Source organism: Colias eurytheme, chromosome 15, assembly GCF_061535395.1.
Source record: "Colias eurytheme isolate Ceu_HAF_F1 chromosome 15, ilColEury1 Martin Lab GWU primary, whole genome shotgun sequence".
NCBI lineage: Eukaryota > Metazoa > Arthropoda > Insecta > Lepidoptera > Pieridae > Colias > Colias eurytheme.
The window spans coordinates 10,400,925-10,654,359 of NC_142994.1; the positions used below are offsets into that span (position 1 = coordinate 10,400,925).

Below are 253,435 nucleotides of genomic sequence, written 5' to 3' on the forward strand. Positions count from 1 at the left end.
GTAAATAAATAAAAAAAATTATAAAGTAATAAGGATTGAAAACTGGACTTTATAAATATTATTTAGGATTGATATAAATATTACTTACCTACATTTTACTACATACGTTACGCAATTTACTATAATAATAAAGGCAGTATCACATTAATCTGTTTAGGTAAATAGCATTAATTAAGTTTACAAGCAAGTGTTCAAAGCTTAAAACAGAAGTTAGTTGTATTTTCCATAAAGTAATTACGTTTAAATTGAAATATTAACTGGTGTCTAGATTGAAATAATTTATAAGGTAGGAATATTAATAACAAAATAATTATTAATATTATTAAAAAATATATAATACGTATATTGGAAATTCGCTTGCAAATTAGGACTCGCTTAAATAATTTGGTAATTTTATATAAGGCAAGTATTTTTACTAATAATATAATATTCTTATAGTCGAGCCAATTTAATAGGCAACATTTGACGTCTATCAATTTTATCTTCGAAGAGAGGTAACCTGCTTAAAAACATCGATTAAAGTGAATTAATCGATACGGATTTGAAACATTTGTAAATCGAATTTATTAATTTATGATGATTTTTGTTCACAAATAATCAATGCATTCGATTCTAGATGTCAGATCTCGATTTTTAGAGTAACATCTCTGGTATTTAAAAAGAAAAAAGGTTTATTGACACAAAATTGTAGCGACGTCAGTTCTTCAATTCAGAAATTGTTTATTATGTTTAGAATGGTTCATCAGTAAAATGAAATCTTAAAATTACTTGTATCGGTCATTATTATTATAAATATGTAATCGTTATTGAAAAAAGTTAAGCAAATGTGCAGATCTAACAGAAAGAAATATCATGTTATTCTATGTTGTCGTTACTAGGTTACGTTGTTGAATTTTGTTGAACTGTCAAATGTTGCCTATTAAAATGGCTCTACTATAGTTAAAAATTAGTCATAGTATAAAATTTTAATTTTTACACCTCATGTTGCAACATATAACTAATAACAGTATTTCATTTTTCTGGTAAAATGTGTTTTAAAGCCATCATGTAAATTATAGCGGTAAAATACTTTAACATTATTGGTTAAAAATTCAATAAGAGCGTTTTGATTGGCTACTAATTCAAACTTATCATAATTATTTAGCATACAAGCTTTTAGCGCAATAAAAATTACTTTAACATCATTGGTTGAAAATTAACAGCATTTTAATTGGTTACGTATTTAAATCTTTTTCTCTATAAATTCTTATTAACCTTTTTTTATCTAGTCTACGTCCACAAAGAAGTAGGCATCATCCCTTCCATAGACGTATTTCTTGGCGTCAAGGTCTCATTGCAAAGGAAATTCAACGGTAAATCTACCACTAGGCCCTGTATAAGGTCTATTTTCCGATTAGCAAGCACCGGGTCCTTACGGCATAACGTTTCTGAGTTCTCCTCTTGGTACTTCTTTAGTTCTGCGAATGTGTGCACTGAGTCCGTTGGTATTGTGTGGAATACCTGAAAAAAAGTTAACAATATTAAATAAATTAATAAAGGAATTACTTTTTTCTTACATAGTGTTTAATAAATGAATAAGGAGTGTTTTTTTCCTACATATTCTATTAAAAAAACACTATATTTTGGTTACTCTAACGCCAATAAAATTCGAGATTTTTTTTCGAAGACCTCTTCGAGAAGTCTAAAATCGTGGGAGTAAACAATTAAGTTATATACTTTAGTTTCAGAAAGCATTTTCTACAGATAATATCTAGCAAGGCATTATCTAAGCATGTATTCTTAGACAATTAAGAATATTAATACAAAACAATTTTGCTAAGCCCATCCTTAACTTCGCCCACTAATACACTAACTATTAACAATCCTATAAAAAAAAATTGGTTGTCTGTAAAGTCGGTTTACTGACGATAGCAGAACGTGACAACGCCCGATTGTGCTTCTTTGTCGCTCGTTCCAAGTCTTACATGGAACGCCTCAGAGCGAGGTAACACCGCATGAGTCATGTTTTTTTGTGCGTGCAGCCGGCTTTATCGAATTATAAGACGTTGTCACGTCAAAATTATCTTTGAAAACTGACCTCTTCATAAACATCAGTGTTCCGCTTCGAAGTACCCTTCCATACATTAATATAGAACTGTTCCGCACACGGGTCATCCAAATTGACCCCCATTCTACTGGGGTCTTCATCCATGAGGCCCAAATGTTCTCTAAATAACCTCTTTCTGAGCCCTCCAGCTACTTTGCCCACGGGGAACGGTTTACCATTCATGATACCGTCTTCGAAGGTTTCGTCCTGGAAATTTGAATTTGAATTTGATTTTTCAGAAGTTTTGTATTGTTTTATGCGTAAGATATAGTATTAGTGGTGACGGAATGGTGATTCAATATCGTTCATTACAAGTTTTTAATCTCAAATTTTATGTTGTTAGTCACCTTAAATGTCATATTTTAGACACGTAATGAAACAGCATCATTATAAATCCATTTTAAATGTCAAAATATATAAGAATCCAGATAAAATAAAACGCAAAATTATGTTCTGAAGTTATAATGTTGTAAATTATGAAGCACTTACACATGTAGGGTAATGACAACATAATATACACTACTAGCTTTCCGCGGCTTCGCCCGCGCAGAAGAAAGAAAAACCCCTCATAGTTCCCGTTCGCGTGGGATTTCCGGGATAAAACCCATCCTATGTCCTTTCTCGGCTATCAAAATATCTCTATACCTAATTTCATGCAAATTGGTTCAGTAGTTAAGGCGTGATTGAGTAACAGACAGACAGACAGAGTTACTTTCGCATTTATAATATTAGTATGGATTTTGGTCTTTTACATTTTGAATTTGTCCATGACAGGGTCTGTGAGTTATCTTATTATTGGATATCAGAAAAAACACATTCTGCTACACACAAAATCACACTTCTTAATTCAAGACAAAAACAGAATAAAACCTTATAAAACCACCATCAATTCACCCAACTTTTCCTTACCTGCAGTATAACAGCAATCTCCGAATCCCGTTTCCCGATCATAGACCGATCGTTGATATTAGCGCTGCCACAGATAATATATCGATCATCAGCGATCAATAATTTAGAGTGCACATACACTAATTCTGTTAATGGCTCTCCATCTAATATAGTGTGTGTGCGCAAACCGTGGAATGTTATGTACTCGCTCGGGTCTGGGAGACCCGCTTCGTACAACCGGGTGAGAATAGCCTCGCGACTTCTGGAATGTTCGAGAAATATTTATATTTATATTAATAAATAATCTTAAAGAATATGTAAATTTATTGTTTATCGTGTATGTACGTGCCATAGATGTGTTATAAATATTGCTGTAATTGAGTTAACAGTAACTATATAGTATTCAATGAAAGCTTTTGATGATCGTTTATTCAATCACTATCTTAAATATACTAAGAGTTTCAAGTTTGTAATTGGCTCTAATATAATGTGGTTTTCACTTGTTTCATTTATACCACCGAAACTATACAAGGTCACTACAATGAGGATGGAATATGGCTGGACTTTTATTATTGTCCAGCCATTGTACCCATGGAATAAAAGATTTTATAACATTATTGTACTCATATTCATGGAATAAAAAATTGAATTTGAGTAAACTCAAATATTTATTTATTCAACTAGACTTCTTTTAGAAGCACTTTCGAATCGTCATTACATATTTTTAACAGTTACCACCGATTCGGAAATCAGTTTCTATGGAGAAGAACCGGTGAGAAACTTCATAGTTGCTCTTTTAAAATCATATCAATATTACAATTCAATTTTACATAATTTATACTAATATTATAAAGCTGAAGAGTTTGTTTGTTTGAACGCGCTAATCTCAGAAACTACTGGTCGGATTTGAAAAATTATTTCGGTTTGAGATGGCCCATTTATCGAAGAAGGCTATATATCATCACGCTAAAACCAACAGGAGCGGAGCAATGCGGATGAAAACGCGGGGCACAGCTAGTTTAAAAAAAAAGACGGGTTGCACTCCGGGAGTGGCAGCAGAAGTGAAAACTTGATTATTAACGTTGAGCATGTTTGATATCCATCCGTCTTATGCTTTTTCAATCAGGTCACGTGTCCTGACGCGAGTTTAAGATTTTATACGTTGGTTGGTTTGGTTTTGACGACGCGGTTGGCGCAGTGGTAAAGTAACTGCCTACTGAGCCGACGGTCCCGGGTTCGATCCCCGGTCAGGGCAAATATTTGTGTGATGAACTCAATTATTTGTTCTTGGGTCTGGGTGTTATTATCTATATATGTATTTATTAAATATTATATTTATCGTCGCCTAGTACCCACAACACAAGCCATAATTGAGCTTACTGTGGGACTAGGTCGATTTTGTGTAATTTGTCCTATCATATACCCAACGCCGCTAAAGAAGTTTCACTTCAATAAAATTCACCTGCATATACTCTGATAGTTCCAATGTGTGACTGCGTGCAGCGAAGTGCCGGTAGCTGCACCCACTTCACCCTCGAAGCCTGGTAGTAATGGCATTACCACGTATACGCGGAATATTTCCTTGGCTCGAAACGCACGCATTATACGGTTGAAGAGCGCTTCGCCTATCTGGAAAAGAAATGAAAAATGCCTTAAAATAAAACAGAACTCAATGAAAATTTGTAGTTTTTGCAAGCACTTAAAAGAATGATTCACGCTACACCGGGGACAGACCGTGCCACAGTCGAGAAACAAATGAAACATTATCCATAGATATTTTAACGCCAACGGCCGAGCCACGGTCAGGAATGAATTATTTCATACAAAAAGTATACAAAATTGTTAATACCGGTCGCGATACGCTTTAGTGTAAATCAACCTTAGAAGATTGTTTGATTTGATTGTCCGTGAAAATTTCTAGGATTTTTTATTAATTTATTTATTTTAATAGTGTTATTAAGTTTGGTACCAAATTCATATAAAGTCATGATTCACTCATTATTATTAAATTCTTGCTTAGACTGTCACTCAATGTTCTTCCTCGCACTAAGTACATACGGTACCGGCGGCCCGTCCCGTAGTTACTTGCCTACTATCTCCCGCGTATAAATGTTTATCATTTTCGTCATCATTAAAATAACAGTCGAGTCCAAACTCTTAAGGTTCATTTTCACACACAGCTTTTATAAACTGTACTGATTTAAAATAGTGGGTAGCTATATTATTTTATTCATATAGAAAAAAAATTAGCTAGCATTACATCACTGTATTTTATCTGTTACGTAGTATTTAGTAATCTATATTCAAAAATAAATAAAAAAAACACGTGTGGCACTCGGGGACTGCCGCGGTAAAGCTATTGCATGCTATGCCTTCAAGCCACACCTCCGCGCCCGTCGGAGTGGGGAGCGTGAGGTTTTTTCATTCGGTCCCCGCGCTCAAGGCCCGCGATAGAAGCTATGCAATAGCTTAAAATTAAATGACACTACACATACCTGATTCCTAACAATAGGATTGGTCCTTGACAGTGTTATGAAGAACTGATTCTCAATGTATATGTAATGCTGGGCCCTTGTTATTGTGTCCACATATGCTTCGTGTATACTTTGTTCCACTGTATCCGGGTCTAGGAAGCCGCAGGACCAACTTGAAACACTGCGAAGTACCTAGGTAAAAGACCATAGACTATATCATTTTTGGTATTAGTGTAAAGATGTTTTGGTACTTTATCATTTGAGTTACTGGAAACATAAGGAAAAGTGCTTCAATGAATTCGTGACTACAAAGTTGCAGGTCCAAAATTAAGCATTAAGTTTCATGTATCAATATGTGATCTATATACAATAAACTGTGTGACAATAGGCTATTATTTTCTTTAGTTCCAATGGAAACTGTAGAGAATAATTTTTACTTTAAGACTCAGATCATCGAAATTAGTATAAACTAGTGTCTAGTGGCGATGTTTGTAAAATAGAAAATTGACACATTAAAAAAATATATTTCTCTTAATTTTATTATACTTTATGTAATTTATTAATACATTACACAAAAAACTTACTTGACAAGAGACATTGGTGATATCGATGCTGAGAAGTTCATACAGGTCAGGAAGGGGTTTTATATCCGTGTAGGTTTTCGGCAGGAGATACGGGTAGTTGCTGTTTTGCCTGTATACAATAATTTATATTATACAACAGGATAAGATTAATAAAGTATTACAAATAATAACTATTAACCTATTTATAGATTTAAGGATAATTGCATTAAGATGTGATACGCCATCAGAAGAACATTTTAGAAATCTAACATATGAAAATAATGAAGCACAATTATAATTGAAAGAAAGAAAGAAAGAAAGAAAAAATATTTATTGCCACATGTTACACACACTTAATAACTACTTATATTACTAAAAAAAAATACACAATAGTTTACATGGCAATCGGGTCAGACTCAGCCATGCTGTCGGGCTTTAACACCTGAACAGCGCTGATTTTCAGTCTGCCCGTAAGTTTTTTTTTTTCCGAGGCTCACTAAGTCTACATGCAAATACAAATACCAACCAAAAACATTATTTACAGTTCTAAAAATCTTTTGCCTTGTTATTATTGATAATTAATTACAAATAATATATATTATAATATATAGATATAACAGATTTATACATAATTAGGCACATATTATGATTATATTAAATAAAATAAACAGATATTGCTATGTAAATACTCTGTTACTTAAATACTAAAAACATATAAATCTATACATATAATAAAATCGTAGGAAAGTCAAAACTGTACATTGAATATTTTTTTAAAAGAATACATAATCCATGATCTATAATCGATATAGAAGCCAAAAACATAGTTTTTAGAATTTTTGTCTGTTTGTCTGTTTGTCTGTTTGTCTGTTTGTCTGTATGTTTGTCCAGGCTAATCTCGAAAAGTACTGCATAGATTGACTTCAAATTTTGCATGAATATTACTAACAGGTCGAGTGACGCTTTTTTAAACATATTATCATGCTATCACCTCCGGGGGAGGAGCTGTGAACCTTTTTTTTTTCTTACGTATTCCGTGTATTACGACAGCGTACAATCTAAAGACTCATGTTTAAATGTTGGTTTCGGGTAAGCCATGCTATTATCTAGCTTTACACAATAAAAACTATGTCATTTACGTAATTTGGGCAGAGAATCAGTTTAATGAATTTATTAGTATACAAATTTGAAACAGCGCCATCTATGAGATTTCGTAAAAATCAAATCAATTTACATGTTTACACTACTGGACACAATGTTAAAAATTAATAATTTAAATATAATTATGTTATTTATTTATTTAACTCTTTAACCCATATCTTCCCTTCCCTATAAGGTGCGCTTATAATTCGTGTGAACTGTGAATATACTACATTTTTAAAAGTGAGGGTAGATGTTTATTATTTTAAGTCAAACTAGACACCATTACAGTGAATCTAATATTGATTGTGTTCATTGGTTACATTTTTAAAAATCTTCGTGTTTTAAAAATTCGATAACGAGGCGGGACTCGAACCAGCATTCTTTAGTGGTCGAATTTTTTCTATTCTTTATAAATTTATTGTTTATGAATTTATATTTATAAACAATAATACAAAAAGGTTAGTTCGTTGATAATTATTATTCCTTCATCATTTACATGTTGTAAGTAAAAATATACTTTGACTGTTAATACTTTTGTTCAGTATTTACCTGTATGATTATTGCTTGGTAATTAATATATTTTCATGTCGTATACCTAATTAAAAACATAAGTTTGATGTGAAACTAGCTGGATTTATTTTTACACACTCACAGTCTTATATTTTGTGTTAATGTTAAAATAGTATTAATAGTGTACAAATCATAATATTTTTTCACAATGGCATCGAATTAAACCGCGCTGTCGTTTCGTTCACAAAAAGTGAAGTTATGAGGACCGAATATGTAGCCGCCTCAACTTACGGAAACGAGAGTAACCTGCGTTGTCTGTTAGTTATTGTATAGTCGAATTTAACGTTACATGGAAATTGGAATCTAATTATATGTATACTTATATACTTATATTAAATCTGTAGAGGTCAATTCTGTACATGAAATATATTTCCTAAATAACTATCACGAGGTGATTAGGGATCGACACTGACGCCAAAAATTTTTCCGTCTGTCTGTCTGTATAACCGTTATAGAAACAAAAACTACTCGACGGATTTAAACGAAACTTGGTACAATTATTTTTCATATTCGTGAGCAGAGCAGTAACTCCATTTTTAAGCTTTCGTCGCGTGTGCAACCTAGGGGTAAAACTACACAGAAATCAAGTATGAAAGAAATGTTCTCCATATTATATAAAAAATATCTCCCGACATCATAAATGTCTATCTTTTATGGTTGAGCTTAGGAGTTCAAAGCTTTCTGATTATATTTATCTACTAGCTGTGCCCGCGACTTCGTCCGCGTGGAATAGTGACTATGGGACCTATGACCATGGGCTCAGGGTGGGGCAAGAATAATTGTTTTTATTTTCATGCTTCCACTCCCACGCCCACTCCCAGGCCCACGCCCACGCCCACGCCCACTCTTCCAACACTTCACAATTGGTACCTACCAGATCAAAGCCAGGGTAAGCGCCCCACCCAGCCCCACCGTGGCTACGCCCATGCTGAATTACTACTTAACATACAATTATTGAGTAAATTATACGTACTACCATAGATAATTAAAAGAATTGTTATTAAAGTTTCTTACTAAACTGAGCTAAAAAACTTACGTACCAACTTATTAAAGAAAATCAAGAAATGAAATGCCTAACCTATACCAAATAGTTACTACATAATATTGTAATTAAAAATTATGATTAGTATATAATATCGAAAATCAAAAAAGAAATGCCTAACTAATTCTACGTAAAATTTATTTTAAATTATGTCATATTATTTTTTAGGAACCAGGGGGGGAGAGGAGCAAATTCTATTTCCTTCCTTTCTTAAATGGATGTTTTTAATAATGTATGGTGTAGCCACTGATCAGCTTAATCGATACTCAATTTTTATCAAATCCAGCAACAAATCCAAATTAGATGTTTCCTGTCTCACGCACGTAACTAAAGGCTGAAGAGAGAGAGAGGGAGCACGTAACTAAACCGTTTAATCGAAGAAAAGTGTATAGAAAAAGGAATAAATAATTTCATAAACTTCCCGACAATCTTTAAAAATAAATTATTAAATTTCATTTTTTTCATTGCCACTTTTACCCCTATGTAGGTAGAATAAGTGGATGAACCGATTTTGATACAATTTATCTAAGAACCAGCGTCGGAAAATATGCTGCCTAACAAAAAAAAGCCGCATCTAATTCGGTTTACCTGTTAGCCAGCTACGGTGCCATAGACAGACACACACACACACACACAGAGAGATACATAGCAGTCAAACACATAACACCCGTCTTTTTGCGTCGGGGGTTAAAAATATAATACGACATAATTTAAAGGACATTTTATGTGGAAAATTTACCTATTAGAAGTAACCATAATGTTAATTTGACCCCGCCCCCCCCCCCCTACTACCTCAGCTTACCCCCAAACCCTTGGGGAATTTTGATATGATCATCTGGACATGTAAAGGAATAACTGTAGCGTATAACAGATAAATTACGTTTTATTGTACACTGTACAGTGTACAATAGAATGCCTTAGCAAATGTTCGCCGTGATTACTTATAAATTGTCATAACTTTTTTATTTATGAACCGATTGACATGAATTAAACACTAAATGTTAAATGAAGATTACCACAATACATTAGTGAAAACCGCATCTAAATCGGATAAGCCGTTTCTGAGATTAGCGTGCACAAACATACATACAAACAGACAAAAAAATTTTTAACTACAGTTTTGGGTTCAAGATCGATTTAATAATAACACCTGCTAATTTTTTTCTACATATTTTCATTGTACAGACATCGCTTTTCCACAATTTTATTATATGTATTGATGATGATGATGATTGATGATTATAACACTCTCAGTCCGTTTCAACTTAATCTAAAAAATCTTTATATCGAAATTCGAGCAAAGCTAAGAAAATGAGAAATAAGAGTTCTCAAGGATCGTTAGAGGTAAGAGGCTTACTATTGACCGAAAACAACATGTGTTATGCCGAGAACCTGAAACCGCTTCACAACGAGAATTGCGGCTCACAGCTGACCGAGAACGGCATGTACTATCCTGTGAGACCGAAACCTTCACTGAGAGGGTATAACGTCTCACAGCTGACCGCAAATGGCATATTTTATCTCGATAATCTGAAACTTTTACTCAATACACCGTTTGACAAATGATAGGGTGCACCATAATATTATTCGATCTCTTGAAGATGAACATGAGCATAAGCAATGACTAGAGTAGGGACGCGAATATTACCATTATTTGAGACAAGATTATTTGAGACAAGTACGATTAATAAGTTTGTTTAATGAAAGATAAAGAATTGAAACTATTTGGTCTCTTGAAACGGACGAATAGCGAGAGGCCCGTCTTACTGTAGACAGATTTCGAGTCTTAATGACTTAGAGGTAAACATAGAAGATCAATCTACGAATTCGGTGGTGTGGTCCGACAAATATAAAAGTGGGTTTGCTTATAACCTCACAATTGATTACAGATCATCTTCTGTATAGGCGATATTAACGTAGTATGTTATTTTTGTAATGCTTTAAAGAGGAGTAAGGAGTCGGCTTTCGTTTGAAGATACACCAGAACCTTTGAAATCACTACTTTTAGAGGAACATGTGCAATCTAAACAGTTCTTAGACAATATTCGCTATAGTAGTGCGTTTTAAATGATCCTTTGGTGCTCAACAATTATCAGAGGATCCTTTCATGCTTACTTTTAAGATACAAGGTCAAGTTTATCATTTGATAGGATCCCTTTTGCCTGAAGGCCAACCTAAGTTTCTTCAAATATATTTTTTATTCGACTACAACGAATAGTCGAATACAAGAAATCAATATTTCTCGAATATAAATTATTACAATTTTTCCTACGGTAGGGCGACGAATGTATTTTCGCATAGTAACGGAGGGGAACTCACGGGGGGTCGAGTTACTATGTAAACTAACGTAATTTAATACTTAGGTACATATTATATAATGATGCGCTCAAACTGTTAATCTACATTTAATTTAGATTATTATTTGAATTACTAAGTAATGTAGAATTTAAATCAAATTCACTCATGTTTTCCTCGGATTTTCGATGTCCTCCGATTTTAAGATTTTCTTATCAGAGTATTCAATTTTAATGTAGTTAATTTTTATAAGAGACAATTAAGAACATTCAAAAATAAAGTGTCACGTATTTTTTTTAAACGACGAATGACGAAAAACGACGTAATCGCGGACGAAGTCGCGGGCAACAGCTAGTAATATATAGAAGGATATATTATATCATACATTCGCAATCAACAATTTGCTTTATTGGGGTGTCCAGTTTGATATTTGTCCGTTCAAAAGTATCACTCTGTATTTATGCTTGAACGATATATATGACATATTAAGTTTCAAGGGTGGAGGAAGGTCATTCCAAATCTTCGAGGCAGAATACTTGAAACCACCCTTAAAACCCGACGTGTGGTGCTTCGGTATTACCAATGCATTGCTACTTCTACCTCGTGTATTCTTACCATGGTACTCCTGGGTCCATTTCAATTTTTCATAGAGGTAGACAGGAACTCCAGTGTGTACCAATCTATGTATCAGGCCTGCTAGATGCAACTGTCTACGACCAGCCATCTTTAGGATCCTTCGGTTATTTAGGTAAGGTGTGATATGTGCACGCTTTGGTATACCGAAGCAAAAACGGGCGCACGCATTCTGTACACGCTGAATTGCTCGTTCAGTTTTAGCGTACAAGCGGGGACCATATACCGTATCACAGTAGTTAAAGTGGGACAGAACCAATGACTCTGTAAGCATTATTCTGGACCGCTCTGATAGATCTTGCCTGAGACCATACAAGACTTTCAATCTGTAAAAGGCATTTCTGATAGTGAGATTTATATGATCGTCATATTTAAGCTGTCCATCCAAAACTATGCCGAGATTTTTAGCCTTATCCACTTCAACTAACTGTTTATTATCGATCTTTATTTCCAAATTAAGATTTTTTATTTTTTTTATTTGATTTTTTGTACCTAATACAATGTATTTGGATTTGGATCCATTAAGTACCAAAGCATTCTGTTTAGCCCACATTGACACCCGTTCTAAATCTTCATTAATTTGACGTGATTTAATTGTGAAGTCTTAACACTCACATATTCATATTTATTGTAATTTATTCATAGTGACGCGAAGAATTTGTGTAGTGTTGGTGTAGTGTAATTTAACTTATTTCCATTTAAATATTTGCACACCCAGAAAGTGGGTAGAATGTATTAGCGCCTTAACATTGTAATAACACCTTTTTTGTAACTATACATTCTTGTAAATAAATGAAATTTGAATTTGAATTTGAAAGAAATTATTATCAAATCACTTTGTTTCATTTGACACTATACTGGTGTCTACATCATATATAAATAAATAAAGTATGATTCATGGTACACCGTGCCGGGAACGGGCCGTACCCGAGTCGGGAAACAAATGAAACAACATCCATACACATTTCAACGCCGTGCCCCGTCCGTGCACGGCCGAGCCACGGCCAGTCATGAATCACTTCCTACAAAAAGTATACAATAATGTCTCAAAATCTGTTTACATATATATTGTATTTATTAGTATATATAAATGTTTATTAATATATGTATAAGCCACGAGGAATGTTTATATTTGTAGTACATATTATTATAATAAAATCTTTAATTTTTAATTTATTATGCACCACTGTCCACCATACTCAGCATTTGTCCTAGTCGATTGGGTTGCCTGGCAGAGATCGCTGTCAGCGATAAGGCCGCCCTCTGTACATTGATATTAGTTATTATGTGTTTTAAATTGTCCTATATGGTGTACAATAAAGTATTTTTCATTCATTCATTCATTCAATAATGCTTGATCGGGTCCCGGACGGGACACGGTCCGGTCGGTCGGTGTAGCATAAATGAGCCTTAAATATGTGTTTAAAATCCCCTTACCTAGCCTTCTCCAATTTAATAGCGTTCCACCGTTGCACAAAATGCCTGGCCACATCCCTCGCGGCGGCGCCACCGAGCATCACCCCCACGTCGTGCCACGGCATGCGGGGGGTGGTACTACGGTCTACTAGATCTAAGGGAAATTAGTAATATTTTCAATTATTGTTATATGTTGACAAGTTTTCATAAAGTATAAGTTTAGTTTATCGATTTTTTGTTTTTTGAAGTGAAACTTCTTTATGGGGGTTGGAAAAAAATTTAGTGTAAGTAACATTTTTTCGTTACGCGTGACATTTTTCCGTTACGCGCCATCTTTTTCTTATCCACGCGTGATTCGACGTATTTCTGTAAAGTTGCATACACTTCGTAAATTATTTTTTGAAAAATAAGGTCATAAAAAAGTTTCACTTCTTGCGTGTGTACACTAGTACACGCACACATTTTTTTTAATAATCGATAGGCAGACGTTCGACCACAATTCCACCTGATGGAAAGCAGCAATGTGGTCTTCTTGGGTGCACGTCTGCCTAGGAGGACCTAGGCAGACGGCTCCTGCCTATTCAACCTAGCTTTGAAGAGGTCCAGGTTGTATTGCTCAGGAAAAATAATGGTAGGGAGTGAATTCCATTGTTTGGCTGTTTTAATTATGAAAGAAGACTCGAAGCGACGAGTTCGGCGAGAACATTTATGTTCATTTATAGCAAATTCAACTAAACAAAATTCACTTTCCTTTATAGGTGGTGTAACTAATACGATTTTTTTACGTATAATATAGATTTCAATTGTTTGACAATATATTACATCAGCCCTTACATTTACAATGAAAAATAAATTTGATAAATAAATGATGTTTCTTAAAATTGTAAGAATGCGTAACATTTTTTTAAGTACTATATCATTACTATATGTACTTTAATTTAAAAGAAATATCACCATCCACATCTGGATGTAACATTTCAAACAATATTTTCTTCACATATTTTAATCTTTATATTGAAACTTGGACGTAACACAAAACCTGTAACTACGAATTATTTTACAATACTATTTCAAATATTAAATAGCAATATAATATTTTAATGTCGTATAATAAAAAAAATGTTGTGTGGTTTTATGAAACCACGGTAAAAGTGAAACTTAGGCACAAAATTATCGTATTTATACGATAATTATCGTATGGTTCGACCGTCACGCGACATGCGCTACACAGACCAAAAAGTTTGAGACGATTTAATAAAAGTTTCACTTTAATATTTTAACGTCGCCTATTTGATGACATAAATCTATAACTTACCCACAAACGGTGAGTCTAAATTGTTGAAATCCTTAACAATAAAATTAACATAGTCCTTCCCGATCCACAGTTTTGAGTTCCCCTCCACTCCTTCTAGAACTTTCTTTGTACTTTCTGTTATTACACGACCTTCAACCACCTGAAATAATAGTAAAATGAATTAAATGTTTTGTATAAACAAATGAACGATTGTAATTTTGACTTTTAAATGTTGATTTCAATTATTTTATTTGAATTTATATTTCATATGCATACACGCACGCACTCACTCACACACACACAACTCATTCCTCTTTAATTAATGTTTGTTAGCTTCCCTCTCTCTCTCTCTCTCTCTTCAGCCTTTTTCCGTCCACTGTTGGACATAGGCCTCTCCTAAGGCGCGCCATAGAGCTCGGTCTTCAGCTTTTCGCAGCCATTGAGAACCAGCAACACTGCGTATATCGTCGCTCCACCTCGCTACAGGGCGCCCTGCACTACGTTTGCCGAGTCGCGGTCTCCACTCTACAACGCGTTTGCCCCAACGATTATCCGTTCGGCGACAAGTGTGGCCAGCCCACTGCCACTTCAGCGTATTAATTCTCTGAGCTATGTCGGTCACCTTCGTTGTCTGGCGAATGACTTCATTTCGGATTTGATCCCGCAGAGAAATACCGAGCTATCTCTCTCTCTCTCTCTTCTTTCTTTCTTTCTGTCTCCATAGCACGCTGAGCGACTTCAAGCTTCCCTAGCGTCTTTATAATCCGATTAAATAAATAAACGAATAAATATATTATAGTTTTACACTTACCTCAGCCAAAGGCGCGGGCTCATCACACCTCTTAATATTAATACCCAACGCGTCCGTCAAGAGCACTTCATCATTCGACCTTGCATACTTTTCCGCCTTTTTCCGTTCCGAATCATCGAATTTCTGTTCATTTCTTTCCTCTTCATATGGCGGGTAAATAATTCCGATAATTTCCTTCCCCCTATCGGTTAGTTTATCTAGAACATTCCTTTTATCGTCTTTATCGAGGGTAGTTATTAGTAAATGGTCTCCCGGTTCTAGGACAGGTAAATCCGGATTTGTTACGTTTGCCGTTTCTGTCTGTTGTGTTTGTGGGTCTGGTTCTTCTTGAATTACACTAGAATCAGTTTTGTCTTATTTATGACACATCTTTGAAAAAAAACTCGTAACGAATCGCTAATTTGTTCGCACAATATTATGCATTAGTGAACAACTACATTCACAATGACGCTCTAAAATTGTCCACAGCTAAACTCTGCTATAAGTATATTGGGCAGAGTTTTCTTATGAGCGATTTTGAACTTTATTGCCACAAAATAAGATGTTAATTTGAGTTAATGTTAATGTACACTTATTTACAAAGCCACACGATTAAAATTCTAACTTTTATTGTAGTTTTATGCACTTCTAATTTAGAAAGCTTGATTAAAAATGCAAATACAATATAGTAAATAAACACAAAACTCACTCAGTATACCCAATAACCAACTCTTTAGTGGATCTAGCCAACTCAATCGCAGGTCCATCGTACAAATGCACTTGACCAGCGCCCGGCGAACTTGAGGTTTTTTTCTTTGACCTTATAGACGTTTTTGGGTGCGATATATTGCCGAGGTCTGTTAATCTGAAATGTAAAATCGACTTTATTGCTTTGGACATATGGTTGTAATCAATACAGCAATAAAATCATATGTTATAGATTGATATTTTTGTGTCAAGATGTGCTAGTCAGTATAAGAAAAGTATAATTTTGTGAAGATAACTAGATAGTTTTTACAAAAATGTTCACAGGTGTTTTTTAAGTATGATTTTAATAGTACTACTATACTAGTCTTTCAGTCAGTATGATGTCACAATATAGCGCTGAATCGATCTTATTCTTAGTTTAATCGCATAGTATAGACATCACTACATAGTATAAAACAAAGTCGCTTTATCTGTCGCTATAAAAAAAAAATTCTTTAATGACAAAAGATTTTACATTTTGAGATATTGAATTCTCTGACTCCCAAACTAGGCAAAAACCAGGTGATGCAGGGTATATCCCTATGTATGCTTAAATATTTAAAACTAGATTTCCGCCCGCGGCTTCACCCGCGTTTTCAAAGGAAAACCCGCTAGTTCCCGTTCCCGTGGGATTTCCGGGATAAAACCTATCCTATGTGTTAATCCAAGTTACCCTCTATATGTGTGCTAAATTTCATTGTAATCGGTTCAGTAGTTTTTACGTGAAAGAGTAACAAACATCCATACATCCATACATCCTTACAAACTTTCGCCTTTATTATATACTAGATTTCCGCCCGCGGCTTCGCCCGCGTTTTCAAAGGAAAACCCGCATAGTTCCCGTTCCCGTGGGGTTTCCGGGATAAAACCTGGCCTATGTGTTAATCCAAGTTACCCTCTATATGTGTGCTAAATTTCATTGTAATCGGTTCAGTAGTTTTTACGTGAAAGAGTAACAAACATCCATACATCCATACATCCTTACAAACTTTCGCCTTTATAATAGTATTAAGATTAAGATAAGATATTAAGATAAGATATATTAGAATAAGATATTAGACTAAGCAACGGAATTTGATGCGGTTTTTTCAATAGATAGAGTGATTCTCGAGGAAGATTTTAGTATATATGTTATTAGGTTTTAGACAAAGCGGGCGAAGCCGCGGAAGGAAAGCTAGTTTAGAATAAAACAATAAATACCTATGCTTATGATCGTCCCAGCGTCCATAGCACAGATCGATGCCTCCTAAAAACGCGACACTTTGGTCCACACATACAATTTTTTCATGATGTGCCCAAAAGAATACACCCACTTTAGCGTGATCTGGGTGACGGAATACCTATAAGATTTATTCATTAATGTTAAATTTAATGTGGCCTGTTGAGAGATAAATAACTTTAGTTATGTTTAAAAATTCCCCAATACATACTTTTCACGTAGTATGTAAAACCATGTCACGCGACAAATGGAATATTTTAGGATCACTTTAGTAAATACCCCATGTATTGTCAAAAACCCAATTATTATTAATTGTTTTTTTTAATAAAAATATTTATTTATTTGTCTATACTTTTAGCAGTCTCAAAATAGAATTGAATTCACCTTACCTTAATATTCTCGCTGGCCAGTCGACTTTTACTGTAGAAACTGTTTATACCGAGCGCCATTTCTACTTCTTTGTACAGCATTATAAATATTTTCACACCTTGCGCCTGTAAAACAAATATTCAATTGTAATTATATTATAACTTACATATTATAACCATGGCTGGTTATTGCATTCATAATATGAATTTGCCAGTCTGTTTAATTCAAGGTGTAAACTGTCTGGAAATAAGAGGTAATACGGCCACTGATGTAGGTTTAGCACTTGCTGAAAATATTTCTGATAGCTTAATTTAAAACTTTTTGACGTAAATTTCATACTCGTGAATTTACTGATAGGCTCAACAGAATATTTTTATAATTCATTCCTTACCGCTTTCCGCTTCAACAAAGTATCCAGCCTCCAATAATCCCCATTTAGAGCTGGTCTCTTCATATATATCTCTGGGCTCAGCCACCAATCGGCTATGAAGATCTCCTCTCTGGCTAGCTCCATAGCATCAGCTACAGCAGAGAGATAAGGCGAGCCATCCACGAACATAGCCACCGGGGTAGACGGTCGGGGGGGAGCGAATGAATGGTGGACGTTTGGGTAGGTGAAGTCACGGGCTGGAAAAAATAGAAATCTTTAATTTATGAATGTATAATACTCGCGTAAAATCAAACACTAAAAAATAGAAATAATTTTAATATTACAACTTAAATAATTAACTTATTTATTTAAAAAGTTGCGGCTTTGTACAGAAAATTAAAATAGGTATCTAAAAAAATTAACAAAAATCTTGTGACGTGAGCCATATCAGGTAAATATTGAAACATTCTTATTGACAATCAATTCTGTACTTATTCGGTAAACATGTAATTCCCAACTCACCACGCCACTTGGCACAGACCTGCACCATTCAAATTTGAACCTTATTCCCTACACATTAACATCGAAATCTGGACTGGTTAGACAATTACATCTTAATAATGAATTAACCTCATAAATTTTGAACCTTATTCCTCTTTAACTAAGAATAAAAATCCCAACTCACCAGACTGATTGGCAACAGTTTTCAAGTAATGCATCCACTCCTTGCTTTTCCGTTTCGTCCAACACTTGATAACGAGCTGTCTGTGTTGATTGAGTATTTGTAATCCATTGCTAAGTCCCGTGGAGTACATACCGCTTGATACTTCGAAACTGTGGAAAAAAAAAATATTATATAACGATAATTATAGAAAAATTAAATTATTAATATTAAATATGACTTTATAATTTATATGTAACAATACTCACTTTTCCAGGAAAACTGTAAAACATTAATTAATCATAAATATTTGTCACAGACCACAGAATTTACGAATTAAAAATTATGCTATATATCCATTTTTGGTAATACCCACCAAATTAAAAAAAAAATAAGACCTATTAAAAATGCTCACCCTTGATCAAACAGCATGACGCCTTTAACAACACCATCGCTGGGTCTGATATACCCGAAGAAGGTGTCTTTCACAAATAACCATCTCTCTTGCCATTTTGCGCATACAAGGCCAGTACAGAAATAATTGCATCTGAAGAATTGAAAAGAGATTTAAGGTACTAAATATAAATCTTTCATAACTATCACAGCATTAATAACGACCATAAGTTAGTGTATGGTACACTAGAATCTAGTTTAGTGACTAAATAGTGTATAGTCTCATCTCAGAGTACACTAAAACAATTCCCCCTCTTTAGGCGCGTTGAGAGTAAAATTTCAAGGTCGCGTCATGGCAATACCGTCACGTGATGGAGTACGGCGTCGATTTTGGTATCTTTGAAGCTGGTTTTCTGACAAGTGTGTGGGCACACACACTTTTTTTAATGTTCATTTTTATAGCAATAGATAGAGAACTTACAAATGTTTTTTTTATTATTTTGGTTTAAATATGAATCACACAGTCTCACCGCACACACACCATGTTGCCGAGCAGCCCGCAGCAGTTGCAGCCCGCTTGCCCGGGCCGAGTGGATCCTGTCCTTTTTTCTATCATACCCTCCTTGCCTTTTGACCCTAGTTCCGTTATGAACGACATTTGTGATACCTCTAGAAATTCCACCTGCAATTAGAGGTTATTTTTTGATCTGGTGCAGAAAAGAAAATATGTTTTAATTCTGTTACGGTAATTTAAATGCTAGTAAACGGTCTCCGTCTAGTCCATACCATTTGGAAATTCATCTCAAGTGTATTGTGATAGGAAGAAAGAGAAATTTCCAGTCTCCTTGTGATTAAGAAACGATTGATTTCATATCTGTGATATAGATTTTGTTTTTAAGTAAACCTTTTAGATGAAATTGCTATATTCTGTAGATGCCTATACTTTTGTATGGGTATGTATCGGAAGTCTAGACATTTAAATTGATTAGACGATACGTGTACAGATCAGTTATTAGTGTAAGAATTTGTTAGTGAATTTCATAAAAAAATATTGGAACAATAATATTGCGTAATTTTATTGACCTACATCGAATACAAAACAGTTTATCCTACCACAAATAAATACCAATAACAGTACATAATCAAATGACTCACAGTCTCATGGTGGTTCCTATAAATAGATATATTGAGCAAGTTGTATAAGTACTCCTCCAGTTGTTTCATACGCAGTTGAATGCCTTCGTATGTGATCATCACTTCGGGCTTACGGGGAAATCTGTTATCGGTAATTATCATGTTCAGTAATTATCAATAGCTTATATATGGATTATAATGTATAAGGCATGCTTATTATATGGTAGGAACTTTCCTATTGATTTTATTATAGTTTTGATTCAAGTGTGTAATTTCTTTTAAATGTAATAAAGGGCCAGTTAAATTATATACATATACTATAGTTGCAGTGTTTGGCTGCATTTATTAAATGTTTTAATAGTTCATATGAAAGTCAGCCTAAATGTAGGAAAATAAGAAAAGGATAAATACAACATTAAAATTAAATCATTACCTACATGAAAAATTGTCTAGTCCAGTTGAAACTGGACAAATTCTAGAGATGTTCTTTTTGGCTTATCCATCATTTAAATCGACAAATGAAATTAAAAAAAAATTATATATCACAATTTATGGGGAAACTAGTTCTTCACAATTAAAACAAAAATCATTTACCTACATGAAAAATATATCAGGAAATAATTAAAATTTAAAACCTACCTAGGCAAAGCGCCTTTCCGTTTTCTAGGCCTAGGTTCCCGCCGCTTCAGGTTGCTCCCCGGCAGCGCTTCAAGCGCCATCCTTTCAGCCTTCTCCTCAGTATCGACCGTGTTCTTGAAACTCGCCCGTCTAGTTTTATGCGCTTTAGTGGGAAACGGGATTTTCAGAGATGTCCTATAAAGCGCTAATTGTTGGTGTAGGTATAATATGTGTTTGTATCGCTTTTTGATTGTCCATTTGAAATCCCCGTGCTGTAGATTTATTGTATACCTAGATTGAGACATATGGTTATTAATGGATACGTTAAATGTATTGCGTTATTAATAATAATTCGACTAAATGGGTATAATGAGAGCCGAAGCCGTTTTGGGAATGTTGGTTCATTAAGCTGCTATTACAACAATTGTATTTGTGCACACGTATGTTCAGAACTTTGACGTCATAGTGACGTCTATTTGCTGGTATGTCGTAATCATGTGTGAATTGAGATGGGATAAATTAGGGTTCCATAGACCCATGTTAACGTTTTTGGTAAAAATATTAAGCTAAACGAGAAATTTTCTATATACCGTTTTGTTATGTAGGTAATCATTATCTAATAGGTTAATGTCTAATTCGACTATTTTATCTATACTATCTTCTAGTATCTAACTTATCTTCTTATTGAACTTCGCAAATCTAAATATTATCAATAATTTACATACAAATCTACGTCAACCTTAGCAAAAAAAACTATAAATCACTACTGCAGTATATGACACATCGAAATGTATGAGGTGCTATTGTTTTGCTTACGATATTATCAGTTTTTACAAATTATGTGCGTCATGTGTTAAACGTAATTACATATTCTGTTTGACATAATGCGTACATTTACGTAAATCACATGTTTAAAAATAAAAACTTATAACCGAGCTCTTATACTAAAAAAATAATTGAACTAGGTATTAATTACACTACATATTATTAAATTAACAACATACTTTTAGAAAATTTGTAAATTGTTCATTTCTGTGTACATCCCTTTCATATTATTTAATCAATCTATTTTAGAACCTATGAGAGAAAAATATTCGTTAATAAAGAATTCTTAGAACATTTTACAATATTATAAAATTAGTTTTGTTTATAAAACTCACAAGTTAGGATTCAATAGGTGTGTCGTAACGCTCCTTTCGTTCTCCACGAATCTGACCTTTATTTCAACAGCCGGAATGAACACTTTTCTATGCACCGATTTAAACTTTATTGGCGGCGCGTGGATACTTCTGTATGGTACGGATTTCACGAGCGGCGCTGAAACAAAATAAATAATCTATTTGAGTGTGCGTATTATAAATAAAAACATCCCGAATTCTTTCATATTTCTTTACGTAAACTATTTATAATAAACCTAGAATAGAAATAAGAATGCAAATATTAATGTTTGATGAAGGAAAGATATTACAATCTATAATAAAAACATTTTTTTGTTGCAGATTTCATTCCAGAGGCATGTCAAGAAGTGCCACTTATAGAAGTACTTATTAAAAACTATTAGAAATATTTGAACTTGTTTCACTTAATTAATTATTATTGTTAAAAAAATTTCACTTCATATCTTATCTTTTAATCAACTCGACAATAAAAGTTTTTAGAATGAATCATTAGAATAGATATTAATTAAAAATACACGACAGACATATAACTTATCTTAAGGTCTTTACTCCCTGATATAGATAAAAAGAACTGATGTACTTATTTAACCCATTGAGCCCCGAACGGCCCAATCGGTCCACGACACAATAGATTTTCTATTGTGTCTGTGATTCCGGGGCCTGAGTTATTAATAATATTATTTCATGGTTAGTAATATTATTTATTATTATTTATTACTAACCATAAATTTATTAATAATTAGTAATATTATTTGTCGGCGTCTTTGCTTTTTATCTACTAGATATATCAATAGCTGAATGGTGAGTTAAAATATCTAATCTTGAGTCAGTAATGTAAACACTCAAATAATAATTTTGGTAGATGATGAATCATTAAATTGAATTGAATTCAAGAAAATTTTAAATGAAGATGTCCTTAATTGGTTTATACTATGCACTATATAAAAACAAGTTCAAATCTATAATTTGTTGCAGATAATAAGTTTTACTAAATATATAAGTATGTACTAGAATATCTACGAAAAAAAATTAGCACTCTTCCTCATTGAGATGAAATGGTGTTGTCGCAGGCTACACATCCAAGCAGTATATACCTACAGCAACCTTAAAATTTGGCGGCGTTGCCAAACCGACGCCAAGTTGGGTAAATACCAATCATTTCAATAGTACGTACGCTGGCGACGTTGCCATGGCGACTTAGTGAGGCAGAGCCCTTATTTTATGATAATAAATACAGTTAAATTAAATTCTGTAAATTATTAACAAACTACACATACACACATACATTTACTTCATCAATGATTTAAATAAATTTTAAACTTTAAACTTTGTTTGTAATAAAAATAATGATTGTAGCATAAAAAAATCTTACCTGAAGCATCTGTTTCCTCTTTACACTTGTCTATTTCAATTACTGACAGAGATTCTGGCACAGCGAGACATTCATCGAAGTCTGAATCCAAGCCTGGCGTCAATGAGTCCAATGTTTGAAATACTCCTTGAAGACAATCACCGGGGGTGGAAGGGGTCGGTGGTTCCATAGCTTGGTTTGTGTAACCGTATAGTTCTTCATCTGGAAATAAAATTTATGTTTATTACTGATTTATTATGGATGGTGAACTTGTTGCATGAATGTTACCAGGACTGGCAAATAACTCAGCTAATTGGTGGTAAAAAGTAAAACTTTGTCATGATGATTCAAAAGCGCTTCTAGTAGAAGTTTTATTGAATAAATAAATATTTGAGTTTGAGTGATTACTCTCATTGAATTCTTGATTTTATTGGTATTAAAATCGTTATATGTACCCAAAAAACAGGAGTTTTAATGCAATTAAATTGAAGTTTTCAAAATAAATTATGATTTAGTATGAGCATATACCAATATTAATCAGAGACAGAGAAATCCATGGGTATAAATACTACAATATTCCTACATATACAGTACTAGCATTCCGCCTGCGGCTTCGCCCGCGTTTTCAAAAAAAAACCCGCATAGTTCCCGTTCCCGTGGGATTTCCGGGATAAAACCTAGCCTATGTCACTCAGAAATGATGTAGCTTTCCAACAGTGAAAGAATTTTTCAAATCTGCCAAGTAGTTTCGGAGCCTATTCAATTCATACAAACAAACAAACAAAAAATCAAACCTTTCCTCTTTATAATATTTGTATAGATACACTATAAGAAATCAACTGTATTTATGAGGTACAAGCATATTATTTTAGGTATTCAGATATTATAATTTTGCATCTGCCAATGAAGTAAATTTTTTTGTATAAGAAAAAGTTTGCAAGGTCCAATCAGTCATGACATTTTTTGCCCTTGTAAGTATGAGCTTTTTGTTAAATAAAATTCATTGTAAAAAAATATTAACAAAACTAAACAACATAAGTAACAGAAATGGAAAATAAATTATATATAATGCTGAATGTTGAATTTTTTGTTAGTGAATTTAGTCTCAATCTTATCTTGCAATATGTAAATAAAATTCAAACAGAGATTGAAAAAAGTAGGACAGGAATTCGCCAATCATCACTATTTGTATATAGCATATCAGTTTTTATCACATCGAAAACTTATTGTTTTTATTAGTTAATGATAATGAAATTTTTTGGCAAATGTTTAAAATATCATTATTTAAATACTAGCTTTCCGCCTGCGGCCTCGCCTGCATTTTCAAAGAAAAACCCGCATAGTTCCCGTTCCCGTGGGATTTCCGGAATAAAACCTAGCCTATATTGCTCAGTGAAGATGCAGCTTTCTAATGGTGAAAGAATTTTTGAAATCGGTCGTGAAAAACATACATACATACATACATAATTACAAACCTTTCCTCTTTATAATATTAGTATAGAAGTATAGATCACAAAGTTTTTTATAAGACAGGTGAACCAGAATAAAATAACTAAGAAACTGTATATGAAGTTAATCAGAAATGATGATGATATTTATTCTATTTATGCAGCTTAACTTGATTTTAATTCCAGCTATCTATACAGGTAACTTGGTGTCTTATTCTTATTACTTAGAATTACATTATTTAAGGATTTTTTACACTTTGCAATGAAAATAAAATATTTGTTGAGACAGCAGTACTGTTACAAATACACATTAACCTGTAAAGCATAAACAGTATAAATGAAAATCTCAGTAAAGTTATGATGATTTGGCATAATGGTTAGCGAGGCATAATTATTTTTAGTTACAACACTAATACATAACATACTATAAAGAAAATTATTGACTAACAAGTACAAAAAACCTGTTTGTTATAAATTTACAAACGCAAAGACTATTAGTAACAACAACATCCTCCACACCAGCCTAGCTAAAGCCTCACTTCCTGAAAAAAATCCATTCTGCCAGATGTTTCACACAAACACATAACTGATAACACTAAACCACTTCACACACTACCTCGCTTGATAAGATTATGGAAACTAAGAGTTAAATCTTTCCGTTCCATAGGCCTGTTGTCACTGACACCAGAACAACCACTTGTTCTTCTGTATGGGTACTGATTCGCGACGTTCTGGTCATTACACAGCACGTATCTAATACTGGAGTACATAATCTATAGTAGATAAGATAACAAGCATCGATTTCAGTCGTTGAACGACCTCCTATACGGTAGTGTCGTTAAATAACGCAGAAATAACGATTAATTGAAAAAATAATTCAACGTTGGAGACGAGAAGCTATGGTTCATTGAACAAGACTATTTCAAGGCTTCATTTAAGTCATGCGATTAGAAATTGATACTTACAAAACAATTCTGGAATTATTTTAGTCCAGTGCGCTCATCTATTTAGTTTAATACATTACATACATACTGTGAGAAACTTAGTTTAATATGAACTATAAACTTTATTAGATCCCGTGTGAATCACTCAGTTAATTACAATTGCTGCAAGGTCTTTTACAGTATAAAAAAACATGAACTATGTAGCCTTATAAAAGTTTATCTCATTGCCAAGTTTCTACTTCAGAAACAGTCAATGATCAATCAGTCATTAACTTTTAATTTGACAGATGGATACAAATGACGTAATCAAGCAAGTGTTGCAATAAATGGCTATATAATATTAAAACCTCCCTTTTTTGAAAGACACAAAAAAATAAAATATAATGTCCATGAAACACCACTCTTCCTATTTTCATTTTTTTCATAATAATAATTTAATAAAAAAAAAATTTCACCATCAAAGATAATCAGTAAAGCGTTATTAAAATGGCATGGTATCTGTAGGGGAAGAGAGCACAAGAAGTATAGTTTAGTGTACCTACTATAACGATTTTGATTCTGAAGCATCAAAATGTAGAGATGCTTTATATTATCATTTGGAACTGTTATGATTTTTAAGCCATTGCATAGCTTCTATTGCGGGCCTTGAGCGCGGGGACCGAATCGAGAAATTCCGTAACGAAAAAAACCTCACGCTCCCCACTCCGACGGGCATGGAGGTGTGGCTTGAAGGCATGCTATGCAATAGCTTTACCGCGGCCGGCGGCAGTCCCCGAGTGCCACACGTCTTTTTTTTAATATAAGTCATTAAAACGAAAACTATCAAGAGCATTCAGAAAATTATCCAGAGCATTCATTGTGATCCTACATTGTGAAATGGTAGAAAATTCATAAGTCTTGAAATATATGAGAAACGTCTGATATTAATAGTTATGAATATAAATAAAGTGGTGTTATTTACAAAATTGGATAAGAATAATCCTTAATTGCTAAAAACGTTAAAATTTACCTGAGTGCAGCAACAATACTAAAATACTTAAGAAATTACAAAGACAATTGCTTCACAATTGTAAATTTTTCAACGCCTGTGGATATTTATTGCAAAATTGTTTGTATGCGATTGTGATACGAGTTTTGTAAACGATTTGGGAGATATCATCTTATTTTTGTCACAATAGATGTACATATATAGGGTATGAATGTATGAATGTTTAACAAGATAGACAATAGACAATAGACAATAGACAAACATTTATTCACAAAAATAACACATTATTACAACTGACAATCACAATACTTAACATAGAAAAAATACAAATACAAATAAAAAACACCAACACATGACAATTTAATACATAATAAATAAATAAGTAAATAGGTTGCTAATAAGTGTTATGGCTGTGAAAGGGTCCTGGCTCAGCATATGTCATGAGTCGGCTGACTCATGACGCTGTTAATTCTGCCAGAACCCAGAAGGCAGATGGAACCAAAAAAAAATGGAAAAAAAGAAAAAACTTAAACCAGAAATAAAATAAAAAATAATATAATAGGCAGTATAAATAGATATAATAATATTATATTATAATATTATAATATTTATTAATATGGTATTATTTACAAAGATTTAAATGCAAGGATGAAAGAAAGTTGGTATATACATACACACACATACATTTCAAAAGTCACAAGAAGATCAGGACAGAAGAGTAATTAAAAAATAATGTTTATACAAGTGTAATATGGAATGAATAATAAGAGGGATACAAAGATGCGTGCAGTGCGGCTTACGGGGAAAGAAGCTGAAGCGACATGAGATACTTTTTGTATGCACGTCGGAAGCGAAATTTAGTCTGCAGACATTTAATAGGAGGTGGTATATTGTTCCAGCATTTGGTAGCAGCGTATCTGAAACTCCCACGAAATGCTGCAGTTTTGTGTGACGGCACTGACAACTCCTTGGTTACACCCCTGACCTCATTTCTGCTTGTTTGACTTCGCCACAACAATTTAGCATAAAGGTATTCGGGCGTTTTAGTTTTTACAATGTCGAACATCATACAAGCCAAGAAAAGATTTTGACGGTTCTTAATTCTCAGGTGGTTAAGAGAATTGATGAAAGGAGTTACGTGGCTACGATGAGGTATATTTAAGCAGAAACGAGTGCAGGCATTCTGCAACCTTTGAATGAGTCGCTGAGATCGTTCCAAAAGGCAAGGACCATATACGGCGACACAATAATTCAGCTTCGATAAAATGACAGCCTCACAGAGTCGAACACGCAGATCGACACTGAGGAACTCGCGAATTTTGTAAATCGTCTTAAGCCGGAAAAAACAATTACTCACTATTTCTGTGACATGTCTCTCAAAGTTAAGGCCTCCGTCGAAAACGACTCCCAAATTACGTGCAACAGCGACCTGCTCAAGTGGACACGAATCGATTGAGAGGGAAGGACTGTGCATAGATACGTAAGAGATCTGTTTTTTGGTACCAGTTATTAGAAATTTTGATTTGCATGGATTAAGGCACAGAGAATTCCGCATAGACCATTCCGAGATTCGTTGAAGGTCATCATTAATGTTCTGTAGGCAGTTATGAACACAAGAACGGTCTATAGGGAGATATAATTGCAAGTCATCGGCATATAGGTGGTAATTACACTTCTTTAAACAGTTTGCTATGTCCGCTGAGTACAAGATGAATAGCAAAGGCCCTAAAATGGATCCCTGCGGAACTCCTCTTGTGACAGGATACAACGCTGATGAAACATGAGATCCATCGGACTTAGTGATAACTACTTGTTGGTAGCGGTTATAAATATAAGAATTGAACCAGGATACACAGTTCTCATCAAATCCATAGAAAACAAGTTTAGATAGAAGAAGAGAAAAGTTGATGGAGTCGAATGCTCTGGAAAAATCGAGCAGGGCAATAATTGAGGCATGGCCAGAATCACGAGCATTTAAAAGATTGTCCACGACATCCAGAAGAGCGGTGCTGGTACTACGGCGCTTTCGAAAGCCAGATTGATAGGCAGGAAAGATGTTATAAGATTCACAGTACTTACTCACTTGAGCATGGACAACCTTTTCAAGGATTTTGGACATAAATGGGAGGATGCTGATTGGACGAAGATCTTTTACCGCCGATGGATTATTCGATAGATATTGTGTTCCCCATGTTTTTCCCATGTGTCAGTAGAGTGGATGTTGTTCCAAATTATTTAAACTTTAACGGCAAATAATGTATCATAGTTTTGAATTCGTTGTTTATTTGTATTTATTTGGTAAAGCCAATTTTGCCCAAATCAATAATTATTTTCTGTATTTTGATACTTCAACTTATGCAGTAATCTATATTTTTGGCTCTACATTATTTAACAAAGGGGATTAAAATTTTTAAAGTTTGTATTCATATGCAACAAAAAATCCTTCTACCTTTGTATTGCTCTCTGGTATATATTATGAGCTTATGCCGACACCTATTTGATGTAAATTTAACATTTCTATTATCCTCAATTTATACTAAACCTTCCAAGTATTGTTATCTATTTTCAGGTAAAAACTTCTGCATCTGAGTGTGATAAGATGTTGACTGACATTTACTGATTTATCAAAAGTAGAGTCAATGTAGACTTTATAATTATTAGTGTTTATAAATAACTCCAGATGGCGTAAAAACTATTTTAGTAGAACTCTACTAATGCCAGTCAGTCTCATTTGCGAGAATACGCCAACCCGCAAATGTAGGACGACGTTTGAATATGCTTTTTTCAAACTTCTGCACAAACATTAGTATAACGTGCGAATGCTTGTACACAAATTAGTGAACCAGGTAACGTAGAGTCAATTTCAACATAAACCTCAGAGATGGCGCCATTTTAAGTTAAATATCATGATTGTTATAGCAATAAAATGTAAAAAAGTATCAAAATACTTCAAGAAATGGTCAAGGTCGAATGTCTCTACAATTTTATTTGTTGGAGTGAGAAAAATATAATAACTAAGGCGCTCTACTTATATAGTACGTTGCAATGCATGGTAGAGACGACATGAAAATGTCATAGATGGCACCAGCTGCTTTTCGTTAGTTTTACATCGCGCTATTGAATTGACGCAGACACACTATAAGTATTTTGGTAAACCTAGCAAAATCATACTTACCTGGCGTAGGGGACACCGTGATCAGGAAGGCGGTTCCCCCAGAGCGAGGCCCCGCTATTGCACTGCGGCGGGGTTGACCTCTGCGATTATCCCTAATGTGGATAACTCGGACGCGTAATTTTTGGTAGTGGGGACTGCGTACGCGCCGTCCCCCCATATAAAAATACATTTAACTTTGATATTTTAGTAGTAGTAGACCGGGAGATACTGACACAAAATTTCGAGTCATTTGTAACAGGATGGCGGTTCTACAGGGGTCTTAGTACGCAATGACAAAAAGAAAAACGATGGCGTGAACGCTGGTACCGGCGGCTTAGTCGCGTGGGCGTGTCGAACTCGTCGGAAAATAGCGAAAGTCAAACGATTTGTAACAGTATGGCACTTATTTTTTCTGTAAGTTTGAGGATCAACAAATATAAATACAAAATTTCAAAGATCTATGTGTTGGAAATCTTCACTTATATAAATTAATAATAAATTAAGTTTTCAAGTATGACAGCACTTTTTCCCCCTACTAGAAGTATGGCAAATATAATAATCGTCACATTTTATCAAATACTCACCAAAAATCCAAATGCAATACTGGTACAAAAGGTTTGGCGAAATAAAAATTTTTTGCAGATTTTCGGCGGTATGGCGACCATTTGGAATCGTCCGAAAAGTATGGCATGGTGATTTTCGTAAATGGCTGCACGACGATAGTTACCTGTGCAAAAGTTAGCCTGGTACAAATGGTTGAATGATTGTTTTATTTAAATCAACACATTCGCTTCGGTATGGCGGGCTGTAAGTCACACCGGAAAAGTATGGCATGACACTACCGCCTACTATTTTTTTATGGGCTATCGGTAAATTCTAAAATTTTTGTGTTACAAATCGTTTGACTTTCGCTATTTTTCCGACGAGTTCGACAAACGCCCACGCGACTAAGCCACCGGTACCAGCGTTCACACCATCATTTTTCTTTTTGTCATCGCGTACTAAGACCCCTGTAGAACCGCCATCCTTGTTACAAATGACTCGAAATTTTGTGTCAGTATCTCCCGGTCTATAGTACTCTGATATTTTAGTTGAAATTAACTCTACACTACCCGGATCACTAATTTGTGTAGAAACAGTCTTACAATTATTATGTACTTAATAGTTATATTTTGCACTTAAAAGAAAATTTATTTGCAAAGATCGTCCCACACTTATAAATTAACATATTTGCGAGAATGGCTTTAGTAGAGCTCTATTAAACCTTTGAAACGCCACCTTTCGTTAGCTACATACACGTGATGGCTCTACATTTGACGTTTCTAAAGAAAATGTAGAGACAACACCTTACTATATTTGAGGTAAATTATAATACCAATAATAGCAATTTGTTTCAATGCAACCAACCCATGAAATACTTCCAGAATCCAAATGCAAATTCATACCAATATTTTTTTAACTATTTTATATAAAAAATAAAATAAACATTTCAGGACAATTTTCACACACGGCACGATCTAATCCCATAATAAGCTTTCGCTTGCGTTATGGAAACCAGATGGCTGATAAACATACATACATAATTTTAAATAAATACTTATATAGATAATTAACACCCAGTCACAGAGCAAACATCTATGTACATCACACAAATATTTGCCCCGGGTGGGAATCGAACCCAAGACAACGATATAAAATATTATCTTTTCTACTCATAATTACTTCGTACAAATAAACTAAAGAGCATATTCTAACAAATTAGCTATTCATGCAGTTTATGATTGTGCCAAACGTAACTTTTACCTTGATTTTTATTATTTGTTTGTATAGTGACAACTAAGAGTGACAAAAATACATCTTATTTGAAAATTTCAACCGTCTATCATGGTTCTTGAAATATGGCTTGGTTATGATAGGTAGAAATAATTACAGATCTTACATCTAAGGTAGAGTCCATTGCTGTGCAATCTAGAATCTAGATTGTAAATTTATATTAAAATCATAAATTGCTTAACATTCAGGTTCAAAAGGCGTTCACTTAACGTAAGATATACATAATTACAAAATATGAAAGGAAAGTACCGAAAAGAACTTATGAAAACTTTGAAGCAACGTAATTATGCAGTTCAATTTCATAATTCTCGAAAACGGCTCTTGCAATTTTGAAAACAAAATCTATGCGTTGTAAGAAATTATGTAATTAAAAGTTTGAAACAGTTTAGCGAATCGCATTGTGTTTATAAACAAAGAACTAGAACTTAAAATGGTACGGCTGAAACTGAAAGCTTCTGAGCGTGTGTGCGTGCGACCGGTTCCGCGATGTATGTAAATGGAGCCGACCGGTATAAGTTGATCTGTTTCACGTCGGCTGCACTAGGGCGGTGTTCGCGCGGAGCAGGTCGCGGTATTGTGGTGCAACGGTTATCACGAACATACGGCCAGGTGGGCAGAGAATGTCGCGAGAGCAAAAGTGACCACAGTCGCAAGCCGCGCACCGTTCCTCGCGTACACAGCCGCAACGCACGCTCAACGTACGCAATACGCACGGTTCCCGCCAACATTCGAATTTGCGTCCGAAAACCGAATCAGATTTGCAATATAAATGCACTCGCGCGTAAAGCATTGAAAATCTGTAACACTTGCGCTGCCAGTGTCCGGATTGCGTCGCGGACGTTGACATCTATAGATTAATATTGATCGGTTTTCGAACGTAATTTCGAGAATGAAAGCTTTTGGCGGGCGTGTGTGACGTGGTTTTTTTTTTTAATTTCACAAGTGGCACAGGTGTTCCCTTCTCAGTGACAGGAATGATGGTGGATTCCACTTAAAATTATCAGTGATTATTTTTTGTATGCTGTAATTGAAAAATTGTAAATAAGGTAAGATAATTTAAGGCGAAGTAAGATTAGAATAAGGAGTTTTTATAAGCCTTTATTTGTTTGCTTATAGAAGTTAAATTTGTATCTTTCGCTTTCTAAATAGTCGGCCATGAGTGTGGCCGCAGTCACGACTGCAATGATTTAATTTTATATCAAGATAACAAAGTATTGAAACGAAATAACTTCGCTCTTTTTTCACGACTTCATGGTGGAACAATTTTCAAATTAAGAATACATTTGGGCAAATTTCTTAATAAAAATGGCATTTGAATCGAAAATACAAAGAAACCACAAAGCTGAGTACCGATGTGGTCATTTTTAAAGAGATTTGTAAATAATTTCAATACCATCGCCATTCTTAGACGTAAACGTTGCAGCGTATTTTTTGCTTTCTTAACATCAGTTTTCCTATTAACCGTATCAAAGCTTTACAAACCAATTTAAAAGTAAAAGGTAAATAAATAAAAAAAGAAAATATGCCTTTCAAGATTTGTATTGCATATTTTAAATATGCACCAATATGGTAATGGATAGCAAATCCAGTATTCAAATGTAAATTGTAATTACTGGATAAATTAGTCATTCGTAATATTGTACACTTTTCATCACGCTTACATAGCTGACTCCATAAATATTTAAAACTTGTATTGTGAGCACATCATACAAAATAAATGTACAGTTGCAGTTTAAATCAAAATAACAATAAAAATAATTAATATTTATCGAGCCCAAAACTAAGTCACAATTGAAAAACAGCCAATCTTTCTAACCAAGAAAACTCTCATGTAATAAATTCATACAATATACAGGAATATTTAAAGGTTTAGGGTTTTTGCATTTTGCTTTTACTACAACGTACAAAACAATCGCTGTAAGCATACAAATATGTAAAAAAATAACTGTATCGATGTAGTGCAATGGAAAGTCTTAATGTGCTCAACTATTATTGCAAAATAATATCTAATTACATTGAAATAAAAGACGAAAAAGTTACTATAAATTGTTTATTAGTATTAGTATTTCATTCTTTATATATTACTAGTGGTCCGCCCCGGCTTCGCCCGTGGTACCTACATGTTTAAACTATCGATATCTCTCAAGTTGGATCGAACTGCATATGGTGTGTGAATTTTATTGCAATCGGTTAAGTGGTTTAGAAGTCCATTGAGGACAAACATTGTGACACGAGATTTATATTTATTAAGATTTTATACCTGTCTTGTTTGTCCCATACATACCTACAAAAACTCTCAAATACTTTTTACATCTAAACTGTAAATGAAATAATTAGAGTATATTTTTTTTTAATCTTTCAATACTTTTAACATTGAGAAGTTGATTGGATTATTTCATAGATAATATTAATTACATGCATTAATAAATATATTATGCAATACACTTGGTCAAACTGGTTAGTAATAAATATTACTGAAATTCATAGTCAGTTTGAAAGTAGAGTTTTGGCAATATGCAATAAATATATTAATATTTATTAGTTTAATAAAGATCTATGCTAAAAACATAATGCTTACTAACAAACTAAAAAAATAACAGTATGATATACATTTTTCTAAAGTAATAAAGTTATATAACTACTTAATTACATAATAAAGTTTGTTTGTTTAATTAACTAATAATTATATAAAAATAAAAACTGATAATTAATACTATCGCCGGTCATTGTGAAGAATTACACTATTAGTTGGTAAATAGTAGATAATTCTTAACAATGACCGGCGTTTAAAAATGTAGTTTGATTTAAAAATTTACGAAAAACCATCACGTATTTGAACTTCAACCTCACAATAATTAGCAGTACTAATAAGGCACTATTTCTTAGACATTAATTAAGATAAATAAATATTTAATTATTAACTTTTTCGTGAGTAAGCTTTCTAAAAAAAATTAACAAAAAATGGTTAAAGTATCAAAGTTATAAAATTTATATTTAACTGATGTTTATCTTTAGAAAAGGTTTTCACTTTCTTTTGAAACACATTTTATGTATTATGTAACACAAAGTTTTGTTTTTCGAAATAAAATACAACCGGTCGTAATTTAATCATTTTATATGAAGTTAGTGGAATAGTTTGATTTAGTATTCCATAGCGTAGTTTCATCATAGAGACTGTATTTTAATTATGAATGATATAAGTAAATTTTATTCGCATAGAACATTTGAAATGTTAAAATGTCGTAAACACAAACAAAACGCAATATGAATAAACATGTAAATAAATTGAGATAGTACTATATTAATTAACGTAGTTATCTTTATCATTTAGAAATGAATGCCTTCTAATTAATGCAATAAAGGACATGCATGTTCAGAAGACGTACCATGAACAAGTAGATGTAAAAAGTCAATCAAGCTGTGTATCGTGATCGTATAGTGTGAATACAATAATTTTCTTAGTATTTTTCATTTTTGTTAATATTTATTCAGACTTAATCTGAAATCGAATGTAATAAAAAAACATGCAAACATTGCATGCTGACCAAATACTGCTTAAAAATAATATTAAAGAGAAAATATTCTCCATTTTCTGTACTCGGTTCAAACGAAAAAGCGCGTAGACATTATGACTGTTACGTGTCTCGTAATTCACAAAGACAAATTGCTGGCAAGTGGAACCAAACATGTCACTGTTTTTACTCACTGAACCGAACGAAACGACAACTTTTCGACAATTTTGTGGCAAGATGTGACTGTTGATAGCACAGAGTGGCTCTATTATATGCAAACTATTTATTTTTGAGTGTTTTTAAGCACTTGTTGTACGTATTAAGTATTTAGTAATCTGGGCTTTTACTTCAAAGTTTACGGAATGTTATAGTTTAAGTGATTCCGTATGTAAGGTACATCTTTTATGTTTGGTTATCTACATTATTCTGTTTATGTATGTCTGCAGAATCATATGTCATGAATCGTTTTATGTGCGATTTTTAAACTCTAGCTAGTCAAGATGGTTAATATAACAAACATGATAATGTACGATAATTATGATGTACGATATTAAAACATAATTATGTACGATGTTAGAGAAAATGACATCAGCATTTACCTTATATTGGCGAAGTGAAACTGATACAAATAATTTTAACCAAACCGACATCCGATAATTTACTCAGACCAAAATAAATCGTCCACACGTTAAAATAAGGCGACGAAAAGAGAGTGAAAGTGGCGTCCTTTTAGACTTTCTGTTGCACAATAATAGTCATTATATTCTTTGTGATAGAATTCAACTTTGCATAATTATGGATAAATTACGTTGTATATAAAGTTTATCGACCTTGCAGAAAAGGATATGGCTCTATAACCTTATATTAATTAAGAAGCATAACGTTCTTTAATTAATGTAAAACCTTAAACGTCACACACTTTACTTTAAGTTAAAACTTGAGTAAAAACACGTGTGTAAAATGGAAATATGCGGATAATTTTTGGAGCGTAGAAATAGCGCGCGTTGATGTCTTTTGTACGCAACACTCTGAATTGAATATTCTTAGCGCACCATTTAAATGGCCTGTGATAATATCTTAAGTGATTTGTATAAACAATGTTACACAGAAAATTGCATTAAATTTAAACTATATTACCAAAATAATCTTATATACTAAAATTTCTTTATTCAGAAAAATAATAATAAATGGTAATTTTTCTTAGCTTTATGATTGAGCTGCTGAATTAAAGTATTAATTTTCTGGGCATCTTAAATTCACGTGAAAATTACTCATCATATTTATTATGAATATAAACTCTACTAAAATACTTTGTAGTGCATCAAAACATGCAAAGCATTTCCTTACAAACATGTCAATAAATAAATAATTCAAAATTTACCCAAAACCGTATTTGACAAGTTTTTTGTAAGTTTAACGTATTATCATTGTTAAATGTTCGCTGATTTTAATTTAGATGTAAATGTAGGTCAAGTTGACTGCATTTGCAATGTTTAGAAAGTTCGATACCTGCTTTATGTGAAGTTGGTACTTGGTACCAAATGACTCACTCTGGGACTTATGTCCTATTCTCAAGGTAATTGATTATAGATTAAAAATCAATTCTAGTCTATTTTTTTAATATTCAGTGGTGTGACGAGGTAAAGTTTGAATTTGTTCAATTGCCTTCAATACTAGAACAATGTGCAAAATATGGTGGGGATTGTAATCATCTCTCTCGTTTCATTTCATAAATATCTATATTCTATACTATATGTTAATATCGTAAAGCTGAAGAATTTGTTTGTTTGTTTGAACGCGCTAATCTCATGAACTACTAGTCCGATTTGAAAAATTCTTTCGGTGTTAGATAGCCCATTTATCGAGGACGGCTATAGGCTATATAATTATCATCACGCTAAGACGAACAGGGGCGGATCAGGTGATATGTATTAATTACATGAGAACCTTAATAAATATATTTAATAGTACGGCTTTCAAATGTAATTAATCCACTATCAACCCGGATATTATAATTTAACTTCTTAATGCGTAAATAAGTGCGTAAAATTCAATACAAGAAGAAGTTTTAAAATTAAGGTTTGCCAATTATATGCTAATATTGATGTATTTACAATTCAAATAATAATTATAAAAAATAAATAAAATTCATAACATTCTTGAAAACTTTGTAATTATTTAACGAGCGTTGAAAGTATTTTTAAGGGGATTATGACGAATAAATTCTTAATTACTACTGAAAATTATGTAAATTGAAAATGTATTTTCCATAATATAATGTACTTTTATTGGTTTGAACGCCCCCTTGGTTTAGTGGTTGACGCGTGAGCGCAGATTCAAGGGGTCCTGGGCTCGATTGGAGACGAAGAAATAAAAATGTCTAATCTAAACACCTAATTGTCTCTAAAAGAAAATCGATTAGTGAAACAGATGTATGCATAATGCATCTGCCCCTTGCCCCACTAGGGGACACGGGACTTCACTTTATTATTGGTTTGAGAATAAATCACATGCTAATATATGATTTAAAATCACCGCATATTACGTGGTATTACAGGCGAAAGTGTCATTGATAAGCGCTACTTTAGAAAGTCCGCTCTTGAGCGAATTCCTTCGTGCACGAAATGTGAACGAGTTTTATAAATTACGTATTAATTTGTATATTTTGAAGCATTTTTAATGTGGAATGAGATTTATTCTGTTCATAATTAATGTAAAAGCGGCCTATGGGCGTTTGTTATTCGATTAGCGAAATAAAATTATATTAGGAGTACTTCCGAAACTTATATTTTTTTCCTACATTCTATTCTAACCGTAACAAACTACATATCTTCTTTCAAAAGGGTATCTTGATTGGTAATTAAAAATTAATAACCATGATACTAAGATTCCTAGACGTTGATATTATTACATCAAAGGTTTATTACGTGAGCGTGTAAAAGTTAATTTTAATAATTGTACCGTAACAGGTATTTCCTACAATCGAAGGTAATGTACCTTCTGTTGAAAGTACCGGTCGGGTTCTTTAATTTGTACAAAATCCTGTTTTGTAACATTTGGTACAGTTGTCTTTACAACCATAAAGTAAGAATAGTTATAAATCTATCAAAATATTTCATATAACTTCAAACTCAAACTGAAACTCTAACACTTATTTATTCAATTAGACTTCTTCTAGAAGCACTTTTGAAACGTCATTACATATTTTTAACATTTACCACCGATTCGGAATGCAGTATCTACGGAGAAGAACCGGCAAGAAACTCAGTCAGTTTTACAATTTTACAAAGTACATATGTAACATCATAATATATTATCGTAATATGCCAAAGACTTGATTCTAATAACTAATGAAGACCATTTATTGCAGCAATTAATAATAAAAAATGGCAATGCAAAAATATTTCTCACTCAGAAAGAGATCAAGTGACTCAAGGAAACGTTCAAACATTACAAAAAAACGATAGCATTACCTTATTGTTTACAATAAATTACACTTTTTCGAAACCCTACATAAAAGTGTATTGATATTTTTATATATTTAAAGCTTTGACAAAGATATTGCTCTCGATAAGATAACCGATAGTAGACTATTTCTGCTTGTAGTTTTATGTGAATTACGCAAGAGACAGTAGCGTAACGGATTAAATGAATAGAATAGTGGTCTTATTGAAACAATGTACATTGTAAAATATATAACAACTTTAAAAAACAAAAAAGTATATTTAACAAAGGGCTTAAATTTCCTGTCTTGGGACAATATAAATATATTTAGGTAAAAACGGAATCAGTGATTTTTTGTAAGCAAATTTCGGATCATTATGTCCGTATGGTAATCGGTCAGTATGTCCATTCAACTTTCAAACACTATCAAACAGAATGCATGAAATTAGCTACGTATTATACTAATATATCACAAGTACTTGTAAAAACTTTAACAGACCCTTAAGAACAAATATAATAACCAAAGATTGTTTGTCTGTTAGCCATTGTGATTACACGTCATAGAATTGCCTCTAGGGAATTAAGGATATTATAAAACGCTCTAATGAACATTTTAAAAATATTTTATAAACTATCGCCGTGATCTAGTAAACGTATTGAGTCCATGCTCACACGCAACCATCGAAAGTGGAGTAGCATGTTCGCGAGCTATAAGATAAACTGATGTACAAACATCCATAACTCTTATTCATATGATGTAAGTTATTTTTAACACGAAAGATGCGCTTTGAAATTGTGTCAATAAGTTATTTGTGTTTGATTTGCTGTTTTGGATTTGAAATGCTTGTAAGTAACTTCTCACTAAATAAATCTTGAATTACGTATTGCGAGTCACGTTATTTAACTTTTTCTTGTCTTATTACTGTTTACAAATCGAGAGGAAAGTAACAATTTAACAGTTTTAATATAAGGCCTGATAATGCAAAATATTTAATTACATATGTGTATTTTATTCATAAATATGAGGAATATTTAAAAAAATTCCATTACAGAAATAAGAATATTTAAGAAGGAAGTTGACAGAATCAAACAAAATGTGGAAATTATACATCGCCATTAGAATTATGCGTCAATTTGCACTGAATTTGAAATACCTAATCACTTTAATTTGAATCTCTTTGAATATTATATGTATCAAACACAGAAGTTATTACCATTCATGATTTAAATAACAATTATCTACTTATATAAAAAAAGACGTGTGGCACTCGGGGACTGCCGCGGTAAAGCTATTGCATAGCATGCCTTCAAGCCACACCTCCGAGCCCGTCGGAGTGGGGAGCGTGAGGTTTTTTCGTTACGGAATTTCTCAATTCGGTCCCCGCGCTCAAGGCCCGCGATAGAAGCTATGCAATAGCTTAAAAATTGCAGAAAACCTGTATTTGTATAAAACAAAATCGTAATAACACTTAGCAGGATGTTTTTACATATCTAAATTATTAATACCAAGAATACAACTAGAATAAAATGAAGCTTTTATTATTTAAGTACCAACTTATATCTCTTATGTTCATAAGACTATATCGCCAGAAAAACCTATTTGATAACATCTAGTACGAACTCTATCAGCTCAAATTAAATCAGCTTCAATTGTTATTATTATCGTATTTATATAATAGCTGCTATATTTGCCATCAATTGACACATCTCCTAATTTCTCCACTAATTTCATAATGACAGTCTAATCACGTCTAACTACAAACTAATTCACATCTTCAGAGCCGAGAGCTTTCACACACACATAGAGAGCCCACGCACACATGTAAACAGTGTTCCAGTTACGATTTGTCGATTACTAGTGAATGGCAGGAGGAAGTACTACTCGACCAAGCCAACTAGACGCTCGGGTGGAATGCGGCCTCCCCGCCCGCTTACCGCCTCAGGTACCGCGTTCGCCTTAGTACGGTTCGCAGCATCGACGCATTCGTACGTTTCGCATCGCTAGTTATTTCTGTACTTTTTATTATTAATCGTTAAAGCTTGTTGTTGACTGTTAAGTTTTTCGTTGTTATTTGTTTAAGTTTTTACTGTGTTGTTATTCATAGACAGCCCTCGAAATGGGGAAAAATAAGACTATTCATAGCGGAGAGCGAACAGTGATATTATTAATATTTTTTTTTTGCTATCTGTACCCGAGACATGGGCGGGTGACGTCACAGTTGAAAAGGGTCTAGTTGGCTTGGTCGAGTAGTATGTCTTATAAGTGGTTTTTCTTATTATTGCAAAATAATTAATGACAGTTTTACTTCGTGTTTTATATCTCAATCGATTTTTGTTGGTTTATTTGTTAAAATTGTAGGAATTATTTTTTATGGAACTTTATTGGAAAAAAATAAAAATAACTGTTCGTTATTGCGCGATATTAAATTCAATACTTCCTGTGATTAAGATTTAAGGTCTATAAATAATATAAGGTTGAAGAAAAAGGCCCCATTTTTTTATAAATAAATAAATTGAGCTACAAGGAAACACATCACAAATGAAAATACACAGACGTTTTGTACATTAACTGCATATTAAAACGCGATACACATTAAATAAAAAATAAACGTTCTTAAAAATCTAAGAACTAAAAGAATAACTAATTCAACCTCACACAAAGACGATATCAACACAGGACTTAATGTAACAATCAAACAGACAATACTATCTAAAGTGCTATAATTCTTTGTATGTAAATGCAATATATTCTAATACAATGCAGGTGGAAGATAGATCATTGTCAGACAATAAACAACTTTATCGACCTTGGAACTGATTGCTCTTAATGGCTTTAAAAGGATATCAGATTTAGGTTTTAGATTTGATATCAGTGTTTTAAGCTGTTAGAGCAATAGAGGGTTGCTGGATAAATATTTCGCAATTTTTCATTTGTATGATATTTATCAGAGCTTTTAGTCTCTCTTAATTATGAACATATTTGATTTTTTCATCAACACAAATGCAATTTGCCTAATAATATGGATAGCAACGATGAAGCAAAAATATGTAAGGAATGTTAAACATTGATGTTAGACGTAATACATCAGTAAATAAATGATATATGTATATTTAATTCATTGTAAATATAGGAAAATATGGCTCTAAATGTATGTAATATACTTAGATAATATCTGTTTCATATATTTTTGTTGTGCTTAGTGCATACGAGTTACGACCTTAATAAACAATTTAGCTGCTAAATCTAGACATAAGATCTAATGACCTAAATTTCTATATGACGTCGACCGTACATTATGTAATTGTTTCAGAACTGTGTAATTCAAGGCAGCGGATGCCGATATGTGTAAAAATAAATTAATCTTCATTAGAAACATCTATTGTTTATATTTAATACATATTATCCTTCATCTAAAAAGATAAGCCACCTTACCTTGAATCTTTTTGGCGCCCGAAGCCTCAGTACGAATTAGGTTATCAAATTTTTTTTATGGCTGGCAAGAGGTTTGTTTTTAAACTAGCTTGATATGAAATAGAAATTATTAAAAAAAATTGTATACTGGAAAATATAGAGTTTTAAACTCAGAAACACTTGAATGTTTATGCACTAGTTTGACGATATTTTAATAGCTTATGTAGACAATCATAACTTCATATTACAAAATATGTAATATGTCATTTCTTTAAATTATACTATAGCATTATTCATCTCTGTATTCTAAAATACAGCAAAAACAAAGTTTGCTTAACCGTTTCGTAATGATCATTATTAGATGCTTTAATATAATAACGCTTGAAGGGCCATTTAAATGATTTAGCAGAACATTATGACAGTGTAGAACAATCATTTGTATGGTTTTGCTGGCCAAGGTGCGTGACCTGTTGCTTATTAGATGCCTGAGGATTGCTAATTACATTGCTAATAACGTTGATAGTTCATAATACTATGATAGTAATTTTTGTGTGAATATAACCTTAAAGACCTTATAGGACACAATAACATAACAATCTTTACTTTTAAGAGAGGTAAGCGTAGTTCCAAATTCCGATATGGGGATCGAACCCGAAATCCTGAAGTTAGTAAAAGTAAAATAAAATAGCTTTAATTTTCTTTTTGATGTAACTTAAAATCTCTATTCAATTTTGAAGTTGCTGTTAAAGACAAGACAAGACAAGAAACAAAATAAAAGTATACTGATAAAGTAAAATTCTTGAGTTTCTGTTTAAAAAAAATATGGCTGTATTTTTCTGTTCTTAAATTAACACACTTACTTAAGTACAAAGTATACATCTACTTCCAAGTCAAAATTGCTTTGAAAGTAATATTACAACACGCAGGCCACTGGCCTGCGGCTATATCAATAAAAGCTTTATAACTTTTAGACTGAACCGTAATACTTTAACATATTTAATATTAAATAATATTTTTTTAGATATAAGTAGCAAGACTTACCCTATATTGGAAAATAAGAAAATTATAAAATGGTCTGATTTAATATCTTTGCTTATTTAAACTTCAGCGAAGCTTTTTTTATGCATACATGGGAAAAGAATACACGCTCTAACTTTTCTGTTCTTTGAAATGTCGTTTGTGTAATAGTTATTATATACTGTCATATTCATTTAATAATTGTTCATTACAGATTTCAATCAAATTAGATGATATAGTTTGTAATAACACGCTAATATGCCTAGAGTCACGTAGGTGGCATTAAATAATTATACGATTTGTTACATATCGTACAAGTTACCATTTTTCACTAAAAAGTTAACTAAAGGTAATCAAATTTTAAATGATATTTATTATAGGTATGGGAAAAAAACTGTTTCTTTAATATATCAAAAAATACAAGGGATTAATAGAACACAAAATATACACACTTAATGAAATTCATTTGACTAAAATCATGGATTACTTCTTGCTTTTTCTTCTAAAATAATAACAAAATATGAAATAAGTTGTTTACCACATAAATGGTACAAATGCAAAGATTTCTTGTATTACCAAATCTATACTAATATTATAAAGCTGAAGAGTTTGTTTGTTTGTTTGTTTGAACGCGCTAATCTCGGGAACTACTGGTCCGATTTGAAAAATTCTTTCGGTGTTAGATAGACCATTCATTGAGGAAGGCTTATAGGCTACATATCATCACGCTAAGACCAACAGGAGCGGAGCAATGCGGGTGAAACCGCGGGGAACAGCTAGTAAATACATAATGATTTGAATGTTTAGCACTCAGATAAGAAATACGATGGAATACAAGTGGCGTGCGCGTATGTCACGAGATTGTAGTCATTATAACATTATTATAATTTGAATTTAATGACTTATTGTTCTTTGAATTCATGACTGTACTTAGGTAATATTATATGCAATTGTGGTACTGATGTTTTGGCGTATATTGAATTTGAAGATTCTCCTAACTGCCATATGTATTTTATAACGTGATTAATTTTAAGAAAGTTTTATCCTTCCTAATTAATCATCAGACAAAATTGTGACGTCAATAAGTTTATCCTGCATCGGGGAAATTATTCTTAACTACATATATTTTAAAAATCTGTACTTATATTATAACGCTGAAGAGTTTGTTTGTTTGAACTCGCTAATCTCAGGAACTACTGGTCCGATTTGAAAAATTCTTTACTTGTTAGATAGTCCATTTGTAGAGAAAGGCTATATAATATCATCACGCTAAGACCAACAGGAGCCGAGCAACGCGGGTGAAACCGCGGGGCGCAGCTGGTTCAATCATAACAAAACACTAAATAACAAACACTTTCTTCATAAAATTCATTACATTTGAAATTTCTGCCAACTCTTATGGTATCTTGATTTAAACCATCAAAATTTCACAAGTAATAAAATCTTTATATTTAATAAGCATACAATTATAATTCTTGTGTGATTTTATAATAAACTAGCGGTCCGCCCCGGCTTCGCCCGTGGTACATGTTTACGTTTTCTCTACGTAATAACCATCCTCGTACTTCAAGGAATATAATAAAAAAAGAATTATCGAAATCGGTTCAGCCGTTCTCGAGTTATGCGCTTACCAACACATTTTGCGATTCATTTTTATATATAAAGAAGATTAGCAGTGAATTTTATTGTCATCGCGGTAATAAAATTATTAACGTCTGCATTTCGTAACATCTTTCACTAGAGAGTTAGAAAAATAAGAGTAAGCTACAACAAATATGAGTTACGTAATTGTTAAAACAAAAGAATGAAGTGTTCGTCTGAATGTGGGAATTTCAAGTCCAAGTAGCAAGTACAGTATTGCTTATGTAATGAATTCTTGGGGAAATAATTAAAGTGTGTTTGATATCTCTATTGTTTTGTACGTTTACGTTTTTATTGGTTTGACTACAAGCCAAAATGAATTGTGATTGTTGTGTGTCAAAGCCGGATGGATAGGCATTTTATTATTCGTCTTTTACAAAATTTTGTCCACATAATATTCTGAATACTCTATTAGTTAGTAGTTTCAATCAATTAATTTATAACTGTATTTATTTTTGTTTACTTTACTATTCTCCGAACCGTAAATTCGGTTTGAGTTAAAAGTTTGTTATAAATATCTACATTTTTTACAATAAAATGTAACTTGGGCCGCATAAAGACTCCTCCATTCTTTCACTCCTCCACTCTCATCTTATTTCCACTACACGTACCGTGACCGTACGAAAATATCTAAATGTATACGCGAAGAACTCAAAAACACAACTGCGTCCTAAAATGTAAACATACCAGATAACGATGCCAATAAACCGATTATTATTCAACACTTCCCTGACCTGCATTAGGACATCCGATGCTTATGTATGTTTACCAATACCTAACGACCAGAACGGAGGTCCTAGTTGGTCAGTGGGCAGCTATTGCACATCACAACACGCAGGACCCGAATACTTTGTGTGTTCTGGGCTATTTAATCTGTGCTCTGGTTATATAACATCGCTTCCTTATTGAAACTATAGTAATTATGTGAATATAGTGTGTAGGTACATATTGATTGTGTTTATTGTATTAATTATAAATATATTACAGGGTTTTAAAGTTTGTTATATGATTAAACTAGCTTTCCGCCCGCGGCTTCGCCCGCTTTGTCTAAAACATAATAAATTATATACTAAAACCTTCCTCTTGAATCACTCTATCTATTAAAGAAAACCGCATCAAAATCTGTTGCGTAGTTTTAAAGATTTAAGCATACATAGGGACATAGGGACAAAAAAAGCGACTTTGTTTTATACTATGTAGTAATTTGTATAAATTTAATGCCGCTCTTTAGGTACACCAAGTACGGTGTACGGTAAGTAGTCTTGGACATAATATTATGTCAGTAAAAGGTTGAGGTAAAAAAACATGATAATTTCAATTTTTTATACACTCTGTTGGATTGCCTTGGCGAATATAAGATATTGTTGGTAAAGCAACCGAACAATATACTTTTTTATCAATTTCCTTTTTCGTAATATTTCATAACATATTTTAAATTTATTTCTTTTTATCGTCTTATAGGATAAAAGTTGTGTGTGGTTTTAAAATAAAATCAATTTTGAAAACTTGTATTGAACAACCTTACCTTGGTACCTTGCTCTATTTTAGGAACCAATATACGCTGGTATAATACTTACACTGATCATTAATTATACTAAATTAATATTAAAAATCTGATGAGTTTGTTTGTTTGTTTGAACGTGCTTATATCAGGAACTACTGGTAAACTAAAACAAACTCAAACATTTATTTATTCAATTAGCCTTTGAATCGTTATTACATGTTTTTAACGTTATTTAACAACGCCACCGGTACGACGATTTGAAAAATTCTTTCGGTGTTAGATAGCCCATTTATCGAGGAAGACTATATTATATAATATTATCATCACGCTAAGACCGACAGGAGCGGAGCAATGCGGGTAAAACTGCGGGGCATAGCTAGTTACTATATAATATAATATTATTATAAAGTGCGGGGTCAATGTACAGCAATTTATGTAATATTTTGCGTCACTCATAAATATTTGTAATAGATCTGCAGATGCTCACAGCTCTTGTTTAAATAAATTTATAACACGCCCCGTATGTTAACTTTCACTTATAAAACCGACGGTTATAAGACTTTCCGTTATAATATTATAAGCTAGTTTATCTGTCATGTTTAAATAATAAGTAACATGATTTGTGAACGAAGATCAAATTGTGCCATATTTCATACATTGATTGCTCGCAAATAGTATCAATATTTGTTCAGATAATAAACATAAAAAATACCTATATTCTATTAATTTTTAAACTGTGATATTATTAACGTTATGAGGCAGTTACAGATGTGGAGATATATAAGTATTAAAAAAATGATAAATAAGTATTAAAAGAAATGTATAAGTTAGAACATATTTAAATCGTTTATGATTATTACATAAAATAATGTTCAAATAGAGCGATTCCAATTCTCGGTTTGATCGAACGATCTAAATTACCGCAATGATATATAATTGATAATACGAACTTTCACATTCAAAAATATTAGGAATTAAAAACAGTTTTAAGTAATAAATTGTATGCATTTGTCATAAATCAATCAGTTGAAATCGGAGAAAGTAATATATAATTAAATCCGAATATGGAGATATAAATTACTAGCTTTCCGTCTGCGTTTTCTAAGAAAAACCCGCATAAATCCCGTGGGATTTCCGGGATAAAACCTATCCTATGTCTTAATTCAAGTTACCCTCTATATGTGTGCTTAATTTCATTGTAATCGGTTCACTAGTTTTTGCGTGAAAGAGTAACAAACACACACACATCCTCACAAACTTTCGCATTAATTATAATATTAGTAGGATTGTATGGTAGCAAGAATTTTTGTGTATAGTATTATGAATTCAGTTTTGCAATGAATTTCATAGATCACTGGTTTATTGACCAACAAGACCCAGAATTAAATAGGCTTCCGAATGTAGTTCAATTATTTCTTTTCAATCAACTGTTACACTATTATGGAATTTACCGATTCATTCAAACGTACAAAGAAATTATAATTAGTAACAAAGTTGATACAAACTGGGCTTTAACTTTAAAAAAAAGTGTTTTATTGAAAAGAATTAACATGTGAGAATATTCATCAATCAGTAAAGAATCTTAAACATCGAATCGAATGGGAAAGTGTTTAATGTTCACAACACAGCAATTAAATGGAAGCCACTTCGTATAAGATAGTTGTTGGTAGCTGGTTTTAAGATTTTATAGATAGAAGTCTCTCACACTTAAAACTTTTTAATTGACAACAGTAACTCAAATCGCTTAACATTTAAAACATATTAATAACTTTTACGCGTGATTACGCAGCAGTTTTTTACATCTTTAAACTACCACTTTTCAAATGTGTATAGTATCACTTTTGATAAACAATCTTACTACATATATAATATATCACTTTATAGTTGACTAGCTGTGCCCTGCGGTTTTAGCCGCATTGCTACGCTCCTATTGGTCTTAGCGTGATGATATACAGCTTTCAGCCTTCTTCGCTAAATGGACTATCTAAAAGTGAAATTATTTTTCAAATTGGTGCCTTTGTTCCTGGGATAAGCGCATGCAAGCAAACAAAGAAACAGACTCTTTCGCTTAAAATTCAGTTTCAGGCTTAAAAATTAAAGTCATTTTAGACTAGGGCTGTTGAGGATTCCTCTTCCGCTTCCTCATAATGCGGAAGTTCCGCAATATTTTGGGTTCCTCTACCGTTACCGCATCCTAAAAAATGAAAATAAAAAAATCCTCTTCCGCTATCGCTTCCTCAAAATTTAGAGGATATTTATGAGGATGCTGATGAGGCGGCGAATTAACCTCCCCTAACCTTAAAACATCAATATGTACCTACAGACAGGAGAATGGCTTTTGTTTTAATTTTTAATTTAAAAGTTTTTTGTTTTTTAATTTTGATTATAATTTCCTATCATCCTCATCCTCATCCGCTTCCTCATCCGCATCCTCTTCCTCAAAAAAATATCCTCTTCCTCATCCGCATCCCCTAAATTTGTGTGTGAAAATTCCTCTTCCTCCTCCTCTTCCTCATAATCACTTCCTCAACAACAACATTTTAGACGTAGTCGAATCGATATCAATCATTTCGTATCATCAGTTCACAAATACAAAGTATCATAATCTGCTTCGATACTTCAATAAAATGTTAATCGTCCTCATTATTCAAATTTCGTGACTTATCGTGTAAAATAATTAATATTTATGTGCGAGACGTTAGCTCACTCTGTGTAATTATGTGCGTTTACTTTCTCGGCCATTGACCATTGTCGCAAATTGCTCTGGAATTGTTATAAATATCTACATTCTTTTGTTTCAAATTAAATAACACACAACGGCGATTATCTTGTAATTCATAACAGCGATCTTTATTTTCACACGTAGGTATACTCTTAATCTGATTTGCCAACTGTGTATGAAAAGAGTGTTAGAAATTTTTAATAGATTTCTTTGGCTTAAAAGGAGAGGCTTGTTAGTGAAATAGGTGATAATTGTATCGCTTTTCGATGGGAAGTTTGCATGAATATTTGTTGATTGGTTCTTTGTTTCCAGATGGATTTATTTATTATTTATGATATTTAAAATATAAAGTTCATAGTAGATAAATGGATATCTTAATTTATTTAATTTCATCAATTATTTTTAAAAGCATCACGTTGTTTAAGTGCAAGAATAATTTAATGATATCTAGAGATATCTAAAAATCTGTGAATTAAGACTTTTAACACGTCCTCCAGCGATATAATAGTTATAACGATATGGAAACACATTAAAAGACATGAATAGTCAAACATAAAGCATAGAAACGTCTAATCATGACTTTAACAACTTTCGTTTGTCTAATGATGCTGTTTTCTCAGATACTAATTTAAGACTTATATAAGACTAGCTGTGCCGCGCGGTTTCACCCGCATTGCTCCGCTCTTGTTGGTCTTAGGGTGATGATATATAGCTTATAACCTTCCTCGATAAATGAGCTATCTAACACCGAAATAATTTTTCAAATCGGACCAGTTGTTCCTGAGATCAGCGCGTTCAAACAATCAAACAAACTCTTCAGCTTTATAATATTAGTATAGATTAGTAACATTTTTGTTTATGAAAGGGTAAGAATATAAATGCAAATATGAAAGTGGGGTTTATTTGTACTTGTTTATAGGTACAAAGGTCCTATAATCATCCTTCTTTTCTTTTACAGTTTATACATATTACGATAATTCATCAAATGGATATAAATTACATCAGACAAGGAAAATATAACTAAAATATATTTATAATTAACTAAATTCAGTTAAACAATTTGAACCTATCACATAAAAAGTTTTCACATACATACACTTTTGAACGTGAGTAACTAAATATTGTGTAATCGATGAAAAACTTTAATCTAATTTTAAATTCGCAAATTACTGTATCTCCATGTGATAATTAATGACAAGTAAAAATTAAGTAATTTATTTATGTTTATTAATTTCTTACCTTTACTTATAATAGCATGTTTATTGCACTATTGCTTGCTAGACAGGTTTCAATAACATTTAAAACTAGATTTCCGCCCGCGGCTTCGCACGCGTTTGCAAAGGAAAACCCGCATAGTTCCCGTTCCCGTGGGATTTCCGGGATAAAAACTATCCTATGTGTTAATCCAAGTTACCCTCTATATGTGTGCTAAATTTCATTGTAATCGGTTCAGTAGTTTTTACGTGAAAGAGTAACAAACATCCATACATCCATACATCCATACATCCTTACAAACTTTCGCCTTTATAATATACATTAGACTATGTCTAACAGATTGGTGTAGGTTGAGTTGTGGAATTCTATTTGGATAGAAGTTCATTAATATTGAAATAATTAATTTTTAGTTATCTAATTTAATGCAGTAGTATAAATTGAAAACAAGAACAAGCCAAAAAACGGTGTTTGTTATCAAATCAAACTTTACAGATAATTCAATGATTACTTCCTACTTCACCATAAACAATATATAATGATCATGACAATTATTAGAAGTAACGTGCTGTTTTATTTATTTTATAACTAGCTTTCCGCCCGCGGCTTCGCCCGCTTTATCTAAAACATAATAAATTATACACTAAAACCTTCTTCTTGAATCACTCTATCTATTAAAAAAAACCGCATCAAAATCCGTTGCGTAGTTTTAAAGATTTAAGCATACATAGGGACATAGGGACAGAGAAAGCGACTTTGTTTTACCTGTATGATTTTTTGTTGATTCATTATTCTATTACGTTCGATCTGCTGAAGAATTTATGAGGATAGCTCATACAGACGTATCTATCTTGAGCAGTATCTTATTTTTTCAGGGCATCACGCGAGAATGGCTGGACCGATTTCGATAATTTTTAGTTTTTATGTCATCGTTATTATCAGGAGAAGGATCAAATGAAAGAAAATTCAAGAAGTATGCGCCAAAAAATTAAGAAAATGCACAAACGTGACGTTCAATTCATATATGTATAACTTCACGAGTTTGACATTTGTGCGAAGGCAAAACAATGTCTGTCGAAAAAAGCTAGTTATTTATAAAATTAATTTACAAAAACATGTCTAGAAGTTTTTACAATCAAGGGACCTTATAAGGTTTCGTTATTAAAAATTGTCATTTTGTGCAGTGACTTGCGGACATTTTGTCTCGAAAGCTGAAGGTTGTTTAACTAGAACGGAAATTTAATTCATAACTATACAGGTTTTGACTTTTGGTCCCTTTTAGTTAAACCCAATTTTACATTTACAGTGATGTTATTTCAATATCAGAATAATTACAATTTTCCTATTTACTCTTCATTTATTTTTAAACATTATTATCATTACTTCCGTTTTGTTTTTTCTTCCTATATATAAATATTTCAATATTTTAAGTTTAATAATATTACACAAATCGTGTTAAAAAGTTTTATTATTAATACAATAGTTAATTTTAGTATTTTAATAATTACTGACTTCTTTTAATAATTTTTGTAAAGCGTTATTCCACCTATTTTTACCACGCTTTGCATCTGTATAAGTATGAAATCGATTCCTTTAGACTCGATTTTATTTTAAATTTGTTTTTCTTCTTTTACATTATTTATAACTAGCTTTCCGCCCGCGGCTTAACCCGCTTTGTATTAAGCCTAATAAATTATATACTAAAACCTTTTTCTTGAATCACTCTATCTATTAAAAAAAAACCGCATCAAAATCTGTTGTGTAGTTTTAAAGATTTAAGCATACATTGGAACAGAGAAAGCGACTTTGTTTTATACTATGTAGTGAAGTTTTTTCTTGAAACTTATTTCAATTATATTGTTTCAGAAAGGATGCGGGCTGGCGTGTGGTGGAGCGCAATCGCGCTGTTTCTGCTGCTCGTAGCTTCCAATGCCATCCGAACTGTACAGGTAAGGAAAAATATATTTTTATATAATCTGCATATTATTTGTTAAAACTATTATATACAGAAAACCAATTCTTAAGATATTTTTAATAGGATCATAGTTAATAACAAGTGAGCCCACTCCCTACATGACTTTAGTCCTACGCGTCAATGTATTAATTAGAATTTAATCAATTACAGTACATGTACTGCAATTTAAGTTTTTATACATATTTTAGAATAGAATTAGCTTTCGAAATGTAATAACCAAGCTTTATTTTTTTTTAAGCTTCCAAAGGAAATAATTACCTACATTTTTGTATTTCTTTTCGTATATGAATACGTTTATGTTTAAACTGTGAATACGATAAATCCGGTCTAGTTACATATTACTAAAACATATAGAATTTTGATCTGAAATCTTAGGCAATTCATATAATTACTATGCCTGTTCTTAAAATTGACATGTTGAAATCTAGAGTTAATTAATATTTATCGATAATATACGAATTCAATAATTCGTTCAAATCAAGTAAGCGTGTAGCAGTACTTCGCATTTCTAATTGAAGTAAGTATATTTTTAACTAGCTGCTCCGCGAGGTTTCACCCCCGTGGCTTCACTCCTGTTGGCCGTAGCATGATGATATATAGCTTATAGCCTTCCTCGATAAATGAGCTATCTAACACCGAAAGAATTTTTCAAATCGGACCAGTAGTTTCCGAGATTAGCGCGTTCAAACAAACAAACAAACTCTTCAGCTTTATAATATTAGTATAGTACCTATAGATTAATATGCTACTACTGTTTGATGATTTTTGCTTTCCATTTCCATATTTAACGTCGCTTTCATTGAATCCCAAGGCTCTGACATAAACGTGATTTATTAACGATCAATAATACAGCTGTACCGTAGTTTAGAGTAAAAAGCTTATCTACTTTGAGCAATATTTTTCATGTAAAATGCATGAAAAATATTGCATGCATTATTTTTCATGCATTTTATGCGTAGGTACTGTGACTTTTATTAAATGTTTGTTTAGCTCCAAAACGATTAAAGTTAGATAAGACAATCATAACCAGTTAGAAGCAACTGTTAAACACCCTTTTTGTTATCGCTATCGTGTTTTGCAAAATACCCATGAAGTACAAAATTTCAATGTTAATTTCTGCTTTACCAGCGCAATACAATATTTCAAATATTATCAGTGCCTATACCAAATACCATATCATATACAGTTTAACAATCCACAAAATATAGTTATCAAAGTGCGATTATCAACAATGCTATTAGTACCTCGTGTCTTGTTTGCGACAAGGTTGTGCGACAATCGACGATTGGCTGCCACGGCTAACTTGCACAACCTTTTTATAAACATCGATTTTAATGCTTAACGAGTTTTGAGAATCGATTTTTTTATCGATTTCTTGTGAGAATTACTTTTTCAGTTATTATAATTCGCATTCATTGATTAAACTTTTAAGTGAGATGGAATTTGATTTTAAACATTAACATAATATATAATTAATATGTATATTCATATTCAGTTTGGTACATCTACGTATACATATTTAAAATTAAATTTTATTGCTTTCACTTTCATTTATTATTTCTTAAAACAGACACTTTATTGAGTTTATGCTGTCATTATCCGTATTTAAAATTACAAGGACTGGGCTTTTCAAAATAGTTGAGTGAATCGAATTAAGTCCGGTTCGTAAATAATTGATAGATTGAATGAAAACAATTCGCTTTGCTCACGAATTCATGATACTAGATTTGTGACGCACTTATTTATTAAAAATATATGCTAACAGTTTACAAATTGTTTGAATGCAATAATTCAATATAGAGTTTTATAAATGTAGAGTTTACATTACATAATATATCTCAACTAATGTATTACAAACAGAATTTATACACAAACCCTTTGATTATTGTACATGGCATGGCAACATGGCAATTTATTTGCGTATACATGCATCTCTACTTAATATGAATCTTCAATTCGATGAAAATTAAAATTAAAAAATCTTTAGTTCCTAAAAAATAAAGTAAAAATACTATTTATTACATCGAAATTGCTCGATCAATTAACTATTTTGATAGGGTTAAAAAATCAATGGTCATAGGAATAAGTTGATTACCAGGAAAATAATTTCTTACCTACACTCGTGAGAAATTAGTGTTAACAAAAACACAACAATTGATCGCTATGAACAAAAGCAAGTACATATAATCTTCCTGTGAACATTAGCTTAGTAACCATTTAATTTAGCCATAAATTTTCGAAAGGTATTCGATATATCCAAGCAACAATCTGTTAACAATTGCACATCGTAATTCCTACACGTTCGTCTGACTCCGATGCGATGGTTATAGATGTGAGCTATCATTTAGGATAATTTTATTTCAATTATGGTTCTGTTATTTCTGAAGATATGTGAGTGGCGTGATTTGAATTATTTTTATGCGATCTCTATAATAAATGAAATTAAAAATACTTGAAATTTTTAAAGATCTGATAGATCAATTAAACCGCTAGTAAATTTCTACTTCACTATAGATGTATCATATTAATTATTGGTTTTATATACATATTATAATGGTGATAATGGCATAATAGAGGCTTTTAAGAAGTCTTAATTTATAAATATTTGGAACCTAACTATTAGAACATTAAGATTTATTACATACAGCTATTAAAAACTATGTGTTTATAATAAAGTGCAATGCTTATAATAATAAGTAATAACATATATTTTAGTGATATTAGCGAGAAAGTCACAGATCCAATCCGTCGCGTAATTACTGAAAGTGTGTTTTCTATTATAGTGCAGTCATATATTATATTATACATAGGTTGCATATATAATATGTTAAGTTTCGTAAACGAAAGTTTGTAAAACAAAGTTATAGGTTTGTACCTGCTTGTTTAATTAAGTTTTAATCAATGTGAGTAATCAGTACCTATGTCTATTGAAGTATATATAATAAATATATAAATTATTGAACCAATTTGGATTAAATCCTAGAATACTGGTAATGCACGAAAGGTGTCATTTTTGTGGAACGGCTAAGGGAAATTATAGCAAAGTTGAGTCACCAAGGTTTATATTTTTTTAACTATTAAATATTAATTATATTTGTAAGTAATCTCTGTACAGATGGAAACAATAGTTTCAGTAGTATTGTGTTGTCAAATCAAACTTCCGTTTCAAACGAAACCTTCCACAGCGACCTTCGTTATGGAGAAATATCTAAATTGATCTAAGTTCGGATAATTATTATGTCTAATATTTTTTTTGGTAAATTACTTGGATTGTTATTAGGAAAAAATGTTTCTACAGTTCACTAGCTGTGTAACCCTGTTTTGATTCGGTAATATGATTCCAAACTGGGCCCCTTATTGTCAAATCTTTCTATATGTAGCCGGTAGGTAGGTTGTAAATGTTTAATGTTTAATGTCTATGTCTTCCTAACCCATTGAATATATAGAGCAAGGACTATATTTGATGATAGCAGAAAATAATTTATTGATTGATATATTTTTGTTGATTGATATTTTTAAGTGATATAATCCAGTTTTATGCACTAAATGGCCTATTACGATGTGACAAATAGTTTTATTCAGCGGAGTTGTTCTCAGCATACTTTGCTAAATATAACACAATCTAATCAAGTTTTCCTTCAATCAGTCATTACGTAAATGTCACGTTATATCATACAAGCTGCAGTAATAAATTTAGTTTTGCAGTAACATCGGAACCAATTTGATTGCATGATGAAGTTTTTGTAAGAGATTTAGGTTATAATGGTCAATGCCAGGATTAATTGAAGTCTTCATAGTTTTTGCTGTTCATTAACAATATTGTGCAAATCATTAATTTGGGTGAAGGAATTGGTGTGTACGAAGGTCTATTAAGAGAAAACAAGCACAAAATACATGAATACATTTTATTTTTAGTATTTTAATTATGTAAATTATGTCTTTTTACTTATGTTTTAAGTTCTTCTTATTTTGTGTAAAAAACAACAATCTTGAAAAAAGTAATATTTAATTTTATTGATTAAGTGTCTCTTATGTTTAAATTACATATAATATCTATGTATTTTTTTAAAGTTGCGTGTTTAAACTTAACTTTCAATATTTTGACGGGTTATTGAGTATTCGCTACTTTGTAGAAATTTTAATCGATTTTTATATAATTTACATTTAAGTTGCTTTCTTATTAGATAATCCGGGTAGGATTAATGATGGTACTGATTTAAATTATATTCAGCTGATAAACATCAATCATAGATCAGTGAGAGATGGTTTGTACATCAATCAAGCTTCACTGTGTTGTTTGAGATTATTACATAGCATTTTGTAATTAACATGCTTATTATTTATATAATAGGTACCTATTTAAAATATTTTAAAGTTAATTAAAGTATTTCTTTTATTTAATTGGTGCATGTTGTTTTAATTAAATTGTAATATCGTATTTGTATTGGTTTTGGTAAATTACAGTATTATAAGTTTAAGAATAATGAGAAAAAAAAATATATTTTACGAAATTAAATAATTTTGAAATGCGTTCTTTAGTACTTAATCTTGTATTTATAATTAATATTTTGGGTAGATAGTAATTGTACGGATATCAAACATACTTGTAACGAGATCATAAAATAAGAAAGGCCATTGTACTATTTACATAGAATTCTCAATTACAAGGAACCATGAATTCTTTAATTCGTTTATATGCATTTATCTAATAAACCTCTATATAATCTTTCCGCTCTACTTTTATAATTACCTAAGTTTACTTCGTTCATATACTAAGTCTAGATTATAGTGCATCTAACAATGTGACCTCGATGCGGTCTTGTATCTATTAATAATAAAAAGTTATCTATCCGTAATAATACATTAAGAATAGCGCCACGCTTAGTGGAAAATTAATTAAAATGATTATTTACAAACAATTTTTATCAATCTACACAGAACTTAATTTTTACTATTAAGTATCAACACTCGAAGAATCCTACATACTAATTGAATCAAATTATAAAAAAATCAAATCAAACACGGTTATTGCCTATGAGACGGTATACACAGTGCCTGTGGCGGCAGAAGCATAATACATTACAGATGTAATATTATGTATATTCGTGTACCTTTTCTAAATTGCATATCATAATTTGACAAATTGACAAACAAGGTCTTGCTAGCGACGTCTTGATTTCTAGACAATATTTAGTTTATATTTAGTATTATTGGTTGCACTCAAATATTATAATGTACGGTTGGAAGAAACAATATTATGGTACTGACATTCTTTAATGTTTTCATGTGGTCCAGTTGTATATATTAAAACTGCAAACTTCTCTCAAAAACTTCGTTCACAAAGCGCAAAAAATCTATTGATAATCGAAGATCTATTGGGTCATCTATGACGCAATGGAATTACGTTGGACCAGTTTTATAACTAAAGCGACAGTTCAAGGCATAAAGTGAGGTTAATTAATTATAATTCAAACTATAATCGTCGCACTTTCACCGCCATTTCGTTCGACGTGAAACATTTCCATGTTATGCGTCAGTGGACTGACTTGACATTCTGTTGTTATTTTACTGTGTAACATGTTAATTTGTTGTTTTTCTTCGTTCGGAATATGGAAGTTTATTTTGTGGATATAAGCAATATAATTACTGAAACCTTTTGTTAACCTAAGTATGATCAAATCAGTATAATTGTCATTCGTTTCTGAAAGAAAAAGAGATGGGATACTTATTTTATGACCTTTTTTATTGAAATATAGACTTTTTATGGGTCTTAAACTGCATCATGTCGTCCATCCAAATCATGAATATAAAAACTTATAATTGGATAATTTTTCTTATCACTTGAAAAACTAGTGATTTCTCTGAATCGAATCAATTATGTTTTTCTAAGTTTTTACGTTTAGTATTCTTATACTTTCAATACCTAATTATTATTTAGAATTTCTGAACCTCTACTTCACTTTCTTCGAACATAACATTAAATAATAAACATTTTAACTATATTTCCTTATCTGCCCATAAAACAACTTTCCCTGCCCTTTAAGCATTTAATGGAGAGAAGAATTGAACCGTGGTTATGAAGACCTGTTAAAATATTAGGCACGTAGCTGTAGGGTTTATGTAAAAAACATGTTATTACTACAAATTACGTATTTACCGTGAAATTAGTTACAGAGCTTTGATAAAACCCTTTTTTGGTTTTAGAATTTTAATTGTAAGACTTTTTGATGTTATAAATTAAATAATAAAATTAATTTATCCTGTGTAGAATTTAGATTTAGGCTTTCTTGGAATCTATCTATACTTAATCTAGTTAATATGGGTAATAAGACCAAAGTTTTCTGGGTATAATGTTATTTAAAAATATCGAAATACTAAATTATGGTTCTGGAAAAGGAAGTTTTCAAGTTTGGACATTGTGCTGATTAAGTTTCAATAATGAAATGTCTCAGACTGGAAATAATATAATCATAAAGATTATGGAAATCATTTGACCGCATATAAAACGATTTCTTATCTTTTGCGGTTTTGACGATTTTATAATGGTTTCCGTATTTTCCTTATTCATTGTTTACAGAGGTTCAACTAAACAATAGCACCGAAAATATTATTTTTTGTGACAAACAAAGAGATCTATCTATATATTATACACTTGCTTTAGTTTTGAATAATTTAAAACTATGAGTAAATATTTGTCCAAACTTTTACCATCTATATAAAGTTTTTATAAAATTACATCCACTATTTCATAAGTTTATTGGATTTATTGTTGTTGTAGTATAGGATAAAATATAGCCTATACGGATTCGGAAGAATCCCTCTAAGTAATGGTAAAAGAAATTTGGAAATCGGTCCAGTAGTTTTTGAGCCTATTCAATACAAACATACAAAAATACAAAGGTTTCCTCTTTATAATATACTAGCGGTCCGCCCCGGCTTCGCCCGTGGTACCTACATGTTTAAACTATCCTATCTCTCAAGTTGGATCGAAGTGCACATGGTGTGCGAATTTTATTATAATCGGTTATAGGACAAACATTGTGACACGAGATTTATATATATTAAGAAGTACTTATAGACAAATAAAAACCGGTAATTTTCCTTATAATTTCATAATTTCTTTGCAAAGAATGTTTTTGTATAGTACCATAATTGTCTACGTTATTTGGTGCGTGGAAGTAGCACATTAGCAATCGCAATTAGTATTTGAATTACAGTCTACTTTTTGGGTTATGTGTTTTGACGTATAAATGGTCGGAAAGTGGGTTATTCGCAAACCAGTATTAGGGTGCACTCACACACATCAGTCACCGTCACGGCACGTCACCGGACAGGATTTAAAAAAAATATGTATCAATAGTTCTAGTATGACTCTGTTCCCACACGACAGTCGCCGGCACGAAATCTATCAGTGACGTCCCCGGTCAGGCACGTCAAATAATCTTTCCATACATGTACCATACTTTTATCCCCACTCACCCGGTGCCGTCACGTCTCAGTTCAGTCAGCGTCGTGCTACCGTCAATTGCTACATGTTCTCTAGCGTGACACACGTCTAATCACTGACTAACCTGATGTATGTGTTCAATGATTCAGTCAAACCGGCGACGTGACTGACGGACAACATGACGGTGACTGGTGTTTGTGGATACGTACACAAACCGTCACCGATCAGTCATCGGTGACTTGACGGTGACTGATGTGTGTGAGTGCACCCTTAACGAATAGAAATAGAATTATTAATAGGTACTAATCGATATGCAACTTCGAATGCAAAAAATATTTGCGTGATTTGATAAAATATTTTAATTTATAAATGCAGATAATATTTAAATATAATGATTTATTAAGCTAGATACTTCGTCCTTTAATATACTAGCTGTTTGGATGTCACTGAATTAAAATAAAAACAATATCCTTTGTTACGCAGAAATAACTTTTTCTGGTGAAAGATTTCTCAAAATGGATTCGAAGATCTGCATAAAACACTCACAAACATATAGCGTTCACTTCTTTATCATCACAGACAGACAAAATTCTGTATTTTATAATTTATTGAATAAATTATTTTATAATATAACTAGCGGTCCGCCCCGGCTTCGCCCGTGGTACATATTTACGTTTTCTCTACATAAAAACCATCCTCGTACTTCAAGGAATATAATAGAAAAGAATTATCGAAATCGGTTCAGCCGTTCACACGTGATGCCATGACAACGCGAAACGGGTGCAGACCCGCCGCCTTTTTATAGCTCCCGCCGCGAAGCGCGTCGAACGCGGCAACTGATACACAAAAATAATCCTTATGGCTGCATGATTCTGTATTCACGCGCGATGACTTATAGCGTATTTCATGTATAACTTTGGTGTTTCTACACCGATTTACATGATTCTTTTACTATAACCTGCCCAGGAGTATGAAGAATAATTGTGCCAAATTTGGTTAAAATCCGTCGTGTAGTTTTTGTTTCTATAACGAATATACAGACAGACAGACAGACAGACAGACAGACAGACAAAAATTTTACTGATTGCATTTTTGGCATCAGTAGCGATCCCTTATCACCCCTTCATAGTTTTTTTTAAATATATTTCATGTACAGAATTGGCCTCTCTACAGATTTATTATAAGTATAGATAAGATTAAATGATCTTGTTGTGATCTCTTGGATGTAATACAGTGTAATGCAGCGACTCCAGGTAACTTTAGCTTCCGTAACAATCTCTATTGTGTAATTCAATGTCTTAACGTGTTAACTAAATGAATCTATGATGTTATACAAAACAAATTAGAGATAAAAATACCGGTAATTTATTAGTTGGAATGTAGGTTAAAGTAGAATTATCTAATTTTGATTGTTGGATTTAGTGTTGTATGTTTATGATAGTCAAAATTACACTAATATTAAAGAGGGAAGATATGATTGTGTTTGTTTAAAGTCGGCTCCGAAATTAAAGGGCCGATTTGAAAATGCACCAGCAGTACCTAATCTATAGTACTTCTGAGTGACATACGCTATATGTATTTAATTTTGTTTATATTATTTGTCAGCCTGGGCGGAGCCGGGACGAGCTAGTAGTATTTACAATTTATCGCGTACTTTATCTAGTAAGTAAAATACAGATCTAATGTATTTTCTAGACACGATGTCATGTGTCGTGTGACAACGAGAGATGTAGTGAAGAAACTTGGCAGTTTATGAGACAAGTTGTTATTACGAAGAGGAAAGTCAGGGTCACTGTCACTAGTGTTATTATAATGGGAAAGTGTATTTATATTACATGTAAATGTCTCTACTAGGGACTTATAGCACATATTATTAAATAGTTACAAGCCACTATAATGTACAACTTTTGATCCTTGTTTGGGCATCACAACATTTGTACTTATAGATTGAATTATGCTTTTCTTATAAGTCTAGCACAGGCTAGACTTATAGGCACAGGCCTAGAATATATTTATAGTATTGACTGGTTACATAACATTGTACTGTATAATAAAGAATTGTGAGAATACTGTTTGTAGTATTTGTGTATAAATTGAACAGTCCAATACTCATTTTGGATATAAGTTTTATAGATATTTGATGAACAAATTGCATTCGTAAATTGTTATTAACGGACTAACTACAATTGCTAGTCATTTTATCATTCACTGATAGAATAATGTAAAATTTTATTATGTTTGTAACAATTACAATTTACTGCGATGTTTATTGTGTCTGTATAAATCTGCCAAAATATCTACAAATTAAAACATGTCTATTATTTAGTTATGCTCTACGTAGAGCATAATGATTACTTATTTATTAATACGTTAAGTATAAACTAAAACTCGTATTCAGTGTTGTTCAGTATTAGAATATTGCATATAATTTTTTCGAACGCACTAAGAACGACGAAAGAATGCTGTTTACACTAAAAGAATTTGACATAGTGGGGTTAGAAAGGCCATTCGCTCGTTTGATCTAAATATACTGTTATAGGATGAAGAAAGCACACAAACAAACCTGTCAGTTGTTATTCATATATATATACGGGTATTATGTTAGAAGATGATCACAGATTACTAAATAGTTCCTACGTGTGACTTCCACTAATTATTATTCAGTGATATGACTATACGCCGCGTAGCATCACATTCTTTTGACAGGATTTATTTTTATAAATTTAGGGCTGATTTTTCAATCCTTGGTTAAAACTTATTCGTCGAATAACGTATTAAACTACCATTTCAAAAATGTATTCTAATTATTGTCCGCATTTGACAGTTTACAGGTGACATTTTAATATGTTCGCGTAATACATTATGAGACGAATACATTTTAACCAAGGATTGAAAAATCGGCCCTTATAGGATTTGTTTTGATTGCCTTTGAGGATTGGGCATTCTACCTAGAAAAGGACTCTTCCATTGCAACTTTGATGGCGATGTTAAATGTCCCTTTTTATGTGTCTATTGCTACGATTTTAAAAATATTACATAAACACTGGAACATATTTCATAATATCAAAATAGACCATTAGTTGTTATTTAATCAATCTAAATCAAGAGGTTATTATACTCAAATTATAACACAAGCGTAATTAAACATTACGGTGAGTCAGTTCAAATTGCCGAAAAAAAATATTAAGTCATTATATGGCCAAGACTAGATAGAAACAGATAGTTAAGATCTGATGTGCATTCACTTTACACAATATATGATATAACAATTTATTGTAAGTACTGCAATTATATCAATTAAGCTAACATTGCTCACTTTATGTAGGAACTGTGAAACTTTAAATTTTATTTTTGTCTATTAATTTCAGACTGTTTGATTTTTGTTAACCTTCTAGTGTGACGAAATATATTATCTTTTAAATTATTAACACTAGGTATAAGTAGTCAGTGCTACAAATTATGCTTTTAAAAACAGCATCGTCCGTATTGTTTTATTAAAGTTATACGGGAAACACTTGTTGATATATTACGATACAACTCATACTAAATTAACATAATATGTATTGTTTAATTTCAGTGATTCATCCAAAATAATCCGCAGTAAAACACAACACACACACAACACACAACACACAACAGTTTAAACAAATAAATAATTAATAAACTTTTTTTTTACAAATATAAAACCTTATCTTTCATTTATATAATATAATGTATGTACTATAAATACGTGCCAGTCTAGACCAGTTTTCAAGCCAATCGAATTAAACATATCCTTTCGTCTGTAGAAACCCAGTCGTGTGTTAAACCAATGCAACGGTATGGCTGATAAATGATATTAATTTAAAGACCTTGGATACCATTTACATTGTGACGCATGAAATAAAAGATTTATCAGTTAAACATAGTATTAATGATATTGATATTGTACTATATGATAATTAAAATGCTGTAAATCACTTTAAATTTACAGAATGTTAACAAATGATTCGGAAAAATTGCACAACGCAATGTAACTGAAGAAAACAGTAATAAAGAATGTCATTTAATTTTATATAACCCATAATAGGCAAGGATTACATATAAATAAATAGACATTTTCTTGATATCACAGACATTCCTAAGATGAAATCAAAGCATTTATTTTAGTATAGATGTTACATAGTCGGTAAATAATATAGGTAATTGGCTAAGTAGAGTTCAACATCAGTAGGTACAATATAAATATACTGGTATCATTCATACAGGGAAGTAAAAAGAGTTCTTTTTTTTATAAAAATAATAAATCAGAATGAACGTTTTATTGCACAAATAATTAATTAATTATACCATTTTAAGACAAACAAAAAGTGTCACTGATATTACCAAATCGGAGATGTTTATTTATTCTCGTATTATATAAAAAAAAATTGGTAAATTGTGCTTCATGAAAATAAATATATTAAAACATAATATCATTGTTTATTAAATATATTATTTTTATAAGATAGCACTTAAGTGAGTCAAGTGCTCTATTAAAAAGGAAATGTAGTACATAATTCATCAACCTTCACCCGCGATTATTTTTAACATTTAAAAGTTTTGCCTTTTCAATCCTTGTTGTTTAATTAAGGAGTCTAGAACCTAGACAGGCAATTTAAAGACCATTTAGTACTTAGTGTTAGTCAATAAAAACAATAATAGAATATTAATGCATAATATAGTTTTATAATTGGGGTTTAATCAATGGATAGAGATATTATGTACTTTGTGATTTCTTATTTTGATTGTCTGTTGGTGTAATAGTGCTTAAAATAGATCATGTAATTATGAATGATTGTAGTTTTTGTTAAGTGCGAAGTTCAATTGCACTTAGCATTTTAATATCTATACTTAATATTATAAAGCTGAAGAGTTTGTTTGTTTGTTGGTTTGAACGCGCTAATTTCAGGAACTACTGGTCCGATTTGAATTGGTTAGATAGCCCATTTATCGAGGAAGGCTGGCTATATATCATCACGCTAAATCCATCAGGAGCGGAGCAGTGCGGGTGAAGCCGCGGGGCACAGCTAGTTATTTATATGGCAGTTTGTATTAGTTCATTCTTACTAAATCGCCAGAAAATTGTGGTGTCTCATAACATAGTCAATAACTTGGCTTATAAAGAAGTTTAATTCCCTGATAGATTTGAAGTCGCGCAAATCATTTAGTACAAACTCCAGTTAAATTTTCTAACAAATGGGTAATAATGTGATTATTGTGTCGAGTCTTTGTTTCGTCACGGTCGATAACTTAGCGGTAATTTTTAATGGCGGATGAAGCAATCTTTTCAAATTGGACTCGTGCTACCTTTTACTAGATCCTTGTGCTTCTTTGCACTATTTATTGTATCCTTTGTTTGTAATAATAACAACCAATTGTATGAATTTACTTGGAAGAAGATTAATTGAGATTAACACAACATTCTTAGGTTCGTAGTTGGACGTTATGAATATTTTGACGGTCAATTTAATAAAAAAACTAAATAAATAAAAAGTTACTTTACATCCTTTTTTACGATCATCTAACTTAACAGATATTAATCTTATTTTGGCAATTAAAAGAAACAAAAATACGCTTATCTCCTCAAATTTAATTATAAGATAGCAGTGAAAGGTTAAAAATGTAATAGATGGTACATAAGATAATTGAATAATAGTTTGCGAAATGTAACAACATGGCGGCCACTTGGCTAACATCCTGCGGACAATGGACCGGCTAAATGCTTGTAGAAAACAATTAACAGACAATTACCTGATATAGTAATTAGACTATATAGAAATATGCAATGGTTCTTGGTGGGGATCCCGACTTGTTTCAGTAGTTGAGGGTTCCATCTCTAATTAGGTATACAATGTATTTTATTAAATAGAAAATAATAAAATACATTGTATCTTTCAATTGATTTGCGCATTATTTCCTTATTGACTGTACGTTCTTCTATCACTTCGTAAGAAGATTATGAAATACAGTCTACCATTTATCAAGGCGTTTTTGGGCAGTGTGGTTACATAAAGCCTAGCTTAAAATGTTTGTCCCTGTGGAGTACAAAGGTATTTTTGTCTTTATCGCGGGCGGAGCTAGCGGTTATATAGTTTGATTGACAAAATATAATACTGGTTAAATTCCTACTTTAACACTTTCTAAGTAGTAAGTTAGTAAGTCCAAAAACGTGAATAATTATGTTATCCGTAAACCATTAAACCGCGAACTTCCTTAGGCCTTTTTACGTAACAAGTTAATTTCCATGCGATAACCGAGCTTTATCTAAAAATTATAATGTGTATAAGGTTTGTAGAAAGTGAAACAGTTAAAGAATTAATTTAAATACTAATTATGCTTAAAATAGTTTATTTTAAGAGTTAAGGTGAAAATTGTCGTCACGAATATATTTATTGGCGCGGTTTTCTTAACGCACTAATATTACATCAGTATTATGTATTAGATTACTATAAAGTGTCTACTTTAGTTTATTTGTTATGTCTTGCCACAAGATCCGGTTTATTAAGAACTAGCTTCCACCCACGACTTTGTACGTGCATCCCCGTTTTTCCCGTTCCCGCAAGAATTTCGGGAAATCCTTTCTTAGCGGATGCCTACGTCCTAACTTCTACTACTACCTGCATGCCAAATTTCAGCCCGATACGTCCAGTGGTTTGGTCTGTGCGTTGATAGATCACTATATCAGTCACTTTTGAGTTTTATACATACAGATTAAGTAACAAGAATAAAATCTAACTGGAAAACATATGCATAATATATTGTAGTTTTCGTTAAAATAAGCCTATAGTTGATGGAAATTACAATAAGGTATATTATTAATAGTTTAAAATGCATGTGCCTTACTATGTGTATGGTAGTATTTAGTGCTAATATAAAATACTAGACTAGATTTCCGCCCGCGGCTTCGCCCGCGTTTGCAAAGGAAAACCCGCATAGTTCCCGTTCCCGTGGGATTTCCGGGATAAAAACTATCCTATGTGTTAATCCAAGTAACCCTCTATATGTGTGCTAAATTTCATTGTAATCGGTTCAGTAGTTTTTACGTGAAAGAGTAACAAACATCCATACATCCATACATATAAGATATAAGAAATATAAGATATAAGATTAGATATTAGATATCAAAAAATGCCCATATAGCTTTATACTTACAAAAACGTTACCTACTTGTAACTTGTAAGTACCTACCAGTTTTTATAGAGCACTAAAATCGATTGAAAAACCAGGTTCTAACCCATGTCCAACTAGGGAACAAAGACCTTCAGGGCAAAACTATATTTTAGTGTATTTAGAACAAAATTAGATTGCAGTTAATATTTATGAATTGTAAAATGCACTCGTTGCCTCATATCGATCAAGCTTGTAAGTTTACTTTCCAGTTTCTTGAGTTATTACATTGGCTGCCTTTGGTATGGGGAAGGCCCTGGTAAATACGTTTTCTGGTATAAAATCTCTTGCAATTAAGAGGGAATTAATCCAGTTAATGTAATTGTAGAATTTACTCAATTATCTCAGTAAAATAAATTGTAAACCTTAATTTGATACTAGGTACTAGATTAAAGGTAGGTATTCATTTTATAGGTACATATTTAGATACTATTCAATCAAATTTTATCTAAGCATTTGTATTTTTGTATGGTACTTACATTATCTTACTAGCGATAGAGTTTACTTATTACTTATTTGGCCTATTTTTTTTACGAATTAGAAAAAAAGACGTGTGGCACTCGGGGACTGCCGCGGTAAAGCTATTGCATATAATGCCTTCAAGCCAAACCTCCGTGCCCGTCGGAGTGGGGAGCGTGAGGTTTTTTCGTTACGGAATTTCTGGATTCGGTCCCCGCGCTCAAGGCCCGCGATAGAAGCTATACAATAGCTTAAAAAAAATGGCATTAAGGCATAATATTATGAATGCGCTGATTAGTTTATAACATTAAAAAATAGGTATACTTTATCTATTTTTGCTGCTTTTAGCTAAACTTATAAGCAAAATTGTGCAGAGCTTAAACCTTAAAAACTTGTATAGCGTTGAATTTAATATTTCTTGCAAAAAAAGTACCTATAGTGCATATTGCTATTAAGCCAAACACGTTGCTAACACTATCAATTTTACAAACGTATATACTTTTACGAATTTGACGTAATGATCGAGACTAGACAGCTACAACAGTTGAATGCGCTGAAAAAAGAAACAGCAATTAGTTACGCTACCAGTCGATCTCGGCATTCGATGAACATACACAATTTACATACTAATTATAAACAATAATTGTTTATCTTACGAGTCGTGATATCACTTGCGTGTGCAATTGAGTTCGATGATCTTAATCAAACGCGAGATTAGATTTTTCGCTTGTCCAATTAGTGCGTTTCAGTAATTATATTATGTATTATTAAGCTATATAATATTATAAAGCTGAAAAGTGTGTTTGTTTGACGTGCTAATATCAGGAACTACTGGTCCGATTTGAAAAATTATTTCAGTGTTAGACAGCTCATTTATCTAGTAAGGCAATAAGGCTATAATTATATCGTCACGCTAAGAGAAACAAGAGCGAAGCACTGCGGGTAAAACCGTGGGGCACAACTAGTATAAAATAACGGAGACAGTCTTCGTATGACTGCGTTTACTGTAAAGTTTTTGAAACGTAGGGATAAATCACGTTAAAAATTCGTTAAAAAGCCTTTATTCCGTTTATTGTCACTCGTAGAGTCGTAGTGGAGATGCATACGAAATATAAAAAAAAATGTAACCCGAATATAATTATAATATTAATATGTATTGTGTAGGTACTTATTAATGTTATAGATGCCCTTGTTTTTTTATTGGGAACTGTGTAATTTATATTTGATACGATTTTATGAAACTTTCGCAGCATGGGCAATTCAATTTTTTGATGTTTGTCTTAGTTCTAATTATGATTAGTTCATATCATATTGTTCAGTGATCTTTCGACTTCCGCTAAGAAAGGTCGCGTCGCGTCGCTCACGTTTGGGCGCTAGTTAGTGCTCGGGTATTGCGCTGACGCAGCAACCTACAAATCGTCACGTCTGGCCGCGTGCGGTCGCCGCGATGACCCAGTTACCGAAAGTAACTCACATATTTGTGTAAACAAAGTGTTAAGGCGAAGCTATAACGTTTAATTAATTATGGCTTCGACATCTCCAATCAAACTAATAACTGAAACAGAACACCTGTTATATAAACACTACAGTGAAGAAAAAATAAAACGAGAACATCTCCAGAATTTAGTGCATGACCTCAAAGGTCAAATAGAAAAACTTCAGCAAGAGTTGAGTTATATCCAGGGGCAAAAAAGTACAGACCCCGACAAAAAAGATAATAATGGGAAGCCGATGCAGGTCCAGTACGAGACGGATGAAGAAGAACTTGCAAAGGAAACAGAATGGGTACGACAGAAAAGTAGAAAAAAAAGGAAATTGAACACATCACTGTCCCCACCATCTCATCAAGCAGATGAAACTACTGCAAACAAAGAAAATGTGAAACCTAAGAAACAACCTTCACCACCACCCATAATTGTCGAAAACGTAAAAAACTATCAACAGTTTTACGATCTTCTTTCGGAAAATCTAATGAAAGACTCGTTCATCATGAAAATGATGAATGGAGAAAAAGTTAAAATAAATTCTAACGACGGTGACTCGTATCGCGCTATTACCAAGCATTTGTTACAGAACAACTGCCTTTGGTATTCTTATGAAAATAAACAAGAAAGGCCGATTAGGGTAATGGCAAAAAACCTGCACTCCTCATACGTGCCAGCTAGAATACTTGAAGACCTGACATCTAAGGGATACAAAATCCAGGACGCGGTCAACAAATTGAGCTGGAAGAACAAGGAACCCTTAAACATGTTTATGCTCTCTTTCGATAAAGATGAGGACATAAAAAAAATATATGGAATTAAATCCATATTAGGCTGTAAGGTGGACATACAGCCCCTGAAAACATCTAAGCTGATACCACAATGCAAAAGGTGTCAAGCATACGGCCACACACAAAAATACTGTTCAAAAGAACCCAGATGTGTTAAGTGTACAGGCAAGCATTTAACAAAGGATTGCAATAAACCAACTACAATGAAACCAAAATGTGTTCATTGTGGAGAGCCTCATCCGGCTAACTATAGGGGATGCACAGTGGCTAAAGAACTTCAAATTATTAAAAACAAAAGCATAAAAAAGGATGTGCAGCCAAATCTTCAAATTCTAAACAAAGAAAAAGTGACCAAACTCAGTAAACTTACAACAACAAAAGAACTTTCGTATGCATCAGTGACACGAGGAGCGCAGCCACAAACATCCTCACAGTCACAAAATAAGCCACTAAACCAACTCATGGATGAAAAAATGAATACCATCTTAAAGCTTTTAACCTCGTTTGATGAGAGGCTTAAAAAACTTGAGGAAAGCAATAAAAGAGCTTCCAATCATAAACAATAAAAATGTCGAATACATTAAAAATTATGGCATGGAATGCAAATGGACTGCTAAAACATCAGAATGAACTAACAGCAGTCCTAGACATAGAAAACATTGATGTATGCCTCATCTCAGAGACACACTTCAACAAAGAATCCCACGTAGAAATCAAAGGCTACAAAGTTTATCACGCGCTACATCCCCATAATACATCAAGAGGAGGAAGTGCTGTCATTATAAAGGAGAACATCTACCATTATGAAGTAAATAAATACGAAAAAGAAGAAATACAAGCAGTGGCGGTCAGTGTAAAAACTAAGCATTGTCCTATAACCATTTCATCCATATACTGTCCACCAAGGTATTCCTTGAAAGCAGATCATTACAAAAGCCTTCTACACGATCTTGGAAACAGATTTATATTAGGAGGTGATTTTAATGCTAAAAACGTATACTGGGGTTCAAGACTGACCACAACCAAAGGAAGAGAGTTACTATGTGCTATTAGAGACACGCAATGTAAAACTTTATCAACGGGTAAACCAACCTATTGGCCAACCGACCGACAGAAAAAACCAGACTTAATTGACTTTTTTATTTATAAAAATATATCACAAAATTTTCTCCACATTGAGGAAGGTTATGACATGAGCTCAGACCACTCGCCTATCATACTAACTATAAGTGAGAGCATAATAATGAGGGAAAGTCATCCTACTTTAGTAAATAAATATACCAATTGGGAAAGCTTCAAAAAGGACTTGGAATCTGTGATAGAATTAAAAATTCCTCTAAAATGCGAGGAAGATCTGGAGCATGAAATCAGAAAATTTATTGTTGATATACAGAAAAGCGCTTGGAATAATACACCTACTGTTAGAAAAAGCAAAAGATCCAATAATTATCCGCCAGAAATAATAAATCTTATAGCCAAAAAAAGACAACAAAGACAGATATGGCATCATACGAGATTTCCACATGATAAAACAGTACTTAATAATCTTACTAAAAGACTGAAAAGAACAATTCAAAAGTTTCAAGATGAATCAATGGATATCTTCCTTAGTCATCTAACTAGTGATCGTACAACAGATTACTCCCTTTGGAAAACCACAAAAAGTTCAAAAAAACCAATGACGCATATCCCACCAATCAAAGATGTGAATGGGAGGTGGGCAATCAGCAACGAGCAAAAAGCAGCAAGATTTGCACAACATCTGGAGCAAATTTTCAAACCCAATGAAGAGAATGAACACTTCACTTTAGTAGAAGAAACAGCAAATGATGAGCTAGAAATAAGACTAGTCACTCCAAGAGAAGTATCCAGTGAAATTAAACGACTTAGCCGAAAGAAAACACCTGGCTATGATCTCATTACTGGAGAAATCCTTAGAAACCTTCCGCGGAAGGCTATTGTCAAACTAACTACAATCATTAATGCTACCTTTAGGCTTAAGTGTGTGCCTGATGTGTGGAAAATAGCCGAAGTTATAATGATACCAAAACCTGGTAAACCGCCACATGAGACTACTTCATACCGGCCGATCTCTCTGCTGCCGATCATGTCAAAATTATTTGAAAAACTTTTCTTGAAACGGTTAAAACCCATAATCGAGGAAAGAAACTTAATTCCTGAGTACCAATTTGGATTCAGAGAACGCCATTCTACAATAGATCAAGTACATAGGATAACCAATATAATTGAAAAGGCTCTAGAAGAAAGAAAAGTTTGCTCCACGGTATTCTTGGATGTGGCGCAAGCATTTGATAAAGTATGGCACGAAGGGCTTATATACAAACTAAGAAATATGCTCCCAAAACAGTTTGCTGACATCTTAGAGTCTTACTTATCACAACGTATGTTTAGAGTAAGACAAGATGATGCATATTCAGAGCTTAAGCCTATAAAAGCTGGAGTACCGCAAGGAAGTGTCCTGGGTCCTATTCTGTACTTGTTGTACACTTGCGATATTCCTGAGTTAGAGAACAACACCATTGCAACATTTGCGGATGACACAGCTATAATGGCTACAGGTGACACTCATGAAGAAGCAGTAGAAAAAGTTCAGACAGCTGTTAATACGATCTTTGACTGGACGAAAAAATGGAGAGTAAAACTCAATGAGTCTAAATCTATTCACATAGACTTCACAAACAAAAAGCCAAATTATCATCCGGTATACATAAATAATCATGTAATACCTTATCAAAATACAGCGAAATACCTGGGTATGACTCTAGACGCAAAGCTTCGCTGGAAGGCTCATGTCAAAAAGAAACGCGAGGAGCTAGAGCTTCGCTATAAGGCTATGTACTGGCTAATTGGCAAGCATTCTACACTTTCAAAGCAAAACAAATTACTCTTGTATAAACAAGTCCTTATGCCTTTGTGGACTTATGGTAGTCAGCTTTGGGGCTGTACCAAACAAAGTAATATCACTATCATACAACGATTCCAAAATAAAGTGCTGAGAGAGATCGTGAATGCTCCCTGGTACATTAGAAATGACGACCTACATCGGGACCTTAAAGTAGATCTCGTCACGGACATAATTAAAAAAAACGCCGAAGCTCACGAACGCAGACTTCACCATCATGTGAACGTCGAGGCTATCCAGCTCCTTGACAACACGGACATAGTGAGAAGACTAAAAAGGACAAAACCTTTTGAGTTAGTTTAGTGAAGTGTCAGTGTAATATAGTGAGTGCTATTCATAAAGAACACATGAACAAAGTGTCTTCGCCTTAAATAGAGACATTAAGAAAAGTGTTAATGGACACATTCTTAGACATACTATACCTAGCAAATTAAGTTAGATTTATATTACTCATTAGCCTATAGTAAAGGGCTAGATCGTAATTTTCAATAATGATACCTTATGTTCATTATTTTAGGTAAAAAAAAAAAAAAAAAATATCATATTGTACCGCAAAAAAGTGTGTAGATAAATAGATTTCTCCTTCCGTATTGCAGGTTACAGTTGCGTCAAGTACTAATTACTCAATGTATATCAAGTTCGCTTTCTATCGCAAACATGACAACTGATCCATCAAAGGACTACCTTGTCTTACCTTTTATGTTGATTCTTGTTTGATGAAATCATTTATTTAAATAGCTGTATTAACATAGAGTTTAGGGTTATTACCAAGGACTCTAATAAATATTCGAAATATGGGAGAGATCCCATTAATAACATAGCTTACGAAATTAAAGGTTTTCCATCGTAGTCAGCATAATTCATATTATTAAAAACTTAATTCTAATTTAATAAAATTAAAAAGTATAAAAATGTATTATTGTATGAGTATTACTTTTTATTTCCACCGTTATTCAAAAAGAGAGTTTGACAAATAACGAAAATTGTAGAGAAATTATCCGTCTACATTTGTAGGCTTATAATACGTCGTGACATCAGTTAAAACGCGATTTATTGTTAATGATTTAACACGTCAAGGTAAATTAACTAAACAAATAACAATCATAGCATACAGAGTAACAATATGCGATAGAGCAATTACTCCAGTTACTAATACAGCATTAGTTAAACATATAATTACACTAATAGACGTGTCTGGTTCGCCTTGTCCTTTCTGAACCGGCGGAATTGGCGACTGTGGGCATTTTATGATCTCCTTTACTCTGATGACAGCCTGGTACTTGAAATAAATATGTAAGGTGTCTTAATTAAGAATAATGTTTTTAATTACAATTTATGTCATATTTAATGTGGGTCTAATTTAAATATTACACGTATTTATTACGTGCTGTGAGGCATTTTTTTTTCTTGTAAATGATCTTTTATGGTTTGGAAGGCAAACAAGTCTAGCCCATGACCATTCATAACAATTGGTAGCAGGACTTACATGGGTTAGATGTATAAAGAATCAAACAAATAAAAAAATGGCTTAAATATTGGATTGAAAATAACAGGATAGGAATTTGTAAACGTACCATACTTAAATTATTATTCTTCTCTTCTAAGAACTAATGTTATTCTATTTGTTGCAGGTAAATTATCGACAGCCTTCTTTGATAGTGGTATAGTATTGATCAGACTACTACAATTTAAATTATTTCATAACACACCATTTCAATGTAATTATTTTGTACACGAAAAGCTGTCAAAGTGTTGTGAGTTACGAATTTAACCATAATATTTCTCTAACATCATGGATATAGCTTTCATACGTTACTGTTTTTGAATACATTGTCACTTCATATTAAAGAGAAAAACAAGGAAGTTTAAACACGTTTTAGGCAATATAACACATTGACCAATAACATAGACCTCGATATACATCCTTACAAGTGAACCGAATTGCCTTGAAGTAATTTGTTTTAGACCTAATCATTGACATTTGAATCTTTGATGCAAACGACTTTAGTTTTTTATTAGTGCGAATCTATTAAAGATTAGCTGATTGACATTTAATGATTTGGCAATTAATTCATACGTTGGAATTTAAATTGAAGTATTTTTATTACATAGGTAGTTGATATATATTTGTTTTGGTTTTGGATTTAGTGAATAATGTTTTAATTTTTAGAGCATTAAATGCAATAAAATATTGTTATTATTAAATAAATTTTTATGTTACTATTAAATAAATAAATTAAATAATTAATGTATGTAGTTCTTTAAATAGAAATATTAGATACGTTAAATTTTTTAAATAAATACTTCAGTATTTCTTGATTTAGGATATAGACCACGATTTTAATAAAATATTTCGTATTGTTGAAGAAAAATATGAACCGCGACATTTTACATCACGCCTATTATAATATCCGCGAAAATAGTATGAGAGCACTAGAACATTATACGCATTAAATTTAACATGAAGTGAATAAAGTTAAAGAAAAATATTTAGTGCATGAAAGTTTAACAATAAATCATCTGCATTAAAATTTATGTTTTTGATACGTAGGATATAACAACAAATAGAATAGTCAAATGACATTAAAGTCACGACTGTTACTAAAATTCTAGTGCAGAAATGCCAAAAAATGATGATTTATTTATAATTTTCACCATTTTAATCTTCGAATACGAAGTTTCCATACTAATACTGAGAGGAGTAAAACCAAAATGATACACATATTCCATCGTCAGCTCTTACACTACACTTGATTATAGAATGAGGAAGCTGATAGCCACGCGCGAACCCCGCCTCCGTAATAACCTTAGCGACAACCATTTGTTGTCACAGTGGAAGCTGGCGGATACATTCATGTAACGACTTATTTCGTTTTTGTTTAACTGTAACCGTAACATAATGTCTTAGCAGTTTTATTTCCAGTGTAGAAAAATTACAGCGCTTAATAGGTCCACTAGCGCCATCACTTTATAACTGCTATAAGACATCATGGTAAGCCTGTATTTATTAGTGGTATATTTTTTTAACTAGGATATAAAAACTATGTTTGAAAAGGTGTAGTTTAGTCCTCAGAAGGTTATACACAGCCTATGAGGTGTAAAAATACAATATAAATTGCATACAATTATGAGATAAGTGTAGGAAGTGAAGTATTTCGGTTGTTCCTAGCTTAAGAGCAAGAGAAAAAGCTTTAGGTTTGAGAATATTAAATTTACTTTGACGTCTTTTCGTTATTTTTTCTCTCAAAAGTATCAGTATAATTATTATTTTATTAGCTTTACTCAGCAACAAAACGTAATGAAGCTTTTGCGATCTATACAAAAAAAAAACCACAAGCGTTGGTAAATAAACTTTCTGATTTATATCTAGTTATATATACAGAGAAGGCTTTTTGAAAACGCCGACTTCAGTCCCGAAATACAGGTGTAGTTTTTGCAAACATCACCTTGGACTTTTGATACCATCAGTTAAATAAGATGACATTTAGTTTACAGTTTGACATTTCATACCAGTAAATTGGTGTCCGAAAATACTCGCTTTGACATGTGTTGTATATGCAATGGATGATTGTTCTTGCTTAATAATCGCATTGTTACAAGGGGCATTTAAGATGCTGTTAGTGTTGTAGCATTTACGAAGCTCATTTGTTTTATATATCTCAATATGTCACATGTTGTTATTATAACAACATAGTACTTATAGTAAAAAAAATGTGTGCGTGTACTAGTGTACACACGTAAGAAGTGAAACTTCTTTATGACCTTATTTTTCAAAAACTAATTTACTATATGCAACTTCACAGAACGTTGACTACAGAAATAAGAAAAAGATGGCGCGTAACGGAAAAATGTCACGCGTAACGAAAAAATGTAACACTAAATTTTTTTCCAACCCCGATAAAGAAGTTTCACTTCAAAAAATCTCTAGTAATTAGTAGAAGTAGAATCTCGAGTAGTTAGTATTAAATTATCTGTGATACATGTTTAAAATTTTTGAATAATTAAAAAAATCGAAATGGTAATAGGATAAAAATCGTGATAGGATAAGAAAATGTAATCAAATAATTGATTTCCTTATGTGCGTTATTTGTTTGGGCGGAAAATTTTGAAACCTTATTTTTCCACGCAAGTTCATTGATTATTTAAATTTTAATGAACGGCTAGTTCATATATTATGGAATCTTTTTTTCATTATCAGGAAGTACGTTTTATTTAAAATTAATTTACATACTAATAAAACGTGCTTAAATATAAATAAAAATAAGAACAGAAATGTAACCTTATTAAAAGCTCGGTAGCGTATGATTCAAATTAATTATATGCAGTGGTAAAATTTTACTGGTAAAATTTGACCGCCTCCTTGGTACAGTGGTTGACGCGTGAGCGTAAAACCGAGGGTTATTTATTATACGCATAACATAATAACATTTCGTTAATATTAATTTTTTGGACGTGCAAGCGGTCACGTTTATTTAAACTATAATATTATGTATAATTGTTCTATATAAAAGCTCGCAAGAGTTATTAAGGTGATAAATGCATGATAGTTTTATAAATATCTACATTTTCCTTGACATTTGTATATTTTAATTGGTTGGATAAAATATCCGTAACTGGTTCAGTTAAATTGAAATAAATAAACTTACAAAACCTCTATATACATATTATATATGCAATCTTACTTAACCTTAATCTATTATACCTAATTGAAGGTAATAAAATAATAATTTAATAGCAAACACAATCAAAGTATGATCTATGGATGAATTTAAGCAAAATTAATTTATAATAACTAAAAATGAAATATTTCAAAACTAAAATAACTCTGTGAAAGTTTAACAATTTTATCTAAAATGTTTAAATAGTGCAAATAATTTTATTTTAATTGTACTGATTTCACTTGTTTTTTGTGCGAAATTTTTAGAGTAATTTAGAAATATAGTAGGCTTGTTTTATAATTATAAATTAAAGAATTACCTATTAATAAAAATAAGTATTATTAAAATTGAAAAAGGCCTTTCACCCTTAGTAGATAAATATCAATTTAGTTAGAAAAAACACACAAACTCATAAATTATTGAATCGTTACCGATCCTTGATAAGTGTACAAAGTTTGAATTAAATATATCCTTTTAAAGAGGGTCAAAATCGAATCCAAAGGAGTCGATTACATACAAGCAAAGATACACACAGGTGAAGCTAATAAAAGAGGATTAAAAACATTAAGAAGAAACCGATTACACTTATTTGTATTTGTATTGTATTATTGTACTCCACATAAGCTTAATTTCAAAACGTTAAAAATACATAAAGGAATCAAGCCTACATCAATTACACAATACAATTGACTTCGATTGCTCAGAATGCACAGTAGATGCAATTGCAATAAAATGAGGATGCGTTGCGACCGCGTTGTGTAACAATTGGAAACCGATTCAGGTTGGCACATGCGCTATATGAGCCTATAATATACAGGGTGGATATTTTTATGCCACTTGTCTGTGGCGTATAAACAGTGTAAATTGTACAATTTCCTCTGTTTACAAACGGCGTCTGTCACTTTATAAACGCACTTTACAAACTACATATTTCTGTGTGGTTTTAAAAACAATAACCTAACCTAACCCACCCCCTTATCCAAACCAAAAATTTCTGATTACGAATTCTCGATATATTACAAAATGCCGCGCGTTTGTAAACGGCGAGATTATACAATTTGCCTGCGACATATCTATATCTATACTAATATTATAAAGTGGAAAGGTTTGTATGTATGTATGGTTTTCACGCATAAACTAATGGACCGATTTTGATGAAATTTGGCACAAATAATCTTTAGACCCTGAGAAAGAACATAGGCTACCTTTTATTGCGAAATATGTACCACGGGCGAAGCCGGGGCGGACCGCTAGTATATAGCCGCGTCTAGACCGACCGAGCGCGGCTCGCGAGTCCCGCTCGCGAGCCAATAGCTCGGCCGGTGTGGACGGCGCTCGGGCTTCCTCGGGCGCACGTTGGCTCGGCCGAGCGCCGCTCGACCCCGAGCCATGCGTTGTCGGTTTTCGGCGATGCTCAAAGGCGGCTCAGTCCGAGCGGCTCGCCCGGTGTGGACGGACATAACGACGCTCGCGAGCCAGAATCAAAAATGGATAAAGAAGACAGTATTCGCTTAATACAAGTTTACGGAAGCTTCAAAATGTTATGGGATTCGAAAGATCCAGATCATTTAAATAAAAACAAGCGAGTTCCTGTTCCTTTAACAAACTGTTACCGTATTGGTTTCGGTTTTGGTACAATTTTTTAATCCAGATTTTTTGTTTCTTTTTTCTTTTTTTTATGATATATCCAGACAACACAAGCGCCGCAGCAGCTAATAAAACGTGGTTTTCCATCGTTATACGGAGATAAACTGAATGCTCAAACCGGCTCACCTTGGCTCGCGAGCGCGGCTCGGAACTTTTCACAAATAGCTCTGGTGCCACGGCTCGCGAGCAGAAAGTCTGAGCGCGGCTCGCGAGCCGCGCTCAGCCGGTCTGGACGCGGCTAATGATAAAGGTTTCCATCCTGTATAATATGCGAAATGGAATTATGCATACTCACGAAAGACTTTCATTATTTTTGAAAAGAAAGTCAACTGCATTCAAATATTTTTGAAATAGTGGTTGGCTCACTCGGGAATATAACGAACTGAAATCTGTTAAAATTTACCCTGTACTTTTGTTGCATTGATTGTTAGGGTCAATTATTAAAAAAATATCCAACAATCCAGATTATTCTTTTTTTTTTATTGGTAAAAGGGAAGCGGTTGCCCACAATCTCGCCTGATGTTAAGCTGAGATGTGGTCTAAGATGGAACGCACTTCCCTAGAAGGTACCTGTTCACTCCCAAGACCCCCATATACTTATTCAAATGAAAAGTGATTACTTGATTCCATCCTGTATATTGTTTATTTCTGATTGTGTGAAATGTTTATTGCACTATCGTAACAATTCATGCACAAATAAACAAATAAAAGACAAAAAAGAGGCTGATATTAGCAATCAGAATATAAATAAATTCTAGAACACAGAAATTATACAAAAGCACGAAAACAGAATGCAAAGTATTTTATTTCGAAACAAAATAATGTGTCTTTTATCCTTACTTTTATGTCTATTATTACGGATTCTATGCGATGTTGAAAAAGAATTGGCTATCATATCTTAGTGTGGCATTAACCTTTCCAAAACGTAGTTAGAACGAAGACCATTTATCTTGCAAGATGCAATGCTACATTCATCTGTATAGCCATAAACGTGTAAGAATCTACAATCAGGGTCATCAACAATATGTTACAAAATATGTTTTAACATTTGAAACATCGTGAAAAGTCAGTAACAAAATAACTACATATTTTCATATAAATTCTGTTTAAGACCCTTTACTCTATATTGTCAAAACATTATAATAACGTTAAATAGAGATATTTTTTGTAAAATGACATTTAAATCAAGAATAAAAGTGAAACGAAAACATAAATAAAATACAAATTTAGACGAATGTGACCAAATTTAAATACAAAACAAACAACAATAAAATCATAAAGAGCTCAATTTTCTCTTAAATCGATGTCAAATTTGCATAAATTTGGTTATATCATTAATTTAAAACTTTCAAGAGGCAACCCTAAGCTAGATACGAAACAGTATTTTGCGATACTAAAATAAAATAGTTGACTGGTCAGTCGTATATCATAGAGCTTAATACCTACTGTATTGTATAATTTGGGTCAGTGTATTTGGAGGTATTTGTAAAGTTCTCACGTTCACTGTCTTATATTTTATTCTGGCCATAGCACAGATTACGTTTGTATACATTGCTAAGCTGTTTAAATTTTTAGAACTCGAATATTATCTGTGAATCTTGATATGACATATTTTTATGTTAAATGAAAGTGTAATGTGTATGAATATTTTTTTTTCATATATCCGTATATTTTGATTTTATACAGCAAGTTAAAAAAAGGAAGAGGTTCTCATTTCGACTGAACTTTTGAGTGGGTGAACCGATATTGAGGCGTTAGTTTAGTTGTAGGCGACAAAAAGCTCATACACTATTGAAAATAAATAAAATGAAATTAGTTCAAGATTCCAAATTTGTAGGTACTGTCGTCTGTCGCTATAATATGTCATGGGTAATGAATAATTTTTGGAAAATCCCATATTATTCGGACGTTACAGTTTTTATGTCAGACAAGTGCTCTTTATCGAGGACAGCCGCTTGCCACTTACCTTCTTATTTGTTGATGTGTGGATTTAATTGGTTTTCGGATAATCCAATAATAATTTCCTTATCAATCAACTTTCAACAAGAGAACGTTTTTACGTAAGAGTTGAACATTAGAATAAGTGAATTTGTTTTTGAAAAGAAAATGTATGGTTACAAAATAATAGTATGTTTATTTGCTTAAAGCTTTGGTTTAGTCTTATCTTTAATGTCCATAAATAAAATCGAAATGGACTCATTTTAATTTTTATGCTTGGTGATAATGAATTGAATCAAAATGAATGAACATTTTTGTGTCAAAAATAAAGAATAAAATAATTAAAGAATATTAATGTTACGTTTCATAAGGATTTTGTTTACTTATTATTTAAAAGTAAAAATGAATTAAACTACTCTTTGCGTAGAGAAAAAAAGAGAAAAGCGTAAATTAACATTATTGAATCACCTGCTATGCAAATTAAAATAGCATCGATTATTTTTAACAAAATAATGAATTAATGTAGGTTTAAAAAACTTTCCAGAATCATTAATATCGCGTTGAGCCAGATTTTTCCTTATGCTTTAAATACCTTGGACAAGTGATCTTTAAAAAGTTGTGAAGTATTTTCAATGGGAGCAACAGCTGTAATTTCTTTGCCAAATAAAGTCATCGGTGTTTTTGATGAGTTGCTTTATCAGTGAGAATATAGCCTTTTTGAGATTATATCATTGTAAAGGTCCTTATAATTATTATAATTAATATTGTAGCTGTGGTTCAATAAATTGGCATGTAAGATAATTATGTCATCCACCGTAAACAGGGTGTTTGATATAGTTTAAGGTTGGTAATATTACTTGTATGCTCTTTGAGATGTATTCTGAGGATTCTTCACACATATCGATTCGTAACCCGCTTATATTAGCTACATCTGTATGATTGTATGTAACCAACTTCTTGGATTCGATTTTGATCGACTTTAAACGGACCAATTCAATTCTAACTTTGTATTGTACATTTACCTATCATACACTAGATTTCCGCCCGCGGCTTTGCCCGCGTTTTCAAAGGAAAACGTCGAGTAAAAGGCATAGTTCCCGTCCCCGTGGGATTTCCGGGATAAAACGTATCCTATGTGTTATTCTGATGTATAAGCTATATTGTGGTAAAGTTTCATTCAAATCTATTCAGTAGTTTTTACGTGAAAGAGTAACAAACATCCATACATCCATACAAACGTTCGCCTTTATAATATTAGTAGGATGATGACTAACATAATTTCATGATTTCAGTTAGCTTTTTGTGTTTAGAAACTGTATTTAATTATTCCGCTTACCTTAATATTAAACAAATGTTAGCTCTATCAAGTTTGTTGTTCTGGGGATCATTGAACAACTTTGGCAATCACTGGTTTATATATTGATTTAGCATAAGCTGACTATATGAATTAATAATTATTCCATAAGTATAAATAACACATTTTTATTGCTTATATTATATTACTATTTGCTTGGTGGTAATATAAATATATATCATTGATAATATCGTAATCAAAGGTTTGATGATGTAGTTAGCCTTTTGCTATGTAAAAGTTATAAGCCCTTGACATTTTTTAATCCATTATAATTGTTCGTATTTTTTATAGGATTGATTATAGACTAGGAACTGAGCTGTTAACAGGAACAACAGATACAACGCGAGAATACTATATAATATTTTTTAAATTATTTTTTTACCATGTCATGGTTCTTTTGAAATCATTCCCAATATTATATGAGATTATTTTGTTGGTTTTGGCCTTTTTCTTTTTCATTTTAAGTGGTTAATAAATAGATTTTGCTTTGATGTAAGAGCAAAAGGCTAACTCCGTTCCTTTTGTGGAATATGGCCAATATCCGTTTTGTAATCGGATATAGACGTTAAAATTTTTATTAAATTACGCGTATTACACATAAATATAATTTCTAGAGATTACAGATAGGACAACAATTTTTAGTATTTTTGTTAGATAATAAGTCTCTCTACCCTCCATAACCTGTTGGTCCACTACTTACGGGACACCCTGTATATCTATCACTAAAAATTATGCTTAGTTGCAATGACTTATTTATTTTCCTTTTACTCTATTCCTTTCACCTTTCTTACTTATTGTTCGTTATAATAATAGCTTACTCGTACTTGAAATTTGTGATTTATCTTCTTATATATAAAAATGAATCGCAAAATGTGTTGGTAAGCGCATAACTCGAGAACGGCTGAACCGATTTCGATAATTCTTTTTTTATTATATTCCTTGAAGTACGAGGATGGATCTTATGTAGAGAAAACGTAAATATGTACCACGGGCGAAGCCGGGGCGGACCGCTAGTTTCATATAAAATCATGTTATGTATTATAAAAATTGTCTTTCAAAAACTAAGATGTTTTAAGCGACCTAAATAATAACTAAACTAGGTTTCAATTGAAACAGCAGCCGGACCTACTAAATACCACCCTTATCGTTTCTTATTTACTTAGTTGTGAAAGTAATGTACACACGCAAGTGGCCGTGAGACTGAGATTCATGTCTCAATGTATCTAGTCTGGAAGCTAATGACTGCAATTAGTTATTAAGTTACTCGGAAAACGTTTAAAATAATAAAAAACACAATCGCCATATGACTCTTGGTAGAGGTAAACCAGTTGAGTATATTTTTCATGAATCGTTTGTTATCTATATAATATGTGTCGCAATTTCTAAATATTTTAAAGATATCAAAATTTTTACAAAATTAAAATGAAAAGCAAATACTTTCAACATAGCTTTCAACATTAACTCTAGTTCTGAAAAAGTGCACAATTAGCTATAGTGAACTTGAACTTTCATCACGTATTGCATCACAAATAAAATCAATTCAAACAATTTTTTCCCAAGCAAAAATAAAGACAAGGCACATTAAACACTGACAAGGCAGAACTTTAACCTTTTTAAATATGTATGATTTGAAAATAAATATATAATAAGTTAGATGATCGCAATTACTGCAATTTAGCGCAAATATTTTTAATAGTTTCATGTTCGACTGGACCTTGTTCCTATTTAACCTTTGGCTGACGACCTGGTCTAAATGTAACTTTAACGCCGCGGTACCGTCTCATAGACGTTAAAAATTAAATTGAAATAAAATAATATAAATTAAACAATACTATACTGTAACGGTTTTACAAATTGATTCATACATGTTTTAGAACAATTTATTACAGATAAAATAAAACTACTGTCCTTAATTTAATAATAATCAACATTTATTCATGAATACACTATAATTGCTTAGCTAAATTTAGGAACTCTTTTTTTATATAAATCTACTCATCAATCGACAAATGAACTTAAATAATCGTTACTTCTTTGTATTATAATTAAAAAATAACAAAAATAATTCGTCTTTCTTCAATAACAAAAAAAATGACAAGGCACATATTCGGTACATTTTCAACGTCGTAGTATACAGTCATTGCATATTTGAAGACAGCATGTAAGACACATTGGCTTGCTGTATTGATAGCAATAGTACTTTGTTCTTCTTTTTAGGCGACTTGGACATATTGCACACGTCTTCCGAGTTCCAGGTTCCTTATTATCTGGGCTTTTTAGAGACGGAGGAGGTTCAGGCATGTGGGTTGGTCCAATGCAGTGCCGGTGGAGAAGTTGATCTTTCAACTGGGGTTCTTTCCCGTTTCCTTGGCATACTCCTAGCTAGCATAGGTGTTTGTGGCATACTCTTTGGTGCAGATTCCTTTTTTCTAGGCATTCTGCGAAATTGAATAAAATTAAAACCGATGTGACGTCAACGAGACCCTATGTGGCTACCTACGTAAACACAGAGGTGACGACCAATAGACATGCTTAGTTTTTGTACATAAACACTGTACTTACGTCTGTGAGACGCCGATCGCTCCTGTGGGAACACCTGTGCACTCGTCGCGCTCGCGGCCGCGACTGGCGGCAACAACATGGCGGGATAGGAAGGTAGCGGGAGGGGTAACGCTGCGCGTCACGTTTTTTGAAAAATATTGTCATAATAAAAATAATGACGTCTGTGAGACGTATACCACGTCAGTTAAAGGTTAAATTGAAGATATTCATTTGCTTGAGGTCAAAAAACACTTTCAATATAATATTTTAATTGCGCTTTCAAAGGCCGTAATTGAGTTTTAATGTTTATATGATGAGCGAAGTCGCGAAAGTGAATTGAGCTTGATATTTAATTCTTACAACATTTAACATTATTGAGATAAGTAATGCCACTAAGGACATATAGGCTAGAATTATTTCAATATTATTATCTGTATGAGTTTGTGGAATTCAATATATTTTTTACGCAGTGCATTGGGAAACACTTCTTTTTCCTTTGCGGATGATGGTGCTTTTTGCTTTTTTCTGTGAATGGGATTTTTTTTTTCAAGAATATCAAACTTCTTGTCCTGTTTTTATATGCCTCTGCTTTTATTCACAATATACATAAGTTCATAGGCAGAACACAGTCAATACTTTACGTGTATCAAGTGCTTAGATACCTACCTGAGCGGGCACATAAAAAACTTGTCTTAAATCATAATTATGCAAGCTAACCAGACGATCCTATCACTTGATAAGGACCGTGTAGTACCTTTCAAATATCGCGATATTCGGGTAACAATAGATTTAAAAGTTTCACGTTGTGTGTCGTAAGAGGATGTGGGAGGGTAAAATGTAACGTATTTTATAAGTGAAAAGTCAAAAGACCTCAAGGCTGATAGGTGTAAAAATCTATCTATAGAATCAAGGTGCTTTTGGAAAAACCGTGTGAAAGTGTTATTGATTCAAAAATAACACATTTACGTATAAAATAATAACTTTCAAAAACGAGGAAATCATTACAGACTTGGACTTTATTATGTTAATAGCCTGTATATTATTTTTGAAGTGAACCTTCTTTATTCTTCTTTTTCGTCACGTCATGGAGTAAGGCAGTGATTTTGGTATCATTGAATCTTGCCAAAGAAGTTTCACTTCTGACGCGTGTGTGCTGTTTTTTTTTTTACTTTTTAGTTGTGGGCACTTCGATGACCTATTTAATAGAACAGTTTTATTTCTCTCGCACTTTTTGAGATTATTTTGGGACAGCAACAGTTTTGTAATTTTGTAAACATTAGTCATCCAAACATTTTGGTAAGATAACTAAAATAAAATACAGTTTATTAGCTAAGACAACATCATTTTATATATTTAAATGACCATTTCCTTTTATGAAGAAGAACTACCTACTGTTAGTGGGATGAAATGACGCATCTTTATAAATAAAATAATTTATATTATTGTAGTATTATTAGGTCACGCCTAATAAGTATATGAATATTCACGTAGGACGATTTTTAGAATTGTGTAATACTGATAAATATTCCAAGGACGAATTTTAAAGATGTTTTGGTGTTTTAATAGAATATGGAAGAAAAAGAAGACGTTTTTTACTAGAGAAAATAGGTAATTTCGTTTTTGATCTAATATTTAAATTAAATCAAGCTTGTAAAAATGTGCAAATACTTATAACTCGAAAATATATACATATATTATACTCAAGGAGCTAAATTAAAAATAATCAATTAAAGATAAATTAAAAAAAATCAACAATCCTTTTGTGCCTTAGAATGTCACCTTGATTAAAACCAAAACTACATTAATCATATCCCAAGGAATCCTTTTGATGATCAGTCACATTTGAATAAATTGACAGATATGCCATTTGACACACACCAGCCTATTAAGTTTGACATTAATCGCGTTAAACAAAATAACTACTGAAATGGTGTCTTCTCATGTGTGAAAATGTCAAGGCTGATCAATAATTAATTCGTCGATGTTTACTTTTGTTTTACTAAATACGCTTACCTGTAAATAGCAATACTAGATTTTATTAACTGCTTGCCTTTTACATTTGACTGGACATTGTAGTTGCATGGATAAGAAATGAGGAAAATAGATAAAACATTTTCTTTAGGGTGTATATTTTTAAAAGTGTCACTCACACTTACTTACTTACTGGAGTGGCGCAGGGACCCAAAGTGAGTCTTGGCCTCCGACAATAAGAGCCTCCATTTTACTCTATCCTGCGCCATCTCTTGCCTGTCACTCACACACACATATTATAATAGTACAATAATAGTATTTTATATTAATTTATATACTTAACAAGTGGCCCACCCCGGCTTCACCCGTGGTATATGTTAACGTTTTCACCACCATCCTCGTACCATCCTCGAACTTCAAAGAATATTATAAAACAATAATTAACGAAATCGATTCAGCCGTTCTGGAGTTATACGCTTACCAACACATTTTGGGATTCATTTTTATATTATAGATGATAGATCGGAGAATATCTAAGCTCTATATAGAGCTAATTGTATATTAAGTTTTTTACGATGATTGCATTTTATCTTGCATATCATTTTTAACTTTTCTCCAGCCTTTTCGTTTTTCCTGTCTCAAATAAGATCAGTGACATGCGATTCAACAGACGATAGTTTATTTCAATAGTTTACATAAAATCATAGATTTTTTCGTGGTATGAACTTTTGTTGAAATAGTTATCAAGTCTAGAATAAAAAAGAATTAGACATTTGTACATAAACAATGGTACAGGAAAGTCACCACATGCAACACCCACAGATTATAATACATTAAAAGAATAATAGGTAAAGATAAAAGAACTCATGTCACTATGTGTGATAAAAGCCTCTATTAAATAAATAGCTCCCATTACGCACTAGAGTGCGCTAATATTGATTATTCTCTTTCACAATCATTGCTTCAGAAGTAAACCGATTTTTATGTAAGAGCGGGCAACTGAGATGGTGGTTCGCTCATGAACATTTGCAGATGGCATGAAGGCTAATTTTTAGGAATAAAGGGATAAGAAAAGGAAGCCGTAAGAAGAAAATCAACCATTTATTTTTTAGTGTATTGTAAATAGTAATAGTAGGTATTGCGTAGAAATAGTGTTCCATGTTGCATCAGTTTAAAATGTCGATTCATTACTACAATATCATTGTTAAGCTTGTTCATCTTAAGCGATAAAGTTTCAAAAGAAATTTTCGTACATATTTTTATATGACATGTTCTTTTTATGTTATAAAACTGAGTTGTTTTTGAAAGAATTTCGCATCATTAAGAATAATTAAAATGTAAATTCGGTAACACTATAGAATTCTAGTTATCCACGCATGAGCGGAGCTTTTGTATTCATATAGGTCACTGTATCGTAACCTAGATTTAAACACAAGAAAATTTGTTCTGTCTAGACCATTATGAAACAAAATAACCGTAAAATCGGATATTTTTTTCATATGCTAATTTCTCCAAATTTCTTTACATAGGCAATGCAACAAGATTGCAATGTTATTATGTATTCAGGTATTTATGTTAAAATAACTCTTTCATATTATCTGAATGAAGTCACATCCGATAGCGCAATATTACACGATGGTAATTTTAAGATTTTTGATTTTAGTGACAATTTTCGAAGTGAAATTTCTTTATTTCAAGGAATTTAGAGTAAAATTTCAAGGTCGCGGCATGGCAATACCGTCACTTCATGGAGTAAGCCAACGATTTTGGTACTTTGAATTTTGCCAAAGAAGTTTCACTTCTGACACGTGTGCACGGCACACACGCTTTTTTATAATTGTAAGGCGCGGGTCAAACACAAGCGGCGCGGGCGCGGGCGTGCCATAAGCGCACCTCTTGAATCTGTTTTGCACCACGTCCTTCTTATACATTTTGTATGAAAGAATTTTGGAAAGGCGACGAGGCGGCACGCCACGGTTGCGCCGCGGGCGTACCGCAGGCGTACCGCAGGCGCGCTTCCCCCATCGCATCCAAATAGAGGTCAATTCACGGTCATACACAATCAAAAACAAATCGGGTGGTAGGAGACGGTAGCCTGTCAGTCAAAAATGTGTTCTCTCTGTGTGGAATTATATAGAGCTGCTATTACATACCCTTCTTCGTTTTGTTTTTAAAGGTGAATTGAATTAATCGATGAAATGATTTACACAGGTGATGGCAGTAGGGAAAGTGAAAATGAAGAAGAGCATAATGAAAGTTCCCATGTATTTACAATGTCAGAAATAAAGATAATCCTGATTTTGATTGTGTTTTTTATTTATTTGTAATTATAATTGTTGTAATTAATATTGTGGAATGATCAGTACTGTAAATACTTTTGAACTGAGATTTTAATGATAAGATTTATATGGTTTAAATGTAAACCTGTGTTTGAAAACCATATTTTATCTATACTAATATTATAAAGAGGAAAGGTTTGTATGTATGTATGGTTTTCACGCATAAACTAGGTACTGGACCGATTTTGATGAAATTTGGCACAGATAATCTTTAGACCCTGAGAAAGAACATAGGCTACCTTTTATTGCGAAATATGTACCACGGGCGAAGCCGGGGCGGACCGCTAGTACAATATAAATTTTGTGTTATTTTAACCTTCTTTTCTTCCATCATTACACCAGTACTACTTTAAAATTACTTTAAAAGTACTATATAATTTTCCAAGTAAATTCCAACATTTCCAACTAAGATATATTTGCAATCGTGGGGTTATCCTCGCTATTTACTTACAAGGAATTATCAAAACAAAATCGTTACTTTCAAATTAACGTTACTTTCAAATCTCTTTTAGCACAAAAAACATAATTTTACTAAATTATGCATGAAGAAAATGCATTTAACCACTCTATATAAATATCATTTTCGGACGCCAACAGCGCGCCCGATGCGCGCCGGAAGCGCGCCCGAGGCGCGCCGGCAGCGCGCCCGAGGCGCGCCGGCTGGCGCGCCCGCGGCGCGCCGCGCCGCTTGTATATGTCCCGCGCCTTAGTGGTCGAACCCTATACAAATGAATTGTGTCACGATTTATCAACATTAACTTTAGGCCACAATTTTCTTTGTTCCCTTTTTGACAATGGAATAAAACAAACCAAACATGTATAAGAATGTCATGAGTCTATTCAAAGACAATGTTATAATGCACAATAGTAAAGAAAACTAAATGAAGACATCTGTTCCAAACGAATCCGTGACAACCTTTTCAAGATAGCATCTCAAGCTATCTCAAGTATATTCTTATTTCAATGTAAATGATAAACAAGACACGCTCTGCTAAATGCTCTCTCTAAAACTTAATCTTGTGTTAGGTAATCGATATGATATAAATATATCTATATAATATTTAGGAACCGGAAGTCTGTTTGTTTTTAAGTTAATCACTTCCTGATAGTGTCTCATACAGCATTAAAACTTGCGTTTGGTTTTACGCGAGTATTATACATTTGGAAATTAAACACTTTAATATGCATTTTCCTACAATATTTCTACTGAAACAAACAAATGAAAAAGGATACTATATGCAGTTTAACTTTAAAATGTCTTGAAACCTTCAAAATGGTTCAATTAGGTATAGGAAGTATATATTTTTTATGTATTTATCGATTACTTTTCCCACTAAAGATCAACTTTCGAAAGTATTTTTTTTTTATTCAAAAATATTATTATAATATACCCATTATTATTTTTAAATAGTAAGTGTTTTTTTAATTGAAAGATTTATTAAAAAGGAGTTTTACTTCTTTATTATGGATTTTACCCGCATTTATAAAAAAAAAACATCCCACTTCCTGACTAGGTGAAAGGAAGGCGATTACCTTTCTGTGTGTAGTTTGACTAAAGATAATAAATTATGATTTATATTAATATTGTTTTTTTGATAATATTTGTCGTGTAAAATGAAATCCTATTGTGAATATGGATATTATTACTTATGAAATGTTATTTTCTCATAGTATTTATATATACGAGTTATAATTATTGTTTCCAATAAAGAAATAACAATTAGTGTTGACATTTGCGATTATTGCCTATTTCATAAGTGTAGCTTAATATGATTATAAAAATATAGGTAATCGTAACGGTTTATAATATAATATATGGGACTTAATTAAATTATAATGACGGAGCTAATGAATGATAAAACAAGAAATTAATGTTTTTTTTAAATCCAACCCATCAAAAAATATTTCATCAATTAAATTTGTAAATAATTCAAGTTAATTTATTTTAACAATATGGATTTCTTTTCAAAGTAAATAAAATAGTTTGAAAAATTAACAATGTTGATCAAAATTTTGACACAATATGATAATGTAGAGCGCGATAATTTTGTGTAATACCGATATCTGAATTTATTCCTTCCTTTTCATTCATTGTTTAATTTGGGAGTGTGTTCGCCTAGTAAGTGAGGAGTTAGTTTAACTAAATACAAACGTGATTGTACCGAATTCCTAGTTTTTGTGACATAATCGTGACAAGCAATAAAAGCCATAGTCTATTTAACACTGCTTTTCTGAGTACTTTTTTTTGTTATTTTCAAAATATCTCACCAATTTCCTGCCAAATCGAGTAAGCATGTGTGCCAATCACAGCAGCTACATATTAAAGAAAGCCAGCCGGTTTGCACGAGCATGAAAGTGATTCAGCCCAAACCACTTTCGCTGATTCCTTTAGCGTATGAACTTTAATACGTCCTTTCCTGATCAATGAACTTAGAGTAAATATGGAGACGTGTTTTTCAATTGAGAAATCTAAGTCTTTTCAATATGCGTCATTGCGGCCCGATTCACTTGCGGTGGAGGCACAGAATACTTAATAGTACCTACCTAGCTAATGGTGGAGGATTAAATCCAAGTTTTTTTTATAGTAAACTAGCTGTGCTCCGCGGTTTTACCCGCATTACTCCGCTTCGGTTGGTCTAAGCGTGCTGATATTATACATCCTTCCTCGATAAATGGGCTATCTAACACCGAAATAATTTTTCAAATCGGACCAATAGTTGCTGAGATTAGCGCGTTCAGACAAACAAACAAACTCTTCAGCATTATAATATTAATATTAGTATAGATAATAGCTGATTTGGCAAAGATTCAAATGAGACAACAAAAAGTTGCTATTTGGGAATATTATTGAGGTCCAATACAGCGGAGGAGGATCAAAACCAAAGTGTTATTTTATATGCAGAAAAACGTTTGCTAGGTAGCTACCTCAACGAAGACGCTCTTTATTTGAATGTAATACTAATTTGTACATTTAGTAAGTGAAATCTCTTAAAATCTTTAACGGATGTTTGATGGACAAACTTCCTCCGTATTTTTCTTGTTTATGAGTTCTATTCGAAAATAAATGGATTTGTAAATTTAAGATAAAGTATGTAGGTGTAAAAAATACGAGTGCTAAAATTATAATGCTCTATATCTGCTCTATGAGAAGCATAGATTGTTTTCAAGTATTAAAGTAGGCTTTATTATGCAAAGCATAGCATCCACTGGACAGGGACTCAATACAACAAAATTACATAGCTTACCATCTAGTGGACACAAGGACTAACTGTAGCTAATCTACTAAACAGACAATGCTTTACAATAACGCCATTACCACAAATTGTGGCGACATCTCTGACCTGTCATTGCTGGTGTTGTCATAATAATAGACTTTAGATTGTAATAGATTTATAATGATATATATGGACAGGCTATTTTTAGGTGACCTAGATTTAGAGTAATTTTAGGGCATACGATGTGAACTGCTAATGAAGTTTATGAAAATGAAATGATATGAAAATAATTAGGTAGGGATTGTTGCAGCGTACTAAATTTAACGTAAATACCCTGAAAACATTATCTCTGTGGTATGATGGTACAGAAGGTACAATAAAACAGTTGTCAACTAGACTTGAAGTTATTCATACTTGTTGGCAGCAGTAGGATAAGAACCCACGCCTCCGAAGAGATTGGTAGAAACTTAGAACTGTAAGTAACTAAAAAACTTATAACTTGTAACTGTTGATTCATCCCCTTATTATGTTTGTCTGCTGATTGGGTTTAAATTGATAAAATCTTATCTACATAGAGCTACAGCTAGGTACTGTACGTATATACTTAGGTGTAAGTGAAGCCGCGTGGATAGTTTGTTTTAATATAATTTAATCTGATATATATGACGTTTCACACACGATATGTCGACGAAATGATACTGATTATATCTCTGCCCTGATTCGTGACTAACCCCACTATTAGCGAGTGTTGAAATCAATCATATGCTTAATGTTAGAGTAGCTAGACCAGAGTGTAACCTAGTTGGTTAGATAATAATTAACCTTTTTAATCTCATGTCCATTCAAATGTGTTTTTTGCATTCTATAGTAATTATGGACCCGTAAGTAATTCACATGGATATAAATGTGATTATCGGTTTTGCGTAAAAGCTACTGAATTAATGGACCAGATTTGATGAAAGCATATCTCGGATTGATTAAGGGATTGAGAAAATATTTAATACGTTGTTTTAAAAAGGTTATTACAACACTCCAGTACTACTCCATCCTCAGGAGCATTAAAATTTAATACATCCAAATTTCATTATAATGAAAACGAATACCTAAACAACCTACTTATTCGTTTAAAAACTATCAAACTCTTTACAACAGTTTACGCTAAGATTTAATAAAAACTAACTTCGGAGTTCAAACCTCTACCAAACCAAATCTGCCTAAGCTCCACAGACCGTATCTTTACACACTTAATAATCATGTCTGTAACACAGACATTTATATAAACTAGTAATTATTATATATTATACAATTGGAGTGGTATCGATAGCCGTTGCGTAAAGTGCCGGCCGCTAGAGGTCATGGTACAAGTCATAAACTAGCTGTCTAGATAAATAACGGGATATACTATTTGAATAGTTTACAGTGTTAAAACTAAACTATAAGTATCAATAGTAAGCTTTTAAAAACTCGTATATTGGCTGTATGCGTTGTTAAATCATACACACCATTTTTAGTTGAGGAATATCAGTTTTAAAAACGTTTAAACAATGAATATATTTTTTTTGCGTAGGTAGGGAAAACCCTGCCAGTAAATGTAAAGGTATATTAGTAAATGTATAGGTATATATGTGGATGAAATTCCAGAATAAAATGCAAATAACATCATCAAAACCGTGGCAACTTTCCATGTAAGTTAATCTAACAAATCATTTTGAAATTTACCTGTTGTTGCACTATAACCAAATAAAATAAAGATCTATATTACAAAGCATTATTAGGTAATAGCGAACTACATTGTAACGCGATATTACATACATAACTTGCTAAAACTAATACATATTTTGAACAACTTAATTTTACGATGATGTTTTGTTATTAGAAAGGTTATAAACGATAAAATCTACAAAATAAAAGCTCATATCTTGATCCAAAGAACTCCAAGTAATTGTAACGTTTATAAACTTACTCAACAAGATTGCAACTGACCGAGTAGATGAAACTTCCTTACCGTCCTTTCTAATGATTTTATTTTTAAACTAGCGGTCCGCCCCGGCTTCATCCGTGGTACATATTTATGTTTTCTCTCCTTAAGAACCATCCTCGCACTTCCAGAAATATTATAAAAAAAGAATTATCGAAATCGGTCCACCCGTTCACGCGTGATGCCGTGACCAAGGAAAACGGGTTTCATTTTTATATAGATTACATTTTAAATTTAAGAACCATGTACTCGGTTTTAATTGATACGTTTACATACTAAAATGATGAAATTGTAATGAATCTTAGAATAGAGACAGATAAATTAAGCTTAGAGAGAGAGACAGGGTAATTTGTAAATATGTATCCTAGATGGTTATTTCAGCCATTTAAAAATATTAGCGCTATATAAAATTAGGAATAAATGCAGGATTATGAGACTAAGGGCTGATTTTTCAATCCTTGGTTAAAACTTATTCATCGAATAACGTATTAAACTACCATTTCAAAAATATAATATTATACTAGCGGTCCGCCCCGGCTTCGCCCGTGGTACCTACATGGTGTGCTAATTTTATTATAATCGGTTAAGTGGTTTAGGAGTCCATTGAGGACAAACATTGTGACACGAGATTTAATATAAAGAAGAAGATTATCCGTATTTGACAGTACACAGGTGACATTTTAAAAGGCTCGTGTAATACTTTATTTTTATTTTAATCCATACTATCCATATTTATTTATTTATTTATTTATGACACTTTATTGTACATATAACAGGAATTTAAAATAAGAGAATACATAAAATTGGAAAGTGTACAATAGGCGGCCTTATTGCTTAAAAGCAATCTCTTCCAGGCAACCATAAAAATAAAGGACATGTAAGACATTGGTAAAAAGCGAGGGCGCATCAAAAAGATTTAAAAAAAGAATAGATAACACAAATAATTCATTACTAATTAAAGAATAGACATAGATAATTCAGTATATATGTATTAATCAAGTTATATTTATATTATACATACAAATTAAATAAAAATAATAAGTTAAATACAAATTAATAAATATATTTAAATATATATATATATTTATATATATATGCATATAAATACATATTATACATGTATATAAATACATATTATACATAGTATATATAAAAAATAAATACATATTTATAACTAAGATAAAAAGGAAACTAAATACTGGAGAAAAAGTGCTCTTTTACAAGTGACTTGAAATGATGTGGTGTTTTGGCGCGTCTGATAGTCTCAGGAAGAGCATTCCACAGTCGAATCGCTAGGACGGTAAAGGAGGAGTTAAAAAAATTGGTATGGTGAATAGGGGTGGATAGGAGAAGGAGATCAGAGGAACGAAGGGAAAGGGAACTATTGGAGTTTAAATAATGAAACTGATTTTTGAGATAGACAGGAGTTTTGGGGTTAAACAGGACAGAGTACAGGAGTTGAAGGATGCGAGTATTCCGGCGAAGGCGAATAGGTAGCCAGTGTAATCTTTTGCGAAAATCAGAAACATGATCGAACTTGCGCAAGCCGAAAATGAATCTGATGCAAAAGTTTTGCAGCCTCTCGAGAGCATCAAGTTGATATTCGTGAAGATCGGGATAAGAGGAGTCGGCATAATCTAGGAGAGGAAGCAAAAGGGATTGAGTCAACGCAATTTTGGTAGAAATCGGCAGGAAGTTGCGTAAACGACGGAGAGAAGAAGCAGAAGCAAACACTTTTTTCTGCACTTCCTTGATTTGATCACACCAAGATAAACTTTCGTCCAAGTGCAAGCCAAGACTTTTCACCTTCTTACAGAAAGGAATCACTGTACCGTCTACCGCAATACTAGGTAGGGTTTCCCAGTTTATACGACCTATAAGCTGTTTACTGCCTAAAATAATAACCTTGGTTTTGTCAGGATTAATTCTTAAACCATGGTCTTTACTCCATTTAACGATGGTGGCTAGCTCAGTATTTATACGAAAAATCTCATTCGGTAGTTCTGATAATGAGGCGTGCGAATATAATTGGAAATCGTCTGCATACATATGATAAGGAGAATTAATATTACTGGATATAGAGTTAATAAAAATTGAAAATAAGAGAGGAGACAACACACCACCTTGCGGGACGCCAGCAGATACGTTGCACCAGGAAGAAGACAAGTCTTCAACCATGACACGCTGCCGTCGTCCAGACAAGTAACTTCGAAACCAGTCAATAACCGTTGGAGATATGTTGAGAGAGCGTAGCATTGCTAACAAAACATCATGATCGACGGTGTTAAAAGCGTTACTGAAGTCAAGTAGAGAAAGTAACGTTAGCTGCTTGTTGTCAAACCCCCGGCGAATGTCATCTGTGATCTTAACTAGAGCAGTAGTTGTGCTGTGACCTGGTCGGAAACCAGATTGAAAAGGATTAAGGAGATTGTGAGTATTGAGGAAGCGACTTAGTTGCTCTTGTACTAAGCGTTCTAAGACTTTGGCCAGGAAAGGTAAAATAGCAATTGGACGGAAGTCTGAAGGACTAGATGGTTTGGGATTCTTGGGAAGAGGAAAAATGTGAGCATTTTTCCAGTCTTCAGGAAATTGACCAGAGGAAATGGAAAAATTTAAAATGTGAGTGATGATAGGTTTAATGATAGGAAGGATGGGGATGATCATGTTCCGACCAATACAGTCACTTCCAACCGCCTTAGAGGTGATTGACAATATGCACTTCTCAACACCACAATCGGTAAATTGACGCAAAACAAACGGAGGAAAATCAGGAGAAGGTAAGGAGTTGAGGGTATTTAATGTTCGCAATTTGGAGTTAGCGTCAAAGTCCAAAAATGGACTAGAAAAATGAGAATTAAGAGCATCAATATTAACTGATGACGGAAAAGAATTATGCGTTTTTTTGCCAATACCAAGAGTTTTTAGGAATTTCCAAACTTTAGAGGGGTCGCCGTTTTCGACAGATTGGGATATGTGTCGTCGTTGTGCATCCCTACATAATGTATTGCATCGATTCCGAATTTTCTGAAATTTTTCACGGTTAATATCAGAATCAGAGGAGTTTAATTTAGCTTTAGCACGAGCCTTTTTTTTCAACATAGATTTAAGTTCAGCCGTCATCCAAGGAGCAGGTAGCTGCTTCAACTTGACTGGACGTATTGGAGCATGAATATCAAATAGGTTCAGTAGTAAAGAGTTAAATAGAGCCACCTTTTCGTTAATGGAATTTGCGGAGTAAATAACCGACCAATCCATCTTGAGTGCATCATCACGCAATCGGTCATGATCGATTTTACCAAAATTGCGCTGCAAGATAGTTTTGGGTTTCGACTTGGGTGGTTTTACTGTATAAGAGAGGAAAATAAGATCATGGTAGGAGAACAGGGAACCGGGACATTGACCATGTTTAGCAACATGCTCAGGAGAGGAGATAATGATTAGATCAAGGAGGGAAGGAGAGCAGTTAGGAAAGGAGTGGGTAGCTTGAAGAGGAAGGATGTTAAGGTTAAATGAATCAACAACGGATATCAACTTTCTACTACGATGGTCATTCTTCAGGAGGCAAGTGTTAAAGTCACCCATCAAAATCACATGCTTGTAAAGAGGAGAAAATGAGCCGAGAATACAGTCAAAAGATGAAAAGTAGTCAATATTGAGGTTAGGCGAGTAAAAAACACCTAAAAGAATTTTGGTGTTTGATAAGGTGACTTCAACAAGAAGATGTTCGGCCGCATCAGATGGTGGGGGTTGAGGAGAACAACTAACAATTGAAAAAGGAATATAATTACGTAAATAGATTGCTACCCCACCGCCCGGCCTTCCGACGCGGTCGTTACGAATCAACTCAAAACCTGGGATATTGTAAGCTACAGAAGGTAAACAAGGCTTCAACCAGGATTCGGAGATTAATATGGCGTGCAGTGAATTTACATCAAACGAAGCGAGTAAATCAGGATAGTGTGCCGGAATACTCTGAGCATTTATGTGAACCACATTAAAATTTTTTAGCTCATTACAGAAAAGGGAAGAAATATCTAAGGAAGAAGGAGAAGAGGTACTATGGAAACTGTCATCACTTGAGCAAGTATCAGAACACACAGAGATAAAAGAGTCACTATCTGCAACATCCAGAGACATTAAAATAAATAATATAAAATGAATATACTAAAATAAATACTACTATTAAAAAAAATAAACAAATAAATAAAATAAATAATAATAAACAAACAAAATAAATAAGTAATATATAGTAACTTAAAAAAAAAGCTACAAGTCTAACATATCCTTTACCTCCAAACATTACAATAGGAATAAATAAACACTTAAAAAATATTCTATAATAATTTACAAAGAACTACAGACTTCACAATTACATACAACTACATAATATGGCAAAAATGCTAGAATCCATGACAATTAATAAACTACATCATACGTCAAACAGTGGAGAGATTGACAGTAAAAAGTGACATTTGACATTTCGTTCAAAATATTATTAAAGTTTACGGGTAAACAGTAAAATTAATTTGCTAAATCACAAAAGATCTGCTTAGAAGTAAAAATAAGAAACTACACAAGGAAGCATTTAAGCACAAATCATCAATGTAAAATAGACAATAAACATAACAACATAACAACTATAGCGACAACAAAATTATGGATATAGAACATAATATTCATTTTAAAAGTAAACTTTATGAAAGGCTAAATAAAGCACTAATTGTAAAATTTAAATAATTTTGAGAAAGAATATATGAACAATGTTATCACTTAACTCTGCCAATTCGTTTTGGCCTCACATTCTGTAACTGTTTGCCGTCCCTGGGAAGACTAGATGCAGCAGCAGCAGCGCCAGGAGAGGAATTAGAAAGAGAGGCCGAAATGTTATCAAGGTCGGACATCAACGTAACCTTATGTTTGGAACCATCTTCAGTTTTTACAAAAATGCATCCGTCTTTGGTCCAACAATTTGTTACTCCAAAGCGTGATCTGGCAGCCACAAAAATGTTGTGCCTTTCTTTAATAAGAAATTCAGAAATTGTGTAACCACTTCCCTTCAGCTCTGTTTTGGAAAACCAAATACTGTTTCTCATTACCATGTTATTAAATTTGACAACAATGGGCCGGGGCTTATCCTTCTTCAAAACTCCCAAGCGATGGCAGCGTGAAATGGCGTCCTCGTTGAATCCAGGAATCTTTAAGTGTTGAGACACAAAACTGGCCACCAATTTCAAAGGAATTTCCTTAGGAGCCTCCGGAATGCCATGTATTAATAATATTTTTCTTCGACTCCGTGTCTCCAGATCATTTACCTGATTTGACAGTAGTGTGATTTGATCATTTAAGGCTTTAAGAGATGATAGCACAAATGACTGGAAGGAATTAAATTCAGCAGCCAATTTAGAAGTAGGACTAGTTGATGCAGGTAGCGAGTTAGCATTATGTAGACTCTGTAGATCATGCTGAAACTCTGCCATCCGTTTGTTAAAGGAAGCTGTCATCTCCATCATGGTTTGCTGGACAGATTCCATAGTGCAGTGGTGCAAAGTGGTAATAGTGAAAAAGTATAGAAAATACAAACGGTGATTTAAAGTGTTGTAAAGTTGGAAATAATGTACTGGTAGGTAAAGGCACTGATTTAACACATAAACATACTTAAAACATTGAAAATAATAAAAAAATACTATTTAAAATATCAGAGCTCTTTCAAAAAACGTTACGACTTTTTGAGCACCTACCCTCGAAAAAAGGGTATCCTCCATACTTAATATTATAAATGCGAAAGTAACTCTGTATGTCTGTCTGTTACTCAATCACGCCTAAACTACTGAACCAATTTGCATGAAATTTGGTATAGAGATATTTTGATACCCGAGAAAGGACATAGGCCACTTTTTATTGCGAAATATGTACCACGGGCGAAGCCGGGGCGGACCGCTAGTATTAAATAAAAATAAAAAAAAATTAAATTGTTCATTGTTGATAAGAGTATGGTTAGGTTGATAATTAAAACCTTTCAGAGTTATATTTTTCTATTACCGAATTTAGTTTGTAACAGATATACACTGAGATAAAAGAATAAGATTAATGATTGAAAATAAAGTATATGGACAAAAGACTAAAAAGGCTTTGTCATGGGGTGAAAGGCGAGCAAGGACTGACCAGTCGGGCGACCATGCTTTTAGTTTTTACACAATATATGATCAAAATGATTTTCGATAGTAAGTCAACAACATTTTATGTAATTACAAATGCATTGTTTATTTAGGGATATACTGCGTCAAATATTCAGATGAATTATAAAGTGGAAAATCTGATTTATTTTAACTCATCTTTATCGATTAACGTAGATTATGTTGTTTTTTTAACTCTGTCTAAAGCTTAGGATATAAAAATCGTATTTAAAGATATTATATCGTCACTGAAACTCATATTACAGACATAACCTACAATAATATTCCCTGTGTCAGGGTTAGGATATGTTTCTAAGGTTAGATCAAGGTCTAAGGACAGTTATTAAATTACGGAAAGTAATAATATACTAAGCAAATAACTATCAAGGAAGACATAATATATCAATGGTAATCGAAAATGAAGAACGGTGTTGATTTTATATACTTACAAATCTATGTCTCTGTAATCTATTTATCAACGACGTCAAGTGATATTATTTTTGAATGTGGTATTGGCCAACAAAGAATTATAAAAATCATAGACTCTGCTCTAAAAATTCAAAATAAACTTGGACATTGTGTGAGATATGATATAATAAAACCATCAGATGTAATACACTCAACGGAGTAGATTTATAAAATAAAATAAAAAACTCAAGTAAATAATTAATTAAAATTATGTTTCATTTAACGTTTGTTTTTATTAGTGCTATAAATATGTACACCCTAAAATATTGAAGGTTCGTGGTCAAGTTGTTTCAATAACTAGCGCTCGCTCGAGGCAAAGTGTGCAATGCACTTGCAGTTTTTTTTCTCGATTCTTAATAATAGATATTGCCAAATTTTAAAGATGGCATTTAAAAAATTTAAGAGAGAGGTTTTATGATGATTGAATTTCAATAATTACCTAAATCACTGTTGTAACTTGTAACATTGTTCTTTTCTTACAGTTTTTGAATGTCGTATCAATACTTACCATGCTAATTAAAGTTTTTAAACGTTTTATTTAAACAAAAACCTAAATAAACTAATTAATATTAAATATCGAGTCGATTGCTGTTAAACTGAAGTAATTTACCTCAATATTAGCTAACAAAGTATGTATTGTTTATGCTTCAATAAATACTTACAATTCGTACATATCGCCTTCAATTTACGGACGAACACTCATTCGATTGACCGTTGCAAAATGGAGCAATTACAAAATGTATACTTTACCTGATTTAACGGTATAATTTAACACCTATTCAAGTCGAATTACCTATTTGATTAAATTCAACCGTGAAGTAATGATAGGCAGTTATGAATTAAATTTATATTCATGCACATTTGCGGTAAACAATAGAAAATATATAATGGATATTGAACTTACAAGTTTCATTATACTTTTTAAGATGAAGAGGCTTTCTATTAAAATAATTTTGAGTATTAATTTATTTCTAGCATAAATCTAGAAATGGTCACGCGGTTTCCTAATGAAAATAAAGTCAAAATTATATTTCGGAACTTAAGGCGCGGGTCAAACACAAGCGGCGCGGGCGCGGGCGTGCCATAAGCGCACCTCTTCAACCTGTTTTGTACCACGTCCTTCTTCTACATATTGTATGAAAGAACTTAGGAAAAAGCCAATAGCGCACCCGATGCACGCCGGCAGTGCGCCCGATGCGCGCCGCGCCGCTTGTGTCTGTCCTTAGATGATGAATTTTATCATAACTATAACGCGTACTATACAATAAATTATACTGTATCAAAGGAACTATGCTTACACAATACAATCTTCGTTATGTATGATATTATATCACATGGAACAAGATAAGTCCATGAGCGTTCCGGTGTCCGACTCTGTTCCGACTATTGTTTAACGCGTAATGCACTTTCATTGTACTAAGAACACAATTTTGCTTCACTGCTAGTTAGTTTTTAGCAGCGTAGTACAATATAGTAACTGTTTCACGACTACTTTAATTATTATTTCCTTAGAAAGGAAGCTTAAGGCTGCAGTCTAGCAAAATTGCGTTTTCAACAAGTTATTTGACAATTTTTTCCCGGCTAATAAAATGATAAACTGATTTTTTTTTTCTTGTTTATCAATTAGTGTTATATACGCAATGCGCGTGAATTTTTTCACATTTATAAAGTTACTTTATGTTACCTTAATCAGGCCTTCAAGATAAGTCTCTTTCCCCCAAAATCATTTCGAGCTAAGTTTGTGCACTCACTACGTTGCAACCGATTACAATTTACATAATCTGATCAGCGCATTATTATCCTTATATAGTCGTTATTAAAAACTGCTGAATACAATTGCCGAAAAACTTATGATTTTCTTAATTAGAGCGTTATAAATTCATTAAATTTCCCATTTTTTGCCTTACAAAATCGATTGATAAATACTGCTAAAAGTTATTTTTTCCATTAATTTATTCGAGTTGGTTGAAGACCAATGAGTATTAATCCTTTAAAAAAATTTTTTTTAGAATTTTGATAATTCTTTAAATATTAAAAAAATATTTAAAATAATAAGGAAAAATCCTAGCGAATTTCTTTAGTCGCGCTCCTTGGGCCGGAGCGTTCTGACGTGTGCTCCACGCTCGATTTTCCTTCATACCGAAGTGAAAGTTGCTCTACTTCATTAAATTTAATATTTTTGTTAATTGATTATTTTTATCTTAGTTTTGTGCAAATATTCGTATTTTTAAACATTTGATTTCGATATGGAAAATAAACGAAAAAAATACGCGTGTAACTACTAGAAAAAAAATTATCTTCGAACATAAAGTTAATGAAACCAAATAGATTGCAAAGGTGATTGGCAACAATTTCTTTATTTTACGGGGTGTCAGTAAAGGGATGTATATTTCTTTAAAACTAAAGTAAGCTCATAAATTTTCTTATAATATAATTTTTTTGAAGTTCCAAAAATGTTTATTTTTCGTTTGAGAAATACGAAATATAATATAAACTTGTATTGAGAACTTGAACTTCCCAAGTTCATCCGGGGAAATCCCCATACGGGGAAAATGATTTGTTTACTCCAAAATTGATCCGAGGTGTTTTAATTTTTTCTTCTAGTCATTTTCAACGTAGCGGCATGTTGTTTGATTATTAATTTTGTAACTTAAATACAGGATGTTGGTTTTATATTCTGATCTTACAGACGCGCTGACAAATTTAGTCCACCATTTCTAGTTTAGTCTAACTACAAAACTACCAAAAAACTCTAAGTACCAATATTAAAACGAATGGATTATCATCACATCATCAAAATTCAGTGGGGTTGAGAACTAAACAAACAGAAGTAACAGAGACGCGAAGAATAAAAAAAGAGGACGAAAACGATAATTCGTTGATGCTTTCCCTTTTCGACGTATTGTTAGGGTACATCACCAATCTGCAAAAAACAAAACTGATGATTCCCAATTGCTGATTAAAAATGAAAAACAAATAATCGACAACAGTGGTGAAAATTTGCTGATCACAATGAAACATCCTTCAGTGGTAGCAGATTTACTCATTTAAAATGTATCGGTGAACAGCGTAAAGGAGAGGAGGACAGGAAAACATTATGAATGTTGATGGTGGATTGTATACAGGGTGTAATCGATAAGTATGTGCAGGCGATTATGACGTTATTATTGCAGGTATCAAAAAACTTAAAACTGATATCGAAATTACTTTGCCTAATGAGCAAAATGACAATAATAACTTTTTAAAAGTATAACGAGAAATATCTAAAAAATTTACTTTATACACTCCCATATCAAAAAGGGAAAATGGGACTAGTAGAAGTTAAATGTCTAATTCCGGCAAAAGACATGAATGCGGAAGATGCGGTTAAAAAAAATTTAATATTTGAAATACAATGCAAAAAATAACACTTTTGAAATACAAATAAGCAGACTTCTGCTTCTGCAACTAAACGTTGCAGAAGCAGAAGTCTGCTTATTTGCTGTTTGGACTGGAGTGAATCATTCGTTAAAAATAGAATATATAAAAAATTATGTAACGTTTAGGCAAAATAAAATGATGGACCATTATCAAGATTTTACATAAATTGCCTACTGTCAGAATTGATTGATTCGAGACTTCAGCATTCGATGCCCATCAAGGACCCATCCTATATCATTCAAGCGATTGAAAAAAAAAAGAGATAAATCCAGTGCAACCGATAAAGCATCAGAATGCTAGCAAAAGATTTATTAGGTTTATCAATATAAATCATATATTATTTTCTTTATTGTTGTAAATTATGTATTATTTATATTCCTACTTTCTTAGTATTACTATATTATTATTATATATATTGCTTTGGTATGCACCACCTACTTGTATTCTTTGTTACTGTTTTCCTTGGTTGGGTTACCTGGAAGAGATGGCTCTGTAGCCATAAGGTCGCCTATTGTGCAATTTGATGTATATTTTACTAAATGTTATTTCATTATTTTGGTGTGTACAATAAAGCTTTCATTCATTCATTCATTCATTCATTCATTCATTCATAAATCTATATATTATACATTATATAATAAATATGTAGAAGACGCGAAGACCGACATCCGCGCGGACGGAGTCGCGGGCGGAAGCTAGTCAGAAATAAATATCTTTTGTTTTCATTTGCGTATTTTTCTATTTTATAATTTTTTAACACAAACATTACATTTTTTTTATATACAAAATTTGTTTATCCGTTTTATTAGTTAAACTGTACAACTTTCACTAAGAAACTTAGGTCGAAAAAAATGTATAGAGTTATGCATTTTGTATGGAAAGCTTATTTTTTTTTTATATTTCGTCCAAATTTCTTTGTAAAAGTTGATCAGTTATATAAACATGAAGTTGAAGATATCAATAGAAAGTATTCGCAAATTTTGTGTACTGATAAAAAAAAATCACCCGGTGTAATTTTCACGAAAATTGTTTCAAATTGTCATTTTTGGTACTTATTACGAATATTAAATTATGCATACGAATGATTTAATTTTTAAAAATTAAGTGGAGCAACTTTCCCTTAGTACATTTGTATTATTTACATATAGGATGACAGGATGCATTTGTTTGCACTACTAGACCAAGCCCTTAAAGAGCTTATATTTTCAAAACTAATATCTAAAATGCGAAATATTCATTGGTTAATTTTCTATTACAGGGTGAAGGCACATCGCGAATAAGCAGAAGACCGACCACTACTGATAGAAGTTTAAGTAATATTAATAGAACAGAAGATTATCAACCAACATTCCGGTCGAGGGGTGCAAGAAGAAGAGAACCCGAAAGTCCCGAACCAATCGCACCTCGATCTAGAAGTAGGAGTAGATTACCAGAGAAAGAGAATGTAGTCGTTCAAATTGACGAAGCTCAAGCCCAACAAACAAGACCCAATGAGCAATTCGAATCAAGAAGATCGAATTCTCGAACAAGAACAAGGCCTACTGAAATAACAGCAACTTCCGAAAAGGCATTAAGTCGTGAAAATGTTATTCGGAGCAGAGCACGACAAAGTGGACGACGATATTCACCAACCACTCCAAGCCAGGTTGCCCAAGCCACTGTTACATTTTCCCCAAGGACAGGGGAAACAAAACCGGACATATCAAATGTCAAATTAGATGACATATCTAAACCTATTCCAACTGCTGAATCTGTACCCGCTAATCAATTCCGTAGGCGAAGTTCAACAGTAAGCACGTTAGAAGAGACAAAATCTACACGATCCCGAGGCCGATATGACTCGAGGAAAAGTATAGGCTCACTTGATTTAGAAGTTTCTGGCACAACAAACACCTTTACTGCTACAGCTAATGAACAGTCTATATTACGAGGAAATGATTTACGAAATTCAAGGAAATTGAGATACAAAACAAGGCCATCAGAAACGGATACTAATTTAACTGGAGACGGTATAATAGATACCAATGAAGTCATAAAATCTAGTCAAAAAAATGACTTAACTAGTCAAAGAGAAACAAAAGTTCCCAGTTCATCAACTACTGAAAGAGTTTCATCACCTACTGGTACTCTAAAATCAATGAAAGTTGTAAGACGGCCAGTATCTCGTGGTACTTCAACCAAATCAGTTGTTGTAAAAAATAAATCTAAAGTTTCCGATGAGATAAGCGAAGATGACAATTATCCGGAGAGTTTTAAAGCCCTTATACAAGCTAAAAATGCGGTAAGCTTATACATTTTTTATATCTTATAAAGTCATTACTCCTACCCTCCTGTAGGCAAAGTCTTTACTTAGACGCATAATCATAACAAACTAACACTCTCTCTCAAATGATACTAACACATGGTTAAAGTGTATCCTTGATTTTCATGAAACAATTCTTTCCACTTTCAGACACAACCAAACTCTCCGTCAAGCGAGAGTTTGTCAGTGAAAGCATCGCAAGTTTCTCAAACTTACGCTTCACCTAAACAATCTATCATCACGGGACCTGGCACTGACAAAAATTCTCGGGTAATATACACATAAAGTAAAAAATAAAACAAATTACGTCAAACAATATATCACTTAAAATGTTGCTAGTAAATCGATAAACATCTTTAACAATTTAAACACATATCTTGATGGCCATTGATTGCATCAATAGATCACTTAAGATATTGTTACCGGATGTTTTTTATAAAAAATGTTGATACATTTAGAATTATTTTAATTAATTTGGTCTTTATAAAATAATATTCCGTTCTTTAATTGATGAAATTTTGTTTCTAATTTTCAGCTTCGCAAAAAAGTGAAATCAGAAGAAAATTCAGAAACTGATCAAAATAAAAGCGGAACAATTGCAACAACAACAATATTAACAACTACTACAAGTACAACGAGTACTACTACGACAACTACTACTACTACAGAACAACCAAAGTCACGATCTTCCGCTTACCGTCCACGTGGATCATACTTACCAAGAAACAGAAAATCGAGTAGCACCCCTTCTGATATCTCCAGTACACCCGCTAGTCCTAGCACAGAAAGGCAATACAAATTTAGTAGAAAATATAAAAGTGTAACAAATGCGCCCAATACTGATATAGTACTTAAAACAAAACGAGTCGATAATTCTGTAACAAAAAACCCAATAATTCGTTCGTCGTTATATTCGAGAAAAAATGACCCGCCAAACAATGTCACAGTGATACCATTAAATGAAAATCGCAAACGCGACCGCGTCCCATCAGCTAATTATTTTAAAGTGAGAAGAACATTACCAAGCACATCATATTACTCAAGACAAAGAAACAATGTATCGAGTACCACTGAAACAAATACTGTAGTCGATACCGAGACTGCTATTGCCGATAAAAAGATAGAAAATTCAAATGATCTTCCTTTAATTTTTACTTATTTAAATAATCCTCCAAAATCTGGAAACAAGCAAAATGATAACGAGAAAATCTCACGAGAAAATAGTACCGAGAACGAGATAATAAATAAAGCAGAGGAAAGTGAAAACCAACTTATTGTAAACACTGAAGTAACTACGCAAAAATATCATGCAAACTATAAGGGCGATACTGATCCTAATAAAAAATCGGTGACAAGCGCTACTCCAGCCATAAGGAATATTCAGACAAGAAAGTATGGACGTAAACCAATAAAAACAAGAGATCAAGCATTGAACTCGTCTCCAACAATTTTTAAAACAAAAGAAAGAAATGTACGAAAGTATAGCGATACATTTTCTAAGACAACCGAGGCTCCAGGGAATAGTGTAAGTTTTTCAATCAATTATTTTTTCCAGAATAACTGAACCCGAAGACTTTTTTGGTAGCGTGTGTATTAATAGCCAAACAACTTTAATATATATGTACGTGAAGACGTTATATTCATCGTTTATCAATTTATCCACTAATGACAAAACATTTAATAAAACATCAACAATCAACATACATTTTAACTCGATCGCTACAACTCACATTTTTCAGATACAACCAGAACCCGAAAAACCTAAAAATAAGTTTAGTTCAAAATACAGAGCTTCTTATTTAGATAAGCCATTTTACAAACCCACAGTACCTACGGTCACTCCATCTGTAAGTAACATTTCATGACATATTTACAATTATTATTACAAAAAATAATAATTCAATATTTACAGACTAAATTAACATTGAAATCAAACTGACCAAATCCCCTTTATGAAATTGGCATTATTTTATAATACCTACATTATTTACTAACTGCATTTATCCTTTCTAACCAAATAGCAATAATCATTATGGCGCTATTACGTTGGCGAAAAAATCAGTTTTATTTACAACATAATGATTATTGCTCGAATTTATAAAACCATCAACATGATTCATAACTTAACATCACTGTTTATACAAAGTTGAAATTAACAAAATATGTAACGAGAAGTTTCTTGTTGCTAAAGGCTGGGCTGAAATTCTTCGTGACTGATGAGTTTACAAAGTCCGTCGATGAGCCGATATTGTACGGGAATGAGTTCTCTGATGTCACAACAGAAATAATGTCAAGAATGAACGTCACATCATCAACATTACCTCACGAATCATCCTTAGAACTGGTTAATGGAATCATTTAGACTTACCATCGCATCACCATTCACCTTTGCATTTCCCACTTTTGTAAAAATATGTTAATTAAGTCGTCGTAAGGAGACAATTTAATTTTATATTGCATTTAATTCTCTTGGATTAATTGTCTCCTAAGTATACTTAGAATAAAGTTAATTATATTGATGAATTTAACTGCGCTTAATTTATTATATTGCCTGGAAATAACTTAAACGCAGTTTTGTTTACAAACTAATATAAACATGTAGAATATCATATCACTAACAACTTGATGAAATTAAATAATTTTCATTTTAACATTTTGTTTTAATGTTGTACATTCATTTATATAATATTAATTATATACAAAATTATTATCTTCAGATATGTTATTTAGGTAGTTATGTACATTAAAGTAATAAAGAGGCTTTGGTCTATGCACATCCTTTCAGTATTCCAGGGTTTCTTGGTAATCTTTATAAATATCTCTTATTTATTATCTTGTTCTTTATTTCTATACTTATGGGTGAGAACACCTTTTATTTCAGGAACAGGGAGAAGAAATACAATTAGGGCCCGAATTGAACGCTATAGCTATAACTAAGACGCGCCGGCCATTAACTTCGGCCGATTTGAGACTGTCTGAAAGCTTGGCGAAACCTTTACAAGTATTAAATGTTGAAGCATCACAACATTCTCCATCAGTAACAGTATCCATATTTGATGCTTTAGCTGAAATACTCACGTCAACGCCAAAACCTCGAATCTCTACGACGACCGACGTTTTACCAAAACAAACCACCGATTCCAATGTAAAGCAAACACTTAATGGCGTGAGTAACAACGTTAATGTAAATAGTGGCACAGGCTTTGCAAGTCAGGAAACGGTAACATCGAAAGATAATATGAACACAAATGCTATGTTTGTACAAACCACTGAACAGAATAAACAAATTGTGTTTAACAGTTTGCCGGTTGGGGAAAATGTTACACCGTCACTAAAAGCAGAAGACGAAAAAGCTACCTTTGTTACTCCACCCCAAACAACTTCCCGTCCTCCTCCTAGTACTCCTTTATCTGCCCGTAAACCCTTTGCTATCAGAGTTTTATATTCTGAAACTGAAACTCCAATTGACAGAATGACAACTGCTGCATCAACAACAAATGTGCTGTCTACTGACAAACCGACAATGGTATATAATAGCATCTCTGATCTTTTATTATCTAATAACGGACTAGTTTCTTCCGGACTAACAAGCATGTTATCGAGTAACATTAGAAGCATTATTGAAGGCATGGACGAAGAAAGTAAATCTAGGCTATCTGTAGGTATGACTAATCTGTTAAATACGTTGAACCCTGACGCTTTTAATAGGACTATGACAGTTGATGATAGTTCCCCTCCTAATACTACTCCTTACAGTTTGGAAGATATTAATGATACAGCGAATATTGATATAACGAATGAATCATCTGACGATATCAATAATATCCTCCAAAATGTACAAATAGAAAATATTGTAAATAGCACGGAAATGCTTAATAATTCACAAATTGTTAATACTGAGTCTAGTCTATCTGTAAATACAATACAATCCCAAGATATGACAGAAAATATAATGTTTGCAACTGATACAGAGAGATCAATTTTTGATACTACTATACAACAAGACTTTGATCAGGTCACTACCAATACTTTAAAAAATACAGAATTATTTATCTCTGAATCAGGTTCAAGCACAATTACTAACAATGATGTTATCCTTGACAACCTTACTGAGGACCCTAGTAACAATGTTCAATCAGTCCTATCTTTTACCAACTCTCCAAATGAAGATGTCGTTCCTATTGAATTAAACAATTTACGAGAAGATTCTGTAGATACGCAATTTACCAACTCTCCAAATAAAGATGTCGTCCCTATTGAATTAAACAGTTTACGAGAAGATTCTGTAGATACGCAATTGCAATCACCTGTTTCTGCAATTCAGTTGTCACTGAATGAACCAGATGAAGTTAATGATTTGCAAGATCCAGGACAAGTGTCACAACTACAATTGTGGATATTGTCAAAAAAGGCTCGCGTTCTCAAAATGATTGAAGATTTATTACGTGATCATAATAATGAAATTAATAATCCACCGTTCAATAATCTAATTAATCGCACAAACAGAACAAGTGTCCCACTATCCAGTCGCTTGACGGAGATAATGAATACAATGACTTTTACGACTACTGTTACTTCTGACACTGATAAAGTTGAAATAAGTTCGACAACAAATCCCAACGATTTCCTTAATCCCACGACTGAACCCATTTCCCAGTCCCCATCTACGGTTCCTTTTGAAACCACTACAGTTAACAATGCATTTATGGCAACAACCCTTATAAATGACGATCCAATTACAAATACGATAAAAACTGATGAATCAACTTTAGAGACTAGCAATATTGCTGATGCGTTTACTAATGACATCACGGTTATGAGTACTACACTCTCAACTGGTCAAGATGAAATGACGACGGAGGCAGTTGAAAAGAAAGAAAATGATAATTTCACGATGCCTTCGAGCACCACGATTGATAATGATGTAACAACAAAAATTGAAGCAGAAACTACTACAATACTAAGCACAACAACTCTAGATGAGCCAGAAAATACGACGCCCTCAGGTATTGAAACTGCTACAACTACAGTTACAAATGATATTAAATCAAATGACATTATAACAATCAACAACCAGTTAAATGTAGCAACACAACCAACAATTCCAAAAAAAGATTTTGTTATTTTTGGAATACTTCCTAATAATACAGTGGTACGTAAAGATCCTAACGATAACCCACTGGAAGCATTAACAGAAGCAAGTCCATATATCATTTACGGTGTACTACCAAATAACACAATAATACGCAAGTTTCCAAATGGAACTCGAGTGCCACAAATCATGCAAAAAATTGACGTACTACCAATCAGTCCATGGAGTCTAAAAAATCCATACAGCCCCATCCATAACATTCCGGCCATTGTCAGACCACAGTCTAACCCTATCCGAGTTTCCACTAATACTGTGATATCCAAAGACACTTCAAATAACGAAAAGGAAAACCGATTAACCATCGACACTGTAAATAACCTACAAGTAATGGTATTGATTTTATGTTGTTTAGCTTGAACGCTGTGCTTTGGGCTTCACTTCTTTCCTTTTGTATAGACACATTCACGCGTAGATGGGTAAGTTGGTGATGGTCTCACGGTAGTAAGCTATGCATGATCCTGGGAAATAAAAAAGCTTTTAATAACATTGCGAGGCATAACATATTATTTCATAATTGCAGATACCCTCATCGGCACTTAATATAAAAGATAGCAGTTCATTGGGTATAACTACCTCCACACAGCCACCTGCTGAAAAAAGCACTGCCTCGCATGTTTTAAGTTTACGCACAACTACAATGCTACCTTCTGTTGATGAGATTCTGCTTAATAGTATATCTTTGGCCACTAAAGAGGAGATGGTCATATCTTCAATGACAAGTTCAACTCCTGAAACAAGAATATTAACACTGGATATCGATCCGGAGGTATAATACATACAAATCATATTGACAACTCAATCATGCTTTGCTGGTTTAACATTTTTTTTATTTTAATTTTACAAACTCATTTCTAACGAGGAAATTTAAAAATATAAAACCGCCTTTAACATATTTATTAATTTAAAATTAAATATATAGTGGTTAAAGGTAAGTGGTGAAGGAACGATATAAATATGATAAAGTTATTTTTTGATTTTCGTATTAGAAATCGCGATCCGAAGATAACTTTTTTATGAATGTATTACAGACTAAACAAATCCGCACTGAGAAACCTGATGATGCTAATGGGAACACAGTATTCAAATTTATTCCAATAGAAGATGTTACGGTAGCGTCTACACAAGAGTCTAATGTTTTAAAACTGGCTTCACCTAAAATGCCAAAATCAACTACAGTTAATAATCTTCAAACTACAACTATTTTGAGTACAACTGATATAAATACACAAACACCACAATTACAAATGAATACAGAAAGCAACAATGAAATAACTACAACTTTACAAACCTCTGTAGGCACTCCATTTGAACCTAGTTCTGAAACAGTTAGCAATGAGCCACCTACACCTGTTTTTATGGATGAGCCTCTTGCCACTACTGAAACCCAAATCACAACAATGGCAGAGACGACGCTCATGTCTTCAATCACACCGGGAACACCAACAACCGTTGAGTTAAGTAGCATAAATCCTACGACAAGTATATTTTTTTCTGAGGGAAGTACAACAGAGTCAACAACTGTAACAACAGAATCATCATCGATGCCTACGACAATCCCAACATCAACTTTCCGTATACCTACAGCAACATCTGTAGCTAGTGCAACAAATATCGTGTATCAAATGCAAACTGAGCGTAATCCAAAAAATTTGGGTGGTTTTGAAAATGCCAAAATTTTGGAAAATCAACAACAGGAGAACGCAAAACTTTTACAAGCACTTTTATTGGCAATGGGCCAACAGCCAGTTGGCAAAGTGAATTCTAATGTTATCAATAAAGCGCAAACGACAACTATGCGGTCTATTGAAGAGGATATAAGACAATTTGAAGAAGATACAAAGTTGTTAAAAGCTTTGCTGCAAGCTACTGGAAGAGATCCAGCCTCATTGAATATACCTTCATTAGGTGATATCAAATCTATAATACCAACAACGCCCGCCATTGCAACTACAACTTTTCAAACTTCAACGACTCCTACAACGACAACTCAAACGGTACCACCTACACCACAAACATCAACTGTCAAAACCACCACATCCTCAATAAACAATGACATAAAACAATTACAAGAAGATACAAAATTATTACAAGCGCTATTACAAGCCACGGGTAACAGAAATGCCGGTAATCAGCCTATAATTTCGGGTCTAACGTCAAATGTAAGAATTGCTTCTAACCCATTAACAACTTCAATGGGATCAAATCCAACTACTTCATTCAATGTAAGGCCAGTGTATACAACAACAAGAGCACCTTTTACATCAACTGTAAAATCGCAAATTGTTACTGTATCTACTTTACAGCCTACAACAGAAGACATTGGAATTTCTACAACTTTCCAACCTATAAATAAAAGAATGTCGACAACCATACCAAATAGTCGAACTACAATAACAACAGAACTTCCTAGTAGTTCAACATATTCAGATGAAGAAGATCTACTTTTCTTACAAAACTTGGTACGTGTTATTTGTGATTTTCAACATATGTATCGTTATTTAAGTTAATTGTGTAAAGGAAATTATATGAATTACAGTAATATTTATCAAATCATGGATATAAATAGCGTCATAGTATCTCATTTAAACTGTAATAATAATATATCATACTTTTCAGAAATCTGTACTTAATACAAATAACAACAATGAGGATCCCGAAACAGCACTAGCTAATCGAGTCATAGCACTCGCTGTAGAGAAAAGTCTGAATGAAATACAACAAGGAAAAAGTGTAGGAACAACAAAGGTAATGACAACAACAACACCAATACCAACAACAACAATGAGAACCACAACTACACGCACTACAACCACACCCAGCCAAAACATGCCTTCCATTGAAGATGACATTAAACAATTCGAACAAGATACGAAACTTCTTCAAGCACTTTTAAAAGCAACGGGACAGGATCCATCCAAATTCAATATACCAACGTTACCAACTGTTACAACCACTGTGAGTGCAAATCTTCCACCAAGTGTGAACGATGATTTAAAGCTTTTATCAAATTTGCTTGCTTCACCCTCACCCTTGAATGAACCCTTTGACCCTCTGACACAGAAACCTGCTACGATACAAAGTAATAAAAACGTATCTCCTACAACGTCGATACAGACTCAAAATATTAAAATTGCTGTGAAAGATGACTTGAAGAATGAACAAGATGATGCTAAACTACTACAGACATTAATAAAACTCCAAGATGCTCAAGAGACCACTACCATGAGAAGTAAATTAGCTATTACAGGTAAAGTTAAATAATCCAATTTTAATAATCATATTTAAGTACGTGTATGAACATACGTTCATCGATTTGTTTACTATAAATTACATTTTTAAAATTCTAGGACATGATCCAGATGAAGCGCTTAAGAAATTAATACAAAAGACTCAACCAGCGGGCATGATGTCGGAGGCTACAAAGTCCTCTATTTCATTGAGCACAGAGTATGGAAATAGTAACGATGCACTGTTAGCTGCACTATTGAAGGAACAAGGTTTCGGTCCAACCACGGCAAGTTCTTTGGATGAACAACTACGTCTCGCTGTTAGTTCTAACTTTTCATTTTCTATCTTAATATTTCTTTACAGGTTTTAATATAAGGTAACAATTAACCTAAACATATTAAAATATCGCATTCATGCGAGTAACGTGTCTTCGCTTGATTCATTTGTCTTTCATCCATCTTTATCTGAACCTTAACTTTAATACTTCTATACTATCTATTATTTACATTAATAATCATGTAGAACTCTAGAACTAATATAACCGTAGGCATTACTCAATCAAGTGGTCGTGACGCCGAAGGCTAGGCGGACGACGACTCCTCCGCCTCCTCCGCCGGCGCCTCGTCGACCGATACTCGATGGGTTAGCGTGGTTGTGGCAGCAATGGAGGGAAACTGGCCCCGGACCGGGGGGATCTAGGCCGAGTAGGCCAGCGTCAGTGAGGCAACCGACGCCATCGCAAGCGACGAGCACTAGAGTCAACTGGTTCGGATCTGGGCCTTTCGTCGGCAACGCGGACGAAGGGCCCCCCGGCAACAGAGTGGGTTTCTCATCACTTTTACTTAGGCTTTGTGATTGGGGGTGAGGTGCTGGGCGATTCCAATTAAATGGACTACGTTTTATTTGTATAACTCAGTAGCTCCTGTTTAATCTGATGCACTATTAGTTTTAGTTGTACAGAATTGTAACTAAGTGTAAATATCAATGGCGTTTACGATTAATTTAGTTTAATGTATATGGGCCCTGTAACTGAGAAATAAGTATTGAAATTATGATTTTTAGAGTCGATATCGGTAAAACCACCCTGTTACGGACAAATTAGGGATACTAATATCGTATAAGATTTTATTTATTCTTTTATATTTATATGCTTGTAAATAAATTTAATATGCTACAATCGTTGTTTTTAATTTGTGAATATTAAATGTTAATTAACTTGAAATCTTATGTAACTAACTTTAAGTTTGAAATATCATTGGCACCATTGTCATTCATCTCACACTACATAATATTTTGTTTAATTTTGAACGGTTCAAATATTCCTATATCATGTACCTACACTTTTAAAATTTAATCAACCACAACCAAATGTAAATAAGTGTATAACTATTTTGTTTTATATGAAGTAATACTCCAGTTTTAATTAACAATTGTGAATAATCCGTAGTATATAACATAAACATAGCATCAGTGTATATAATTGTGTTGAGTGTTTTTGGTGAGTAAAATTACCTTTGTACATTGTTTCTAACGTTCTCTAATTTCTTTCTAAGAACTACTAAATGCTTGCGAACATGTTATTAACTATGGTGCAATAACAATCGATTTTTGGGAAAAATTGGGTACTAAAACGGATTGGCTGGTTATAATAAATTTAATATTGCACTATTCCGTCATAATAACATGTTTGATTCTAATAGGATAACAATTTAAAGTAAATTTTTATAGTTTCTCTTTTATTGATAGATGAAAATAAAAAAACGGAACGTAAACAATCTTGTTATAAATTGCAATTTCGAAATTGTAATATAACTAAGCATACATGTGATATAAATAATAAATAAGTGTACAATATACCAATTGCATATGACATGGAAGAAAAACATAAAATTGTTTTGAGACTAAAATAGAATTGAAACTTTTGTGAAAATCTTAGGCAATTGTATTTTTACTCTACTATATCTGTATATATGTATTGTAAATTTGTTGAAAATGCTTCATGTGAAACTAACCTTTACTGCATGCACCATTTCTCTTCATCATTTCATTGCACAAAACCATTAAAATTGTGTTTGTTTTCGATTCAGGTATCAAGTCACTCTCATACTACTTGCGAGTGAAAGTTTAAAACAAGAATACTACCAATACGCGACCTAAAATGTCTTTTGAATTGGCAACGTAATCAAACGCTTCACCGAAATCCAAAGCAAACGCAATCACGCTCATAGCTATAATATTCAATGTGCTATGTAATTAACCCATCATTCACCTGCTAGATTCCCCTGGAGCCTCCTAGTGCTGTCGAACAGGGTCCTGGAAGAGGTCAGTTAGTATCCGCCGCCATCAACGTTACAAGGGCCTTTTCGCAATTCTTAGGAGCGGCGATACAGGTATATTTGTTCATTTATTGTGGATTCAGTTTTGTTGGTTTCGATATCAGATATAGGAATGGAACCAATAGTTTTATTTTGAAGTGTTTAAATGGGATAAATCAAAGCATTTATATTGGACCTAGAAGCCTTTTGAAATTAGAAAAAAAATATTACAAGGAAAATTAAAAAAAAAAAACCAACATCGTATTAAAGCAAATTACATAGAACACGCGAAATCATGGGAAATAATTATTTTCTTGTTATTTAGTGAATACCTGCCGTGTTTGTCATTATATTTCATCAATGGTATAATATAATATATAAGCAGTAAGCTTTTGTGTTTTGTTGTAGCTTTATGTGTTTTACGTTGTAGAATAGTATAATACGTACAATGGTTTCACATTTTTACACACACATTGTGTGTAAAAATGTGAAACCATTGTATTCAATTTCATTATTTATTTCATATCAACTTTTACATTGTCTTTAACAATGCTTACAATATTACTATTTCATCTTTATTAAAAATCATTTAATTTCTATTAATAATAACTCTAATTGGCTGACTTAAAACAATTATAATCCATGCAATTAATCAAAACATTTGAATTGAGTAATCTAAAAGGTCCCATCATATAAATTAAATTAAATATGTTAATTTAATCTCAAAACAGATTTTGTTATTTTGCAACAATTTCTTAATCAAGTATCTTATTATTTTATCTTCAAACTTTAATTAGACAATTATTTTATTTTCATACTGTATATTTTGTCTTCAATTTTTTTTATTAATTGCCAGTACCAAAATATTAATATCTCCTTGTATAAATTTCAGGGGGCGGCTCAAACGGTGCAAAGCGTATTTAGAGCAGGACAGAAGGCTGCATCAGACGTGTATACCAACGGCTCTGGAGGGTCAGGATAAAGCAATAGAATCGAATTTAGACACGGATCCAGGACCAAAATGAATAAGAAAACCTTGATTGATATAGCTTGAATGGACCAAAGAATTTTGGAGAATCAAAACGTCTTTTTAACATGTATCTTGTTGTAATGTAATAAAGTGTTCTATGGTCTTGAATCCGCGTCTTTCGAAACTTTTCCGAAAGTGTCATACATAGTACGCACTGTAGTGCGAGTTCTGTAAATAGCGATGTGTAGATAGAAACGATTTGTTAAATGTGTCTTTGATCTCATTAATGTTGCGATTACGGTACTGAATTTTGGACTGTAAAGAATCCTGTTGTACATTATTTGTTGGACCTATTCTTCAGTGCCAATCAGTTAAAGGCATATTTAATGTTAAGATGTGTTAGAAATATTTTTCTATAAGCCTGTGTAATATATCTACTGTAGATAGTGTTGCTATGTTCTACAGATGTTCCTATAAGAAAATGTAGGAAAATTGTGAAGTAGGAATTAAATGCAAAGTGAAATGGACGGATATATCGTAAATTATTAGTAGGTTAGGGCGGAAATGTGATGATTACAGATAATTAATTATATAAAGCTGATGTAAATTAAACTTCCATAGTTTTATAGGGTTTCTCGACTTTTCTACTCGATGTAAGCGTGCGTTGTTTTTCGAATCTTTATTTCACTCGATTATCGAACGATATTTTTACGTTTAGTTTTATCTTGGTTTCAGCATGTTTTGCTATTGTTTTAGTAAATCAATGCTTATAAAAATGCCTTCATATTAAAAAAAAACTTTAATCGCCACTTTAATTTATATAATTTGCGAGTTCTTCGAAATTATCTAATCATTCCAATCCTTTGTATGGACAAACTAACAATTTTCTATAAACATTTAACATAGTAATATTTGGATTATTGCACGCCTCATAAGCGAAGCGTTGAGGTGGGTACTACTGTCACTTCGCGCAAAACATCTGATTTTTCAAACTTAAAATGTCTTTATGTATCATACATTGCACTTGTAAGATAATACATACACACACATATTAAGAAAAAACACTATTTTTAACGTTCATGATATTTTTGATGTCATTTTTGTTATTTAAACTAGTTAAAAAACAGTTTAAAAAAGTTCTGTCTTGGACGTCCGTGTGTCTGTATGTGCGGATCCTTTTTCTTGTTAACACGATAGCGACCGAAATACTTTACTAATCGAGTCTTTTTTTTTCTCTTACGCTTGAGTATGCTCAGGAATAGAACCCTTTCATTTTTCAGGGTCTGATTCGATGTGGTTTAATTGTTATTAAATAAACAAAAATAATAATTAATAAATATTTATTAAAAAAAAATTATGAGGCGTGCACTTTTGGATTTTCCAAATTATTTTTAAGTCTGGTGCCATTTAGCACGTGCTTCGTGAATTCGCTTCTGTTCTATTAGCTTTTATTTATTTAACTTATAGATTAATTACAATTAATAATCATAGATAGAGAGAGCTAGACTATTTTACGAAGCTTACTTCAATAATAAGTATATATGCTTTAAATATATTTTCTATACCTTCTTAAATTTCCCTATAAGATAATTCGAAGATGAATTCAATTTACTATGTGTTTAATATACCTGAAATACATTAATTTTATATTTATTGTTTATCTTTTTATATTAAAAGCCTGGAGACAGACAGACAGACAACAGGTTTTGGAAATCAGTGAGACTAGTGTCTAGTTCTTTTTATTTGTGGTTGTACACTAGGATAGATATTAAATATATAAATGTACCTAAGTCATATTATTCGACATAAAATAACCAATATCATATATTTTTCGAGTTTACGGTGATAGTAATTAACGTCTCATTTCAATAGTATTTAATATTTTTTTGTATGTTTTCGAAAATTTGTTACTTATTATTTTTTTGCGTAAAATTAGTACTTCTTATGAACAACTTTTTTTTGCGTAAAATTAGTACTTCTTATGAACAACTGCCGTATTAATAAGTTAGTTTTAAGATGCGGGTAAATGTATAAAGACTATATTTCTTATCATTCTTGCATGCGTACCTATTTATGACTGAAAAAGGCTTAACCTGACACTGCCTCTTGCTTTTTATACTATTTTGTATATTATAATTGTGTAAGTGTAAAATATGTGAAACATAGTGTAATAAATTAATTTATCGTATAAAGTTTTTTATTTACCTAAAGACTAAAGACAGAGATAGAGTTTTACTTTGACGATTAGATGATGTGATGGTTACATAATATATCGATTCTTCATTCTTCTCAGTGGTTAAGTTTATTCAAGCAAATGAGATGTTTTTGTTCAATACAAAATCGTACATCTGTTATATCACCACTGCGGGAATAGCTGAAGGAAAACATCGTAAGGCAAGAAACGCGTCCATAAAGATAAATGGCATGTGACACCTAGAAACCTTTAAAGCAAGTGAATTTGTTGTTGCAACCAAATATAATCGGCCCGATAAGGAATAACGATTAAGTGTGTATATAGAAATAAATAAAGACTCTACAATCTACATACTGTAAGAAGACTGCAAAATAGTTTCTAAGTTTGACTCGAAAAAAAACTTATTAATTTCTAAAAAAATTTAATATTATTTTTGTCATTATATCCCGATGATGAACAGCAGTAATCCGATGTTCGAGTAAACTTACTTATCAAAAGTGATGTAAATAATATTTGCCAACTAAAATTGTAAGGTAAACATTTTTCCTTAATAGTGTGCGACATTTTATTTTATCTAAATTAAAATATAATTTATCTCAAACCATAATTTTGTATTCCACCGAAACAATAGAAATATAGATTTTGGGTATTTCGAATTTCAAATTAAAGGAGTAACAGTTACTAGTTACAACTTTTTAACTTAAATAATAATAATAGTTTAATAAAACTAAAAAACACGCTTTTTATAGAAAACCGAACTAAAAAATAGAAAATTTTATCAAATTAGTGTATTGTCATCGGTCCTCAATAAATCTACAAAGTTTGAACGAAATCTGGCCGTTTAAAGTGGGTCCAAATCGCGCCCAAAGAAGTCGGTTACAAACATAAAAAACATACAGGTGAAGCTAATATAAAGCGTGTAAAAATGAAGACCCTTTAAAAAATTCATAGGCTTCATAAAATAATTCACAGCGCCTTTAAATAAATATCAAGAATTTAATAATATGTAATTATTATTCATCACTTGAATATTCGATTTTTTTTTCTACACTCAAAGACGCCTAATAAAACTTTAATTAAGTATGTTTTTTTACTCCTTGAGTAAACTTTAATTTGTTAAAAAACTGCTTAACATGTTTTTTTTTGTTACAATTTTTATTTTTATTTCTATGAACACCCTGAAAAAAACTTCCTCCTTATTTAAGGAATTTAAAATGTAGGTACCTGAATTATTAGCTATAGGTACACTTTCTGGCTTTTCTTTTGTACCAATTTAAGGCAAATATGGCGCCATCATGAGCTGAGTTTTTATAACCTTGAAGTTCACTAATATCGTAAACAACTTTTTGCTGCCGACAGGTATTCTAAATGTTTTATTTGGTAATAATAGACGTCCAATATAGACTTCGTTAGCATAAATTATACATTGAGTACTGTGATATATTTGTGTCCGAACTCCGAAACTATATATAAAGAAATATTTAGTTCTAATATTGATTTTTAACTAGAATTAGTAGGCTAATGAAAGAGATGATTAGCTTGCTAGAATATATTTTTAGCCATTATATGAAACATAATATATTTTTATAAAAAAAATGTTGGTATAGTCATTTGAAATCATTATTTAGGTAACATTCAGCTGAAAAATTTAACTACTGTTATAACTTCTAAGTTCTAGGCATTGGCAGAACGTCATAATTTATTATATCTAATGGAAGAGAGGTGCATATAAAATTATGTATAGGTAATGTTCTTATATTCATTATTCATACCTCGTTTTATCACATATGTAAATATCTTTCACATTTAGGTATTATTATTTATTTGATAAAAAAGAGATACAAGAAAGACGAAAATTAAATGTCGTTTCAGTTTTTTGAGCTTGTTTTGTCCATTATAAAATATTTAATCTTTATTACTTATAGATACATTTAAAAGTAGATTAATTTGAATTAAAAGCCAACCTCATAATTATTATAAAGTGATTAGATAATGTTTTCGTATTTTTAGTTTTACGTGAGAAGAAAGCTTTTTAATAAAATATATATAAATATAAAAATGTGTACAATCAATAGGTTTAAAAAAGTATTTAATTTCCTAGCGATTATAAATCCTTACAGTTATACTTTTAAAACACTTAAAACGATCATAAAAAATCGAATCGAAAAACAATATCGTAAAAAATAATCGATGTAAAAGTTGCAAGACGTGTTATTAAAAGCCAGCATAGCATAAGAGTTAATTATATAATCTGTGCTTATAATTATTATAAACATCAGGTGTCTTGTTGCTAAGACGCTACGAAGGTTGTCGCAAAGTCAGTTTTTCTGCATACGAAATTAGCTTACGATTTAGGTAGTCTATCTTGGTTTGATTATTCAAATCACTATTTTGAGGTAGTTATAAAGTTGTTAATGGACGTGACTATTTTTTATACGTTTTGTATTTGATTTTGATTGCATTTTGGTATTGTGGCGAGAGGTCGTTCGATTCCTAGTGGAGATAAATAAAGTTTTAATAATAGGGTATGGAAGTCTGGTGTATTACTAGACCGTATAATAAACTTGAATGCGGAAAATTTAAGATGCGACTTAATTAATTTACTGGTATAGGTACCTACTTAATTTCTATACTGTTATACCTACCCCTTAAATCCACCGCATTTACACTATTTTAGCCTCATCTAGTTTCTTATTTTCAAAAATGTTATAAATTACGAAGATTATTCAGAAACATTATTTCATGCAAATCTTTTATCATCGTCTCTTTTTTTCTACAAAATAATAATTATTTTTAAGATAAGGAACACATAGTGCGCATTTTGTAATAACAATAAAAAGCAGAAATACAATTGATTCCACTTATCTTTAGTAACTACTTTTCATAATTTACTGTATCCAATCTATCTATTTACTTAAATAGTTACTAAATTTTTCACATAATATAAATATCTGTAGATTTAAAAGGAAATGTGATTTAAATCGAAAAAGACAGGTACTACATATAGTCATTATTCGGGTAAATTAGATTCGCAATAATAAAATCATACTTTTGTTAACTAATAAAATATGCAATTACATGTAACATTCATTGACACAATATAAAATAAATTCTTCACAAGGGTTGAAAATAATTCAGTCTTCCTCTCTAGTCAAGTAAAATGATTATTGCAAGAGTTCTAACAAACGCCCTCAAGCCATTACCTTATCACTACATAGACATAGTATAAAACAAAGTCGCTTTCTCTGTCCCTATGTCCCTATGTATGCTTAAATCTTTAAAGCTACGCAACGGATTTTGATGCGGTTTTTTTTAATAGCACGAGTGATTCAAGAGGAAGGTTTTAATATATAATTTATTAGGTTTTTGACAAAGCGGGCGAAGCCGCGGGCGATAAGCTAGTCATCAATCCATACTAATATTATAAATGCGAAAGTAACTCTGTCTGTCTGTCTGTTACTCAATCACGTCTAAACTACTGAACCAATTTTCATGAAATTTGGTATGGAGATATTTTGATACCCGAGAAAGGATATAGGCTACTTTTTATCCCGGGAAAATGACGCAATCCCGGAAATCCCACGGGTACGGGAACTATGCGGGTTTCCTTTGACTGCGCGGGCGGGCGAAGCCGCGGGCGGAAACCTAGTAAAATATAAATCATTGAAATAAATATGTAAATGACAATATAATAATGCCTGCAATTGGAACCAAGTTACAAGTGGGCTATACATATTTATACTGGGCTTTTCCTAAGATTGTGTGATCAGGATCAAATGCCGGATTTGTTTTTTTTGATTTGTTAACAGGATGTTATGTTACGAAAGATGTCTTTGGATTTTGATTGGGATACGGTGCTTTTTAATAACGCAATGAAATGATGACAATATTATGTACTTACTATATTATAATTGACCGCTTCCTTGGTATAGTGGTTGACGCGTGAGCGTAGAACCGAGAGGTCCTGGGTTCGATTCCCGGTGGAGACGAAGAAAAAAAAAATGTCTCGGTCTGGCAGGACACAGAAGGCTGATCACCGACTTGTCCCTAAAGAAAATCGATCAGTGAAATAGATGTATGCATGATGCATCTGCCCCTTACCCCACTTGGGGACACGGGACTTCACACATATTAGACTAGTAGATAGATACTAATGTTTTTAGTCTGATTGCGTAGTTCAGATAAATAGTACTACTTTTGTAGGCAAATAATAATTATAACCTTATAATTATTCTTCGCTATTTATTTACAATTGTCCAATTGAGTGCTATTATTATTTAAAAATAATAATGTAAATTTTGTTTAAAATCATAAGAAAACTCAAAGTTGGTAAATTTACTTCCTTGACTTCTAGACTAGAGTAGATAATTTTTGAAAAAAAAAAAATCGCAGTCGGATGAAACCCATTAGAAAAGGAGGGGAATATGATAAAAATGTAAGGAAAAATAAATTACGGTCAATCCGAGTTCGGGAAGCGGGAGGGGGGAGCTTTTAAGAGAAAAAAATGGTTTCTCTCGATTTCCGAAAAAACTACAAGTCCTATAGAAAAAAGTTCAATGGCAAAGTTGTAGGTAATTAAAAGTTCTACAACTTTTGTATTCACAATTTTTTCACATAACCTAAAAATTTAGGTGAAAAATTCAAAAAACCAAGTTTTTGGTCTTTTATTTCTATCTACTTCAAAATTTATTTTTTTTCTACGAAATTTGGTGGAAACTTACTTTATTATGTCCCAAATACACTGTAATTTATTTGATTGAAAATATTTATTTTTTCGCCTTATTTTGAATTAATACCAAAAAAACAACCTAATTTTCAATCGAAAAGTCACCCGTCAAAATATCAGCTTTTTTCAAACACTTCTCGAACTACCTGAAATGTTTATATCGACATCATTTTGCTTTTGAATATGCTGTAAAATATTAAACTAAGAACAGATAATTATTTTTCTTTTGAAATATTACCGAAAAGCCGATACAAGAGAAGATATAGAGTTCAAGAATTGTGCCTGATTTAGTAAAAGCTAATTTTCAGACTGTTTGTATGCATTTCCTGAGAACATTTACTATGGTGGTGTTTATTTTTTTTACACCATATAAAAGTAGAGATTTCAATGAATAAAAGGCACCTCAAGTTTTTGAAAAAAGCTGATATTTTGACGGGTGACTTTTCGATTGAAAATTAGGTTGTTTTTTTGGTATTAATTCAAAATAAGGCGAAAAAATAAATATTTTCAATCAAATAAATTACAGTGTATTTGGGACATACTAAAGTAGGTTTCCACCAAATTTCGTAGAAAAAAAATAAATTTTGAAGTAGATAAAAATAAAAGACCAAAAACTTGGTTTTTTGAATTTTTCACCTAAATTTTTAGGTTATGTGAAAAAATTGTGAATACAAAAGTTGTAGAACTTTTAATTACCTACAACTTTGCCATTGAACTTTTTTCTATAGGACTTGTAGTTTTGTCGGAAATTGAGAGAAACCATTTTTTTCTCTTAAATGCTCCCCCCTCCCGCTTCCCGAACTCGGATTGACCGTAATTTATTTTTCCTTACATTTTTATCATATTCCCCTCCTTCTCTAATGGGTTTCATCCGACTGCGATTTTTTTTATCTTTTCATTATTTTCAAAGGCTTCTACCCCAGTCTATTCGTCTTCACGGCTGTAGAAGACTTGAGCAAAAACTTGAGCATTAGTGTTACTCTAATCTCAGAATAAGGTAAAACGAAGGCTCTAAAAAAGCTCGAATGTTAAAGTTTCATAGCAAATAATAATCAAATTAAATGTAGCTATATAAAAAATTGCACTACGCAGTAATAGAATTTAAAGTAAGTTAACCACATTGCAGAATAACAAACAGACAGGTTAATATTTATATTCTTAAAAATCAGATCATAAAATTCTCGAAAACCACCAAAAGGTTAGCTTATTAGAACTTTGGTTCATCGACATTATCAGCTATGATCGATCGCTATACAGGGTGTACCAAAAAGTAGTGATGAACGGAAGCTGAGAGGTAGAGGACCTAGAGGGCTATCCGAATCACCCCCATGTATGTTATGCGATTTTTCGTATTTTCGGAGTTATGACGTTTTTTTCAATTTTTCACCTATCGCCGAGTACGATGATATTTTCACTCATGCTGACGTCAATGATTGCGGAAGATGCTTGATTTTTTTTGTGTGCTAAGCTGAAAGATAGGCCAATTCAGTATGGTAACATTTACTATCGCTAGATCTTTGAATGGAATAAATAAAAGAATTAAATGGCAAGAAAGATAAAATTACCCAATATGTTCACCACTTCAAGGGCCCGTAAAAAAATAAAATCACATAAAAATAAAAATTTGTATGCGTGTACTAGAGTACACACGTAAGAAGTGAAATTTCTTTATGACCTTATAAATGTCACGAGTATGGCGTAACGCAAAAATGTCACGCGTACGGCGTAACGCAAAAATGTCACGCGTACGGCGTAACGCAAAAATGTTACACTAAATTTTTGTCCAACCCCGATAAAGAAGTTTCACTTCAAAAGTTTTCCGTTTGACTTTTAAAAACTTGCTCTATCTATCAGGTAGCTACCCTGAAAATTTCATTTAATTATTCAGAAGGCTTCAATCGAAAAATTTAAATCTAAATGTGGTAAGTGCAAAAATTGAATTAACTTGATGATCATTAAAACCAATAAATAGGTGTTTAATTACCAGAAATTTTTAAAATAACCCCGCTGTTGCTCAATGCAAGTGCGACATCACCGTAAAAAGTTGTCTTTTAAATGTCTGAATGCCCTTTTATCATTTTTAATGGTTTCTTCTGCTACTATGAATTTCCGGGTTATTTCGTCCAAATTGTGACATTTTCTCAAGTAGCCGAGGTCTTTTTAGTATTCTCATTGAAACAAATCAATGGGGTTTAGGTCGAGGGACCGTGGAGGCCAGGCTTTAAGGCAGGCATCACCGGCGCATGCGCAGGCTGCAACGACCAATCCATCTTTCAGGGTATCTTTGCCCTTTAGCCTGGCCTGCACGGTCCCCGGACATAAACCCTATTGATTTTTTTCCTTGGGGATACTACTTAGACGAGAGACTGCCACAATTTGGACGAAATAACCCGGAAATTCATAGTAGCAGAAGAAACCATTAAAAATGATAAAAGGGCATTCAGACATTCAAAAGACAACTTTTTACGGTGATGTCGCACTTGCATTGAGCAACAGCGGGGTTATTTTAAAAATTTCTGGTAATTAAACACCTATTTATTGGTTTTAATGATCAAGTTAATTCAATTTTTGCACTTACCACATTTTGATTTAAATTTTTCGATTGAAGCTTTCTGAATAATTAAATGAAATTTTCAGGGTAGCTATCTGATAGATAGAGCAAGTTTTTAAAAGTCAAACGGAAAACTTTTTTCATGTGATTTTATTTTTTTACGGGCCCTTGAAGTGGTGAACATACTGGGTAATTTTATCTTTCTTGCCATTTAATTCTTTTTTTTATTCCATTCAAAGATCTAACGATAGTAAATGTTACCATACTGAATTGGCCTATCTTTCAGCTTAGCACACAAAAAAAATCAAGCATCTTCCGCAATCATTGACGTCAGCATGAGTGAAAATATCATCGTACTCGGCGATAGGTGAAAAATTGAAAAAAACGTCATAACTCCGAAAATACGAAAAATCGCATAACATACATGGGGGTGATTCGGATAGCCCTTTAGGTCCTCTACCTCTCAGCTTCCGTTCATCACTACTTTTTGGTACACCCTGTATAACAATAGTTTGACAAGACCAAAGATAATATAATAATACATCAGTAAGCGTTCTAACACACGAACGGCAAGTTGCGACGCTTGTAGTTTTGTGATGACGGTAAACTGCAAGCGTTTGACGTTTGACGGCATCCGTTTTTGTCTGTTGACGGCAGCCGTCGACATATTGACTGCTGCTGCCGACCGCAACGCTTCGACGACTGCCGTCGACATATGGCGACGGCTGAAGTAGCCTCTGCCGTTCACAACTTGCCGTTCGTGTGTTAGTACTCTAACAAGTCGTTAATACGCAGTTTGACACACAGACATTTCTTAGAACGATGTTGGTTATGAATAAATTTCGTAAGTACGTACGCCTGTGTTTATGTAATGTATGATCTTGTTTAATATGTAATGATTGCTTAAGATATGTTTTTTTTTTACTTTTTGGTTTAAATTCACACTTTCACTACTTGTAAATAGACGAAGACTTGTAATAGGAATAAAACAAAATGCATTTATCGTTATCTAGCTCATGTAGCTTAGTCGGCAAACTTTGAATATACGTCCTACACTAATAAAAATTAATAAAAACAGCTCTACTTAAAACAAAATATTGCAAAATATTAAAAATGCTATGCAAGTTATCATTTCATACATAATGAACCTGTACGTTCGCCAGCGTAGTCAAAGAAAAACCCGCATAGTTCATGGTTGTACATGGAATTTCAGGGATAAAATTATCTTACGCCCTTTCGCGGGTTTCAAACTATGTCTGTACCAAATTTCATCTAAATCGCTCCAGTAGTTGAGTTGTGACTTTTGCGTTTATAATTATACTAGTAAGGATTAGGATAATGTTCCATTTCCAATAGAAATTGAATACTTATTATATTATATTAATATTTATTTTCGCCCTTGGTACCTACATCAAGAAAGGCTCTACATTTTTTGATTGTCTATATATGATTGGTTGGATCTTAGCGGAAAACATCACAGTGAGAAATAAACAGATGTAATAATTTAACTAATGCTTCTTGAAATATTCCAAATCGCTTTTCAACGACAATTTTTACACAAGTCAATAAAGCAACGGAAATGTTGAATGGAGGCATTAGTACTTAATTACGTAATACAATTTAACAAATTAACAAGCAGCTATTATGTGACCGGAAAATAATGCAAATAATTAGGCACAGTGCCGCACAGTTGGAAAAGTTGGGAAAAATATTTTTCTTAGTATACCTATTGTGAAGTAAATTCTACCCGTGTTTTCTTGGTGCGCATATATAATGCAATAGAAAGAACACTGATGAGTATTTTATTTGATCCTTTATAAGATAAATAAAATCTTATGCAGAATACCTATTTTATGTGGCAAATTATTAAAGTGAGCGTAGATTATTCTTATTTATATTAAGGCTTATTACTTAAGTCTTCTAAATGTGCAATTCAATACATGAAGAAAAAAGGCTTTGTTTAAAAAAAAATGTTGTGTGGTTTTATGAAACCACGGTAAAAGTGAAACTTTCCAAACACTGCTTTATACCTACTCGGCAGCCGACCGTCACGCGACATGCGCTACACAGACCAAAAAGTTTGAGACGATGTAATAAAAGTTTCACTTTAATAACAAACACATTAAAGCAATGCTGAATTTCATCATCAAACTACCACAAGCTGCCATGTCATGCACGCCGCAAGCTGAAAATAATATCACCCTCAACTCTTCGATACCTGGCGTTTTAGGAGGAATTTTCTTCTACGCACCACTCCTCTGAGGAACGACCTCCCGAATCATCGCATTGGTCCTGTGACGCGCCAGCCCCATTGCCCGCTATTACATAAATAAATTATCAACAACAATAGTACAGTTATCTTTTATAGTCGTAGTTGTATAAATCTTAATGAATTCCCACTTCACTGACATGATTACATAAACCTTGTCAATACCTCCATATTAATTAAATTAACAGTTGTTTGAGTTCTAATAATATAAAGTTTGAATTAATTACATCCTGTTTCCGAGTAACACAGCATTTATCAATAAATACGCACTCGATCAATAGACATAATTGAAGGTTTGCATAATTTTACATGTAATTTATCGTATAACAAAATATTTATTAAGGTACCGACTTGAATTATATTATGTGCTGACATTTGCAATTCAAGAATTCCCTTCAGGTATTATCCAAGACTATGTAAGTACAATAAAACTCATGATTTGTCCTCTGTACTGTGATATTACTATCCGAGTACAATTCAGTATTTATTGTTCTTAATTACGTATCGTAATTGACATTTGCTTTTGCAATACTGTAGTAATTACTTCGCTCCGTTTTCTTACAATGAAAAAGCGCTGCAAAGGCAATAAACTTATATTAAATGCTTCGATATTCAATCCCTTACTATATTTAATTTTAAAATTACATTATCTGCATCATTGGTAGTATAAAATATAATAAATATATATAATAATAGATAACCATGTAATATTATCTCGAGAAACCACGAATGATATCGATTAATTTTATGAACGTTAATACTTTTTCCTTTTTCTACATTTAGGCAATTAGGTTCCATGAAATTGCATACAAAAACTGGTAAAAACCACCAGCGTATTGCTGAAATATCGGGAATTGGATATTGAAAAATAAAAATAAAGATAATAAATAGACCATACAAAAGCGAATTTGACTCATAACCAGTCAGGGTTAGTCAGTTAGGGGAAAACACGCAGTTACAACATCTTACAGTGATTCTGAGAACGATCTTGTGTTCTTTTTGTATACCAATTTTGTAAGGCCTCGGACAGGCTTACGAACCAAACGTTGGACAATCTATTCATAGATATGTAGTTGAAGATAATGACGAACAATTTTAAATAATCATTTGGTAAATGTTAAAATATGTTAGGACGATCCAAAAGTGATTCTAGAAGAAGTCTAATTGAATAAATAAATGTTTGAGTTTGAAAAAACACATTTGCAGTTGAAGAAAAAAGACTCTATCTCTGTGTCATTTGCAAGTGGGCTTTTATAATACTTCCTTAACATTATGTTATTATATAAATAAGTAAACTTGCCTATTTCGCAGATATAAGTCTTATTACGTCTTTAAAGTCTTAAAATCTATTGAATAATTCTGTTTGTCTACTACGAATAATAAAAATATAAAAGCGAAGCTCTTTAGATGTGTAGATGTTATAGGCAAACTCCGAAGCTCCGGCGCTCCTAGGTTGGACTTGTCAATCCTCAAATCAGACTGAATGACTTAGTCAAAGCCCAAACAAATGTAAATTTTCGGCCTTTGACTAAACAATTTTCGACAAACCTGGGAGAGACTAATTTGGTCAGGCAAACGTCAAAACACAATTTTATTAAATCGGGGTTTGACGAGTCAAACTCCGATATAGGTATGAAGTGTCTTATCTTCGTATATTTGGAAGCATTTTATCATTTAAGCAGCTTTCAAGTCTTAAGAACCGCTTAACTCTGCCAGTTCTGATACCTGATTGGTCAGCTTACGTGATTTTCACTTTTATATTTGAGATGCTTTGAGAGAATGCCGTGGCCGTGTGGCATTAGGCCCGCCTTTTGTACGATGTGCAATAAAGTATAAAATAAATAAATAAATGCTTTGGAATATACGGAGGTTAGTTTGTATAAGATTTAGTATAAAAAAATAACATTTTTAAAATTTTGATGTTTATTGTTTTAATAATTTCTTAAGTAATTAAAATGAAAAATTAATCATTTTTCTGACATGGTGAGGCATTAACTTTAATGTTAATTGTTTTAATAATTTCTTAGGTACCGGTGAAATGTGGCTACTTGACCACATTTTTTTACTTTTTCTTAGCTAACTTATTTATGTTAAACTTTTATTAACATTTTATGATTTGTTCATGTCATGAATGATTTCATCATTCACTTTTACTAGGTATTTCTTTAAAATATATTGAATCTGACATTATTTACAAATAAACGTAATACAGGTCAAGTTGACACTGATGTGGTATCTTGACCTTGCACATCAGTTTTCATAGGTAGATGCTTAACATTCTTGTTTTAGGCTAAGTTGCTATTATTTTTTAAGTCTTCGACTTTTTAAATATTGCAGACCGAAGCTTTACAATAAACTGTTAGGCTCTGGCTACCTGGTCAAGTTGCCACGGGATTTGTAATGATTTCATACAAAGCATTACATGTCGGATAGGGTTGTCACAAACAAGACACAAATTTTAATGAACTATTTATTTATTAAACTAAATTTAATACATATGTATATGTATATTACTTAATACTTATAGGTATTTATTAATAGGTAAGGAAACATTTAATTTTCATTAGAAATATGCTAAATCGTTGTCATCAAAGAGAGTATAAGTATCTGGATTGTCCGAAATTTGCAGCAAATTTATTGATTTTACTATGAAAAACTCGAAACAGATAAAAAAAGGAAAAAATGCAGTCACGTTATTTTTTTGTGTCAACCCTAGGCGTCGGTCAAGTTGCCACGCAGCGGTCAATGGCAACTTGACCTAACCTGAGGCATCAATGCCCAAGCAAATATTTCGACAGACGAGCCTAAAATTGGATAGTTCCCACTGTAAAATCAATCTCTAGGGGTTATTACACAACATATCAAAACTGTACTCACCTGAGATGTGCAGTTTAAGCTCTACAAACATAATAATACTGACACTGGCAAAAGATCCTTAGTCACAGTCACACTTCGTTACGTTATATTGCGAGAACCAACAGCGTTACCGCTTTAAAATTAAAATATGTTGCCAAATAATATTTTAAAAACCTACCAACATCGATACGTTAGGTGAATTTGCTTTCAATTCTACAAAATTTGATATTTTGTTGTTAAACGGAAGGTGTGGTCAAGTTGCCAAGTAAAGGTCAAGTAGCCCGATTTGACGGTAATTAAAGTGACAAATTAATCATTTTTCTGACATGATGAGGCATTAATGTTAATTGTTTTAATAATTTCTTAGGTAATTAAACATGTTCAGATCAACGTTTGACCGAGAATTGCAGTCGCTTCTAGGATTGACTAGGCCAAAACCGAAACAGAATAATTTACTTTCGACGTTTGACTGAAAAGTTAGGAGCTCCTGGGTTTGATTAAAAATACTTCAGGCAAAGGGCGAAATTGAAATGTATTTCGGGGATTGCCTGATGGCTTTGGCCAAACCTAGGATAAACCAGTCCTTCCGCGAAGAGATTGTGTATCGGACTTTGACTATAACATAGATATATGATTGTACCCCGTATAGTCTAAGTAGCGGATCGTATTAGAATAAAATTCTAGTCTATACTAATATTATAAAGCTGAAGAGTTTGTTTGTTTGTTTGTTTGAACGCGCTAATCTCGGGAACTACTGGTCCGATTTGAAAAATTCTTTCGGTGTTAGCCCATTTATCGAAGAAGGTTATATATTATCATTATGCTACGACCTACACGCCACGGGGGTGTAACCGCGCGGAGCAGCTAGTATAGAGATAAAATGCAATCAGAATGACTATTTTTTACTTCGGCTACCGGCATGACTTGCTAGATTTACATAAATTTAAAACTTGCGTGACTATGTGATGCATGGAAAAGTATAATTTTCTATTAAATATGTTAATTAACAGTGAATGTTGAGAGTAAAGTTGTGAATTTTCACGCTTTTATCCTTGTGTTTATTGCTCTTATACAACACGTAAATACTTATTGCAAGTACAAATAATTGCAATATTACAACATGACTGTAAAACCCCACTAGTTTCAAGATTGCTTGTTTCATAAGGTTTTACAATGGTCTCATTATTTAACGTTTAGTCTCTATTATTTTGGAAAGTTATATTTGAAATTTATATTATCAAGACGGTAAAATTAGGAAATAGTTTTCATTTAATAAATTGTGTATTTTAGAAGAATATAATACTGTTAATTATGTTTATATAATTACTAAGAGTCTTAATTAAAATCAACATCGTCAATTTTTTTTAGCTTTATGCTCTTTTATCCCGCATCAAAACAGGAAGAGTCGGGTGAACTTTCGTACTAGCTTCAACAATATAAATTTTCATTAACATTTTGACTCTATAATTTTATCCACAATAGTATATACTTAACTAAAATGTTGCTCTACATGAAAAATATACAAATAAAATAAAGAATCAAATAAATATAATTCAGTTTAAGCTATTATATAATTTACATGTCACAAGTCAGAGTACTTTTAAAGAAGTTAAATGTTTAATCGATACTCCGATATATTCAATTATCAATTCATAATTTGGTAGAGCCTTCGACGTGCATAATCGCACGTAACACTAATTTAAATAAAGGTTGAAGGTATCGACATCACTCATTGGACAACAAATTAAACTCAAATTCAAACTCAAACTCAAACATTTATTTATTCAATTAGACTTCTTCTAGAAGCACTTTTGAAACGTCATTAAGTACATATTTTTAACATTTACCACCGATTCGGAAAGCAGTATCTACGGAGAAGAATCGGCAAAATCGGTAAAATTTTTATTCTACTTGTATATCATTTTATCAGGTATTTTTTCAGTTAAATTAGACAGAGAGAATTTTCGCATTCTTTAAATAGATATTTTATATTGTTTTCAGAAATTGGTGTGATTAGAAATTATAACAATTACACTATAGGTACAAATTATCTCCTGTTTTCCTGAAGATTTCAATGCAAATTCTATTTTCCTTTTCAATATACGAAAGCAACCTAATCCTTACAAATACACAAGCATGCAAATCAAAGGGCAAATCTTACATATAAACTTGTATTGTCTCAAGCTGCATAATACCGATGCAACGGCCTTGCCAACGAACTTTCGTATCAAATGCAATCCACTCTCCAAGTGATTGTCTTGGGTTTTCCCACTACTTATGAACCTTTAAAATAATTAATCTTAATGATGCGTCGGCTTCGTTTATGATTTTTTAATTGGTTGCTATATTACACTAGTTTTAATGGCTTTCCTTGATCAGCTCTGCGGCTGCTATGAAAATTTAATAATATGATCATGGACGTATAAAAAAAGACGGACGGTATATCGCCTAAACATTGAGTGAAGCCTAGTAATGGCGGCGAAACATCCATGTGTGTGTGCCATGTTGCCATGGCAACAGCTGTCCTGTTGACAATGGCGGCTGTATTTTTTTCTATAAATTTTGCCGTAATAATTTTGTCATTAAAACATTAAAGAAATAACTTGCTTCCCTGTGGAATGTAATCCCTTGTGTTTTGTTATTTAAAATTGTACTGTTGCGACACCATTTAACCACGCAAGACGGCATTTTAAATATTTTTTGTGAAACAGTGACGCAGTTAATCACTCTGTAGTTCACGACGTAATGGTGAGAGTGTGTGCGTGTTTATTGTCTTTACACGATCGCTAGCTTACTATGGTGGCTTCACGTTGTTTGTTCGTAATACGGCGTCCGTCTTTTTTTATACGTCCATGAATATGATTATTTTTGAAGTTCTTTATATTAAAATAGCACAATAAATATGACAATCAGATATTGATTAGTAGGTGTATTTAAATATGTATCATATAAAATACATTAGCCGGCATAATTAACATAAATGTGTTATAAAAAATAAAATATAGGGAAACGCGTTCGCGTTTTTATCACGCCTGCAAAGACAGGTAGCATTTCAACGGAAAATGTGAGAAAAAATCATGGTTCGACCACTTGGAACGCTTCAAGTGGAAACAAAGTAGGTCGGCGCGCTCGACTGGCTTCGACAATCCTCGGCTATCTTCGACGGCAGCAGCGGCCCGGCGACCGGCGTGCGCGCATACAACGCTGTAACTCGGCCGATAGCGCTCGCGTACGCAAAATTTTTAAACACAAATAAAAACCGGGATGAAATTTTCTTTGTAAACAAACATCGCGTGGAAATGAACTGAACTGTTTTCATAAAAATATAATCAATTTTCAAAGTGACTCTTGTTGACAAAATGTTGTGGGAGAACGGTGTGACCGAAGACGCAGAAACGGTAAGACTTAATTGTTTTTTAATTGGTATTTTTGGGTATTTGATAGCGGTTATGAAATTTGATTGCTGCTGTTGTGTTATAGCGGTGCGCTTGTGTGCGCGTGCGTCTGTGTGAGTAACTTTCTAGTTTTCGCTCGTTGCTTGAACGTATTTGCATAAACGTGAACAGTTTTTCATAATACAGCCACATGGGCATTAAAGAGCTTTGTGTTTTGTAAATATTCAGTGCGCATCCCGAGTGCTGTGACATCGTTAGTAATGGCTGTATTAGATGTAAATAAATGTGGATTTCGTTTCGTACGTGTGTTTAGTCATGCGCTGAGATGGTATGTTTTAAGTAGAAACTAAGTTTTTATTAGATAGGCTGTAGTTTATTAAGTTATCATTAAATTTATTAATAGCTATAACTTTAAGCTAAGTTTAAGTTAAAATGTAATTACTGCAACTATACATGTGACACTAGCGACATCTAGCGTCACCGAGTGAAAAACTTAAAACTCTACATATTTTATTTATATGTTTATAATAATAATTGTTTATATAAAATCCTTAAATACGCAACTTAAGTTTCATTTAGTGATTATTCAGTAAAACAGTATTTCTATGTTTTTCTTTGAACACGCATTTGACTAAGTATCTACCCATTTTTTAGCAAAAGTATTTTATTTTAACAATAATAATGCATTCATAAAAAGAAAAGAGTAGGTAAGCATAAGTAATTGAAATAAAAACGCCAGAATTAATTATACATAGATAGAGAAGATAATGGAGGTTTTTAATACTTCAAAGCAAACGAGATGATTGGTGCTAATTTAACATTTACTTTGAAACAAAAGAAATCTTATATGATAGTATTGATAAATAAGAAACAATCGTATGTCATGGTGATAAGGTTGTGTTTTATTTGTCGTAACTTTGCGACTTGTTACCTTTTTCAATGGGCTTCGCTGACATTTATAGATTGTAGACTCGACTAGTTTTTTCGTAATTTAATTTTTATGTTGAAAATTAATGCCTCTTAAACACGATTAAAGAATACATTACAAATATAAAAAAATACAAAAATATCATTTAAATTTTAAAATTTTCCAAAGAGACTATGCCTACATCTTTAAAATAAAGAGAAGGATATAATCATCACAAAATAAACTATTTTAAGTAAGCAAATTATAATAGATTTTTGAATAGTCTAGACTCAAGGCTAATATTATACGATGTACCTCAGCCTTAGCTTTTCTACTGACTTCAGTAATTTAAATAATAATAAAATACAGTTATAGCGCTTTATTTACAACTAGCTTTCCGCCCGCGGCTTCGCCCGCTTTGTTTAAAACATAATAAATTATATACTAAAACCTTCCTCTTGAATCACTCTATCTATTAAAAAAAAAACCGCATCAAATTCGTTGCGTAGTTTTAAAGATTTAAGGGACAGAGAAAGCGACTTTGTTTTATACTATGTAGTGATGATAATATTATGTAAAGCCTAGGAAAGGCTCTACAAGGTCGTCGACATTTCTAGATGCATGTTATTATTAATATCTAAAAGCACATCAAGGAACTATCAAAAGAATAAAGTAAAGTTATTAAATAATGTTTTATATTATAATTTGAAGAAACACATTAAAATATTCGCATAAATATCTTAAATAGTTGAAAAAGAAATGAAAAACTCTATTAGGCGTAAGAGTTCATTGAAATTACAGTTAGCTTTTCGGCTAACATCAAGTTTTAAGTAACATTATGTTACTTGTGTGAAAAAATACACTTAAACATAATCAATGATTTTCCGACCATTTACCAAGATTTTACATAAACGGTTCACCGCGCTTTACTATCTTGTAAGAGAACTAATAAATACGCTTTTAAAATGAAATTTAACTTTAATTAAAAAAAATATGCGATTTTTCTACCTATGCATATATTAATACAGAAAAACAAAAATGTTTTTGATATAAGAACCATATTTAATAGTGAAGTTTTCGAATAGTATTTTTTAAAGCTCTTTCAATTTCATGAATACCTATCTTCTGTGAAATGATTTTTCACACTGAATGTTTCTTACTTATAGTCTATGTAATTATTTCATTTAATATTGTTGCAATAAAATACAAAACAATAAATATATAATAAGATAAGCTGTTCAACTAGACGTGGTGATGTAAGCTTTATTAAAAGTATAGTAATAACACATAATATTATTAATACTTATAAGATGCAAAGGACGGATTTATATGAAATCCACTGTAATGAAAAGAGATAGAAGCTTGACTGCAATTATCTATGGCTCAATAATTATAAGTTTTCAATAATTTAATAAAAAAATTAAACATTAACTACCTATCCACTTTGTTAAACAAAATAAAAAGAGCGTGAGTGCAGAGCACACGTATCAGAAGTGAAACTTCTTTGGGAGGATGCAAAGATACAAAATTCGTTGCCTAACTCCATAACGTGACGGTATTGCCATGACGCGATGAAATTTTACTCTCAATGCGCTTAAAGATTAAAAAAGGAAATTATTAGTCCGTAATTTTTCGATATATCTAGCTAATCTAGACAACACATAGTGCGTGCTCAGACATCATTAATACAATGGGGGGCTTATTAGCGCTTTCTCGTACGTGCACTAGTCTGTATAAATATTTAATTGGTGATTTAGGCATTAATTCCAATTACGACCTATTTATCTTTATAATTGCGAGTATCTTTCTAAACAGATATTTAATATACAGTATATATAATCAAGAAAGCGTAGAGTAACTCTTAAAATTTTATTAAAAACTAGAGGTCCACCCCGGCTTCGCCCGTGGTACATATTATTTCGCAATAAAAGGTAGTATTTCATGCAATATGGTTCAGTAGTTTAGGCGTGATTGAGTAACAGACAGACAGACAGAGTTACTTTCGCATTTATAATATTAGTATGGATATGTTTAATCCAGAAGTAACGATTGCGTAGAATTTTTAGAGTAATTAAAGTAAAAATTTAGCCTGAATTTTAGTCTTTGCGTGCTAATAAGAGTCTGTCAGTTGACGCTATCACATTAAAAAAAAATTACGGTTCTGTTACCTGTTAAGTACTTATTTTCTATTAATTCCAGTATTAGGGTAACAAAATGTGCTTATTTACTACTTATGATTCAATAATTTCTACGTTTAAATAAAATACATAATATAATAACGTACGGACACTTGTTGAAATGTAGGTATTATGCTAAATCTCTTTTATCAAAAAAATGAGAGCTTGATTATAAAATGAATAGAACCATGATATATCTTGTCAAGTTTGAAATAATTGTCCATTATTCTTATCAAATTAGATACTAACTACACGTTCAAACAATAGCCGATAGATTGGCATTCACGATTGTATTTAAATTATACGCCTGATAGTAAAAATTAGCAAACATTCTTCAGTATAAGTCAGAAGTTATGACTGTAGTTACGCATAGCTCTGTAATTGGTTTCCCACACTCTTGAGCCCTAGTTATTTTATAATAAGCTAGTTTTCTCTATGCTATGAGGGGCCAGCGCTATGACTAATTTAAGTTATTCTTTAATTTCTGTACTTTAATTATTTTTCCTTAATAAACTATACGTATAAACAAGAAATAGGCTTTTTATACATATAAAAATCCACATAAAATAGATAAATAATTATGTGATGTTGTGTACAAATGAAGAAACAGTCTCGGTACATTTCCATCAAAAAATAACATTCTAAAGTATAATAAGCACATAAATAATAATCTAAAGAATTTAGAAATGTAACATAAAGCTCGCACGGTGATGTCACAGACGCAAAAGTACGGTTTGTTTGTGGTCAGATTTTCACCCACATTGAGGTCGAGGACGCGGCTTCTGTTTTCACGTTACGTGAGGTGTGTGGCGATCTCTTACTCATGTGTGGCAAGTCCCTTATTTGAATATAACTATAGAAAAGTCAAAGACACGTATACCCGTAAAATTTAATTATTTTTTATTGGCGTATTTCGCATGGGAAATGTTTTTTCTGCTTAGAAATGTTACAATTAAAGTAACGTTCAATATTGACCTCTTAAATCAATAGACATAGATAAGGGAAGACACGGAAAATAAGAAGAAAGAACCAAGGAAGTAACTTGGCTGGGTAGTTAATTAATAAACGACCAAGCTGACAATGCACATTCCAATAACAGAATGAAGTAAAAGCTGGCATTATTCTATAATAAACTGTAAAATGGTCACATTGTTTATTAATTAGCTCAAGTTCTTAGTATTGAAGTGAAAACATTCGTATGATGTCATAATATTCCTTTATAAAAAATCCCTTCTACCTTAAACGAATTTCTATAAGATTGTTATGAATCATAGCATTGCGAAAGCCTTCTGCTACACAAGGAAACTTTAAGATGAATATTACGAATTCTCTTGTGATTTAGAAACCCTATGAGTCAGACGGCTATCGAAAAGTCATTATGTTCGTTCGGTTTTTGTGTATTTTAGTCTAGACTGTAGGTAATTGTTGTTAGGTCATAAAAATTGGTACAAATACTCCTTGGATTTTGTATACAATGGATAAAAATCCACGATAAATGAAACAGTCATGGCTATGTGCTCGCTATAAGTTTTTGTTATAAGGCTAAAATAGAAATGTAGGGAATTCTGTTATTACACACTACATATGTAAAAAAACTCTATTCCATAAAGTAAAAGTAGATAGTAAAATTTTGTAAGAGGCAGTCCACTCCATGACAAGCTTTATCCATCTATACTAATATTATAAAGCTGAAGAGTTTGTTTGTTTGAACGCGCTTATCTCGGGAACTACTGGTCCGATTTGAAAAATTATTTCGGTGTTAGATATAGCCCATTTATAGAGGAAGGCTGTTGTTTGGCTATATAATATCATCACACTAAGACCAACAGGAGCGGAGCAATGCGGGTGAAACCGCGGGGAACAGCTAGTTATTAATAAAGTTTAATTGAGTAAAAAAAAGGTTCCTAACTTATATTTCGTTATTGGTTACTTTTCACAAGAACGATAACTTCCACTTTCAGACATTTGAACAAATAAAAGTGTCACAAATATAGGGACAAATTGACATACTGCAAACGCCAATAGCATGTGTACGCTAATTTTTAACTAAATATAGGAATAATACCCATGTTTTGGAATAGAATATGGGCACGTGACAAAGATGATTCACAAATATTAACGTATGCAATATTTACATTATCATATTAAATAAAATTTATGGTCTAATCAAGTGTTGTTACAGCATTTTAATTCTGAAATATTATAAAAGTTAGGTGACCTACGCTACGATAGCGCTCAATTAACTACCAACTAATCAAATTTTCTCTCAATCAAATAACATGAGAATTGATCCTCATGATACAAGTAAATCATTAAGATATAGCCTATTTGATTACATAAGGTGATAAACTGCAACAACCTAATACACCTATAAAAATATAGATACGCGCTGCGCTTTTGGTTTTCCACCTACTCGTTGTATATTTATAGAGCTATAGGAAAACTGACGAAATTGATAAAAAAAATGTGTGCGTGTACTAGTGTACACACGTAAGAAGTGAAACTTCTTTATAACCTTATTTTTCAAAAAATAATTTATTATATGCAACTTGACAGAAATACGTCGAATCACGCGTGGTAGGGATAAGAACAAGATGGCGCGTAACGGAAAAATGTCACGCGTAACGAAAAAATGTTACACTAATTTTTTTTCCAACCCCGATAAAGAAGTTTCACTTCAATTATGTATACCTAGTTCACTGTTTGTTGTTATTAATAAGCATAATAATTGTTGGGCTACCAGCATACAAGCCAATGTTTTGATATATTTGAAAGTTTAACAACTTCAAATTAAACATTATGTTTAAAGCTTTAATTTATGGCACCTTACAATAAACTGGCTATTATATATTCATAATCGCTTTACTTATGGGTCCAATAGAGTAAGTGAAAGGGAACTTGCGTCAGAGTTACAATTAAGTACAAGTAACGACCTTGTTTGTATATCTGTGTGTACCTCCAGGGGGGTAACCGGCATCTCTTATAGCAAGCTTATTATAACATTACTATGTCTTTTCGTACCGTGACACCCTTAACGCAAGCTTGTTGCAGCGTTAAACTGATTTTGTCTTTCTAGCAATTTTGATGACGTCACTCGTAATAGTTCACTCAATTATTGGGACCGGTGCGAACTGCGATCTATTTGACAATTTGACAGTTATCAGGTAATAATAGAACTTTACATCGGCTTGTTCGAAGAAAAGGCTTCAAACCTTTTGATTTAAGAAGAATCGTGTACCTAAATAGTAAACAAGTGCGTAATCATCACGAGTCCCTATGAGATATGGGGGCATCATATGAACAATTTGAAAATACAATATAACCTACAGATTTATCTGTGTAAGTACCATATAATGTAAGTACCATACCCAATGCAAATCTATTTAAAAATACGTCTGTATAAGTACACATTCTCCACTTGTTATTTCTCTGTATAATAAAATGCAACTCTACTTATTCCCTAAACATAAATTTTATCTAATACTTAATGTAAATCTATAAAAGATTGTTTATTATTTCTTCATGATTCAATATATTTTATCATGTTATTATTTACCTATATAGAATATAAGACTATAAAAGTAAATCTACACTCAAAAACACTACCCATATTATACTTATGTAATCTGTTGTTAAGGATCTCATTTAATTTTGAGAAATAAAACCATTATTTATTTCCAGATTCTACAATCAATTCCGAGCACTAGGAATAAGATTACCCAGAGTAACCACATGGAAGCATTGATAGTATTCAAGAAGCCATAGTGCCAGCGCAACATGAATATATTTTTTCAATAGGAAGCAATAATCATACTTACTTTAAATGTTTAAGTGCAATAAAAAACATTTATAAATCCAAAATCTTTATTTAGTCCTTTTTATTTATTTATTGACAAATCTTTTGCTCCTTTACTTCTCTTAATATCATTTATATAAAAAAAAGTGATAAAACATGGAAGTATTCGAAATTAGATTCAATTCTATTTAGCTTAAATATTTATTAAAAACAATTAGGTAGATATATATAACTCAAATCCAAATTTGTAAGTAAATAGCATATTAAAAACACCCTTGATTAAAAAAAATTAAGTTTTATTTATAGTACCAGCCTTTAAAACTTAAAATTCAATAAACAAAAACTTTACATTTACATCACAATGAATAATTCCTACACTAATAGATTAATGGTATTTATATTTTTATTTTAAATTTAAATCAATTATTGTATTTGCATAATAAAGAGTAGATAAATAATTTAAAAACTTGCAGTACTTATGTATACTTTTAATTTCATTTTTATTAAACTTAAAATGAAAACAATGTAGGTACTATATTAAGGTACAATTAAATTTTTACATTTTCAGATGTATGATACAAATATGAATATTTTAAGTGTAGACTGTAGACATGGTGGCGCCTCCCCCAACTTGAAGTTCTTCTACCACATGATCATCTCCCAAGCCGGTACTTCCTTGTTCAATGTTTGGGCAAGCCGGCAATCAACACAACTGTGAAAGATAAATTGGACTTAAACTGATTCTTTGTTGCTTTAAAATTTAATAAGTACATTTAATATGTTTACTTTTATTATTAAAGGGCTTGTCATGGTGTATGTAAACGTCTAAAAAGAAGTTTTTTAAACAATGTCGGTATGGTTTGTTAAATACCTTAATATTGTATTAAAAAAAACTTAAATGTGTAGGTACAATGCCTTAGAAAACTTTTAATATAAGTAGCTTCTAACCAAACATAGATAGGTTTGCTTATAAATTAATATAAATATTTACTTTTGACCAGCTGCTCTAGTTTTTGTGAACTCCCAAATCATTTGCACTTATACTTTCAGAGAATTCTATCAACTTCGTCTCAGCATAACTTTTAACTCGTTGGGAGTTATTTATGTACCTTTTCTTTGTAACTTCAGGGTCAAGGAGCTTCGCGCACTCTGCACAATGTTCTGCTGCAAGTTAAATAAAAATTACTTCAATTAACAATAATCAAAACAGACGAAATCATGCAAAAACCAATACTTTATTCGTAAAAATATATCTGTGTTATCATAAATCGTCCAATGTTTTAGATATATTTATTACTCGTATATATTATCTTACCTTGCTATTTCAATTGCTCTTTCATGCCTCTTTCATGCATTCTTTAATGCATATTACTTATCTTTCGCAATTTTTCAATTTGATTTATCCAAATTTTAGATAATAATACGAGGACAGTGATTATGACATTTGGATTTTTGACGTTTAATTTTCAATCACCGCCATTTTTATAATAACAACCTTGTTTTGTTGAGTTCACAAAATAATCTTACTTTATTTTGGTACCGGGAGCCTTTTCAACATGATTACTATACGATTGCCTACAATGTCCAAAGAGCGAATGAATTCCGAAGTTTTGTCTATTTTTTTAAGATTAATGGCTTGGCTACGAGGCTTTTAGGCCAAGTCGTAATGATTTTTATCGAACATTAAACGTCAAAAATCAAAATGTCATGTCACTGTCCTCTTAATTCATATTATTATCTAAAATTTCAGATAAACTTAAACATAAATATGTGAATCTCATCTCTGGATAAATGAGAAAGTGCGAAAAAGCAATATTGAAATAGCAAGGTAAGATAAAGTACGAGTAAGGACGATTTATGATAACAGACTACAGAGATATAGAATAAAGTTTTGGTTTTTACATGATTTCGTCTGTTTTGATTATTGTTACTTAATTGAAGTAATTTTTATTTAACCCTATACTTGGCAAGAAAATTTTTTTTTTTAATTGAAAAAAAAACTTATTTAATATGTTTGTATGTGGCTATAGAAGGGGTAAAAAATAATAAAAAAAATTTAATGTCAGTAAATTGTCATTTATTGAGTGTAACATATTAGATACATTGCCAAGCCCTTAACAATCAACACTATAAAATCTATGTATCTAATTTGCTACAATGCCAACTTTTCAGTGCCAAACAAATCAGTTTTTTTAATAAAATACTTGTAACAAAACAAAACTTAAAATGTCAATATTCTTCGTAAAATAACAAAAAATCTATACTATTACTAATATTATAAATGCGAAAGTAACTCTGTCTGTCTGTCTGTTACTCAATCACGCCTAAACTACTGAACCAATTTGCATGAAATTTGGTACGGTGATATTTTGATACCCGAGAAAGGACATAGGCTACCTTTTATTGCGAAATATGTACCACGGGCGAAGCCGCGGCGGACCTCTAGTAAAATATAAAATTATTATGTTCTTCTACAGACATATAAAATTAGGATAATTAACAGCCTTAGTACTTATGTTATTAATCTTAAATCTTAATGATTAGTAAATTGAGATCAATCAATACAATAAAGTAAAAAATCAGTCTCACAATCGTCTTTCAAATTGTCATTAAAATGCAAGTGACGCCTCAGTAATTGGAACTTCTTCAGAGTCATTATATCAGCTACTTTGTTGCTTCGCGTATGTTTAGCCCAATAATCTGTATAAGCTGGTAATTTATGAATACCCATATATTATACAAGAATTGCCAGAAAATCTTTGATATCATTTTCTGTAACATTTATTGAATGACCCTTTAATTGTGTGCTATATAAATTTGTTTGTTGCACTAGGAGAGAAATTATGTTATAAGAAAAGAACATGCCGAAATATTCAATTGGGCTTTTCTCTTCACTTGGCTCAAACACGATTTCATCTACTTCTGCACAACCAGTAAATTTGAACCGATCCCATTTAGGTGTTAACCTTTTAGGTGGTATTGCTTTGCGTTTTACTGTGACAAGTTTAGGTCTCTTTGAACGAGTAGACGTTGAAGGAAAATTTGCAAATAATGGCGACGTTGGTGGTGACTGATGATGCCGCTTCAAGTTACTAACTCGCGGTGAAGTTAATTGTGAGGGTGCAGCTAGTACAGATGGCGATGAAGGTGATGGTATCGGACACGAAGATCTGGTCTCAGTTGCTAATGGATTAGGCGATAAAATTGATGGCGAACAAGGATTAATCAATGGTGACTGAATTGAATGTTGACTGTATGCTTGTACTAAAGACTTTGAAGCGACTATTTCATTGACCTCAATATCGTCATCTTAGAGAAGATTTAGGTTTTCTATTGAAGATGGCAATGATGGAGGTGGCGAACTGCTATCAGAGTAAGGAAGGCGGGAGAAATATTGAACTTCGTCCTCAGAAGTATCATTTCGACCAAATCTGATTTTGCTCCCGGTTTTAGAACAAGAGCTACGACTTGCCGAGCTCTTCTTTGTTGTTGCGTGTTTAAGTGAGAAATTACCTGTAAAAAAATAATAATTTACATACATAATGACTACATTTTGGCCCCTTGGCTATAATCGATTTGGAAAACAAAACGAAATAGTACATCTCTACAAATCTGGCAATGTCACATATTTGATACACAGCTAAAAATATGTAGAATGTTCGCTATCTAGCAATGTATCATATTTGCTACACTTGAAAAACAATGAAGATTACATGCACTAACAATTTATTTAGGTATTGGAAAATAACGTTAGTAGTTAGAATATATAACAAGCTTTTTATATTAGATGAGTTTTGAAAACAATTTTAACAAAATATAATAAATAATCTATAATCTTACTTTGCGATGCGTAGACGCATTCGATCGGTCCACCATCTTGCGCTCTACTGACGATTTTAGTGTTGCAAGCACTTCAAAAGTTTTTATTTTTTGAGCATAAATATATTTTGTACCATATTAAATAATAAAAGTAAAAAAAAACGTTAGATAAATTCTCGGGATTTTTTTAAAGTTGAATGTATCAAATTGTACACAGTACCAAGAATAGGGTTAACTTACAGCAGAACATTGTGCAGAGTGCGCGAAGCTCCCTGACCCCGAAATTACACAGACAAAGATAGGTACATGAATAACTCCCAACGAGGTAAAAGTTATGATGAGACGAAGTTGATAGAATTCTCTGCTGAAAGTTTAAGTGCAAATGATTTGGGAGTTCACAAAAACTAGAGCAGCTGGTCAAAAGTAAATATTTATATTAATTTATAAGCAAACCTATCTATGTTTGGTTAGAAGCTACTTATATTAACAGTTTTGTAAGGAATTACACGACTACACATTTAACTTTTTTTTTATACGATATTAAGAATTGCAAGATAAACAACTAAAATGTTAAAATACTTGAAAAATGATTAATAAATAAAGTATTTATTATTTAACAAACTATACCGACATTGTTTAAAAAAACATCTTAAATTACATACACCATGACAAGCCCTTTAATAATAAAAGTAAACATATTAAATGTACTTATTAAATTTTAAAGCAACAAAGAATCAGTTTAAATCTAATTTATCTTTCACAGTTGTGTTGATTGCCGGCTTGCCCGAACATTGAACAAGGACGTACCGGCTTGGGAGATGATCATGTGGTAGTGAGAACTTCAAGTTGGGGGAGGCGCCACCATGTCTACACTTAAAATATTCAAAGAAAATGTAAAAATTTAATTGTACCTTAATATAGTACCTACATTGTTTTCATTTTAAGTTTAATAAAAATGAAATTAAAAGTATACATAAGTACTGCAAGTTTTTGAATTATTTATCTACTCTATATTATGCAAATACAATAATTGATTTAAATTTAAAATAAAAATATAAATACCATTAAACTATTAGTGCAGGAATTATTCATTGTGATGTAAATATAAAGTTTTTGTTTATTGCATTTTAAGTTTTAAAGGCTGGTATTATAAATAAGACTTTATTTTTTTAATCAAGGGTCTTTTTAATATGCTATTTACTTACAAATTTGGATTTGAGTAATATACCTCGTTGTTTTTAATTAATATTTAATCAAAATAGAATTGAATCTATTTTCAAATAATTCCATGTTTTATTACATTTCTATATATATATAAATGTTATCAAGAGAAGTAAAGGAGCAAATGTTTTGTCAATGAATAAATAAAAAGGACTAAATAAAGATTTTGGATTTATAAAATATGTTTTTAATTGCACTAATACATTTAAAGCATGATATTGCTTCCTATTGAAAAAAATATATTCATGTTGCGCTGGCACTTTATAGTTTCTTGAATACTATCAATGCTTCCATGTGGTTACGCTGGGTAATCTTATCCCTAGTGCTCGGAATTGATTGTAGAACCTGGAAATAAATAATGGTATTACTTCTCAAAATTAAATGAGATCCCTAACATAAGTATAATATGGGTAGTGCATTCAAACTCAAACTCAAACCATTAAATTGCATTTTATTATATAGAGAAATAACAAGTGGAGAATGTGTACATAAACAAACGTATTTTTAAATATACTCTTAAGATTTGCATTGGGTATGGTAGGTACTTACATTACTTTTATCTTACACAGATAAATCTGTAGGTTATAATTATTGTATTTTAAGATTGTTCATATGCTGCCCCCATATCTCATAGAGACTCGTGATGATTGCGCACTTCGCAATAATAAATTGTTTACACGATTCTTCTTAAATCAAAAGGTTTGAAGCCTTTTCTTGGAACAACCCGATGTAGTTATGTTAATTTTGCATTTTTAATATAATAAATGTATTATCTTCTTTAAAAGCTTCATTTATTAAATAGATTTCCAACTACATACGTTTCACTTAAATTTGATGTGTATTCTTTTAATAATATTCAAAATAATGTTATAAAAGTTCCATATTTACAACTTCACTAAAATTGCTTAAAACTGTCATTATTGACATTATAACAAGAATGCTTAATGTCAAAGAGAGCGTGCCGGTTCCAATTTTTCGATTGACGTCTCGAAACCGCTCGAAACAGTCTTGTTGCAATTGGTTTTCATATGTTTTAGAAGGTCCCGGTGCCAAAAAAGTAAGATTATTTTGTGAACGCAACAAAACGTACCCATAATAAGACTGTTATTCTAAAGGTGCCGGTTACCCCCCAGAACTGGTTTGGCTTTGTTCGCATGTCCTTTAGGCTTCGGGCCTAATTACTGATCTCGTTGTTTTTGTATTAAATTGCTAACTACCTATAGCGGAAGGGAAAATCGACGTAGTAAATATAGGCGTGTTCTATTGTTAGCTCGATATATGTAATATGTTTTATTTTATTTCATTAAATACAATTACACTACACTTATATTACACTACCTACCTAAATAAAGAGAATAGCTTTAAAAATATAGGTATTATGTGATTCTTTCTATAGAAAAAAATTGAATTCATTTTCCCGAAGTCGCTAATTTTTTTGCTGTCATAAAAATATCTCGGATAAAAGTATGTTATCTAACTTATTTTTTTTTGTTTCCAAAACACACATGATATAAATTACAAATTAGAATTACTATATTAAATTATACAAGATAAGATCAATTAAAAAAACTAAGTTTATTCATTCGATGAGCGCGCATGCGTCCGCCATTTTGTTTTGAAGCGGGAAAACCAAACCTTGAGACCTGTTCCAAGCGCACGATTTGAGCTTTGTCGCTACGGAATGTTATACAATTCAAACGATTAGGTTTTAGTTTCTTATTTGGAAATAAACGATTTAATGTACCTACGTATCTTTTGGGTACTTATGGAATTTGACGTAGTAATTATATAGAGCTGAAAAATAAAGATATTGTATTCATCGAGATAGAATGTACTACGTACTTGAAAAATTTCCAGAAAAAATGTAGATTGAAGAAAAATTTAATTTTGAGTTGATAGGTATTTTTCGTTTTCTTCTATGTAAGAATTCTGTTCGTGTATTGCTACAATTAGTATAAATAAGGTTCTAATTATGTGTACCTACATTGCATTACATACTTGCATACGGATCGTCGTGTGAAAAAGTCACGCTCAATTTGCTTTGTCTTGTACATAAAGAAAAATTGTCTCAAGTGACGAATATATAATTTGAAGTATTAGTAATATAATGCGTTAGAACGTCCTTGATTAACGGATACTCTGAGTTCAACCACAATTTATGCGTACTAACGAATAGGATTTAGTTAGATTTATTGTCATCTAGTATCATGTCCTGAATTCATTCCTAAAATACTTAATGATTATGCTCACGCGATTGCTTGGAAATAAGATCAGTTAGAGGAAAATATTGTTATTATAATATATTATATTCTATTAATTTACACGCAAGTAATACTTTGATTGACTCATGGATTCGTCAACAAAATATATGAAATAGATAGGATATGTAGAATGACTACGGAAATACAATTTCTTTTAGGATATGTGATATAAAGTACTAGCTGTGCCCCGCGGTTTCACCCGCAGTGCTCCGCTCCTGTTGGTCTTAGCGTGATGATATAATATAACCTATAGCCTTCCCCGATAAATGGGCTATCTAACACCGAAAGAATTTTTCAAATCGGACCAGTAGTTTCTGAGATTAGCGTGTTCAAACAAACTCTTCAGCTTTATTATATTAGTATAGATTAATGCTCTCTATTTATTTTTTGCTCTATATTAATATTTTGATGAATTCTGGATATTATAAAGAATCTTCTAAAATTATTATTTTATCTATCTTTTAAAATATTAAATGACAGAAGGCTTTTTAAGTGGTAATCCAGTCTCTGTATATTAATTTATAGATCACCTTATTGACAGTGATACATAGAGCTTTTAATTAAACTGTTTATAAAAAAATGCCTATTCATGCAAAATAAGTACAAAGGTGATTTCTAGAGATAACGATATTTTTTGGTGAAAATTCAACTTAAAATGTGTCAGCATAAATAAGTTAACACATGTGTCATAAATCAATTAGTTTGACGTCATTTATTTTCTCCATATGTGACAGAAATGCGCAGCGTATAGATACAATGTACAACGTTCACGTGTGATAAGATAGTAAATCTTATCACACGTGAACTTTGTTCAACACGATAACACGTTCGATAAATTTAAACTTATCGAATTTATGATTTTATATTTGAATACTTTATTTGATAATAACGCAAGAAGTAACACGTTATTGTAATAAATTATTATCGTTTTTTTGTTGTTGGTTTTTTTAACAATGGCGTACTTTGTGGATTGCTCAAATGGATATTTCATTCAGGTATATAATTACTTATATTTATCGTAAAAGCATGTCGGGACTCGGGTATATTTGACTAATGATTGATAAGTAAAATGTTTATTTTGAAATGTCAAGAAAAAGCTTGAGGAGGCGTTGCAGTTGTTATTATTTTCTTACATCATTTCAAAATTATCGTATTCTTTGTTTCTTTTCTGGCCAATAAAGTAACAAGAATTGTTATCGTTGCTTACTTAACTCTTACTTTACTGTAATTTATGTTTATCAATTATTATCATACATATTATTGTGAGTATATGAAATACATAATAGGAATTTTCAATGTTTAGAAAAAACGGAAGGTCTTTTTATACACAACACATCTGCAAGGCGAAATCTAACGAAGTCGTAATAAAAAAAAAATGTACAAATTATTTTCAATCTATAAAATTATTAAATTATTTTGTAATAATATTCTTTAGCATGTAAAAACTTATTAGCTTGTTTAACATGGTGCTTTTTATTTATATTTACCTACTTTTAATCTTATATATAAAAATGAATCGCAAAATGTGTTGGTAAGCGCATAACTCGAGAACGGCTGAACCGATTTCGATAATTCTTTTTTTATTATATTCCTTGAAGTACGATGATGGTTCTTATGTAGAGAAAACGTAAATATGTACCTACCACGGGCGAAGCCGGGGCGGACCGCTAGTTTAATTATAAAACTTTCACAAAATATTATCTTTCACAGAATAATCACAATGCCACAACATTAAACACGTTGGAAACGCGTGAAATGTATAATGTAATAAATTTTATACTGACAGACAGTTCAAAGTACCGATATCAAAAATTTGCGTATGTAACTTAAAACGTATCAATTTCTTATAGTTTTGTGATTAAGTTTTTTTTAATACCTACATTAAATTTGTATCTTGAACTTTGAACTAAGTACGTAGCTTTTTGTAAAAGAAAATATTTCGAACTATGATTTTATTACTAACGGCTAAAGCTAAACTACATTTTTTGTGCAATTTGTCATACACTTAAACAATATTCACTTAACTTCAAACAAATAAACATTGGACAAACCACGCCCTCAGTCACGTAGACGAAAAAAGCTCAAAAAATAATCAGGTTTATCCGATTTTTTCATACATACCTCACTGTACTTGATAGTTACATATTAAAAATAACGTGTGGGTGTTTGTATGACAGTCTATTGGCAATTCCGATTACATAAGGCTTTGTATTAATAGATTTGATTCTTATTCATACCACGTTGCCTATGGATTAGATAACATGCGTTCTCAACTCTCAAGCCCTTAGTTTTATATCGAATATTGTTATGCTGTGTGCATACTTAGTATTGCAACCATATGTAATGGCATTTTACTATATGAGGGTATTGTTTAGTATATTTACTAGGTTTGTACTTATATAGAGTGTAGTGTATACTGTATACATACAAAAAGTATAATCGTTTATTGTAGAATATGTAAAATTTCGATGTCAAATAGATTCTGATTTTGTGTACCTAAAGAACAATAACTTAATTCTGCTTCCAATTTTGTGGTTAATAGAAATAATAAGAAAGTAAATTTAATAAGATTTTAATACTGATCTCTTAAAAATCCCATCGTGATTAATAAAAAAGTTCGTCAATATGAACGTCATTACTAATACGTAACACAAAAACATTCTAATAAATCTGTTACATATACATGATTAGTATTTCCTCAACATTTTCCTTGTACTCGGCCTGTATGATGCTGCAAATTATTCTTTGTTTACCTTTCACTGAACACTTATTTTTTCGAAAACTAATAGCAATAACAAGGAAAGAGGCGCGAATGATATAATTTCCATTCTTCAGCCAATTCGAAATAGATTTGAAAATGGAATGTTTTTTTTCTTTGGAAACCAGCCAGTTACTTTTTTTTTCAAATACATGACTGTGCCCATTAAAGTTCGTTTAAAAATGAAAATTAAAAAAAAAGTATTCAATGTGTCGGTTCTAAAGCAATGCGTTATGCCGTAAGACTATTCTGGTTTTTCATTTAGCTTAGGATTATTTATTAAATTACAAATATGTTGTAGATTTTAACGTGATTCTAACATGCTAACTTACGCAAATGACAAATTCTAAGAAAAATTCGCACATCATTTTTTCCGTCAATGTAAAACATTATCATCTTTATTCACTGGTCATGAGGTTCATTTTTCCATGCAAGATATAACGGTACCTATGCTCCTTCGTGATGGATGGTTGTATGTAAACAATTATATCATGGACAAAAGTTTTCCCACGTGCTAAGTTGTCGTTATAATTAGACGATGAATGAAATGAAGGCGTGATGACGTCATTGCGTGTAGCCAATCATAACGCTTGTAATTGAGTTTGAAAGGTAGCGGAACAATTATTAACGTCCCCTTACTTAATCGATTCTGATTTTTGTTCGTTAGTGTTTAATAATTAGGATAATATTAGTAAAAATTTTAAAATCTTAAAATAAGCTTTGCCAGAGAAATGAACACTAAAAATTACATGAAACAGACCTGAAAATTTCTTCAAATAGATATTATCCGTTCATTTTATCCAAAACAATATTATTATATCGATGCTTTCACTCCATATCTAGCGGATCTTTTGTTATAGCGCGAAAACGATTTTCATCCACATCACAGAACCACAGATACATAATTATAGTCGTTGTCTATGCTATCTGACCACAGACAATTATTCTACATGCACATGTATAGTCTGCATCACGTGCAGCTAAAACTGTATATCGTTAGTGACAAATAATTCATATCGTACATATATTATAGTTTTAAATTGTAGGTGTGTGTAATTTATTTGTAATTATACTGTCAGTATGGGGTTCTACAATCAAATAACACGTTAAATACGCTATGACTAATTCATTCAATTGTAATACAAATGAGGTACCTACTTGGAATCATAAATACTTGATTGTAATAGCCGGCGGGTAACATAATATTATGGTTTTTCTTTGGTTTTATATGCATTTTATGGAAATACCCTATTCTATTTTCAGTTGTTTCTAGGCTATAAAAAGTCTATCGATATCGATACTATCCAGATTGCATTTGAAAAATCAAAATTTAAAAAATTCTTTAGATCTAAGGTGTCTTCTTTAAATTTCCATTTCCCTATCATTGAGATAATATTACTACGTATGGAGGAGACACCACGAACAAAATCTGTGCGCCATTTTTTGCTCTAAGTTTTAAAAATTATTATCTAGTTAGGTACTTACCGATAAAAGTTATTCCTTTGCACTTTTCCGTATTATTTGTATTATTTGTGCAATATCGTAACACACACGAAGGCATATTTGATGCGTTTCACTTTAAAACAAATAAAAAATGAGCGTGCAGTTACGCCATATGGCGTATGTTGAGCGGAACATAAGTGATGTAGGCGGTGTCGTCTCCATATGTATATCTCAATGTTCCCTATGGTATCTTTGGGTTTTGTAGGCTATGGAATGTTTATGTTTCAAATTCATATTGAGTACCTACAAATAAATAAAATTATAAAAAAGCCCAACACTTACAAATTGAAATTCCTTGCTTCCTTAAATAAACACTCCGGTAAGTATTTGAACTATGCAAATTCCAAATCCATCAAAAATTCTAATAAAATTTATTGGCTGACAAATATTTGAAGGAGCAAAGTTCAATATTTCCATATTATCATAAATATCACCCCAATAGTTCATAAATATCACCCCAAGTTGCTTACAGACTGTCTGAAGTGAGACTAAGGCCTTGGCCACTGAAAAAGAAAGCCACGGTATGTTAAACGCGCGACAAAATACTATTTCCTTTCGTGTACGTCATTAAAAAATAATTAAAAACGTGTTGACGTATGGATTGTATAGTATTGTTCGGATGCAGGCTCTATTGCTGTTAGTATGGTCGTATTTCCCAGCGTGACGCAGGCGTTCATTGAATCAAAGGCTGTGTGCGCTCGCGCAGAGCTCAGTGGCTGTGTGATCTACTCGCGGTACACACGCGGTCATGGGCCAAAAAACGTAACATTGTGTAACAATTACGCCGGTATCATAACCTCAAAATGGACCTAACGTCAAAGGTGCACCAACCCTGACAGCTGACATTTCGAGTGAGTGCGTTTGTTTTTAATTCAAGTGAACAATGGAATTCGAGTGTCAAGTGAGTCTTAGAATATGCTAGGTTTAGTTCCCAAAAATGATAAAGGTCACTAAGGTCAGACGGCAGACCGTTATTCGGTCATCTCTATACTTAAAGATTTTGCAATCGATGCGTTCGGACTTCCAATTTGAATAGTGTTTGATTTGTTAACCGTGTTTTTGCTAATCAGGCTATGCAGAGATGACGTAAATTCATAAATTAAGATTACGTTATACGTGTATTCTTGATTATTTTATTATTTTATTCGGTTGCCCATAGCGTTTATTTGGGATTCCCAAAAACTACATGGCTAAAACATGCCCAAACACGTTCTTAATGTCCACTGAGCTCGGTTTAACATCCATAAAAGGAGTAGTAGATACACTTCTGAATATTGCAGATTACCACGCCAACAACGCAAGCAACTTTGATTCTTATATCATTTGCAAAATGTTGGAAATCGCTTGGCGTATTTTCGAAAGCTGTAACTCACAGCTTTATAGTGTACAACAGACTAATGGGCAATTTAAGTTTAATCGCACTGAGACATCTAGTAACGAGATTTGTATTGTTATTGTTACATTATGTTAAATATTGTAACTGAGCAAAGAAGCCTTTGAAGTTTTTGCATTTGGTTCTGAACAACTTCTGCTATTCAATATCCATACTAATTTTAAGTAACTTTTATGAAATGCATTGACAGGTAGGTATGTGGCTAGTAACTATTTGGAAATCTATAGCGTAGCCCAAAATTAAACTCCCTGATATCTTCAAATACTATGTTACAATATAAATAGAGAATGGAACGTAACCTTGCGTATCATTTTTTTGTTGAGATAAAATTAAATTGTGATTGGTGTTTAAATTCGCGCCAATTACCTATAACCATGTCTTGCATTATAGCCTCAAAAGTTTTCTTGGAATTCATGCTATTCTCTGCTTTACTGATTGATTATTGATAGATATTTCAGTAAGGATTAATAACCATATTATTTGTAAAAAACTCAAGGTCTCGTCTAAATTGTAACAAGAGGTTGTGACTTGTCTAGTCACGCACTAACGTCTATGTCAATTCGATATTATAATAGAGTAATGACGTCAATACGGCTATAAGCTGAAAATTATTGTATCATACCGTTTAAAATCATTTTTTTTTCTTTTAAACGCCACCAGCGGCCATTACCAGATGATCTAAGCATCTTAATATAAAAAAACAGCCATTACTTTTTGTAACTGTCTTATAAATTGATCGGTTGTACGCGTAATATAAACTATATTTGAGCTGTCTAGAGATTGTTCTTTTTGTTAAACGTGAAGTTGACTTTCAATGTGATTTCTATCTTTTGTTACGTGTTTTGAAAAGATCGATAAACGCAAATCATTATTACTTTTAGCGTTATCACTATAATGTCATAATTTCATCTTTATATGAAGTATCTTTAGGTTATTATAATTCTCACTGTTTTTTCACGTTCCTACGAACGTAAAAATATTTTTTTTGTTGACGATTGATGCTACCTAGAATAGTTTACAGATAATTTATAAAACACACCACTGTATACGCAAATACTTGAATGTTGAAACTAAGAACTTCTATTCTTCTACAAACAAAATTTTGGGTGCAGACATTTCCGCATATTTTGATTTGGCGCCACGACTAATACCATAATATTTTTTTTATTTTTGATATTTTTTACCGTGATTGATTGATGACGCATTAAAAATAGTTTTAAATTATCATATAGCCAATAAATACTATATACAGAAATATATTTTTAAATTATCGTTTCAAAAATAATGGAGCATCTCTAAACATATTTTTTCATTAGTTAAAAAAAATAACCTATTAACTACATATTATTACTTCAAACTTGAATTTATTTATAGGTATGATTGCTTTAATTATAATCAAGCTAGATTCTATCAGTGATCGGAATCACTTGTCAAATTAATTGGATTAATAATATTATATCAAATGCCGATAAAGAAATTTATAGTGATGATCTAGTTTTGGGGATATTAATATATTTTACGATATGCTAAGACTGATAATTTATTTGTATCATAAATTATCAATTTAATCAGGTGTCGTCCACTCTGGAAATTACTTAATTCAGTACTTTGCTTTAGTACTGTTCTAAATTTAGTAATTAGACAGACTTCCTTAATCCTTAGTTATCTACCAAATCGTAATATTCCGTGATATTTTTTATTATGATCTGTTATTATTTTTCTTTTTAATTTTCTTTTTTCCAATATTCAATTACGTCCGTGACTTGTGAAGGCACATAAAACGTGCATAAAATTCCCACAAAGCCAGTTACAATTAGCCTGGTTATTGTACTAGATCTAAAGAATAGATTTTTTTCTAATAGACACATCGAACCAGATAAACCGACCTGACCAGTCTTGATCCTAGTAAATTGTTGTTCAGGAAATTATAAAAGCAGTTACCTTTTTATTGTTGGCCGAGATGGGTCTCTCCTTGTTGAGAGTAAGTTTATATCTTTGCGTACATACTTAATATAAATATTAAACACCGGCCTGATACAGATTCAGTTATAAATAATATTCAAAATCAGTTTACAGTTATTTAGGCTATTTTAGTCATGTTTGAGTCAGTTTTAAATTTAGAAATCTTTGACGTTAAATAAATAAACAAAGCTTGAGACTAAGCGAAGTATAAGATTTAGAGACATCTGGATTGGCGTCAGTTCACGTAGTTTGACGCAATCGTGCTTCTAGCTACAAGCTGCTGACTTCTAAATTATTATTAATTAGTATAAATATTATTAGTACGTGTATGAGCCTGTTCTTGCTCTCACTACTGAGTAGGCGCATGTGGGTTGAAATTTATGAAATAGGTAGGATTGTGTTGTGTGTACCAAAGTATTTATTTGTTATTTTTTATTGTCCACAGATGCCACAGACAGTGCCCAGGTCCGGGTATAGCCCGCCCTCAGCGTCTCAGGGAGAAAGAGCAGTACCAGCTTCACCTTCCGATATACACCACCTTTTGCGCCTCCTCGGTGCAGAAACCCCGCCAGAGCCCATGCTACATTCCCCGCCAACACATGCCAAACCACCACCTCCATACCCAGAAGATAATAATCTACTTGAACGTCTTTACGATTTTGAAGCCTATCCCACACCTTCTCCATCTTCAGACGAAGGTTCCATTCCAACAGTAGCTTTACACCCGTCTTCTCCATACAACTCTTTCCAATACTCACCAGTATTTATCAAAGAAGAACCAAACAGACTTACGGTTCCAGGATTCGCTTCACCATACCCTTTATCCCCATCGGGCTCTTGTGTATCATACGGAAGTCACAATCAATACTCGTCCCCAGTACCACAACACGACGAATACATTGATATCGAAGAACTGTTAAAAGAAAACCAGATATTACAAGAGAACACACAACATACGTATATCACACCTAAGTTGGAAGTAGAGGAGCCCAGAGATCACGTTTTATTAAGATCAGCGCTCGAAGATACGTCGTTTCAGAAGAGACATAATTTACGGCCAATACCATTGGAATTAGGGAGTGTCAAAATGGAAGAGAGCAGTGGAGGCGCAGATAATGATGTGTTAACTGCACCTGATATAGACCGGGTTCTATCAATGGCAATTGAACAGTCTAAACGAGATGTTGATAATACATGCACCGTCCTTGGTATATCACCAGGTGAGTCACTTGGTGGATAGCTATCATTTATATGTGTCATAGAAATACTATACCTAGCCGATGTCTATACTACTACTGCTATTAACATAAATAATTCTATAACGTCATCTCAGAATTATAAAAAATCAAATATTTCCATGTAACTGATTAAACACAACGAGTTTAGATCGCTTCTTAGAACTTCACCGTGTTTGATTACGCAATTTATCAGCCATTTGTTGATAAATGGATTGATGATCTTCGATGATTATCGCTTATAGGTTTGATGTCATAACGCATTAATTATATAAGCGTGTGTTGAAAATGGTACCAGAAGTGTTTCGACCATCTTAAAAATTCAGTATGACGTATGATGTAAAAAAATCTACGTATTTAACATTAACATTCTCTCCAGATCCCATGCAATGGAATACAAGTGACGTCAAGTCTTGGGTGATGTTTACATTACAACATTATAACCTACCGATGGTGCCTACAGAATATTTCGCGATGGATGGAGCAGCTTTAGTCGCGTTAACAGAAGAAGAATTCAACCAGAGAGCTCCTCAGGTATGTCTTTACCATGATTCATCATTCACAGTTAATTTTTTCTCTATTTTTAAAGCGTTTTCCGTTTTCTTCCAATATGAATCAGATTTACTGTTATGCCAGTCACTTGATTGACTGATGATGCCTTGATACTATATTTGTGTGATTTTACGGTTGAATGTATCTAGCTTGTGACAATTTGTTTGAATCTTTTCACTTTTATGACTATAAAAATTATTAAAGAATACTTCAAACTGAATTTGTTTTGGTATAGTATATAGTATTATATTATCTGTGGTGATTAGTATAGTAATGATAGTCTTATAAACTGCTTTAATATTATTTCATTCAGTTTCTATGCTTCGTATTTTCTAATATAAACGATTTCTATATACATTTACAATTTTTGTATAATTCCATAACATTACTTCGTGTATTGTGTTAGTATCTTGCCTGACATTGTTTTTACGATTAGCTTTGGTATTTTGTTGAACTAATCTCGTGACCCTGCATTGATTAAGGCCAGAAGATCATAGTCCGACTTCGGTAATGACTAATAACAACAAATATAACTTATCGAGTATATAATATTTTAAAATATTTGTACGAATTCAGTATTTTTAAAGGAAAATGCGGTTTATTACCAGGTATTGCGTGTGACTTGAAAATGGCCAATCACGTTGTTTTCTAGACTAAAATAAAAAGAAAAACATTGAAATGCATCCGGAGCATGACTGCTCATTCATGTCTGCTTCACCCACTATGTTTTAATTCCGAGATTTATGCTAGAAATGTAATTTGCATTTTAATATGTTTGTAATGATGTTCGTGTCCCATTCATAAATTGATTAAATGCTACGCTTAATTGTCAGTTATGGTGATTGATAAGAAATTAATCGTTTGTTATTTACCACATGGAATTCCTGTTTATTTTCAAAGCAAGGTTGTCAATACTCAATACGTTGTGTTAAATTAATATCAGGTAGTTTAATACTTTGGTTTATTATAAATAGAGTTCTTCTAATCGATATAATAACTGAACATTCAATACGTCTCATACTATAAATATTATTTATGTAAGAATGAAATTTTACTTTTGCAGACGCATTATTATAATACAAGTAAAAATTACGGTTAAACATCAACACAATAAAGAATATTCATAAAACTATTTTTTGGTATATTTAAATATTACATTTCTACCTACATATTTGTTAGTAATCAATTATTAAGTATGTCGGTTTATCATGCAATACACCCGATGTAGGTATTTGTGTATGACCTATATCATAAGTATAAAAGACAGATACGATTTTTTTGTCATGTTCCTTTGAAGCGTATCACAAAAACAGCGTATAAAATTGACCTAATAATAGTTTTGTAACTATAAACAACACGAATTCTGTAAAAAAAATGTTATTTATATATTCTTGTTGACTTTATAAACGTTGATGTTTATAAATATTGTACGTTTAAAATCGTATTAGATGGGTGGTATTATTTAAGACTAAACTCTTGAATTTTTTTTGTTCATGTGGCGTTTTAACCAATCTCTCTCAAACAAAAACACACACAGAAAAAAACGAATTAGTGCATTCGTTCGATAGTTATCTATACTCACATACATCTATACTTCTATACTAATATTATAAAAATGTATGTATGGTTTTCACGCATAAACTACTGGACCGATTTTGATGAAATTTGGCACATATAATCTTTAGACCCTGAGAAAGAACATAGGCTACCTTTTATTGCGAAATATGTACCATGGGCGAAGCCGGGGCGGAATGCTAGTTTTTATATAAATAGATACACGATTCGATGTGTCAAAATATAAACGCAAAGTCGATCGAAGCCTAAATTGGTTACGTCAATTTTATGGTCGATTGCCAGCAAGGAAATCCGTTTAGGAATCGGGTTACAGTTATGCAAGTAATTACTGCGTAACTTCTTATTTCAGAAATCTCGTTATAACATGGAAAACCCCACGACAAAGCCCGGTTCTTTGCTTTTCAGGTTTGGCAAGGCTTGCTCAATCCCTGTATTGTTGCGCATTTGTTGTTTTTTTCTTTAGATAGATAGGTAGTGAATCTGTGGTTTAGGTTTTGCGTAGAAAGGGTGTGAAAATGTCAAATTAATTCAAAATAATAGCCGTTTTCGTATCTACAATACGTCGTATACCCTGTAGGGCCACTGTAGGTCCTGCACTATAACTTCTTCGTAGTAAATAATGAAATATTGTCATGAAACAATAATTGGCTTACAAACGTGTATTGTATTTTGAATTAATTTTATATCTTGGCAAAATATATTAATTACAATCCAGTGAAACTTATACACAGCTATAATGAAACAGCAAATCTATGAAGTGGCTTTGTTCACATTTTAATGATATAATCGTTAATTACATTTTCTCAACAAATAACAATCGCTACTTAGCACTGACTGTTACATAATGCTGATTCTGAAGGCATTCAAAGTAATAACGGTAGGCTTACATGATGCGATTGATGTAATACTTCTTAGTAGTTGTCTTGCGATTGTTTATATGTATATTGTATACAATATAATATAGGTAAATTATTATTTTGAATAAATTTATTGAAAATGTTTCCTAAATTTATAAAATCGAATGTTCCTGTAATAAGATATTATTATTTTGAAGTCTTGTCTTGTCTTGACAAAAGTAATTAACGATGTCTGCAAATATTTTTTATAAGAGAGATATTAATTCCTTAAAATTTACTAGCGGTCCGCCCCTGCTCCGCCCGTGGTACATATTTCCGTTTTCCGGGATAAAATATAGCCTATACGGATTCGGAAGAATCCCTCTAAGTAATGGTAAAATAAATTTTGAAATCGGTCCAGTTGTTTTTGAGCCTATTCAATAGGTACAAACATATAAAAATACAAAGGTTTCCTCTTTATAATATTAGTATAGATTTCATTTCAAGCGTTTTGCGTTTTAAACACGTGTCTCGATAAAATGAAATAAGTAATAACAGTAGTGAGTTCATGCAATTTAATTCATAAATAATAATATTTTATAGTACAGTCATATGACATATCAGATAGCATTAACATAAGAGTTAATTAAGTTTTCATTTGCGTCATTCATAATTATGAGATACCGAAGGAAATGGCAAATAAATAATTAAACTAGTATAAACAGATTTGTAATAATTACCTTAGTATTTATAAAATTTATAACTACGTATAATTTAGAAGAAAATTTATAGCTTTCGTACAATAAGTACCTACAAATAAATGTTTTTTTAATATCCAAAAGTCTATATATACAGTGGCGGTACGTTCATACAAGCCGAAAAGCCCGGCTTGCCTTAGAAATTCGCTACGAGACAGGAAAATACCTATATTCACGTTTGAATATTCGCGCGCAATGAGCAATTCATAATCTGCTCCGAATTCAATGAAAACTCACCTACAAATATAATATACTAGCGGTCCGCCCCGGCTTCGCCCGTGGTACATGTTTACGTTTTCTCTACATAAAAACCATCCTCGTACTTCAAGGAATATAATAAAAAAAGAATTATCGAAATCGGTTCAGCCGTTCTCGAGTTATGCGCTTACCAACACATTTTGCGATTCATTTTTATATATAAGACTAGCGGTCCGCCCCGGCTTCGCCCGTGGTACATATTTACGTTTTCTCTCTACATAAAAACCATCCTCGTACTTCAAGGAATATAATAAAAAAAGAATTATCGAAATCGGTTCAGCCGTTCTCGAGTTATGCGCTTACCAACACATTTTGCGATTCATTTTTATATATTATAAGATTATGTATAATACGCCTAGCATAAAACAATGACGAATTCGAGTAAACTTTTTAATTTCATCCTTCTTGCTATCGGAATAAGGTCGTACCTTTTATTTGGACGTTACAACCTAAATTCGATGGATTATAAACAGTGCGGTGTCTCGCTTGCACGCGTGGGCTTTTACCGGGCTTTGCGCTCATCTCTTCTAACGTATGAAATTTCGTCGAAGTAGATACATACCTAGCTATAGAACTCTATAGCAATTTCTAAGGGAAAAAAGGCCCGGCTTTAACAGTGTGAAGATAGTTACGATTGCGCGAACGAACGTCGTGAATATTATTGTTAAATTATTATAGTTTGTTTGAGCGGGTGAATATACCGGTGTAATTTAGGTTAAGTTTTTCGAATTTTGTGGTAAAATAAGTGTCGCGACAGCAGATTGTGTTGTAAATTGTGGTGGTTTGCTTTGTACTCAGCGGGGGAAAGGTAAAATCATTAAACTTTACTGAAAAACAATTAATTTCTTCATCAAAACCAACTCCCGATTTGTGCATTACCGAAACTAGTTAGTCACATAAACGAAATTTTAATTGTAATGTTTACGAACGATTTCATGAATGAGAATTACTTAGAAGAAGCCTTTCCCCAGCTGTTGAAACTTGCACATATTTTGTTAGTTACGATTCCTGCTAGTAAATAGGTAGCTGTAGTTCTTCTACGGAGCGTGCTTTCTCATCGTTAAATCGTATTCATAGGTACGTATTAATTATTAAGAAATACGTATAAGTATTTATTTGGCCAAGAACGCCTTTCTGTATTAGGTATCAATAATTGCCATAGAAAAGTAGCTCTGTTAGGTACTTAATTGAATTCTAAAACAAACACCTACTTTCTATAATTCCGATGTTATAAAATCTTTCCTTCAGAAAGATTGGCGTTTTGAATTAGAATATAAATGATCTGTACAATTTTATTAATAATATAATGTCATACAGTTTTATATATGTAATTTATCGATTTTAATGATTTATAAACGTTTGACTCAACTGTTTGAGGGCGCGCGTGAAAATTTAAAAGATTTGATTCGGTATGTAATATGTTCACGTTTTTTTATAAGTTTTATAACGAACATAATTACACAGTATACCTAGGTAGGTATCTTATTCATGAAAAGGGTACCCATCAAACACTTTGAAAAATTTGGGCTTGCCCAGTCCTTATACCCTAGGCACGCCACTGTATATATAGTCTAAAAGATTAATAATCATATCTAAACAGACAAAAAACCATAAACTAATAAAACCAATGCAATACCTATGTCTATATTATATACTAGCTGTGCCCACGGTTTTACCAGCATTGCTCCGCTCCTGTGGGTCTTAGCGTGATGATATATAAGCCTATCCTTCCTCGATAAATGGGCTATCTAACAACGATAGAATTTTTCCAAATCGAACCAGAATTTCCTGAGATTAGCGCGTTCAAAAAAACTTCAGCTTTATAATATTAATATAGATTTACAACAAACACCCCACATAAAGAACACAAATACTAAGATTTACATCTAGTTGGAAACATATAATCCCATTATAATGGTCGTAGAGAAGTAAACAGCATCAGCTGTCATCATACGCGCCAATGCTCCGACTTTCTCCAAGGCCGATGAAAGTCACCATCCAACCAACGTTTGCATACAAATCGTTAAAATCTGGTTTGTTTCCAAGTATTAAATCACCGAAAACTCCTGTGTAGAAAGTATATTTAAATAGTAACAAATGATACTACAACAATTAACTCGAAAATTCGGAAATTAACTCGAAAATGGACATTTTAAAATCGAGTACGAATCGAAAAATCATTCATATATTATATATATACTGTTGCATTCTTATTAGGTATTATTAAAGAATTAAAAACAAAATAAAACTAAGCTTCCAAAATTACTCTTTACTCTTTGGAACAAGTAACGAGTATTCTATCTCCATAGAACATACTCGTAACTTGTGTCATTATAATACTTGTATATTCATCTCAAAATCATTTTTATAAACACGTGACAATCAATAGGCATTAACTCTCTGGCATACCAGCTTTCTCTACTCACTCGCTAGAAATATTTTATTACAAGCAAATACCTACGCATGTTTTCAAATATCATTACAACGTTGTATAAAGCCGGGTATCCACTTAGGTTCGCCGTGGATTGCGAACAATGTGTGCTCCGCGAACGTGAACGTGTATAGTGTACACACTTAGGTTGCAACATCAGTGCTCCTGTCGGAGCACTAAATTCCGCGCTCCGGTCTCCAGTAGACACACCACAAACGGTCGGTGCAAACATGCCGCCTCCAGAATTAGTAGGAAGTGCAGCTTATATTTTGATACATTATATTGTGATGGAATACAAACAACCTCCTCAATTTTGGCAAGGTAATATGAATAAGGGAAGAAGAAATAATGAAATAATGCATATATATTCATCATTTCATCGGACCACTCCATGTTCGCGAACTTAACAAACACACGCTCGCGTCCACGAACAAACTGCGCTCCCCTTTGAGTTCGCGCAAAAAACCGCTTCCGGAGCGCTCCGCCGTGCTCCGCTCGTGCTCCAGTCGCGCTCCGCGATCACGACGTATCCATTATGTTTGGTTTGCGGAGCGGGCGCGTTCGCAAACCACGGCGAACCTAAGTGGATACCCGGCTTAAAACTAAGCAACGAACTCGTCAAAGTAGCTTGTTTGAAAAGCAAATATGTATTTATTTTTATTAGGGACCTTTATAACTTCGCCTTTTTTTTCGTTAGCCTATACTTAAAAATAGTTTGGAGGTGATTTTTTGCAGCTAATTATGACTTGATACCATATCAATATCACATATTGGGATTTGGTAATATCTTTATCAAAAATCATAATTTATCAACATACCTTTTGGTTTTAGGCGGGAAGCACGCTATATGCTCAGCTAGAAATCTGGAAAGCAGCTCGACATGAGAGTTGGAGAAGCCCCTGGACAGAACATGAACAACCTTCACCCACACCAGCCCCCGTCGGCTTACCTTCTGCTGAAGACACAAGTGATGGTATGTATTTTGTTATAACAATAAATATAGGTTAAGTCTTAAATGATAGGAAAATGAATATGAAAATGAATAGGGATCCAAATAGACGGCCAATGTCCTCTGTCTAAAATAATTACTTGAAATCTAACAGAAAATTACTGAAGTAATTGTAGAGATATTCCATTTAAATCGACCATCGTAAATCAGAAATTCATATTCCACAACGAGAGAATGATTTCGAGACGCGCATCAATGTTAATTATAACAATTACGATTAAGCCTAATTGAATATTGATTCATTCAAGCACAATATAATTGACGTTAACGATAGATTCGAATAGAAAATCGAACGGAACGCTGCAGCGATGTAGCACGGCGATGCATCAGACGTATGCATTGTATCACCGTTAGACGCAGCCTGTGGACCCACATATGAGACAAACGAGCCCATGATATATGACCAAGACTCTCAGCTGTTTGCGCTTTACGATGCAATCGATGGACAGAAAGGGGACGCCTGATTTATAGAAAATGTCTTCTTGGAATATGACGAATGGTCCCGTCAAAATAGAACCCAAATTGGAATTTAATCGACTGATTAATTATTTTACTGACCGTGCACATTTCGAAGATTTATATCGACGTCAGAGATAAAAATATTCCAACGTTTATCATAACAATTGACTTCGATAACATTTGTTTATAACTTTGGAGGTCTCGGTTTCACAATAGTTTTATAAATGTTTTATAATGATGATTATGATATCGATGCGGCAACTATAAAAACAAGTTGGTACATTAAAATGCAAAGAAAGTAATGTAGGTTATGTCGTCTAGATAGGGAAACCTAGGCATCTAAAAAATTCATCCTTGCCATGTTTAGATGGATTAAAAAAGTTGATAGTAGCACAGGAAACAGCTAGATCGATAATTATTGCGCACTTTTCTTGTGAGAGTAAAATATTGTAACGACAAAGTAAGTGAAATACCGACATTCAATACTTGAGAGAATTAAACAAAATTTTGAATTATTTTCCGTATTTCATCAGATACCAATAAATAATATACATTATATAATCAAGAAACCTAGACACGAATAAAAAAAAGGAAAAAATATAAACAGCAATTCATATTCATTTTTTTTTCTCATAAGTAATACTGGCGCCTCAAATTACATTCTCATCTATAAATAATTTAATATTATAATCTTCATTAATTATAATATCTTTATTAAATAACGAATAATTTAAGTCTTAAAACATTTACAAATTATTGTGCAATATAAAACATTTCAATTAAAAAAACAGTATCGCAACGAAAGCGTCCTTTTTAAAATTATACTTCTTAATTTCTAGTTATCTAGCTTGCCAGATATTTCCACAGATAATAAAATTAAAAGCCAATTACAGATGTATTATAAGAATCGGCTGTTACGGAGTTACAGTTACTATAAATCTGAACTACATGGCGAGTAAAACTCGATACCCTTATATGAACCACCAAGTTTTTGTAGCTTCCCACCAGCCTAGATTTCAGAACTAGACTCACAAGGTCGACTGTATCAAGATAGATGTCCCATTTGACATTATAAAAATTCATATGAATGCTTCGGAATCGAAACCAGTTGGTGTGCGCTAGAATGATCGGCAGGAAGACATTTTTTCGTTTCGATATTTATGATCAATTAACGTTTAGAATTACTATTATAATTGTTGGCGGTTTCGATTTGATTGGATCCAGTTTTTAGACGTTTTGTTTTATGTTTATGTTTAAAAATATATTGCAACTAGCTTTCCGCCCGCGGCTTCGCCCGCGTTTTTAGAGAAAACCCCGAATAGTTTCCCGTGGGATTTCCGGGATAAAACCTATCCTATCTCTCAAGTTGGATCGAACTGCACATGGTGTGCGAATTTTATTATAATCGGTTAAGTGGTTTAGGAGTCCATTGAGGACAAACATTGTGACACGAGATTTATATATGTATATTAAGATATATCTTTGGTGGGGTTAATTACTCCTTTTATTTATGGAAATTTCTCCACGGTAACTCTCATTCTACACAAACAAATTTTACAACTGTATAATTATAGGTACTAAGACCAAAATCATTCATTAATTTGATGATTTCGTTCTTATATACCTACATGAATAAAATTGTTCAGGTCGTTATCCAAGAACTTATAAACATTGTAATTCTTGAGCTTCAAAGCTGTTCCCATGGTATTTACGATTCCATTCAACACTTGGATTCTCCAAATAGATTGCAAACCATTAGCTGGAGAGCTGTTTACTTCAAACTATCTGTTTGTTTATGTGTTCCGAATTGAAGGTCGTTTGTATCTTTATAGGTGCTTTGGGAATGTTTTGAACGCGTATGAGATTTTAATTCATGCTGTACTTTTCCGTTTACAATTTCTACAGTTAGTTAATTTCTTATTTCGGATCGTGCGAAATTTTAATTTTAAATAGGTACGTAATTTATCGCATAATTTAACTAGATGAAATAAATGGTTGTATGCCAGTATTCTGCTTTATAAGCATTAAGCGCAACTCAATACAAATAATAAGCAAAGGACGTTAATCTAAAAAAAATCTTCGTGCTCATTGTCATCTATAGAAATGAACATATTAATTAGTCAATCATTAACATAAATTATCACGAGTTAAATTGAACCTTCTTCCTTCTAGATGAAGATTCAGAATCAGCCGGCACGAGTGTAACACAGGGAGGTGGAAAAGTGAAGACAGGAAGCACACACATACACCTGTGGCAGTTCTTGAAGGAGTTGCTAGCATCACCCCACGTACATGGTTCAGCTATACGGTGGTTAGATCGAAGTAAGTATCTTTTACACAAGACATGTATTCTTTCTATCAACCTACCTTCTTTAAGGAATTGCACCCTTATGTCATCGATAAGGTAATTAATTGAATAGGGTAGATGAGATTGTAAGTTCTTTAGCATTGCTCATATCAGTAACTGATCATTATTTTGATAAATGATACAGTATTCTCAAATGTACAAAAATGGTCCTTCGAGTTTGACAACACTGATGAAAATAAATTGATTTGTAACGTGGTATGTCTCTAATCAAAGCACGTTTAAAAGGAATATACACAATTCTGAAATAATGACCATACCATTAAGTTTTTGCCATTTTATTATTTAAATAGAAGTAATTGTTGAGTAGGTATAAATGATCAAGTTAATGTGTGTTATCAAGTAAAATCGTATTAGAAAAACAAAAAAGAACATTTGTTACTAACATAAGATTTAAAGCATTTATATCTAATCTACAATTAACAGGTATTAAAGTGGCAACTTTAAATACCACTAGAACTATATAAAATTATCATTCAATCACCTACGCTAAGAATAAATGTGTCAAGCGAATATACTATTTATGAAAGAGGAATAAAGGCTAAACTTGCTTATTAAGTTTTTAGATTTAACTCTACATTTATAGGTGTATTCCTTTGTTACGACTGATAGATGAGATAAAATGAAGATTTAACAACCATAGTTTTTTAATTGCTTACCACAGAAACGAGTTCTTTAAAACTTTATTTTTTAGCATTTATTACTATTTTGTGGTTTGAAAATAGTTAGAATAATTCTATAAACACCTACTATGGGTATAATGACATAAATATTGTATTTATTATTGGCTTTGTAATACTAGTACACAGTATAGTTATTGATTATGTTTGACCATCATATCATAAGCTCGTTGTCTAGTCAATTTTTTAACCCCATTTCGTGGCAAGCTACCGGGTACGTTGTTATTTATGAACAAAACCACTGGTATTAAATGCATTATGCTTGGAAATCCATATCGACATTCTCTAGCCAAGGTGAGCGAGCCATTTACAATCGACTATGTACTTAATAAAGTTCCATGGCTTTAAGGTAACTTTTCTGCTTCGTGACTAGCCCACGATACTTTTGATATCCGTACAGTGTCGTTTATATAATATTATTGTTACCGTTCTATTTTTGGAATTCACGACTGTTATTATGGTAATTTTAACACAGATCGAGATTTATATTTGAGTAACAAAGGAATACTAACGACATTGTCCTTAATTAAGGATTTATTTTTTAGGCTTTATAAACACATCCTGAATTATTCGATCTGATAAGTAAATGGCGTGCGCACGTATGTTAAAGTATACAATTATCATGCACGTTCAATCGAAAACAATGGTTAATTCAAGACTTGTCACACAGGTAACGGGGTCTTCAAAATTGAAGATTCAGTACGTGTAGCCAGACTGTGGGGTAAAAGAAAGAACAGGCCGGCGATGAACTACGACAAGCTTTCCCGAAGCATTCGCCAATACTACAAAAAAGGCATCATGAAGAAAACGGAACGAAGTCAGAGGCTCGTTTATCAGTTTTGTCATCCGTATTGTTTGTAATTTTCCTATAAGTTATAATGTAAATATTTATTGTAAATACGAGTGTGAGAGCCGCGGTAATGCGGACGATTTGAAAACTGTTTGAGTTTACCGAAGTACGATAAACTCAAATCAGTTTTAAGAGTTTGTCGATGCTCCGAACGACTCGGTGTGGACGAGTTAACGTCTAGAGATCGTGACGACATCGTGTGATGCCCCTCCATACAATTCGAGAAAGGTAATTTTCTCCAGAATTTTATTGGACGGGGTAGTGATTGTGATTAGTTTTAAGTCTTTTTTTTACCGACGATTAGAGTACGATAAAAATCGAATAATCGATCGATCGTGCATCGAAAGTTGGTAATGTTTATCCCATATATCTATGATATATTTCTAGTACGTTCTATGAACTTTTAGATTAGTTATCTATTTGTAAATAATTCGAATCGTGTTAATGTGAGATTAAACAACTATTGATTTAGTTGTTAAAGATTAATTATACGCTTTAAGTAATAATTGTTTTGTTTTAACGTGAGTATAGGTGTAGTGTTGATTACATTATTTATAAAATGTAGTGTTTGTTGAAAACAAAGGGACACATGCAATGTAGTTTAGACATATTATAAGTTGTAAAGCGGCGTTTGAATTTGCGTACGTACATTAATGAATTTTGTGCCAAATAGATAATTATGTATTCATTTCGAATTTATTCGGGACAAAATTACAATCGATAGTTTAATCGATGTAAAAATTGTAAAATTGATATTAATGCGGTGTTGGGTTATTAGGGATAAGTTTTAATAGTTATAAGAATCGACGCAGTTAGCGTTTATATTGATAATTGATATGTTAATGGACAAAACTAATGTACACTTTATTATGATTCAGTAATTATTATTGACACGAAATAAATGGCCATTTAAAACTATATTATCCGTGTATTATTTCGACTATAGCCAAGTTTTTTAGTTTTAATATTTTACATAACACGAAGTGGTTTCCTTGAAACATGCTACCTACATTGTTTATAACTTTGAATACTAAATTTATAATATTTCCGAAGCAAAATAATGTATAAAATGAATGACAAGTTTTTCTTTCAATTGATGCATTGAATAACTTTCCCACAACATAGAGTCCGACATCATCCAACATTCTTTGAAACACCGACTGACACCGATTATACATACCTAATTAACATATTACAATAATCTTCGAAGCCCACAGACAAAAGTGAAGTGTGTTAACTGTCGAAACCTCATTTCAGTTACAAAACATTCCGAATATGAAATGCATAAGTTTAGCTTTGCGTTGCATCAGGTTGCGCAAATATGACGTCAAATTCTTGGAGTGAAAGTGCCTTTCGACGCGGGGCGGGGACGACCTCCGCGGGGGGAGGGGAACGTGTTTAAGGCATTGTCTTTTCGCACACATCTTTATATGTAGGGCGATATGCCATAATAGTTATAATTCAAAATTTATTCCTTGTATATTTGGAATGGTTGGTTGTGGGAGTAGCAACTTTGATTTTGTCCTCATCCTACCTACTATGTAATATTATAGGTACATGCGAAAGTTTGTGAGCGTACAATGAAATGTATAATGACATTTGGTATGTAGGTCGCTGAAGACCCAGAATAAGACATAGGCTAGGCCCACAAAGGCCAAATCCCACAGGAACGGGAAATATGCGGGTTTTTCTTTGAAAACGCAAGCGAAGCCTCGGGCGGAAATCTAGTGATTTTCAATCAAGTTATTTTTATACCTACACATAATAGTGCTAATTTGGGAGGGAAAAAAAGTTTGAACCACGAAATGTGATGGTCACAAAAAGTATAACTTATGAATGAAAATTACTGCATCATCACAACTTACCTAATGTGTTGAGGAAGTGAGGTATTTTAATGTTATTTGAAGTTTAGCGTTATATTTTAAGCAAAAACTTACTTACCTAAAAAGGCAATGTCAAACTAAATAATATAGAATTGTGATTGCCTAAGATACCAGAACTTGTTTAAATTTATAGCGTTAAATTTCTCATAAATCAGTCCAAGATCCTTTGCCATTAATTTTATCATGTGCAATCTCTAAGATTAACAAAATAATTTTATAAGCTCATTAGTCTCAATTTTTAAACGACTTGTCAAATAGCTAAATAAGAATCGATCGAGCGGGTTTGCTTTCACGCTACCAAGTTATATAAATCTGAGTTGACATCGAAAATGTGTAATAATTCTGTAGGTGTACTACACCTACTGATTTACATGCACCAGTTCAGTATACCAGAATTGAGGATGATTTCTATAGATTTAAGAAAGGCTAAATGATTTGATGCTGTTTGAAACAAAATGCAAAGTACCAAAAGTTACCCCTTTTCATTACAATTTTTGCAGGGATCGTTCCTCATATAAGCATGTTGGTTCAATCAGTAGGCACAAAGCCTACTAGATATCGATTTTTTATGATTTCCTTCCTTTATTTTAAAAAATATTTTTATCAAGTGAGCATTATCGTGTCTTCCTTGTTATTTATCTTCAAAATCTGAATGGCAATTTAAATTTACTGGCTTTCATCTTACCTCCTCGTAAAATCCATAATTCAGTCCAGTTCCATAGATCTATAGTTATGACTGACTAAAAAAAAATGGCACTAATATCTGTTTCTCTAATGCGGAATTTGCCAGTGCCCTTTTATAAAGCTTTGACATTTGCAACGTGGAAGAGGCAACAAAGAAGCGATTTTAAATAATACGACAACGAGGGCACCGATGTAATTTATTATATTAATGTCTAGTTTATCCTTACATTGTTTCTTAAGCCTTGCTTGATTAGGTACTGATAAGCTTAGGTAGATGGTCCAGTAGCCAGTAGGTATATAATAGGAAAAGTTTTTTCGGACTCTGTTAAAATTATTTTCATAGAAAACGTTTTTATCCCAAATAAAATCGCTGTAATCTATACATTCCGAAAAGGCTGACATATTTCTATTATAATGGGTACCTACTTACTCATACTGTAACTGCTATTTTTCTACAAAGTTTAGGTAACTACTGTTACTTACAAGATACTTTTCTCTACCTATACCTTACCAACAAGGAGCTTGTTTTCTTTTCATGTACCTATTACAACTTAATATAGTTTATCTATAATACCTACGAATAATACAGATATAAAAAGGTTAAATATAATATAACTAAGAGAAAAGGCGTGCAGTTTTTTCTCAAATATTTGTAAATGTAAATAGAATGATTAGAAAATAAATAAGGTCTACAACAACTACAATAACATCGGTATTTCTTTACCAAAATCGACGAGCACGATTTTTGGCACATGGCCTAATAATATTTAGGTGTCAGATGTTCTGCCTCTACGAGAACCTTGATATTGTTTGAAAAGAAAAACATATTCATAAATAGAAAATTGTTGAAAGTACTTAAGTTGAAGTAGAAATTACCAAGAAATCTACAAAATAATAATTATCAAAATGTTACATAATTTTAAAAATTCAATTGATGGATAAATCTACATTTTAGGTACGTAAAACATTTGTATAATAGTTGAATAAACCTTCTCAATATTACTACTTAGTGTTGTCTTCATTTCTTTTTGTTTTCATCTGATCACGTTCAAGAGTATAGGTACCTAGTTAGCTATAAATTATAAACAATCTTTTTTTATGCCCTCAAAACTGATATTTACACACAACTTACTACACATAGAACTGACTATCATTACAGGTTAACCTAATTCGACAGAGTTCTTTTATAAATTAAGAAAAACAAACATATCTCATAAAAATATAAAAATAAACACGTTGTAACACAATAATAGCCTATTAAGCCTCAATAATTCATAAACTTAACATTTCTGCTGATAGCATAATATATTTAGTAGTACCTTTGAAAATTCGCTCAAACTGCAAGAAAACACATCTATTATACCTATTGTGCAATTCGTTAATTGTACGAAATGCACAAATAAGAGGCGATTTGGCTAATAGATTAGTTCTCGCTACTGGTACATACAGTATATTGGGTAAGATTCATTTTTCTAAATAGTGGTCTGGAACCTTTAAATACATATTTTCCTTTAATATTCCGGGATTGTATTTTTTGCCCCTTAAAACCCCCACCAAGTATGCCACCAGCTTAAATTCGCGCCTTACCCTTAACTCATATATTTGTGCCTACAAGTTATTATCTATTATTTGGAATACAAATGGAGAGAACTATTTTAATAAAACAAGAATTGATTTAAATAATTAAATAATAATGTTGTGTTCGCCTGTTGTTACAAGCTTAATAAATTTCCAATGGCCGTCCAAGTTACAAACTTCCGCACACTCTTTACCATAGTTAAAGTATATGACTTGGCTATTTCTTCTTGAAATAGTAATAAATAATTAGATCTTTCAGTATTCACTTTTCCTGAGCTTTTCCTAAAACGGCATGTAGATAGGTACTGTAGAGTTGAACGCTTGGCTCTACCTTATAACCTAAGAACTTCAGAGTTCAAATGTTTGTTGTGTTATAAGTATGTGTATTTGTAAAACTAGCTTTGCCTGCGAACGTTTTAATCAACGTTTATGCGAGCGTTTCAATGCTTCAAAATTAAATATATTTCATAGAGGTAAATAAAATTGCAAATAGTAGGTACCTACCTCATTCGTTTAAAAATAGAATTCGTCTTTGATCATTATAAAAAAATCAATAATTCATTTATTAGGGTAATATTAAAAAAATAAAAAATATTAACTACATCACATTTTAATAAAAAAATCCTTAAGTTTAGTAAGTAGGTACAAGCCCAATGAATCACTAGGTAATATTTCAATAATATCGCCACTGCTTGTGCTTTGATACGAGGGCAAGGCGTCGCCGAAGGTCGTCTACATTCCAAAATTGTGAGTCCAGACCAGTCACCAACTGGTACGCGCTAAATGTTATTCATATTTAGATATTTTGTACTAATACTTTATCGTGGTTATGTTCACTCAAAACATTCGAATAGCGGCAGCCCTCAGTTATGTACTGCAAATTGTTAAGTACCTAGCCTTTCTTTGATCGAAAGCATTTGTTAGTAAGGCCGGCAACATACTCACAATGTCTCTGGCCCTGTGGGTACATAATATGAGCGACGTGGAGCACTTAATACCACCAGGTGACGCGTCTGCTCTGTTGCCTCCTCTTGCATAAAAAAAAATAGTAAACACTTAACTTAATGATAGAACCGTAGATATAACTAACTACTTATTATAGTAAATGGTTTTCAATGAGGATTTTTTAGAACCTGTTTAGAAAAAAATATTTTCAACAACTTGATTTCTTTTAAATATCTTGCTCATACGAAATGAAATATTGTCATGCTTATGATCGCTTCCATAAATATTGGGAAAAATTAGTAGAAGGCAGCTGATGCTCAATAGTTTTCCATGTTTCCTACAGGCATCTACTAAATAAACATTGAGTAATAACCAACACCCAGAAAACATCAATTGTGCATAATGAATTCTTCTATTTTCTATTACAATTAACTTATGATTATAATTATTATATTTATTTTATTCATCATGCTAATTGAAGTTCCTATTCAAGACTTATCTGTGTTCTAGATCTTGTAAATAATTAATTCTCAAACGGACCACACAATCTAACATTTTGTGATCTACTAATAAATCGTTGAGAATGTCTGATGTCCCTTAAATGGCACTGTAGGTTTAAAGGTCGAATGGATTGCAAAATATAAAACCTTTGAGTAAGTCGTTAGGTACCTACCAACATTTTTTTTGTAAGCAGTAGGAAAGGTTAAGTCTGTGGTACAGAATACTTAATATACAGCTAAGTAATTTTATCGTGAGCTTATTAATAATTATACCTACTTACTAATTTAAAGGTAACCCTGTGGTCTAAATTATTGTAGTAATAGGTGCCTACACAATTTTTGACTGTGATATTTTTTAGCATCTAGCCTCTAGGCAGTGGATTCATTGTGATCATATTTTGTTAAGTTGTAGACCACAGAGCAAGTATAGTATGTAGACAAAGTAGGCGAAGCTGCGCAGGGAGAGCTATTTAAATATATTGTTCAAAAATGAAATAATATAAGCGGAAAGTTCCCGCCAAAGGATAAAAATTCTTTGAAAAATTATTTTAAATTTCTTTATCCACACAATTGTTACTGACAAAGTTTTTAAAGGAAAGAAGATCAGCTAATATATTTTTTATCAATACCTATGATTATAAAATTTTCAAATAAATAAATACAAACGAATATTTACATTTTACAAGATAAGACAAGATAAGATGGAAGCGTGTAACGGAACGATTTTACTATTCTCCAATGACGTTATTATGACGTCATTCGATGTTGACTTTTGACATTTGAATAGCTTCAATTCAAATTTCAATACTTTTTGTTATCATTTATTTATGAAAATCTGTGAAGAATGCATTGAAACAGTTCTGTTACAATAAACAAACATGAAGTCTTTAAAATATGGGCTTAGTTTCGTTCAGTATTGTTAATTTAAACGATTATTTAAATCTAGAAGTTTGTGTTTTGTTAATTTCGTTTGTTATAACTTAAAAATGAAGCCAGGGAAGAGTTCGGATGTGACTGAGGAGATAGCTGAAGTTCATACAACCGCTCGATCACCGTCACCCAAGCAAAGAGTTAAAGAACGCTCAAGAAGTAGATCTGGATCGCGTAAACTATCTAATGGTCATGCTACCACTGAAATTGAAGCAATCACAGTTGAAGATGTCTCTGAAAAGGCTAAAACCCGTGAGAATTGGAAAAACTCCGAACAGGAATCCATCGATACCGAAATACCAATACATGATCAAATTAAAATGGATATACTTGGTTTTGTTGAGAAAGAAATAAAGAAAACTGATAAGCCATCGTTTGTATTCTATTCTCATGATCCGAATGGCTTGGACGATAAGTTTATGAAGACATTATCAAGACCATCAAGTGGGCACAAAGAGAAGCGCAGTCCGTCTTATAGGAGGAAGAAAAGGCATACTTCTAAACATCGGGACAGGGATTTACATGATTTTGAAATACCTGGATCTAGCTTGATAGCTTTGGAAAAGGTATGCATTTAAAAAATTGAAATATAAATACTATAAAAAGTTTAACAGCAATGGTATTGAATAATATTATCAATATTATATTTTAGTTTTTAATACTACTACCAATACTAGGACTAATATCACTTGACATGTCCATAGATACGTTGTAAGCCATATTATTAAAGTTACATAATAGGCTTTCACAATAATTGTCTTACATAAAAAGTTACAAAAAGTTTTCAAAATACTCTAATGATTTATGAATTATTAGTAAAATGTTTATAGTCTGACTTCATATAACTTAATAGTCTCAATTTACATATTCTAAAGATAAAAAATAAATTTCTATTTATACTTTTGTTTTTTAAACTTTTCTTTCATACAAAAATTTATTAACATACCAATTCAAGGTTGACGATTACCTAAAAGAGTACAACAAAGACGAAGTAGTGACACTCAGTGGGGAGTTAGAAATAGAAAATGATGTGGAAAACAATAACGGATCTTCCCGGGAACTGCGGCACAAGCCACGCAAGACTAGGCGAAAAACCAGAGAGGAGAGGCACGAGGCTCACTCGAATGGTAGAGACGTTAGCCCCAAAGTGTTTAAGACTGCTAGTAGGAGTAAGGCTAAAACAGGTATGTGGTTTTTGGTACTATTTTGTAAGATTATGTAAATATAAATTTATAAAGAATTGAAATTATATTCGATAAAGTGGCGAGACTCGAACCCGCATCCTTTCACGCCAATCTGGGGCGGATGCTTGACCAATTCAGCCACTAGTGACCCGCCATAGCGATCGAATTTATTCTATTCTTTCAGTTTTATGTGTCTAAGGAACACACTGCGTTCATCTTATCTTTATAAATTTATAAAGCATTTGAATGCCATAAAAACAAAAAATATTTAATTCAGATTATGTAATTTTATTTCCATTAAAATATGTGAGTGCAGTGCAGACTTGTTGACATAAATACAAAAAAGTATTCTATAATATAATAAACACAAAAACATCCTTCGGCTAGTAGTTTAAATACAAAAGTGAGTGTTTACAAGTTCAAAAAAATTTAATGTTACGGGATAAACTCAATTTTTTCATTAAATTGACCATTTTCACTTACCAAATTCTATCCCTAGGTGTATGAACTAATTGTAAAATACTCAGCCTAACCAACACAAACCAAATAAATTAAGTACTTACATAATATGTATAAATCACTACATAGTATAAAACAAAGTCACTTTCTCTGTTCCTATTTTATTTATTTACCTATGTCCCTTTCTATGCTTAAATCTTTAAAACTACGCAATGGATTTTGATGCGGTTTTTTTAAAAAGATAGAGTGATTCAAGAGGAAGGTTTTAGTATATAATTTATTAGGTTTTAGACAAAGCGGGCGAAGCCGCGGGCGGAAAGCTAGTTATAAATAAAACAACAAAGAGATTATTAAAGTCCTTCAATAGTAAAACTTCATGTCTATTATTTTCCTTACAGCGCGTCCCGCAGACCTAACAACAATGCTAGAGAGCTTACAAACAAGTGTACCCTACCACGATCAGTATATTGACAATCCATTTTCATCACCATCACCTCTCACATCACCAAATGATGATAGAATGGACCCATTCTCTAGAAGACCAGAGAAAATATATCTGCAAGGTGGTGGAACTTTCAGGGTTGTGTCTCGTGATAGAATATTGGAGTCGCAGCAGTCGAGGGATGAAGAGAAATATGCTAGGTATATGTTGATGTAATATAATTATTAAAATTTTAATTAAGGAATTTATCAATTTAATATAATGTAGGCATAAATAATTGTTATTGGAATAACGCACATATTTGATTAATCTTATAGTATTTATGACATAAAATTTCTAATTATGGGAAAAAAATTGTTTTTGAGATCATTAATTCAGCCCACGTCTTTTGCTCTTCTAATAAATAAAATATGTTTGTAATTTTCAATGAGTTTATTTTACAAGATTTTTAGTTTTGTACAAAGTTATTCAATATTACATTGCTATTTATGACAAAGTTATTCAGTATCACATTCCACTAAATTCTTTACTTCACTTGTTATTTATAACATGCCATTTAGTAGTTAATTATTATTTCTTAACTTTTACAGGCTCGGCGACACAACACCGCTAGATGTCGCTCTAACATTACAAAAAGCATGGCGTTCGTTCGCACCAGCTTGCCACGGTGTGCTCGGGGGTTTATCGCTAATGCACCTATTGCTTATAAGCTATTCTGATAGCTTGGATGCGGGACATCTATCTTTCCATGCAGTGGTCACTATGCCTTATGTGGCCGCGTATTATTTCTTCTGTGTGCTGTGCTTGGTGTCTGTTTTGGATCGGTAAGTTTTATTCATTCATATTATAAGCTATTCTGATAGCTTGGATGCGGGACATATTATATCTTTCCATGCAGTGGTCACTATGCCTTATGTGGCCGCGTATTACTTCTTCTGTGTGCTGTGCTTGGTGTCTGTTTTGGACCGGTAAGTTTTATTTATTCATATTATAAGCTATTCTGATAGCTTGGACGCGGGACATCTATCTTTCCATGCAGTGGTCACTATGTCTTATGTGGCCGCGTATTACTTCTTCTGTGTGCTGTGCTTGGTGTCTGTTTTGGATCGGTGAGTGATGTATTTATTAAAAAGCGTTTTAAATATTGCCAAGTAAGTCTTCTAATGGTTAAAAAGTGTTAAAATTTAATTCATATTTGTAGCTAATGTAATGTAATTGTTTCTGATGTTATAGTTTCTAAACATATTTTACAATAATTTCAAATGAACTTGCTTTCACTGGCGCCATCTATTGTTAGTCCGGCTTAAACTTTGCCATCTCTCAAAGAAACTTCCATATTTAATAGTTAACTTCCTACTTATAAATAAATACCTACCCTTAATTTGAATTAATTAATTTTATGTGCATTAATTATAAGCTGCAATACTTAGTTCTATTTTATCGATATTTTTACATTTTTCAATAACGTTCTAGATTGAGACTTAAGAGGAAATAAAAACATTCAAAATTAACTCATAAACAGAGGTCCGCCCCGGCTTCGCCCGTCGTACATATTTCGCAATAAAAGGTAGTCTATGTCCTTGCTCGGGTATCAAAATATCTCCATACCAAATTTCATGCAAATTGGTTCAGTAGTTTAGGCGTGATTGAGTAACAGACAGACAGACAGAGTTACTTTCGCATTTATAATATTAGTATAGATTAACTCATATAAACAAATAATTTCAGGTTAGACATAACCAGCATAGACACAAGCCGAGGTCTTCAACCCTGGTTCCAACCGATCGTGCTAGTTATACTATATACCGCGTGTTTGCTCGTCTGTACTGCCGCAAGGATGTATGACGAGTTGATGGTCTACCAGTATGCTCCGCTGGTGGCTAATATCACTGCTAATATTACCACGGTAAGTTTTTTAGTTATTTTCTATTTTTTTTCAGGTTAGATAGATCCTATAAATGTAAAAATTTAAGTCAAAATCGGTTCAGCTATTTTAATGATATGAATAGCTGTGCTGCGCGGTTTCAACCGGGGACAAACAGGCGGAAAAAATGAAGTATTTCTATAGCTCATGCGTTATTCTGACCTATATTACTGTAAAATTTTATCCAAAAACGTCCAGTACTTTTTGAGCCACTTTGTTACAAACATACTTACATACAAATCTTTATAATTTTAGTTTAAATAGATCTTGCGCATGAAAATAAAAAAGCTGAATAAAACTTCTTATTACGCTAATACCTATTCAATAATTTTCTTTATAATATGCATGTTCTAGTTTCGTATTTCTAATTCCGATATTATATTTACATTAATTTTAATTTAAATACTTAATAAACTAGCTGCTCCGCGCGGTTTCACCCCCGTGATGATATATAGCCTATACTCTATAGCCTTCCTCGATAAATGAGCTATCTTATAACACCGAAAGAATTTTTCAAATCGGACCAGTAGTTCCCGCGATTAGCGCGTTCAAACAAACAAACAAACTCTTCAGCTTTATAATATTAGTATAGATAAATAATGTTAATTTTTTTCTTTTCAGCCAACAATACCAACGTTCTACCACACATGGACGCATTTTTCAATATGGCGCGCGGTACTATCAATACTGGGGCTCGTATATTTCGTCATATCCAGTCCGCAAGACTTGGTTTACGTTAATTTGAATAAATTATTGCAATTTAAACATTCTCTGCAGAGTATTGGATGATTTATTTTCTTAAATAAGTATATAATGTTATGTTTTTGGCCAAAGATAATTTTACTGTGAAGTTTCTTTCTAGAAGTGTGCGAGAGGGATGGAAATAGCGTTGTCTCTTTCTAATTTTCTTTTTCGTTTACGAATAACCTGCCGGTTTAAGGTGTTTTTTTCTGATAATGTATAAATATAAAAATTATAAAGAGCTGATTTTCAAGTAAAGCGTATTGGGAAGAAATAGGCTGATAATAATTTTATTCTCAGATTATCTTCTCTTTCTATCTAAAGATTTTGTTTTAAATGCGTGCACAAGTATATACTAGAAATAATATTATTTTTATTGATGATGCTAAATGCTAATACTTAATCTCATTATGACCTAATTATATTTGTAAGCACAATCCATATAATATGTATTTCAATCTAAATGTAGAAAAAGAGAGACAATATAATATTAAATATGACTTATATTACGCTAACATCTTATATAGGTAGTAAATTGTTTTTGTTAGGAACGGTTACATTTTCATTATCAATTTATTACAAAGTACAAACATTCTATATTGACTTAAGCAAAATTCATTTTATTATTATAATTTAAAGATTATACAAAAAAACTCTATTTAAAACCGCAGGAATTGATGTATTACTTTTGAAAAGTACCTGAATACTTAATACAAGTATTATCAATGTTTTTTTAAGTTCCTAGTCATGCACAAATTATTTCTAGTCCAATTTAGTCAAATTAATTAATATTTAAAAGTTAATGATATTAATGCATATCGAATAATAATTGTTTAGTGTTAGAATATTCCAAAAATGTATCATATAAAATATATTGTTAAAAACTTGTTTCAGATTTGTACGTAATATTTTATATTAAATGGCTACTAATTATTTTAGCTTTTCTTAAATTACTATGTCGTAATTGTTTTTTTCTTATTCGTAATATTGGAAGCAATTTTGCCCCTACTACCCATAAAATTAAAGGTCACAATTGCATAGCAGAAATAGTCTTATTTCAGTTTAGTGTTGCTAGCATAAAATATAAAAAAAAATAATAACAGGCAAAAAAACGCAATTATTTTTATGAATATATTATTATTTTTGTTTCCTATATCGTCTTAAGGCGACTACACCACCGAAACTAGCGCCCCCCCAACTAAAAACTAAATTTAAAAAATCTAGCTCGGTACTTTGCTAGTATATGACTTGTAGTATTTTTGGTATTACTTTCATTATTTTGCATTCGTTAAATTAGGAGAACTTTTGATTACCGCCAAAAGTGGCCACTTTTGGCGGTAATCAAAAGTTCTCTAGAATAATGAACAGTTAGAATAGTGAAAAGTAATACCAAAAATACTACAAGTAATATACTAGCAAAGTACCGAGCTAGATTTTTTTAAATTTGATCTGGTTAAGGAGTAAAAAAATAAAATGTTCGTTGGCGCTAGTTTCGGTGGTGTAGGCCTCTTAAAATGTGAGTTTCCATGTAATGTTAATAAATGTACAAAATTGAAACAGGTTACTAATTAAATTGTAATATAAATATAAAATAATTCAATGCTTATATTGTTAGTAAATAAAATATAATATGGGGAGATCTTATGAAGACACGAATAAAGTTGATGAAAATTGTTATACATTTTGGAAGTGCCGAACACACGTGTCAGAAGTGAAACTTCTTTGGCAAGATTCAAAGATAACATAATCGCCGCCTTACTTCATGACGTGACGGTATTGACAAGACGCGATCTTGAAATTTTACTCTCAACGCGCCTAAAGAAGTTTCACTTCAAAAATAATATATTTTTTATCTTATTATCATTAAAGGTACAAACTTTGGCCGCTGACTTCTGCTCGTGTGCTATTTAGGGTCTAAATTCTAATCCAATAAAATTTTTCACTCAATTAACATAATGTATACTTTCTTATTTAAATATCTTTAACATGATTTTATGTCAATGGAATAATCTCTATCTCTATATATATAAAATTCTCGTGTCACAATGTTTGTCCTCAATGGACTCCTAAACCACTTAACCGATTATAATAAAATTCGCACATCCATGTGAAGTTCGATCCAACTTGAGAGATAGGATAGTTTAAACATGTAGGTACCACGGGCGAAGCCGGGGCGGACCACTAGTAATATTTATATTTCGGACGGGATACATCATATTTTGCATATCTAAGAAAATTTATATTTTGTTTCTATGTAATGTAATGTGTATTATAATTCGTTTTATTCGTGTCTTCATTTTAAATTATGTTAAGGGACCAGATAAGAAGGAAAGTAGGTATATTATTTCTCAGTGATTAAAGTCCATTCTATATTTATTTTTGTGACATAAGGGCCGATTTTTCAATGCTTGGATAAAACTTATTCGCCGAATAATGTATAAAACTACCATTTTAAAAACGTATTCTAATTGCCCGTATTTGACAGTGTACGTGACACTTTAATATTATCGTGTAATACTTTATTGAACGGATAAGTTTTATCCAAGCATTGAAAAATCGGCCCTAAACAAAATGGTATCTAAAAAGCATATAAAAAAGCATATTAAAAGTATATTTATTAATTATATTTTTGTTTTGTTCCTATTTCACTTATATCGCCATAGGTTCCGCCCACAAAATGATATTTTAATATACTTGGCTATTATTAAAAGTTAATAGAAAAAGAGACATATTTTAAATTAACTCTTGGCTATTTTAACAGAAACATTGAACTTTTTACAAATTTCGCATGTCATTTGGTAAATTATAAATACGCATACAATATACTTAAATCTATATTTATGTAAACAGCTATATTTTAAACAAAATCTGTTTAGTTGTTTATATTGTAACTAAGGCAGACTACAAAATGTTTGGTAAATATTGCCAAATAAAATTGATCTTTATTTTTTAAACTCTAAGATATTTATTAGCAGAGCACAAATTATTTTATAATTGTAAGATATTTTAAAGAATCTCTATTAAGTTGTGTGAAGGTGTTTTCGTTGAATTTTATTGACTAAGAGGTCCCGAATATAAATAAGTATTTGCATATAAAAATGATTGTTACTAAAACATGAATAAAGTGCATTTATGTTATAATTTTGTGTTTAATTTTCATATTCCCGCTTGGTAACCGATTTTAGAAAACGGACGCTTGTCAATTCTCTACGGAATTGTTTCAAAAACATTATTATACGTATTATATACTTTTTGCCCCTTTCTCGAAGTTTAAATGCCTATGGTCACAGAAAGAAGGAAACCTGATTATTTTCATAATATTTACCTACTTGGGTCCATTGTATTCTTTTTATTTTTAACATCTTTATAACAGGGTAATGTAGGGTAGGTATAGGAAAAATAAAAATTCACATGTTAAAAAAATATATTTATTATACACATAAGTCATATAAATGGTTTAAAGGTACATCACAATTCTTTTTCTTAAATTAAAATAAAAAAGGAATGCAACGGTGGGATTTGAGCTATTTAATATGTTTTTAATAATTGATATTTGTTGAAAACACACAGTAAAATATTCTTACAGAAATTAAACACAGATATATCTTGATAGTGGGTAGGTATCTTTATAAATTATAAAAAGGTATATAGTTATCTGTTATATTGTATATCTAAACCCATGTAACTATAATTTTGTTAAAATATTATTTTAATTTATACAAGATGCCTTAAAAATATAGTACTTCTCTACTTTAAAATTTGTCTATTTTTATTCTTAATATAAAATCAACTCAACTTAACTATAATCTGTGAGATAGCTGAATAACATCCCGATATAAGGACAGTCAAATAGCACAGAAGTAATAAACTATTCTTCCATAGAATGTAATACAACTTTCCGAGGTCCTTATCCCATTTATATACTGTTTGTACCACGACGGGTATGAGGAGCCCGAGGGTCGAGAAAAATATGGCACCAACCAAGCCGATGAGTAGCTCCAAGTCGGGGACTGCTACCGCCAAGATCACTGGAACAAGATAGAAAGGGTTATAGTAATCACACACATAAAAAATATATATATTATATACGGTCGAATTGAGAACCTCCTCCTTTTTTTGAAGTCGGTTAAAAATATATCCCTAATATAAAAGTGTAACTAATATAAAAAACGAAAATAGAGACATAACATACGCTAGGTGTTTAACTGATTGAAAAATATTTAAGCAGGAAAGTTTGAGGCTTCTGAAATTTTTGCAAGGAATGTGTTTGTACCTAAAGAACCAATAGTATCTCTTCCACCAGAGCTGTGCTGACAGAGGCTAGGTAAATATTGGTTCTTTAAAAACACATTACTCGCAACACATCATCGTACTTCACTAGGTAGTAGACCTTGCACCAAGCACCCTTATTAAGAAGCCATAGATAGGACTAGTTTATACTGTACTGCAAGGGTCGGTATTATTACCGTTTTACCCTTTCAGTACGGAACCCTAAAAGACGACAGATTACTTGCAAAGTAAGCTCTTCATTCCAGGTTTTATAAGCCCAGACATTTAGGCTTTATAGGTAGGTAAGTCATTTACCTTTAACTTTATGGGCTCTCATTCGTCTGTTGGGATCTTTGTTTGAATAAACGTTTCAATACTATCAACATACCTATCAATAGCATAAAACCATAGCTCCCAAATTCCAATATTGATGATTGATTCCAATATTCTGTATATAGTTACCAAACTTTATGTTATTATTAACTACCCTTTTTTATTTCAGAACTTTTTATAATTATTTGTTATATTTCCGCGAGTAAATGAAAGCTCTCCCGGAACTTAGTAAGAAATTCGTCCAATTAATTATATTAAAAGGGAAATAGAAAAAACGAACAAAAGACAATCTTGTTGCTAATTAGTCGTATGTCGGATTTAATACAAACAGATGTTGGCCTCATTAGTTGCATGATACCTACTAATTTTTTGCATAGCTTTTTCATTAGACTACCTACAGAATATAATATTAGGTAGGTATATTTAGTTAAGTTTTAATTTATTTAACTCTACCTAAAATATTTTTCATCAATCTTAGTTAATTAGCTACATGTTTAAAATATCTTTCGGTAACTATTCCTACCTACTATTAATCAGCATTATTTGTATACGTAGTATATTATTATTAGTCTGTGGCATTATCATTAAAAACATAACACTATGTAGCTTTGAACATCACTATTATGGTAACTAGGTATATTATGACAATATGACGATCGTTAAACCAATAAGCCGGGATGTTCAATTTGATTGCATTTCGTGTTATTGGCCTAAAGCTATAACAACATTACAGTAACACGTCCAAATGCAATTCCCAGAAACCGTAATAAGTTAGTGTCAGCTAGTACGTATTATCCACTTGATATTTACTGTCTACATTTTCACTGTACATCAAAATGGATCAAAAATTAAGGTAAGGTTTTTCCATTTAAATTATGAGCGCAGCGATGACAGCTCTATCAAAATAATCCTAAGTATTCCATGTAGGTAGGTATATACGTACCTATATGAAACGTATAAATTCTGGTAATTAGTAAAATAATCATTATCTACCTACCTATTTATTGTTTGGATTTTCAAGTTTTTTTTTAAGAAAAGCAAGGATCTTATAAATAACTAATAATATTATTCTTAATTTATTTGGTTCATTATTGTTTCTAGAAAGAAACCAATTATGTAAAAGCCTTCAAAAATAGAGCTCCAATAGGTACATTGTAACAGTCCCTTATACTTTGTTCCTAGACGTAATCCTTTCTCCCGAAAGGTACCTGTATAAAAATATAATAGAGTTGTCAGGTATATTCCTTTGTCTTCAACGACGACACACTAACCCCAATTATTATATTATTGACTTTCTTCGTCACTGGTCAGTTTTCAGACACATTCAGAAGTGTTTAAATCCTGAATATATTTGTCAAAATATTATGTTTGTAAAAGGTTTTTTTTACTTTGTGTACATTTTTACTGTTAAATAGCAAAAGTGATACATAATTTGTGAACTGTAAACATGGTATTTACAGAAGAACAGGAGTGTTTCGTTGTTCTTGAGACGGTAAGTGTTTGATAAAATTTTAGAAATTTATAAATACGGTATAATATCTAATATGTACCTACTATAAGTTGACTTGGTTCGGTGTAAAGGTTTCGCAACGTAGGGGTAGCTATTATATTTTAAGGAAAAGGCCCAATGCAAAAAAGATGAATAAATATAGAAGAGAGCTTTTTGAGCTTTTATATCGTTGTAATTGTTACCGTATAACGAATAATTGATACAAAATGTATGCCTATTAAAGTGGGCAGTGTAATTCGACAAATACGGGTTCAATGCAAATTGCAAATTATATTTGGACAGACTGTTTGTTGAATGATTATTAGGTTCATATACAACGAGAATATATGGGTTGCGTTAATAATTTTGTTTTAGTGCCAGTTTAAATATGAATAATACTGTGAATTATTCATATGGGCTTTTAGTTAAATTCAGTGTGATAATATTGAAATGATATTTATCTCAAATACTATACACTACACTATAGCCTAGGCAATGTGAAGAATAGGTACCTGATTATACAGATTGACGGTAATATATGAATGAAAATATTATATTCATTTTTGTTTCGGATAGATTCAAATGGGACATCAATAATTTGAAGGAAGACGAGGGGAGGTGACACTACCCCCCTCTATCACCCCCTCTATCCACCATTACTGGGAAACCCTGTACACTATTCTTGTACCTACACCTAAACGTCTGTCATAAAACAGTAATTATCTGATAACAGAATCTCATAATATAATCAAAATTAATCGAAATTATTTGTTAACGTAATTTATACCTACTTTTAATTAAAAACACAGTTTTTAAATCGGTCACTGGACCGTCGTTAAATGATCATCATCAGTCAGGCTTGTTAGCAGAACCGGTTTTTAATGAAATTAAAACGTGTTTTTTGGGACAATTGGACGCTTTTTTCCAGGCCGTTTTCTGAGCCCTTTGCGTCCGAGTTCCAGTCCTGGTGACTTAATTAGGAACCCTTAAAATATATGTAGATCTTTAAGACTGTAGTATGTATTATGTAATACTACGGTATAAAATGAAATAACCGAAATACATAATTAGAAATCAATATGCAATGCAAATTATTATTGCTCTGTTATTTAATTCCCTGTTACGGACTGGCAGGTACTACAAACTCTGCCAGAACTTAGATCCTCGATAAGTCAATACTCAATACCAAAGATAGACCGATTATCTTACAACTGTACCTAACTCGAACACCTGTCGACTCGCGCTAGACAGGATATTGAAGACTGGCTCAATGATATTCGTTACGATAGTACCTGTTATGTAGACCTGTCACTTCAGTTGAAGTGAAGAGAAATAAGTGGTAGAAATACGAATAGAATTGTAGAAGGTTGGGTATTTTAACGTTGTTGACACACAACAAATAGGTATTCATGAAAAACGTTTATAATAAAATCGGAATAGGTACATGTATTTGCTTCTTAGAGATGGATAGGTTATTTCATAAACGATTATAATTCGTGAAGGTTAGAGTTTTTTTAATAAACATAAGTTTAAGAAAAGCTGGAAAACGTTTAATAAGCCTGATTCCACCAACTCTACCACAACAATAATTAACAAAACAATTAATACAAAACTTTGTTTCATGCGAATGTACCTACCTGTAAATTCTATTCGTTCTTTCATTCCAAAATATAGTCTCTTTCAAAGCTATTCTTTAATTCCCGATATTTTACCCGATATTTACCAGAAATTACCAGTCTTTTTAACCGACTTCAAAAAAAGGAGGAGGTTATCAATTCGGCCGGTATGTTTTTTTTTTTTATGTATGTACACCGATTACTCCGTGGTTTCTGAACCGATTTACGTGATTCTTTTTTTGTTCGATGCGGGATGGTGTCGAATTGGTCCCATAAAAATTTTATTCGGATAGGCCCAGTAGTTTTTATTTTATGAGCATTTTTGTCTGTATTTGTAAATGTTGCAAGTGCAAGTTTGAAGTCGGTTGTTTTTAACGCAGTTATTGACTTGTAAACTATTACGCTCTATTCTTCAAGTATTCTTAGACATTTACCGGTAAGAGTGACACTCAGGGTTCTAAGTAGGATCTGGGTGATGTTATGATAACTCTGGCTGATTCGGCTGCTTATCCTTGTCCATAGGATGTCCATGGGTGCGTACATTTGTAGGCAATATGTGAAGAACACAGCCACGGCGACTAAAATCTTTGCAGATAGCGCCAATCTGTAAAAAAGAAGAATTTGTATTATATAATTGTCCTTTTCCTTAGTAGCATAAAATAAGCAAAGTAGCATAAATTATTATTTGAAAAGAGCAACTACAGAGTTTCTTGCCCGCTTTTATCTGTAGAAACTGCTTTCGAACAGGTGGTAAATGGAAAATCTATACTAATACTAACTAAACTACTAATATTATAAAGCTGAAGAGTTTGTTTGTTTGTTTAAATGCACTAATCTCGGGAACTACTGGTCCAATTTGAAAAATTCTTTCGGTGTTAGATAGCCCAAATGGGCTATAATGATGCTGATATAAGACCATCTGGACTGCGGGTAAAACCGCGGAGCACAGCTAGTTTTAGTATATTAGTAAAATTGGATGCTCATTATTTAAAAGATATTGCTAGAAAAAAAACTAAATACAGCTAGCTATACTATATTATTAAATTTCTATTACTGTCACGAATCTAACACCTATTTATATAGTGAAAAAATAACTATTCATACTGTCACTTAAAATATAGGTACAGACAAAATAATAATTGTCTAACAAAAATTGTTACCCATAAGATGTAATGAAATATAAGCGTTAAAAAACATAAAAGAGCCTTTGAAACATTAAACACTGTTTGTGCGGTTGTATAAAAAGGAAAGAGGATACCCCTGTCGGTTTAACCCGTGAATATTTCAAGCACATTATAAAAGCAAATTAATACGTAAAATTACAAGGACACGTAAGATTATTCAAATTGAAGAGAAGACGACATTTTTTGAATTTTTATCACTTCACGTTTCGCATTTCTCTTCCTGTCTTATCGTATATACGGATGTAATTTGATTCTATGGTCCACGTGTTGATTTCTGCTGCAATTACCTTCTTAATGATTCTTTTGCTTATGGGAGTATTAACGTTAATAATGGACAGAATTAGTGTGTATTCTAAAATGAAGATTTAGGAAATTTAGACACAGGATTGCAAGACTCTATTGGTAATATTTTGGCTTCACTCGCATTGGAATCGAATTAATAGTTGCCTATATGCAATCTCGAATATGCCTATTCTACGATGTTTCATACAGATTTTAGCAGGTTTCCTATGAAAGAAACATCATCTATTTATCCATAACTAACTTTCACTTTTCTAATATTTGAACCTTAAATGACCGGTTCGATCCATCTCAAGCATTTTCATCTTAGGTATTGTCGAATATTTATGAAGGGAACGTCCTTCAACACATTTTACACAGATTGTCACACATTTCAGTATTTGGATAGCCCGAAAAATATGACGAAGCTTTTAGTTCGGTTTTTATAAGAACGTCAACCGGACCGTATAAAAAGGGTGTTAGTCTCGAGTTTCAAAGAATTGGAATTTTGATAATTTCCATAATCTAAAAAGAAAGGTAACAGTTTTTGTTACATTAAAGTCTATCTAGTCCAAAGGCTGTGAACTCTTGAGTAAAAAAAACTAATTTCTGATAAGAGTTTTCCCAGTCCTTAATTAAAGAGGATAGGCTTCACTAATACTTAACTTAAAAATGACTAAGTATCTAGTAATAATAATGAATTACCAAAAAATACATTTCCCCACTTTGCTAACGGGGAAATGTTTCACTTACACTGATATAAAAATTCAGATAAATACAGCTATTGCTTACATAATGGGAATGAAATGGCCATTACATGACGCATTTTGTTTTTATATGTTTCAGAACAAAGTTCTTATTAGGCAACTTGGACATCGTAGGGATGCGAACTTGCGTTGTTTTTTCCTCTTTTGTGTTTATATAGATATTATATCAGTAGTTTTCATAAGAGGAAATACCATTATGATTATGGCTGTGTGATAAAGATTGATTTTTAAAGTACCTATAAACTTGGTGTAATATTATGATGAATTTTGAACAATGATTAATTATTTTCTAAGACTACCTAGTACGTAGTAGGTACGTCGTACTAAACGGTATGTATTACTATTTTATTTCTATTTATATACATTTCATTATTAAGCTATTGCATAGCTTCTATCGCGGGCCTTGAGCGCGGGGACCGAATCCAGAAATTGCGTAACGAAAAACCTCACGCTCCCCGCACCGACGGGCGCGGAGGTGTGGCTTGAAGGCATAGCATGCAATAGCTTTACCGCGGCAGTCCCCGAGTGCCACACGTCTTTTTTTTTTTGTTAAAATGCTATTTTTCTATTACAGTAGGTATAGAACCAAAAATCATGAACATAATATGTTTGGTTCTTTAGAATACAAGAAAATCTGCGGTACTAAAACATGTTTCAATAAGCGGCATTCCTAACATACGTCTATTTCAAGCAGGATTTTACGACACATGAAGGAAATTGTAACAATTTTATGAAGTATCTTCATACGTACGAAATCAGGCGTAGTCCCTTTATTCCTTGTAATAAAATAACTTTTTCTTATCCCTGTTCGACACAGCCTGCTAAACCTTTGTAGTAATTAGTGTTCCTCGAGGCCATTAGCCATTAACAGCGGCTGTTAAAGACTTTTTTTATTAAACAACTTGGAAATTAACAATAAGATGTATACAAAATTACCCGGTTAATATTTTTTTTGTATAGAAAATAAGAATTAATTTTATAAACGCTAAATAAATATGTTTCACACGATTTTTAATTACGTTATTTCGTTCCTTCATCATTTTTCCAAGATAATTCATTTTTAAATCAAACAATTTCAAATATTTTACGATAGACATTTATGGAACGTTTAAAATATTAAGGCGCCAATAAAATAGCGCGTAAAAGTGATGTAACCGCTGGGCCCTTAACGATACCGCTTAGCTTTCGCTCCGTCAATTTTATTTTTAATAAAACAATTATGGTGGTTATGAAATTTCATCTTTATTTGATTCTGGAATATTCGTCCAAATTTGTATGTAGTTGAACGTAAGCGAATTCTGTGTTTGTGTTTGGAACGTAACAATGAAAATTGTTTGAACGTTCAATGGTCTATTATTTATTCTAGTAGGTAGCGTTCAAAGGCCATCTACGGTCATATAAATGTGAGATATATTTAATGTATTGTAACAACAAATATTTACAAAGCTAACAAGAGTTGTTAAAAATTCAGAAGAAAAGTGAGTAATAATTCAAATTATCGTAAACACACGTTAAAATATTGAAATATGAAAATGACACTATAACTTTTCAGCCTGTTACTAACTGTAATGTACTCGAGTAATGTAATATTCTTTTAACATTTCCTCGTAACAGCGTACTTTCTTATTCATAAGAAGCTTCATTCATGTAAAAATAGCTGATTCTTATGACTTTGTACTCGTGGTGAAAGTTTTCAATAAGGTACATTTCTTCTTAGTCTTTTAAAATACTTATATATTATAAGGTTGAAGTTTGAGGTCCAAATTCTATGTCAATCTATATTAATTATCATAATAATTGCACAACGTCTTGCAAAATGTATTTCGCAACAAATTATTTTCCTCAATTTAAATTGCTTGCTGAAAATAACTTGCTTTCGGTTCGCAAGTAGTTCGTAAGTTCAAAGAAACACCTCAAAGAAAATACGACAGGATGCTGAAAGTTTGAAGGGTTGGAAATGGGAAATTATTTCTGATTTTACCATTTAATAAGGTGTGAACAGTAGGGAAATAATCCTCTTAACGTTTATAAAAATCAGAAAAATTAAACGCAATTAGGATTGATGTTTGCAAGTTGTGATTCGTTCTTTTGCGGCATACACGACGACTTATTAAATTAGTAACTAACAATCTACCTACGAGCTTTTTGTAGTAAATATCTACTGCCCACTAAAATGTAAAATTGCCAATTTTGAATACTTAAATTTTTGTTCCAATGAATGCTCATTAAAAGTTCCCATTTGGTAGACAGTAATCGCTCATTTAAAGGAATAAAGGAATCCTCAATGGTACAAATTTAAAACAAAACTTAGAAATATATTCTCAACTGCATTACGAAATCTTTGGAGGATTTAACAAGGGTTTCGACAGTCTGTCAGGTCCACTCTGGGGTATTTCATTAACCGAAAAGAGATTTAAATATCACTGAAGAATGTGACTGAAGATTTATCTTGTCAATTATTTGATACAGGCCAAGAAGCTTATATCTAATACACTGGAGATTTCAGTATGAACATTAACTTGTAACAAGAAAATATGGCCTTGAATGACGCCTTTATTTTTTTTATCCCTTTCACACCCACTTGCCAAGTTAGGTGTGAAAGGGATAAAAAACATACAGGCGTCATTCAAGGTCATATTTTCTTGTTACAAGTTAATGTTCATACTGAAATCTCCAGTGTATTAGATATAAGCTTCTTGATACAGGCTTACACGGCTGATGTATTGCCAGTCATGTTTAAATGTGATATAAAATGTTTTTTTGAATCCGAAATGGTATGAACATATTTAAATTTTAATTGAGTGCTTTTTTATTGAAATTTCTTAAATTCAACAAACATAATTCTATTCAGATATTAAAACTTATGACGGATTTTTTAAAGCGATTTATTATATATCACAGATAGTCATAATCAACACACAAGAAAATACTATGCATAATCCTATTCATATTTAAACTTAGTGTGTGACGAGATGGTTCTTAGTACTTTTACCGCTCTCATAGGATGTAGCGTCAAGAGTTCATAAAATTTTGTAGCTTTAACAATTTTGAATGTAAGTTTAGTTGTAATTTAGGTAACAAAATTTGCAGTAGGTGTGTACTGGGTGTATTGTCTATATAGTGGAGCGCCGTAAGGTTTATACCTCGGAATCCAGGGCCAGTCAATGAATCTTAATATAAACCTTGAAAATATGTTTTTAATAGTGTATAGAAAAATGTTAAAAACAATTTTTTTCGCGCTCTCAATTTTTTAATAATTATTAAGTATAAACAATTATTAATTTTTTGAGTTTTCATTGATTTATATTAGTCAAAAGTCATATTTTAAAAAGAACAACTATTACAAACTTGAAAACTTGATCTTGGATCTTTAGGGACTGCAGATATACCGATGAGGGTCGGGTTGGAGAATAGAGGGGATAACAGCAGCTGTTCGGTATTGTTCATGGCGGGCTCTCACAGGAGCTGTTGTTTTCGTTCCGAAAAATATTTATTTCAGATTTTTGTTTATTAAAAATTAATGTTTATATTATTGTGCAGTGAGTGTGATAAAAGTTAATTACTGAACATTACTGAGTTTTAAAAACTTTGAAAATAGTGGCATAAATTGTAAGTATTTGTTTTTCATTTATATTACATGCTTTTGAAAACAGTTATGAATATTTTGTAATAAATCGATGTTAAAAGTTAGAATATAATAGTAGAATTTAATAATATAAATCATTAATTATGTAAAAGTTAGTTATTAATATTAGATACTAATATTTGTTGTTGCAGCCGCACGTGTCGCAATGGGTGAACCATCCAGTATTGATAGTAGATACAAGCAATGATTGCCTCATTTGTGATAAAATCGAATCTAGTTCTGAATTAAGCTCTGAACTAGGAGATATTATAAAAGTCACTAGTAGGCATATCATCATTAAAAGCTGCATCTGCGGAAAGAGGGGATGGACTTTCTCAGTATATTAATACTCGCGACTTTGTCTACGTGCATTCGGTATGCAGACAAAAATATATTAATAAAGGATGCATTAATTCTTATTTAAAAAAAAGAACACCACATCTGCATGCTCTCCACCTAAAAAAAAGCTTTGAACAGCTACTTCAATTGATTTTGATTGGAAAACTAGGTGCTTCTTTTGTGAAAAAGAAGCGGATGAAATGAAGGAAAGGAGGAAGTCCAAGTCGTCAAGACAACAAATCAGCTACGTCACTAGTACTGATTTAAAGAAAAGTATTGTAAGTTTGATATGTGAAGACAAAAGTGAATATTGTCGCAATATTCATAAAAGAATGTGGGCGTGTTAGATTTAGTAGCTCAGGAAGCTAAATATCACGCGGATTGTTACATGTGTTTAAAAACAACGCTAAAACAGACTCAGAGGGAGAAAAAAATTCAGCTTATTTACACCGCAAACAATGACGCAACGACCAGCTCCAGAATGTTTATTAAAAATTATTTTTTGCTCGTGCAAAACAGGATGTGGAGCATCTTGTAGGTGCAGGAAAAGTGGATTAAACTGCCCTGCAGCTTGCTTAGAAGGCAATGGTGACAGCTGCACTAATCCTTCACCTACAATCTATATCAACGAGATCGACGACGACGACAATAATGTACAATGATGTAACAATGTGTATAGTTAATGATAAATTTTTTTTGTAACTTATTTTTACGATAATCTAATAAATTAACATTGAAGTTACTCTGCACATATAATTTATTACAAATAAAATTAAATTTTTCACTATAAACACTTTTTCCCCCTTCCGCCTCTCATTTTTCAGTAAATTGTTGTTAAAAATTGTTGTAAATCGAGATCGGTCAATTTTTTTTTTTAACTTTTTTATTTGAGGTTTTAATAATGCAGTCTCATACTTGATATACAGATTCATTGACTGGCCCTGGGTTCCGAGGTTTGACCATTTTTATGCCTTACGGCACTCTACTAATAATATGAATAAATAAAGTAATTTTATTCATGACTTTGACAAAAAATATATAATGGTAAAGAAAAAGTAATAAGTTTCATACCATCGAACATACAATGTTCTGCCAAGGTTTTTAATCAAAGAACTAAAACCTATTTGAATACAAAACGTCATTATGTGGTGATTTCCATTAGTTGGAATTTGGTTGGAATGGAAACAAATTAATAAAAGTATCTTTATATCGCGTTGCTAACGGAATTATAACGAAATAATATAGAGATTTACATTTTAATACGATATTGGTCTAAGAACTTAATATGACGGGCCATTTGCAAACTTGCAGACTTATAAATCATGAAAAGTTTATGAAAGGATGATCGTTTTTAATACGATAGTGTCAACAAACTTGAAATGCTGTCTTGAATATCTTTATATTATTTTAATTCTTTAGAAAACTGAAGCTAACAAAGTTATCCATACATACATGTACAATTATTGTTGTACAAAGCAATGAAGCCGTGTTTTAATAATTTCTAAAAGAATTTGTTCTGTTAGTGCACAATGGAATTTTGTACTGTTTTTTGAAATGTAATTATTAAGGATATAAACAGTGTTTTCATACTAGCTAACTAATTGGATGCTCTTATGGTGGCATTTAAATAAAATACCTACTATGTAATTCTAGTGGATTTTCCCAAGATTATCTATTTTATACTTACTTCTGTTGTACATTAAATATAACGAATGCAAGTCGTTACATCATTTGAATTAATTAAATGCTTATTGCCGTCCCTGAATCTAACAGAAAAAAACAACATGGCACAGATTAAATAATATACAATTACTCATGCTATACCATTTAACTTACATGTCATCCTGTGGAAGATTCAATGTAATACTTCCCAGGACTTCCTCCCCATACTTGATGTAACCAAAGAGTCCCACGACGCCATACAACGCCGCTACCAGAACCATAGTGATGTTCAACACGCCAGGACAACCCAGGAAGTGTTCTGGTTTGGCCATTTCGTTCTCAACTGGCATCACTACGTTGATTCCCTCCATTGCGAATATTGCTGTGCTGGAAGGGAAGTGAACTGTAAGTTATAGGTAGGAAGGTTAATTTTATGTGTCAGATTTATGAGTAGCCTTTAAATATTTATAGACATTTATTTGCTAAAATGTAGAGCAAATGAATTATCTTTAATAGAGTAGAAATATCTTGTACGTAGCTGTAATAATGTTTATTTAATTTTAATAGTGTCAAATTGTAGACATTAAGAACCTACATTTTATTTATTTATTATTATTTATTATGTAATATTTTTTATTCTTTCAGTTTTGTGTCTAAGGGACACACCGTGCGCCATCTATTGAGATGATTAACAACCATCTCAACCAATACGAAACACTTTACAGTGAATACAATATTGTAACGCTGGAACACGGCCTTTTTTGTTGAGGTCAACATGAAAGATATTTTTTTTATTTAAACTTTGTTATCGGTTTTTATAATACATACATAACTTATTAATTATTCTATTTAGGTACGTATTATTTTTAAATATTTATCACATAGAAAATAATACAATACTATTTGTATTTAGTAACAATAAGGGATGATCAGTAGATAGTTATATACTCTGGTAGCATCATCAATCATAAACTTGCATGCATTTATTATTATAAATGTTTACGTACAATACAAAATTTAATTAGACGCCGACACAAAACACGAAAATTATGGGGGAGTTGTTTGTTTAAAACAAATTAACATAACATCCAGAAACAGTAATTAAGTAAAACTAAAGACAATATTATTCATTAATGTATGGGAAATATTCTACTTTTTAATGCAAAAGTTTATAAAATTGTATGGATGTATTATATTTCTTCTTCCATGCGAAAACTATTGAACAGATTTTGATTACACCTAGCAGTGATGTAGCTTATGTACCAGACTAACACCTAAGGTGTATAATTATTATTACACCTGGTAATACCGTGGTAAAAGTAAAAGTAATAAATAAATCAAGCTAAGTTAAAATTCTACCATAAACAAGGTACAGATTAACAGAATGTTTCGTATATCCCGGACAAGCCTGAGTATTAAATCCTTCTATTTCCCATCCCGAACATTGTACGGAACCAATTTCCTCCCGTAGTTCATACAAACAACAAGCTAATTACTACACACGTAGCACTACACGCGTAGCAACTGCTACCTTGTTTGTAAACACGATGCTATAGGCCAGCCTTTCCCAACATTTTCCAAAGGCGGACCTCTTACCACGCCACCTTACCATGATCCGCTGACCTTATAATAATTCGTGGACCCGCAAAAAACCTAATTTCTATATGATTTTAAGAATTAATTGATTTCTTGGAGTGTTTTTGTATGAAATAGCTTAGCCACCCATCACTTGACAGATTACTCCAGGCTTTCGTAATTTTCTTGATTTGGATATACCCGCGGGCCCCAGGTTGGGAAACGCTGCTATAGGCTAAACGAGCTGGCTACAATGACTATAGGAAACTAGTAAAATCTGTCGTATAGTCAGAGTGAAATCAAGAGGTATCTTACATTGGAGATGTAGTGTTTGATAGTAATATTAATACATTTTAGGACATAATAGGAAGCTTATTTGGAAGTATAGTAGTACCTACCTAGTGTATGGAAATAATATTATCTACGATTAAGTTAGAACTAAGATGTGCGATTCATTATATTATTATGCTAAAATTTTTACAGGTTCGTTTTAGGTTTATGAATACCCTATTTATTATTATGTATTTAGTTTGAACTTATTTTGTCAACAGAATTTATAACCATTTCAAGCCAAAAACCGGCAAATTTCAATTCAAAACGTCTTTTATTTCATTTTCCAAGGAATCTATATAATACTGCTGAAATTAAATTATCTTTGTCTTTGGCTTCGTCTTTGGTTAAATTAGATTTATTTGGTTGACTTACTGTTTCGGTTTGGATGTAAATTTATTCTTCCTTCGATTTAATATGATTTTATAAATACGAAGTACGTTAAAATATTCCAATCGTGTTATTTTATTAAGCTATTGCATAGCTTCTATCGCGGGCCTTGAGCGCGGGGACCGAATCGAGAAATTCCGTAACGAAAAAACCTCACGCTCCCCACTCCGACGGGCGCGGAGGTGTGGCTTGAAGGCATTCTATGCAATAGCTTTACCGCGGCAGTCCCCGAGTGCCACACGTCTTTTTTTTTATTTTTAACGTAGTTTAAAGACATTGGGAAGGTGAATGTTCTGAGTTCTTAGACAGAGTTTGTGAGAAATATTGTCTATTTGATATTCGATAAAGCTAAAATTATGACAGAAAGAGTAAGACGCAGTCTGTAGAATAGAAGAATAAATCATATTTTTCTCAAAATATTATTTGTAGTGAAAAAGTAGAATAGTACGCAAGACGCGTTTGTACTTACAATACAATATTTATAAGAATTTATCTTAGTTCAAAATTCATATAGGGAATATAATTTCTACTTGATTTCTACCTATTATTTATACAATAAGCATAATATAGTTTTCTATCTGTCAAAAAGGTGTGTTATCTGTCAAAAACAATCGTAAAATACTGAAAATTATTCTAAGGCGCGGGACATATACAAGCGGCGCGGCGCGCATCGGGCGCACCGCGGGCGCACTGCCGGCGCGCCGCGGGCGCGCTGCCGGCGCGCCTCGGGCGCGCTGCCGGCGCGCCTCGGGCGCGCTGCCGGCGCGCATCGGGCGCGCTGTTGGCGTCCGAAAATGATATTTATATAGAGTGGTTAAATGCATTTTCTTCATGCATAATTTAGTAAAATTATGTTTTTTGTGCTAAAAGAGATTAACATTAATTTGAAAGTAACGATTTTGTTTTGATAATTCCTTGTAAGTAAATAGCGAGGATAACCCCACGATTGCAAATATGTCTTTGTTGGAAATGTTGGAATTTACTTGGAAAATTTTATAGTATCTACTTTTAAAGTAATTTTAAAGTAGTACTGGTGTAATGATGGAAGAAAAGAAGGTTAAAATAACACAAAATTTATATTGTACTAGCGGTCCGCCCCGGCTTCGCCCGTGGTACATATTTCGCAATAAAAGGTAGCCTATGTTCTTTCTCAGGGTCTAAAGTCAAATTTCATCAAAATCGGTCCAGTACCTAGTTTATGCGTGAAAACCATACATACATACATACATACATACATACATACATACATACATACAAACCTTTCCTCTTTATAATATTAGTATAGATAAAATATGGTTTTCAAACACAGGTTTACATTTAAACCATATAAATCTTATCATTAAAATCTCAGTTCAAAAGTATTTACTTACAGTACTGATCATTCCACAATATTATTACAATTACAAATAAATAAAAAACACAATCAAAATCAGGATTATCTTTATTTCTGACATTGTAAATACATGGGAATTTTTCATTATGCTCTTCTTCATTTTCACTTTCCCTACTGCCATCACCTGTGTAAATCATTTCATCGATTAATTCAATTCACCTTTAAAAACAAAACGAAGAAGGGTATGTAATAGCAGCTCTATATAATTCCACACAGAGAGAACACATTTTTGACTGACAGGCTACCGTCTCCTACCACCCGATTTGTTTTTGATTGTGTATGACCGTGAATTGACCTCTATTTGGATGCGATGGGGGAAGCGCGCCTGCGGTACGCCTGCGGTACGCCCGCGGTGCAACCGTGGCGTGCCGCCTCGTCGCCTTTCCAAAATTCTTTCATACAAAATGTATAAGAAGGACGTGGTGCAAAACAGATTCAAGAGGTGCGCTTATGGCACGCCCGCGCCCGCGCCGCTTGTGTTTGACCCGCGCCTAATATGATATTAGAGCAAGATGTGAAAACTGAAAATATATTCGAATGGACGAAAAACTTCACTAGCTTTTATTTTTTATGTTAATACATGTCAAATTCAGCAGTTATTCAGTTTGGACCAAGGTTTGACTATCATATTATTATGTCGATTTCTTAATAAAAACAACCATTTCAAAGTACTATTTTCGTTTCAAATCTTTAAAGGAGATTTGAAGCTATTTTTAGAATCTTCTAGGTTATTATTTTCTTTCAAACTAAAAGGCTGGGAAAGATATTGCATTTTAGTATTATTTCGTTTCTTCCTCTATTTAACAATTTAAAGTACATAAAAATATTCCTTATTATTAAATATTACACGTGTCAACAATAATTATTGTGAGGGGTTTAATTTCCCAAAAACCTCAAATTTTTTTGTTATGAAAATGACCCTTCATATTAATGTGAAAGTTAACCGTGGGCTGAACGGCTGAACAATGATATCGCATTTTTAGCTTTTGCTTACATTTTATTTTTATTTTTTTATAGGTTTGAGAAATATTGTCTTTATTATTAACAAATTATAATATAAACGGTAATCTATTCATTCCTTTCCTATGTGAAATGTTTATCATAAATATAGATAGATACATAAAATGTTTGTTTATTGCACACACAAAAAACTTACTTTTAACACAAATAGAAGACGAAAAAAGCTCAAGTAAAAGAAAATGCTTCTATTTTGCAAAAGAAAGCATTATATTATGTATTATTAGGGATAAATTGCTAGCAATCCGTTTTGGTCTGTTAAAACAATAGTTGTATTTTTGTACATATTACGTATAAATTTTTCCATAAACTAAAAGTTACCTCAAAAACAACGGCCATTGCCCGATGTCAGCTGCCAATTTCGCGTTGCTAACTTCAGGCAGATCCACAAATGTATAATAGCAGGTTACTCCGAAGGTCAGTACTAGACACAGATTGGCAATCACAGAGAAGGGCACCAGGAACTTTAGGTAGCGTACTTGTGTGATCAGTACTAGGGGCAGGAGGAGGATGCCGCAATATGCTTCGACGGAGAATTGATGGTCGGGCGCTAAATGGTCTATGATCTGGAACAAAAGAAAATACATTTATTCGTACCGTTAACATATAAATACAGATGTTTATAACAATGATTAAATTAACAGATAAACAGTACACAGCATACAGTTACATAACAGATAAACAGCATATATCCACTCAGTTCTTTGATAATCTATGGACAAAAGCATGGGTAAAATATAATCATAATTATTATTGTTGCCTACAGGTTTTGCAAATGTCCTCTTTCGGATTAATGAAAAATTGTGGGGGTATATATGTATTGGTAGTCTGCCCTTGTCATACTCTCTGTAAACGTTGTTGTAAATAATAAAATAAATACACGAATACTTTCATGTTTTATTATATCTGTTTCTAATTGTACAAGGAAATTCTCTCAGAATTATAAACCCTATTATCATAGAATCCATTTAACATGCTTAGACACGAATCGGATCAGGTATAATCTAGTGCGGTTACTTCTAGAGATGATCGGATATCAAGAGCTTGCATAATAATTTGAATTATATTATAGTTATTAATATACGATTGTTATAGGTTTAGATAGAGACTGTGGGAGTCAGTTTACCCTGTCTTATTTATATAGATAAGACCGTGAAGTATATTAATACGTGAAGCAACCTTTTAACCTATTTTTACGAAAATTGGGTGGACGGTAAAAGAAATTGACAAATCTGCCTTCTAAACTAGTAAAAACATACATAAAAATAACCTTTTTTATCTATATATATAACTGGCTCACTGACATACACACATTCATTTATAAACCCCTTTATGGGAACAATAAAGCCATGATAAATAAATGTGATTGATAAGGAATGTTCTGTATTCCGTCACTGCCCAGTATGAAGGAAAAGCCAGAGGGTTCTCATGATTTATGACTCCACATCATACCCGGGATTCTTTGACCGCAGAATTTCAGGATATAGCTATAAATAAGAATATAACGTTTTTAAGAATGCGTATTGATTTATGCTTGAAAGTGTGAACCAGCCAGGGAATTATGTTAGTAGGTAACCCTTTGCTTGTGTCGACTAGATATACCTACATATTATTGCGGTGAAGGCATTTCTTAAACATTATCTAATCTTAACATGTTAAAGATCTATTTCCTAAATAATTATAATATAATATTCTGGGCTGAATACAAGTCTTCATATTATGAGAATTTATTTTTGTAACAATTTAAGGGACAGTATTTATTCTGTTTCATCGAGTCGTTTCGTAGAACACCGGTCAGATTTATTGGAATAAGAATTTCAACCATTATTTTATATATCAGTAGCTATAAATATAACAATTTATACATAAAATTTAATAACATATGTAAATAACATGATTCCCTCCTAATGGACGTTCCTAAAATGACTAGAGGTGCATAATTCTTAAGGTTTTTAGGTGAAAATTGTCAAAGAAATATAAGCTATAAAGGTGCATTTAGATTTCAAAGGCTTTTTAAAATCCAATATACATAGAAAACTTTTGTTGTTGTTTTTACGGAATTTCTATAGTACTGTTATTGAAACCAGTCGTACAAAGCATTCTGTATTGAAGTGAAAAAAAGCAAATAACGTAAAGTGAGTAGCAACTACTCTACTACACTACCACTATAATATATTGCAATAAAATTATTGCAATATAGGATAGAAGTAGTGTAGTAATACCACAGATTAGATACCTAGATAGATACATCACTTCCATAAAAAAGTGAAATTTATTTATTTTATTTTATTTATTTATTTATTTAAAATACCTCCGCTATAATAGCCTATAGTAATACAATGTATCGTTTGCTGTCACCGAATTGGCATTCTGATTGTAGTTTAATAAACTATAACATAAAAATGAATCGCAAAATATGTTGGTAAGCGCATAACTCGAGAACAGCTGAACCGATTTCGATAATTCTTTTTTTATTATATTCCTTGAAGTACGAGGATGGTTTAATATATGTAGAGAAAACGTAAATATGTACCACGGGCGAAGCCGGGGCGGACCGCTAGTAGTTTAATAAAAATGATTGTTCATAAAGCCTTGTAGAAGTTTATATGAATAAAAAAGTAGAGATTAGATTTAAAATGTGAAGGAAGTGTGTGTTTCAATAATAATAATCAATTCTTATAATGAGGTACCATAAAATATAAACATAGAGAAGCCTAGAGATGGCAAACGTATCTATTTAAATATCTATAATATAATATTATGTAGTACATTTCTTACAGCTCTCAAACCTAGTTGCAGTTATTATTGACCGATCAACTGACTTCTTATTATGATAAGACTAGCGGTCCGCCCCGGCTTCGCCCGTGGTACATATGAAAAATAGATGTTGGCCGATTCTCAGACTTACCCGATATGCACAGAAAATTTCATGAGAATCGGTCCACCCGTTTCGGAGGAGTATGAAGAACATTGTGACACGAAAATTTTATATATAAGAAGATAATAATGCTATACAGTTGGAAGTCACTTATTAAAATACGTATTAAAACATAAACCAAAATTCGCAATTTGGGAATGAGCTATCTCAGCTGTTCTACATCCCAAGGATACTATTTGATAAGTAACAAAGTTAGAAAATTATTCGCCTATTTTCCATACCGTTCCCTCTATCACGGGCTATTGACCTTTCCTTTAACCACACTGGGATGTGACTAAATCCTTTGAAGTTGCCGAAATATTTAAATTTTGGACTGGCCCTGTCCACTGGTCAAAGGGCCAGATTGACTTTCAAAGTTGAGACACAGAGTATTTAGATAGTGATATTTATGTATGGTCTGCAGCAAAACTTTAATGGACATTTTTCTGAGCCGATGCCTTCTGATCTAGAGTTCATTGACTAGTGTTAATATGATTATGATTGGGGCAAATTCCCGCAACTGATTATTATGCGCCTTTTAAATAAGTCTAAAATGAAATTGAGTTATTATAATGGTCTATGTCAGTGCAGAGGTTAGTCTGAATATTGCGAGAGTCTAGTATAGAAATAAACTAAAATAAGAATTTTTCTGATAGCAAAGGAAATTGCGTGGGTTAACGAGTTTTCATCCATACTAATATTATAAATGCGAAAGTAACTCTGTCTGTCTGTCTGTTACTCAATCACGCCTAAACTACTGAACCAATTTTCATGAAATTTGGTATGGAGATATTTTGATACCCGAGAAAGGACATAGGCTACTTTTTATTACGAAATATGTACCACGGGCGCAGCCGAGGCGGACCGCTAGTAATAATATAAAAGTATGTTTATCTGCTGGTTTCCATGTTAAGAAGTATATTTAGTTAAGTTTGTTTTGATGAGGTTGTTTAAAATTGTCAAGAAACATCAATATAATTATTATAATAAGATAATAATGCTATAATATATTAAATATAAAAAAATAAAAGAGGCTCTATACATAGGTAGATGAACTCAAATTAGTATATTTTAAAAATTTTGAAACCTAAAAACTCTCATTTTATTTCGTAAGGCATACGAGCTTTGAATTTTGGTTTAACAAAGCGAAGACCATAATAAGAGAAGTTGAACAAAGCATTTTCCTAGTACAAATCCATTGTTCCTTAACCGCATGAATGTATCGAGTTAAATTCATAATATACATTCAAGATATATCTTAATATATATAAATCTCGTGTTAACAGTGTTTGTCCTAAATGGACTCCTAAACCACTTAACCGATTATAATAAAATTCGCACATCATGTGCAGTTTGATCCTACTTGAGAGATAAGATAGGTTTTATCCCGGAAATCCCACGGGAAAGGGAGCTAGTGAATAAATAGATTTCAAAGGATTTAACTGTTTTTTCATCATAAGAGCTTTTTATTTAGTTTATTTACATTAAGTAAATATAAAACTTAGTTACAGAGAAGCTTAATTTATTAGTATATTGGTTGCATTGGTTATTTACTTTCTTAATGCAGCAGCTTTCACTCGCTCATTGCAAGTTTAATGAAAAAGCTTCCCCATATATACTTTCACCCCGTATTCCAATAAAAAATGTTTAACTTTGAATGTAAATACGAAATGAAAAATTCTATACGAAAAATATCGGATGAATAGATATAATATGAAAACCGAACAAGTCTGATAAACTAACTGAACCACGCAACTCTGCTCTCTAACATAATATATTTTGACATTGATGCTTTAGTATCCCTGAATAAGGGGACTAGCTATAGCACAGAAATATTATTCAATGCTAAACTAACACTTCTATTCTACTAAGGGCCGATTTTTCAATGCTTGGATAAAATTTATCCGTCCAATAAAGTATTACACGAAAATATTAAAATGTCACGTAAACTGTCAAATACGGGCAATTAGAATACGTTTTTAAAATGGTAGTTTTATACATTATTCGATGAATAAGTTTTATCTAAGCATTGAAAAATCGGCCCTAAATTAACCGAGTTCCAGCAGAAGTCCTTTCAAATAAACGATCAATTCACTTTCAGATTTCTAACATTAGTATGGCTTTATAGCCATTAGTTAGTTAGATATGTAGTTAGTATAGTTTTTTGGGAGTTGCCCGTTTCTTCCCTTTTCTTCGAGCGGAAGGAACCTAAGGGGGTATTAGGTAAACAAAACAAACAACAATCTTAATTAAATTATAAGGTAGTATATATTAGACATTTACACAGTATAACAATCTTTCTTACAGTATGGCAACGCCTTTGTCACCGGTGTAGGAAATACTGTAACAATACTGTAACATTTACAACGATTTCATTTTGAAGTAAAACATTTTTTTCCAACCCCTAAAATTTAGTGTAACATTTTTTCGTTACGCGTGACATTTTTCCGTTACGCGCCATCTTTTTCTTATTCCTACCACGTGTGATTCGACGTATTTCTGTAAAGTTGCTGTAAATTATTTTTTTTGAAAAATAAGGTCATAAAGGAGTTTCACTTCTTACGTGTGTACACTAGTACCTACACGCACACATTTCTTTTTTATTTCAGGAAGAGTTTCTTATAAATATGTTCTTTTTTCATATTATAATTGTCGTCACAGGTGAATGTGAATCGTATATAAAGAAAATAAATAGGATTAGAAGTTGATACGATATATCTGACAGTGTCTGATACTCCACCTGAGCAGTATTCTTAAGCTTTTAGGTCTTTTTCAGACAGACTACTTACACTTAAATTAAGCGTTTTATCTGTATCGTACACAACTTCTTTGACGATTGAAGTAAATTGTTTAATTTATTGTAATACGAGTAGACAAATATATATAATATAATTTTGGATATATTTGTTTGTAGTTAATGAAACAAAAAAAATGTTGTGTGGTTTTATGAAACCACGGTAAAAGTGAAACTGTTCGAACGGTTCCGAACACTGCTTTGTGTAGCGCATGTCGCGTGACGGTCGGCTGCCGAGTAGGTATACCTACTCGGCAGCCGCGATACACGCGACATGCGCTACACAGACCACAAAGTTTGAGACGATGTAATAAAAGTTTCACTTTAATAAGTTAATGTAAAATATCAATATTGGCTAGTTAGTTTGGCACCAAGAAGTTTAATTATAATATAATCCAATACCCTTTCTAATTAATAAATTGTGATCTTTTTATTAAACAAAATAATATCTTTAAAAGTAAATGTTCAAAGCTTTATAAATAAGTGTGTATTTAAATAAATCAAATATAACTAAGACTGACGAAATGAAAATATAATTCCGATTATCTTTGAAGAAATAATGTAAATAACAGAAACAATTTCTGAAATAAAATACGTAGATTTCCTGTTCTTATTAAAGATGGAAACATTTTTATGACCGAAATCGTTTACTCTCTTTATTCTATTTTAATTTCGTTCATTCTTTAACAATTCATCGTTTTTTTATAGAAATTAAAATATAAAAAGATACAATTATAGGGGGTGAAATAAGGGATGGAAATTATCCCTTTTATCACCTCTTTTAAATGTTAATATTCCACATAATGTCTATTGATTATATATTATTGAGATATATAGAGCAAAGCCGCGGACGGAAAGCTTTTATTTTATTTTTAAAGCTTTAATTTTATTAGGAATGAGATAAACACAGAAAAGATTTCATTCGCAAAATACAATACTACATACGTCATTATTACAGAATGTCGTGATGCCAGGCAGAGAAACTAGTATAGAATTTTTAAAATACTACAGTCTAGAATTCCGCCCGCGGCTTCGCCCCTTTGTCTAAAACCTAATAAATTATACACTAAAAGCTTGCTCTTAAATCACTTTATCTATTAAAAAAACTATATCAAAAAATGTTGCGTAGTTATGGCAGTTTTAAAGATTTACGCATACATAGCGACAGAGTCTAGAGACAGAGAAAGCGACTTTGTTTTATTATAGAGCTCGTATACTGTGCACGTGTTTAAAAAGATGCACATAAAACTAAGAAATCCGAGACACGTTTCAACTAATAAGGATAATTGTCACTTAACCAGTAATTTATGTCGAGGATTGATAATATTATAAGCCAGATGTAAACACTACAATTTAATTCAATCTCTTTTAGAGCGTACGTGTTACATTATCTTAAAAAACGTTTTCCGTGGATCGCAATAAGGTTGAAAGTCGCGCAACACTTTTACGGTTGTAAATATTAGTCAGTCGTTGGCCTAGAGATAAGGTCACAACAGTTCATACTTACAACGTTTGATTAAAGTTTACTAGTATATGAGTGAAATATAGAAATGTGTTGGGAATATTGTTGCAAATTGCTGGTACGTGTACTATTTTTGATGCTTTGATGTATAGCTTCATAGCTTCACTTAGTATGCATGGATCAACTTTTATTTGAATAAAACAGATAATTTCGCTTCAGTCATTGATCATTCGAATTCTATTAATATTTTCTTCTCTCTAATTTATTTTTGGTTATAATATACCTATTTACGCTTTCAATTTATTGTATATTTTCTTCCTGCAAATAGATTGACCTCCGAAAATATCTTTAGGCAACAATGAGTACTAGTGACGTCATATGTTTGTATTCTCCAATCACAGTGGAGAATCAGCAATACGCAGTACACATAAACATATTATATACACGGTATTCTATACTCTATTACGTGGGCAATTAGAACTATTATATATTCTGGCTTATATTTATAACTTTTCCCATACAAATAAAAAATGTTGGCTAATAATCTCAGCCAGGGACTACATTTTGAACTATTTATTGAAAAGTTCAGTTGGAAATCGATTCAGCATTTTTATGGTAAGTAGTAAACAGATGGAAAGATGGAATGGCACGTAATTAACAAGTTTTAATTTATGCAATACGATCTTGTCGGAGAATATTCAGACTATTATATTATTTGCATAGTTGGCGAGGTCCCAAATACGCTTAAAATCTCGAATAATTAAGAGTATTTAAAACTACGAGTGGTTGGAAAAGATTAGTTCATGTTTTAGACTTTATATTTGCAAGCAAAAGTTTTCTTTGGCTGAGAAGGCTGATACAAAAAAAGTTTAGCACTTAACCATTTTTTTATTCCTGTAAACTGAAGCCCAGCGGCTTAATAAAAAAATGGTTCTTGGTCAGCGGAAAGCTAGTATTTTATATTTTGTGATTCAATGCCTATTTAGCTACTTTTATCTTTCCTATAAGTAAATAATTCTTAGAATATTATGACAGTACTTAGCGTAGGTACCTACCTACACATGGAATTTTGGTTTTCAATTGCGAAATTAATTGGGCGTTTAATGTTTATATTGTTTAAAGTTAAGTAATTTTAAATAATTTTAATTACTTTGTTTTATTTCCATTACTTTACTAATATTTAGATGTTAGCAGCGGTATTATTAATTTATTTTCTATTAAACACATTATCTACATAATTTACATTCAATAATTTGTTTCTTCAGATTAATTAAAATGAATACATTTTAAAATTTATTTCTCGTTATTTTTCCAGTTTTAAGAGTCGTGCTGAAAAGTTCTAAGTACTTTTTAAATATTTACTATTTAGCAATATGTATAGTTCTATATTTTTGCGATTTATATTTCTTTGTTTAATTTATTTTTTAATAGACGTTAAATGTGCAACGAATGAGGAGAGTGTAAGCGGATTTTTTTATAACAAACAATATTTTTTTTATATCAAATATAAAATTTTTCAACAAAAAAAAAATATCTCTGTATTTCATAATATCTAAACTGTGGTAAATAGTTAGGTACGTACCTACCTATAAATGAAATGTTTTTTATCTAGTAAAGTGTAATTACTATAAAATGTCTTTTAATAGTTGAACTAAGTTTGAATATTCTTGCTTGTCACGCCTCTGGCAGTGAGTTAAGATATCAAGTTTGCACTTAACTTGAAGCCTATATTACAAAGCTCTTGTAGTTCTAAACTACTGAGCATTTGTAATACATTGATTTATAGCTGTCTCTGTTACTTTAACGACAATTTAATGGAGAACTAAAGAAGCTAGCTTTCCGCCCGCGGCTTCGCCCGGGTTTTCAAAGAAAAACCCGTTCCCGTAGGATTTCCAGGATAAAACCTATTCTATGTCCTTTCTCGGGTATCAAAATATCTCTATACCAAATTTCATGCAAATTGGTTCAGTAGTTAAGGCGTGATTGAGTAACAGACAGACAGACAGAGTTACTTTCGCATTTATAATATTAGTATGGATATAATATTTTATAATAATTTAATACTTGAATTTAAAATTGGCATTGGTAGAACCTTTCTATTAGATAGAGCCTTTAAAAAGAAGAAGAAGTATTTGGAGATCGTCTTCACTTATTGTATTTTTGACAATTTACTAAGTTATTCTAAAAGGAACCTTTTTTTTTTTAAGTGGGGAAATCTTGCATAGATACCCACGGCCTCCGGGGAAGGGGACCTAAAATATTGTTGTAGGGATCTTATTAAAATCGACATTTTGTTGTTACAGTTGTCTTAAAATAGTAGAAAGTTATGACATTATATATATTATGGTAGTCGATTATACATTATTTATCTGTATATAATGGTACGGGAGCTATTAACGTTAAAAAAAAAGTCATTTTAGTATAGTTGGTTTTTTGATATACTGTTCCTCTTGCTATTTCGGTTAGAGTCCGGGCTGTCTGGCTGGTCGCAGTGGTTGCGTTTTTTAGTGCGCATCTCATCTGCACAGGATAATTTCCTTAATTTAAAGTCATTTTTTAACGCGTAATTTTTAATATTTTGCCTTTAGATAGATCCATCAGACATAATTTTTTTATTGCAAGACGTTTTTTTCGTTGTTAAATAGGTGCCAGACGCAATTTTTTATTTCGTTTTTATAAAAAATTCAAATTATTTTAGAATGTCTTTAAATTTCATATTATGTTCTTCAAACATAATATAATCTAAAATTAATTAGCCAGACGCTAATTCGATTGTTAAGTATTAAATACGTACAAATAAAAACGTAGTGAAAGTAGGTAAGTATAACAATTTGATGATTGTGTATATGGAGAGATAGTTTAAAGTGCAAGAGAGATAGAAAGGGTCGGCCGCGAAAATTAAATAACAATAAAAAATAACTTTTTTTTTTCGAAAATATAAGATACATAGAAATTGAATTGTTCCTACTCTAGGATTCCCTGTGTTGTGGGAACAAGTACCTTCCATTGGTACATTTTATTCCTTAGGCTAAAAAATAAACTATTAGGGTACATCAACAATCTTCTATACAAAACAATTTTTTTATTACTTAACTATTAAGTTATGGGTTTAAATGAAAACAGCGATTACATAAACTTATTTATATTGTTTCCAATAGCACATTGCCTAATACCACACATTACACACCGCGTACAAGAAGAAAAAGAACCACAGACAAAATACAGTGTTGCCAATACAAGTTAAATTTTCTAATATATGTATATCTAATATTAACTAGCGACCCGCCCGGCCCTGGCTTCGCACAGGTGCAATGCTGATACTAAATACACTACAGAAAAACTGTGAACGTTGAACATAGCATAGCGGCCCGCTCCGGCTTCGCACGGGTATAAAATATATAGCCGGGCGGCCGGCTGGTACCGCCGCAAACGCTACGTCCCGCAATTTTTAAATCTGTAATATCTTCGAAAATATTCACTTAAATCATACGGTGTAAAAGGCCATATAGATCTATATTAAATGAACAATGTATTCAAGGTCTTTAATTGGTTAAGGATTAATGCTGTATTGGTTAAAATCGCTTCGAAAATTAGCCATTATTTGTCTTAAAAAGTAAATGACAAAAAAAGTTATTGTGGGTTATCCATAAGAGATAGACATATACCATCACGGACTTTTCTGTAGACCTTTTCAATGTGTACTATAGTTAGTACATTATTTTGATAAAACTCGTAGGGTGCCTGCGTTTGCACTGTAAGTGGAAAAAATGTAATTATTTACGAAATCACATAAGAAACCTCAAAAATAACAGTACTTCTCCACTATTTAATGGATGTTATTATACATATAAACCCCCCACTTGAATCACTCTATCTATTTAAAAAAACCACATCAAAATCCGTTGCGTAGTTTCAAAGATTTAAAGAGACATAGAGACAGAGAAAGCGACTTTGTTTTATACTATGTAGTGATGATGATAACAATATTAATTCATTAATCTTAATCTTCTTCTTCTTATATATAAAAATGAATCGCAAAATGTGTTGGTAAGCGCATAACTCGAGAACGGCTGAACCGATTTCGATAATTCTTTTTTTATTATATTCCTTGAAGAACGAGGATGGTTCTTATGTAGAGAAAACGTAAATATGTACCACGGGCGAAGCCGGGGCGGACCGCTAGTTCTTAATATATATACATAAATCTCGTGTCATAATGTTTGTCCTCAATGGACTCCTAAACCACTTAACCGATTATAATAAAATTCGCACACCATGTGCAGTTCGATCCAACTTGAGAGATAGGATAGTTTATACATGTAGGTACCAATTACCATACGGGCGAAGCCGGGGCGGACCACTAGTATACCTATATAAATTCATGCTAACTACTTTAGTTAAATTCAATACAAACTTAAACATGCGAGTGTGTGTGTGTTCACGTGTGTGTGTCGTGATGACCTTCATTGATAAAGTTTTTATTCCATTCTTTTCAATGTATGGTAACTTTAATTTATTTTTCACTTTTATGTTTATTTTTTTTCATTTTAGCTTTTATTTATAAGAACAAGTGTAAATAATATTGTATTCTTGCAATTATTTCCTGTCGCATAGTTAAAATACACTAGCTGATGAGCTGCATGCTTCATTACTTTTTTTTATTTATACACATTATTTAATACTTAACAATCGAATTAGCGTCTGGCTAATTAATTTTAGATTATATTATGTTTGAAGAACATAATATGAAATTTACAGACATTCTAAAATAATTTGAATTTTTTATAAAAACGAAATAAAAAATTGCGTCTGGCACCTATTTAACAACGAAAAAAACGTCTTGCAATAAAAAAATTATGTCTAATGGATCTATCTAAAGGTAAAATATTAAAAATTACGCGTTAAAAAATGACTTTAAATTAAGGAAATTATCCGGTGCAGATGAGATGCGCACTAAAAAACGCAACCACTGCGACCAGCCAGACAGCCCGGACTCTAACCGAAATAGCAAGAGGAACAGTATATCAAAGAACCAACTATACTAAAATGCTCACTTGTCAACGTTGGTAGCTCCTATACGATAATATAAAACTTACAACTAGAAATATAATATTATATAAACATTAAAATCTATTTCGGCCTTTTCCTCATCCATTTAAGCTGTAGGCAATTATTATGAAACCTCTATTAACCCTTTGCAAAAGACAAATTATTTAATTTCCATATTTCACAATAATCCCATGACCCCTGGGCAAAGCGCTGTATCTCTTTAGTTTAATAAATAAATAATAAAAATAAAAGTTCATTTATTTGCCTTCACAACTTAAAACTATTACAAACGAACTAAATATGTAAGTATGTAGCATTTTCGTTGTGAAGGACTAGTGTCTGAAATAGGTCTGTGAAAGACCTGTAGTACAGATCACGGATAGTACTAGTAAATACACTTATAGTTTCAAGGACTAAATAATAAAGTATAATGAGAAGAGAATGCAAACAATGAAAACAGAACTTAATACTAATACTTATAAGGTCTCTTAAAATATAGACCTATGCGTGACCAGTGTGTTAGTGAATGTTGTGTCTGCGTGTGTGTGTTTGTATGTATTTGTGCATTATACATTAAAATACCCTATACAACCCTTAAACATAGGTACCATATACATACATAAATCCTATTCGAAATTATTAGTTAAGGAAACTATTTACAATCCATTACCGCTTTTACAGGGGAAATGTACTCACATCCTTCAAGGAAGAAGCAATGAACATGACGTAGACGCTAGTGCCGCCGAGGCAGACGCCAGCCATGGCGTAGTCAGCGAAATGCCTGCGAAAGGGTAAGTAATTATGTAAACAAATTGTTTGTAGTTACATGCTATAGTTTTGGATACAATGCAACTATGCTGGAAGTTATCTTGAAATTATTAATGGTAATTCGCATGTTTCGACGATTTTCATACAAAGCTCAGAACTATAGATGTAAATACATTCGAAGTTTGAATCTATGCTGTGTGAAGTTCTAGGTAAGACTTGTGCTGTTGATAGTTGGGAAGCAGTATACTTGAAGCGCATTTGTTAATAAAGTAAACGTTATTTTATATTATGCTCTAGGAGGTAATTCCAACCTAACATTAATTACTTAGATAATAATTCATGTCAATAAAATTCAACGAGAGAATTGTTTATTACTTCTTACCACTAAAATTTGTCTGTATAGTATATAGAACTATACAATACTGTTTTTAGGTAAAAGTGGTAATAAACAAGACAAAAACGACGTAAATTTCAATTAACTTTTTATTTTTACATGTATTTTTGCTCCTGTTTTTCCTAAGCAAAGAAGAAGCTTGTTTTATGATAATATATAAAGTTTAACATTAAACGTTTTGTGCGATAGTTTTTTGGTAATTAATTTAAACTAAATAAAGTTTCTCGATGCGGAATCCATTTTGATGTAGAGACGATTAGAACATCACTTTTTACATTGTATACCTAAAATACCTACCCTTATTTTATTTTCATGTTTTAGATATTGCATTAAGTTTAAATACGATTTAAAAAATACTTATTTTTTACTAGGAAAATAGATAAACAGCTTGATAAGTAAATCATAATACACAATATTTTTAATTTCCAATATTGCTATTATGTTTTCATCGTAAAATGTACACGTGTTATTGCCCTTTTCCCAAATAAGTTGAAACCTATTTTGGGTTATTTATTCGCAATTTTATGGCAATACTCAGATTAATGTCTGTATATTTGAAGTTAATAATAAATAGACACGCAACCAGTCAATTTTGTACAATAAACCTGACATTTGAACGCTCTATAAAAAGGTCATGACTTGACTGTTAGCGATTTGTAGATAATGAATATTTGCATTGTTGAACTTTGCAAGTGACATTTTGACTTCGTACAACTTTTAATAAACGCAAAAAATTTGTGAAGGTGTTTTTTTATCTCCTTATTGTAAAAACAGCTTATTGAATACGGATAAAATTTGACTCGTACACTTTATAGTCTGGCGTGGATTTGATCACAAAAAATGTATATTTAATAATATAATGTACCTGTTAAAGTGTTACATTTCTAATTCTTTTGTCATTTGTACGAAGGATAAATATCATACATAGGATAACAGTTTTGTGAAAATAGTATTCCAATAAATACCCGTCAAATAGTTGATCAATAATTTTAATAGTATCTAAATAAATAACTTGAAAAAAAATCGCGTAAGTTGCAATGAAATTACAGATCTTTGAGGCTTCTATTTCCAACAAATATTGCAATCCTCTCGACAAAATATACCCTTTGATTAAGTAAAACCGCACATACTAAACTACACGTGTAAAATTTAAAACATTTCTCCTTTACGTAGGAGGTTAAAAATATTTACACTAGCTTGAGAATAAATGAGTTTATCCGTCATATAATGTTACTAGTTGTGACTTGTGCCCCGCGGTATTACCCGCATTGCTCCACTTCTGTTTGCTATATAGCCTTCCTCGATAAATGGGCTATCTAACACCGAAAGAATTTTTCAGTAGTTCCTGAGATTAGCGCGTTCAAACAAACAAACTCTTCAGCTTTATAATAATAATAATTAAGTATAAATTCTTATCTTCACAAAAATACTTTTATCGTGTGAAAAACATTCTACCCATCTTAACCAAGTTAAAGATACTTGGGTAACATTGTATTTTGCGTAAAACGAACAATAGATGCACAATTGGAACCCAAGAGATTGTTTTTTTGTCGAAGACGATAAAAACTTTTTAATGTGTAAATACTCATTGCATGGAAGCCATGAGTTTCCTTTCAACTTTAACTCAAGGAGAGCCAGGAAATATGATTCGTTGATTGTTTCAAACACGGAATATTTATCTTGAATTTCTTTCGCAATCTTTTCTTATTAAAATTGTTTCGTGGTAACAATTCAACGCGGTATTCGCGTATTCCCTTTGTTTTGCTTTTGGTTGCATATTTTTGTAATATTCAGATGTGGATTAAGAAGACGTAGGATGAAAATGTATGCAATTTGTATAATTTGATATGAAAATATGCAAATTAAAATGAAGAAATTTCTTTGAAATGAGTGTGTTCATGGAAATATAAAAACTAATTCGCTATATTTTATAACTCTAACACAATATACAATTCCGAGTTAAATGTAGTTTAATATTTTTGAATGTTCCTACATGATTTCCATGTGATTGTTCCAGTGAAACACAGATTGGAACCGTTTCAAGTTCCAAGGCTGTTAAGTGGAATGTTCGTTGGCATTGTTGTGTGAATAACTTTGAAAATATGTCAGTTCCTCTATTAATTATGTAGGTTTAAACTTAATCGTAAATGTAGCAGTCGTGAGGAGCTCGGATTTTAAATTGATGAGTCCGGGGTTGGAGACCAGGCGGACGTGCAGGAAATAAATGCGCGCGATAAACGTGGTAACATGGGCCCCCCATTGAAGCTTCTCATCTAATGTCAAACCAAGAAAAACAGTAGATTATATAGTATAATACCTCCCCGTTTAAAATAATATTCCTTTTCACCTTTTTACGTTTGGGAGGATAAATTCTACACAATTTTTTTTTGTATTTAATAGTAAATTATTAGCATTAAACAAATTGGATATGCGTAAAAGAGCAGAGTTTACTTCGTCAACATTTGTGTCATTAAATATTAATGAGGTGTCATCTGCAAACAGTACTATTTCACACATATCCTGCAAATAATAAGGTAGGTCATTAATATACACTAAGAACAAAAACGGTCCTAAGATAGATCCCTGCGGAACACCGGTTATAACATCGCCACTGCTCGAACGGTGAAGAAAAACATCGTGAGGAAGCCGATAATATGTCTTAGAATCTAAAGCCCGTGTCCCAGCAGAGGGAACGTATATGAGCAGATGATGATGAAAATGTAATCGTGATTATTAATATTATAGTTTTGTTGGGGGGCGATTAAATCTCTCTACATAGGTAGTACGATTATTTCGTGAAAATCTTTAATCACTTTCAATCCTTAGGGTTATTTTTAGTACCTATGTGCTAAACCTGTATTTCATCTTTTATATTTCAGGCAATTAAATCGGCGCTGTGGTTTTGAATGAATAATTACTTACACATACTTCGTCATTTATTATATTATGTATGTATTAGAAACAATATAAAAATTGTTAAAATGTTACATAATATGAATCTTTAATTCTAAAAACTTTGAATTTTATTCGTTGGAAGAAGGATGCTTGATGTTATTTATATTTTAGCAGTAGATTAAATACTGTATTGTACTGTAAAAATAAGTGTTACTATTAACAAACGCATTTAAATGTAGATTAACTATTTTCATTCATATTGTATTATAAAGGCGAAAGTTTGTAAGTATGGATGTATGGATGTATGGATGTATGGATGTTTGTTACTCTTTCACGTAAAAACTACTGAACCGATTACAATGAAATTTAGCACACATATAGAGGGTAACTTGGATTAATACATAGGATAGGTTTTATCCCGGAAATCCCACGGGAACGGGAACTATGCGGGTTTTCCTCAGAAAACGCGGGCGAAGCCGCGGGCGGAAATCTAGTATGTATTTAATATTATTAAGCTGAAGAGTTTGTTTGTTTGTTTGAACGCGTTAATCTCAGGAACTACTGGTCCGATTCGAAAAATTATTTCGGTGTTAGATAACCGGCCATGTATCGAGCAAGGTTATAGACGATATATTATATAAGCTATAAACCTTCCTCGATATCACGCTAAGACCAGCAGGAGCGGAGGCACGCGGGTAAAACCGCGAGGCACAGCTAGTTAAGTCTTGTAAGTACTTACCGTACAACTTCTGTATATTTCCGCAATTTCTTCGGTCCTCGCTCGAATACTTTTACACAAGTGTCGGTATAACTCAGGGAGGCCATTTTGCATTCTTGACAAATGTCGCGAGAAGTTTTCACCTTAAATTAATTAATGTATTTATTAATAAGCTATACTACACTATTTTTATTCAGTAATTTGTTTTAATTAACCTCTTATATGAATCTCTTGCTTTTATAGATGGTTCCCACTGGAATAAAGTTAAAGAATTCAATGTTTCTCTGGAGTTGTTAGATAATCTTTGTACTAAATTGTATCAATATTACATAAATTTGTCCGACTTCTAAATAAATAAGTAAACTAGGATTCTGTGTTTATAACGCCAAAATAATAAATTTGATGTCTATTTAGTTAACGTTAAAATTAACAACACTGAGTAACAAATTATGAGTTCTGGATGTATTCGGGCATTATATAGTAACCGAATATGAAAAAACTACCCCAAATGGATTATTATATTCATTTTTTAACTGTGACAGTGTGTATATTATACTAAGATTTAGGCGTCATCTTTAATTAGATTAAAAAAACGACCGAAGTTTTCTGAAAATTGGATAAAATAAGGTGTCGAAGCTTAACGTTAACAACTTTTTAATACAATTAAAGCTTTATCTTCCGTTCCGCGCTAAGTTTAATCAACTTGAAACACTGGTCCAGTTCACAATGAACTGTTACTTATTTTATACTAGCTTCCCGCTCGCGGCTTTGCCCGCTTTGTTAAGAAACTAAAAAATTATATAGCAAAACCTTCCTCGAGAAGAACTAACTCTATTTATAAAAAAAAAACCGCAAGAAAATCCACTGCGTAATTTTCTAGATTAAAGCATACATAGGGACGAAGAGAACGATAGCGACTTGTTTACACTATCTAGTGATATATTTTTATATTATATTTATTTTTGGCCGTAAAAAGATTAAAATAATATAAGAGTACAGTAGAGTAAAAATGTCTTGACTTGACAGAAGGCTTTTCAGTAAAAAAAATTTATTAAGTTTTGTTGTTAGACTAGAAACTGTTGTAAAAATAAAATACAAAACGTATGAAATGTTTCCGCTCCTTACAAAAAGCAATGGACCGAGATAAGTATAACTCTATGGTATAACCCTTTCTGCCCTGCGAAATTATTCAATGCGCGTATAATGCGTTGTTATCTTCTTTTAGATGTTGATATGCATACTTTTTTAGACAATAAATTTCATGAAATATGCTCAGACTCTTTCAGAAAGAAATTTATCTCCATAAATAGATAGAAGAATCATCCTATTTACGTATTGTATCAACATAACATTCAATAAAGCATTATTGAAAATTTTCCACTAGAAAATTAAATAATGAATAGTCGATAAGTGGAAAAATGTATCAAGTAGGCACTGTATGTATTTCTTATTATCTTATGATTAAAACTGCAAAGTGCAATTCATATTATTTGCGCGATATTATATTATTAAGTCTCGTTTATTTAAGTTATCTGTTGAATCTAATTTAGACAATGTCATTGCATTTAATTACATAAGTATTAAGACTATTTACTGAAAGATATAAAAATACATAAACGATACAGCATGTTACGTTGCATTTAGATCAGACGAGCGAATGCTCATTCTAACCACACTATGTCAAATTCTTAGTGTAAACAGGCGTAGAGTATTCTTTCGTTGTTCTGCATTCGAAAAATTTACGCAACGTTATAATACTAAACATCTCTGAATACGAGTTTTCATTTACACTAAAAGATCACGAAAGAATGTTCTTGCTCTAGCTCTGGCTCTTTGTTCTTTCTTCTTTGTTCTTCTTTGTTGTAAATACACCGTTATATTTTAGTTTATGTAGAAGATTAATATTATGATCATTTAACCACATTTAGCCAATTTGCTTTCAATAGTAAAATAAGTTAAGGAATCGTATGAATTACTTTGTCATATTTTTTTTATTTGGAAATAAAAATATAGTCCCAAAACTACGACTCGCAAAAAGAAATCTATGAACATAAGAGTTAACTTGTTTCCGCTAACAGCTTCGTTGAGGACATTTTGACTAAGATTAATTCGATAAGTTTATCTTCACTTGTCCATTTTGACGTCAATTAATAATAAGACGACAGAATCTGTCCTCAGTGGGATTGGAAGTTGCCATTAAAGAAGAAGAAATATAATGTTCTGTTGAATGTTGTTTTTCGAATGATTTAGTCAAAATACACAAAAAAATAAGTACGAAACATCGAAGGGCTAAAAACGAATACGAATTTAGATTTTAAAGCTATAAGTTTTTGCAAAGATAAACTCAATAAAAGTCGCACAAAAACATTAGAAAAACGTCTATTCCTTAGAGATGTATCACTGTATATTTTTCAATTATTGTTTTTATATAAATTTAACATGTTCTAGTATGTAAACCTGTGATCATTTTAAATCCCTAAGCTCTGTTCAATATCTAATCTAGCCGTTTTTAATAACCTTCTCCGCGTCTCTTAACACCTAGTAATTTACAATAACTTCTATATCTGAAATGAAAATGTACGTTACAATTTATTTCAATTAAAAACTGACGCTTTATTACAAAGGATATTGAAATACAAGCTTCATAATTATTCAGCTAATTTTACATAGTAATATTGATGTCTTACGCTTTCCGTCGATCAACGTTCCTTGTTTGAGGGCGTTGGACTGAACTGTAGGCTGCAGGTCATTGATCCGAAGGGTTTAGTTATAACATGCAAATCTGTTGTATTGCAAATTGTTCAATTTGTTTTATATGACGTGAGATATGATCGGGTAATGCGCGCTACGTGACGGGAAAGAATAAAAAAATGCCTTATGTCACTCAGGAATGTAACATTATATCGCAGAAAGGTTTTTTCAGAATTCGCACGGTAAAAATTGGTTTGGTGGTTTTTTACACATAGATATGCAATCTTAATAATAAAATTATATCAATTTGAAAATAAATGTATATTATGTTCTTAAGTTTATAAAGCTTAGTGTGTGTACACACTTAAAAAGTAGGTACCTATTATATTAAAACAACTGAATAGCCAAATGCACAAACTCGCAATAGTTAATTTTGTTTTCGTTAAAATTTAGAAAGTGATGTCCATCTTTTTATGGTTATACCTATAAGAATTGGCGCAATGCTTTATTAAAAACTGGTTGCTAATATGAAGTGACAGGAGAATACCAATTTTGTTGAACATTTATAAACAACGATTTCTAACATCTACCATATTTGTCTTGCTGGAGATAATGGGATTATTGACGTAATTTTATATCCAATAAAGGTATTACAAGCTTTATCTTTAAGGCAATCATTAAATAAGGTTCTGATAAGGAATGTTCTCTTAGTAGAAGACAAGAACTGATGTGTTTATTTTATTATTAGTTTTATACTGTGACAAGAGTGAATAAATTTGCATAAAAAAATTTATTTCACCTTTTATTGATGGAATATTTTAATTATTTATTACAAAGATGTGTCGTTGTAATCATCATGATTGTATCCATAGGTAGGCTAAATAAATAAGGATTGTTTTTAATAATTATTATAATTTTATCCACAGTTTAGACGCTCATAATGAGCGAGATTTTATCTTGAAACTTTATTAGTTTTTATTTAGTGTCTAAAATAATTTGTTACTTTTACCATCATATTTACAAAATCTCGATGATAAAAACTATTATTACAGCTTACCAATATCTGAACACAATGCGTGGCGATTATTCCCACTAGCACTGTGCCAATGCACCCTGGTATGATCCCCGTGTGTTTGAAGGCAGCTGGCATGGCGAGCAATCCCGAGCCCAAAGAGGATTTGAGCAGGTGGAAGAATGAGCCAGTCGTGCTGTAACAGATATAAAGTATATAATTGGTATGTTGTTTTTTTTAAGGCACCCGCCATCACAGGGTGTTCGCGCCACCTCTGGAATATTGTCCAGAGACATTATTTACATTTTTTTTTATATTTTTTTACAAAAACCAATTTACAAATACATAATTAATTAAAAATAAAATTATCCCTAATATCACAGAATCACACGACATTGTTTCGCTTATTCACTACTTCTACAATTAATATTTACAATATTTTAAGAAAGTATCCCTACACTTGTCCCCCAGGGCGGAAGGCAGATTCTCACCCGTCATCGCCATGCCCAATTTTTGCTCAATAGCATATCTATTGCTTGCAAAAATTAGGCACTCATTGGGATAGTTAAATGGCAAAACAATACTGTTCGTTGTTATTGTGGTCAAAACAAATTAACTAATTCCTAGTCAATATCTATGATAAAATTCATAGAAATTAACAAAATATCGAAAAAGCTAAGATCTGTATTAAGAAGAATATCAACCCCATTAATGCTGCTTATCTTCAGTAATGAACACTAAGGCAATGGGCAAGTGTCCAAATATTTTGCAAAATGTCACAAAAGTTCTGTGTTCTTCTTTGTCGCTTTATATATTTATTATCATGTTTTTATGGCTTTAATTATTCTTTCCTATACTTTTGTGTATATATATATTATATTTATACATATCTTTATATTATATTCTTACATAGTATATTTATGCTCTGCCCTATCCCTCTCCTCTAACTAATTTCCTTCCGTACTCCGGTTGTCTGGAAGAAATCGCTATTTAGCGATAAGACCGCCATTTGTTTTAATTTATAATTAGATTAAGTTCATATTTAAGTTATCTAAGAGCAATAAAGTATAAATAAATAAATAAATAAATAAAGTTCGTTCTTTCTTTGTAGAAAGTTGTACTTACATGTTACATATTATGGTTATTTAACATGTACATTGTAAATATTTGTAGTAAAATTATTATTTCGTTTTAATTGCTTCCATTGCTTTTGATATTATCATTATATGTATAACAAGATTGTTTAAGGAACTCTATACTCTTCACAAAAGTATCAAATATCCGCCTTATTAAAATTACGCTTCAAACAATCTCAAGAAGTTATCCTCGTTCAGTTATATAACTCCTACTTATATGGGATGAGAGGGACCAACGTTGTCTTGTAGTACCTACTTGGAATATTTCATCAAAGTAGTGCAATAAAGGTTCTAAACATATAGAGCTGACCCTCGCAATTTCATCTGCTCTCTAAAATATATTTTTCATACATTTTTCGTTGGCGCTCTGCTCCTTTTTTATTGTAGACTAGCGGTCCGCCCCTGCTTCGACCGTGGTACATATTTACGTTTTCTCTACATAAGAACCATCCTCGTACTTCGAGGAATATAATACAAAAAGAATTATCGAAATCGGTCCAGCCGTTCACACGTGATGCCGTGACAACGCGAAACGGGTTTCATTTTTATATATAAGATATAGATGATGAAGGGATAGAGGGAAGCGCTTGACCACAATCTCGCTTGATGGAAGATGTGGTCTAAGATGGTACGCGCTACCCTAGTAGGTACCGGTTCACTCTTCGTTTGAAGATCTCTATTGGTCGTAGCGATATGCTTTCATAATCCTTCTCGTTAAAATAAACAGTATCATTATGAAGCTTTAGTTCTTGAGATAAGCTAGTACAACCATCAAAATAACTCGCCAGGTTTACATGATAATTATATCAATTACCTTCACAGATTCATCCACTCAGTTTCCGAAACAAATAATTTATAGTTATTTCTTGCAAAACCTGAGGATAATACTTTATCTCTAAAAAGTGAAGTCCCGTGTCCCCAAATGGGGTAAGGGGCAGATGCATTATGCATACATCTGTTTCACTGATCGATTTTCTTTAGGGACAAGTAGGTGATCAGCCTTCTGTGTCCTGCCAGACCGAGACGTTTTCTTCGTCTCCACCGGGAATCGAACCCAGGACCCCTCGGTTCTACGCTCACGTGTCAACCACTGTACCAAGGAGGCGGTCAACTTTATCTCTAGTTCATCTTTAATATGCATTTTAAAATATAGTAGTTATTATAATTAATTAATTTTGAATCCTCTGCTATCGTATATACATAGATACCTACTATGACGTGTACAAAATTCTAGTCTATCTCATAAAAAATAAACATAGTTCTATAAATAAAGATCGTAAATATTTGTAAAACATATCTTTTAAAGTTTGTGCAAACAAGAGATAAAATACAGTGTAATATTTACTTAAATATTCTGTTTCTAAGTATATAAGATTATTGTACACTAGATTTCCGCCCGCGGCTTCGCCCGCGTTTTCAAAGGAAAACCCGCATAGTTCCCGTTCCCGTGGGATAAAACCTATCCTATGTGTTAATCCAAGTTACCCTCTATATGTGTGCTAAATTTCATTGTAATCGGTTCAGTAGTTTTTACGTGAAAGAGTAACAAACATCCATACATCTATACATCCATACATCCATGCATCCATACATCCATACAAACTTTCGCCTTTATAATAGTTATTGTACATTATACTTTGAGACACGTGGGACATGGGTATTCTTCTCTTTCTAAGCTATTGCATAGCTTCTATCGCGGGCCTTGAGCGCGGGGATCGAATCCAGAAATTTAGTAACGAAAAACCTCACGCTTCCCACTCTGACGGGCGCGGAGGTGTGGCTTGAAGGCATAGCATGCAATAGCTTTACCGCTGCAGTCCCCGAGTGCCACACGTCTTTTTTTTATTTATTTAACAAATAATTACTCTTATAAATGCATAGAAATATCAGCATTTAGAAAGAGAGAAAGAAAATACGTTTATTTGACAAACAGTAAGACACAATATATTAATAAAAGCAAAAAAAAAAATACAGTTTTAACAATCAATACGAATAAATTCTAAAACAGTAACAGTGTGAGATTTCCTATAGATATTTCGTATGAAAAGCAATTAATTATTCTTTTTATATTATAGAGGATGGTCAATGGACGAAATCTTCATCATAATAAACAATAGACTTTAAAGTACAATATTAATGAGTACATGATTCACTACATTGTCTGTTAGTATCCAACTAACATAATATAAAAAGCCGGGTTGCACTCCGGGAGTGCCGGCAGAAGTAAAAACTTGATTATTATAACGTTCAGCATGTTTGATATTATCACAGACTAATAATAATATACTACGTATACAAATATTTTGGAATGGTATCCGTCTTGCGCATGGAATATACCTAAGGGCTAAAAAAAAGAAAAAAAATCCGTCTTACGCTTTTTGGATCAGGTCACGTGTCCTGACGCGAGTTTAAGATTTTATACCCATTACAGAAAAAGTGCTCAACGCCGCTAAAGAAGTTTTCACTTCAAAAATGTATAACATAATATAACTATTTTGCCTCTTCAGATTTAAAATTAGGTAAATTCAATCATCAGGAATATAAAAGAAGTTATGAAAAGCTTTTTTGTGCAAAAGTAAAAAATGGCAAAAAACAATTCATAATAAGAACATTTCGAAAATAAAGACTTAACCGATTTTAAATGTTATTATTTTATCCTTTGTAAATAAACTAATGAATAAATCGCGTTTTAATTGCGTTAAAAAGTCTTCAATTTCTAAATGAAGAAATTACTGTAATTAAGTAAGTTTAAGAAAATGACGCAAATCATCATCCTTGAAAATGTGTGTCACTAAATCACCAAACAATATAATGTTAATAATTAACAATAATTGAGACAGCACAGAAAACATAATTACTTAATTTGTTACTTGTTAATGCCCAGAGGCATGGATATTATAATAATGGAGAAGTTATCTTATTACTTACTAGATTTCCGCCCGCGGCTTCGCCCGCATTTTCAAAGGAAAACCCGCATAGTTCCCGTTCCCGTTGGATTTCCGGGATAAAACCTATCCTATGTGTTAATCCAAGTTACCCTCTATATGTGTGCTAAATTTCATTGTAATCGGTTCAGTAGTTTTTACGTGAAAGAGTAACAAACATCCATACATCCATACATCCATACAAACTTTCGCCTTTATAATAGTATTAAGATAGTATTAAGACTAGCCGTTCAAATAATAAATCTATACATAAATATTCTAAGCAGACCATTTCTGTATATTATCTACACATTTATTAAATAAACTCTACGACTAAATTACCTTTGTAAGTAACCGAAATTTTTTGTAATTTATCAACATACTTGAATCTATAATGTCCGCGTATTTTTTTAAGTTCATCACTAGAGCTTAAATTTTTTTAAATATTTCGACATTGTAGGTATGAGATTATTTTTAATTATCAATAACAAATTTTATTCATATTATATCTTTAGATAAACAGCTTTAAATAGCTCTAGCAAGGTTCTAGCACATTTTCATAGGTATTAATATATTAAATGTAAAATTTTCACTTATAATACCACAAGAGCAAGCTCGTGTGGTATTCGGGAGATTATTTTTCCGTCCCAAATGTCGGCCAATAATTTCACAATTGAATTGAACCTGTCAGTTTGACGTCAACGACCAGAGAAAATTTTCAAAAAATTATCAGTATAATACCATGTAGGTTGTACCACGTGACGTCGAATTGCAATTCTATTGGTCGATATTTGGGTCGGAAAAATAATCTCCTTAAAATAAAAAAGCTATTTCTATCATTGAGATAATATTACTATTTACTACGTATGGAGGAGACACCACGAACAAAATCTGTGCGCCATTTTTTTGCTCTAACTAAGTTTTAAAAATTATTATCTAGTTAGGTACTTAACGATGAAAGTTATTCCTTTGCACTTTTCCGTATTATTTGTATTATTTGTGCAATATCGTAACACACACGAAGGCATGTTTGATGCGTTTCACTTTAAAACCATTAAAAAATACCGCTCAACATACGTCACATGACGTATGTTGAGTGGAACATAAGTGATGTAGGCGGTGTCGTCTCCATATTAATATTATCTCAATGATTTCTATACAAAATCTTGCTTCTTGGAATGTTGTCAATAGAATTGGGCGAAATTAATTAAGAGTCAAAATTAAAAATTATTTAATGTTAATGTACACACTTAGCGCAAAAAATACCACCTACTGTTAATAATTATTTGTTTACTAATATGTACCAGGAAATATTTGCGGCAAATGTTTTATTTTTAGAGAAAGAATACAAGGGCCATTCAATCTAAACAAAACCATTTTCAATAAGCAAACGTTCATTCACAAAAACAATCAATATAATTAACAATTTACGCTATGGGACGGCTTTTTTCGAATTTCATCTGAATTTTTCTGGATATGATTGAGAAGTGTCACTCACGTTGTCGGATTAATTTATGCTTCTGTATTTCTCTTATTTATTTTATTTTAAATCTGCTGGGCTGATTTTTCAATCGTTGGTTAAAAGTTAAAACTTATTCATCGAATAACGTAGGTATTAAACTACTATTTCAAAAATGTATTCTAATTGTCCGTATTTGACAGTTTACAGGTGACATTTTAAAATGATCGTGTAATACTTTATTGGACGGATAAATTTTAACCAAGGATTGAAAAATCGGTCCGAAAAGTATAGACTTGTTTCATTTACAAACTAGATTTAACTTAAATAAAAATTTGGTACAAACTATTTACTGGATTTAAAGAATTTAAATAAAACTTAATAAATAGGCATAACAAAGGAGATTATAATATTATCGATTATCGACCTTTAATTGTTTATTTTTCTGGATAAAAACTAAATCAAAAATAATAAATTTGAATCTGATTCACAAACAACGATAATATAATTCACAAATAACGATATTGTTTGGAAGAATACAAGCTAATTATTTTGGGAAAATACAATGTAAATTCTTATTTGAATTGAATACCTATATTTTCAAATATTTTCCTCATTGTTAATCCATCTCGAAACAGTTGTAATACAATAAATATTTAATAAGGAAAACGTATTACTCAACTCCTATTCACAAATTAATAAAATGTTTACACATTCGTAATGTGTTTTGGTTTGTTTATTTTCGCTCCACTCTATTAAATTATGAAATAAATAAAGGAATAAACTGTCTGTTATAAGTAAGAAGCAACAAACACAAAAATGTAGGATGATTTCTAAGCTTCATATCTTTATATCCGTGAATAGTATACAAAATATGTTATCTATTTACGAATAATCAATAATTTTTCACGTTTACTATTCAGGCTTTCATGTGAACAATATACCTACTGATTTAATCTGCTAAATAATATATCAAAGACCGCAAAACACAATGACCAAACGACCTCAATACTCGTGTGCTTATAACAGAAGTTACTATGAATAATTCCCTCAGCCTTTATACTCTTAAAATCCACAAAATTTGGGCAAATTTGTTCCTACTCTATTAGAATATGAACTATATTTTTCTTAGTAGTCTTCTCGTGTGATAAGAGAAAGCAAAACTATTGAGTACCTAAAGTAATTGTAACACACCTCTGACAAATTCTGTCTTTATGATTATTACTAGCTTTCCGCCTGCGGCTTCGCCCGCGTTTTCAAAGAAAAACCCGTTCCCGTAGGATTTCCGGGATAAAACCTATCCTATGTCCTTTCTCGGGTATCAAAATATCTCTATACCAAATTTCATGCAAATTGGTTCAGTAGTTAAGGCGTGATTGAGTAACAGACAGACAGACAGACAGAGTTACTTTCGCATTTATAATATTAGTATATGGATTTAGTAGCTTTCAATTGAATATATCTCTCTGTTATATGATAAATTTGAGACTTATTAAACCACTGATACTATAATATAATATACTTACCTATGGATAATAAAATATTAAAAATGTGGGTAGATAGGTATATTATTATATACAAACTAGAGGTCCGCCCCGGGTTCGCCCGTGGTACATATTTCGCAATAAAAGGTAGCCTATGTCCTTTCTCGGGTATCAAAATATCTCCATACCAAATTTCATGCAAATTGGTTGAGTAGTTTAGTAAGTTTGCCTCCACGAGTACATAGCTTAATTTCTGAAAAAGACGCACAGTAAATTCTAATATATCAAAGAGTCTACTGTCTTCTATGACTGGTTATATAGCTCTTTTCCTTTCATGAAGTCGAATCTTAATAGACCTTAGAGAAATAAGAACTCTTTACGAAGTGTTTGCTTCCACGATATTACGTCTAGTAGAAGTTTATTACATGTTTCCGAGAGGCTTGACACTGACCTTCCTCAATATAAAATCGTTAAGAAATACTTCAGAACAATAACAATGTACATTTCAACTATTAAACAGAATTTATAATTTTTTTTAAGCTATTGCATAGCTTCTATCGCGGGCCTTGAGCGCGGGGACCGAATCCAGAAATTCCGTAACGAAAAAACCTCACGCTCCCAAGGCTTGAAGGCATAGCATGCAATAGCTTTACCGCGGCAGTCCCCGAGTGCCACACGTCTTTTTTTTACGCCGATAATACGACAAAGGGTTTCAAAATTAAATGAAAATACACGCGCGGGGTTAGAAAAATATTTATATCGAGTTTGTCTCATAATTTATCATATTATAGACTTAAAGGAAACCTAGTTTTGTCCAGTTTTCTTTGGCTATTCATATCAAGATAACGAAGAAAGATTTAGAAGTATTTCCCTTAAGTATGTCCGTCATTTTACATCATACATTACGTCGCAGAAGTTGATCCCTTGGCTCTTGCGCTGTCGGAAAATTGCAAAATCGAAACTAAATTTATTCTTGTAATATTATAATGTAAATCTCTTTTGCATTATAATGTGAATGTGATATCCCTTGGCTGTACATTACATGTGGTAGATTGCTATTATCTTAAGATTATCTTAAAGTTTTACTGTAAAATAAGGAAGACAGTCTTTTTCGCTTCCAAGGAAAAAGCTCTCTCAGATAAAAGTTATCATTATCGGATCAACCGTTTGCGTGAATTCGAGATATACCAGCAAATAAACATATCTACATTTAATAGTGCTTCTGAATAATTTATTCGCGATAATAACATAATATAAATAGAAATTTCATTCAAAACCATAACAAAAATAATTTAAAATAAAATAAAGCGTAGATTGAAATAATACTAAGTTGTTTAGCGTTGAAACTAGAGTCAAAAGGTCAAAAGCTAGAACACCGTTTAGTGGGTGTTAAGGCTCTGTTTACGTATTAATTTCGACTTGCTTCAATACTAAGAAATCTCCTGAATTTCCCCATTTTCTAAAGTGTGACTATTTGAGATCAAATAGATGATTCAATACCAAGAATGAACTTCAATGTGTGACTGAAACCTTTTGTTAAAGATAGCTTGGAACTTGGACTATAAATAGCATCGTATTTAGATTTTAATGTATTCAGACGGCTCAATGAATTGGTATTTGAAAGCATTTGACGTGGATGGAAAGTTTTAAATTTTGCGCGGTAAAGATTAAAATGTTTTATAAATTTTTCTGGAAATAATATAAAATACTAGCTTTCCGCCCGCGGCTTCGCCCGCATTTTCAAAGATAAACCCGGATTTCCGGGATTAAACCTATCCTATGTGTTAATCCAAGTTACCCTCTATATGTGTGCTAAAATTCATTGTAATCGGTTCAGTGGTTTTTGCGTGAAAGAGTAACAAACATCCATACAAACTTTCACATTTATAATATTAATAGGATTATATTATTTATGTAGAAATGGTTTTAAGTAAACATAAATTTGAGAGTATGAAATGAATATTACCCATAAAGTATGGGTTATGGGCCATAACCCATACTTCTTGAAAGTGTATCATCTTATTTATTAAATTATTATAGAGTCAACTCTTTTACTTACCAGGAATTAGGCGATTTAAATCAATTGGTATTTTCGATAACACAAGGAAAATTTTCGTTTATTAAAATAGGCATATTTAAAAAATATACCATCACGATGTAATCCATACTAACATTATAAATGAGAAAGTAACTCTGTCTGTCTGTCTGTTACTCAATCACGCCTAAACTACTGAACCAATTTTCATGAAATTTGGTATAGAGATATTTTGATACCCGAGAAAGGACATAGGCTTCTTTTTATCCCGCGAAAATGACGCAATCCCGGAAATCCCACGGGAACGGGAACTATGCGGGTTTTTTCTTTGACTGCGCGGGCGAAGCTGCGGGTGGAAAGCTAGTATTTTATATTTTAACGTACAAAAATACAGTTTCAAAATAATCCCTTTTTTGACAAGATAAATATAGGTACTCGCGATTTCAACTTCCCCAAAATTATTTTGTCGGTCCTCGTTAACTTTGTAAATATTGTTTAAAAGTATCTATAATTTTTTCTCACAGTTACGGCTGCATTTTGTGATGCTAATAAATGCATAAAAAGTAAAAATTTACGAAGATACAAAATAAAGGAAATTTGATATTTAATGTTAAATTGAGAAAAAAACCGGTAATAAATACCTATATGATATCTTTTTATTTGTAGTCTTTCGTTCATTACGTTCGTAATGGACGAAACATTTAATATCTATTTTTTATTCTATAATATAAAAATGAATCGCAAAATGTGTTGGTAAGCGCATAACTCGAGAACGGGTGGACCGATTTCGATAATTCTTTTTTTATTATATTCCTTGAAGTACCAGGATGGTTCTTATGTAAAGAAAACATAAATATGTACCACGGGCGAAGCCGGGGTGGACCGCTAGTCATAATATAAAATTCTCCTGTCAAAGTGTTTGTAACCAAAATCTGCAAAAACAGCTTGACAGATTTTAATGGAATTCTTTGTTTATACATATTTAGTAGGTCAGAGAATAGGTAAACATTTTTTGTATCCCTAAGTGATAAGGGTAAGGCAGAACAACGTTTGCAAGATAATAATAACATTATAAAATCTTTAGAAATATTTATTTTCCACTCGACTGAATCTTCGACCTACTTATTGACGGGAAATTTACATATTTAACTTTTATATCTTATTTTCTCAGATAATTTAAAATATTATCCACATTATTATAAAGCGTATTTGCACAACGATTAGTTTTAGTGAAGTTGCAAGCGATAATCATTGTATTTTGTAATACATAGAAATAGTCGTAATATAAATTATATGCCTACTATTTTTAATGTCCTGTAATTTGTATGTATAGACATGTTTCTATTAAGTGATACTGATATCAATTCAAATTAACTTGAGGTTTTTGTTTCGCATGACGCGACCATGAAATTTTACTCTACTTGCGCCTAAAGAAGTTTCACTGCATCAAAATTAATCAATAGATGCAATAGCATATTTTCAGACACACAGACACAAGACACAAGATGCATACAGATACACAGACGGCGGAAAGCGACTTTTTTATGCTACGTAGTGGTTTTATTTCTTCTTGTATCTATCATGTGCTTTGTTCATGTTTGATGCGGGTTTTAAAGGTGAATCACCCGGATTTTTGTGTCGGTGGAAAAACTTTAATAGTATTTTGATTGTATACCTACCTACCTACCTAAGTTTTTAATTATGTACCTATTTGGCTCTTCGGTTTTGACCTCGGAGTGTAAGGGTAAATATTCCGAGATATCATTTGCATAATATCACATGTCTACCGAATCTAATATAATCTAATATAATATTATAAAGCTGAAGAGTTTGTTTGTTTTTTGTTTGTTTGTTTGTTTGAACGCGCTAATCTCGGGAACTACTGGTCCGATTTGAAAAATTCTTTCAGTGTTAGATAGCCCATTTATCGAGGAAGGTTATAGGCTATATATCATCACGCTACGACCAACAGGGGTGGAGCCACGGGGGTGAAAACGCGCGGAGCAGCTAGTCTAATATAATATTCGTGTGATATAATAATGGTTCTTTATATGAAAAGCTGATTTAACTAAAACTAAGTGTCCTGGGAGAATTATAAAACTTCCTTAAAAAATATCTGTAACGTATGACTGGTCTTACTAAGGTATATAAAACATTTTAAATTTTATACGATTGCTCAAGTTTCAGTACCAAATAGTTGTAATTAGGCGTAACTTTATTCAAGTATATTATACGTTTAAATTTAATAAAAGGTAAATTACCTAAATTAATACATACCAACCTAGCTTAAAATCATATTATAATTATACAAATGAACATGCAATCTGTTGCTCAATACAGTCCCTTAACAGTAGTCGCACCTCATTGACAAAGCCACGTAATCAATGTATTATGCTGCGTTTACATCAGAGATGTGCGAGGATGCGTAGTGTGGGATGTCTTTGAAAGGAATTGATAGTATCCTTTCATTAACCTCGCCTCGATCAGCACAGTTTTGGTGAAAATGGCTCAGCGGTGCTAGATTTTTGCACATACAAAAAGGCAAGGAGTGGGTTCGAGCCATGTGTTGCAAGGTTTGCGATTGACAGGCAGGCATTTGCGTCACTCCGCTTAACAGTCGGCACATTTCACAGCTTCGCAACGAATCTTCGCAACGAATCTTCACACATCTCTGGTGGAAACGCAGCCTTAATCGAATTAATAGATTCGCAATAATGAACTTGAACCGCAATATATTAGTAACTAATTTGAATTTAATTGTGATAATTGTTTGCTGCTCGAAAAATGATGTTCAAAAGTAAATGGAACGTAAAAATATTAGCTAGGTAGTAGCTACTAACTATAAAGTTGCGCTAAAAATTTCGGCATCATCTGCCTATTTCTATTTCAACTAGGATAGTACCTACGTAAGAAACTTATTCGTACTGTAGACCTTAATTAAACACTACATTATAATATCTAAATTTGATTTAAATTTAAAACACGTGTGTTTGTATGACAAATATACACAAAATGATAAACTCGACAAATATTGCGTGGGTTTATTATAAGCTTTAAAAATGTTTAAGAGGAAAGGTCACCTGGGTTTCTTAAACTCAAAATAAATATGCGAATAATCATATTTTATGGGATAGACGACCTGATCAAAGTGGCGGGGAGCCGCTTGAGTCAGGCCGCTGGTGATCGGTCATTATGGAAATCTTTGGGGGAGGCCTATGTCCTGCAGTGGACGTCCAGAAAGGCTGGAATGATGATGATGATGATGATTATTATTGGGTTTCTTGTGATACGTGATTTGCTCTATACTTTGCCAAAATATAAGCAATTTTACCAAAAATAAAATACATAATAATCACTCCAAGCAATAGTTTGAGAAATTATTATTATGATTGTAAGTGCATTATCCCATTTGTAGAAAGGAAAAATTATGTGTATTTAATTACGTATTCATTTTCAAAAAGTTAATGACGTCTATCCATAAGCATCATAATTAATTTAATATTTATATAAGTACTAGCTTTCCACCCGCAGCTTCGCCCGCGCAGTCAAAGAAAAACCCGCATAGTTCCCGTTCCCGTGGGATTTCCGGGATAAAACCTATCCTATTTCCCGGGATAAAAAGTAGCCTATGTCCTTTCTCGGATATCAAAATATCTCTATACCAAATTTCATGCAAATTGGTTCAGTAGTTAAGGCGTGATTGAGTAACAGACAGACAGACAGAGTTACTTTCGCATTTATAATACATATTAGTATGGATTGACAATGTTAATTAAAATAATTATTATCTACTAATGTAAAGAAAGTACAAATAAATACTACTTACGATGTAGGATGAGGAACATTTCTGTGTTCAAAGGGGTTATAGTTGAGTTCTTCGTTCTTTGCTGTAAGAGTTACAGTTGATGCCATACAAGACCCGCATTCGGATTTGTTCTCCATACTGAAATGTACAAAAAAAGACAAGTTTTGTTAAAGTTTTACTTGTTGAAGTTTTAATGGTTCAGTTTAAGATTGCATCGTCAGTCAAACATGAATTTTTTTCCCAAAAATCTGATTACTTAAATATACATAATATATTTATTTAAGTATATTAAAAGGTTGGATTTTTAAGAAGCTCTATAATCTATATCTATCTATACATATATCGGGAGTGTATAATGAATAAAATTATCCTTTGTTTTTTTAATACGTATTAATACAAAAACGAACATAAACTTTGTGTCATTATTATAATAAAAAGAGACTTCCATAATATTATGTATTAAGGAAAGTAGATATGCATTTTAGATGGTACCTATCTCAATTAGGCTGCGGTTACAGATTGTTATGTCAATCGTAAGAAGCTTACGCGGATTTTTCCTCACTAATTGAATTCCTAGAGATCAAAAATGACTCCTTTCTTGGTTGATTTTACTCCTTACATGTATTTAGTCTTGCTTGTAAGGAAATATACTTAAGTATAGGACAGTATCTATCAGTAGAAAAATCATTGGAGTAATTATTTATTTAGCTAGATTCTCTAGTCTTCCCGTCTGTCTTCGTCTAGTCCTGTAAGTGACCGTACTATAGTATAAGTATCCAATGTGGTTTCACAATATACATAAGTGTTGGGTATACTTACATACCTCTCTATTTTGTGTTGATTGATTGTTTTTAGTACGCAATTCGAAGCTTTCAATTAGAAATTTTCTTCGATGTCGATTATTATATTTGCACAAAATATATGTTAATTATTGTAGGTGTACCTACCTACAATACTTAATTAACAATTAAGGATTTGAAAAACACTAGAAGCATTAGAGCAACATTTATAATGCTCAGAGAGTTTAAATAACACACGTGTAATGTGGGAAATTAGATTCGTACACATAACCCTTTATGGGCCTAACCCGTTACTGCCATCATTTCTACTTCAACAATTTTAAGGGTAAAATATTTGTTTATTCTGACGAGATAGCTCTATAAACATTTGAATTATTATAATCATACCTTTAGCGACCTAGTTAAATTATATATTTATAAGTTTTTGTCAAAAATTAAAAGCTAAAAATATTACTACTCGTAATAACTTTATTTCAATGATCATCTCGTCAAAATTGGTTCAACCATTCTGTAGATTTACTAACCGGTCTTTTATCTCTTAGATATCCATCATATTTACTGAATAGGTATCATTTACTAGATACCTATTGGTCATAATAATATAAAAAATAATTTTCATTTAGCATACCTAGATTTTTTACTCTAAAATATTAACCATGAATTTTCATACTTTATAGATATTCCAATAAATGATTATAAATTAAATTATAGACACCATACCTAATACTCGTAGAATCCATTTCTTATGTTAAACACAATCACTTGATATTTCACACACGTCACACACAAAAAATATCCGACGAAGATATAATATTTATATTCTTAACAAATTATGACAAGAATAACATTCACTATTATCACTTTAAACACAAATAAAACCACCAAATATTTTACTACTCCATAGTAACTCGTATTCTAGACGTTAAAATAAAAAAAAAACTAAAAAAAAATTATTTAATTCTGCGCAAACGCACTTTGCTCATTAGCGACTAGTGTCTTACTAATCTGATATAGTTTTTCTTGACATAGCGTGGCAAATATAAACCGGTTTTGTTTTTCTGTGTTTTTAACCGGTTTTTATTTTGTTTTAAAAAACTAAAGTCCATTTGATTTATATTTGTGATTTTGTAAAATACGTATGACCTAAATACCTAGATTTGGTGGCGAATAAATTTTAAGAATGAGAGAAAGTTGATATCGCGAATTTGGAATATTTGAATATTTTACTTTTTATAACGGGCGGTATCCTACTTAAAATAACATGTCCTTTTGATGTTTGAGTATCCTATATTATATGTATTACTAGCTTCCGCCCACGACTTTGTACGTGTACCCCCGTTTTTCCCCGTTCCCGCAAGAATTTCAGGAAATCCTTTCTTAGCGGATGCCTACGTCCTAACATCTACCTGCATGCCAAATTTCAGCCCGATACGTCCAGCGGTTTGGGCTGTGCGTTGATAGATCACTATATCAGTCACCTTTGAGCTTTATATATATAGATATATTATTGCCTACTATCTACTAACTAACTACATTATATTATAAAGTATTAGATATTATCTGCTATACCTATCTTAAAACCAAAATAAGTAATAGAGCCACAAATTTATTTTTATTCTCTACATCAATTTTTACTATTTAATTATATTATTGATGTTAAACATGATTACAGACATCACCTAGAAGACTGATAAGCTACATACCAGTAAAATTTACCTACATGAAAATTGTATCTCATCAATAGTCCTTTTCACCTATGATGATTCCTGTGACACTTCATCGTGTTCCGAATTACGTATTTTATGTTCAAAAAGTCAAAATAACTTTAGTGCATAATATTTTTATTTTATGGCGGCATTATTACCAAAAATATAAAAATGAAACATCTTAAGCTTATAAAGCAAAAACAGTATTGTTTAGTGTAATATAATGAAAAATAAAATAAAATAACACAAAAATATAATACCTACGCAATTCGTGTACATGAAATGGATCGTTGAAAAATCATAGAGTTGGAAAATCATATAATCGGCGCCCATCTTGTGATCGTTTGTCAATCGAGTCAATTGTCTGTACGAGTACGTCAGCCTTGTATACAAGTTGCATTTTTATATTGATACTTTACGTGGTATTCTGTTATTTTTACTAATTGTTATTGTTGACTTTTTGTTGCTGTTGTTTGCTAAGTTTCCTTAGTTAATTATTGGCGAAATGCCGAAAAAACTGATTTTGGTACTTTATTCAAATCGATTTCATTTCCATATAAAATATTATCGATTATCGGAAACAATTGATACGATTTCAGTAACCGACATCTCTACACGTGTCAAAAATCGATGTGTCACAGAAATCATCTTAGGTGGAAAGGACTATAATAATATTACAAATGCATATTACAAATGCAAATGCATATTATTATGTGGCTGAAAATTGTGTGTATGAATTGAACAAATAAAAAATGAAAATAATGTCTCTGGGGCAATATTCCAGAGGTGGCGCGAACACCCTGTGATGGCGGGTGCCTTTAAAAAAAATAAAAAATTACAAATGCATAATTCTGGTTATCTGTCGGTCTCTTCTTCACACCTCAATCACTGAACCGATTTGGATGAAATTTGGTACAAAGATAGCTTGAAACTTGAGCAACAACATAGGATAGGTTTTATTCTGGAAAGATCACGGGAGCGGGAACTATACGGGATTTTTTTTAACTACGCAGACGTAGCCATAATTTATACATAAATGTATTTATTATTTCATAAATTCCTTAAGATCTAGCAATAATTATAATACTTATTATAAAAAGTGTTTGTTTGTCACATCAGAACATCTGATTGCGCATAAAGGTGACCGATGCATTTTCTAAGAAGTTAATATTATGATATGAAATTATTATGAAATGTGTATCGTGTATACGTTTTCAAAAGACAAGTTATCGATAGAAGTTTACCGCGTCAGCCAGTTCCTTAATAAAAAATAATAATGCATATTTTTAAACTAAAATCACATCTGACCAAATTAATAAACACCAATTCAAACTAGCATGCCTCTACCATCACAAGCATAAGAAACATCTAAACCTACTTTTCACTGCACTTTAATTTCACACACGATCAGTTAATCCACAGATAAATAGCGTTTACATTTTGCACGAACACATAGTAAATAGCTGATTGGGAAACTGATGTTAAACGTCGATTATTTCTAGCATTTCACACGGCTGGGTGACCATGGTTTTGTGTTAAGTTAGACTGTTTGAAAAATAACTAAATATAACGTTGATTCGTTTCATCAGTGGTTTAAAACGACGTTATTTTGTGAAGGTTTATCCGAATTTTTGTTAAATATATACTATAAATAATTTGGAAAATCCAAAAGTGCACGCCTCATAATTTTTTTTTAATAAATATTTATTAATTATTATTTTTGTTTATTTAATAACAATTAAACCACATCGAATCAGACCCTGAAAAATAAAAGGGTTCTATTCCTGAGCATACTCAAGCGTAAGAGAAAAAAAAAGACTCGATTAGTAAAGTATTTCGGTCGCTATCGTGTTAACAAGAAAAAGGATCCGCACATACAGACACACGGACGTCCAAGACAGAACTTTTTTAAACTGTTTTTTAACTAGTTTAAATAACAAAAATGACATCAAAAATATCATGAACGTTAAAAATAGTGTTTTTTCTTAATATGTGTGTGTATGTATTATCTTACAAGTGCAATGTATGATACATAAAGACATTTTAAGTTTGAAAAATCAGATGTTTTGCGCGAAGTGACAGTAGTACCCACCTCAACGCTTCGCTTATGAGGCGTGCAATTAAAAACAGCCGATATAAGTATTCAGAATGTTTTAAAACTTGTTTGAAATGAATGGCAATTACGGACTAAAAAGGGTTTTGTACACTAAAAGTTCTCATGGTCAAACGGAACTTAGTGAAATACTAAAAAATTCAACAGAACATACCTATACATATAATTTATTTTCCTATTTTTGTGATGAGTAATGATGAATATTGCAATGATCTTGAAATTATAATACATTTATCACTAACCATGTTTCATCATTGAGTTATATTAGATTTTTTAAATTCAATTTCTTTTTTTTTATAATATATTTGAAATCATTGTCACCACATACAGAAATGATAACTCACTGAGCGAGATTTTCTTTGTCTTGATAACGTTGCTTGTTGTTTATTCGATAAATAGTTGTGTCAAGCAAAAATAGTTCTTGTTGTTTTACGTTTTGAATTGCATTAAAATGCATTGGAATACAATGGGAACTACTGTATTTTTATCCAACATTAGATTCCTTATACTTAACTATTTTAAAAATAAATAATTATTAGAAAGAATATGACTAATTAATTATTTTAAGCTAGTGCACACGTGTCAGAAATGAAACTTCTTTGGCAAGATTCGAAGATACCGAAATCGTCGCCTTACTCCATGACGTGACGGTATTACCATGACGCGACCTTGAAACTTTAATTTCAACGTGCCTTATTAAGTTTCACTTCAAAAATGGATATATCGCTTCACTTAACTATAACTTGACGAAAGGGCACTCAAGTTTGTTTCTTGCCCTTATAGAAAATCATTGAAACAGATAAATACCCCAGATTGTACACGGTACATTACTTTTTATATCATCAATACATCATTTTTTTCCGCCTCTGCCTTATGTCTTTGTAACATTTACATCAAACGAGCGAATGCTCATTCTAACCCCACTATGTAAATGTGTTTTAGTGTAAACAGGCGTAGAGCATTCTTTCTTCGTTGAAGAATGCTCTTGCTCTAACTCTGGCTCTATGTTCATTTCATGTAAATGCACCGTGATGCTCTAGAAATGTGGTGCTGGAGGAAGATGCTAGGGATATCGTGGACAGAGTTTCGCACCAACGAGTCCATACTCCAAGAGCTCGGCATCAAACAGGGTTTATCGACCGTAGTACAGTCGCGCATACTGCAATACTTTGGACACGTGTCTAGGCGAGATAACAACTCCATTGAGCGGCTAGTAGTACAAGGAAAGGTGGAAGGAATCAGATCGCGCGGCAGGTCACCAATGCGCTGGACCGACCAAGTGAAATCTGCTGTAGGAATTCGCGTATCAGACTGCGCCAGACAGTCTAGTAACAGGAAGAGATGGCGGGAGATCGTGCGGAAAGCTGTGTCCGCCTCTACCACCGATGTGGACGTCTCAACGTGACCACGACCACTCTGCCAAGAGTGAATCGACAAAGAAGAAGATTGCTTATAATAAATATGACAGATTTGCAATATTATAACTACCGGCATACGATGATACGATGGGAATGTTTTCCACTCTCACAATTACACTCGATGAATAAATAATTTATTATTATCTTTAAAGCTACGACATACGTAAATGTACGAGTACGTTTATTTTTTATCTTATTATCTTTACAAGCCTATCTTAATTTGTTTTATAAACAAACAAACGCTGTAATGAAAGGTCAGGTCAATAAAACGGGTTTAACATCCCTTTTAAAGAATAATTAATACATAAAAAATAAAACCATGAAAAACTTTTCACTTTACCTCGTTTATTTATACTCACATAAAATTAAATAAGAAATTCACAAATAACTCAGAAAAAATGAAATAATTATAGATGTAGGTAACGTTGATTTGAAAATAATATGAAACGAAAAAACAATTACTGAATAAATTATATGCAGAGTTTAATATTATCGGAACGATTAAGCATTGAACACGATTAAGACGGAGACGGAAATTCATATACATATTATCATTAGATCATTAGATCATTCATTTTCATTCATTTCATTCATTTCATTCAACGATTATCTTTACTTACTAATATTATAAAACTGAAGAGTTTGTTTGTTTGAACGCGCTAATCTCAAAAACTACTGGTCCGATTTGAAAAATTATTTCGGTGTTGGATAGCCCATTTATCGAGGAAGGCTATATAATATACCTATCTGTCTGTCCGTCAAGACCCTTTTCTCAGGAACGCATGAGGGTAAGCTGAATTTAACATAGATACTCAAGTCGATGGTCCCTTGAAGCTGCGACAAAATCAAAGTTATAACCAACGCAATTATAAGATACACATAGTCGTTTATGCTGCAAATTTTCGCAAACTTCGACACTTGCCAGGGAATTAGAATCTACAGGGTATTTTCCGTGAACGCAGAGTATTGAAATTTGGAAAAGCAACGTAGGTATAAAGACGTTACTTTTCCAAATTTCACAAATAAAGGAAAATTAATGTTACAATATAATAAAAAAACCGGCGAAGTGGGAGTCAGACTCATGCATGGAGGGCACCATCAACCTAGATGGTGCCCTCCATGCATGAGTACGACTCCCACTTCGCCGGTTTTTTTCCTTATGCATGTGCATATAAAGTAGGTATGTACCTACCCCGGAAAAAAAGATACGAGGAAATAAATAAATAAATATCAAGATTTAAAGCTCCTTAATCTTTTACGTGTCCTTTTGGAAGATTTGTGTCTTCCGTTAAGTAGCTATTAGCTAAGCTTTATTTAATTTATTGTTATTTTTATAAGAAACTTTTTCTTGGTAATAAAAATAAATAATGACCCTTTAAAAACAAGTTAAGGTAATTTTTCTTTGATTTATAATATAAAGTAGGAATGCTATCATAAATCAAACTGTAAAAATTGCAATTAGCTATTTTTATTTTAACGTCGTACTGTTGCATTGCATAAGACAGCCTGCCCCCCTAGTCAAGTGGCTTTCTGTTAGCGTAGCGTTCAATAGAATAGACTACGAATGTATGAGATTGACGTAACCTGCAGATACGTTTATCTACAGCCTACGTCAATCTCATACATTCGTAGTCTATTCTATTGAACGCTACGCTAACAGAAAGCCACTTGACTAGGGGGGCTGATGGCTTTAATAGTTACCTAATATGTAGTAAATATATCTATTTAAAAGAATAGATCAATAATCGATCACGAGGCGGGATTCGAACCCACTGTTTTGCCTCGTGCGCGTCGGGGAGAAAGACGCAGGTTCGAATCCCGCCTCGTATCGGTTTTTTTTATCTTCAAAAATTACTCATTTATACCATTTAATGTTATACCATAATGGTATAAATGAGTAATTTTTGAAGATAAATATGATATAAATTTTTGAATTCTAAAAAATAAATAGGTAGGTATCAAAGATTTAATTTTTCTATAAACACTCAAAGAACTTCTGACAGCTAACATGAAGTTATAATATTTAATTTTTTAAAAGAATAGCGAATAAAAACAAATTAATTTCTTATTTGTGTGAAATAATTCAGAGCTGCACAAATTTTAAACGCTTAATCAAGATTATTGTGATCTTAATCCGGCTTAACGAAAGAGGAAGAACCTACATTTAGTATTTTAGTGTTCACTTAAGCTAGCGCAAAATCTCAAACAGTTTTAAGCTATTGCATAGCTTTTATCTCAGACTTTGAGCGTGGCGACCTACGACGAAAAAACCTAACACCCCCCACTCCAACCGGCACAGCGATGCGATGCTATGCAAATAGCACGCAATAGCTTTACCACGGCAGTCCTCGAGTGCAACACGTATTTTTTTTTTCATTCTCTCAACTAGTGACTTATTCGATTAAAGACTATTTTATGAAAAGTTTAACCTAAAGAAAATGTGAATTGCATTAATTATTTTATGCTAGCTTTCCGCCCGCGGCTTCGCCCGCGCAGTCAAAGAAAAACCCGCATAGTTCCCGTTCCCATGGGATTTCCATGATAAAACCTATCGTATTTCCCGGGGTAAAAAGTAGCCCATGTCCTTTATGTCCTTTCTCGGGTATCAAAATATCTCTATACCAAATCTCATGCAAATTGGTTCAGTAGTTAACGCGTGATTGAGTAACAGACAGACAGAGTTACTTTCGCATTTATAATATTAGTATGGATTTGATTATTATACGACATTTGAAGTGAAATGTAGAATAATTGTTATTTACTGTCACAGCAATATTAAATTTAAAAATAAATAAATTATTTACTAAATTGTACAAGAGCCTGAATTACAAGGAAACATTTTCATTCATACAATCTTTAAAGGTCTTATTTATTCAACAAAGAGAGCACGAAGGTTCATTAATTCAAAATGGTGCATAATATTATTTTGACTTATTACTCAATGAAATTTTGATGTTGCTTTTATTAATGAATCGTTAAGAAGCAGAAACTTTTAGGGAATACTTTACGTAACCATTTAAGTGTGAGTAATTAATACATTTTAGAAAGATACTGCTGTCTCATATTATTAAAAACGAAGGAAAGAGAGGGCAGAGTGATTGTCTATTGAACATTGATTGTATCGTATAGGAGCTACCAACGTTGACAAGAGAGAATTTTAGTATAGTTGGTTCTTTGATATACTGTTTCTCTTCCTATTTCGGTTAGAGTCCGGGCTGTCTGGCTGGCCGCAGTGGTTGCGTTTATTAGTGCGCATCTTATCTGCACAGGAAAATATCCGTAATTTAAAGTCATTTATTAACGCGTATTGCACGCCTCATAAGCGAAGCGTTGAGGTGGGTACTACTGTCACTTCGCGCAAAACATCTGATTTTTCAAACTTAAAATGTCTTTATGTATCATACATTGCACTTGTAAGATAATACATACACACACATATTAAGAAAAAACACTATTTTTAACGTTCATGATATTTTTGATGTCATTTTTGTTATTTAAACTAGTTAAAAAACAGTTTAAAAAAGTTCTGTCTTGGACGTCCGTGTGTCTGTATGTGCGGATCCTTTTTCTTGTTAACACGATAGCGACCGAAATACTTTACTAATCGAGTCTTTTTTTTTCTCTTACGCTTGAGTATGCTCAGGAATAGAACCCTTTCATTTTTCAGGGTCTGATTCGATGTGGTTTAATTGTTATTAAATAAACAAAAATAATAATTAATAAATATTTATTAAAAAAAAATTATGAGGCGTGAACTTTTGGATTTTTTTTAATCTTTTGCCTTTAGATAGATCCATCAGACATAAATTTTTTATTGCAAGACGTTTTTTTCGTTGTTAAATAGGTGCCAGACGCAATTTTTTATTTCAAAATCATTAAAATGTCATCGAAATAAGTGAAATTCCATCAACATGAGTCCGCTTAAAAGGTAAGTAATAACTTTATTACTTATATTATATTATCCTTTTTTAATACTTATATTGAATAAATCTTGCTTTAAATTCATGTTATTTTCCATTTGTTATCATTGCAAACAATTTAAACAATTTAGAAGTTATTGTATACTTTTACAATAATAACGCTATGATCTAGTTGAATATAAAAATTCAAGGTCTTAATAAAAATAAGTTCACTTTAAATTTCTAAACTTCTCTATTTTATATAAGCTCTTCCCTAGATTGCCGCACCCTATGGTGCGTCTGTATTTCATATGTAATCAATCATTACTTATTTTCTATTTTTTCCCTCTTATATTCAGATTTTGTTTCCACGACATATATAATATGTGTTCTACTCCAAGTGCCCTTGCCCTTGCCCATACCCTTTATAAATTATCATTTAAGATAAGGTAATCGACAGTTAATTTCGAACTGAATAACAAAAACGAAGTTATAATTTTCACAACAAAGAATAGTTAGTATCCATATATAGGTATAATTAATGCGATCGTGGGTATAAACGAATGAGATTATTCTATAAATAAACCCGTATTTTCAACTGGTGTAAAAATGATTAACTTTTAACGTAACGTCCTCCTGTTACACATGAAGCCATAAACCGTATATAATCATATTGCGTAGCTTCCAAACGTAAATTTAAATTAAAGCCATATTAAGTTACGCAATATTTTTACGATTTTTTTATAATCTGTTGAATTATTATCTGCATATATTTGTTGAACATTTAATTTGTAACTTATAATTATTTAATATTTCAAAGAGTTCGTACGTTCAAACTTCCACCAATATTTTAGGGACCAAATTAGACAAATCAGGCTAAGCATTCTTGAGCAACAAACTAACAACAGTTTAATTAAAAATAAATGTATAATAGATATTCATTCAAAATAAATCTTTGAAGTTTTTTTTATTAAATATAGGTAAATGAGTGAACTCTCTGAAATGAGAGCCGAAGTTTGAAGTAATGTCCTATTAAAAGTATTCTATCGCCTTTCTTATTTTTATCGAATCTCAATTTAGATAATTTATCAAAACAATTTTACATATGTTTTAAATCCGTGAGTTTACATGATTTTATATTTGTTGCCTTAAATACAAAATAACTACATCAATTGGAGTTGGAGTATCTACAAACTACATCTGTAACTGTAACTTATTTAATGTAAAGCCAAATAGATAATAATATTGTAAGAATACTAGAATTATAAAAAACATTATCTCAAAGTATTTACTAGATACCAATACACTTTATTTTCATTTGTAGCGAAACGGAATTGGTCCATTGAAAAGTTACATTTGGGGTTGCATTTTTTAGAGGACGCAATTTTATTTTTTTGATGTGTAAGGGGGGTGAGTGTGAAGCTATCACCAAGTTTGTGGGGTCGCCACCCTTGTCCCACGGCCGCCATCTTGAAAAAAGCGGTTGATATGGTTTTTACGATATATCTCTTAAACTATTTAATCACTGGATCGAATATGTACGAGGAATAATTTGGAGGCTGACAAAATTCTGTTGATATTTTCGAAAGTTCCTATAGGAATAATTGTCGGAATCTGGGTTGGACATTCAACTTGATTTTAAATTACAATAAAAAAATGATAATATATTACTCAAAATTAATATTAGATATAGAAAAAAAAAAACAATTAATTTTATAATCATACGAAATTAAGCCCCATCAAACCTGTACTGCTGACCTAATTATTGTTTAAGGTTAAAATTTTGTAAAAAAAAGTCACGCCAGTGGAGCATATTAGTAATATTGGTGCCAAATTAACTACCTCATTTTGACCATTTCAAATTCACTTTAAAAGGCTAAATAAGTATTTTTTATAAATTTATAAAGAATAGAAAAAATTCGATCACGATGCGGGACTCAAACCGTATTTTTCTTTAATATTATTAACCCCGTTCGCTGCGAATTTCTCTCACTTAAAGATTCGCTGAAGCATTCAAAATGAGAGACTTTATAGTGTAATAAAATTAAATAAAAGGAAGATAATAAAATGCTCGCAGTTGGAACCTTGTCTCTCATCTTTATGTCTTACTTACAAAAAATTTATACCCGTAGAAAAATTTATAAAACTCATAGCTATTCGTAAATTTATTATGAGCGACATTGTTTATAGCTAATTTTGAACATTTAATATTCAGTAACTTTATAAAACCCAATGTGATTTAATAACGTATTAAGCGCGTCACACACGGTGAAGATACTATCATATTTTATCCTAAGATACTGTTATATTTTATATTACAGTATCTTAACGCATCCGGTATCAGCGTTAGTATCTTCACCGTGTGTGACGCGCTTAATTCTGTGAAAAAATATACATAGAGTAATTATTACTACTTACATAGTATAAAACAAAGTCGCTTTCTCTGTCCCTTGTCCCTATGTCCCTTTGTCTTTAAAACTATGCAACGGATTTTGATGCGTTTTTTTTTTAATAGATAGAGAAAGGTTTTAGTATATAATTTATTATGTTTTAAACAAAGCGGGCGAAGCCGCGGGCCAAAAGCTAGTTACTGAATAATATGAGAATTTAGGATATTTTTAAGATTAGGCCCATAGCACACAGCGTATTTTATACGCGCAGGCGACGCGCGACTGCAGCGCAATAGAAACTGCTAGTTGGGTTTGCAATACGCCGTATGCTATGGGCCTTAATTCTAAACAAGCCATTCTCTATATTTTAAAGGTTTGCAGCATCGTTAGAAAGTTTCCAAACAAGACAATTTCCTCCACATTTTAATGCTAAACTTTAAAATGTAAGAAACTGTAAACCGATTTCGTTTGTAAGTAGATTTTATCGCGTTGTCTGATTGGAATATTAAGAACTTATCAAATCTTTTGCAGTTTATTGTGGTAATTGGGCAATAGACCTCTTATCCAATACTTGCTTCATTTAACTTAGGAACATAAAAGCTTCTTCCCTACTTTTCTTATAAATAAGTTAGTTAAGGTGATGAATTAATTTTTCTAACATTTACGGCCCTTTTCAAACCTTCGTAATTTTTATATTATTAAAGTTGTCGTGATGAAAATTCTTGACAAGAAAGTTCAATAGTAACACAATACGTCTACCGTTTTAGAAACATGATTCCATGATATTTTCTCGATAGAAAAAAAATACAAAGTTCTCATTGTTATTTTTTTTTAATCTCTGGCATCTTCAAAATAACAAACGTAAAGTTACGACTTTTTGGATATTAACTATAAAATATACAACCTATACGTCTACCGTGTTAGAATTTTGAAATATGCGATGGTTTTGAAATAAACAAGAAATACTTGAAATTAGCGCGCGACCAGCCAATATAGCGAGAGCCGCCCTGTACCTTCCTACCCCGATCGCTGCACGAGTCATTCCCGCTACGGCCGTCACACGGGGAGCTTGTGTCGCTCGCGCAATCGTAAAAAAGGGTGACAGCACGATAAGACAAAATGAGACAAATGGGGACAATAAAGAAAATAAGAAGAAGAAACATAAAGGTTGGAGGAAAAAGAATGCTTACAATTGGAACAAATTAATGAAGTAAGTTGGTTTTATTTTAAATTTGATGATAATTGTATTATAGACGATGTTTGATATGTACCCCTGTTTTAAGTACATAACGAATGTGTAAGATTTTTTCATTTATAGCATAAATAATCTGTTCAGAAATCCGGAATCCAGAAGGAAAATAAACCCACTGATTGTTCACAATGTGAATCCACTCCTTCTTAAGTACCTTTATTCAGTCAAAAATGTATGTTATCAAAGCTCTACTGGTTTTATCGCATGATTCCATTTTTAGCAAAAAGCAACAAAGTGCAAAGAAATAAAAAATCATGGTGAACTTAGTGGAAGTATGGCGGACATAATATGGAACAGGAGCTCATTGGAGTAGTATTATATTTAAAAAAAATACGAAATAATTTCAAGAATTACATTTCTTAAAAGGTGGTAGATAAGTATGTTGTATAAAGAATTTGATGTTGATATAAATTTCATTTATACTTACTACACCTGTGCGGGAAATTGCTTAGTAATAAAACAGGTTTATATTCATATTTACATAGTAATGTGAGTTTTCATTTCGAAAAATTTTGTGTAAGTATATTAAATTGAGTTCCTGGGTGATCTGGAAACACAATTGGGCCCGGAAGATGGCGCTGCAGTCACTCCTCCTAATGACATGAACCGATTTGGATGAATATTTGTGTGCACATTTCATTTTTGTGGGATGATTGGTTGATTCGCTTTCACATTAGCTAATATTATGTATTTTTGTTGTTAGAAAGTAAACTTAATTTAATGTTTATAATACATTATTATTGGTATAAATAAGCCAGTGTTCGTCTCACATTGCTGTACCTGCCTACCTACACTACCAGGGCCTAACTTTGTTCTGGCTATTTTATTTTGATTATTTGTAATGAATAATTACAATTATAATAGAGTGCAAAAAATAAATACATGCGTCAATATATTTTGTGTTTTTTTTAAACAATTTTTTTATTTAAAAAAATGTCATTCCGACCGCGGCTTTGCCCGCGTGGAATTAGATTATATATCGTGAATCCTGTCTTATCCCACAGAAGTGTTCAGTTCGGATAAAAAGTATCCTATGTGTAAATCCAGGCAATTAGCTATATTTTATCAAAATTGGTAATGTAGTTTTGACGTGATTAAGTAACAACTAACAAAAAAATATACAAATTAACATCCAAAGTTTCGCATCAGTTTTACTGTATTAGTGATATCTTCCACTCTTGACTTTGACTGAGAAGAATTAGGGTTTATAACTTCTTTCAGAAATATTACCTTTCATTTCTGGGCATGACGTAATAACTACGTCAGCATCAAATTCTATCTAAATCCATTCATTAGTCCGCGTTATTGAGTACCATTTCATTTTTTCAGAGTAACAATATTTTTTGTTATTTTAAAGATTATTTATAACCTGTATTATTTTGTAATAAAGTAAACATTACGAAATAATAATAATTATTAATAATGTCTAAGTAGTTGTTAAAAAGAAGATTATTTGTTTATAAGCAAGAAAATAAAACCAATAAATCAACAATTAAATATATGTATAAGAATATTATAACTGTATGACGACTCCATACATGTTTGTCCCGAGTCGGCCAGCGGCAGCGCGGCGAGTTTGCAAGAATGACTTCGCGCACACCCGCGTTCGCGATAGCGAGCTATTAGACTCCGCCCGCCAAGCAGTAGATTTTTTTTTGTGTATCGTCTTAAACAAATTTGTTTCTAAAACCACTTTTGAAATTTCCTATAGCGTTACCAAAATATTTTGGTTATTGCATAGTGATAAAATGATCAGTGCAAATTTCAAATACTTACTAAGTCTCGGTTTCCCAGCTACCTCATAATTTATTATGTTCTGTTTATCTGTTAGTTAAAATGATATCGTAGGCCATCATAGACATTATCAATAATGAAACTACAATTATCCCAACTCTACAAATATTATAATCACGAAAGTTTGACTTGAGGACAGCTGATTTACAAAATTCTATAAAACTGAAAAACTACTTACCACTATATTACCTACATATTAATCCAATTGTGGTAAACCAAACGAGACTTAATTTTTGGCTGATAAAATTATCATGATCGTCTCCTTTCTACGGTGTAGATAATATAATCCAGGGGCGTAGCTTCCACCGTATCAGCCGTATCAATTATACGGGGCCCCCGCGCCAAGGGGGCCCCCAACGTGCGTAAGCAAAAATTTTTCAGAAATGACAAAAGTAAAAAAAAACAATTTTCTGGCCTCCTGTGTGTATATTTAATTTGAAATGTTTGCAAAAATTTTGGGATAAGTGACAGATAGATATAATTATGATGAATAAATATTTCTTGTAATTTTATGCAAACATTTTTTTTTTCCTTTGTGAGAAATCTTTACTCTCCTAAGGGCCCCCAAACAATTTTTTTATACGGGGCCCCGCCAAGGCACGCTACGCTTCTGATATAATCTATACTAATATTATAAAGCTGAAGAGTTTGTTTGTTTGTTTGTTTGAACGCACTAATCTCGGGAACTACTGGTCCGATTTGAAAAATTCTTTCGGTTTTAGATAGCCCATTTATCGAGGAAGGTTATAGGCTATATATCATCACGCTACAACCAACAGGGGTGGAGCCACGGGGGTGAAACCGCGCGGAGCAGCTAGTATAGTATAAGACGGGAAAAAAGAAACAAGAAATAATCACAATAACATTTATTTGTCATTTGGTTACATTTTAATAATATCACAATTACAAAGTATATTTTACAAACATAGTTCAACATAATTAAATATCAATATGACACGAATTTCTCTTCTCTATAAAAATAAGCAATAAACACTTAGTACATAAAATTTAATTTCTAGGCTTAGTAATAATATCTTAAAATCACAATAGCCGTTCAACACGATAATATTAAAAATAAATTATAAAATAAAACATCCATGAAATATTAAGTTGACATATAAAATGAATATACAATTATTATATAATACAATTGGACGTATAACATTATATTTTATAATTCAAGCATTTATATCCATTAATTTTTCATATTTACATTCTAGCGATACAAAACTTATTAACAGATCAATGCAAAAGTTTTAAGAACATGTAGATTGTAGGAATAGTATAAAACTATGAAAAATGAGTTTAATGAACACATAGATATTTTACAAATTTTATTTATAACGATTTTTTGTTTATTTAAATAGAGATACAGTATATATTACTATGGAATATCTACACTATTAATATCAGGGAATAAAATATTAAAGGTATAAGATGTCGTTTTTAGCATTCAACTTTTTAAACTATATACACTACTTATACATAATTATACATTTTTACATACTATGTACTTATACCATTACCTACTGGTAAGGCAGGTACATAATGCAATTAGAGTCATAATAATATAATGAATTTTGTATGTAAAAAACATTTAACGTAATATATGTTTTTTAATTTAAAAGTCTCTGCGAAATATAAGACAATCGCGTATTATATTACATATATTACAAAAAGAAAAAGTTAGCTACTGATAATTTATAACCGTTATTAATAATTCTTCAATCAAACTTGTATCTTATATTACAACAAAATAATATTACAACACGCTGTGTTTGAATATTTATTCTACATGAAATCTTACTGAAAGTTGAAAAATATATTGAAAAGATTAACGTGTTATATTTCTTATAACTAATCGTACAGTTTCTCGTCGTTTGTAGACGTAAGATAACCAAAAACACCCTCGTCATTGACAACGAAAAATGACAGATATTATAGTCGAACAATTCGACATGACAGCGGGCAAAGTCTATTATATGAGTAGCTATTGAAATTTTCAATAATAGTCACTAACATTTTTATCGAATTTGGTATAGCTATAGTCAAGGTTTCAATAGTTCTTGGCTATTTGTTGACCTTTTAAACCGAGAGATTTCTACAAATCGATCGTGGGTTCCACATGATACTTCCTATCATCGATATTATAAAACTGTATGTCTATAGAAGTTATTGGTAGAAT

General features: G+C 32.2%; 6 protein-coding genes, 3 long non-coding RNA genes and 1 other non-coding gene across 28 annotated transcripts; 5 read left to right on the forward strand and 5 right to left on the reverse strand.

The window, feature by feature from the left end:
* Positions 1 to 942: 942 nt before the first annotated feature.
* Pld (Phospholipase D) lies at positions 943 to 25,565 on the reverse strand. The gene is made up of 21 exons (XM_090110503.1): positions 25,299 to 25,565; positions 23,256 to 23,456; positions 21,866 to 22,022; positions 20,727 to 20,996; positions 20,109 to 20,229; positions 19,484 to 19,635; positions 18,976 to 19,107; positions 18,585 to 18,733; positions 17,921 to 18,156; positions 17,550 to 17,654; positions 17,142 to 17,281; positions 15,904 to 16,059; positions 15,216 to 15,552; positions 14,426 to 14,564; positions 13,132 to 13,264; positions 6,033 to 6,141; positions 5,470 to 5,640; positions 4,437 to 4,603; positions 2,996 to 3,236; positions 2,078 to 2,293; positions 943 to 1,500 (listed from the first exon to the last, which is right to left on the reverse strand). Exons 1-21 carry the CDS (start codon positions 25,450 to 25,452, stop codon positions 1,270 to 1,272), a joined length of 3,717 nt encoding a protein of 1,238 aa, XP_089966629.1. The 5' UTR covers positions 25,453 to 25,565; the 3' UTR covers positions 943 to 1,269.
* A 4,216-nt stretch (positions 25,566 to 29,781) lies between these two features.
* Positions 29,782 to 29,943, forward strand: LOC149902555 (U1 spliceosomal RNA). Its single transcript, XR_016457577.1, has one exon. It is a non-coding gene; the product is annotated as a U1 spliceosomal RNA (small nuclear RNA).
* A 2,220-nt stretch (positions 29,944 to 32,163) lies between these two features.
* LOC149902556 (uncharacterized) lies at positions 32,164 to 119,260 on the forward strand. 17 transcript variants are annotated; one of them, XM_090110477.1, is made up of 15 exons: positions 32,164 to 32,299; positions 32,553 to 32,647; positions 51,932 to 52,014; positions 105,293 to 106,315; positions 106,487 to 106,606; positions 106,872 to 107,861; positions 108,076 to 108,183; positions 109,218 to 111,818; positions 112,009 to 112,254; positions 112,517 to 113,947; positions 114,105 to 114,735; positions 114,836 to 115,035; positions 115,264 to 115,536; positions 116,993 to 117,106; positions 117,924 to 119,254. In XM_090110477.1, the coding sequence occupies exons 3-15, from the start codon at positions 51,937 to 51,939 to the stop codon at positions 118,011 to 118,013; spliced, it is 7,905 nt and encodes a 2,634-aa protein (XP_089966603.1). In that variant the 5' UTR covers positions 32,164 to 32,299; positions 32,553 to 32,647; positions 51,932 to 51,936; the 3' UTR covers positions 118,014 to 119,254. The 17 variants fall into 17 exon arrangements, with proteins under 17 accessions (XP_089966603.1, XP_089966592.1, XP_089966594.1 ...); XM_090110466.1 differs by lacking the exon at positions 112,009 to 112,254 and having other exon boundaries at positions 112,517 to 113,710; positions 113,792 to 113,947; positions 117,924 to 119,252; XM_090110468.1 differs by lacking the exon at positions 112,009 to 112,254 and having other exon boundaries at positions 114,105 to 114,443; positions 114,549 to 114,735; positions 117,924 to 119,251.
* Positions 98,740 to 99,504, reverse strand: LOC149902557 (uncharacterized). Its single transcript, XM_090110089.1, has one exon. It carries the CDS (start codon positions 99,502 to 99,504, stop codon positions 98,740 to 98,742), a length of 765 nt encoding a protein of 254 aa, XP_089966215.1.
* Positions 119,261 to 135,786: 16,526 nt separating the features above from the next.
* Ets98B (DNA-binding protein Ets98B) lies at positions 135,787 to 171,715 on the forward strand. 2 transcript variants are annotated; one of them, XM_090110496.1, is made up of 6 exons: positions 135,787 to 135,995; positions 158,235 to 159,009; positions 159,404 to 159,558; positions 166,266 to 166,407; positions 169,075 to 169,224; positions 170,618 to 171,715. In XM_090110496.1, the coding sequence occupies exons 1-6, from the start codon at positions 135,957 to 135,959 to the stop codon at positions 170,806 to 170,808; spliced, it is 1,452 nt and encodes a 483-aa protein (XP_089966622.1). In that variant the 5' UTR covers positions 135,787 to 135,956; the 3' UTR covers positions 170,809 to 171,715. The 2 variants fall into 2 exon arrangements, with proteins under 2 accessions (XP_089966622.1, XP_089966623.1); XM_090110497.1 differs by lacking the exon at positions 135,787 to 135,995 and adding an exon at positions 155,171 to 155,285.
* Positions 143,346 to 144,328, reverse strand: LOC149902559 (uncharacterized). The gene is made up of 3 exons (XR_016457563.1): positions 144,188 to 144,328; positions 143,864 to 144,036; positions 143,346 to 143,584 (listed from the first exon to the last, which is right to left on the reverse strand). It is a non-coding gene; the product is annotated as an uncharacterized LOC149902559 (long non-coding RNA).
* LOC149902560 (uncharacterized) lies at positions 144,577 to 147,671 on the forward strand. The gene is made up of 3 exons (XR_016457564.1): positions 144,577 to 144,700; positions 146,934 to 147,114; positions 147,455 to 147,671. It is a non-coding gene; the product is annotated as an uncharacterized LOC149902560 (long non-coding RNA).
* On the reverse strand, positions 145,540 to 146,748 carry LOC149902561 (uncharacterized). The gene is made up of 2 exons (XR_016457540.1): positions 146,713 to 146,748; positions 145,540 to 146,385 (listed from the first exon to the last, which is right to left on the reverse strand). It is a non-coding gene; the product is annotated as an uncharacterized LOC149902561 (long non-coding RNA).
* Positions 171,716 to 177,173: 5,458 nt separating the features above from the next.
* LOC149902562 (uncharacterized) lies at positions 177,174 to 182,488 on the forward strand. Its single transcript, XM_090110113.1, has 6 exons — positions 177,174 to 177,883; positions 178,273 to 178,501; positions 179,359 to 179,602; positions 179,993 to 180,226; positions 181,131 to 181,308; positions 181,948 to 182,488. The coding sequence occupies exons 1-6, from the start codon at positions 177,374 to 177,376 to the stop codon at positions 182,113 to 182,115; spliced, it is 1,563 nt and encodes a 520-aa protein (XP_089966239.1). The 5' UTR covers positions 177,174 to 177,373; the 3' UTR covers positions 182,116 to 182,488.
* A 3,101-nt stretch (positions 182,489 to 185,589) lies between these two features.
* Positions 185,590 to 239,804, reverse strand: LOC149902563 (proton-coupled amino acid transporter-like protein pathetic). Of its 2 annotated transcripts, none has more exons than XM_090110500.1 (9): positions 239,763 to 239,804; positions 235,900 to 236,016; positions 223,081 to 223,231; positions 219,354 to 219,475; positions 215,254 to 215,338; positions 202,657 to 202,901; positions 197,805 to 198,017; positions 190,209 to 190,378; positions 185,590 to 186,095 (listed from the first exon to the last, which is right to left on the reverse strand). In XM_090110500.1, the coding sequence occupies exons 2-9, from the start codon at positions 236,013 to 236,015 to the stop codon at positions 185,854 to 185,856; spliced, it is 1,344 nt and encodes a 447-aa protein (XP_089966626.1). In that variant the 5' UTR covers position 236,016; positions 239,763 to 239,804; the 3' UTR covers positions 185,590 to 185,853. The 2 variants fall into 2 exon arrangements, with proteins under 2 accessions (XP_089966626.1, XP_089966625.1); XM_090110499.1 differs by lacking the exon at positions 239,763 to 239,804 and adding an exon at positions 237,399 to 237,665.
* Positions 239,805 to 253,435: the final 13,631 nt, after the last annotated feature.

What these genes read in the sequence shown, in the direction of transcription:
- LOC149902557 (XM_090110089.1), bottom strand. Translation starts at nt 99,504, where the DNA reads ATGGAATCTGTCCAGCAAACCATGATGGAGATGACAGCTTCCTTTAAC.
- LOC149902562 (XM_090110113.1), top strand. Translation starts at nt 177,374, where the DNA reads ATGAAGCCAGGGAAGAGTTCGGATGTGACTGAGGAGATAGCTGAAGTT. An exon ending in GCTTGATAGCTTTGGAAAAG is followed by an intron (nt 177,884 to 178,272) that starts GTATGCATTTAA and finishes TACCAATTCAAG; the next exon opens with GTTGACGATTACCTAAAAGA. An exon ending in TTGGTGTCTGTTTTGGATCG is followed by an intron (nt 180,227 to 181,130) that starts GTAAGTTTTATT and finishes AAATAATTTCAG; the next exon opens with GTTAGACATAACCAGCATAG.
- Ets98B (XM_090110496.1), top strand. Translation starts at nt 135,957, where the DNA reads ATGTTGTGGGAGAACGGTGTGACCGAAGACGCAGAAACG. An exon ending in CGTCCTTGGTATATCACCAG is followed by an intron (nt 159,010 to 159,403) that starts GTGAGTCACTTG and finishes CATTCTCTCCAG; the next exon opens with ATCCCATGCAATGGAATACA. An exon ending in TGCTGAAGACACAAGTGATG is followed by an intron (nt 166,408 to 169,074) that starts GTATGTATTTTG and finishes TCTTCCTTCTAG; the next exon opens with ATGAAGATTCAGAATCAGCC.
- LOC149902556 (XM_090110477.1), top strand. Translation starts at nt 51,937, where the DNA reads ATGCGGGCTGGCGTGTGGTGGAGCGCAATCGCGCTGTTTCTGCTGCTC. An exon ending in TACCTACGGTCACTCCATCT is followed by an intron (nt 108,184 to 109,217) that starts GTAAGTAACATT and finishes CTTTTATTTCAG; the next exon opens with GAACAGGGAGAAGAAATACA. An exon ending in ATGAACAACTACGTCTCGCT is followed by an intron (nt 115,036 to 115,263) that starts GTTAGTTCTAAC and finishes ATATAACCGTAG; the next exon opens with GCATTACTCAATCAAGTGGT.
- Pld (XM_090110503.1), bottom strand. Translation starts at nt 25,452, where the DNA reads ATGTACTCCAGTATTAGATACGTGCTGTGTAATGACCAGAACGTCGCG. An exon ending in ATAGGAACCACCATGAGACT is followed by an intron (nt 19,636 to 20,108) that starts GTGAGTCATTTG and finishes CTCTAATTGCAG; the next exon opens with GTGGAATTTCTAGAGGTATC. An exon ending in GGCAACATGGTGTGTGTGCG is followed by an intron (nt 19,108 to 19,483) that starts GTGAGACTGTGT and finishes TCAATTCTTCAG; the next exon opens with ATGCAATTATTTCTGTACTG.
- LOC149902563 (XM_090110499.1), bottom strand. Translation starts at nt 237,418, where the DNA reads ATGGATTCTACGAGTATTAG. An exon ending in CGCATTGTGTTCAGATATTG is followed by an intron (nt 219,476 to 223,080) that starts GTAAGCTGTAAT and finishes AATTAATTTAAG; the next exon opens with GTGAAAACTTCTCGCGACAT. An exon ending in TTGCTTCTTCCTTGAAGGAT is followed by an intron (nt 202,902 to 215,253) that starts GTGAGTACATTT and finishes CTTTTGTTCCAG; the next exon opens with ATCATAGACCATTTAGCGCC.